The sequence below is a fragment of the Stegodyphus dumicola genome, chromosome 8 (genome assembly GCF_044657685.1).
Source record: "Stegodyphus dumicola isolate Sdum_Otavi_A_Nest chromosome 8, ASM4465768v1".
In the NCBI taxonomy this organism is placed as follows: Eukaryota; Metazoa; Arthropoda; class Arachnida; order Araneae; family Eresidae; genus Stegodyphus; species Stegodyphus dumicola.
In genome coordinates, this window is record NC_140775.1 from 169778711 (window position 1) to 170044975 (window position 266265).

At 31.7% G+C, this 266265-nt stretch overlaps 4 protein-coding genes across 10 annotated transcripts; 2 read left to right on the forward strand and 2 right to left on the reverse strand.

Annotated features, from left to right (window-relative positions):
- Nucleotides 1-6058: 6058 nt before the first annotated feature.
- Prosbeta6 (proteasome beta6 subunit) lies at nucleotides 6059-16430 on the reverse strand. The gene is made up of 6 exons (XM_035364216.2): nucleotides 16215-16430; nucleotides 15245-15352; nucleotides 12851-12932; nucleotides 10735-10864; nucleotides 9647-9753; nucleotides 6059-6317 (listed from the first exon to the last, which is right to left on the reverse strand). The coding sequence occupies exons 1-6, from the start codon at nucleotides 16307-16309 to the stop codon at nucleotides 6129-6131; spliced, it is 711 nt and encodes a 236-aa protein (XP_035220107.1). The 5' UTR covers nucleotides 16310-16430; the 3' UTR covers nucleotides 6059-6128.
- Nucleotides 16431-16643: 213 nt separating this feature from the next.
- On the forward strand, nucleotides 16644-36771 carry Roc1a (Regulator of cullins 1a). Its single transcript, XM_035364217.2, has 6 exons — nucleotides 16644-16882; nucleotides 21427-21454; nucleotides 26410-26460; nucleotides 29804-29874; nucleotides 35116-35201; nucleotides 36666-36771. Exons 1-6 carry the CDS (start codon nucleotides 16781-16783, stop codon nucleotides 36676-36678), a joined length of 351 nt encoding a protein of 116 aa, XP_035220108.1. The 5' UTR covers nucleotides 16644-16780; the 3' UTR covers nucleotides 36679-36771.
- Nucleotides 36772-44008: 7237 nt separating this feature from the next.
- LOC118193169 (citrate synthase, mitochondrial-like) lies at nucleotides 44009-74886 on the reverse strand. Of its 5 annotated transcripts, none has more exons than XM_035364213.2 (11): nucleotides 74665-74886; nucleotides 74470-74524; nucleotides 74060-74110; nucleotides 73579-73686; nucleotides 59260-59457; nucleotides 56988-57176; nucleotides 53467-53666; nucleotides 50967-51096; nucleotides 48123-48224; nucleotides 47491-47700; nucleotides 44009-45349 (listed from the first exon to the last, which is right to left on the reverse strand). In XM_035364213.2, the coding sequence occupies exons 4-11, from the start codon at nucleotides 73669-73671 to the stop codon at nucleotides 45185-45187; spliced, it is 1287 nt and encodes a 428-aa protein (XP_035220104.1). In that variant the 5' UTR covers nucleotides 73672-73686; nucleotides 74060-74110; nucleotides 74470-74524; nucleotides 74665-74886; the 3' UTR covers nucleotides 44009-45184. The 5 variants fall into 5 exon arrangements, with proteins under 5 accessions (XP_035220104.1, XP_035220105.1, XP_035220103.1 ...); XM_035364214.2 differs by having other exon boundaries at nucleotides 74638-74886; XM_035364212.2 differs by having other exon boundaries at nucleotides 74470-74886.
- A 113-nt stretch (nucleotides 74887-74999) lies between these two features.
- On the forward strand, nucleotides 75000-221966 carry Frl (formin-like protein). 3 transcript variants are annotated; one of them, XM_035364208.2, is made up of 26 exons: nucleotides 75002-75360; nucleotides 163038-163121; nucleotides 165049-165135; nucleotides 165867-165958; nucleotides 166076-166159; nucleotides 167060-167270; nucleotides 169530-169606; nucleotides 173309-173480; nucleotides 173787-174047; nucleotides 174255-174303; nucleotides 177774-177826; nucleotides 181550-181691; nucleotides 181776-181964; nucleotides 182196-182320; nucleotides 184247-184345; nucleotides 184476-184652; nucleotides 187275-187352; nucleotides 190338-190424; nucleotides 193570-193638; nucleotides 198511-198591; nucleotides 198742-198871; nucleotides 201983-202155; nucleotides 208708-208809; nucleotides 211950-212072; nucleotides 213816-213921; nucleotides 218413-221966. In XM_035364208.2, the coding sequence occupies exons 1-26, from the start codon at nucleotides 75199-75201 to the stop codon at nucleotides 218517-218519; spliced, it is 3120 nt and encodes a 1039-aa protein (XP_035220099.1). In that variant the 5' UTR covers nucleotides 75002-75198; the 3' UTR covers nucleotides 218520-221966. The 3 variants fall into 3 exon arrangements, with proteins under 3 accessions (XP_035220101.1, XP_035220099.1, XP_035220100.1); XM_035364209.2 differs by having other exon boundaries at nucleotides 165879-165958; XM_035364210.2 differs by lacking the exons at nucleotides 201983-202155; nucleotides 208708-208809; nucleotides 211950-212072; nucleotides 213816-213921; nucleotides 218413-221966 and adding an exon at nucleotides 199503-201949 and having other exon boundaries at nucleotides 75000-75360.
- The last annotated feature ends 44299 nt before the right edge of the window (nucleotides 221967-266265 follow it).

The window sequence follows — 266265 nt, forward strand, 5'->3', positions numbered from 1 at the left end:
GTGTGCACATATTAAAAAAAAATGCCTGGCATAATTTATTGGTCAGCTAACCATTTCATGGTGATGATCATCATAGCTGCAAATTTGATGGTACTATTTGCATTTTTAACGGACAAGATTTTTGAAGAAACGTGGAAAAGTGATAATAAATGAAGATAGTTTTCAGTTCCTGAAAATATCACTATCGATAATAAAGAAAGTTTTAAAGAAGTTGTTGGGAATGAAAACTTTACCACTCACAGTTTAGTGGAATTCGTGACACAATAATTACAGGCCTTAACGATGGAACTTTGTAACCGAACAAGAAACTACGTCTACTTGTAAAATGAAGCAGAAAGTTGTATGGATTATTTTAATTTCTTATTAGTTATTTTAAATTTTGAAACCCTTTCCTTTAAGTTCTTGTTTTTCACCTACAACTCCCTGCCAGAATGAGATTTCAGTACTGCATTTAATGTAAATGAAGTAGAACCAAAATTTAATGGGAAGTTCAGTCACTTCAATAGATTTCTCCACAATAACCAAAATTTCCCAACTTAATGTATTTACTTGATAACCTCATTTGTAGCATTGCAAATTTATTTTAAACAGCTGCACTGAATCAAGCAGCATTTTTAAGTAACAGTGAATGTGTTAGTGACCACCCCGTGTCTTGCTACATTGTCATTTTTTGATGTGAAAAATTTTGCTAATACAAGCATTGTATATATATGTATTTATTTTGCATATCACTGTATTTTCTTACCTACTTACACACATATATTTGTATTTAAAAATTGCAATTACTTCTTGATGAGGGACTACTGGAGAAATTTTTAATTGAGTCACATGAGTGACCAAACATGTGACTCAATGAATTGTATTTATGATTAAGTGTGAGATCACCTCTTGATGGACTTGACTAAATCCTCAGCTTTGCATATGCCTTTGTTAGTCACATAACAACTAGTCACACTCCCCCTTGCACCTCCATTGTTGTCTTCTAGACACATACTTCAGCATTTCTCTACCTGAAGCACCATTCGCCAGCGAGGTTTAATTACAGGCCAACTCTGTTAGTTACCCTTGTACAGCTTCAGCTAAAGTTTAGCTAATTAGTTTAATTTCTTATTTTCTAGCTTAAGATAGAGCCCAAGTGAAGGCTTTCCTGTAAGCCCAAGAGGGGCTGCCTGCTAGCATTTCTTTGAGTGAATAAAAGGGTATTTCAAGCCTTCTTTGGCCTTATATTTTATAGTTGCAAGAAGACCAGTGAATAGTTGCTAGAGACTTCCTTAAGGTTGAAAAAGAGGAGCGGAAGGGGGTAGACGTTAGCCGCTCTTTAGATTTTTCCGCTAAATAAATGCTTTTGACATTTCCACACTGTATAAAAATAAACCAATGGAACTGAAAAATATTCTGCTTAGCAAGCACAGTAAAAGTAAGTGTTCATAAACAAATCTCGGACAGAACATCAAAATTAATTATCTCTGCAAAATATCGATTCCAAATACTGCCGCACGTTGGATATGAAATTGACTAAACCAATCATTCATTATTATTTGTGTTATCTTGCTGTTTTATTTAAATGATAGATGACAGAGGCAATCTTTACTCCTTTAAACTGAGGTCATGTGTTTTATCCAATTACCAAAAGTTTACATTTGTATCTTAGGCTGTGTTCAGACCAGGGCGTAATGGGCATAAGCGGTTAAAGCAGAGCTGCGTCACATAATCTAGTTTAAGGCTTGTGGCACAAGGTTCCAAGTTTTTCATTATTGCGCAATACGTGTGCCGTAATTCTTCCCTACGTGATATTATGCAATCGGAATCAACAGCTGCCGGTATTGGGAGAATAAAGAACTAAATAACTTTGGTGTTTTTCATTCTAATTTTCAACAGACTGCATTAAGTTTCTAGTAGTCAAGGACACGTAAATTAATTATAACTTTATAAAGTATTAGCACAAAAAAAGAAATGGCTTAAATAATTTACATTTAAAGAAAGTTTGAATAAATACAAGCAAATAAATATGGAGCATTTTTTGTAAATTTTAATTCCCTTAAGGTCACAAATGTTATATTTTATTATACACCCATTCTGTATTATTAATTTTACAATTTTGATGTCATCTTACTAGACCTAAAATCCCGAATACTCTGGATCTCAGACTTAGTACTACATATTAATTATTACATTATTAGTACATAACATATCACAGGGTTCATAGCCACATTTAAGTTAAAAAAATAAGCATCTATAAGCACTTTTCAAGCGCATTTTGAGAAAAAAAATAAGCACCTGTCTAATTACATTATAACTTTATAAAGTATTAGCACAAAAAAAGAAATGGCTTAAATAATTTACATTTAAAGAAAGTTTGAATAAATACAAGCAAATAAATATGGAGCACTTTTTGTAAATTTTAATTCCCTTAAGGTCACAAATGCTATATTTTATTATACACCCATTCTGTATTATTAATTTTACAATTTTGATGTCATCTTACTAGACCTAAAATCCCGAATACTCTGGATCTCAGACTTAGTACTACATATTAGTTATTACATTATTAGTACATAACATATCACAGGGTTCATAGCCACATTTAAGTTAAAAAAATAAGCATCTATAAGCACTTTTCAAGCGCATTTTGAGAAAAAAAATAAGCACCTGTCTAATTACATTATACATAACTGCATAACCTTAAAAATTAGATTTGTAATTTAAAATATGAGAAATGCAGTATTTATTAAGAGAGGATAAGCATTACCTCAACCATCGAAAATAATTACTTTTTTTAAATTTTAAATAACAGTTCAATTTAAAGAACTAGTTTACAATGAGAAAAAAAAAAAAAAAAAAAAAACATGCAGAACTAAACTATATTACAAGATTTAAAGATGAAATTTCAGTTCAAAATAGAGAAAATAAATACTAATAAGGCATATTTATTGTATTCGCTTGGAACCTAATAATAAATACAATTTATTTTTCCACTCATATTGATATTTAAATAATTTAAATCTAAATTCTGAACATTTTCTAAGTTTTCATTGTATATCAGTTTTCCCTTAACAGATATTGCAAGCAAAGTAATTTAAGTAAAAAAGGAGGAACATTTCTGAAATCAGAAGACAGAAATTTGCTTCCTGCAGTCATTCTTTAACAGTAAAAGCTTAACTAACCCACATACTTGGAAATTGGCAAATATTCAGACAGTCAAGCGTAACTTGAAAAAGAGGAGCGGAGGGGGGTAGACGTTAGCCGCTCTTTAGATTTTTCCGCTAAATAAATGCTTTTGACATTTCCACATCGTATAAAAATAAACCAATGGAACTGAAAAATATTCTGCTTAGCAAGCACAGTCAAAGTAAGTGTTCATAAACAAATCTCGGACAGAACATCAAAATTAATTATCTCTGCAAAATATCGCAAACATTATTGCACAATACGTGTGCCGTAATTCTTCCCTACGTGATATTACGCAATCGGAATCAACAGCTGCCGGTATTGGGAGAATAAAGAACTAAATAACTTTGGTGTTTTTCATTCTAATTTTCAATAGACCGCGTTAAATTTCCGGAATAGAATCGTTCTTCGCTTGGGTTGGTAGACCGCAGAACTTTTAGTTCTATTCATTCCAGATTGGAAAGTGACAAAAAAAAAAAAAAAAAAAGAGTTTGTTGCTTGTTTTGCAGCGAACTGTAACAGTTTCAATATTCTTCATACATATGCTCATAATATAAGCATAATGATCATAATAAACACGAATATGAACTGACCAAGCGGAACGAGAATGTAAATTATTAAGAAATTGATAGAAATTCAAACATGTGTAGTATTTGAATGGGGGAAAAGAACGCCGAATGTAATTTTCTACTGCTTTTGCAATTCTTTGACCAATCACCTATCCGTACTCTTCGTGCACACCAAAAGTTATGTTAATGCAGAGAAAGGGGGAAAAGCTATTTCCGGAAGTATGATTCACCATCTGACATTCCACATTAGGAAGAAAAGTTGTTTATTTAGTTTCGGCTTTGGTACGGGGAAAAAGAGCGCGTTCATTAAGCAAAAAATAAGCATTAAAAACAAAAAAAAAAATAAGGGCTTTAAAGAAAAAGTAAGCACCTATAAGGGCCTTTATATTTTATTTTCAAATATAAGGACTGCTACGAACCCTGTATTAGTTATAATACATTACAGCATTTATAAAAGATATAACTCATATTCCATTTTTTAGTACGAGAAAACTTGAAGGATCTGGCAACATATTTAAAAAGAAAGAAAACATTGATGATGTTCAGAAGATAATTAATAGATAGATCAGTTACACAGCAAAAACTTACTTAAAGTGCTTTTTGGCATAATTCCAGTCATGTTAAAACCAGTCCAGTCATGTTTTACATCATGAAATGATGTAAAAATAAATAGTAGCAGAGAATGATGACTGTAAACAGAGTTTTAAGAGGATTTTAGGTATGGCTGGAAGTCTCTACTTTCCTTGAAAGCTTAGTATAATATAAACTTTCTTGGTTAAGCTAGTATACCTGCATTTGTTATGAAGTACGTACTCAGATTTCTCTAAATTTCTGATTAGATTACATACTCAGAAATCATCCTTGACAAGGTACTTGGCTTAAGGAACATACAAATGCTGTGAAACGAGAAACACTTAGCGGTATATAATGAAAAAATCTGATAGGTTGTTTGAAATCATTCATAAGAATTCATCCATATCACAAATACAGTGGCACCTCCGTATATGTCCTGTTTGGAAATGAAAGATTTTCTTTAGTATGTGATTAGAGTTCAATGAGTCACGGCTGCTTGCACTACATTTGTTTTCATCATTCAAGGCAATGCTACAACTGTCGATAAGTTTCAGTATGCCTGCTGCTACTATTCAGTAAACAGCATAGGCTATATCTCTGAATTTTCAAGTGAGATTTTTTTTTGGTTTTTTCCTCCCAAATTAAAAATTTATAAATATAAAATGAAAGATGGAATAAATGATGGTGAAATCAGCAGTAGATGCCAAGGTGTTGGACATCCACATGTCATCAAAGAAAAAGGACATCCGAGACTGCCCCAATTGGTACAGCAAAATCGGTGCCAGACAGTGGCTCACCTGACAGCCCAATACAATGCAACCCCAAGTGCAAGTGTTTTGGAACATACAGTTCAACAGACACTGTTGGATATGGAACTGTGCAGCAGACACACATAAGTGGTCATGTGCTTCTGTTGACTAAGCATCATTGTCAACTACTCCTACAGTGGGCCTCGGAATGTTGAGACTGGACCATGGATAAGTGGAAGATAATTATGGTCGTGACAGGGTGACATCTTCCAAGTAAACAGCAGCTTCCCCCCCCACACACATAGGATGGTAGTGACCGTAATATTGCAAATTCATTAACAATGAATTCATAAGATGAGTCTGGCAGTGAAGAACATTTTTAGGATCACCAGGGAGTTGAAAAGTATGAAAATGGCATGCATATCCGGGACTTATTTACTGAAAACCATAAGCCAAGTATGATGTTGTCTGAGACTGTAGGAAATAAGGTTGCTATTAAACCGGCTAATGTTGCCAGGAGGGTGAAATCAATTACCAAACAAAGATCAGACATTAAAGCATCTTGTAAAATTGCTTTTGATACAGACAGCACAAAAACAAGTATATTTTCATGTGCAGCATTTCATTTTAGTATCAAACAGTGTTATAATAATTAAAGTAGGATTTTTTATAAGAACAGTTTGATTATTTTCCTTTTATTTCTTACTAACTACAAAAGTTTGCTTGGTATATGTCCATGGATCAAATCACAAACATAATATAGATGACGAAATCCAAACAGGTAACTTCTCTATTGCAGATTTTAAAAAAATGTCGGCATTAATGGGTTATAATACAAATTATAAATGTTCATACGATAATAATCTTATGAACCTTTAAGTTATTAATTGGGTAATTAAGAAAAATTACAAAATTAATAACTTAAAGATTATTACCATTTATAAAAGCAAAATTGTGTCAATTTAATCTTAGGAGTAAGTCAAAAAATAAGTCTTCAAAAACTCATCAATGCTTTTATTATAAAAAAGTAAAGCGTACTGAGATATAAATATTCAATGAGGTGTTACATTTAATCTCTCCTGAGGGGGAAACTATCTTCTTTGATTCCTTCTTTAGTAATTATGTTCATATACACACTATCCCCAGTATATATATCTCTTTCTGCAGCAGAAATGAATACATCTTTCACTATAGCTACAGCTTTCTCAAGTGACAGAGGAGGTGGCTTAGTGTAGCCTTTCATGTTTTTATAACCAATCTGCAAAGAACAAAATTACATGCATATCAAATTAATATAAATTTGATTATAAAATAATCACACATTAACAAACTAACTTATAATACATATTTATAAACTAGTTTCAAATATCACAACAGTCATCCTTTACATTGAGATATTAGATGGGTATATTGTGACACTAGAAGCTTTGCATGTATTATACAGAAAACTTTAGTCTTTAAACAGCAATAATAATAATAAAATAATTCATACATATACATATATAAATAAATATATATACACATTGACGAGCCAAAACATTACAGCCATTACTAACTTTTTCAATGAATTTGTCTGGGTAACATGGAGGGCAAGTGATTAAATGGGAATGGTATTTAACTGCAGCTTGAATCATCCTTGCTTATGCAAGAATCAATCATTTACTTTTTGCAAGTGATGGGAAAGGCTGATGGGATTTATTTATTAAGCAAATTTGATAGAGGGCAGATTGCAATGGCCCATAGCTTCAAACGAGTATCTCCAAAACTGCACATCTGGTAGTTGTTCACGATCAGCCACTGTTAGTATTTATGCAAAGTGAATAAATGATGGTGAAATCAGCAGTAGACGCCAAGGTGTTGGACATCCACGTGTCATAAAAGAAAAAGGACAGAGACTGTCCCAATTGGTACAGGAAAATCGGTGCCAGACAGTGGCTCACCTGACAGCCCAATACAATGCAACCCCAAGTGCAAGTGTTTTGGAACACACAGTTCAACAGACACTGTTGGATATGGAACTGTGCAGCAGACACACATTAAGTGGTCATGTGCTTCTGTTGACTAAGTACCATTGTCAACTACTACTACAGTGGGCCTCGGAATGTTGAGACTGGACCATGGATAAGTGGAAGATAATTATGGTCGTGTTACGGTGACATCTTCCAAGCAAACAGCAGCTTTCCCCCCACAGGATGGTAGTGACCGTAATATGTTTTGGGAATGTTCTCATGGGCAGCTCTGGGACCTTTAGTATTGGTAGAACAGACCATGAAAGCTGCAGATTATCTGAATGTAACTGTGAATCAGATAAACTCTTTGCCTTCTCAACTGGAATTACAATCCTTTAGCAGAACAATATCCCATGTCACAAGCCTCGAATTGTCTTGGAGTGGTTCGAAGAGCATAAGGATGTATTCAAATTAATGTTCTGGTCACCTAACTTGCTGGATATTACACCAATAGAGCACATTCAAGATATCATGGAGCGGCAGCTCAGATCTCAAACACTGTCATGTCAAAATATTTCGACTTTGCATTACTGCTGCTTAGACATTTGGTATAACCTGTCTCCAGTCGTCTACCAAGAACTTGCAGCAGGCATGCCAAGTTGAGTTGCAGCTGTTTAGCAGGCCAAAGGTTGCACAATGCGTTATTGAGTAGGTAGTCTTAAGTGTTTTGGCTCATCAGTGTATATACATGTAGTGCCAAAGTTGAACACCAGATGGCACTATGCTGCACCTCATGAAAATTCTGTAATGTATCCAGTTGGTAGTTGGACTTGAGATGTATTGAAAGAAAGATGATGACTATATTCTGTTAAAAGTTTATTGTATTTGTGAAAATGTACATATGTTTCAAAGTAATTAAATGTGTTGTCCTATTTAAAGAAATTCTATAGATGTTCATACTGCCCACAACACAGTCTACAGATATATTATATAAATAATAATCTGATATAAAAAGGTGCAGTATAAATTTGTTTTAAGTTTTATGATTTTTATAATACACAAATCAAATTATTAGTACAATGAATCACTGTTATTTAAGAGGCTTTTAAGAAAATGTTACTATATCAATAAAAATCATGAAGAAAATAGTGTTATTTAAGTCTTTCTTTTTTTGTCTGTAGTCATAACAACTTAATATATCTGCACTTAATGCAGAATGAAACTGCAAAATGTGTCAGAGATCATAATTCCAAATTGGAATTTTTACATACCAACAAGAAGAAAATTTTCATCTATTACACAGCATTGCATAACTTTTAAATATAAGCAAGACTAAAATATTAATGTGCGAGAAAGAGAATGCAGGATACATATATATGAAATCGAGAAGCTAGCATTTTATGAAAAATTTTCATTCATTTGCGTGTACAAACCAATGTTTAATAATTTAATATTATATATTTTCTTCACTAATGTTATTTTCCAAGTTTAGCTCAGCACATTGAAGCAATACACAGTACTGCTGAAGCAGCTATTTTAGCAGTCTTCAATAATTCATCACTAAACACTTGTTCGCAGCACGGTTTTAAGTTATTATTAAAGATTTTTTAAATTCTTATTTGACACATGATTCAACTTCTATTGAATTATTTTAGTAAAACTAAATAACTTCTCAGAATTTGAGCTTTTGTAATAAAACATAATTAAAATTACGACATAAGACAATTTATCAAAAATTTAAGAACACAACGGAACTCTAACCAAGCTTTCACATTCCTTGATTGTAAAAAATGCATCTTGCAGGTGCAGATAGAAACTACATATTTCACGTTTGTCCAGGGTTTTAAAGTCCTTACTTTAAAATAGAAATAAAGTTACAGAGTAATATTTTGAAAATTTATTCATATTTACTCAAGTGACCCTCCACTCATATGCATTACAGGGTGAAGCAGCAAATACTATGAGCAGAAGTTGGGAAGAAACAACAGTGAAGGCACCATGAGACTCATGCAAGCACAGGGATTTACTTTGTTAGAAACTGAGAGATATACAGAACAATCATAAGCAGCCATAAGTGATACCCCAGTCAGCACTTTGAACAAAGTGCCAAGAAATGTATGTCAACTTCAGTACTGGAGAACATAGACATTTGTAATATATTTGGGGAAAGGATACACAACTTTGGTCACTTTTGTTGTAACTTTGTAATTCCACAAGTTAATACTGCACTCTAATGGAGGGGGGGGGGAACCTAGCAATAAAATTAAAAATGATCTTTTCAGATTAAAACTCAGGAACTTTTGAACTGTATTGTCTTATCTATGTTTAAAAAGTTGTTTATTCACCAGACACACAGTTATTTACATAAAGTAAAAAAAAAAAAAAAAAAAAAAAAAAAAAAAAAAAAAAAAAAATGGTACTTAGAATTAATGCAAAAAGTGCCAAGTGTTTTTACATGTGCCTATGTTTTTCATACTAAAATAAACATCTAAATCACCCTGTAAGATCTTAGATATCATTAATATACAAGGTAAAAATTTATTATTTCAAAATATTTACTTTGAACAAGAATAATTAGTTTGAGGAAAAAATAGTTTGGATTAATATTCAGATATTTTGTCCACATTTATAAACTTACTTGATTGTCCAATAAAGGTTGCAACAACTGACAGGCTGATCCAACAGCTCTGTATGAAGTTGTATCCTTATGTCCGACAGAATCATACGAATAAACCACACCTTTTCCTGTAAAAAATATTTTACTTTCATTTATTTATATATAATAACAATTAATTTCAATTTGATTATCTCCTATGAAATAAGAAAATGCAATGGGATATATTTTTAAGGTAAGATACTAATGAAACCTAATTAAAAGTGTAAAACTTAGTAATGCAAAGTAAAAGTGTAAAATGTATATAATTTAAAGAAAAATTTTAAATACAATAAATAACATTTTACTAGAAAAAAATGTTGCCAATTATATAGAAAAATCTTGACTTTTCAAGAGGGTCAAGAACAGACTCTTCATAAAATCACTAAAAATTCAATTCAATCACATTTTGTCTCCCTTACATTTTTCAACAAAATGTAAAAAATTGCAAAATAATATAATTTTTGAATTTAAATCTTTGATATTCAATCAACACATATGAAATTCTTTGACATGTTGTAAGACAATAAATGTGTGTGCATATATATTACTGATTAATCTAATAAACAGGTCAAAATTAAAAGTGGACTTAAATTTTGTGCCATTACTGTGCTAAGATTATAATATAAATTTTAATTACTAACACAAACGTGTGCATATATATATATATATAAATTATACATTTTCTTATTCAATTCATTAGAGCAGTGCAGCTCCTACACTTGCCTTTTTTACTGAAGAAAAATGTTAGTTAAACATTTAGAAAAACAAAAGACTCTTTTTACTGCTTTAAATAATAATAAACAGAATAAATTGCGTTTGCGAAAAACAAGCAGCGTAAAACAGTTGCAAAATCAATCATAATCTTTACTGCTTTAGAGATACTATGGTTTGAATACCTATTGTTTCTTAAATATTAAAAAAAAACTTGCAGAAGCAGATATGTATTTAAAAATCAAGTTACATTAGCAGATATACGAAATGAAAAAAAAAAAAATATTATTACCACATGGTAAATAAGTACGAGACTTCCTAAATAAAAAATAAAATACTCACTCATAAAATCAACTTACCTTCTTCGTCCAAACCAGTTACAATATTATGCACATAATATGGGAAAAATCGCTTGTAATACAATAATGATGTCATCAGTTGTGAAACAGCAGGAGTACTCATTTCTTTGTTATGTTCATGTTCATACATCTAAAATATTTAGAATTAATTTCAAAAACAAAAACTATCCACTTTACAATTTCAAAACAGATAAATTATGAATAAAATGAAGAACAGGGGGAAAAAAGATTAAAAAGAATAATAGTGGGCTAAAGATTAAATTAGATTAATGGGAAATTACAACAAGATTCTTTCAGGTTTTGAGATAAAAAAGTAAAATCTCAGCTGGGGGTGGGCAATGGGAAAAATAAAATTTAAAAAAGATTTTTAATTTTCTATTATGCCCCAAAAGATGTTTTTTAACTTTTTGTGTGTTATCTTTATTTATAAAATATCATGCTCTTCATACTTAAACACATAAAATTCAATTCAACAGCAACATTACAAAATATTTAAAAATAGCACATCTTTAGAAGTTCCAACAGACAGTCTCACGCACTGGAGATAAAAATGTTTTTTTCCCGTCCATGTTGCCGTTGCTCGCTTTGAAATCGCGTAGTTTGTTAATAAAAAAAAATTTTTTTTTTAACAAAGTTTTACAAATTATGAAATAGATAATAAAACAAATTTGAAATTAAAAATTTGGGATTCCAGGTGCCCACGTTGGAGTGGAGGATTACATTATTCAAAATTTGATGGTCATAGGTACTGTTGTTCTTTCACAATGCGAGAAACATCCATACATTCTTGCAGAATTTTCATGATTTAATTTCTTTAAATATAATACAGGGCGATATTTAGTGGCAACAATTTTAAAAGTGAAATGAACATTCAGAATGATTCGACGCAAAATCGCAAAACAAAAACAATAATAGTCCCTCAGGGACAAAGCCTGTTTGGACTAAAAAAAAATGGGGGGGGGGAGAAGGGGGAAAAAGAATACATGTATTGTTTTATACACTTGCTTTAACGATTTTCCTGAATAAAAAAAATGGGCACCTTTTTTACTGTTTACTTGAAAATCATGTTGTCATTAAGAGGTTAAGGAACTCTCCCTGCTGCAACATCTCAATACTGGATTAAGTTTGGTTTGACAGAAAGCACTAACTTAATAGCAGAAAAACAAGCAAGAATTAAATTACTCATCTAAAAAACAGTTAAATTTATTGTCATTAACTTTATCTCTACAAGTGCTTAAAATATTAAAAATTTGATTTGCCACTTGTATTTATGCCTCTTCATCTGTATATAAAGGAATAAATATAAAATGGTATCAACGTCATGGAACTTGAAATTTGTTATAATGTCTAAACCTCCATTCAGACTAGGGCTTTATAAACATAAGAGGAATAAGTCGAGTTTCATTGCTAGGCAACAGACTTTGCTATATCACAAAAACTGGTTTAAGGATTTTGCCTAAATGTTTTAATTTTTCAACTTTAACCTAATTTGACATAACAGCAGACAAATCAAAACAAAGCAAACATGAACTAACATTCAGTTAGCAGTTTCACTGAGTCATCTGCATGCATGTGCAACTTTACTTTCCCCGACTGACCATGGCTTATCTTGTTAATCAATGTGAATGGTCTTAATGATTTTTCACCTTATGCCATAAAACATTCATCTGAACAAAGCTAAAGAAACCATCTGGGACTATGCACAATCAACTATTCTCATGCTGCTAAAATTAACAAATCTTTCTGGATGGTTTATCTATTTTAAATATTTAACTGCATTTAGCTCTCTAAGTTTAAAAAGGGCTAAATATAAATAAACTTTCTGTAGTCCACACTTTTAATTCTTTTTTCACTGTTAAGCTTTATGTCTCCATTTTTTTACTAAAAAAGTACTAATATGGAAAATCATACTTCCCTTTGATGAAATCTCATTGTTCATCACAAACTATTTAAGATAGATATATCTGAACTCTATTTGCTTATTTTCATTAACTTGTCTAGACTAACATTTTTACCAAAATTTATTTAGATGAACAAGTTACAGTACTTTTTATAGCTGCACGATTAATTTCTTCAAATATGGATTATTATTCGAAATATCCAATGTCTCGCATACCTTCATTCTAGCTTCAAGAATCCTAGTAAAAGTCAAAACATCACACCAGCATCCTGCAGAACCAAGAACAGTTTTATTTGATCTGAAATTAAAATTAAAATTATGTTATGTAAGGTGGCATCACACATATATAACAGCAATTTATTTTGTGTAAGGCAGAAAACTGAAGACAACTTCACTTTTAAATGGGATAATTTTAATAAGCAAAGTTGTTTAAGTAAACAGGGTGCTGATTTTCCTTAAGATAAATAGCTAAACCATATTTTTAAATTTGAAATTATCTATAATTCCCAATAATTATATAATAGCATTTCACTGCTTTGAAGCTGTCACCTGGAAGGCAAAATATGAATAAATAATTGCACTTTCATTTATGATTTCCCACATAATACATTATATTTAGTGTTGGATTATGGAAAAACATACAACAGTTATCTACCTAAGAGAACGATGCCTATCTGAAAGATATTTTAAGAGAAACTGGTTTACATCTCCATAACATGCAGGGGAAGAAAACTCGCAGGTAGCCAGACCATTCGCCTGGATTTGAACACAAGTCAAGCTATCATTATTCAGCTCTTTTATTCAGTCATTGGTGGGCTATTAAATTTAGGAATAAATTAAATAACAATGATGTATTTCTGAATTTCATTAATTCAGAGATTATGTTATGTTTTTTATTACTAGCAAGTTGGATTGGTTGATAATTTGAAAGATTATCTACGGTTGGTGAAACTGCTGCCTCTAATGGATGTATTTCATAAGTGAAATAAATCTTAATCATTAGGAAAACGTCAAAAATGGTATTTTACTTACAAAATTATCAGGAATTCCTTATTTCAGAACAAATTAATTTTGTTAATTGCATTTGCATCTATTTTTGATGTGTTTTCTATACTCTTTAAAAGACATTTCCAATACAGAAGATTTAAAAATATTAGAAGTATTTTCATTCAATAATTATCCCCACTAAAGTTTTCAGAGAAGTTTTGAAGATTACTTTCTTGAAATATACGGCATTTAAAGTAATTTATGGCCATCCAAAAGAGAAACAGAATTAATGGCATTATACGACATCCGTTAAAAGTTTAGGAACTTTTTAATAACATGCAAATGTGATTTCACACTGATGTCCGGTGTGAAAACCTGAATGTTAGTGACATGAGTAAGATTCTTCTTATTTATCGAATACTTTAACTGCAAGTCACTGCAATATTTCATTTTGTTGATGAACTTCTTCCCTCAAATGCATGATTTTTCGAAAGAGATTGATTTCATGAACAACATAAAATTTTACATTAAACTTTTAAGTTGTATACAGTATTATGATTGGTTTATGCAATTTTATAATAGCTAAGAACCAACGAATGATGATTACCATTTAGTTTGCTTATGATGAAATTTATTAGGATTACAATGATGAAATCATGCATTCAAATTAATGACTGATTACATGAGAAATCACTGATGATTCTATAGCTTTTCAACTGGATCATGCCATAATATTTTGACAAAAGCAAAATATCGAAACTACCGAAAATTTACCCAACATCTGCTACTCAGGGTCTGAAAAATAATTGTATTACAATCTACTAGGAACTTTTGGAAAAAGAAAAATCACCGGTTGTGAGATATGTGTTTATGACACTGTTACTGAAACAAAAATTCATTCTTCATAGTGAAAGTCATATTTAACAATCTTTTTTGTCAGCAAGGGTGAAAAACACAAATTTTCCAGAAGGACAAAAGAAGAATTATAGATAATATCTAGAAGTATTAAGATGACTAAGAGAAAACATTCGAGAAAACAAAAAACACCTGAACTGAAAACAAAAATGTTTACTTCATCACAATGTTCCTATACATCTATACTCTTTTCAATTGTTTTTCTTTGGGGGGGGGTTCAAAACATATAAAACTGTTCTCCAGTCTCCTACTCTCCTGGACACTTCATCCCATTTTCCCAAACTGAAATCAACTTTGAAATTCTACTCTTAATAATTAGGTAAAATTTCATTTTCATCACATTTTCATTATTTAAATTATAATTTTAATATCCAGAGAAACTGAAAGTGATAATCAAATATTAACAATCCAAATAAACATTTTTAGGTAATGTTTATATTCAGCACACAGAATGATACAGCAAAAATAATTATACAGAATATTAAGCAAAATATATTTCATCAGTAATTTTAGCTAAAGTATGAAACACGAATCATTTTAATACATGCAATATGATGGAAGTAAAATTAACCATTTACGGCAATTTGTGGTAGCTAGGGAAATTATCACATACATACGATGTCTTTCCAAAAACTCAGTAATTCATACTCAGTAGTATTATATACTAAATTTGCTATATTAAAGCAATATGTTTTTTATAGTACTTACAATTTAAACAGTTTTGGTTGATTGCGAGAATAAATTGAAAAACCAGAACTCAGCCTAGTATCTGAAGCAATAACAGCAAAGTCTTCTCCAGAGACGGCAACAATACTCCTATTAAAGAAAATTCAACTAAAATTGAAATAAAAATTAAGATTGAAATATTTGAATATCTTAATCATACAATAAAAACAACTTAACTTTACATTATGAATGAAGATTTCAAAAATTAAAACAACAAGAGGTTTGTATATCTTGTCTTTTTTACAGAAAAATAAACAAAAAGTTCAAAATGAAATAAAATATGATATAAACTTTAATGACAGCTATTATTTCACAGATATTCATTAATTTACTATGCAATTATTGATTACATATGATTGAAATAAAACCAGTACTAAATGATAATATAATTTTCTATACTGTAAGATTAAATAGCGTAAAAATCAACTCATCATGCAAAACTATGATTAATTAATTATAAAACTCAAAATTACTCAGTACTTTTACTAAGTACGACTAAAAGAAATTTGAAAGACTACTACTCAAAGGAATTTGTCATACGATTCATAGTAAAACTGTTTCGGAATTATCTTCATTTACTATAATACACCAACATTCAATCGTAGGTGCAGGAGGATTAAAAATCACAGAATCATTACTAATTCTCGGTGATGAATTAAGCCGGCTTTCTATATCGCTGCATTTATGGAATTGTGCTACATAATATATATATTCCTGAGAAGCGGACCACGGAGTGCAAAGATTTATTTTTGTTTATCGAAAAGGTAAGATTTATTTACATGAATCATTATTTAGACAGTTCAGCTTTACATGCAAACTTGTTATTAAAATTCCTTCAATCTATAATAAAATTCTTCATATAAATATAAAACATATGCGAATAATGTTGCAATGTAATACACATTTCAATAAAATAAGAAAATAAAACGATACTAATTATCTGCTTAATTACCCTTGATTGTTTTCATAAGGACTAAAATTCGCTTGCTTAGGCTTCTCGAACACCGCAGGTGAGCGAAGGAAACCGTATTCATCAATCGCATTCATTTTGGGACGAAAATGTTTAAATTTAGTACTCAATATGCAATAGATTTTTCTCAAATACTAAAACTCACTAAAAAGTCTCATACAGAACTTCATACAATGCTTTTCATGACTGACAAAAATCTAACTGTTGCCAACATGTACGAGTAGCAGAAATGAGAATAAAATAATTTTATGTGCTGTTTACAAATAATAGCTTCTCCATTGACACTCCACATTTTCCATTGAAATCTACTTTAAAAAATTACATGTATTTCCTTTTCGGTGCAGTTGTTTAATATTGAATGTTAACCATTATTCTCTGTAACTTTTGGATCATGTGTTTGGCAACATCGTTGTGTTTCTTTTCCTCGTTTGAGTGAAATATTGGTTTCGGAAGTGTGCATTTGTTTGACTGAATATTCTGAATATATATCTCCCTGTATTTTCATTTTGCTGTTATTTTGTTACTTATAGAGCTTAATACAAATTGAGATGTCTGCTATGGAAGTTGATGATGAAATTGATGGCGAAACTTCGGAATTGTCTTCTGCTAGTACTTCACGCGGTGACAAGAAAAGGTTTGAAGTCAAAAAGGTGGTTATAACTTTTTTTGTTGTAATAATTGGTGTGTATTAAACTGTCTCGCATGTTCATTTTCGAATGTTTGATATATGATAGAATAATTTTTTAGTCCTTTCATTTTGGAAAGATTGTTTCATATAATTTCCCGTAGATTAAACCACTTTGTGCATTTACTAAAAATGTGTAATTAAAATGTTGTATATACAGTAAAAAACAAGGGTTTTCATAACTTTTCTGAAATTTAATGAATTTTGCGTGCAATTGATAATTAATCAAATTAATTGAATGAGAAGCGCTCTTGTTTGAAATTTAAATTCACTTTAGAATGCTCGCATTGTATTGGGATTTTCAACCGCAGAGAACCCGTTGGCGCAGTTGCATTTTTACTCGCCAAGCTGGATGAGCCGAACCATAAACGGGATGTTTTGTAAACGTGGTTTTTAGTGTATGTAAATTCAAGTTAGCAGACAATGGTAGTAAAAATTCACAGATAATAAGTATGTAGATGTAAAACTAACTGGTTAAACGTGATATACGAAAAAAAATTTGTATTAAATTCAAGTTTGCACAGAAAACAATGTATTAAACATAACGGGAAGTAAAAATTCATTTAAAAAATAAAAATTAGTATTCTTTACTACTTGTGTTTACGTTATACTTATATGTATTTTCTCTAATTCATATAGAATACTAATATTTCTATTACAAGTGTCTTTTTTCATTATTAAGTACTTTGCCTGTTGATTGATGTATTTTGGTAAGAGCCATGCCCATGTAATAAATTAATGAATGCATGACCTTTAATACACCCATTTTACATAGGTTTCAGTATTTTTTTTTTTTTTTTTCAAGTTACTTGCATACAGCTTAAAGCATTTCACATTGAAACAAATACCTGTCCTTTTTCATAATATATTTCACAATACAAATAACCTTCAACAGTAATCAAATTTTCTTCTGTAGCATTGTTCTTAAAACTAGAACTTTATATGTTTTAAAATTATTGTAGGGGTTGGAAACCTCATGGTTCTGCATGCTTACAGCTGTTAATAATTAAGAACATAACATGAACAGCCTTGTTACAAATTAGCATTCATCCCTCCCGCCATATTTTCATCCTTTGATCCCGAACTGATGAGCCGAGAACCGGCCTCTTTCGACGAAAACTTCTTTAATTATGCGAAAATATTTCTATCTATTCGCTGTTAAAAAATTCAGAAAAAATAATAATAAATATGAGAATAATAATATAAATCTCCAAATGTGAATAACGACAACCTTCGCACAAGCAAATAGGAGGAATTAGCTAGGTTACCAGGTTTGAACTATTATCGCCAAAGTTGGTGATGTTTACATTTACCGGGTTCTCTGCGGAAGTGCTTCCTTGTATTGTGCAGTTCTTAGAAACGCGCCAAGCAGTGGGTGATTCTGCGCTTTCCCGGCTGCCACTTGCGTCACGAGTAGCTGTGCATCCTTAAAATGTAACCTATGTGGAAGTAGACAGTAATTTATTTTTGCATCATAATGATGCAATTTTAAAGATATTTTTACATGTATGACAATATGTATCAATTTCAAATCATCTGCTGGGTGCCAATCAACAGAATAATAAACTAAAAGCAAATAGTGCAATTCCTATAACTTTACAAATGGCAGTTCTAGATAAGAGGTTATTGGGACGACAAATGACAGAAAACAGAAAAAACAAAGGCAGTTCAAATGTAATACTGAAGCAGATATTTCTCAGTTTTTTGTACTATTCTTCATATGCTCACGGATCTGTTGTTGCTAAAAAAAATTAGAGAATTGCTGAAACTTAGCATCGCACGCAACCTCAGCGCCAAAATCGTAAACTGAGAAGAGAAAAAAAAGGCATAAGACATATGATTCCTGTAAGTGAGCTACATTACATTTTATGCAATGGAAAGCTTAGTTGAAAATTTTGTCCAAGACTATGAAAACTGCAGTATGTGCCAAAGGACTAAAATTTCCCTAAAAATAATCGTAATCTGCATTCACACTGGCGAAGAAGCCCAAAGAAATGGAAATCCGTCTAGAAATTTTATATGTATACTTTATTTGCCACATACCATTTTTTGACAACATTAAGTATTATCTCAGTAATATTTTGCAATGTAATAATAATTCATACACATTACAATGACACCTGTACTAGAATATGGTGTATGATAACTCGCTATCATTCGGATTTGGTTGATGCATATTACTTGATGCATGCTTTTGTGGTGTAGGTGGATAGTATTTTCAGCTAGCAAGTGGAAGATGCATAGCTGAAATTCTAGTGAGGGTCAGTTGATATATCATCTTGCTCTGAAAATCTTAATACTAATCTCTACTGTCAATCAATTTTTCATTTTTTTTCCCCTGCCACTGAAAACAATAATAATCTCTACAAACTGTTGATTTTTTTTACCTCGTATATCCAAAACAACATGCTATCTGAGATGATAGTAGCTAGCATGTAATTAAGACAGTTTTTTGGTAAAAATATATTTAAGGATGCTCCTTGATGATTTTTGGTGATTGACCAGCAAAGCACGATTTCAAGATGGCCGCTACACGAAACCAACATAACAATTGCACAAACTCGGTGTCCAGAGAATTGCACAAACTGGGCATTGCACACTGACTTTGTCCAAGTACACATTGATTTATTTTCACTTAAAAATCAACAGAGCACCCAATTCTACACTAGAGCCAAACAAAAAGATATATATTCTCAAATATCAAAAATAAAAAAAATATATAATCTGCATTTTAAATCAAACAGTGAAATAACATGAAAAAGGAAATACATCTTATCGCATCTATGCACTACACAAAGGAAGTATCCACTTACCTTATTTAGAAATTTCTGTGTCTTCAGTCTGTGGCACATGAAATTCCTTAACATCATCCAAAAACTTTCTTCAAACTATTTTCCCTTTCTAATGGAATGCTTTATATGGTGGGCATTTGAACCTTTCTTGCGACAAACCCATTAAAAGCCATCTGAATGATCTTTACATTCGACCATATGCACGTCCTTCGTATAAACAAGACACTTTTAATTCTATTGAATTACATCCAACAAAGTTTCTTGGTAAAAGTATATTTATGGGTACCCCTTAGCGATTTTTGGTGGTACATGGATATTGATTTTGTGCAATTCTGTGACTTGTGTAGCGGCAGTTTTTGCGTGAAAAATCGCCACTACACAAAGCCAAAATAACAAGATAAATAATTACACAAACTCTGTATCCATGTACACATTGACCTATTTTCACTTAAAAAAAATCCCAGAAGTCCACAAACTTGTCCTTGCGTACTCCCTTGGCTTTATCCATGTACATATCGACTTATTTTCATTTAAAAAGTCAAGGGAGCAGTAAACAAAAACATATATAGTCTCAATAAACTGCATTTTAAATCAAACAATGAAATAATATAAAAAAGGAAATTCATCTCTGCACTATACAAAGGAAATATCGACTTACCTTATTTATGAATTAACACGTCTTCAGTGAAACAAAATTCCTTAACGGCATCCAAAAACTTCCTAAAATTATCAGAACTAGAATCTGTGTAATGGCGTCACCACGTAAGTTCACAAAATAAGAGTAAAAAATATCCTCCGTAGCGCTGTATCGTCCAACCATATGCATTTCCTTCCTTACACTTAATAATAGCTACTAAGTAAACCTTCATTTATGCACCTGTCAAGTAATGTTCTTTTCCTCTTTCTTTCCAAATCGTACAGAAACTTCAAATTAATCTTACCATATTCAACTATTTTAATGTCTAAACCAGAAAACAAGCATTGTACTTCCTAAACAACACGCACGGCAAGCCCTTCCAAATTCTCTGCAATCATGTAACCAATTACATCATAATAGGTTTTCCATAACATTCCACTACTCAGGCTACCATGAATAAACCACCACTTGGTGGTAAATAAAACAAAAACTTTGCAATAATAGAAGGGGTACCATTCTCTCTACTCTAAGTAGTTTCTTTTCTTCTTGTTTCAACACAGTTTTCAAAAAGTTTTTTTTTTTTTTTTTTTTTCCACTTAAAAAAAAAGTTTCCACTCTCTCTTTCTGTATCACCAAATACCACTGCCAACCATTTTATGATGCAAAGCACACAATATGCAGCATACTTCCTAACTGACATCTAACGCAAAAATAAACCCTTACCAATATTTTCCCATCAGTCAAATTCACTGCTATCACACAACCAATCATGTCAAAATAGGGTTTCAATAGTATTCAACTACCCAGGAATAAATAAAACAGCAATAAATGAAACAGCAACTTGGCAATAATCCAAGAGGTGCCGTAAAATATAGGCTAACCCAGTTTTTTAGTACTGCATAAGGTTTTGTAAATTTCATTAACACTAATACCACTGAATGCATTTTGGGGCCACACATATATGGATAATCATAAAAACGAGCTATAAAGTGCTATAAAATGAAAACATTGATTTGTAGTTAAAATATGTAATTTTTACTCTATTTTATATCCAATCAAATATTGCTTTTTACTTTTTAGTGGAATGCAGTTGCTCTCTGGGCTTGGGGTAAGTAAAGCAATTTTTTTCATTCAAAAGATCATTAATTTTTTTAATGATAAAACTTGATAGTTTAATTTTTTGCTAAAAATATATTTACGGGTGCCGCTTGGCGATTTTTAGAAGTACATGGACACCGAGTTTGTGCAATTCTTTGACTTGTTAATTTGGCTTTGTGTAGCAGCGAATAAGAAGTCAAAGAATTGCACAAACTCGTTATCTATGTGCACATTGACCTATTTTCACAAGGTATTTATTTGACTACGTTCTGATCGTCAATTTTAAAGAAATTTTTCAAAATTTTTTTATTAATTTACTTTTATTTTTAGCTTCCAAAAACTACTTTTGTTTTGTCTCTCCAGTGATTAGAAGTAGAGTTATGGTTGTTTTTGTTCTATGCCATGAACCGGAAGTTGCTGTTTAAAAGGCCAGAAGTTGATATTTGTAAATCAGAATGTAAATACTAAGGGACACAGACTGCTCTAAATGAGAATATTTCATTTGAATACTGTTGGCAATATTCAAATGATTTTGAAATACAGTGGTACCTCGACATACGAGTTTAATTCGTTCCGTAACCTTGCTCGTATGTCAAAGCAATTTTCCCCAATGAAATTACTTGAAATGCCATTAATCCGTTCCAGCTCCCAAAACACCACCTCAGTGTTTTTGTTAAGTGTTTTTGAAAAAGAAAAATGTATTTACAAGAAGAAACATTTATTTATAAATAACAAATACATATTTCATCACGCTTTGCTCCTTTTCACCTGCAGTTCGTTAAAAAAAACTGTCCAAGGAGGTTTGTTTCTTCCTCCCTTTCAGGATATTGCGGAAATGAGTTAGGCAAGTTTCGTTCAACAACTCCGATGCACGACCAGTTGCAACTTTTTCAGGGTGATTTTTATCCACGAACTCTACAACTTTCTCCCACATTCCCAAGATCTCCTTTATATCTTTTGTAGGGATAACCTCCTCCACCTCTGGCTCCTCTTCAAAACTAATTTTTCGTTGAACCACCGTATGCTGCTGTGAATGTAGATAGTGTAACTCCTCGGTTGTCAGCTCCTGAGACTGTTCCTCGACGAGTTAGTTCACATCTCTGTCATCCATCTCCAGACCCATGGATTTTCCCAGAGAAACAAGTCTGGTCTGAGGTGGGAAAAACTGTTAGACGCTGCACACGACTGCAACATGCGCACATGTCGGGTCATGTGCAGTGATGTAGTGTGCGATTCGTCATATTTCAAATCTTGCTCTCATCTCAAGGTAAAATATCGCTCGCTCGGCGGCTCATGTCTCAAAACACTTGTATATTAGGGCACTCGTATATCAAGGTACCACTGTATTATTATTATGTGCTTTTAAGCAAGGTAACTTTCGAAATTTCAGTATCATATTTGGCAATATTTCTGGTTGTGTTTACATTCTAATTTGATTACACTCTGATTTAGTCTACGTGCTGTTATTCAGTATTATTATCTCATTCTGCTTTGGTTTAACATTGTGATAAAATATTTTCACTTTATTAAAGTAAACGTTGTAATGTGTCAGCGTGGAACTTTTCAATTTAAAAAACGGTGATTTTCTGGAGGCAGATATACTGTGAAAGCTTCAAACTCTGGTAAAGTAAATCTGAACGTTTCGTATGAAACTGCCAGTGAATCGAAACTAGGAAACAATGAAAAATTTTCTGAAAATTACAATGAAGCTAATTTAACTAGTAATAGAATATTCGATGTTAAAAGTCTAAAATCTGTATCATCTCCAGTGTGTTTCAAAAATAATTTGATTTTGGAAGAAGAATCCACTTTTGGAATAGCTTCTAACTGGTGCTTTAAATGCCATAATTTTTCTTTTGTAAGGAGTTTTGTCTTATCAAGAAAAAACAAAGTTATGATATAAATTTATTGTTTGTGTTTGGGATGAGAATCGTAGGAAAAGGTGTACATCAGCTGCAAAGAAACTATGTGCAACTTTAAATATGCCTGTGATTTCAAACAAATCATTTCGTGCACAAGAAAGGAAAATTCTAAATGCTGCATCTGCAGCTGTTACAGATTCTATGAACAAGGCAGCAGGTGAAATAAAATGCAAAATAAACTGTAACATTGGTGTAGTACAATGCGGTGTATCTGTTGACGGTACAAGGCAGAAAAGCGGATATTCATCTCTCAATGGTTGTGCTGCTGTTATATTTGTTGACGCTGGAAAAGTCTTGAAATTATGTCTCAGTTTTGTAATCTTTGTAACAAAATGCAAATAAGTTAATTCTGAGCATGATTGTTCAAAACATCACTCAGGAGCTGCATCCAGTATGGAGACAGTTGGGGCATACAGGTTGTTTGAGTGCTCCCAACAACTAAGAGGTTTGCAATATACAAAGTATTATGGTGATGGAGATTCAAAAGGATATTTAGCAGTTAAAAACATGTATGGTAAATATAGTGTTGAAAAACAATCGGATAAAAAAATCAGATAATTGCACAAACTCGACATTTCTCACTGACTTGATTTTGTTCATGCACGCATCGATCTATTTTTACTTAAAAATCGAAGAAGCATCCAATTCTACACTAGAGCCAAACAAAAAATATATAATCTCAATAAACTGCATTTTAAATCAAATGTTGAAATAACATAAAATAGCACTACACATTACTGTTGCATCTATGCAAAGGAAATATCCATTTACCTGATTCAGAAATTTCTCTGTCTTCAGTCTGTGGCACACAAAATTCCTTAATAACATCCAAAAACTTTCCTGGTGACCATTTGAACCTTTCTTGCAATAAATCCATTCAAAGCCATTTGAACGATCTTTACTTTCGAGCATACTCATTTCCTTCGTACAAACAGGACACTTATAATTCTGTTGAATTACATCCAACAAAGTTTCTTTCTTCTCTCCTCAACCGCTTAAAAAAAAAATTCTCCGCTCTCGTTCTATACCACCAAACACACAGTTTACCATTGGCAGCCATTTTACGATGCAAAGCACACAATACACGACCTACTTCCTAACTGACATCCAACAAATATTTTCCCATCAGTCAAATTTACTGCAATTATGCAAACAATTAAGTCATAATAAGGTTTTCATAACATCCAACTAGTCAGATTACCATAAATGAAACAATAACTTGGCGATAATCTAAGGGGCACCCTTAAATATAGGTTAACCAATTTTTTTATTGTTAGCTTCTCTTACTGAAAGTATGCTATATTAATGTAACTGTAAATGTATTGTGATTAATAAAGTGAACACAAATCACTGCCTAAACATTAGCCAACAACTACCTCTTGTAAAATGCTTTAGCTTTGCTGCGTGTGGTTTTGTTAAACTGTGTTAAAGTGTTATAAAATTTGTTATTTTTGATTACATGAATTCATGATAAATAAAAAATCATGATTCTATTTTGATAGAATGTACACTGCTTACACAAAAAAAAAAAAAGACTGTTCTATATCTCCTGTTTTACTGGGCTGATTGACAAAATTCAAATTGCGTTTTTCATGTCTCGAAAGCACAACTTAAGATATATATTAGATTTATATATAGCATCATTCTAACATGGGTATTTTGACACAAAATCAGACTTCATCTAAAATGTCATGGCAATTTTTTCCCCCTATATTTCAATTTTACGACTCAAACTATGTCTAAATATTAAATTTTATAATATTTGGTCCAAAATTTGCGGAGATATTCAAAAATTTACCTTGGATGTATTTTTTTCAGTTTTTGCCAAGAATAATTTACTTGACGAACTTCTTAATTTTAGCAATCTACTTTAATTTTCTCTTTATCATTGCAGATGAGTGAGGGAAAAAGTCATTGTTCATACTTTCAAATGGTTTTAACAAAGGGCGTAAACCACATTTGCATTATTATTGCTAAAAAACAGGATGCCAAATTTCAAAACCCTCCAGTATCTAAATTCATGTATATGTTAGAAAATTTTGAATAAAAAAACCCTTGTTTTTTTGCAGGTGTGCCTAAAATACATTTACTTTAAAATGATGTTAAAAACTTTATAGGTTATAATAAAAAAATTTTTGCAAAATTTATAAAAAATATTTAAAAATACAAATTTAAAAAATAAGTTATAAAAAATGTTCGAATTAAATTTGGATTAAGCCTAAATTTCAAATTCTGGAAGAAGGAATCAAGTAAATTTAATAAATAAATATATATCAAATTCAGTTAACATTGGCGAGCTAATTTTTTATAAACTACTCGGGCGATTTTTACAAAACTTGGTCATTCGCATAATTTGAGTCGTAGAATCAAAATATGGGGAAAAACTGGCATGTTATTTCAGAAAAAGTCCAATTTTTGTGTCAAAATACCTATATTGGGACAGTGCTATATATAAATCTAATATATATCCTACATCATGCTTTCAAGACATGAAAAACGCAATTTGAATTTCAACAATTGGCCCAGTAGAATGGGAAATATAGAACTGTCCCCTTTTTTTTCTTTTTTTTTTTTTTGCGCAATGTACGTACGTATATATGCATGTTTGCACACACACAACACATATACACATACATGTATACATTTTTCAATCTAGTGCTAAGAACAGATGAGTACCAATTTTTCTAATTGCATGCATGCTTAAATAGGCTAATTTTGTTTTAATTATGTTTCAGTCTTCATTTGAGAGAATGATTTTAGTGATTGCATATATGCAGAGATTATTGCTTTGTTTTGTTAAAAATGTTTGTATGCCTTTCTGATTAGTATTGTAGATTTAAATGTAATTTTATTGAATATAATGTTTATGTGAATTTTCAGTTGTTCAAGCCTTTCTCATATTCCATGCAGTTAAATTTTAATGAAATTTAGCTGTACTTTAATATGATGAAATGACTGAAAAGCAGTTCAAAATATTCTTTAAAATTATAGACTATATTTTTTAAAAATATTTAATTGCTACAGCAATTTGTATATCTTTCAGATATTGTTGTGGACAATTGTGCTATTTGCCGAAATCATATAATGGATTTGTGTAAGTATGAATTTTTGAGATTTCTCCAGTTTTCTTCTTCTATAATGAAAAACTGCTAAAAGAAATTGCACTGCTTTTTGCCTCTCTTTTCTTTTCAATAAGTATCTTAAATATTTTTCTTCATTATAATTCGTTATGCTTATTTTTTTACAATGTTATTTAATAATGCTTTTGCATTCTAATTAATAGTGCTTTGAAGTTTATGGATAAATTCTTTGTTAATCTTTGGAACATTGTAACAGGTAGTTTGGCGACATTTTGGTAAGGTGATAAAGGTTACTAGCTAGGACTTTAGCAATGTACATGGATAAAGTCAAGAGTGTGCGCAATGCCATTTTTGTGCAATTCTGGGATGTTTTTTTAAGTGAAAATAGGTTGACGTGTACATGGATGATACCGTGCATGTACAATTCTTAAAACATGGCAAGCTCTTTGCGATTCTGCACTTTCTCCCAATTTCGCACCTAATCATCGTCATGATTAAGCAATTTTGTTCCATAAAAGTTCTAGCATAAGCGTTATTCGGCTAGCAGATTGTTGGAAAAAAACGTTGAGGGAAAAAAAAAAAAACATGCCTTTACTTCGTGAAAACAATGGCGTCCAAACAGAAACTAGCAGGTTGCTGTAGCAGGGTTGGTCGCCAAACAATCACCAAGGTACCATAATCCAAAGAGTAACCATTCTTATTTATTTCACAGTTTACAAATGTAATTTGTTTAAGAGATAGTGCTTTATTATATATCTTCATACTTACATATTAGTGTAACCGTCTTAGTAGAAGTCGCCAAATTTTCAGGATCAGCAAAATATGGCAGCTGTGCTCATAACGTTTCTTGTCAAGCAACATCTCCATTTTTGTATGCTTTCTTTTTTCTGTATTTAAAATTTCAGTGTCTTTTGTAAACAAATTGGGAAATTTTTTACTAACACTGAATTTTAAAATATGCACATGTGGAATTTGCAAGCAGTGGGAAAAACTGCAGTAAAATTTATGCAGAAATAAAGTATTTTGCCATTAAAATCTGGGGGTGGGGGACAACTTGCTTGGAATCTGTTAAAGTGATCAACTGTTATTTTCTACCAGAATAAAAGGTGCAAAAATCAACTTGTAAATAGATTTATTGATTGATTTTCAGGCTAAATATGGAATTAAGATTATAAAATGTGCGTAGGGGGGTTGCATTAATATACAAGTATCTCTTAAAGATTTGTATTTTGATTTGAAAGTTTCTTCAGAATTTTATATAAAGACATTATCCTATGAAAAGCTAGTTAATATTTAGGTTAAGAATTTATCACATATGTGACTTTTAAATTGAAAGATCTAAAAATTCACTTTATGTGACTGACTACAGGATGGCTTACTTCTTATTTATGTGATATTCAAGCCCATGAATAAGAGGACATTTTGATTTTTCTCCTTTAGAAATAGAATGAGTAAGAAATGAAAAAATATAACAGCGTGAAATGTAATTAAATACTTATATTATATTTGACCTGTCTGGAACAAATTGTCTGATGTCTAATTAGCATTTATTTTGCAGTAGCTTCAGTATAAGAAATGTTAGTCAAAGTTTGAATTTTTTCCAGAAAAAGGTTTATTAAAAACATAAAAAATATTCTTTCATACAAATTACTGTATTATCGATCAAATTATCAAAAATTATTAAACTGTTCTACATTAGTCGCAGTATCTAGAGGGCGGAAAATACTATGTGATTTTCTTTTGCTCCCATTGAAAAGCTAAGAAAAGTACTGATGAGGCAGTGCACTATGTTGGTAAAAAAGTATTTATGTGCCAACAGAGGTATCTGTGTAAAGTTTTGCCACATGGCTTTTCACTTCTCTGAACATTTTTTTAATGTGATTGTAGATTATGATCGCATCTAGGAGAATTTCAGCAATTTAGCATAGCAGTGGTCCTCATACTGCTGTTCTGGCAAAATCTGGGATTTAGCTTTTGGCATACATGGTTTGTTTAAAGGCATCGTATGCTCTGCCATTCATTTTAGGATATATTGGTAATAGATGCAGATAATCAGAAAGTGCCAATTTATCTAATAAAGGGAGGGTGAAGATAGCTTCATTTTAATTTTTTTATTTCAATGTTAACTTAAAATCCTGAGATGGGTATCTACAAGCACACAACAGAATATGTGTGGTGATGATAGAAGTTTTAAGTAGCAAACACTGTCATTTTTTTCTCATTTATCAGTGTTCGTATGGAGATAAGCTGCAGCGAATAATAATCTATTTTATATCATTTTGCATGCAAATACCAGACAATACTGGCCACAAATCAAAAAACTACATTTCTACACCAAAAGCCACTGCTGGCTTGTTTGTATTGTATTGGTGGGTACTGGATAACAAACAAATACTTAACTTTTCTGTATAATGTCGTTCATGTGAACACTGTTTTATACTTTAAGAAACTGTGCTAATTCTTTTCAGAGTCGGTAAAATAAGTTGGATTAGGCATGAGTTCTGAAATACCTTTGGGCACTTAAAATATTTATTTTATTGTACAGACAGTTCTGATTTAATGGCCTAACTGATAGGAAGCATATGTTTGAAAATATTTTAGAAATTCTCATAGACGAGTTACTTGGTTGAAGAAATACTGATATGCTGTGAAGCCATACTGTATGCATGAATAATATGATAAATTGATTGAAATTGTTCATATTACATACAAATATTTGAAAATATAAAGATGATATATATGACAACCGGTAATTAAAATGATAGATAATTTTGCTAATTAAAGAAACTAAAACACTTGGTGCAACTTTTAAAACCTATTGCTATTCTACTGCTTAAGATACAAGATTTTTATTTGCTTATGAAATTTGGTTTACCCAAATACCTAATGATTAATTTTACAATAATTTATGAGAAACAGCTTAAAAGTAAATTGTCAGGTAGTAACTCAGCATCATACGCTAAAGAAGAATAGAATGCATTATGACATAAATCCATATTTTGTACCTTACATCATATCTTTAAGCAAAATCAGCTCCTTTTTCTTACATGTGTTTTTTCTTACAAAATGTATCAACTTCTACATGATTTTATAACTCTTCTTTCTATGTGATGGCATTGAATATTGCTGGGCTGGAAAAAATTTTTAAGATAAATTCTTCTGCATTACTTACAGTGCTTGAGCAAGTTTTAGTTATATTAAAAATTCTGCCAATTATTGGCACTTTAGCAGCAGCAGGAATTAATTTATGCATTGCGAGTTTTAATCCTTTTGGTAGAAATTTGACAGCCATAGTTATCATAGCTTTTGGACATCTTTAGAAAATTGTTGACGTAGAACTTATTTGTACATTTTTAGGTATTGAATGCCAAGCTAATCAAGCTTCTGCTACTAGTGAAGAATGTACTGTTGCTTGGGGAGTTTGCAATGTGAGTAGTTGTTATTTGTTTGAAATGTAATTGTTTAAACATGACTTTTAAAATTTAATAAATAGGAATGTAATTTTTTTTGTAAAGATCACAGTTAATTTTCAATTGTATGTTACTAGTAAAGCCAAACGGAGGTCTGAGAGCCACATGTGGTTCTTTGGTCTTTCAAATGCAGCTTTTGTTGTAACAGTTAATAGCTTTTATGTTTAATAATAGTATCTAAATTGAAACAGAAATCATGCAAGGTTTTTTAATTATCAGAGGTTTTATTTTTAGAATTATTTATTTAGCAGTTTTTAACAATTTCAAGCTGTAAGCCATTTCTATGACTTATTATAGTAGCAATAGTACCTTTAAAACATGTTTGGACTTTTAGGATAACGGGAAAGGCATATGCATTAGCAAAACTCTGCGATAATGATGTACTTTAAATTTGCTGATCGACTGAAACTGCATTTTGTATAAGTATAGTTATAATTTGAAATTGTAGAAGCAAAACATAGCTGATGATCTGGTTTTTGTTTAATGAAATAGACGATATAGGATTAGCTTTTATCTCTGTATGTTGGCCAGCAAATTTTAAATAATTTTTGTGTATCAAAATAAAATTTCTTCACAGAGTGTTCAGTAATAGGAACTCCAGTTTTAGGATGCTGAAAGATCTCAGTCAGGAATCTTTCAGCATTCTAAAACACCAACATATGTTTGCAAATATATTATTTCTATTTATTTTACTCTTGAAAATTATTGCTATTTTGTAACATCTGAAGCCTATTTAAATATATATGTATTATATAATGTAAACAGATTAGATATTTTGTATTATCTAGTCTGTTTAAATCTGACTTAATATTTAATTCAAATTTATTAGACTGAAAGAACTTGCAATTCTTTTGGAGTGTATATATGAAAAGCAGTTAATTTTTTATCATACTTTAGGGGGCAATATTTTGGTAAAAATATATTTACGGGTGCGCCCCTTGGCGAAAATTGGCAATTTTTGGCAGTACATGGACACTGTGTTTGTACAATTCTTTCACTTGTTATTTTGGCTTTGTGTAGCTGTTTTGTGTTTGTTGTTATTTTGGCTCAGTATCCATGTACCCATTGACCTATTTTTACTCAAAAAAAAAAAAAAAAAAAAAAAAAAAAAGAGGATAATTTCACAAACTTGCCATTGCGCACTCCCTTGACTTTCTCCATGTACACATTGATTTATTTTCACTTAAAAATCAAAGGAGTAGCCAGTTCTATCCCAGAGCCAAACAAAAAATATATAATCTCAATGAACTACATTTTAAAATGAAAAATGAAATAACATAAAAAAGGAAATTCATCTTAGCACTGCACAAAGTAAATAACCGCTTACCTTATTTAGGAATGTCCGTGTCTTCAGTCAAACAAAATTCTTTAACAGCATCCAAAAACTTCCTAAAATGATCTGTATACTGATGTCTCCACATAAATTCACAAAAATAAGAGTAAAAAATATCCTGCAACGTTCAACAATTACGCATTTCCTTCTTACAAACAGGACACTTACAATGGCTATTAAGTTACCAAATTATCCCTATACCTTTTCGTCCTGTACTCTGTTGGGTGCCAGCGCACATAGGAATACTAGGAAATGAAAGTGCAGACACAGTGGCTATAGAAGTTGCCAATAATGCATCCTTACTTGAGTGTCCAACAATACTTCCAATCTCGCTGCTAAAGCATTCCACGTGCAAACTTCTCATAAGACAGTGGCAAACCCACTGGAATGATGCCACAATTGCTTGATGTACACATGCTGTGCTCCGAAGAGTAAGCATGGATCTGCAGAGCAAAACTGGCAGCATGTCACATTTCCTAACAGGACATGGCCCTTACAAAGCCTATCTGCATAGGTTTGGTCTTCCCAATACAGACATCTGCGACTGTGGGAAAGTGGGCAGCCCAGACCACTGTTACTTTGAATGCTGCTTGACAGCGAAGTTGCATCTAAAAAAACCAGCACCTATGTTTCACGCAACGTGGTGGAATAATATTAAAAAAAATCTGATGTGTACACCACATGACTTCCTTGTACGGAATATTAAATTACACACATTTGTTTCATGCATTTCTTTTAAACTTATTGGATTTAATTAAATCTACTTCGCCGACAGCGCATAAACCACAATAGAATAAAGGCATTCATTAAAATTCAATCTATTTGTTTAACATAGCGACACTCTGGCACTAGGTTCACTTTATTATATTTTATTCATATTATAACTCAGAATGCACAAAATGTATATCATTTAAAGAATTATCTAATCGTTGCCACATGTTCTTTTCAAATACTATAATAAAGCTAGAATGATGTAAAAAAGAAATTAAGCAAACAAAACAAAACAGTTTTTCACAGATGATTGAGCATTTCTCATTCAATTAATTCAGTTTTCACTTCGCGACAAGACAAAAATACATAAAAGCTCAAAATATCTGTATTAAAAATTACTAATTATTAAAAATTAGATTACTAATTATTAAAAATTAAGTAAATCTTAAACACTTATTTCTTCGAAAAAATTCCAGAAAGGATTAAGCATGGTTTAATACGCAATAATAAATGAAGGCGTTATTTTTGTTGTTGCGAAGCTTAGTCTCTCTAGATTGGCAACAAATCAACAATTCTGCTGTTTAAAATGTAAACAAATATGTCCGCCATGTTATTTAAAACTTAACCGCACTTAAACAGCTTTTAAATTGTTGATAATTGTACAAATATTGCTTCCAGAATTACGAAAGGCATAAAACCTTAACCGGAAGATAAGAACAGCATAATTCAATCCTTTTTAAAGCAAAAAATGTACAATTTACAAACATATAAGAGTAAAGAAACTGAGATCACGGAGCTGGGTAACAGAGTGAATATATATATAAATATATTTATATACGTTTGGCGCGGCCGTTTGCAACCAAAATACGAGGTGCACATCTACATGTTATAGTAGTCCTATATATAAAATTTCAACGTTCTCAGGCTACTCGTTTTTGAGTTATGCGAGATGCGTTCGTACAAACACCACAAAAAATTCTCTTCAGAGTTAATTTTAAAGCAGTTTTATAATTTTTTGTATAATGCCAGTTTTGTAAATATGCCAGTTTAACACTTGAAATACCAATAACAGTATTGCATAATGTCATTTATATATATCTGTTGTGTAAAAATCTTTCTTCCACATTGATTGTAATCACTTAAGTGTAGCACATTCGACTTATTTATGCACCAAATGTAGTACTCATTTAATGCACTGCCATTTGCATATATATGTAAACATATAATTCCCCTTATACATAGTATTCAATATGAATGTTCATATGTAATACTGTGCTATTCAAAATATCTTGTAACAAAAGAAAAAAAAATATTTTCTGAACAACAGGCCTTGTATGCCAGTGTAACTGAATTCTGCAGAAATGATGCTCAATTCCAGGCTCGAACTAGGACGAATGTCATCTTCGCGGTGTATAGTCAATTAATGGTCTTTCCCCCTTTCATTTCAAATCAGACAGAAACTTTAAATTAATCTTACCACATTCAGTCATTTTACTGTTAAACCACAAAATAACCACCGTACTTCCTAAGCAACGTCCAATACATAAACAAGCCCGTAATCTTTTCCCCACCATTCATATTCATTGCAGTCACACAACCAATTCCATAACATTCAACTAATTAGGTAACCAAACATGAAACAACTTGGCGATAAATGAAGCAACAATAATAACGATAATCCATGGAACACTCTGATGTAGCTTAACTCAGTATTATTTAGGAAGTGAAAAATATATTTTTGTACTTTCTGTTATTAATACTGTGAACTCCCGATAACCCGGGTGTGGATTATCCTGTTTGCACATTATCCGTATATAGCAGTCTCCACGTACCATGTTATGCACAATAGTGTGTAAAAAACAAACACAAGTTCAAGCATGCTCTAAAAACTGCTCAAATTTGTCTTGAGATTTAGTTTCAGTGATTATCTCATACAATTCATTCTACATGTGCCTAGTCAAAGTCATCGTTTCTGTTTATCATTAGGACTTTTTGTTTTGTATGTACTTTTGTGCTTATTTTCTCCTTGTTCTTTTAAAAATTGCATTAAAATTTTGGAATTAAAATACAAATGTAGAACATTCTACATTAAAATTTTGGAATTGATATACAAATGTAAATATTCTTACAAGCACAAGAATGTTCTATGCTATAAAAATTCAATAACTGGTCGTACACTAAAAATTGAAAATGTAGAATTCTTCAAAAACATGGAACCGGAAAAAATTGAGGAATGGTTTGATGGCAAGTACAACTGAGCCAGGCTTTTAGTGCTTCAATGATATAAATATCATTTCAAGTATCATAAAAACATAAGAGGAAGAGAGAGATTCTGAAAATAGAAGCAAAGAAGATACAATTATATCCATTTGAAGACAGCAGTGACTTCTGTTGAAACTCCTTTGCACTCATTGAACAAAGGCAATTCGAATACATTGATAAAATAGCACTATGAAAAAAATGTGCAGTAAAGTTTGACAAATATTTAAACATTTTAAAAAAAAGTAAAGTTACTGATTTTTTTTAAGGAATAAATACATGCAATATGCATGAAAATTGATAGTGTGGAAGTATCCATATTTTTCAGTGATTCGTGACCTTCTTACCCGGCATTAGGCCAGATGATCGAGAGTACACTGTGCATATGCTTTTAATTTTCATAGAATATTATAAAGTTTTTTGAGAGGTCAGATTTATATATTCCAACTCATAGTGTGAATAAGTAGCTGTATTAATTGTTTTGAATGGCATGAGTACCATTTATCTGGTAATGAGATTAATTAATATGCATCATCATTTTATTTAAAATAGTTTATCTTATTTTTCTACATAATTTTCTTTATAATGATCTAATTCTAATCTTGGGAGGGAAGGTTATGTAAACAAAGAGTAAAATAAGTAATTAACAAATTTAGATAATAAATGCTATTGAAATATAGATCTTCATGATCAAATCAAAGTAGTATTGCTGCTGAGAGGGTAGTCTACAATATGTGTATCATAATACAATTATGATACATATATTCTGTTTGATTAAAACTGGATACATTAAATTGATACTCAGATCCCTTTTTAATTCATAGTCTTTTATTAAAGTGTGTAATATTACATTATTTCTGTATATATTATTGTATAATATTTGATTTATTTTGCAGCATGCCTTTCATTTTCATTGCATTTCTCGGTGGCTGAAAACTAGGCAGGTTTGTCCATTAGATAATCGTGAGTGGGAATTTCAAAAGTAAGATATTTTTCATATTATTTAATCTTTTATATATGTTTGCATATGCTGAATAACCTAAACATTCAACATACTTCCATAATAATTGTCAGTCATACTCTTGCATGAGTGATACCTACATCCTTCAAAATGAGAGGCTGGAGGGTTTTGGGATGATTAAACTTGTATCAATATTGTTCATATATCCATCATAGACATCAACCTCAGCATTAATGAATCTGATATATCCCAAAGAGATTTTAATGCATATATTTGTTATGGCTACTCTTAGTTGCGCTACGTCATTGTTAAGCAGATCCCCGAGATATCCAATAATTACATCTGAGCACATGAATGCTGGCACATGGAAATTCAGATGAATATCTCTTGCGCCGTGTCTGAGTGGCTGTGTTTTAGCAGTGTTGCAAATTATTTTACTGTCCCTCTATGACTGTCATGAACAGTAAGTAGATCAAAAATTTAAAGATTTTTTCTGACACATTCCTGACAAAAGACTCCCCAAACCTATAGTGCCTTAAACAAAATCAACTTAGCCGGATGAATACATACCTTGTGTTATTAATGCTAATCTATAATTGTAGTATACCATAAATCAGTGTGCCTGGAGATAGGCTTTATCTAGTCAAGGAACTTTGCTATTCTGCAGAAGTCTATTTTTGATGATCCTGACATCAAGCATATTGGAGTGTACATGTTTTCAGTAGTAGTGTACATGCAGCACTGCTAACTTATGCATTCTGTAGGGCCTTCTGTGTTAAACCTGAATATGCTCTTACTCACTTTGGCTAATCTAGCTTGTTAATGATGCAAAGAAGTTTACCATTGGGATATTCATGTATAATATACCCTTTATAAGTTTAGTGTAAAGGCCCAGATTTTAAGTTATCTCAGAGATAAAGTGACAGAATGACTCATTTATCTCAGCACCAATGTTATGTTTCTAATCAGAATTACTACTTTAATACTTAATTGCCACAGATACTGATTTTTACTGATTGTGATAACTTCCGGAAAGCTTGCATAAGTAGTTCTGTTGAGTGTAAAGAAGGCATTAATAGACATAGATTGCAGACATGTTTTCAACCATTCAACTTTTTCAACTTCTTTAGCTGCAACTGAAGAAGATGACAGTGTCGAATTGCTGAGAGAGCTTCTGCAAAAATAAAATTTATCAACAAAAATCTGTCTTCTGCTAAAATAAGATCTAACAACAAAAATAATATCAGTCAACACTGTTTTCCTTATATTCAGTTTTTAAATGAGCATATTTTACTTAGTTTGAGTATGCTTCATTCTCCTGTAACTGCTATTCCCATTTCCACTGATTCAAGTATTTTGGTTATGTGTTATATTATAATATGTATGTATGTGTCATTGGTAAAATTACTTGTATTGATAAATTTAAAAAATACTATTTTTATGCTTAATAGTTTTGATTTATAAAATTTTCTTTTCCTTTTGCAGGTATGGTCACTAGTATCCTGTTTGAATTTTCCTTCTTTTTTTATGTATCATTGCTTTGTCAGCAACTTATTCTAATTTAATGTAATTAAAATTTTTTAATTAATAATTTGCCTTTTATATTAACTTAAAGTTTGTTACACTAAGAAGCATTTCATAATGACACATTTAATTGCTGCATTAAGTCTAATGAGTATGTGCAATTTACTCGAAATGTAAGAAGTCAGTAATGTGGAAAAAAAATTCCATTTTTTATTGAATCTCATCTGTAGAAACTTGTAACAGGAGAACTTTTCTTTGACACTTTTTATTATTGTTTAGAATTAATGAAATAAATAAATAAATACTTTCTAGTGGTAATATACCTGTTGGTTAATGATATTCAGTCATATTTTCTGTTGTTAGAGAAAAGATATTAGTGAACTGTCTTTTAAAGATATTAAAATATGTGCCTTTGATTTATATATTGTGGAAATGATTGAAATAATTATTTCAAAACTTTATTTTGATTTAAGAACAATTTTCAAAAAGAAGAACTGAAGTATTAAAAAAAAGAAATCTATATAAAAACAGCAAATCAATTCACAGTAGCCACCTAGACTTTACTTTTTTCTTTTTTGGTACTTAATTTTTGCATGGTGTTCAATAATAAAAACCTCTGTTTAAATCCAGTTTTCATGTTCAAATTCGATATTATCCAGTGTTTTTACTTCCTTGTATGAAGTAAAAAAGAAGTATTATAATTGCGAAAAAATTTGGGTATCATATTTAAATGAAAATATCCATTTTGACTGCTATCAAATGCAATTTAACAATGTATTTGCATGACATCTGTCTGTAAGGAATATAAAGGAATCTTTTCCCCAAAAAAAGTTATAAACCTGATTTAAAATGAATTCTTAAGAGATTTTTTTTTGTGGCATCTGTACATACGTATCTTGTGTAACTCAAAAACAAGTAGCCTCAGAAAGTTAAAATTTTGGATATAGGACTGCTGTAACATGTAGATGTGCACCTCTTGTTTTGGTTGCAATCAGATGCACCAAAAAACAGTATATAACTATATGTATATATATATCCACTCTATTACTCAGTCATCTCAGTTTCTTTTTTCTTATATGTTTTTTAGTTGCACATTTTTTGCTTTAAAAATGATAGAATTATGTTGTTCTTATGTTCCGGTTAATGTTTTTATGCCTTTAGTATAGCTGCATGCAATATTTGTAGAATTATCAACAATTTAAAAGTTGTTTAAGTGCCGCTAAGCCTATACTATTTTTATAGCAGCCATATTTGTTTACATTTGAAACTTAGTAGAATAGCGGATTTGTTGCCAATCTAGAGAAACTAAGCTTTGCAACAACAAAAATAACACCTTCTTTTATTATTGCGAATTAAATCATGTTTAATCCATTCTGGAATTTATTCGAGAAAATAAGTATTTAGATTTACTTCGTAATTTTTAATATAGATATTTTAAGGTTTTACGAATTTTTGCCTTGTCGTGAAGTGAGAACTGAATTGAATGAGAAATCTTTCTTTCTTTTGTTATCGTTTGCTTAATTTTTTTTATACATCGTTTTAGATTTATTATAGTATTTGAATAGAACATGTGGCAATGATTAGATAACTCTTCAGATGATTTAAATTTTGTTCATTCTGAGTTATAAAATGAATGAGATGTAATGTTAAGTGAAGTTAGCGCCAGAGTGTCGCTATGGTAAACAAATATAGTGAATTTTAAAGAGTGCATTAATTCTATTATGGTTTATGCACTATCGAGGAAGTACATTTAATTCATTCCAATAAGTTTAAATAAAATGCAAGAAAAAATGCGTACAATTTAACATTCCGTACAAGAAAGTCATGTGGTGTACACATCAGATTTTTTCTAATAAATGTCTGATTTCATGTCCATTTTCACAAACAGTATTTTTATTTTAAACAATAGTAGCAAATAACTAACTTTTGTCTATAAGAATAATAAATGTTACTTTATTGAATCTACCATCCTTCTATGTCAAGATCTGCCATCTATTGCCATCCATAACGAGCAGTATAATTTTTTACAAACTTGTTATTGGCAGATGAATGTTGCTAAAAGATATCCAATTACAAGTAGTTTTTAAGTTAATTGAGACTAAAGCAGAGTTTATAAAGTGAGAGTTATTTTCTCATAAAAGGAAATGAGGACATTGGTTCTGAACATTATGAATATTCAGTCAAAAGACAAAGAAATAGGAAAACATTTATCAAAAAACAAACAATTCAACTTTCTATAAATCAAAATTAGTTTGACAAAATAATAAAAAAAAAAATATGATCAATGCTGAAAATGTGTTTAATTTTGGTTTTCAACAAATGGGGTAAGTTTTTTTTTTTTTTTTTTTAAAGGCTTGGAGTGTTATTTTGCTTACAAAAGTGCTGTATCTATCTCTTTCCCCCCCTTTTTTTGGCAAATTTGACAATGGCAAGCATATGAATTTCTCATATCTGCAGTAACCTTTTGTTCACAATTTGATACTTGAGAGGGGGGATTATGGCCATTTCAGTCTGTTTGAAAGCTTTTAGTCCTTTAATTGTAAATGTTGCAGTGGGCATTTCGTTTTCTTTTCCCTCCTCTTGGTTTATGTTTTACGAGATGCCATTTGAGGCAGCTCTTCGTTCAAAAGTTCACTACTGTTTGCTTTATGATCAGTTATGTCACTGTTTCGTTTTTTTTAAAACTTTTCAGCAGTTTGCATAATTGTTTCAGTTTCATACTGAATCATTTCTTCTTGTTCAAATTCTTCAAAATTCTACTCTCAGTATGCTTCGTTATTTTAATTGCATTAAATTTTTGTTCAGAATTGTTTAAGAGTAGGCTCCCCTTCAGTATTCATGATTTTGATAAGAGAATAAATGTTTCATGATTTAAACGTTACAACATTGTCTTGATCTGTAGACTGAAGATGCATGGTTGTATTGTGGGGTAAAGATATTGAAAGGATGTAAAATCAGTCTTCAAAAAGTATGCAGTGTCTCCAAGGATTTTTATTGGCTTTCCATATAATTAGAAGATTGGTTTCCAGCATTTTTTAGTGCTCTTGGGTTTTCTGACTTACAAACAAGCAATGGTTTTAGTTTGTGACTGACACTGATGATTCTTCTTTAGCAGTTAGCTCCTAGATGACATTTCCCCCCCCCCCAGAATTACCTGGTTATGTCTGCATTGAAGAAATTTGAAGGTATGGTAATTTTCTTCTTCAATTAATTCTTCTAAATTTTTTGGGAAATATTTTGCTGCTTCAGCTTGCAAATAAGTCTTCCTGTAGTGGAAAAACCAGCTATTGCTTGTGGCTAAAGTTTCGTTTTAGTCCTGTTTTCCCCTCTTGAGCATTTCAAAAATGAACTTTTGTAAAAATTATGTTATATCCAACAAGCTTGTTTAATTTTTGTGTTTGGTAGCTAATCCACATGGTTAAAATCTCCATTTTGGAAATTTTGATATTGTCCTTTGTTCATTCATGCAGAATGCAGACTGCACATACTTAAATATTGAATGATATTCTCTTTAAAATTGAGCAGATAATTGAAAAGCCCAGTGAATATCTGTCACAAATGATTGTGAAGGTATTTCTGGCTTCGTGTTGCTTTATAATTTAATACCTTTGCTCTAATGGTATTGCTTTTTTTTTTTTTTTTTTTTTTTTGGATGCTGTGTTGTTAGCATTTTTTGGTCATAGTGATAGTTTTATATAAAAATACAAAGAATGTAAAGAAAAAATTTCAAAGACAAGGGATGGGTTGCAACGAGATGCTAACAGTAAAAATCTGAGTGTGACACTGAGTTTGGGATCTGTGCAGCAGCCAGCCTGATAAAGGGTGGCTGTAAAGGGTTGGCAAGATCTCACCAATATAAATTTTCCATTTGATTTTCTTTAAATTTGTATATGCTAAAACTGCCACCATCTGCTAGATGCCCTCAACAGTGTGTCAAAAGAAACATTCCTGGGAATATTTAATTGGTTGATGTTTGTAAAAATGAGTTCTTTGACAAAGACCTGTGCAAAGTATTTGCACCAGAATTACAAAATATCCTGTGTACATAGCTTCCAGCAGGATAGTTTTGGCTGGGAACCTTCTTTTTTAGACCAGTGCTGGGGGGAAACTTGTCCAGTTGAAAAGTTTCTTCTTGTATTACTAGATATATCCCCATAATGTTTCATCAGTTGCATTTTATTCTGCATAAATTTTTATTTTTCACGGAAATTCCAGTAAAGGTAGAAACTGAATCCTGAATTTATTTTTATGGATTAATTTTTAAATTGGTATGCTAAACATTTTAAGTTTTATAAAATATCTGATAGTGTATTAGGTTTACATTTTACAAAGCTTAAGATCTTACTTTGTATATTTAAGTGGAGATCTTTTTAAATGGTACAAAACTATTATGCATTTCTAAAAATCACTATTAAATTTTGTTATGAAATTATTTTAATGTTTTCAGATGGCAAGTTTTTTAAAATTTTCCTTCCCTCTTCCCTTTTGAGAAAGTGCATTTTGAACTTTCATAATTCAGTCATGATTTTCCAATGAATTTGCAATCTGAAAATTGAATCATTCTCCCATTAAAAAATTTTTTTTTAATAAATCATATTTTCAAATTCTTGTAAAGTGATATATTTGCATACAAGCATAGCTTGGTAAATGCTTTGCTTTCCATTCGAAAAGAATACCATCCATCTATAAAAGTCACTTCTTAATGTAGTGTGTCTGAAATATATCATATTATGAGTAAAATTTTGACTACAAATCCATAATGAAAAATGTGCTAATTAAGGCAGAACTACATTGTGAATTTTTTTGTGCTTTTAGTAACAATTAAGAATTTTAATCTGTCTATAAAAAATTTACAAGTTTCACACTTTTACTATTAAACGTAATACTTTTTAATTGGAAGTGGTGAAATTTAAGCCTTCATAAAGAAAAAAATGGGAGAATTAAATAATACTATAGAACAGTTATCAACTGTATTACATTTAAAATATGGCATCACAGCATTTCTAATAATTCATTTAATAACTGGCTTAAACTTGCGATTCGTATTCTAGAAAGTGAATCTTAAGAAAGGTTGTATATTTATCAATAAAGCAAAATTAAATTCAGTATAATCACCTGTTATTTCAGTGTATAAAAGATTCATTATATTTATCATATATATATATATGTAATGAACTTGCGATTCGTATTCTAGAAAGTGAATCTTAAGAAAGGTTGTATATTTATCAATAAAGGAAAATTAAATTCAGTATAATCACCTGTTATTTCAGTGTATAAAAGATTCATTATATTTATCATATATATATATATGTAATGAAATTGCGGTTCGATGACACAAGAATGATTTTGATCATGAAATGTGGTGGCACAAACTTGAATTAAAATTTTCGGTGAAACAGGAATTTTTCCATGATTCACTGTGACCATAGAATAGCAAACCCGTGCAGATTTTTTCATAATTAGAACTTGCCAAAAAATGTAATATAAGCACAACATATTTGAATACTCAATGACGTCTAACTTTTAAGAATGATGAATTTGCAGATATTATTTTACAGAAATCCAACTGAGGAATAAATGTACCATTGAGGTTAGTGGCATATAATCCAATCCTGTTGGGCTAATTAATATAATATTAGCACAATTTTTTAAAAGCACCAAATGTAAGAACACTGAGATGTAGATGCGTAGCAATGCTGTTGCAAAGATACTTGATGCTTAGAGCATCCATCAATTTTGATGAAGAAGCAGTTGAGCCGGATTAAATTCCATATTATTTTAATTCACGTTTTGTGGCCACAATTCTTGACACTCCGATCGTGCCTATTTCCAGAACAATTTTGATATTATTGTGATGTAAGTGATCATTACAGCACATAGAGGATTGCATTAAAGTGTCTGGTCATGAGGAAAGCAAAAGGGAAGAGTGTTGCAGTAGTAATGCAGAGGAAGAGGGGAAGGAGTGGAAACGTGTCAGGTCGAGTTAGTTTTGGTTTACAATTATTTTGATTAGGCAAGAGACATCTGCATTAAGCCTTACATAAGATCGCATGATTTATGTGAATGACGCAGTTTAGACTACAGCGTTATTTTTAGGACAGAGAGATGAAGTTCCCAAATGAAATAAAAATGTTATAATGAATTAAATTTTGAAGTTCGTTTTCATATTTTTATCTTACACATGTGCAGTTCTCAAAGGCCAGTTACCTTATGTAAGGAACGGAGGCCTTTTCAAGTAACTGCCTAGGCACGCAAAGCCTCAGGAACGGTGAAACCATAATTTCTGAAAATGTTACTCCTATTATATATGGTGTTAAACTATATGGAAATTAGTATCAGAAATATTTATATGTTACATTTAATTATAAGTAATGATTATTTAAGTTTTTATTTGTGATTTGTCTTCCCTAAAGAACTATGATTATGTAAACTCTCAAACAAAAAGACTTTTTGACTAAAATGCTAAGGACTCTAAAAATTAATTTTATTTTTTAAAACTGATATTTATACATTATACTTTACAGTTATTTATTTAATTATTGCTGGTCAAAATTTTATGATTTACGTTTTTCTTCATTTCTAGTGCTTTGACAAGTTTTCTTTAAAAAGGCTTCTCTGTCGCTACGTCTTTTTCTCCTTGAAGGGGGGGGGATATGTAAGAAAAATAAAGAATATCTGGTGGATCAAATTAGCAGCTTAAATTCCCTTCTGTATTCTAAAAATAGTAACCTCTATTTGCTCTGTGTCATTTCTAGATTAATCCATGTCATATGACTCTTACATAATTCTGGCAATGTTAATGGAACTAAAACTCAAGCAGCCAATAGTAATTTTACAGTAATATTAACTATCCAATCAAATTCATTGAGAACCAAAACTAACTCAATCTGAAATTAAGATTTCACCATGAACATAACGCACTTGCTTTCTATGCTTTGGCCTAGCTGGACTGCAGTCTGTTCCTCCTTTCTTACTGCAAAATTATCTAAAATGGAAGCTATTTGCAATGGGCACAATTAATGTGTCAATTTGTTTGTGGCCGCAACATGCTTGCTGAAATAAAAAATGAATATTTAATTTGCATTCGCTTTCAGTTTCCTATTCATTATGGATCAACACTTCTACACTATCAAAATTTCTGCTAGTCATTACATCTGAGTTTGTTTTTATTACATAAATTAAATGGTTAAAAACTTTTAGTATACATAAACATAGATTTCAATTTTTAAACTATAATGAAAAATCTGATCACTTGTTTTTTTTTTTTCCTAGCACTTTTTTTCCCTCATTAAGAAAAGAGTAACTGAGCACAATAATTTTTTTATTGTAAAAATACATTTATAAATTCAAAAACAATGTATGTCAGTAACATATATACAATATGTAAAACTATCAAAAATAAGAATTTTATTTTTACATTTCAATTTTATCAAATTTATATCAAAGAGAAAACTTAGGAAGTCTTAACAATATTTGTTTAGAAGTGCAGGGAGGAAAACTATTATTTGAAAAATTTTATCAATGTATGTTTATATTAAAAATATGAAAAATTTTTATGTAATGATGCACAATAATGTAACATTTGGGAATGCATTGTGCAATATCATTTTCTGCGTAGAAACACAAGATGCCAAATTGTTTTAAATTCATGACACTTTAATTTTTGTACATAATATACTTTTTAAATTAATTTATAATTGACTATAGACTAGTGAAGCATACATGCATTATGATTTGTGAAACAAATGCACTAGTACACTAGTCCTTTAATTCTATATTGTAATTGCACTTCCAAGTAAAAATGAAAAACTATATAAATGCCATATTTGAGATTATCATCAATACATAATATCTTTAATTCTTGATTAAAGCTTAACATTATATATTAAAAAAATTCTATCAAAAATTAACAATGAAAGTAAAATGATATGTTATTCTTTCTTTTTGGCAATCAAAATTCATAAATTTGATGTATAAATTGCTTTAAGTGAATTACATTTTTGGCAATAAAAATGCATCTCCATGCTTAAAAATAAAGACTAGATTCATTAGTTTGACAATGTCTAATTCCTGGCAGTGTTCCAGTCCTGAAATTAACATTTTACAACACTGGAAAACAATATTTTACACATTCTGTTTACGTTAATAGAATATAAATAGGCTATTACTGCTCTTAAAATAATGACAACATCATTTTGTATGAGACAAACATTTTTCCTAATGACTGTCTTGCTCTTTCAGACCATGCCAAAAAGTACATGATTCACAGACTAGATACATTAGTTTTCATTTCCAATAAATGAGCAGTATACTTTTGACACATTAAATAAATACAACCATTCTTTACTAAACAGCAGAAACAAGTTAGTATTCATATTACAACCAAAATCCAGGAAGGCACTTTTTTTTGCTAGTTTTAAACTTTGAAATAGTTTTTGCAGAATATTAAAATAACTAAAGAAGTCAGTTTCATTTTAATTTTATATTGCACCAACAACTTTCATCAAACCATTTGTCGTCATCGACTTTGGTCTCTCAATTGGTAATCCTAAGGCACGATCCCAAATCAGAGATGCCATTGTTCCTAAAGATCGAGACACTCCAAACAGGACAGTGTAGTATTGCATTTCCTTCATTCCGTAGTACTAAGGATAAAAAAAATATATTCACTTTTATTTAACATATTAAGTTATTTTTAAAATTTAGATATTCATTAAAATATGACATGCATTAAAAACTGAGCAATATATTTCTATAGTACAAAATCACAAACTTCATGATTATTTGCCACATTGGAAGCACTTATGTGTTGTAAAAATTGTTTTGACATATAGAAGAATGAACAATGAAAGATCTCTGCAGATGTCCTGTTGTATGAATATATCACCAGTAATTTAAAAAATTTTTAACTTACAAGAAGATATACAGATGATTAAACTTGCTACAGATTAAACATTTTGTTCCCAAACATTTGATAGATGCTTGAATAGGTCTTATCTGATAAATTAAAATGACCAAAACGTTAGTTTGAGAAACATGGTAAATTCACTGCAATCACAAACTAAATGAGAGTTTGAAAGTGTATATTATTCTAAAGAATGGGACTCTTTTAGAGAATATCAATGTAATAAATAATGAATCCCATTCATAGTAATGATTGTATAGAGATGTTAAACTGAGGTTTACACAAGTAATTAGAATGAAGCTGTATCAGCTGAATATTCACAAAATTTCACTTTTTCTAAACTGATTCATGTAAATGAAGTAAAAATATCTATATATCCACATGATGATTTTCAAACAATTTTTTATATTTAATGTGTTCATTGCAGGCACTTCTCGAAACAAATAAGGCAGAGGAAAGTATTTCCATAACAATAATAATTTATTGCATTGTTATTACTTCTAACACTATGATTACAATTATATATAATTTGTACCATTATATTGTTTCTTTTTATTAGTACTAAAAGAATAAATTAACTTTTCACATCGATTTCTGATAGTGATGAATTAATTTCAAACATTGATGAATTTTGGCCATACAACTGCATAAGTTATTATTCTTTCATACTTAATCTGTCTGCTACTAATAAACAAACTAAACTATTTAAAATCAATAGATGCAGTCCTTAAAAATCTGTCTTGGCTTAATCCTAGTATACGGCGTACACCAGATTTGGCGAAAAAGTTTACATTTTGTATTCGTGGTTTTTGCAATTGTTTGTGAATAGGTTACTTTTTTTTAGCCCAAAGGGTGTTAGCCCAGAAGGGCTATTTCATTTTGGCATTTTACATCAAAAATTTTAAATGCCTGTTTCACTTTTCAAATTGTTGCTACCAAATATTATCGCCCTGTGTTATATTTAAAAAAATTAAATAATAAAGAATCTTCATAAATATATATATGTTTCTTGCATTGTGATAAAACAACAGTACCTAGAGCCATAAAATTTTGAATAACGTAATTCTGCACAGAATATGGGCATCTGGAAGCCCTAATTTGGAATTTGTTTTATTATTGATTGCATATTTTTTAACACTTTAACAAACTCGAAACTTTAAAAGCTAGCAATGGCAACACTGTACGGGGGAAAAAACATTTTTATCTCCAGTGTGCGAGACTGTGCATCGAAAATTCTAAAGATATGCTTATTTTAAAATTATTTTGCGATATTGCTGTTGAACTGAATTTTATGGTTTAATTGCAAAGAACATAATATTTAAAAAAGAAAAGTACACAAAACGTTAAAAAGTGTGTCTCTGGGCATAATGTAAAATCTGAAAGCTTTCACATTTTTTTCAAACGAATATTTTAGGACACTTAAAAAAAACTAAAAGAAAATATATGTTTTGTTTGTAACATATGATCTGATATTGTCTGACCGTAAATTACAGAATGTTCAGTTGATATAATGCCTTGGCTATTTGCTTTTACCAATAGAAAGTAAAGCAAACATTAAAATGAAAACAACAATGAAAAGATTCTCTTCTCCCCAATTATTTAGTTTATTATTCTACAGCCTATTTCTGTTTGCATACTTTTAAGCATAAAAGTGTTTAATACAACTTTAAATTGAAAAAAAATTAAAAACTTCCAAATATATAAAAAAAATTTTCATCAAAATATTCATGTAAAATCCAATAACTAAATAAAACTGGTGAATGTGTGAAATAACAGACTACACAAACATTCTTTTCAAAAACATCGCAAAATTTCATAGATTCTCTTAATGCATATCATTAAATAATAGAGCTATGTATTTGAAATAATTTAAATACTAACCTGCAATAAAATACCACTATGTGCATCAACATTTGGCCATGGATTTTTCACTTTTCCTTGCTCTAATAGAATTTGTGGCACTATCTTATAAAGTTGTGAGACTAGTTTGAACATTGGATCATGAGGTAAATGCTTCAGAGCAAATTCTCTTTGAACAATATAACGAGGATCTGTCCTCCTCAGAACGGCATGTCCGTAACCTGGTATAACCTGATTGTAAAGATTAGTTATTAAAAAAAAACTTGATCTATTTTAACAATATATGAATATAAAAATATTACATAAAAGTAAAGCTTTTTTGAATCATTTTAATCAAATAAATTGACTTATTTTAATGAATTATCAAAACTTCTATGGTTATGCAAGATTGTTTTAATATGTTACTACTTTTATGCTTTAATTTTGTTATCTAAAAATGAAATTCATACATGGTAAATTTGTTCACCATAAAAAATGAAGTCTGTGGTAAGAAACATTTTAAAATTAAATTTGATTACTACTTATTCTTATATGTAAAAGTTTCATTAACTTAATTATACTATGCAATTATATTTTGCTTATTTTTTCCTAACTATTTAGAAGTAATTATACTTTTATATTGGTGTAATGTGAAAAAAAAAATTGTTCATTACCTGACCACTTTTTAAGGTGTTCCAAATAAACTCTCTTACTCTATCTTCATTAAAGTCATCTTCCAATTGTTCCTGAAGTTTTGTCAACCAAACAAGGACTTCCTGTAAAAAAATTCTGATTAAGGATTAGAATTAATTTAGAAGTCAAACAACAAAAATCAGCGTTATATTTTCAAATTTTCACAGGACTAGTTTCGACGGTTTTACCAAACCATCATCTTCAGCTGCAAAAGCGCAAATGAACGAGATAAGATAAGAAAGACTGGACAGAAATTAAGCTACTGACGCCATCTGTTGATGAAACGAGAACTAAAACATAATTTCTTTAAAGGCTGAAGGCAAAGATGGATTGGAATTAGAGTCGTTAACTAGTACAGAAAGATTTTTTTGAATGTGAAATGCATCTAGGAAATCCAGTTCACCAATGGAAGATGTTTTTTGAATAATTTTGGCTGCAGAAAAATTAAAAGTGTGATTTTCGGACCAACAATGCTGGGCAACAGAAGACTTCTGTGTTTCCTTTTTTCTAACATATGCCTCATGTTCCTTAATGTGAAATGTTAAGGCTCTCTTTGACCAATGTAAATTAAACCACACTGGCAAGAAATCCTGTCAATACCTCAGAAATTAATATCTGGAATAGGGTCCTTGAGTATGGAACTCAGAATTTTATTGATGGGGGAATAAACGACCCCAAAGTTAAATTTCTGCTGATTTTCCTAATTTTTGTTGTTTGACTTCTAAATTAATACATGTTTGGCATGTTATTGTATCTTAATTATTAAGGAGCAGAAGTTATGAGAAAAATATTAAAAATGGATGATAAAACATTTCAATGATAATAATAAGGATTCTCATACTTCAGAAACCTAATATTTCAATAGGATTATTTGATATAGAATTTGGTACTCTCCTGTTATCAGGGCTAGATTCAGAAGTGCATATATGTATGCACATGTGTATGTATATGCATATATATGTACATATATAATTGTTTCCAAGAAAATAGTAAAGTTAAATTAAATTTAAATAATTCTCTTGTGCCATTGCTGCAAGGAATGAAATTTGAATTTAACAAATATTCTATATTCGTATAAAGCAAATATAAATTAAGAAATTTAAATTGCAAAGAAATAAAAATAATTCTCATTGCTGCAAACTAATTTACAATATCATTTAAATTCTAAGAGCATATGTAAATTAATTGCACGTATCTAAAACCATAAAAAATATATTATTCCAAAAAATTGCATAAGTGAATAATTGTTCAGCAGGCAGGAGACAGACTTATCAAGGGGAAGTAGCCCTAAACCCAACTCTTCAATTACTCAATTCATGTTTCGTCATCCATACAGGTAAGGGTAAAAGTAAAATTCAAAACCAAGAGTAAAACCCAAAGTTGTGAATTATTAAAAAAGAAATTTAAAAAATGGAATTTTGATAAAATAGCAAGTAAATGACTACAGTTAAAATTAATTAAAAGTCAATAAGAGTAGAAAAGCAAATTTTTTAGAAAAAGTAATTTAGAATTGCCTACTGGAAACTTTCCCAACATGAATTATGCATGTAAACCTAAAAGAAACTATATACAACTATCAAAATATAAAAATAATAATAAAAATAAAATAGCCTAGTAAATAGCATGTTTTAATTTAACTTACCTCAATCTACATATTTGAATTTTTGAGTTGTATAAACATTTGCTAAACTAGTTGAGTTGAGTAGTTTGTTACTGCTAATTGTAAAAAAAAAAAGAGGGCTCTACATGCATACATGAACACATACATACATATATTTCTGGACCCGGTCCTGATAACAGAACAGTACCTAAAATTTAACCAATCTGAATTTATCTTTTTGGTGATTAATTTTAAACCATAAAATTTCACAAAATCAAAATAGTAATATTTAGGTATCCCAAATTGTGAATAAATGTTAGCTAAAGAAATATGATGTAATGGCAATTATTATATTTATTCCAAACAATGTCATTTATTAAACATACTTCTAATGTACCAAAAATGTTTTTGGATAATTTTATATATTAAGAATATGCAGATTTAAAATAAAATTTTTAATAAACACTGATGAGTTCTGAAATTCTAATAAATATATATATATATATGTATATATATATTTTGGCCAGCTTGATCAATCCTTTGTCATTTATTCTAACATTCCTCTAAAATGACCAACTACCGTTCTTGATAACTTTGGTTTTCTGTGGGATAGCTGCCCTATACTGGTAAAAAAAAAGCTTTGCAAGTCATCTTACTAAGAAAACTGTATATTGATATGATAAATTGAGAAAAGACTTTTAAAAAAAAAAAAAAAAAAAAAAAAGTTATGCCAACACGTAACACTTCATCAGAAATTCTAAACATATGCTGCTTTTAAATTTTCTGCAATTTTGCTGTTGAATTGTATATGGCATAATTTGGAAGAAAATGATGCTTAATAGTAAAGCTACAAAGTTTAATATTAATGTGTTGACTACTAAACATCATTAGAAGTTCTGTTATATTTTATACTGTTATTTAATATTTCAAAGCATTTCAGATAAAATTCTGGGACAAAATTTATATTAAAGGACAGATAGAAAGGATTCTTTTCTCTGTAACCGGGAATTGTTCACTATAATATATTTTCATCCGGCAGATTTTAATATAGGTATATTGTGTATAAATAAATACCCAAATTTTAAAGTGAATGCATGAATACCTGATTCTTTCTTTCTCATACTCATTAAGATATGAATATAACATTGTCAAATAAATACTTAAAAAGCCCTCTTTCCTCGAATCACACAGGTTAAAAAGTAAATTTTGCTACTATTAAACATACCTGATTGGCTAATCCATGAAGAGGCCCTGCAAGTCCATTGATTCCAGCAGCAAATGATAAGTACGGGTCTGACAAAGCACTTCCAACTAAATGAGTAGTATGGGCACTTACATTACCACCCTCGTGGTCACTTAGAAAAGAAAATATCTTGAAATAACTATTTACTTTTCATAAACATATGGAAGAAGTGGTAATTAAACACATTTTGCGCTAGATACCATTTAAAGAAATTAATTATATAGAAAAAAGTTACAACTTCGAGAAAATAAATGCTTTTTAAAATCAATATAATGCATGATAAAAGTATCCATTTTTGATATAAAAGTGCTAAAAAAAAGCACGATTAATGAGTGAACAAATCTATAGCATAGAATGCTTTTTTTTTTCTTTCTGCAAAAAGAAAAGAATTTACTCCAATTTTTCTTTCAGGACTTACGATTAATAAAAAGTTATTATATTAATATTATTAAATAATAAATTTATTATCAATCAATTATTATCATTAACATATACTAGAACACTTTTAAAAATTTTAATTCAGCAAAATGAGAAAAACAAAATGAACAATAAACAGTACATAAATAAATTTTTATTAATAAGTACATAAATAAATTTAATATAATTTATTTATAATTTTATTAATACGTTTACACATTTTTTTAAAAATGGGTTTCCTATACTGTACTTCATATTATAAATGAAAATACTACTTTTTAAATGGTTTATCTTTTGACTCTTCCTTTGAATTACCTATTAATTAGCATCTTCAGATACTAAACAAAGAGAATATTTCTTAAAAGTTAAGTATATTATTTATTTTTACTCTTCTTTCACTGCTTTCTGTTCATCTAATCATTCTTCTGTCTACACTTAAGAAGCACTGTTTTGGAAATATCCCATTGCTAAAACATCACGAAGTTTTGAAGAAATTTGATCAAAAGTGAAAGACTTGTCTCTTCTGCCATTTTTTCCCCCAAGCAATTTAGTGTTATACTTGGATGTGTAATTGATTTAATTTACTTGGTTATGGTAGAACACATGAGGGCTCTCTGCCTAAGAGTAGGAATGCCTCTGTGGAGATTTCTAAGGAAACTGGCTTGTATTCATGTTACACACAGGAATAATCATAAAATGCCCATGAAGCCAGCCCATTCATTTGCTGGGATTTGAATTCTGGTCAAATTGCCAGTGTTTGATTTTACTGCTTGGCCACTGGTAGGCAGACGTGGGGATAGTAATTTTATTGTTATGGAACTGCTGACAACACTCAAAGAAAATATTTGGTCTCTTGTTGAGAGAGGTTTTTTTTTTTAAAAAATTTTTAAATCAATTTTATGTGTCTGCCTTCTTTGGTAAGTCTTTTTTATTAAATTTATTTAAACAATCTAGTATTCGTAAAAAAATATCAAATATAGTCATAATGGTTTTGGCAAGGTGTTCTGCAACACTTCATCAAAATGAATAAATTAAGTCTCCTTTAAATGAAAAATTATCAGTAAAACTTTATAAAAAATATTAATTTATTTATAACCTTTATTAATTAACTATGTAAGGTTAAAATTTCTGTTAAATGCTATAAGTTGCAATAATTTTCTACTCATTTTCTGGTTTTAAACACTCAAGTTTCCTTCTCACTTTTTCAGTGAAAATATATTAGTTAATTCAAGATTATGAATTATATAAATAAATGTATTCCTCTTTCCTTCTTGCGCTCACAACTTAAAGCCTGACAAACACTTGTCTGTGACGTTATCATCATGAGATGATTTGTAGGAGCTTTATTTTTTACCATGATATTTTCAACAACGATGCTTTTAAACTGCAGAGTTTTCTCTTTGCTTTCTTTTCTCCCCCAATGTTTTGTACCACATCTTCGCCTTGCGTTGTTTTCTCCACAACATTTTTGGTGGACACAGTTTAGATAAAATGCGATTAATACTATGCTATTTGCTATTTAATTCTTTGAATTTTAAAGCTGTATTTTGTTCGCTATCAACATACAGATATTTCAATTGCATTCTGAGTCACTAAATATCCTTCTTGCACCAAAGTTTTATACATTTGGAATAATTCTGAAAGTGTGTACCTTTTTTTAGATATTCATTATATCTCTATACGTAAAAGCATTGGATGTACATTTTCTATTTATTTCTAAGAATACTTACTTTGCATTTAGAAATATATATATATATATATATTATTTTTCACAACATTTTAAGTTACAAAGAATATCTGTCTTTAAAAAGGAGACAAAGGGATGAGCCTAATAAATACTGTTTATAGCACACAATTTAAAGTAGATGATATTTAACTCTATTTATATGACAACTTGGCTTTAAAACGATGAATAAGTGACAGACAATTATATTGAGATGTCTCCCCTCATCATCAAAGTTGCTCTAAAAAATGTAAAGACTTTTATTATAAAAGTTCATAAATTTTATTATTGTTAATTTACATGTTTTATATATCACTTGTAACAAAGAAAGATAATACCAACCTGTGAATTGTTAGATAAAGTCTCATTAATTCAGTAAAATCAGGATCATCATATCCTAACATTTCAGTAAAATTATATGACCAATCTTTATCAATATCAACTGCACATATTGGACTACCTCCACGGTACATATTTTTGTATATGATAGCAGCAATAGTTGGCAGTTTTGCAATCATTTCCATCGCATCATCAAACACATACTATTAAAAAGAAAAATTTGTTCAAAAAATGAATTATTTTTAGCACAGGGTGAAAAAAATCAAAATTCATCCTAAAAAATACAGTGCATGCATAATAAAATATAATTAAGTATAGAAATATTCATAAGGTAATGCTGCTAAATAAATGAATAAAATACAATATTTTTTAAACTTTCTTTATGAAAATTAAACATATTTTAACATTTACATCAACACAAACACAATTGCATTTCCATCCTGTAAGGTATGGAATGATTGGTGACTACCTTTTCATCAATCTAACATGTAAAAAACAGTAGCCATTAAAAAAAAAAAAAAAAAAAAAAAAAAAAAAGAAGGTGGAATGCTGAATGTTACATAAAACAGCTATGAATTAATGAAATTAAACACATAAGGAACATCCATAATGAAAGACATAAAACAAACATCCATAATGAAGCACTTAAAATTTCATAAAACAGTAACAAATTCACTTAATTAAAATGCAACATACACAATAAAACAATTAACTTTCTATTTTCTTGGTTTGTGTGTGCAGCAACTTGTTTTAACTTTATTAAAAAAAAAAAAAAGGGGGGGGGAGAACATAGTGAATACTCAGCATTGCAGAGCAAACTGGTACAAACTAACGTATTTTAACTTTAAAAAAAAAAAAAGAGCATTAGAGAATTTTCTGCGTCACACAGAAACTTGGCACTGCTCTCTATGTACACACTGCCCTGTTTAAATTTGAAAAAAAATCAGAATTGCTTTTATTTGGAAAAACCAATATTTCAACATTCCTTTTTTTTTCCATACTCGCTGATAACTGCAGCAATGAGTAGTTGTACTCGGAGACGTTCCGAGACAGTAAGAAATGTAAGAATGACAAAACTTATTAGATATACATTCTTTAGACTGGCAATAAATAAAGCAAACACCTGTCATACACAATATTCAGCTGTTCTCAAACCAATTTCTTACTCGCATTCGAACACTTTGCTGGCAATCTTTAACAGTACACTTTTCATAAAATTTGATTATTTGCTTCATGGAAATTCCAGAATGATGCCCATTACATGCTGACACAATGTTTGTGCAACCATTAGTAGGTTGCCAAATAAAATACATGTTTGTTATATTCTGGGTTGACTACTCTGGCAACATAGTGCTTTGTCTGGTGATTCTTCTCATCACTATGTGGATAATGTGAAAGTAACTAAAAGATTTTTATATCATTTAGCAATATAAACATAATGCTATTAAAATAAAGAAATAGATTATTATTATTATTATTTAATAGCATTTCATTAATATTGTAGAATGATATAAACTTAGCAAATTAAGTTCAATGATTTAAAAATTATTTTAAGTTACTTTTGTGTTGCATTAATGCATAGCATGTATAGAAAATAATATCTGTGTGGTAAAATAAAAAGAATAAATTGGTTCAACAAAACCTTTTCATTTGACCACTCTTGAGCACTTATTCCACATAAATAACTATAGTATGGATATACTTAACAACCCCAAATACAAGTACAGTGAAATACGTTTAACACGAAAACGCTTAAGACGAAATATCGGTTAACACGAAATAATACAACGGTCCCGACAAACTACTATGTATTTTAATGCATTTTGTTTCTCTTAACGCGAAATAAAAATCGCTTAACATGAAAAGATATACTTTCTGGGAATAAACAAAATACGGAAAACATCGGCCTTGCAGACGAGATTTACGCGAGGTGTGAAATGAAAGAGCGGTGGTTTCACATGCTTCATAGAAAAGTCTCACTTGGCTTTGAAATACCCTCGGAATAGCCTGTGACATGAGCCAGTTTTTGTTTATCTAAGCTACTTTCACCTTCCACCCCTAAAACGACACACAAACATCTCATTTCTCGTCAGTTTTTGAAATCAGTGATGAGTACATCACAGTGAGTAAAAATCAGTGTTCATGTGTTGCACTCTGCATGTTTCTGTCTCTTCATATGTTGCTCTCTGTATGGAATTCAGTGACTCCAAGGATGAATGAAAATTGTTTTAGACATGCATGTCTATGGCTCATTCATGTTTCAGTCGATTGAAATTTTGAATTTTATCTTCATTTTTTTAAAGTTTTAACTTTTATATTAATCAATATTTTCCTATTATTTATTGCTCATTTACTGGTTATTACAGTTTCTTAAATTTTATGATGAAACATTTTATACCCTTTTGCTACTGTCTTAAAAATAGTATATGATATTATGAAAAGTCTTAATACTGTTGATCCCATAAAATACACAGTTATTAACTTTCAAGTACTTTTCTGTTGTTTTTCTTAAACTTCTGTTTTAGATATGAATTCTTTGCATGTTTACAAGATTCATTCAAAATCGCAACTACCTAATATGGAGATTTGACGAGTTGACTATTTTCTAAAATGCGCAAGAATAACCCATTTGCCAAACTGGCGATTTTTTGAAAACACACCAAACTGGCCCGTAATATCCAGTTATACCCAGATTTAAAAAAATTATTCACCTTAAATTTAATAAAAAAAACTATTATATAACAACATTTCTTTTCACACAATCAGCATGAAATACGACAAATAATTTGTGAACAAATCATTAGAAAATAGCATGTCATAAAATACTGTCTACTCTGAAATTTCCACGATTATAAATTTAATGAATATACAAATATTTTAAAAATGACTTAGTATAATAAATCAGCAATATATATATATATATATGACTTTTCTGTATTTATTCAATTAAATTGCCTTCTATTTCCACCATTCATGATCTCACAGTTACAGCCATTGCCATATTGAAAATTATCCGCGATCCTTCAGAAGCAGAACTTTCGTCTGGTTGATTTCTACATGGAACACAGCTGCAAACGAAACATTTTCGGAAAAGTTTCAAAATGTTCCTCATAGCCAGGACATCCGTTCTTCGGCTAGATGGAACATTTCTCAGAAATATTCCATTTAAACCAGTCCTACTAGAATCTCGGTTCTTGGAAATGTCCCACCTAGCTGCATGCATCACTAGATATGACAGGCCCTCAAGGGAACAAGTGTCATCATAAATTTGGTAAATCAATGAAAAAATTCTCAAAACATACACCATGAAAAGAAACATTTTTGAAAATATTAAATGTACACCTATTTTGGATAAGTTAATTAAAAACATGTTCAAGGTTAATTACAAAATTATTTTATGAAGAGAAAAATTTGAAATTATCAAAACATATTTTATTAAAACAAATAAAAATTAATTTAAAAGAAACAGCCAAATTCTGAATTATTTTAATAACAACATACTATTGTGAGTAGGAAAATATTACCTCCCATAGACTTGCTTTTGATACACCACTAGAATATGCTTTCAGGAATTTACTTTCAGTTTGACATGCCGTAATTGCAGCACTGAACTGAGACATGGGATGCAAATGGGAAGGAAAATTATTTAACATTGTAACAACATGAGGTGGTAAGTCAGCCATTTGTGCCCACTGTCTTGATACAGATCGAACCTAAATATAAGTACATAATACTATAAGTACACAACAATTACATGAATAAAATATTTTAATTAAATATTACAAAATTAATAATTAAATGAAAGGGAAAATCTATTTAAAATGTCTGCAGAATTAAACAACAGTATAATAAAATGATGCTGAATATATTTCTGATAATAACACAACATTTAACTGAAAGCTATCATGTCACAAAATTATACTGTAAGTATTTCAAATATGATCTATTTTCCTATTAATTAAACATATAAGATTTGGACTGTAACAAATACATAAAAGTTGCATTTATAATATACTAATAAAAGTCAATAACTGAGAAAAAGCAAAACATACAAATTTCAACTTTACTTCGACAATGAGGTCAAACAAAAAAGGACAATGCATTTTGAATGTTAATTTAATGTATTTCTTCATCACTCATTAGACATTCATTATGAAAAATACACTATGGTCTTAATTTTAAAACTTAATAAAATGTAATATATATATATATCAGTTATGAAATAATTGATTGATTTGAATGCATAAATTGCAAAGTACAGGAGTACTAAACTATGTACAGTAGTGCCTCACACAACGAACTTAATTCGTTCCATGAACAAGTTTGTTATGCGAAAAGTTCATTATGCGAAACGCGTTTTCCCATAACAATACACGTTAAAAAAAATAATTCGTTCTGTAGCATAAAATATGCTAAGATGACATAAAAAAAGATAAATTTTTTGTTATTATTTTTATTTAGATACATCTAAAAACATAATTTTAAAAAAAAACCACAAATTTTTTTAATTTTAAGACAGACTAAGTAGAGTCTAACGAATCTTGCACATCTTCATCCATTTTCTGCTTTTTGGCCGATGGTTTCAAGAAAAACCTGTCATTTGTTTTTCTCTTTTCTCCAACATCTGCCGGAAATAATGGACAAGAGTATCGGAGTAAAGATCGTTGATCCTGTTTGCTTCAGCTGAATCCGGATAGTGGGCATTGGTAAACTCCTGAACTGCTTTCCATTTGACCAGGATGTTCTTGATGTCAGCAGTTGGGATTGGTTGACTGTTTGATTGTTGCGCCTCGTTATCAGATGACGCTTCCCTTTGAGCATTGTCCTGTTGCTGGACCATAAGTGCTTGGAGCTCGTCAGTTGTCAGCTCTTCTTCGTGTTTGTCAATAAGCTCCTCTACATCCTCTTCCTCTACCTCTAATTCCAACCTTTGGGCCACTGTAATGATGTCCTTCACTACTTCTGTGTCATCAACTACTGCTTCTTCCTGGTCCTTCCACGAAGGCACAAGCATCTTCCAAGCAGAAATGAGAGTCCTTTGTGACACTTCTTCCCCGGCCTTCTGTATAAGTCGTATTGCCATAAGGACATCAAAACTGCCTGCAGTGCCTGCGCGGAAGGATGCAATACATCGGCAGCGACCGTGGAAGCTCGGGCGAAACAGTCGTGGAAGCTCGGACGAAGCAGTCGTGGAAGCTCAGGCGAAGCAGTCGTGGAAGCTCAGGCAAAGCGGTCGTTGAAGCTCGGGCAAAGCGGTTGTGGAAGCTCGGGCGACTTCGTTGTGTGAAACGAAGTTCATTGTATGAATCATGAAATGAAGTTCATTGTGTGCAGCGTTCGCTGTGCGAGGCACCACTGTAAAATCCTATCATTTTATCTCTGTTATTTGCAATGAGACTATTTCTTTCTTTCTAATTTTTTTTTGACAAAACAGCTTAAAAAATAGATAACTCCACAAAATTTAAAAACTTTATGACTGATTTGAATATATTTAACTACATATTATTTCAGTGTGTTTGAACGCCAACAAAAATATGATACATAGGGTACATAGCAATAATAAGTAATTTAGTATTTTTTAATGTTCATAAAATTTTAACATTTATTGGGAAAGTTTAATACTCACAGATTAACATAAATGTTTTAAAAATTCAGGAGATTTTTAACAATGGCAGATGAGCAGATTTATTTATTTATGCCAGAGTCTAGTGATTTAATATGGCACAAAAGTTTTAACCTTCATTATAAATATCTCAATCTTTTCAACAAAATCAAATTAATATAAAATTTAAATACCTGTTCTGCATTAGGAATGTCTTCAGTCAAAAGTAACCAAAATAATCCTTCAGGTAAAGGCTGTTCACCACCTGGAGCTTTAGGCAGTAATTTTTTTATCTGAGGAATGGTAAAATCCCGAAACTCAATTCCATCTTCAGGATCTAGATGTGAAGTTTCAGTGACTAGGCTCTTCATACCTCTCATTCCACCATAAACCTTAAAAGAAAAACACTGAAGCTCAAATTTTGTTCTTATATGTTAAGAACTAATTTTGATAATAAAATTGATTAACTGAATAATTTACTATGGTTTAGGACACCTCTGGAATTCTTTATGAAGAATATTTTTAAGGAAAAGTATTTTGCATATATGTCATGCATAGGGATAACTATGAAAACACTTATGCAGCTAGATGATTTCATTTTCAAGAAATAAGTGAGAATAAAATATCCCATGTTTTCATGGCTTTATTAATTTAACTCAGACATTAGTAAGCTTTTAACAACAGCACTGCAGACAATACTGTATTTACTCAACGTTAAGTCCCACTTGAATATAAGGCCCTTCTTACATTCTAGGATAAATTTTAAGAAATAAAAATATAGATGAATATTTTGTCTCGCACTAATTCTAAAAATATGAATTCAGAATTTCTTCAAAATAACTGTCACATTAGCTACATTTAGGAGTACTGTTAGTGATACAGAGTTACCTATTTGTTTTTAAGCATGTTATTGACCAATATAGTAGATCTAAACTAAAACAGCCAGCTAAAGAAGGGTTGTTATGCAATTTTATTTTCGAGTAAATACAGTATCTAAAATTATGACATCAAATACATGCAGAATGGGTGGAAGATGAAATAATGTATATACAACTTGCATAAAATATAACAGCTTCTTTTGGCAATTTCCTCTATGAGCATTTTAGTTGCCTTATTGTAATTTAGAATCTAAAATATCTAGAACTTTTTTATGCACAAACTGATGAACAAATGTTTGTCTACTTTTGCATTTTAATCTGTTCAGAACTGGGAAAAAAAAAAAAAAAAAAAAGTCTTATTCTCTAATGCCAGACACTTGCTCATTAACACAAGTTGGAAATGGTTAAACCCATTGGTCATTCTGATGTCTCATTACTGAGATCATTGCTCAAAGAACACCACAAAGAAGAGCAGATTGATATTGCACCCATTACAGGAGAGAAATATAGTGGCAGTGAAGAAAAGGTGGAAACCTAAGAACTAATGTAATTCCATAGATAACTGAATTACATGGCTATGATGAGCTATAAAATAAAAAATTGTATTTAAAATGCTTGATTTACAGCCACATGAACCTTTTAAAAAATGAAACAGGTCATGGTTCATCATGAAACATGAAATACAGTATGGATCAGATATTTTTTGTTAAAACGAATAAATAAGCAATAAATATCCACACATGGTACAGTGTTTTCTAGAAAAAAAAAAAAAGCAAAGATCAATATACAAAGCTTTCCCATAGTCTATTACTTTAAAACAGGAACTTCAGGGTCTTTTTCCACTGGGCGACATGCCTTGTAGCAATGGGAATGACAACTATGGCAGATGGTTGGTTCGAGGTAGCTAATTTTTTTCCCTCCATTCCATTTCCATTTAGCATCTTCTGCTTCATAAAAAGCATGCAAATGAAAGCCGATGTGAACTAGTCTCAAATGAAGTGGAGAAAATAGGTGCTTTCTGATGATGATAACAAAATGGTAGGGTAGAAATGGTCTTGAAGTGACAATTATAGAGAAACATACTACAATACAAAGTCTGTCATCTGGATGTCCATTACCCGGAATGATCTATAATCCGGGTCTCAAAGCCACAAACCTTTTTTTTTTTAAATGTGTTTACGCATGCAAGTTTAATGTTTATGCATGCGCGTTTAGCACAAAAAACGAAGCAACTTAAACAACTTACATTGGAAGAAATTTTTAATAAAGTAAACAAATAAATATTAAAAGCTTTTTTTTTTTTTTTTTTTGTAAATTTTGAAACCCTTTAGATCATAATTGCTCTTTATTTCATAAATTATGGTTTCATACTTTTAATTGTATAACTTCTGTATGCCATCTTACCAGATTTAAATTGCTGATCTATAATCCGGAAAAACCCTCAATCCGTAAGTCCCGACGAGTCCGGATTACGGACTTTGTACTGTATTATGTTCTAAGCTTTGTTCTCTTTTCTGCCTAACAACTTTCAATACATGGCTGTTATGAAAGGTAAACATTTTGTGAATTTTTGTCATGAGCAAGGAGGTGCACGATAAATTTTATAAGAACAAAGGGCTAATACATATATTTGAGATCTTGGATTTTTCTTGAAAATCATGATGATAAACATATTATTAACAGACACATAAAGAATTAAATAATTATCAAAACTCTATGTCGGAAGTGTGGCAATAACCAGCTATTAGTCAAGATAAATGGTTCAAAATAAACACAATTTTAAGCAACAAAGAAAAGAACATGATTCGATGAAAATAAACTGAGAATGTTTACAAATGGCATTTCTTATTTTTAAATATAAAAAACAAGATTTTTAATACAATTTTGCTAACAACTTTATGTGGCTTACGAAATCACAGACAAAATTCATAATAAAAAATTAAACAGTTATTTGTTTTGAAAGGCCTACAGGGGTTTTGTATTGCATTACATTGTAAGTACTGTATTGTATTGCTTTTTGTTATTACAGTATTTCAATTGTATTTTAACTAAAGCAAATGTGATTTACTAAAGCCTTCAATGCTGATTTCAAAATCGCAGATGCAAATGACTACAGTAAGAGAAAACAGCCGATTCCTAATTTCACAAATTTATTCAGGTTGGAAGGGTATTCTTACACCAAATTATGTCCTTCTTTTCTCGAAGCCTGAGAATAATATTCTTGTGCACATTTGCATTGAATACAACCCACCCTGTTTACAGAATTATTAAGCATAATTATTGTTCCTCTTATTCTTTGCCAATTCAGTATACCATTGTTTGAAACACTGGGGAAACTATTTGAATGAATGACTTCAAAAGATAGAGCATTTGCACATGAAGCTTTAAGGTTTCTTGATAAAGCAAAGAGTATGCATTATACAGGGAATATACCTAATATAGGAATATATAAAAATTAAAAAATATAGTCTGAAATTAAAAGTGCGTGTCATACACTGGTATGCAGTATACACTGTTATAGACCAATCTTTTTTAAGACATTCACATTCATTTTATCAGTCAATTTCATTTCTTTCTTACACTTAAAAGACTTTACTAGGAAATTCATTTTCATTACACATCTCTAACACAGTCTCTTCCTTTTGTTTGAAGTCATAAAAATATGGATGGTCACTAATACACATACAAGCAATTTATTCAAAGTCAGCCGTACAGAATATATTTAATATACATACATACAAGCAATTTAATAGAACATTGCATTTATCATTTTATTTAATACAATTCTGCAACAAATTTGTTTAAAAAACATACAGAAATACACCCAAAATGTATTTTGAACACAGACTTTCTAATCAGCAAATTTTAGCAATTGCTGCTGGTAATGTGGCAAACATATTGTTGCACGCATACAGGTTCGTAATAGATTTAATGCACAAGTCTGATAAAAGGTTAATAAAATTTATTCTTATTAATATATATATATAAATGGGTACTATTCCATTTTGAGGACTGTAAAAAAATTGCAGCAAAAATGTATGCGCAAAAGCACCAAATCTAGCAAACACGCCCATTTAACAGCACGCTAAATCTAGCGTACGTGCTGATTTCAGATAGCTTAAGTTTATATAGCTCTATTTTTCTTAAGACGGCATTGAAATGCTAGTTTAATTTTTAAATCCTTTTTTGATATCGTATGGATTTAATAATTTGGGAATTGCCCATGACAAAAAGTCTACAATAGAATTTTGGGTAAAGTTCAGAATCACCCACTGCTTGACGCATTTTTAAGAATTGCACATACTTGGTATCCATGTACACATTGACCTATTTTCACTTAAAAAAATCTCAGAATTGCACAAAAATGGCACTGTGCACCCTTGACTTTATCTTTGTACACATCGACCTATTTTCACTAAAAAGTAAAAGAAAATGGACAAAATTCCAATTGTTTTTACCCTTGTAAAAAGCGGCAAACAAATAAGTGGGTGATTCTGCACTTTACCGAGAATTTTTTCAAAGAAAAGGCATCATTCATTTTAGAAAATTATGTTTGAACAACCAACGAGATGAAATTATGCTTTAGTGATAACTCGGTAGCGAAATACTGATGCAGACATCCATTCAGTTATGTTCAGCAATTTTTATATAAATTATAATAATGATCTGAAATAGTTATTTACTCTTATGCTTTCATTCAGTCATGTTTAGCCTTATTTTATATAAAGTATAATAATAAAAAGTACTATATGAAATTAACTTTTCATCTAAATTAAAACATCAATCTTGGATAGTAATTTGCTATTATACTTCCTTTCTTGCGTTAAGGTTGCCACAATTATTTTTGGCAGCACTGGCATCAACAACAGTTTGGCGATTTTTACGGTCCTCAAAACCGAATAATACTTATATATATATATATATATATATATAATTTAAAGTAAAGTAAACAGAACAAATGATAAAAGACCTATGCGATCAAAAACTTTTCGCATTGTGCTGCAAAATTTAGAAAAAGGTTAAAAGAAAAATCCTAGTTCGTACGCTAAAAAAAGCTGCTGAAATACTGTGGTTCCGTGAAAACATTAACATAAGCAAAATTAGTTGCAATTAAATGTATTACAAGAGAAAAAAATACACCATTTGAATATTTACAAGTAAAAATCAATACGCTAAACTAATTAAGGTAAATTTAAAACTTTAGTAAAAGTACTAAGAAATTATTTGAGCAAAAATATAAAATATGTATAAAAACTAAGAAGCGGTAAATGGCAGATTAGCTTAATTCGAATCTCATTAAGGCACATCAGGGGAAATTATTTTTTAATGAATTTTGAATCAAGTTAACTCCATATCGTATTTCGCTGAAACAGACAATTGAAACTGTACGCGAAACATTTTTTAATGAATTAAAAAAAATTGTCAATATCTTTAGTCTCAATTCTCTGTTCCAATTTCCCGACGCGTCTGCTTGAAGAAACACATTAAGGAGTAATAAAGACAATAGATAATGGAATGGTAATGCCAATGTACAAAATAAAATAAATAGCGATTTGCTATTAGTCAAAATATACAAGATTTTACATACATAACAGAATGCTGGAATTTTCTTCAGAGATATTCGTACAAGCGTTCACAGTATCACGCAATATAATCAGTAGTTATACTTCAAACTACTAAAGATGTTAAAATACGATGCAATGCAAAGAGAAAGATAATCTGATTTCATGCTGAACTCGCAACAATAACAACAGCAGCTAACTAAACAGCTGGAGCTGAGATGTTTTTTCTCTGGCATTCAGGGACGAAGCTAAAGTTTCCAGCGCCCGGCGACAACTGAAGAATTTGCGCCCTTTTCTGTATGCCAAGAATGGAAAACATTTCATTAAAAAGTTTTGTAGCATCAATTTGGCACCCCTTGGATGGTATACCCGGGGACAGATGTCCCTCCTTGCCCCAACCTAGCCATGCCACTGCTGGCATTTTAAAGCTTTCAATTGGTTGCAAGAAATTTCTAATAATTTCTGCTTCTTGAGATTTCTGGAAAGCAATGTAATGTGAAGAAGATGTAATTACAGTTACAGCTAACATAGTGCTCAATTACATTTATTCAATTTGAATACAAATTACCAAAATGTCCATTTATTCAACGTTAAATGCAAGTGCTCCTACATTTTTGTTTTCCTGGCATAGCCTTCTCTTAAAATTTGTCTTGCACTGCATTGCACGGGGATATAAAACAATTATAATTATGATTCCACTAAAATTAGCTTAATTATGATTCTACTAAAATTAGCTATCTACAAAATTTGTAACAATATTATCACAGCTAATATGATGCCTGAATGTGATGAAATGATTCTGGCCATATCAGGCTGCTGAGTAGGACTCCAGGATAACCACATAAATTTTAAGGTGAATCACACATACAATTTAACTCAGATGTAACTCAACTTAAAATGCAGAGTTTATCAAAATGGAGAAATAAAAAAATAGGAAAAGCACAGCAGCATGCAGACAGCTCTCTAACAGATTTCAGGTGCCATAAAGGTATTACAGGTGATGAAAATGAAAATTTTACCTACATTTTTATAGCTACCAAAAAGTTTCTGGCCTCGTAAATTTTAATTCGGTCTCAGATAACGTTATGTATTGAATATTACTTGCACAAATTGTTCTACACTTACCATTCATCTTCGAATTCTTTAAATAACTAAACTGACTTAAATCTGTTTGCTTACTATCTATTTTTGGGTAAGCCTAGATAATGCTGCATAAATCATAGATGTTGCTTATTTGTTTTATGCTTAGATATGCTATTTTATGAAGTATTATTGGCTACACCTCTTTCTAGAAGCAGGCTATAGTTATGCATTAACTGATTTAATATCGAATGTTTATATGGTCATTATATGAAATAACAGCCATTGGGGGAAGACCTTCAGCCACCTTCAACGTGGCTACTACTAAGGCTAGAAGTGGTGGTCACTTTATTAAGAAGGCACCTAACAGATGGCCTTTGCCTCATATGAAGGGATGAACAGTTACAACCATACCTTCTCCAGGATTCGAGCCCGGGGCCTCTGGTATCGCAGTCAGCTCTTCTAACCACTAATGACACCAGATAGCAGTCTGGGTGGCTTGTTTGAAATACATTGGAACCTCGAGATACGAGGAAAATATGAGCGAAAAACTTGTCTCTAAATATGAGCACTGACTTGGGTAACGAGCAATAAGCCAGGCTGTTGATAAGCGTAATGCCATTTCCCAATCCAGCTCAACTCAGACAATCCTCTCATCAGATCACTCGGTGTTCTTTGATCTATGTGATTGTGTGCTTGCGAGTCAATTGTTTATTATGTTTAACGTGAAAATAATTATTTCACAATGCCTCCCAAGAAGATTGTTGCCTCAGATATTGCTGCAAAGAAAAATAAGGAAGCCATGGCCATTGAAATTATGAAAGAAATCATAGATAAACAAGTGTGGTGTAAGAGTTACGGAATCGGCAAAGACTTACGGTCTTTCAACATCAACAATTTGCATTATTCTGAAGGAGCAGAAAGAAATTAAGAAACTTGATGTAGCCAAGGGAGTTACTGTTACTTCCAAGCACCATACAAAACTCCTAGAAGATGTTGAGAAGCTGTTGTTGTGTGGATTAACGAGAAGCAGTTAAAAGTTTGGTGTCAGTAGCTATTACGAAGGTAAACTACGGTTATATTATTTACCAGTGTTATTTATTAGAAAAATTGATTTTTATGTTGATATTTTTGGGGGTGTGGAATGCATTAACTGGATTTCCATTATTTTCGATGGGGAAGTTTGTTTCTAGATACGAGAAATTCGCAATATGAACTCAATGTTGGAACGAATTAAACACGTATCTCGAGGATCCACTGTATATAGCTTCATATTTGAAGCAAATTATATTTTAAAAGAATAAAAATGTTGTATTTATAATGTTATTATTGTCACCAGTTAACACAGTGAATTAATACTCAAAAGAGCATTATTAAGATTTTCCAAAATCTTGAAAATATTAAATGAATGATTTAAAATTAATATCCATTAATAATCATTTAGCTGCTCAAAATAAAGAAAAGAATTCTTTGGTTTAGTAACTGTTTATGAATGAAAGTTTTAATATGGATATTTTTTAGAGATTGGAGCAAAAAGGAGAGGACTGAAGGTTAGTTTTATAATATAGTATTATTGGTTAATGTGAAGTATTGAGAGAATGCTAAAATTGTTGATTTCATTGTTAGGTAATGATTTTAGTTTGGTAACCTCACTTTTAACATTAAGTCATGATTCTGAAAAACCTTATTTTTTTTTTAACTTCAGTCAATGGAGTTGTCGGATAATATTTTGCTCTTGTTCACTTTTAAAAAACATAATCCCTCTTTTGATTTCATCACTTTTGGGCATACTCTAAAGTTTCAACTATACTAGAGAAATCACGATACCAAGAATGTGTACAGTGCTGAATTTGCAGTTCTCTGATTTTTTTTAAAGTGAAAACAGATAGCTATGTACAAAATAAGAACAACAGTAATATATCATATATTAAGCAGGATGTTTAATATATCATTTTCATATTTTATATTTGTATTAATTGTACACTGTATTTTTAATTACCCATTTTACATTTTACATTAACTTTTTGAAAGCATCATTTTTTCATTTTAAACTGCAGTTTTAATTGCTTTTCTTTTAATATGTTGATAAAAGTTTTCCGAATCATGATAAATATCAATAGCTTGATGATCTTTTTAACCCTTTGACCACCGAATTAAAAAAAAACACTCCGTTTTCCATCCAAGTGAACAAAATATGTCATAAATAAGTTAAATTTACCATTTGGGATTTTTTTGACAAATAGTTTTCAAGCCAAAGGGTGGGACATGGTGGGATACATATGTCCCACACATAGAGATCAACTTAGTATAAGCACACCTATTATTCTGGAAAACTTCATTATATGAAATAAATTTACATAATATGGTACAGGGTAAAAAGCATTCTTTGCATAACCCATAACCCAACATTACATATCGGGCAACTGATATTTGTTCTTTTCTCCATATTCATTTGTGTACTACGAACACAACAGCGTCTTCATTTTCTAACTATTGCATGATGATCCCCAACATTTAGGAGATTCAAAGTACTTTTTAACCCAGCAGCAATTAAAAAAAATTAGTAGGACATACATGTCCTGTAAACTCTTTCGCCGTCCTCTCCTGTTGGCGAAAATTTCTACCCAGCGGACCTTTGTTTTTCACAGTGTGTAATGTTGTTTCTCTGTACATACACAACTTTCATAGTGGATGATTGTAAATGAATACAGTCAAAAAGTCGTTAATCTGGACTCGTCGGGACTTCGGTGATTCCGAATTATCGATTTTTCCGGATTATAGATCATCATTTTAAATCTGGTAAGATGGCATGCAGAAATTATAAAATTAAAATATGAAACTGTAATTTATAATTTATGAAATGAAGAACAACTATGATCTAAAGGGTATCAAAATTTACAAAAACAAAACAAAAAAAAAAAAAAAAAAAAAAAAAAAACCTTAATATTTATTTGTTTACTTTACTAAACATTTCTTTCAATGTAAGTTGTTTAAGTTGCTTTGTTTTATGTGCTAATACTTTCTTTTTAATTCTATATAAACAGACATAATTTCTTGTTCAGTTACAAAGTTTCGCTGTTCAAGTCCTGTAATTGCTGTGCCAAGAATACCGATTAACTTGTCAATCGAAATTTTTTCATTTTCACTAACCTCTCTGTCACTTTCTTCATGCCTTTATCCATTTTTTTCAGCAATTCCACTTTTTGTTCGATGGACATCGAAACATACTTTCACTTTGTAGATCCTTTGGGAGCTCCAGCATCGGAAATTCTACTTGACATAATCGAAAGTTCAAGCTTACTTTTATAAAATTGCTCTAACAGTCTACAAAAAATAATAAGCCGGATCCAGTTCATAACACAATCTGCAACATTAACTGAAATAGATGATTAGATAATTTTAGCTTATACCATCCGTTACACATTAAACGCGCATGCGTAAACGTATTATGCACTTGTGCACATGCATATGCGCAGTCGGAAAGGTCTTACGCGCATGCACATGCGTCAATGCGACGCATGCGCTGAAAGTTTGTAGCTTTGAGGTCCGGATTATAGATCATTCCGGATTATGGATGTCCGAATTAACGACTTTTGACTGTATTAAGTAAAATTACAAGGAAATAAAGCATAACAGAAAAGTAATAATATCTGCTTATTTCTAACAGCAGGATTAATTTGATAACATTTGATCCAGGTGATCCACTCCTTCCATTTTGTTGTTGTAATATTTAACAATTATTGGTTTTTTTACAGTTCTTTTCCGTGTTTCAACATCAATCATAGAGTTATTATGGACTGTACTCATCAAACGTATATCCTTCTGCTCTTTCCAATTCACAACCTCATTTTTCTCTTTTTCTGCTGAGCAGACATTTAAGATCTCTCACTGTCTTATATCTTATGTAAAATGGCGCAAATATTCATAAAACCCATGGGGGGGGGAGGAATTAAATTAGAAATAGAATGCCTGATTAATATTGCCCTCTAGGAGGTATTAAAACAAACAAAAATAAAACCTCAAACAAGTAAACATTTAGAAAGTGTTTTAAACGTTTAAAAGTTTTAAAATGTAGAAGAACGCTTGAAGCGCATTACAGACAATGAAGAGGTTAATAGTCAGAGGGTTAAAAAGAAGAGTAGGAAAACTTCAAACTTGCACCCAATAAGTAAATTTTACCTTATTATTTTAATACATCGAGTTTGCTTCTGTAATTGCACTTGCTATTATATTTCCTACTCGAAACACTGCATAGTATTTCAAATTTGTAGTTTTTATTTTTTTTAGTTTCCTTATTCTGAGAAATAGGATTTTTTACAGTTATGAATGGTAATATGCATAAACAAGAATATGATGTCATTTAGGAATTTTAGAAACAATGAAATGAAAGCTGTAAATGACGTTCATATGTCAAGGGGGAAGACTTACTATTTCTTAATTAACTGCTTGGCTGATTATTCCAAGTTATCTCAGATTCGTATATATTGCAGTTAATTATTATCCTGAGAAAACTTGGTTGAAGCAAAATTTGTCAGTGCGATTTGTTTTATCACAGTTTTACTGAGCCTGGAGGAAATGAAAGAAAATATTCAGCTTTGATTGGCAGTCTGCCACGTTTTGTTCATTTGATGGTTCTTTTGGTGGGACTGGTCACATATTTTCCCTATTGTATAGAATACGGCAGCTTGTGGAATATATAAAGAAGAATAGTTGCACTGAAAAAAGTTAAAAATAATGGCGATGATGCAAGATAGCGAAAGCAATGATTTTTCAGATAGTGATTATAACCTCAAGGCATTTTCCAGATGTTATTCCTGTTGAAAAAAAATCAAATCCAATGAGACAGTGTGCACCCATAAGAGATTCAAGAGGTAAGCCAGTAAGAAAAGAGACCAGATACCAGTGTACAGAATGTCAGGTGTCACTTTGTGTTGTTCCGTGTTTGAAAAACTTTCACACAAACACTAATATTTAACTTTTTCCATCAGTTTACTATTTGAGATAACTCGGGATAGTAAACTAATATGCTTTTACATCTGTAAAAAATTAAAAATTCAACTTAAAACCTACATATTTTGTTTTGTTTCGTTTCCTTGTATTTAATAATAAAATAAAAAAAAAAATATGATTATTTTTTGCAATTTTTTTTCAAAAAAATTTGTAAGGGAAGCAGTTAACTGCTAACTTGATATTTTTATTAATAATGAAGATTGTCTACTTAATATTATGTAGGGAATTGTAATGTGTAGTAATAAGGTCAGTTTGTGAAAAGGGTGCAACTAAAATGTTCCATGATATGAATTTAAACTAAAAAAAAGTTTTTATTTTTATTATTGCAAAAGTTTAAACACATATTTGAAAATATTGAAGTTCTATGGTATGCGAGACTGCAACATTATTTACCATTTTAATAAATGGTAGAACTGAACTATTCTATCATGTTAATTTAAAATAAACAATTTATTCTGCATATTTTCAGTAAAACCAAAGCTTAGCTTTTGTTAGAAAAATAAATTTAAAATAAAGAGTTTAATGTTAATTTAGAATAAGAAGCAACTGATTATTGCTATTTTCAAAAGAAAATATTAAATTAAACACAGTATAATATGCAAAAATACATTGTGATGCCACAAATTTAGTCCCACTCATTTATGACTTCACCAAGTTCTGTTTTGGCAGTTTTGCTTATGCAGCGCATTCTGAGCTTTTATCCACTTGCAATAAATTCTTATATCATTATTTTTCATACTTTCCCATATATCTGGAAAATATTTAAATAAATTTGGGTACTTTTCCGTTTCGCCGGCGCAAATCTCGCCAAGCAGACTTTATTGGCGACAACATACAGTATAGACATAAAAAATATTAAAAAATGCTAGTTCTAAGAATTCTTTTTTTGAAGGCATAAACATTTTAGTATCGCTTAAAATTTTATAAAAAGCCAATAAATAAAGGCAATAAATTTGTAAAAAGACATTAATTTAGGAATTTACTATGCTTTTTCATGGTTCAACATCCTGATTTGCCGGTTCCTATCACGTGACCCGAAGCGATCTCATCTCACGTAAACTACTCTACAAAAATCTAATGCTCTCAGTAATGATCTACATTAATTTCAAGTTAAATCTTAATTTGGAACTCAAGTTTAAATGCAAGAAATATTTCTATTCGTACAAATAGCTTACTCAGAAATTATGTAAAACTGCAGTGCTTTACTTCGCTAATGCTTTCTCATTAGAATTGATGAATTTTAACCCTTGACTTTACCTTTTCTATATTTTCGGCTTCGGGTAAGCGATGTGATTGCATCCTAATTGACTTAATTACTGAAAATGGCCTTAGACATAAAACTGAACTATCTGATAAAAATTCTATGTAATATATGCCAGTATTGAAAGAAACAATCAATCTGATAAGAAAAAACTGCGACTTGTTTTGAAAATGAGGTGTAAAAGGTTACCCAGCGAGAATATTCCGTTCGGCATCGGTTGTACCATTATTGGCGACTTTATCGCTTGCGCCGGCAAAACAGAAAAGTAACTAAATTTGTTTACAATCAGTGCCTCCTATATAAAAGATACTATTCCAAATTCTCCTAATGGTCCAGATGTGACAACTTTTTATCTTCTGACTAACATGATTTGCTTTAATGCTTATCCCTTTTCTATTAGAATCAGTAATTCTCCAGCGTTTTCTCTTTATGACTCCTGACAACACATGGGCAAAGAACATTTAAACACCTGCTCTGCACTTCATAATTTTTACTCTGTCACCTAGAATTACTGGGAAGCAAGTCAGCTAATGGCTTAAGTATCAAAAGCCAAGCATTTGAAAATGAATAAATAATCATTATCAAACCTTTTATAATTTTTGCTCTTCCTTCTAATACATTGTATGCTTTTCTTAGTAGGGTTGCTATAGGCAAATATTTGTTTAGGGAAATCCAAATTCATCAAGTAAAAAAGAATTAGCCAAAATAATGGCTTTAACTAAAAAATAATCATTTTTCAAATATTTTCATACTTCTGTTGCCAAATATATAATGTTTAAAGATACTCCATTTTTAAAGTGGTCACTACGTACACCTTTTGTATAGTTTGGTGAATAACATTTGTGAATCAAATAAAATGCACATTACAAGTTTGTTGGTTAAGTTTGCTGGTAAAATCCTAGTATACGGTGCAGCTTTGGTGCGATTTTGAAAATTATCAGCGACACCAAAATGACCCGTTTAACTACTCATGGTATATGTCCTGTTTACTGCTCATCATAAAGTCGCCAAATCCCTTGTGCACTGGATACTAGGATTAAACCAGTTTGCTGATTTCAATGACAAATGGTGATAGTTGCTTTAATAAGAAAGTACCCATTTAGGTCTTATTATTTATACTAATGGCCAAAATTATTTTAAATATAAATTAAGCAATATTCATACATATCCTATTATAATTTAAATAAAAACAACTTAAGGTGGATATTAACTGCAAGTTTAAATGTAAGTTATAATACAGATGTGGCAATAAAACTATCTTTAATTCACCATTAATCAAAGATAATATAAGCATATACCATCTAGAAATTTTTAATACCTAGCTAATAAAAATCAAAAGTGTATTTGAAAAGTAAATTAAAATCACTTTAGACAATGTTTTAAACCTTGCAATAATAAAAAAAAAAAAAAAAAAAAAACAGCTAAATATACTCAACTACATCAAGCAAAAAAGATTGGCTGGTTAACATATCACTGAAAAGGTGGGTCAACTGATAGATTGCTGAAGATATGAATATAATTCTCCTTTTCACACTCTTATTTCCTGTTATATGACACTCAAAATGCACTACTAATTAACATGCATTTTAATCACTAAAGATACATTAATGCTTCAATTTCCACTTGATTCTATTATTCAGTATTAAAAGCAAGTATCTTCCCGATATGAAATAACAGTGCTTTTCAAATAGCTTTAAAAGCCAAAATGCTGAATGTACTAACCTGATCAATTGTTATCTCTCCAATTACTTTACTTCCATAAACTTCTCGAAACTCTTTAACTTTCTTTTGATGCTCCACAATTGCTTTTGCCATTACAGACTTTAGATCCTAAATTGAAAAATTTCATTTCACTTAGATCATACGCAAAAATTTTGTGTGCTTTAGTATTATACACTAATATTCTGAATTTTCTAAACATAACAACATGTATATAAAAACTACTTAGTTAAAAATTAGTTATATTATTGAAATCACAATTAATATTTGAAAAAAACAGACTATTTTTTTTTTTCAAAAATAAATAACAACAATGCATAAAATTTACAGAATTTTCTGGATACTATAAGAAAAAAAGTAAGTTTCTTCTAAGAAAGTGAAGAGAAGAAAAATTTGCATTTGTAGCAGAGATTAAGAATACACCATGCAATTTCTTTAAAATATTTTTAATTTCAAATTAATTATATCTTATAAATCCACTAACCGTAGTATCTGAGGTATTTCTTGAACATATTGTGAAGAGAGGCCCTAGACGCTGAAATTAAATAAAACGTGATTTCAGTATAAAAACACTGAAGAAAATACACATAAACCATTTTATAATAAGTTAAGAACATAAACGCGAAAGCAATATAGACTATTTTATTTACAATTTTAACATAGTATCATTTTCTGTTACCCCCTTTTTACCTTCAAGTCCTTAGTATGTGATAAAACCGATAAGAATTTACAGAGAGCCATTTTTAGAAAATAACTTGACTCCTTAGATGAAAAATAGTAAACACACAGTACAGTATGCTACATTCAACCACGCCAACGATTATCAAAAGCCGATCACTCGACGTCCACGAGTTCTCTCGCCGAAAGAGATAAGGTAAATAAACACTTTCTCACCTATATACATCTTGATGAATAGGATTAAATTACTGGAGCAGCTACAGTTTTCTTCCTAGAGAAACATAGAAATTATTATGAATATTAGATGGATAAAGAATATACAATTTAAAATGATATAATCAAAACAATATGAAGAAATTAATTTTAAAATGTTATAAAAATTACTGATGGAAACATAAATATATATCCCACATAATCTATAAGCAGTTGATTTAAATGGAAACCGGTTTTCACGACAGATGACTCAAGCACACAAAAAAGAAAAACAAGCTCGGTTAAAATTTAAAACCCAGTCAATGTTTTATAATTTTTTATTTCATATTAATTAACATTAGTTAATGAAAGTAGAATACGAAAGGTAGCTTTGATAAAGGTACAACATTGTTAAAAGTGTTTTTCTATAGCTTAAAATCCGTACGTAAAAATGCAAAGCGGATGCTTATTTTAAAATGAACTGAAGTGAAATGTTTGTGCTTTTCTAACGCATGCGCTTTATGAGTATTACTCATTTTTCTGACATCAGATCAGATTATTATTGGAAGGATATTATAATGCATGAATGAAGGGGTTGTGATGTTTGTGTCCGGTATTTTCAGGGATTATGAGTTCCTCGATTATAAGTTGTATATATGTCGTATATTTAAATGTGTATAATGCCTGTGTTTGTCACTTGGAGTGGAAAACTTGAACACTAACTAGTATTCGGCATTTAAAAAAGTGTTGCTTATGGTGATCGAACTGCCGAAAACATCTAATGCCAGGATGGGCAACGCTGGGTCTTCTCGTCAGAGTACCTGTCATCAGAGAGTAAAACAGTATCCTGTTGACAGCATGAAAATGCCCATGCCTGAGCAAAATGAGTTGGAAAAAAGATTTACTAAAGTTTTGGTAAGTCACTCTCTCTTTATTTTGAAGAGTATGTGGCTTGAGAGAAATGGGTGTGATCTTCGTCAACATTCAGGGAGAGAATAAATGATAAAAAGTTGAAGTAACATATAATTAATACATATTAATCTAAAACATTTAAGAAACTTTCCTATTAAAATATTACATACTTTTTAAATATTCAGATGGAGACTTTAATCGTGTGTTGCAGAATCACTGCGTTGTTTTGGTATTTAAATTGCCGGTTTTAACGATTTCTAAACAAGTAACCATGTAAATGTTGATAACGTTAAATTAGGTGGAACTGCCCATATTTATATTTGAAGTTGTATAGTTTTCCGTAGCTTTATTTTTGCTTTTTAAAGCAGTTTATTTCATTACTTATTGTACCTTCATAAATTTATGTATGTAAATTCCATAAATTTATATAGAAATTTTTCTGCAGTCTTGTTATACAATGCATGCTTTTTTTGCATTCACATTTAATAAGTGCACATGTGTATATTTACATTACAAAATTGCCCTATAATTGCAACCTTCTTAAATGTGTGTAAAGTTGCTACTAGTAAATTGTTCAAAATATATTTCAATTTTGTATGTATATATATATGTGTGTGCTTGCATGTGTATGTGTTTGCATATATCTGCGTTAGAATATTTTCCTTTAAATTCTTGTTCTCCAAACTGTAGTTTTTTTTACATAATGTTTAATAAGCGTATTAAGTCAACATATGTGCAACATAATATTTAATAAATATAATCAGATCAGCTTTATATTAAAAGGGAATATGTTTACATAATTTTATTTCACAATACATTAAATTTGTCTTGTTTAAAACTTCATATGTATCTTAATTTGGCTTTCAAACTAGCTCAGCAATTATTTGAATAAGCAGTTAAAAATTTTATTCAGAATTCTACTGTTTTTAAAACAATTGAATGCCTTTCTTATTGCGGTTAGTGATGTTGGCTGCTGTATTGATGCACCTAAGTTCAAATCCCATTAGAGGCATGGATAAATGTATAGTGTCCATGTGGCATGAGGGCATTTAAAATACTGTCAAGACAAAAGGCCTCTCAAGTGGTTTAGTAGTAGGGAAGAGGGGTGAAAGGTCTTCGAATTCATCTCCATGGGAATTTTCAATCAAACTAGGGGTAGAGCTGCATAAGTTAACTTAGTGGGACTGTTTGAACATTGTGAAATTCTGGCATTCCTGCCCACTTATACCTATTTTTTTTTTTGTTGGATAAGTTTCTGACATGATTGTCATCCCAAATATCAGAAATATATGTTTATTAGAATTGTTTGATTGCTGTATAATTTTCTTCTCTGAAGAGGAAACTGCACTATGTTTTATAAATATTTTAATCTGAATCTTCTTGGAACTGAATTAAAAAATAAATAAGTAAATAAAAAAATTAACACTTTTTTATATCTTTTCTTTGTTGATGATGATTGTTATAATTTTGACTTATTTTATATGTGTTGTGACCAAATCTGGAAGTCTGGCCTTTTCTCGTTAGTTGTTACTAATGGATTGGTTGTTGAAAGATGTCGGGTCTTTTTTAAATTTTGGAAGAAGGTTAATACCCAAACTTATGCTAATAACCATTTAGAATGTCATACATGGGTGATGTTGCTGGAGTATTTGTTTTGTTCAACAGGTATTAAATGTTGAATAGTGCTAATATTTATGTAGTTCAGTCATGCAAGGTTTTTGAACCTTTGTTAGTTAAGACAGAAAATTCCATAGTTACTAAAGTGAAAAAACATTGATGAAACATTTGATGGTAAAACAATTAAAATTTCAGATTCACAAAGATTCATAAGATTTCAAAATGAACCCCCACAGCCACATCTTTCCTCCATTGATTTCTATTAATTAAAGGATTTAATCATATGAGATGCACAACTAACAGTGGGAGAGATTGCCCAATCTCAAAATATGCACTTTTCATCTGTTTCCTAGCACTCGGCAATAATAGGAAAAGAAATTAAATTTGATCAGTGAATGCCTCCAGTTTCTTCAATGAAACAAAGCATGGAGTTCGGAAGTTACAAAAGAGATCCTGCGAGAAATTGGGCTAATATATAAGAAGTAGATGTTTGTTGCAGTGGTTGGAAGCAAAAGATGTTTCAGGAAGGACTTGCATTCTAAAAAGATGTTGTTTACGGTATGACAATTTTATGCTGTTATTATTCACTACTCATTCATTCCTTGAGGGGAAATGATCATTACTATATAGTTTTGTGGCAAATGCATGATAAATCTTGGCATTTAATACTGGACATTTATGAATGAATAGATATGAAATCCTGTTCTTTCAGTACTATAATACCTAACCATAAATGGTAGTGTCAAGTGTGTAACAAATAATCAATTTGGGATATGAAAGTGTGCTTCTTTCATATTATGACATTTCTTTAATGGATTACTATTTTTTATGATACTTGAACCTTTTCTGGCTGATTTTTGGAATATAGTAACTGGTAGTTTGGCGACATTTTGGAGGCGATAAAGGTTCCTACCTAGGACTTTGGTAATAATGTGAGAAGTACTCAGTTCCGATTATGCATTATGTTGTGTGAGGGAAATGAGAGATCATGTGATATTAATGGACGAATTACAGTCCTTTAATCGGAAAAGAGGGGAAAAATTTGGAAAAATATCTGTAGCAGTATATTATTTTGTATTAAGCTTCATTGTGTGTTGTGTGAAGTAGTGTTGATTAATTTTTGGATTGCATGGCGCTGTCTAAAGTGAATTCTAAAATTTTAATGCGTTTATCTGATAATTCAAAAGAATTGGTTGAATGGTAAGCTAATTTTTATTAATTTACTGTATGTGCTTATTTATATTTTAAATAGTGTTTTTGAATTTAATTATATTTTAATTAAATGATAGTTATTTTGTGAATTATATGTTTGTAGGAATTTGGTATATGTTTGAGTGGAAGTAAACGTGCATGGAAATAATTTAAATATTTGACACTAAGTATTTGTAACCATTTGTAATGTTTGCGGTATGAATTCGTTGGTGACGTTTATAATATAATAATTTAGAGGTAAAAGTTTTTGGATATTTTATTTATTTTATACGTGGAAAAGTTCATCTTTGGAAAGGGTATATACTTTTTCGCAATCAGGTAATTTCATATATGTTCTTTTTACCGGATTTAAAGATTCACAAAATTTTCATGCATTTTCGTGAAATTTTTCTAATTTATGAGAAAAAAGCAGTGTACATGGATATAGTGAAGAGTGTGCGCAATGCCATTTTTGTGCAATTCTGGGATGTTTTTTTAAGTAAAAATAAGTCGACGTGTACATGGTTTAATTATATTTTAATTAAATGATAGTTATTTTGTGAATTATATGTTTGTAGCAATTTGGTATACATTTCAGTAGGAGTAAATGTGCGTGGAAATAATTTAAATATTTGACACTAAGTATTTGAAACCATTTTTAATGTTTGCGTTAGAAATTCGTTGGTGACGTTTATAATAGATAATTTAGAGGTAAAAGTTTTTGGATATTTTATTTATTTTATACGTGCAAATGTTCATCCTTGGAAAGGGTATATACTTTTTCGTGATCAGGTAATTTCATATATGTGCTTTTTACTGAGTTTAAAGATTCACTGAATTTTTTTGCATTTTCGTGCAAATTTTTGTAATTTATGAGAAAATAGCAGTGTAGATGGATAAAGTTAAGAGTGTGTGCAATGCCATTTTTGTGCAATTCTGGGTTTTTTTTTTTAAGTAAAAATAAGTCGACGTGTAAATGGTTTATGTGTATGTGCTATTCTGAAAAACGCGCAAGGAGTTTGGGATTGTGCACTTTTTCCCAATTTTGCAGTTAATATTTGTCATGATTAAGCAGTTTTGTTACATAAAATTTCTAGCATAAGTGTAATTCGGCTAGTAGATTGTTGGAAAAAGTGTTGAGTAAATAAAAAGAAAAGAAACTTGTCTTTACTTCGTGAAGACAATATGGCGGCGAAAAAAAATAGAGGGTTGCTGTAGCAGAGTTGGTCACCAAAAAATCGCCAAGTTACCATAACCCAAAGATCAACCCCTTTTCTTTTCTTTTTTGATGAAAGAAATATTGGATTTTAACAAAAGATACCTGGGAATATCGTCTGCACATACAGTTCGCGTTGGCACGTTTAATCATATTTTATCAAACAGTTTCAGGCATTTGAAAGAAAGAAACTTGCTTTAGAAAACTGTGTTGTGAAATTTGTAAAAAAAATATCCTTATCATTAAGTACACGGGGTCTGAAATAGGACAATCACACATCCAAAATAGAACTATTATTTACTTCCAGTGCTCTTGCAAAAAGTCAGGTACAAAATGCCATCAAATCATGTGTACAGCTTTAGGTACTTATGTTGTATCATAGCACACTGTGAAGGGGTTTGTTACCGAAAGTTCAAAACCAAGGACTATGACATTCAAAAAGTAGAGTGCTCTGGCTGGCCTACTGATGTTGATAAGGCCCATCATCGACACCTTGTGGAAGAAGATCAGTGTACAACCACTCCAGAGCTTTCTAAAGAGTTTGGCATCAGTGCCATGTCCATTAGTCGTGCTGTACATCGCATAAACTTGATGTACAAGTTTAAATGCTGGGTACTGCGTAAGCTGACTCGAGCAGATAAGGACAGACGTGTTCGTGCCTGCACTAATCTGCTTGAATATCAACAAAAGAACAAAATTCTGGATTGGATCATCACTTGTGATAAAAATTGGATTTACTTCAACAGACTGAAAAGAGTGTTGGTGTGTACCCGGTAAACCTTTCAGTAGCGTTGCATAGTGCAATTTATCTAACAGAAAGATCATGCTTTGTATGTGGTGGGGTTGCCATGGTATTATCCACAAAGAGTATTTGGAAAAAGGTAAAACCCTCAACAATAACGTGTACAGCGAGATGTCAGTGTGTGTTGACACGTCTGTCAAAGAAACACATTGAACTAAATTCCGGCGCAAAAAGGTAATGTTCCATCAAGATAATGCAAGACCACATGTGTCTGGGTTCATCGGCTGGACTCAAATGGGATCTTTTGTCACTACCATCATACAGCTCCGATATCGCTCCTTTGGACATCTACCTTTTTTCACACCTGCAGGTACATCTTGCTGGTGCTATTTTCCCGTCTGCACAGCAGGGCTGTGGAGTCAGGCAGATTTAGGGGTAAAAGAAGTCGGAGTTGGAGTCGCTAAAATTAGGTCGACTCCGACTCCAGTTTTTGTTGGACAGTTTGAATTTGAAATGAATTGAAAAAATTAATGACAAGCTGAGTTATTATTTTTATTTATAGACTATATACATTATTAAATAGTTATTTTCTATTTTATTGACATATTAATAAATATAAGGGAGGAGGATGGATGTGATATTTGCCATTAGTGATTAAACTGATTCATTTAGTTACTTTATTTAGTTACAAATCTCACTGGTAAATTTAGGTAAGCAGCAATAGCAGCAAGAACTCCTAAAATTGATGCCATTCTTAGGAAGCGAGCAGTAAAAGGAGCAATTATTGATCAAACAACGCAATAAGGAAGTACATATTTGATGATAATAGAAGAAGTAGATAATCTTAATGTTTCACTAACAGAAAGACTGTGGAATGATCTTGCAGAGTTGGAAACTCTTCTTTCTACACCATATATAGCTACACAAAAAAGCTGCAATCTGAAGAATTGACAGGAGGGAAGAATGGGGGTATTTGTTCTTTCTGAAATGGAGGGTTTATTGCAGAAGGAATCATTTCTTTAATTAAGAAAAGAGAAACTAGTTTGCTAGACAATGAGGTCTTGCTGGGCTCAACATATGTAGATCCGAAACACCAAATTTTCTTGGATAACGAACAAATTAAAAATGCAAAGAAAGCCATCTATGAACTTTCATTAAGAAGGAAATTATTCTCAGAACAACTGGAGAATTCAAATCAGGACAGTCAAGTTGCAAACAATGCGATAGAGTCTTTATCATCCTTTTCCAGTGATGAATTAGATTTTGAGAAATATTTTTGGATAATATTGAAAAGGCTAAGGCAAAGCGAATGAAAATAAAGAACCAAGAGCCTTTAGATATAAAAATGATAAAATACAAATAAGATTTCTACATGGCCTTTGAAGAAATAGAGAAATATGATTGCACTTGCAAGACACCTCTTTTAGAGCTTATAAAAATCTATTCTGAAAAGTTAAAAGAAGTAGTCTTAACAGTAAGAGCTCTTCCTCCTACTCAGGTTAGTGTGGAAAGACTTTTCTGATCTCTGAAGGTTATCAAATCAATATCTATGGCTTTCCAACAAAGATCTTGCCAAAGGTTTACTGTTTTTTAGAAATAACTAATGCCAGTTTTTCCATTTTATAATAAATGTTAATTAATATAAATAATTTGTTATGCCATCAATTTTTTTTCTGTATCATCTATTACTTCTTTTATATTAAAAAAATAAGCTGTAACCCATGTTTATATGTTTACGTATATATATATATATATACACTGACTACCAATAAGTATTTGGACACCTATGCAAATGACGATATCTGCGGCCCTAAGGTACGTCACGGACTCCGCCGGTATATATCGTGTAGGAAACAGCATCAGCTTTAGTCGCATGCAAGATGCCTCGCAGTTCAGAGCTCTCTGATTTCGAGAGAGGTACAATTATCGGGTATCACAAATGTGGCCAATCCTTAAGGGATGTATTTAGCGATCTGAAGTACCCAAAATCCACAGTGGCCTATGTGATTAAGAAGTGGAAGGTGAGCAGTGATTCTTGGAATGTGCCCCGAGTCGGTAGACCAATGAAACTGGGAGATAGAGACCAACGAGTGCTGTCCAGAGAAATTCAGAAAAACCGTACCCAACCGATGGCCCTCATCCGCGAGGAGTTTCAACAGTCATCCGGGAGTATTGTTTCAATGAATACCATCCGTAAGAAAGCACATCTGCTTGGTTTTCATGGTCGTGCTGCTGCCCATAAGCCTTTGATCACAAAGTCTAACCACGCTGCTCGGTTAATGTGGTGCAAAGCACATCGAAATCGAACCGTAGATCAGTGGAAACGGGTTCTTTGGAGTGACGAATCAAGGTTCACCCTTTACCGTTCAGATGGCAGGGTCTGGGTCTAGTGTCTACCTGGAAAACGTCTCCTACCAGAATGCATTGTGCCAACAGTCAAGTTCGGCGGAGGTGGAATTATGGTTTGGGGGTGTTTCTCCTGGTATGGGTTGGGACCCTTGGTCCCCATTCATGGTAAGCTGAACTCCGTTGTCTACTGCACTATTTTGGATGACAATGTGCTTCCTATGTTGTGGCAGTTTTATGGGTTGGACCCCTGTTACTTTCAGGACGACAATGCCAGTTGTCATGTTTCGATGTTAACCAAGGCTTGGTATGGTGCCTATGGAGTTCATTGAATGGATTAGCCTGCCCAGAGGCCAGACCTGAACCCTATCGAGGACCTCTGGGACGAGTTGCATCGCCGAATTCAGGGGTGCACTACCCTTGCAAAATCGGTAAAGGAACTTCTATGTGTTCTCCAAACCGAGTGGAAGAAATTACCACTAGCTGTCATACAAAGACTTGTGGAAAGTATGCCCCGGAGGGTCCACGCTGTAATTACCTCTCGTGAAGGCTCTACCAACTATTGATTTTGAATAAAGTTAGTTTTTCTTTTCTATCACAGGTGCATAGCCCTGCTGCACAGGGCATCCGAAATGAGGTTGATCTGTTTTTGGACTCGGGGGCCCACCAAGTTTCTGGCTGAAGTCTTTGAAAAGCTACCAAAACATTGGCAGAAAATTATAGATTTGGGTGGTGATTACTACCCATAATAAAGGTAGTGCTTTCATGTTTTTTTTTTTTTTTATAATTTTTTTCCTAATTTTATTAAGAACATTTTTGGCAGAAAACTTCCTTAACAACCAGATATTTTTTACAACAGCACAGAAATTTATGGAGAGTCGGAGAGCTTTATTACTCCCCAAGATGCTGTTTTTTGCGAATGTTTTATAAACCACCATTCCATATATTGGTAACAATGCATAAATGATGCTGGGCATTACTTTGGTTAAATAGGTATCCCCCTTTTTTTGGGGGGGGTACAAAGTAAAGGAAGTAATTGCAAAAAAATTAGGGTATTATATTTCAATAGAAATATCCATTTTGATCATTCCCAATTGAATGATTTTTTTGCTTGCCATCTGTATGTATAGACAGAATAAAGGGCAGTTTCGTAAAGTAGAATTAAAGGCCCATTTTCAAATTTTGCTTACATATGCTGTTCCAGAAGAACAGAAAGAAAATCCAAGATAAATTAATGTTTAAAGTTTAATTTGAGCAATTCATTGTTTAAAATGACTATAAATATATATCTACAATTTAAAATATAAAAAATCAATTCAAAATTTTTAGATAAAAATTTAGGAAATCAATAAAAATAATTTGTCTTCATGTCAAGTTTGCTACCTTGAGATTATTTTACCCCCAATTAGTTTGTAAATCTGCCTAAAGAAGCACAGTACATATTCAAAGTAGTCAAGCTTAGTTTGACTAGTGTATATGTCACTGAATATGTACTGCCACTTTTAGACAGATTTACAAACTAATTTTGGGTAAAATAATCTCAATGTAATGGACTTGACATGAAGTGGAAGACAAATTATTTTTTTATTGATTTGTTAAAGAAAAAAACTTCTGTAATTAATTTTTATTATAGCTCATTAATAGTTCATATTTAAAATAATTAAACTTCTTTATTTAAAACAGTAAATTAGGTTAAAAAACAAAGAAGTTAAATAAAAGGAAACTTGAAAGGGACAGGCATTTTTGCCCACTATCACACATTTTAAGATTTATATTAAAAAAATTTCAATTGATTTTTTTATATTTTGAATTGTAGAAATATATTTATAATCATCTTTATACAATGCACTGCTCAAATTTAACTTTAATTTATCTTGAATTTTCTTTTCTTCTGGGACAGCATATGTAAGCAAAATTTGAAAATGGTCCTAAAAATGATTCAAAAGGGATTTTTTCCAAGGTGTTTGTATGTATGTATGTATGTATCTCACATAACTAAAAAATGATTAGCTGTTGAAATTTTGTATATGTGACTACTATAACATCTAGTTGTGCATCTCCCTTTTTTATGCAATTGGTGGAACCAAACATTTTTATACATGAAAAATAAATACGTGTGGGTAATTTAAAATGTTCAGAATTTTTAAATAAAACTTGTAAAATAATTAGATAAGATTATATATATATGTAATATTTAGGCAGTTTGGCACATGAATGAAGTTTGGCAATGAAATGACGACACAGAAGGATTTAAATTTACAGCTCCATATCTTTATTCAAATAAAAAGGCATATTATTATTCTTTACTTAATAAGATTAAATTCAAAGCATCATAATATTCTAACAAAGAAAGACAGAAGAGCAGTAGCACAGGTCTTATCAGCAGAGGAAGAGAGCGGTCTCTGAGGCAAAATGGCACGTGTTCTTTATTTATAGAAGTGATTATGTAATAGGCTGGAATGTTCTAGAAAGTACAGGTCTAGGGGGAAGATCCTGAATTTGCGGAAAGTTAATTAGAGGTTTCTTGTTCTCATAGAGCAAAGCCATTGTGTTTTTTATATTTTACACACATATATATATATATGTAATTAAAAATATGAAATAATTAAATAAGTAAAAAATATGCATAATTTAATAGGTCATACCAGGAAATTGAGCTGTCCTAATCAGATTTTTTTTCTCTGCTTTTTCAATCACCTTTAAAACTAGGCATTCCCTTTGTAACAACCAAATATATTACTACTGATGAATGCCAAAACCCGAACTACAGCAAAAGAGAAAATGCTGGATTTATAAACAGTCCCAATAGTTCAGCATAAGAAAAGAAAATGCAATGCATGGAGAAAACAAGATAAATTGAAGAAGAAATATTTGATCTGAAACTGTAAAAACTGTCATATTTGTTATAAAAAGGCGGTATATAAAATTACATAAGATTTAAAGGAAAAACTACATTTCAGGTAGGAAAGCTAATGGGCTTTTCACAGGCCTGGCTCTGGCATTTTTGGTGCTTTAGGCCCTTGTTCTCAATCTTAAACACTAAATTCTGAAGTTTTCTTGCACTAACAAAAGCTTTAAAGCAGGAGTGACTAATCTTTTTGAAATCAAGGACATAAATGGGGTGGGGGTGGACATTGATCACAGAGTAATTCCATTCCATTAATGAAGATTTGGGGGGGGTGGAATCACATTGTGGGTACAGGTTAGTTACCCCTACTTCGGAAGTATCACTTTTGTAAAAAAATAAAGTACTGCTATTGATTGATGTAAGCATATTTATTAAAAAAATGCATAAAATTACAGTTTTTATAAAAATTCTGAAATTGAATGTGATACATGAGCTTGGTGATCTTTGAAGATTTTAGTAATATTGGGATGAATGTATGATAAAATCACTTGCATCTCCTCTTCTATATTTGTGAAGCTTTCATGTTTCTTTATTTTAATAATAATCATCATTGAAATCCTGCCTTGCAAAGATATGGCATGAGAAATAGTAATACAAGTAGTGTATTTTTCAGCTAGACCTAGATATTCATTTTTAACAAAGATCCAGAATTTTTCAGGAATATATTCAATGAACCTCAATTTTAGTCTGTAATCTAAAGCAAGCAACATTAGTTCTTTTCTTTCACTCAGAGAAAAATTTAGAATTTGGAAGAGACAAGCAAATTTCTTGTTTAATCAAATTGTTTAGTGTTTAACAATGAGAAATATTAAAAAAAATTTTTTTCTTCTGTTCTGATCAGATGTTTGATAATGAAATTATTACCTCACTTGTATCCTGTACAAGCAGAAACATTTCTGTTTCTTTCTCTTATTCATCTCTTCCAAGGTAAAGGAATTTTTTTTATGTTGCTCGTAATTTGAAGATATATAAGAATTTTTTCATTTTCTTCCATACTTATATTGACAGTATTAAAAGCAAACAAAAATATTAGCCAATATGCTGTTATGCCAGATGTCATTTTTCAGATGTTTTCTAAATGCTTTGTATTTTTCTATTTCAAGAAAAAAAGTAATTTATTTCTCTATTACACCACGTTATTTAAAACCTTGTATGAGAGCCACTTGACTACTGTGTGAAGAAATAAAAATTTGTTGTCTGTTTCCACAGACATACAAAGTTGTCTGAAAATTCAGTTTGTCACGAGAATTAAAATTAACCATGGAAACTACTTGATCCAATGCATCGCTTAATTTCTTAAGCATTGTCTTTATGACAAGTACTTCTCTGTGCAAGAAACAATGATGAAATATTGTATTTGGATTGATTGTTTTCGTTAAAGTCGTAAATCTTTTAACTGATGTCTGCAAATACTGACACATTGATCACATGATAATTTTATTGTTTTCATCTATAATGTTATTGCTACAAACAAGTCCTGGTCAGTTGAATGCCCCAAAACTTCATTGCAATACAAAAATTGATTTATTTTCTATTCGTAAATAAATACTACAAAGACTATAAGATATGCCTAGTCACTTGTATCTGTTGATTCTTCTATTATTTGTAATGCAAAGGGAATGTTAAAAAGTTCATCTTTGACTGTTCTTTCACTGTTACAGCATATGTCGTTAATTTTTTTATGAATCATGCCATCAGATACTGGAATTTTCAAAATGTACTTCTTTTCATGTTTCTCAAACATAATTGTCACTATTTCATAGCAAGCAGGTAAAATGAGATATTCTGCTGTCATGCATTTTGTATACAGTCAAAAGTCGTTAATTCGGACACCCATAATCCGGAATGATCTATAATCCGGACCTCAAAGCTAAAATCTTTCTGCGCATGCGCCGCATTGACGCATGCGCATAGGCGTTTTACTCGTGCGCGCAAGACATTTACGACTGCGCATATGCGTCTGCGCAAGTGCAGAATACGTTTTCGCTTGCGCGTTTAATATATAACGGACGGTATAAGCTAAAATTATCTAATTATCTATTTCAGTTAATGTTGATGATTGCGTTGTTCTTTAATCTTCGAATTGGATCCAGCTTATTATTTTTTGCAGACTGTAAGAGCAATTTTATAAAAGTAAGCTTGAACTTTCGATTATGTCAAATAGAATTTCCGATGCTGGAGCTCCCAAAGGATCTAGAAAACGAAAGTATGTTTCGATGTCCATCAAACAAAAAACGAATTGCTACAAAAAATGGATAAAGGCATATTCTTTGTTTATCTAACCGTTCCAAAATCTGTTTATCAATTTCACGCTGCTCTGCGCGGGGGGGGACGTCACGGCGCGCAATGAACTGAAAGTTGATTTGTCAACACTATCGTTATCTTCAGGGCAGATGTTTTTATTTTATTCGGCTTATAATTCCTTACTAAATGTAGTATTTAATTTCGATGTACTCCGTCTTTGATATGATTTAAATCAAATTCCTCGTCATTATAAATATCACGAATACAAATCAAATAGTTTTCTGGTTGCAATTTTCTAATTTCGGCTATGCGTAAGGTATGCTTTACGCATCCGCGCGTTGAAAGAAATGTTTAATAAAGTAAACAAATAAATATTAGGCTTCTTTTTTGGTAAATTTTGATACCCTTTAGATCCTAATTGCTCATTATTTTATAAATTACGGTTTCATATTTTTAATTTTATAATTTCTGCATGCCATCTTACCAGATTTAAACTGATGATCTATAATCCGGAAAAATCGATAATCCGGAATCGCCGAAGTCCCGACGAGTCCGGATTAAAGACTTTTGACTGTATTTTAAAATTTAAGTTACAAAAAATGTTACGATTTGCATATAAAAAACATTGGAACATAGAATGCAACCAAAAGAACACTTATGAAAATGGTGATGGTGCTTAATATAAGAATTGTTATGAATTATGTTATAAGAATGTTATTGTTATAAGAATTGTTCAGCTTTGTTCCCTGAATAATTGTTATGCACATGGTTGCCAGAATTTAGCACATTCTGAAAGTTTGTCTTCTACTAAAGTGAGTGCAATTATACATAAGTATAAAAATATTTATGAAAAATATAAAATTAATTGATAATATGTTGCAAGACTTATGTAAATTTATTTCATTCAGAAAGTCGAATAGATGATTCCTGAAATCAGGGACATAAACTACAAAGTACTCAGAATTGAAGTGAACTGCATGTGTGCATCAATGTGTAGCACTGTAAAATTAAAAATGAACTGATTTATTGTGGAAATATAGTTCTGTTTGTTTGGTGAAAGTGCATGCATTGAGTTGGGAATTGATCTTTGCCTCTTCAAATCTTTCATACACTGCCTTTCCTTTACCAACTATTTCCTGATCAAGCTGTTTTTCATTTGTTCTCATAGTCTCAGAGAACTGTCCAAATTTGACGTTGTATGCTAGCCATGATCACTATTTTCCAAGAACAGCTGAAACTTATGTTCCGCCGAAATATTCCCAACATAATGAAAATAAAAGAGGGATTCTGTTTTTACCATTTTAAAAATAACAAATGATGTGACTTTTTCTACTTGAGAGTATATGGTGTAGGTAGTGACATTTCATATAGAACTTGGGTGTTTCTCAGAGCAGTGTTTCCAAACAGTGATGTTTCATAAAATTTTCAAATTTACATATTTTTTTTAAGATTTTTTATCGCATTTAAACATCATACATATGAGAATCACTATTTTCTGGGTGAAAACAGGGAATTCTGTGTGGGTTTTGAGGAGATTAACTAATCACTTGAAGGTGCTTTGCATATTGGTCTGTCAGTTCTAAGGTTATGTCTTGACTTCTTTAGTGGAACACACATTTATGATTGAGCTTTGTCATTTTTGTACGTGGTGTAATAATATTGGAGACAGACATAATATTGGAGACATCGCACTAACAGGCATGTGCGATGCCTGTTAGTTATTCACATAAGGTATTCCAGGGTCTGATTTGTAAATTTAGAAGTTCCAGAACTCCACAGAATGCTGTCAGGAAAGATGAACCAACATTGACGAATAAGTAAATTAATAAGTAAATCAAATTAAAATCCAATAAAATGTAAAGAGATAAATAAAAAAAAATTACAAATCATTAATGGTACACAGTTAAATAATAAAATAATGGACCTTGTTTTATTTGGGGCTCCAGCTGAATTTAAGCACTGAATATACTATTTTAAGAGATGATAGAAACAAAGAATATTTTTTCGTAGCACACTAATAAAAATACTTAAATCAGTTAAAGCACCAGTAATGAGAATAAAGAAAATGTTTAAAACAGTATGGCAGTTTGGGAGGAAATTTTAACAGATGTATAGGTTTGGAAACAGAGTAGTTTGATACTTTCTTACCAGTACTCTGAGGCATGTTTTTAAAGTACTCTTTTGAAATTCTGGCACAGCAGTCAGAAGCTGCCGGCACCATTACAGAAACTTAGAACTGTGTTTATGTGTTTTTTTAATATTAAAAATGTCTCTGCCGATATAGAAACCCATTGACTGTAATAAAATTAATGATTCTTTTTCTCGGTGCTAAAAACATGAAAATGGCTGAAATTCATTCAGATTAGTGAAGTATAAAGAGAAAACATCATAAGCAGTAGAATGGTATGGAAATCAGTTAGAAGCTTTTTAAGATAGCCGTTCAATTGATGATGATGAATCAAGTAAGTGACCTTCTGTCATTACTGAAGATTCCGTGTAGAAAGTTGATGAACAAGTGAAACAGAACATCATTTTCTGATGACTTTCCTAGGGTTTCTTGCAGTGTTCTATATGAAATTGTGAAAATTAAATTATTGAAAATTGTGCGCATGCTGGGTACCAAAATTGTTGACAGAGGTGCATAAAACCAAACATTTAGGTAGTGCTTTAACTTTCCTTCTGCAGTACAGTAAGGGACATGATGATTTTTTAAGCCAAATTTATCACAGGTGATGAAACCTGGGTGTTTTATCTACATTAAAATCAGTAGTGTTAAGTTCATCGACATCAGTAATGTTAAGTGTATCACCAGTGGATGTAAAAATAATGGAAGAACAGCTTTAAATTCATGTGTTACATAATGCAGAATAGATGTGTGTAAAGATGACCAGTTCCCGTGGGAAAGCTACTAATTAGAGTTCTCACTGTGAATTTGGCAGATGACAAATTCTCATGCAGGTCTTTTTTTCCTAGTTTGTTCTCATTCCCCTAGATTTTGTGCCCAAAACTATGAATACCAAGATTATGAAGCAGTATTAGAATGTTTCATTCTGCTAGCGGTATGAGAGTCATTTCAAACTAGTATTTTTTTCTATTAACATGCATTTATTTATAAAGCAGTGATCATAGCTGAGTGGTTTAGAAAGCCAGAGTGAACAAACTTGAATGGTCTACCAAAAGCTTGACCCAAATGAGGTTTTTTTAAAAAGGAATTTGAATGCCATTTTCGAACTAAACCAAACACTGAGCTGTTTTTATTATTTTACAAGGGCAATAGTGTGTTATGTAAGCATATATTTACAGACACATAGAACATTTTCTTCAAAGGGTAAAGGTTTAATAGCAACAGAAAGTGAACCTATGAAACAGAATGCTGGAGTTTTTAGTCCTGGAGTTGTATAGAATAAATTTTTAGATTCTATTGAAAGAGCATTTAAGCACCAGAAAGTGCCAGAAGATTTCAAAGTGTAAATATGTTTTACTAATTGGAGAAAAAACTTTAAATATCCTTGTCTTAAAAATAATAACAAAAAAAAAAAAAAAAAAAGTGAAAACTCTTATTCTAAAAGAATATCAACCCACTTCTCAAGCCTGCTTAGAAAACTTTACTTCATGATTGACAGGCACATGGACTATTACTGTAAACCAAGAGAAGTAAAAGATTTTGAAACACTGAAGGAGTTAATTATTTCAAGCTTTAGATGGAAAAAGAGCATTGCACATCACAATATACCAGGGAAATGGATGGTTGAAGCTTCAAGAATTAGCTAAATAATATATTTATTTTGTAGTGAAAAGAAAATCTTTTGACAGTTTGAAATGAAACTAAATGATGCTGAGGTTCACGTATAGAGCATGTATACAAGATAAATATATTCCCTTACACATGAGACAAGACTACTCAAGGCAAGAAGGATTTCATGCAAGAAAAGAATACATATTATATTTGTGGAAACTATCAACACATCACAAAAAATTACCCATACAAAAGAAGAAAGAGCAAAACAGCACTAAAGAAGAACAAAAAGGATGATTGCAGAGCTTTCAGAAACTCAAGTAGAACTCCAAGAGAAAAAGCCATAGTAACTAAAGTGGACACATCTTGTCTATGCCCCGAATTTGAAGAAAGTATCAACTATTGTAAAAAGTAGATGTTTTTATCAATTCTGAGAAAATCAAAGCTATTGTAGATTCCAGAACATGGATAATAATCTTATATTTATTACTGGGAAGGAAATAAAATCATGCTAACCCATGCTTTCGGACAGCAGTTGAAGTGAAAGTTTGCTGTACACCTATTTATAATAAGAATTATGGAAATAATTTATTAATTTTGTGGATATGTTAATTGCAATGACTGGTAAGCTAAATGTGTCTTGTTTAATATTTCCAGATATTCATAAACTGTTGATTAATTCTGCAGGAGAAAATCAAACATTGATAATTTTAGTTCAAGAAATAATTCTGAAAAAGAAAATTTGCTGAGTCTGCAAGCGAAGGAAAATGTAGAATTTCTTCGCCAATGCTTTTGGAGGAGAAAAGTGTTGTAATATATTTAAGATATTCATAAACTGTTGATTAATTCTGCAGGAGAAAATCAAACATTGATATTTTAGTTCAAGAAATAATTCTGAAAAAGAAAATTTGCTGAGTCTGCAAGCGAAGGAAAATGTCTTTGAATTTCTTCGCCAATGCTTTTGGAGGAGAAAAGTGAAGAGGGGGAAGGGGGAGAAAGTGAGCACAAATGGAATTACAGGTGCTTTGACAGCTGAAAACTTACTTAGCACATAGTTCTATTTTTGGAGCATATCTTGGAATAAGGAAAAGGAGAGGATCCATTATTCGTGTTTTGGCCTAAATTAAGATGACTTTCTGTTGTACTTTTGAAACTCTCAGCTTTTTGCAAAATGTACAGAAATTATCAATTATATTGACATAATTGGACCTATTGAACTTACTGCTAGAAAACATAAATACATATTATGCCTGGTAGATCGATGTTCTCAATGGCCTGAAGCAATCCCACTGAGAAGCTTGACAGCAAAAGCCATTTGGGGGCATGCATTTGGAGTTATTTATGAAAACAAGAATTCCAATGTAAACGTGATAAGAACTTTATTTCAAAATTAACTTTAGAATTTCAGGAAAGACTAGGTTTTTTTATCCTACATTCTTTCTTCTCCTTGCTTACAGGGCATCTAATGGATTGGTTGAAAGGTAGAACCAATCCCTTAAGCAAATCAGGACTGATCCTTCAAATTCGGATAAGCATATCTCGGGTTTACTCTTTGCTTGCTGGGAAGTGCTGAGCTACACTGCTGGAATCTCACTATTTCAGTGGATATACAAAAGACAAACAAATTCCTTAGCAGTACTGAAGTCTTTGTGATCTGAAGAAATAAATATACCACCTAATCTAAGCATTTCAGCAAGTCTTCATGATCTGGAGAAATATGTAGCGTATTCGGAAACTAAGTACCGTTTCATTCTAGCGCCGTTGCAGTGCTGTGGTAGGCGTCCCACGCATGTGCACTAGTCTTTCTTGTTCACTGACTTTCAATTGTCGCCATTTTGGTTGCTCTATGTTGTGTTTTCAGTTTGCTGTGCACATTCAAAATGTTTAAGACAATTAGTTCTCCCGCTGACTGTGAGATTCGTGCCGTGATTAAATTTTTGAACGCGAGGAATGTTAAACCGGCCGAAATTTATCGTCAAGTGACAAAAGTTTACGGTGAATCCGCGATAAGTGATGGAATGGTAAGAAAGTGGGTAAGAATATTTAATGCAGGTCAAACAAATGTCCATGCCGAGGCTCGGAGTGGTCGGCCTTCTGTTGTCACCGATGATTTGGTAAGGAAAGTTGATGAAGCAATTCATGAGAACAGACGCTTCACAATGACAACTCTTTCAGAGGCATTTCCACAAATTTCACGTACTGTTTTGTTCGAAATTGTGCTTTGGATCTGACGATGACACGAAAAATGCTGTGGAGTCGTGGTTATCGAAACTGGCGGGAAGTTTCTTTGATGATGGTATACAAAAACTGGTCACCCGCTATGACAAGTGTTTGATCATTGGCGGAAACTATGTTGAAAAATAGTTTAAGATATGTATTTTCATGTAAAAATAAAATTGGATTCGAAAAAATTGTTTTACTATTTTTTTTTCCAAAACGGTACTTAGTTTCCGAATACGCCTCGTACCTATACCACCTAATCTAAGCAGTTCAGCAGTGGATTATTTACAGTTTTTAAAAATAAAACAGGAGCAAGCAGTCAAACAAGCCAAATAATTGCAAGTGAGAAATAGCAAAAATGTGTTGAATAGGTCAATCGAAGATCAGTACCAAACAATTTCAAAATCGAAGAGCAAATCTGTTTATTAATTCCAGATTCAAGTAACAAACTCTATGCATGTTTTACTTGACCAGGAAACATTGTAAGTTATTGTCCACCTCATTCTAATGAAGTAAACTATTCGACGGAAAATTTTGACGCATTCAAATAAAATTCTAAAATTTTGAGCAAGTGTCAATGCAGTAGAAATGATATTTGAAGATGAAGAAGAATTCAAAGAAATTTAAATTTAGCCAAGACAATATTTCTCATCCCCCTGGAAGATTTTATAAATAAATGAGAATCTGAATTTAGAAAATTTAAATCCCCAGCAAAGAATAAAATTAATCACTCTTATCAGTCAACACCAAGCATTCACCAGAAAGCTGAAAATAGCCAAAGTTGAAACTAATAAAATTAGATTAATACAAAACGTGGAAGGAAAGAAACTTTATGGATTTTGGATCATTCCAGATAAAGGACGTCTGAAATTCGAACTTTGTACTGTAATGACTGGTGATGGAACTTGGGTGACATATATGAACACTGAGACAAAATAGCAATCATTAGAATCATACCAGTTCTCCTAACAAGTTGAAGAAAACCAGTCAGATTTTTCTCAATGAGAAAGGTTAAGGCCACTGTCTTTTGGGAAGCTGAAAAAATTACTTGTAAGTGAGATGTTCTTTTAGTCCAGACTTAGCTCTTTCTGATTTTCATCTGTTCATTCATTTGAAGAATTCACTCGCAATGAGAGCCAGCATTTCACTGACATCGAGGAACTGCAAAATACTTTGACTGGTTGGTTGGGATCCTAGTCGACAAAATTTTATGTACGAGAGATTTGTAAATTGGTGAAACACTGACAAGTGCTTGAATTTACATGCTGACTATGTCAAAAAATAGATTGCAACTGTATTTTTCAGACATATATAAAGAAATAAAGGTGTCTGTAGGCATTTTTTATTTACACTCAAATGGAGGTGACTTTCCATACAACAAAATGCCAAATGTATGATGCATTACAACGTATGTTTTTGACTTATTAATCTGTCTGCTAGGATACAGACAAAGGGAAGGGGTGGAATCACTTGTCATAGACATTGTCACACATAATTTAAAATAATGGGGCAGTTTTTTGGAAGTATGATAATAATTTCTGAAGCATTTTGTGTACTCTGTCCAATTAAAATCATTGGGACTTTTTTAATATGATACTGCATCATATTGGGTACAATCAAATACATTGTGGTCAGGAGTACCCTTCATTCGACATTAGCACAGGTCCCAGGTTTTCTTTCCAAACTGTTGCAAATTGCTGAGAAAGGTCCATGACTCATTATGAACTGGGTAGCAATATGCTGTTGAACCCCATTCTGACATTTAGGCAGAACTGTAAGATACATCTGCTCATCACTAGATGCCATTGCTTCTGCTGTTTATTCACAAGTACAAGGTGCACTGTTGTATGGTAAAGTACTTAAATGGGGCAGTGGGAAGAGAGTTGATTTTACTGGATAGCATCAGTTGCATTATTTGCAACTTGCATTACAAGCTCATTAGCAGTCTTCTGTATTCCAGAGTGGGAGGGAATCCAGGGCTTAAATCAGGGATTATGTTGAATCTTCACATTAGAAATGTTTTTAACATCATTTCAAATTTTTTGGCTGTTACCATGTCACTACCATGCGATCTGACAAGTGTTTTCATTGCATAGGCAAAAGATATTTATTTCTCATGTAGTCTGGCAAGTAGCTAATTTTTCATAGTGTTGTTATACTCATTGTGACATAAGATCAAGTCATATGTCAAATTATAATTGCTTAACAAACAAACCTAGAGATTTAAAAGCATTAAAGAAACTTTCTCATAATTTAAATTTTTATTTTTTGAATAATCAATCTAATATAATTTAAAATATATTTAATTTGTAATGTAACCAACTGGTAATTTTTATTTTCATGTGCTGCATTTAAGTAATTAATAAAAGATGTTTTTAATGCTATATTACATATTTTAATACTGAACCTCAATTGTGTACCTCTATTTCTTTTCATTCCATCTTCCTGGAAGAAAGGGGCATGGAAATCAAACATTGCTTTATAGGGAAAATATCCAAACTTAGCTTACTTGAAATTAACATTTTCGTCTTCATAAGTTTTAAAGATGTATAAAGCATAATAAATTCGTTTCAAATAGCTGCTACAATTTAAAATGGAACTTAAATTTTTTTTAAAAATTGTCAGATTAAATTTAAGTTCTAAAATGATTATTATAAATATTACTTTCAATAGAATATTTTGACATATTTGAATATCAAAATTTCTAAAATCACGCATTAAAAGAGTATTTTTATGCAATTAAATATTTTTTAATGTCATACTCTTTAAAAAATCACTCTGAACCATTTTGTTTGATGTAATTAAGATCAATCTAGTGATAGTCATCTTTATGTATTTTTAATTTCAATATATGTATTCTTCATAGTGTTTCCTAACTAGCATTCCGTCTGAAGCAAGTCTCGAATCGCTTGAAGTTGATATAACGTCACATTTTTTTATTATGGGGGGTTGGATAACCGACTTTGAATGAAGTGTAATTTTGCGAATTAGTCGACTAGAAGTTGAGATGTCATATCTTAAACGGAGCGTAAAAAATCTTACCGGATTCAGTTTACGCCTTTCTTTCTGGGAGTCACCCGCGTTTGACTGCGTGGGATCGCGTGGGAGGTGGCTATTTTTGCGCCAGAAGTAAGGTACTACTTTTTGTTTCGTTCGAACTCACACTTGGCCATCTCAGATCATCCACCATTAGGTGCCACGGAGACGCTGTACTTAGCGTTGTCGCCCGTTGCCTCTTGTGTCGGTTTCTGACTGTTTTCTTTAAACGTTTTATGAACCTCAGGGATATGGGAGGTTGAGTGTACCGCATAGAATTCATTCTTATCTCAAATTTAACGTAGAGTATTGGTAATCGTGGCAGAGCGATGGCGCGAAGAATTTCGTGGTTGGTTCTACTGTTTGTGATATTAGTGGCGATTGAAGTTCTGATAACCCTTGAAGTTGTTTCCAATGCTTCTTCAAAATTGAACCTGCATTGGAATAGTTATCTACTATGATATGTGTAAATTTATTGATTGACACTGAGAAATTCTAATATATTCGATTTCTACAGATTTACATCAAATGAAATCTTCCATACGAACGTAGAGAAATATTTTAAAGCTGTACGAATAAATAATTGGAGTTATGCTTTGCAAAAGTTTTTCATTGAAAATAAGGCGATTTTATGCCGATAATTATTACAATTAAGCAAATTCAATTTGAAGTTTGCGTTTAATTTCGAAAAATAATTCTTATGTTTTGAAGGGATATAATGCTTCTTTAGTGAGCGATAGTACTTTGTGCCGTGTTGCAAGAATGATGACACTTTAAATGAACGAAGTGAAAGCTATCAATAATAATAATAATAAATCTGATGTGTACACCACGACTTCCTTGTACGGAATATTAAATAATACGCATTTTTTCTTGCATTTCATTTAAACTTATTGGATTGAATTAAATCTACTTCGCCGACAGCGCATAAACCACAATAGAATAAATGCATTCTTTAAAATTCACTCTAGTATTTGTTTACCATAGCGACACTCTGGCGCTAGATTCACTTAACAGTATTATATTTCGTTCATATTATAACTCATAATGCACAAAATTTATATCATTTAAAGAATAGAATTATCTAATAGTTGCCACATGTTCTATTCAAATACTATAATAAATAATAAAGCTAGAATGATGTATAAAAGAAATTAAGCAAACAAAACAAAAAAGAAAGTTTTTCACAGACGATTGAGTATTTCTCATTCAATTAATTCAGTTCTCACTTCGCGAGAAGGCAGAAATACATAAAAATTCAAAATATCTATATTAAAAATTACGAAGTAAATTTTAAACACTTATTTCCTCGAAAAAATTCCAGAAAGGATTAAGCATGATTTAATTGGCAATAATAAATGAAGACGTTATCTTTGTTGTTGCGAAGCTAAGTTTTTTCTAGATTGGCAACAAATCTACAATTCTGCTGTTTCAAAGAGCGGTAACGTCGCTGAACACTGGTAGTTCGGTCCGAGGTTCGAATCCCGCGAACGGGCTGGCTGCATGGGCGTTTTCGTGGTTTTCCCCATGTGTAACGTGTATACGAGCCAGTTTCCCTTAGAAAGTCCTCCACGAAGGCATCCCTCCCTTTAGGCAGATAGCCCACGAGTGCTTTGCCTTAATCTAATAAAACCAAAACCAAACCAAACTGCTGTTTCAAATGTAAACAAATATGTCCGCCATGTTATTTAAAACTTAACCGCACTTAAACAGCTTTTAAATTGTTGATAATTGTACAAATATTGCTTCCAGAATTACGAAAGGCATAAAAAAATTTAACCGGAAGATAAAAACAACATAATTCAATCATTTTTAAAGCAAAAACTGTATAATTTACAAACATATAAGAGTAAAGAAACTGAGATAACTGAGCCGGGTAATAGAGTGGATATATATATAAATATATTTATGGTGCTACTTTGGTAGACGGTTGCACGGATTTTTGGCGATTTACGTTGGCGCAATTGTCAGCGCGATTTTTACAAACGTCAGCCATCTTGAAAAACGCTGTTTTTACGCATAGTAAAGTATTCGAAACTTCCAAATAAATAAATAAATAAATAAATATCATTAAAAGTTATGGATTAATTTTTTGTTGAAAATGTCGTTTTTTAAGATGACAGGCAAGTGTAAATAAATATATTTACTATGAGTATAAAATACTAAAGTAAGGTTATTATTACTTTCATATAGCAAAGAAAAGAATAAAAACACCGCTATAAAATCATTGGGCCAACGTTTAATTAGATTAAAATATTACTGAAATTGAATATCGAATTAAAAACCATCATACCAACATTTAAAAGAATTAGAATATTATTAAATTCAAATACTTCAAAATACGTTATATAGAATATTAATTAACATTAAAACATATGAACAATAATTATCTCAGCAATTTCTGAAAATAGTATATTAATTTTTTTAACAAAAATTGAAGTATACAATTTAATTATAAAATAAAAGAAAAATATGTACTTACACTTTTTTTGAGTATTTAACCTGTTGTTTATTGATAAGTACCACAAAAAAAAATCAGAATCATAATTTAGATATCATCTTTGAAGACATCTTTGAAGGAATTCGAAGATATGAATTAAATTTTAAAACGGCGCGGAAATGCACAAATTGTCAGTAACCAATCAGGGAGCTGATTGCAGCTCGTTAATGCACAAATATTCTATAACCAATCAGAGAGCTTATTACATCACGGCTAGAATTAAAATTATTTAAAAATGCATACCTAATAAAATCATTTTTTAAAAAAATGCAAAATTAAATTGTATTTTAATATTTAACAGTCATAAATAATGTTTAAAACATTAGATTAAATTTATAGATATTAAAACCAATTACTTTTAAAGAAGGTGACGTCATTAATTACATCATCCACAACATAAAATTTCATAAAATATGATAAACAATAAAATTTTTATTTCAGATAAAAATGCAAAATTAAATTGATTTTTAATATTTAAAAGCCATAAATAATATTTTAAACACGGAATTTATGCACAATAAAACGCATTATTTTTTAAATAAAATGACAACAAAGTATAGGTTACCATAAATAACTTATCCAGCAATGGGTTTACCATAAGTTGTATTACTCGCCAAAGGAAAATCGCCAAAATCCGTGCAACCGTCTACCAAAGTAGTAGGAAAGGCATAAAAACTTTAACCAGAAGATAAAAACAACATAATTCAATCATTTTTAAAGCAAAAAATGTACAATTTACAAACATATAAGAGTAAAGAAACTGAGATCACTGAGCCGGGTAATAGAGTGGATATATATATAAATATATTTATATACGTTTGGTGCGGCCGATTGCAACTAAAATACGAGGTGCACATCTACATGTTATAGCAGTCCTATATACAAAATTTCAACGTTCTGAGGCTACTCGTTTTTGAGTTATGCGAGGTACGTACGTACATACGTTCGTACAGACGCGACAAAAAAATCTCTTCAGAATTAATTTTAAAGCAGTTTTATAATTTTTTTGGAAGAAACGAGTCTTTTATTCTGTTCTTACGTACAGATATCGCGCAAAAACATCGTTAAATTGCACTCGATAGCGGTCAAAATGGATATTTTCGTTGAAATATGCTGCCTGAAACTTTTCGCGATTACAATACTTCCTTTTTACTTCGTACAAGGAAGTAAAAAGGAACAATCTTGGCTAACTCTGTTAAATAGTATGCAAAGAAAGGAAGTGAAATACTGAATTAAGGCTTTTTATCTTAGGCAAAATATAGTTGATATTAGAAGCTGACATTTGGAGTTAATAGATTTTGTTACGTGTAGAAGACTTCAAGGAAATAATCATTAAGTTTTTCATTTCATTTTCATAAAATTAAAATAATGACTAAGACTTTTAGTATATGATTTATTAAGTTTTACTCCCTCCCCCTCCCCATATTTTCATTTTAAACTACACTTTCATGAGTTTAGCAAGTGGATTTTTCATAAGAATAAGCAACTCCTGTAATTTTTGAGATCGGTATTTTTTTTTTTTTTTTTTTTTTTGCATATTTATGCTTTTTAAACCCCTACCAAATCCTATAGGAAAGGTATTTTCTTCCGCGAAGATTGGGGGGGGGGTGGAAGTAGCGGAAAGACGGCACTGCTTGAATGTTCACTCTGTAACAGATGGTGATTAAAACTTCAGAGGAGAAATAAGCATTCTTTGGAAGAGACAACTGGCAAAAACTGTTGTCAGGGAACCTTTGTTTATTCTTTGGAGACTTTCATAGGTGTTTGGAATATTCGATATCTGTCTTCCTACAACAGGACCGGCGGTAGATATTTTCGCCGCTAAAATTAATTTTTCTAAATTGTTCTGTTAAAATTAATTTCTAAATTTTGCCACCCGATGCCCTGCCCTTCTGAAAAGCACATTGTGAGTTCGCAGCCACTAGTTACTAGAAGATGTTGTTACGGCGCAGAATATATACAATTTTCTCCTGTTTAAGTTAATTTTAAAATGTATTTTTATAGGCCTGTTTCAGTAATAATAATTTTCAGATTTCAACATATTTTGCTTTAAACATTAAGCAAATAAGTTAAACAACATATTTTGCTTCTCCTCGCTTGTATGTAATGGCTGAATGTACGTAAGCAAATAAAATATAATATTGATTAATAATATATAGGTATATCTTATTCATTTACGCTTTTTAACCGTATAAGTTTTTCCTTTACCTCATTTCTGAGAAACGGTATATATCGTGTCATGTCGGTTTCTTAAGATTAAAATTTATGTGAAAAGGAGGACAGTTTTACATGTAAATACGCAATTTAGAAACTGAGGAGAATTCAGGCGGTTTTTGTGACTGACGAAATGAACAAATCTATTAAAGCTTTTTTTTTTTTTAATTGAAGGTTGTATGTGATTAATGGTAGGGAAAAGAAAATTAAAAGCTTTATTAATAACAGAACGAAAAAATATTCTTTGTAACAGCGAAAGTATCTGAATTGAGTAAGAACAGATTGTGAAGAACAAATAAGAACAGCGTGAAAATTTTAAAAGTAGACAGACCGCCTCATTAATCAACCTGACAAAATTTTGGGCTGTAAAGTTCCTTAGAATGTTAAAGTAAAATAAATTTTGGGTTATAAAAATGCTAAGGAAAGTTCAGAAAGTTGAAAAATTCGATTTTGATGAAATGAACGGTTAGATTATTGGGTTTGGATGACGAATGGCTGTTTGAAGCATTTCTATTAAAATTAAGAGTAATCTGTAGTCGAATTTTTCTTACTTTTAAAGGAGTACTTTTACTTTTTTTTTTCTTTCAACTGGAATGCATCAGTTTCATTTATTATTCGTATAGCTTTCGGCAATCATTGGCTGAGAAAGATCTCCTGAATGCTAAAATTGCAGGTATGTAAATTTGTATTTGAGAATCGTTGCCTTTCAGTTAAGTATTTCCTCTAATAACATATCTACCTATGCACATCATCATTAATATTGCAGATTTTCCGGGAATTGTCTCAGAAATATCTTCTGATACTAATATTTGAAAAGGATGAAAATTTGCGAGTTTTTGGTGCCGTGATTTTCGATGCTAAGGTTTGCAATGAAATTAAAGCTTTGTGCTAAGTTAGAATCCCCTTAAAAAGAGGGGGGGGGAAACTGGTAAGACCCGCCTAACGCTAGAGAGCGCTGAGAGCGCCATTGAGTGTGTGCTGAGACTCGATGGATGATGTGCGATTTCTGAGATTGAGATATTATTATATTTAATTAAATCAATTTATATTTTATTGATTGGTGATTATTGATTTTGATTTATTGATATGAGATGTGATATTATGTTTTGCTGAACCACCACACTTTCAACAAACTTGGATTACCACTGAATCTTAAAACCACCGATGCGCTTCTATTAGAAAAGAACAGCAATAATGATTTTGAGGACGAAAACAATAGTCGGCCAAAGAAAGTTTACTCAACAGCGGTGAACTGACGGTTAGGTTGGAGACGAAAGAGCAAAGATAAGCTATTGGAATGCATAGATAAACTACCTTTAAAATCATAAAGGAGTGTCTGTTTTAGTGATATCATTCAGTTCCGATATTAAAAATCTCTTACGATATTTGGCATTTTAATTCTGCAGGCAAGGATCCATATACGTCTCGAAACGATTTTTTCCCTTCCAAAGCTGGAGTTATTTATACATATATTTTTTAAAACTTTAACCTTAATGTATCACGAGTTTTTCGCATCTATTAATTCGTTTAATGGTCTAATCATCATATGAATTTGTAGGTACATTATCACATAGATTAAAAAAATAATTTCTTTAGTCTCTAACCTTATTTACCTGTTGATAATAATTTTTATAAATTAGTGTATTCTCCTTTCTCTCGATTATTCATCATTTTTAAATTTCGATATCGGAAAGTACTTGAAACTTCGTAAGGTTTTGAAGTTTTCCCAACTGATAAAAATGGATCCCGCCTTTATTTAAAATAAAGGAGGATTAATAAAGTTAATTAGACATTTATACAAATAAAAAGAACCATTTTGCAATTTTAAGTGCTGCAAAAATGTGTTTTGTTTTATCACGGAGGAGGTGAACCTATTTTGAAATCTATATCACTTTTTTCATTGCTGTAGTATTTATGTATAAGGAATTTTTCTTTGTTAGAAAAGGAATTTTATTTCTTCCCTTATACATTGTTAATGTATATTCCCACTCTAATGGTTTTTATCATTATATTTTTTTCTGGCCATAGATTTTTTTTTTCTCTCTGTACGACAAATAAATATTTTGTTACTTAGGCTAAAAAATTGTGTGTTATGGTGCGCACTGTTCTCACCATTTTCGCGAAAGAATGTTAACTTAGAGAGGCAGGAGATAAAGGCATATTTTTTCTGAGGAGGCTGAAAATATTTGAGCTTTTTTTTTACTGTTTTGTGTAAAATTCTAACAATTTACCTTTTTCCTGTTTGAAACATGTGCATATAGAAGTGTTCTTGAATATCTGTTTGTTTTGTCATAAAGCAGTGCTAAAACAGAAATTTTTATTACTCTTTTAGTACTTTAACTCAAGGGTATGACGCCCAGTGTTAATTTTTTGTTTGTCCGCCTACTGCTCAGAAAGTTCCGGTTTCAAAAACATACGCTTTATCCACCTAGCGTTATGTCATTTCATTTAAAATTCTGTCTGCAGGCTATTGACTAAAAGATTTCAGACTAAACATTGCTGATTTACACGATTTATTATAACTGTAAATAAATACGATTATATTATGTGCTGTTTTTACGTAATATTTCGCATACATTTCATTATTTGTTATTGATTTGCAGTATTTATTATAATTAAGTTAAATACGAGTGCTTTTGCATACATTTGTTTATTTGAAGTTGTAATAGTACACTAGTCATCAAAATTAAAAGATAATGAGAAAAGAATAGGCTCACTAAGTTAATGTTGCAATCAATGCTGTAATTATTTATGTTAATTAAATACAACTGAACACAGAATTGCACTTCTGCGCATACGTTAGCGACGGAAATATGTAAATTCGGTGATTGACAGTGTGGTGGGCAATGGGCGCATGTTGAATTTCCGGTCTGTAGTGTTGTTTCAAGTGAATATTGTTGACAAATGTTGAAATTTCAAGTGAATATTGTTCAAGTGAATATTGTTGTTGAGAGTATTCAGTAGTTACGGCTCAAAGGCATCAATTAAATGAAGATCAAAAGTGGCAAATAATTCTTAGAATCGAAGGAGGTCAAACACAAATAAAGGTCCCCCAAGATTTAAATATACCTCAGAGTGTCATATCAAGAGTTTGGAGCTGCTTTTTAAGCACTAGAGATCAGTTGATAGACAGCCTGATCAAGGGCGACCAAGAACAACAACTGCATCAGAAGACCGTTTTCTGTCGTTGTCGGCTTGAAGAAACCGAAACCGAGAAGCGACTACAAGAGATTTCGTTTTATACCATCAGGCTGCCACAGGAACTCGAGTTAGCTGCTACTGCTGCACGAAGGCTTAACGAAGTTGGACTATATGCGAAAAAACCAATGGTTGATGTCCCATTCATTCCAGCTTACAGAGGGGCCCATTTATACTGGTGCCATCGTCATGTTCAATGGAGGCAAGACGATTGGGCCCGAGTATGTGTACTGACGAGTCCAGATATAGTCTGAGCAATAATTCTAGACGTGTTTTGATCTGGAGAGAGGATGGAACACGCAACTTGCCTTCCGTTATCCGTGAAATATCTTATTTCGCAGTCTAATGGGTTGGAGAGGAATCATGACAATTGGCCACAGCGAGCAGCATGTCTTTCAAGTAGGTTCTGTAACCGCTCAGAGATATGTGGACGAGGTTTTGGAACCCCCAGTTAGACCTTTTAGGGGTGCTGTTGGCTTAGAGTTTTTGCTAATGGATAATACTCAGCCTTGTCGAGTATATGTGGTGTCAGAATACTTGCAAATAGCAACTTCTTTTCATAGAAAAATAAATAGTTGATTTTTGCACCCATTGTTTTCGATGGTGTCAATCTTGTAGCGCTTGAAATTTTTCTATTAAAATAATACATCACATGAGAGAAATAATATATATTTATGTAGAATAGAAGAGAAACACGCCAATGTGACAATCAAAATCGCAATAACAACCTTGTATTTATCGTACATATATTAAAACACTCAATCGATTTCGAGGGCAGCTAAAGGTCCCTCCTCATCAGAGGAACGAAATTTATGTAATTAATTAAAAATTTTTTGTTTTAATTTTGTGCATAGCAGGCTTCAATTTGCGACTTTTCTTTCATCAAATTGGATAGGAACGAGTAATTTTTCACAGAATGATAAAAATTCATTTAGAATTTGTGGGTTTTTTTTTTTTTTTTACAGAATTTATTGAAATTTTTGACACTTTCATTTTTGAAAGTTTATTCATTTTTCAGAGTAATTTTAACTGTCGCGCACATTTTTATCTTCTTAAACCTTGAATGAATGCGGTACGTAAATATCATCTCCAAAACAGAGATTTTGTATAAAATAAGGATGAAGTAGGAAAATGAACAGCGGAAAATTCAAGATGGAACTAAATGAAGACTAATCAGAAGATTGCTTAGGCTCTGTAACGACAAGCTTATACGATTATATGCAGTGTTATCTACTGTGAACATGTGGAAAGAGTATAAGAGCATGAGAGCAGTATAGGTTGAGTATTCCTGTGGAAGGCGTTGCTTTGTGCCTATCGACTTAAACGGTGTCTAGTTCCCGTTGCTGAGTGATTATGTGGAACAAATATAGAAACAATATTTAAGCTATTTTACCGAGGTCGAATTATTGGGAAGGAAGAAAGTAGGAGTGGGAATAGTTTAGCCGATCCCTTATAGTATCATGTCAGTATCATGTATCATGTCAGAAGCTTGAACGGCATTTTGAGTGACTGGAACAGCTGCAAGTTCAATGATGGACACCTGCAAGCAACCATAATGACGGAGGACTGGTATTTTGTCTAGGAGGCTATACACATGTGCTTTGTTCGTGTGCTCGTGTGACGACCAGTGCAGTATCTGACATTGACCAAAGTTAAAATTAAAAATTAAAAAATAAATCGGAAAATATCTGCAAATTTTATTTCAATTGAACCTAAAGGAAGAATCAAGTAAGATCATTAAAAAAAAGAGGTGTTAATAAATATATACCAGATTCAATTTACACTGAGGAGCTAAAATTTTGAGTACTAATGTTGTAAAAACTTCTTATGCGATTTTTACAAAACTTGGCACTTTGGTATAATTTGACTTTTAAAATCGAAATATGGAAAATAATCGGCATGTCATTTCAGAAGTAGTTTTATTTTGTGTCAGAATTCCTTTTTTAGAACAATGCTATATATAAATCTAATCCTTTGACCTCCAGACCTTTTTCGTTCGGGCGAATCAGTAACTCCAAACGATTTTCCGCATATTTAGTGAATTTCTTACGGCAAATTTAAAATGATTTCACACACAATTAAAACACACGGTTCTTTTATGTCTGAAGATACTTGCGATCTTGTGGCTATTTTGCGGGATACAGACGGTATTCTTTGCGGTATTTCTTCGAATTCTGTGCACATTATCCATTCTGAATTTTCTCTTTCTCCTGCTAAATCAGTGTCGCTTTCTCAGTCATTATTCTATAACATTGACCTATACGTAATACCATTCTTCATCTACGAAAAATTGAATTCATGTTCACTTAAAGTGATTTATTGATCATATTCCATGCTTATTGGGCTCCGTAACTTTTAAAATAATATTCCTATTGCCACGACTTGTCGAGTTCGAACTAACGTTGAAGACGCATGTATAACAATAAATATAAAAAAAACCTATTTAAGATTAAAGATTGGCAGTTATTTTATGCGCATGTACTGTTGAATACAGTCATGAAGCGACATTGCGCCAATCAAACTTAAATAAATATCATTACCATCCGAATTAGCGCATTAAATCGAAAGGTGATCGAGAATCACTTCTCGAGTTGTCGCATTAAATCAAGTGGTGACTGAGAATCACCTCTCGAGTGCAAAGGTCTAATATATATCTTAAGACGCGCTTTCGAGACACAAAAAATGCAAGTTAAATTTCGTCAATCGGCACAGTAAAACGGGAGATTGCAAAATGCCCATTTATTTATTTATTTTATGTGTGTTTGTGCAGAGTGTACATCTGTTTACTGTACTATAATCGCAATTTTGTAACGTCCTTTAAGTATTCTTGTGCAGAAAACCTTTTTATGTAGACTGATATCTGTAAATAGAGGATGTAAAAATAATGATTACCTCACGTGTAAAGAATAAAGAATCCGTTTAGTCTCTTCGTCTCTATTTATTACCTGAACCATTTCCTCTAATGCGTAGCAATTTACTGCATCTGCATCGCTGCGTCTCCATCAATGAGGAAAGTGAAATTGATCTCTGAAAATTTGGCACATGCTGTAGTGAGCTGAGTCACATGTTTTGATCGATGATGAATCAGATTCAGGTACATAGTGATTGGATTACGTGGGATGAGAAATGATCCCTCGCTCAATTCTGTAATGTTGCTGAATATTCTGTAGAGCAATCAATTCGTATTTTCATTTATTTTAAAATCCGAGGTCACCGAGTGGCAGCAGTATTTGTGCAAGTTCTTCCTTAGTATCGCATAGCAATGCATACCAACTAGGATTCGAAACCAAATTAAGGGGTTTATTAGGAGATTCTCCACTGTTTTGGAAGGAGAGAAGTAATTTCGGAAATCTGTATTTTATTTCGCAGTTGTTGTAAAATTTGGCTTACCATTGTCATGCCAACAGCGATACTCATTAATTACTTGCCAGGAATAGCAGGATTTTTGAGGTCCAGAAAACAGCTATTCATGGTTCCATTGATTTTTATCTTCTGTAGAGATTATTTTATAGACATTTATTTATGTTTAAAAAATTACCGGTTTGTTTTTAGTGTGTAGGAATCTGATGATTCTGTATTAAAAAAAAATCCGATTTTTATACATTAAAAAATTCCTAACGTGTTGAGTATGTGCATTCAATAAACCTGGAATATCTTGAAGTGCAACATTGTTTTTGAATGTATACACATGGTCTTCAATAAATTCTTCATTGAAAAGAATTATTGTCGCTGAAGAGAAGATGCACTGAGTCTAAGCTAGTCCGGAAGGGTAAAAAAAAAAAAAAAATTTTCAATTTACATATTTGCAAAATTTCGAATACAAAACAGCACATATGAAGTATATATCCCAAGCAGCAAAATGTACGTATGTTATAGAGGGAAAAACGTATCAATACGCTTCCCCAAACACGTATATTTTTGAAAAAAATTTCTTGTGGAAATTGCATTATTTAGAAATAAAGAAACATTGTTAATACTTGTAATGACGATATTTACACATATTACATGCTGCATTCTATAGTAATCTTAACCGGTTTTTGTACTAAATAAAACATTAATTTTGCGAGAAAGAGCTGAATGAAACTCTAGTTCCTCAGCAGATAAATTGATACTTTGTAGGCTTTTAAATTTTCATCTAATTACACAGTTGTTTAAAGTCACACGAGTATGCAAATTTAGTGTTAGAGTATTAGTTTGGAATATATATATATATATATATATATATATATACTAAATGTGTGTATGTTAATTATTAGCCTAACTTTTCAACGATATCTTTGGACATCTTTATATTCTTACCTCAATTCTAAGCCTATAATGCCTCTTCTAAAGCAGTGGTTTCAGAATGGGATTACAGACCACCAGAATGCCTTAACTAATCTAGGGATCGCTGAAAAATAAGATGATAGTAGACTTAGTATGGCGACGTGAATAACTAAGGTGAAAGTATGCGTATTGTTTAATGCAATAGCTTGAAACTAGTGGCCCGCGGTTACGTTTCCCGTGAGTAATTAGCACTATTATGACATTAATTACTATGACAAGAATTAGGAGGAAAAGTTTAAGATTTTAAAGTCCAATTTTATAATTATCAGAAATGAACGTGAGTAAACAAACGATCCAGGAAATCTACATTATACCTCCAAGATGGTATCTTCCTAGGTCGAGTCATGTGGTATTGACTACACAAATACAGAAAATACTGATAGAACCAATTAATTTACACTTGGATATAAATCTTATGTAAAGGTTTGAAGATGCAGATTTGATAAACTTTCGTTTGTACTTGCCAAAGGATAAATATTCTGAATTATGAAATTTTTACAATAAGAATAAGTGCTTTGTTTGGGATGTGTATGTGAACAGCTTTCCCCTTCCCTCCGCAGCTCAAAATTAGTGTAGTTTTAAGAAAAGCACTAGATTGACTTATGGCATCTACAGTTCACGAAGTAACTATATTAATGGAAACAATAAACAAGAATGTTAAGAAAGGAATTAGCTGTTCTAATTGTTAGTCCGTATATAAAACTGAAAAGCAAGAAGCTGGATTTAAGCACAAAATGGTTAATCATATAATACAACTTTCTCAATTCCAGAAGTTGAAAGTAGAGACACTTAAAAAGAGCGTGGGAATCAAAACGTTTTCAAAATCGACACGTCATCGCATATCGTAATCGAAAGTTGCAATAAAAATAAAGAATTTTATAGTTATTTATATACATATGTAATATATATTTTCTCTATATGCATCGGGGGGAGGGGGAAATACTGAATAAAAGAAAGAGTTGGTTTCCGTTATTTCTTCTTAATTTTTGTCTCCCTTGGGAAGTTTTCTTAATTTGTTTATTTTAAGTAAGTCTATTATTAGTCCAAAGGGATTTGAATCCCGAAGGACTATTAGTTTCGTTTTGGCATTTTGCGTCGGACTCATAAATGTCGGTTCACTTTTCAAACTGTTGCCACAAAATGTTAGAGTCCTGCATTATATTTGAAGAAATTAAATAATGAAAAATCTGCATAAATGTATGTATATTTCTCGCATTGTGATAAAACAACGGTACATAGAGTCATCGAATTTTGAATAACGTAATCCTCCAACGAATATGAGCATGTGGAAGACCAAATTTGAAATTTGAAATATGATCGATTTCCTATTTTTTAAAACTTTGACGAATTTTTGATTAACAGACTCAAGGATTTCAAAGCGAGCAATGGCAACGTTGTGCAGAAAAAACATTTTTATCTCCAGCGCGTGAGTCTCTGTATCGGAAATTCTAAAGATATGCTCGTTTTAAAACTATTTTGCGATATTGCTGTTGCACTGGATCGTATGGTTTAAGTGCGAGGAACATGATATTTAATAAAGAAAGGTAACACACAAAATGTTAAAAAACGCCCCTTTGGACGTAATTTAAAATCTGAAACATTTCAGATTTTGTTTTTTTTTTTTTTTTTTAGTTCTTAATTCAACACATTAGAATTATTTGAAATATATGTCTGTCTGAAAATTTATGTGTCAATACGTTTGAATTACAAAGTATAATTAACAGAAATTTCTTGCAGAAACAAACTTTTAGATTTCAAACAAGAAATAAGTTTAAATTTGAATTTTTTTTTTATTTGCGTCTTGTTCGTTTATCTATGTTTTGATTATTATTTAGTAAATGAATTTTGAAATTTACTCAATCTCTTTCATTTTATTAAACAAATTCCGGCCCGGCAGCTGCTTTTAGATCATTTGGAGTGGGTGCAGTTCGAGTTCGAAACCACTGATATGATGTATACTAACTTTCTGTTAAAGGAGAATATGTTCGCATCATTAGGAGAGAACTAACTATGTTTAGATTACATGTCGATAACCAGGAGAATAAAGTCTTCTTGTTCGCCTGTGCGATTTTGATGCACGAGAGAATTCTAGTAATTGCCGTTAAATGTGATTACTATTAATGTTATTTTGTGCTTAGTATTATCGTGTTCGAGAAATGCGATTTGTTTTTCTGGAAGGAAGAGCAAGCGTACCAGAAACACGTGTAAAGTCATTAGGTTATTTTGAATGAGGAAACATGAAAAATGTGCAATGCCCTGGCCGGTACTCGAACGTGGACCTCTTGAATACGCGCCGAGTGTGCTACCGTTACACCACGAAGGCATGCAGAAAGAAGGGAGAAAATACTCTTTATAAGGAGCGACTGGGGATTAGAAGACCCAGTCGCCAAAGTTAAATACCTTACGTTTTTCCGAATGGAAACACGATGATGCGTAGAGATAATAAGTAATCTATTCGAGGCAGTGGCAGTACCTTGCTTTCAAATAGCCAAAATTGTGGTGTACAGACATTAGGTTATTTCGATGCAGGAGACATTAAAAATGAGCTATGCTGACCATTACACCACGGAGGCATGCTAAAAAGGCGGAAGCAATACCTTATATACTCCCCCTTTTAAAGGGCGACTGGTGATTAGGGGGCCTAATCGCCAAATCCTGGTGCTGAAGAATCATCATCCACCACTTTTTAATTCGGGCGCCACTGTAGGGACATTAGTTTTATTGATGCAGGAGACGTGAAAAATATGCAACGCCCTCGCCGGGACTCGAACCCTGGACCTCTCGAATACGCGCCGAGTGTGCTACAGTTACACCACGAAGGCGTGCTGGAAGGAGGGAGAAAATATCTTATAAATGGAAAAGCTGAATTATATTTAATATGTTTTACTAACCCCTGTAATAAAACTGCTCATTCTCCAGTAATCCATCTGGGGGAGGGAACTTAGGTTAGAAATTGGTAAAAACAGCTGAATGGTTGAAAATGCATGCGGCACTATCATCGGTGAAAATAAAAAATATCACTTTGTAGGGCTTTACGTATATTAATTCATTCTAATTATTTTCCTTGTACTATCACTTCTGCTTTCGTCGGCTTCCACCGGGATGCAAATTAATTAATATTATAAGAACTGAGTTCTTGAAGTTCAGAGAGCTTCTTGACAGAGACCACGTACCCTTTCGATACTGCTTTCTCCAGTATTCGAATTGACTAGAATCGATTCTAGGCTTTGCTAACATATTTGCTTGCGTGAATTGAGTTGGTTACTAGGGGACTTTTATCTTGTGAACATATTTTAAGTACCTAAGTTTCACTGTAACCTTTGTGTTCTCTTATTTTCGGAAATGGCGGCAACTCTTCTTTTATTACCCAAGCTATGTAATTTGTTAAGCTGAAGATCTAATGAAAAAGGTTTGTTTAAATCCTTTCCGAATTGATAAGTTTTAAAACGGAGCGATAAGTGTCCTGGCAATCTTTTTGATATTAGAATTTAAGATCAGTTGGTTCTGTACGGCTTGCGAATGGCGAGGATGAGAAAAACATGCAACTGCTGTAGAAACGTGAATTGTAGAATAACTGTAAATTATTATTTATTGTTTTTATCTGAAAATATGTAGAATTGCTTACCGAGATGAATCTAGATTTCATTGCTGTGCTCTACATTAATTACTTAATGAGTCTTCTACATGATGTAAGAGAGCTGTGAAGCGTATCACTTTTTTTCTTTTTCATTCTTTCTGCCCGTGTGTGTTGCAATGTGAGTCTTGACTTAAACAACAAAAAAAGTAACGTTGTGTGGGTATTGTTTACACATATAATTAGTTTGGTGTCTTAAGAGCCTAGCTGGGACTTGCGTTTTATAGATTTTTATCTGAAATGTCTTGCAGAAGAATGACCATGTTATTATTATTTTTTAATTTATTGGATTTCATTGAGTTTTTTCTTGTTTCTCACAAGCAAATCGATGTGCTTGCTAGTGAAGGTACTTGGTTGTACTTGGTACCTTCTACCACGCTAGTTGTACTTGGTTTAATCTTGAGTAAGGCTTTGGATGTATTTTATTGTAGTGAATTTGGGCAATGTGACATCTATAGGGCCTAAAATCATGCCGTGTATTCAATGGTATCGGAAGAGGAGTACGAGGCTGTTTGATATCAGAATTGAGATAAACGTTGTTAATCGCTGGTGTTAGGTTACGCTTTCAACCTCCTGAAGTTCAAATATCAGACGCTATTAATGTATGGTAGAGGTATCTTATACTCTGTTTTCACCAACTCATTTGCTTGAAACTATAGAATTGTGGAATTTTTACTGTCTGTTAAGCCTTAGTTAGTTTGCTAATATTGTTATTCTTTATATTATGATTATTAGGGTGAGAAAGTGCTTTGAATGTAAATAAAGGTTACAAAACTAATTCAGAGAAAGATTCACAATCCCGTGAAATCTTTAAAATTTTTTGAATGGCGTTTCACGAAAGCAACTTAAAGTTCTCATTTTGACTGGCTTATTTTTTGCCCTTAATGACTTCACTATACGAAGATGCGTCATGGCTCTCTAGCCGCAATCCGGGCTATTGTCAACAGCTCAGAAATCAAGCTGCCGTCCTCCACAACGGCTGCTCTTCTTGTCAGCTGTCTAGTTGATTTGCATACCAGCCATCGCAAGATGACGCGAAACTCTTCTTTGTTTTGATTAGAATCTGTTACGCTATGTTTTCGTGAGCCTGACAACAAAACGAAGCACCTAAATAAGCACTGGGAATCTTTTCTTGCGGAGTATAAAAAGAACTTTCCGAAAACGGACGCATTTGTTAAAAAATGTTTTTTTTTTTTGTCAAGGTCGTTCGACGGTTCAACCGAAACAAACTACTCTGTTCCGCGCATCATCATCATCATCAAATTTTTTCTTAAAATTTTCCTCGAGTCCTGATTCGCTTGCGTTTTCTGGATCTTTCTTCTTAACATGGAACCTAATGCCAAGATATTTTTGTTTGGTTTTTGCAGATTTGTATATACTTCCTTCCGATTTTCTCTCTCTCTCTTTTTTTTTTTTTTTTTTTTCTTTCTTTTCTTTTCTTAAATATGCGTGGTGATTTTTTTTTTCCTGCCACAAAACATTTTAAATCTCGTTGCTTAGTGATGGTTCTAAAGAAAACTTATTTTTACCTTTCAGATTTCATACCTTTCTTTTTTCACTGACTGACTTCGTTCATTATTACTTTGTTAGCAAATCATCTCTCTTCCTCAGTTTCTAATATAAAATACTGGAGGAAAATTGAACAGCAGATCATGTATAATTGTGAAAAAGATTTTATTCTCGTGATTTTGGTAATTCATGTACTTGTCTATAAATATACAAACATATATTTATTATTAAGTATTGTTAACTATAAAAATATTTGTAAAAAACTATAATTTGAATACTGTGTTTAATTAATTAAAATTTTATTTAAAAAAATATAATTTTCTTTCACGATCATATTTTTTATTCGAGTGAATACTTTGCGATAGATTCGGATAATTTTTTCCAATTTTATTGATACTAGAAAAAACACATTCTGTTGCTGCATTTGATCCTGGAAGGAAGAGCGCGTGTTCTAAAATTTTCAAAATATTTTCATAAGGAATATTATTCCGTTTAAAATGAAGGAATAATTCTGTCTTTTTGTCTGCTTCCATAATTCCAGACAACCAACATTTAATTTTTTCTTCAGTAACATATCTTTTTTCCAAACACACCTCATCAAAAAGATCATTTTTGCAAGTATTGTTTTTCGGAAAATGTTTACTACTATATTAAAAAGATTTTTCCACATATTCCCATAAAATCTCCTTTTTTAATGTCGCCCAGTTCTTTTATATTCGATTTCTGCGCTTTCACAAAAATCCTTCAAACTTTCAACCCGCACAGTATATATATACTCGTAGAAAAATACGAATAAATTTTTTCAATAATATTTTCAAGATCCACTGGAAGTAAGTCAGATGCTGTTTGAATAGTACTGTATAGAATGTGTGCTGGACAACCTACTCTAATAATTGTTTGGTTCAAAAGTTCGTTTAGTAAAAACATTATTGATGCTTCTTATAGCTTTTCCACCAAAATTTGCGTTGGTGTTATCCTCACAATAGGCAATAATTTTATTGTTCAAATTATTCTTTTTTAAAATAGTGCTTATTGAATCAAAAATTATTTGTGAAGTTTCACCCGGCAATGAAATAAAATTTAATATCCTAATATTAATTCCTGTTTCTGGATCGAAAAGTCTAACAATTGTGGGAAATAATTTTAAATCTTTATGATTGGAAGCATCATAATATATGGATATAAATGTGCATTTATCTAATTCTTTCTGCAGTTGTAAAAATGAATATAGTGAAAAAACATTACAAATAATTGCTTTGGTTTTTGTCCTTGCACATGCAAATTTTTTGTCGTACAATGTTTTGATCATTTACAACGTAAAACGTAGCAAGATACCTTTTAGATAATAAAACAGCTGCATTATTTCAAGAAGCAAACCGAAATGAAGAAGTTCAAATTCATATCATAAACTCCGTTGAAATTCGTTCTGAACAGCGATTTCTGGAAGAAACGGAAAATATAGGCTCTACAGAGGAGTTTAATTCTGAAACTGAACTTGGCAAAAACATACTGACTGGAAATGAAATTTTGCCTCCTGTGGAATATGAACATCCTGTCCAGAAATACTTCTATAAGAACAAAAGGAGAGCATTTGAAGTCACTATATGAAAAAGGTAAAAGAAAATGTTCTAAAGGAACTTACGTAATATCTCATTCTGAAACATCAGAACTCAGTATAATAGAAAGGTACTTACATTTTGTTTTCATTTGATGAACAGATACCTTTAAGAGAAAATGATATCGAAAGTGATTTTGATCCTGAAAAAATGACAAGAAAATAAAGACTCTTTAAAATTATGATTATTTTGCCGTTCAAGAAGAAGAATGTCCAAAATTTCTTTCTGATGAGGAACTCGATAGTGAAGATTGGGACCGTTGGACTGGACCAAGTAAAAGTGATGAGTGTGGTAAAGAGCAGCTTGAAGAAAGTGCTTATAAAGAATCAGATGTTGAGATTATGAATTCTAAAAGTGATTCTAAACCGAGCTTGAGAAAAAGAAATGTTTGAGTCAACTCAGATAGGAAGGAAAAGGATTAGAAAGAAATCTTGGTTTGCTAAAGCAATTTCTAAACCTAAACCAGTTTTTGATCCGGATGACAAAACTTTGGATGACTACTTAAATGAGTATTATAGATCAGATTATGAAGATATGATTGGTGATATGCCGATCAGATTGAAATACAAGAAAGAAGTGATAAATGACTTTGGACTGACAATTGATGAAATAAATTCCGAAATTGAGCGTGATACTAGAAAGAAAAAGGAAATCAAAACAGAAGTATTATCAAAATTATTCCAAAAGAATCGGAACATGTTCTTGATTTATTAAATGAAAAAACAAACTAAAGCTTCATTTGTTAATAGGTACTTAAATGATGAGAAAAATCAGAGTAGCGTAAAATCATTGGAACGAAAATGCAAAAGAAAAGAAGTTCCAGCATCAGTCTCTTGCCGCATCATTTAAACCGAACATTTCTCGAAAAAATTATTCTTCTAATAAAAGGGACATATGAAGTTGCCTGTTTAAGCCAGATTTACTTTATCTGATGAAAGGTTGACTGCATATTGTATTAAAACGAACAAATTTAAGAACAAAATAACGTATTCCCCAAAAAGCATTCATTAATATATATTTTTTTTTAATTCTAAAGAGGGAGGGGGGAGCTTCGAAAAGTTCCCCCGTGAGGGAAGGAGTCTTTGCGTTGCTATGCTACCTAACTACTAAATGTCGAGTGATGCTCGCTGAAGATGTATTGAAGATCCTCGCGCTGAAGATATTTCGGTTTTTGTAAGTTTGAAAATAAATGGTTTGATGTTCAGCCAAAATCGTGAATTTCTTTAAAAAAACACCTCACTATAGCGTTAATGAAAGGCGGGGACATTTCTGCCTTCTAACAAGGCAGTGTTTTTACACTTAATGATATTTTATAAAATTTAATCTTTGCTGGCGTTAAGCAACTTGTAAAAGTGGCTTTTACTGAGGCATCTTTGAATTGCGGTTGTCATTCGTAATTAAACAAAAATTAAGTGCAAAACTGATGTTTTGTTTTCACAATATTTTAACTATTTAAAATTTTAATGGTATTTTGCCGTTCCCAGCTGCAGCTTTTTGCTAAGCTTTTATGTTCTTTTGAATGAATTTTACGAATCTACTGAAAATATTTTGATTTGCTAGTTTCTGAGGGAAAAAAAGAAAAACATGTGATTGGTTAAAACAGTCAGTAGGCGATATTTATTTTATCTTCGAAGATATCGCTGATAATTCTCGGTACATAATCTTACGCATGTTAAAGTAATCGCGATTTGATGGTTTAAGTATCATATTTGTCATAAGCTCAAGTCCTAAGTATCATAAAGTGCATTCACACTAACAAAATGCTCTGGAGATTAAGATTTAAGCCTTATTCACGGAAGGGCAACCTTGCGTTTATTCTATTCTCGCACAAATCTATTATGTATTTCACGCGCGAATCCTGAAATTCCGCTGCTTGTTTTCAACAGTTGTTATTTCAGCGTCTACAAAATATGCCACTACGAGTATAACAGCTCGTAGTGGCATATTTTGTAGATTTAAAAGATTTAACGGTTTCATATCTTGCACAATAAATTAAAAAGCGAAATCAGACATTGAAACTTTTACAAAATATTAGACCACCATGCAGAAATTTCTTACGTCAGTCTTTTTTTTTTTTTCTCCTTGTATATGTCTGAAAACAGTATAGAATAATTAGGTGAAAAACAATAAATCCTAGCGATTAAGCAGCTTAGATTGAAAAAAATTACTAATTTTACAACGTAAAAACAATTTTTGCTATAAAAAGATTATACTTTCCTGGAATTTGGGGAAAAAAAAAGAAAAAAAACTGTTGTAAAAGAAAATGTTTAGCAAATAAATCAAGAAATAGTCGCTCTAATCTTTTAAAATAATAAATAATATTAAATTTTTAACAGAACTGGTTTCAGTTTCATTGGGGGGGGGAATTGTGACTGTTCTATTGAAAATGTATTTTAGCAACCTATTACTAACAGTATCCATAAATCCAGCGTTTCTTCCATTACTAACAAAATCAAAGCCTTTCACTGAAAACTCAAAATTTTAGTCCTTACAAACTATAACAAATTTTCTAACTTGTGCGCCTTGCCTCAATTCTATAAATCGGTTAAATTCAGATTTATTGTAAAATAGGGTTACTAGAAACTACAGATAATTGATAACATTTTTGTTTTCAAGCCTAAAAAATTGTTGTATTATTTTTCCGTCAGTTAATAAAGTACACCATTACGATTAAATTATTAGTTTATAATGTGCCTCTTCTTACTGCGCATAAAAATGTTGTGGTAAAAGAGAGAACTTTAGTTACGATTTTGAAAATTTATACACATCTCTTCCATTAACAGAAATTTACAATAGTCTTTCAACTTTTCCTTCGCCTTTTTTTTGAAATGTTAACTGTTATTGCAGAAGGTGATTGAAAAATTTTCCTTAACTGTGCACTGTTTCGAAACTGTTATACAGTCAATAGAATCTTATATTTTAACAAATATGCGGTATTCCAATGTGATCGTCTTGTTTCGACGCAGATTTGCAACTGATACCTTTTCTAAAGAATTTCACTACCAAAACTCATTAACGAAATTGATAAAAATTACTTTACTAATATTTTTAGAAATACTGATGATATTGCTATAAATAATTTTGAAAAATAGAAGAGCAATATTTACCCTTTTTACTTGATTCTTATTAAAATACCACACAAAAAGAAATCAGCTATTTAGATTTACATATTTTGGGTTAAAGAAGAATTAAACTCTATAACAAAAGATTTCAATATTAATACAATGAAATTAATTAACTGGAATTCTAACATTTCTAAGAAAATATTAAAAACACAATTCACAACCACCTTCTTTTAAAAGTTTTGTACGAAAGTTAATCCCCTTACTTTTAGTTAATACATTAAGAGAAAATAGAATTCCAAAATATTTTATTAATTTTTCACTTAGAAAAGCAAGCAGTTACCAAATTTAATCCCTTTTTTATTACGATATGATTGCGTCCTTATATTATTGCGATGTGATTGCGTCTAAATAACAATGAAACCTTTGAATATCGTCTCTTTCGGGAGATTGCAGAATATAGTATATTTGTTTGTTTTTGAATGATTTACAATGACTTGGAAAGCTATAATTTAAATAAAACATTTTCTTTGCGCAACAGTTGTGCACTTATAAATCTAAGAAATACTTGAAAAATTTTATTGCAATATATTTAACCTTGCAAATGCAAGTTTCAAGGAAGGTTACATTTGATTTTTTTCGTGTACTATTTTTTTCACCTTTGATTGGTTGGCTGTAAATGATTTAACTTGATTAAAAATTAAGAGATGTTCATTTTGCGCTCGTGATTATACCTGCAATTCACTATTAGGAAACTTCAAAACTTTTTTCTTGCTCTTACAGGAAAGAAAATTGTAGGTAGAGTTCGTTAATGTGTTTGATTTTTCTCTTATTGTAGCGTGAAACAATCTGTTTTGCTTTAAAAAGCTGTCCATGAAGGTATGCTTCCTTATAAGCCAATAATAGTCCATGCTGGCTTTACCGTAATTAAATAGTCCATTGCAATCTGACAGTCATGAGGATCAAAAAGAGCTATACTGTATCTGGTTGTTTTATCTCCGAAGTGAAAAAAAAAAGAATCGCATTCAGCACGAATGGACAGTCAACTAGATCAGACAGATATGGTACTTTTTTAAAGATGTTTTGTAACTTCTTTTACGCTGTACTTTTTTCATTACAAGAAACCGTAACTGCCCTGTTCCGGGAATCATCAGGAATCAGGTGAATGAGAAAAGTAAACGCTAGTACGCTCATCCCAGTGATTTTCCCTCAGTGGCATTCGTTTTTCTCCGCATAATTCCAACTGATATCTGAGCTTTATAAAGGTCTCTTGAAATGATAATAAAAAGTGATCTTTCCTAGATAGTCCGAAAGAACTTTGTTACCGAATTAAATGCTTTTAGAATAAATAATCCTGTATTTGAATTCAGATGCTCATAGAATAAATAAACCTACGTTGTTTCTGTAATCATGTTTCTATTATAATTTACAGCTTATGATTAATACACTTTATGTCAAAAAGTTCCCAATCTTTGAAGAATTATTTGGTCATAGGAAATGTGACCTGAATAATAAGTCAGGGAACATGATTAAGAGATTAAAATTTGATACCAATCAGTCCATTTACTAAGCCAAATGTATGTCCAGATTTTTTTATATATTAGTACGATATATCCCTGTCTTTGGTGGCCGTAAATGAAGATATTCAATGTGGCATGGATGTGTGGAAACATCAAATGCTATCCTGCAGAATTTGATATCAGATATTCTGTAATTGTTTATGAAGTTTATGTATGTTGAGAAGTGGTTACAATTGGCATCTTAATATATCTCGTATGCTTCCAAAGCAGCCATCCAGACTGTAGTTATAAATTGTGACAAAGATACCCAGATTATCTCAGAAATAAGACAAACCTTGAACTTTCTCTATAAGCGCAACAAAACAATCGTTTTTCAAAGGATTCCTTCAGATTTAGGTATCGACGGTAACTCACTAGCCAAGAGTCATACAGAGTCACTTAAAAAGAATATTTTTTAGAAATTAATGGATACTCTTAAATCTGACCATGCAGCAAAAGCAAAAGGCAAATCCTGAGCTAACATTCAAGATACATGAAAAAAGTTTTGTCAAAAACCCCGTAAAGAGGCTGTGGCAAACTTCCGACTGCAAACAGGTCACGATTGCATGGCACATCGTCTTAATAAAATTGGTATCCTTCCATCTAGTATATGCCAAATTTGCAATTCGGGCATCAAGAATGCAGAGCATCTTATATGCCCAGAACTAAGTCTCAGAAACGTTGCGAGATAAGTAAGCTATATTGGAATGCCAGAGCTTTCATGAACTCCTTGTAAAGACTACATCTCTTATGTTCCTTTCCTTGTTGTTTAAATTTTTAACTTTCTGCTTTTGTTCCCTTGTTCATTTATTCCGTTTCTTTATAAATGCTTGTTCTTTTTTTATTATTGTTCATGTATGATATGTGAGCTGTTTTATATGTTTGGATTGATATTTCCAATAAAGCCATATGTTACAACATATCTCGTATGTGCTCGATAGCAAAAAGATCTGGAGAACTGGTAGACCAAGGAAATATTGTTACACTATGTAGGCCTTTTCTAGAAACCGTTTGCAGATAGGCATTATTTTGCTAAAACATGGCCCCGACAAATGCTGCAGCATTGACAATGCAATAAGCTGCAGGATGTCATTGACGTGTTAGCGTGTTGTTAGAATGTTTAAAATTGACTGAGTATCATTGGCAGTTGCTTCCGAACGGTAGTGCCAAGTATGATGGACCGCTTCAAGAGGACGTATCCATGACGCATCAGGATTTTGACGCTTTAGTGATCACTAGGATTTTTTTCCTTTTCGCCTTCCTTAAAATTACAAAGAGAAGTGGTTAATTTTTCTTTTATACTGTTTCGTCCCGGAAACATTTCTCCTTTCAAGCGTAATGATTTACTTAACAGCGCGGGAGAACAGACCACTGTCGTAATCGTTTGGAGTTTAGGTCCGTAACCCTCAACAGTTAGCCATTCACTTTGTAACTTACGTCATTCAACTCGCCTCAAGGTTCATTAAAAATTGTACGATGACTACTGCGGAAACTCTGTAACCAGTCATACGATGCTTTAAATTCAGTTTGTCGTAGTTTTTGAGAGTTTTCTGTGGTATGGTTCTGTTTCATAGACTTGACACATCATATTTTCTCTTTCTGACTGTGAGAAAGCATTGAGGAAAACCACATAACTGCAGTCAAGTAATTAATACTGAAATTATATATGCATGGAAAATTCAGTTTCGTTACGAGAAATATTCAACAGTTAATCCGGAGTATAGCATAATTTATTAAGGAATATAAATGCTTTCTCGCCTTCTACGATCTGTCGGCCACTAATGGAAAGTTTCCGTGTAAAATCTTGATTTCTTGTGTTGCATTTGACTTTTTCTGTTTAATCTATAGCTATTTTATACCACTTTCTTTTTTGTATACCACTTTCCTTTTTTTCATCTGATGTCATGTCGATTTTTATGCATATTCATGAATACGCATGTAAAAAGCGCTTTTGATTGGAATACCGATCACATTCAAGTTCGTATTCAAAATGTTAATTATTTGCATAGAAATTTTGAGAAGCTTACTACGGTCTTTCGCTAGCTTGGCCCACATATCGAAGGTAGGGCTTAGATGCGAGTTTCAGTTCAAATATAGATTTCTCAGCGGTATCCGATTGTAACTAGAACCTTTATTAGCCTCCTTATGATGTTGCTTTTTCTAGCCTTTTCTTCCTCCCGCAAGAAGGGGTTAAGTTTACTGTGATAGTATTACCCTTCCAAAATCGCAAGTTAAGAAAAAAGTCACTCGCACATGTTTATTTGGTAAAACAATGTGTGAGCTATAAACTAGATTTTGGTAGCACAATCATTGCCTGACATTTGGCGAAGATAGTGGAATTTTGGGGTCGACTGCTTTGAACTTCTCTTTCTTCCAAGCAGAACCCTTGGAGGCTAGACGTCCCCTTATCTGAAGTTGAATTTGCAGGAAATGACATATGTCAGGTAGAAAAGGGAAGGACGCATTCAGTCTAAATCATGATCAAATTCTAGTGCAGGAATTAGATTGATCGTTCAAAGACAGATTGCGCCTGAGTCTTAATGTTCGATTATAAGAGAAAAACCAACAGTCTCTAGGGGAAGGAAACTCAGTGGTAGCGTTTCATCTTTCTTGGTATGTGTTCCCGAAGTCCAGTATGCATATTTGACAGATTGTTAACATTTTCACATAATTTCAAACATTTTTTGAATATCTGTCTGTATTGGATATATAGTTGAATATACAGGGTGTCCACAAATTTCCTGAACAATTTTAACGCTTAATTGTTTGGGAGTGGAATAACATACGTTTGGAATTGGTCACATTTTCGCAAGTTAGTTTCAAAGTTTTTGTGGCAAGTTAAACAACCTCTACATGCGACAAAATAGGGTCTGGTTGACGGTCCTCCAACTGTAGCGGGTGTAATTAATCAATGTATGGGTAAACTCCAGCTGTTTTTTATCCTAAATTTTTGTCATGTAGCATCCCACACCAGTCATTTACTTTCAGGCCGTCTCACTTCAACTATCTTGTGACATGAGGCTTTTTGGATCCCCAAATCCTCGCATTGTATATATTAAACCAAAACAAGTTGTTGGGAAGAAACTTTGATAAGCGTGTAATAACACCACAAAAGTTTACAGCATTACCTCTTACACGGTGCTAACAATAACAGGATAAAGTTGTTCAGGGACTTTTTGGACACCCTGTTCTAACAACCGACTTCTTACTTCCCGAATGCCGGGTAATATTCAGTTGACTTTGACTCGACGTTTGATGTTTTCTTAACACTGCTGAAAAAGAACAGATGCTTGTTCACTTTGGGCTTTGGAATTACTCAATGTTCATGTATTTCTCCGTGTTTTCGGTAAATATATTTCTTGAATAAAATTCTTCCTTATTATCTCTTTAGTCTGAATAATTTTGTTTGATATAATTTCTTGGTTATTTCATGGGGTCAGTGTCTTTGTTCACTAAGCTATCATAACATTTATTCCTTTCAAGATTTTAATTACATGAAATGTGCATCGATTTTGATTCAAGTGTGCTTTGCAGTGACTCTTGTGATTGGAATAATCGCACCTAGGACCATGTTTATGTGATTTAAGCATTTGCTGTTCTTTAGCTCTGTACTATGTATAGTAATTTATCAACGTTATTATATTTGTCATTAATTCTTTGTTATCTTTGTATATTTTAGCTGCTGGTTACTCAACATTGTAGGTTTTCCTCGTTTCGATCTATTTCTTCACTGACTTTTGTTTTTGCTACATAGTTTTTTTAGCTTCAAAGTCACTAACTATGAAGAATTTTTTCAAACTGAATACTTTTTTACGCAGTCCTCTGAATTCTGACATATACTGAGAAGTCATAATATTGTAAAATTCGAGCCTGAAACGTACTCAACGTCTTTATTCCTTCTTTAATGCTGTATGAACTTTGAAACATTCTGCAAAGCACCCAAAAGATGTTAGAGGGTCTCGGAGTCAGCGCTGTTGGTGTTTATACCAGTCAAAGATAATTTTAAAAAATTGTCTCTGGAGATTATATCGTTTGAAGGAACGGCATTTTAGTGTGGACCGTTTATCATCGATGGTGACGATTTGAAGACTATCCAAATGCTGAAACAAATGCGACTATTACTTCGGATATCGTAATACTATAGAAATGGTACATCCACCAAATCAGTAAACTGCTAGAGCGCTTGACTACTCGAGTATGAGTTAACATTTGTTGAGGATTGCTGTCTTGCAGTTGAATGGGACCATTTATGTACGTTTGTTAATGGTGGTTCAGATATCGATCTTGTATAGTAATGTAAAATCCACTGGTTGCTATGCTAATGATTTCGAATTCCTGGAATTGTTCACTGCGAACTCTTATCAATTAGACTGCAGATCTTTATTGCGCCGAACTAAAGTCAGTTCATGAGTTTATTAGAGTGTTCGCCTCCCACCACCATCACCAAAATTACTGTGCAGTTATACGATCATTGAAGTATCATGTTGCTCATATGAGCAGCAACAAGATTCGTTCTTTAGCTGGAAGCATTTCATGAGCCCATTTTATATTTCGGCCATTAGTCTGGATTGTCATCCTTTTGTTAGCCTGAATAACCATTTTCGGAATCAAAAGTTCAGAACCAGAGAAACTGGAAAAGAGTAGTTTCTCACCTCCAAAGCTCGTGACTCTCCTAGAAATGATGTCAAAACGTATCCCGCTGAGAAGTTTTGGAAAATGAAGGTAACTAGTTTTAGGGAAAAATTGATTCATTCTGCTTTCCTCTCTCCCTCCGTTTGTGTCTTTAATCAAATAATGCCAGAACTTTCTTTTTAGTAACCTAATAGAGCGCCTATTCTCTTATATTAGCAAGTAATGAGGTTTCGCATTTACTAAGTCATGTTTCTTTAGTGGCTTTTTTGAAAACTGAGATATCCTACTTTCCTTTTTTTCCTCCCTTCATGGTTCATATTTCTAAATGACAGTTTTCTTGCTTTTCTTTACCTTGATAAACTGTATTCACCTGAGCTATTCAAGCACTTAAAGGAATTCCTCCAACTTTTATTCATACTGATGCATTTATCATGCTATCAGTCGTACAGTGCAACCAGTTTTACTCTTTCGGAGCTGTACTCCTGATAGTTTCTGTTTGAAATCTTTCATACGCTGTTGTCTGAAATGGATGAAATCGTCGTTGTCTTCTTCTTCTTACTAACCCTTCTGGTTTGAATCAGATCAGATCCATAAGTTAATTCGCCTTCATAATTTCCAACACGAAATTAGGTCTCTCCAGCAGATCATTGGGCACCAAGGCAACAGAACTAAGTAGATGTTGCGAAATAGCTTCATGCTTTTTTATATTTGGCGCAAGTGGGAAAAGTTTTAATACCACGGGAATATCTGAGGGTTTTTAAATGTCCTGAAGTCAACCGAGCCAGAACCGTTTGGTCCTTGTCACGCTTGAAACCAATAGCAGTACCAGGATCTGTACTATGATACCATGAGTATGTCGGTAGCTGTCTGCAAGAACTGTGAATTAAAACCTTTCTTCTCGAGTATATTTCAAGGCAAGTCAAAGGTTCAGCATTAACCTGAGGCATGGAATTATCCTCCTTTGACTAGTCTATCACCTATATCTTTTTCGATAACTGAAATCATTTGTTACTTTGTGCTGTGTATAGTCAAAGTATCTTTGAAGTATGACCACTTCTTAGTAGGCTTCTTTTTTCTTCTACTTCAAATCCTCCCGCCCCGGGAATTCCGTCTTGAATTTACATCATCATGCCCCGTTGCGGATGTAGTTTATCTAATAGGGAAGATTCGCTTAGGCAGTACAAGTCTTGTATTAACACATAAGTATCCAAATCATCAAGGTTTGGCTTTGATTTTAAAGAATAATATTAAATACATTCATTTTATGAATGCATCAAAGTAGGGGGGGGGGAATATAGCAATTTGAATTTTTCACAAAAAAGAATAAATTAAAAAGAAAAACTGAAAGGACTTCGATTTTAACTTCGCAACCAAAGATTTAAGCTCGCAGTTTAGCAATTTGCTCTTGGACTCACTCCTGCTGACACAACTTTTTTTGTCTTTTTAACTTTATTATTATTAAGCATCACTTCTTTCGCACATACTTTGCGTAAAATTCAAGAGCAAAACACCCATTTTTTAAAAGCAGTATATCTTTAGAATCCCCATTAGTGTTAAGTATCGCCATACTTCTTTTTAAATCCTTAAAGGTTGTTATTCTCGAGCCTCACTTTTGTTATCCGTTCCACTTTTCAAATAACTAGCCACTGAGGCGGCCAGCCGTCTAAAATAGTTTCATACAAAATAATAATGCTTTTTATTAAATCGAGCTAGTGTAATTTCATGGATCCAAATGGTGATTAATAAAAAGATAAAAGAATACATTTATTGCTTTTTAATCGTTTAGTCGGTTGATCACTTAAAATATAGATTAAATTTAGAAGAAAAATTAAATATCTTACCTTTCGCCAAATGGCAACAAACTGGAGCGTGGAAATGAGAAATACTTTATATCGGGTATCTTTAGAATTCCCGATAAGATGTTAAATGTTGCCATGCATTTTTTTTTTTTTTTTTTTTTTTTTTTTTTTTTTTTTTGTATTCATTGTATTATATCTTTAAAAATAATACATGCCGATAACATTTGCTGGCAACGTCCTTTTATTTGTTTTGATTTTTTGTATATGTATAATTATATAGTCGCTATAGCATATCATTTAAAAATAATACATTGGAAAATATTTGGTGGCATTTTAAAATTGATAAGGACAAGAATTGAGGTTTGAGACTCATAACACCACTGTATAGTATTTAAAACAAAATATCCAATCGTGTCGCATTAGGAAATACATAAGTCTTTCTTTCACTCATGCATTTCGCTGTATTTGTATATGCACTAGTTTCCATTCTTAATTTTACCATACAAGATTGAGATCGTACCGTGCGTGAAATTAATAAATAGTACTAATAAAAGATTCTCATTAAAAGTATGCCATTGGGGCTTCTTATCTGTCTGGGTACGTGACATAGACTCGCAATGCATATGTTATGCAAATCTTTGGGAAGTACTTTTGTTGTGTTTCTCACTTTCTTAAGCGTTTAAAACGATTAAAAATTCTAATTCATTTGTAGCACTTGCTTTCACTAGGACGCTGTCATGTGAGATAACTCAGTTGGCCGAGTTCCTGTGGCAGTTAGAACTGATTTTAATTTCCCCCTTCCTTCCAAGTTGCAAATATCTGGAACTTTTATGTCGGACATATTTAATACTGAATATTATGGTTATCAGTATTCACTCTTGTTGCCTTTCTGTTAAACTGTTCTGTTGACCGCTTGCATTTTCAGTTGTGATGCTGAGACGGCAGTGTTATTTAAATTGGTAAACATAAGCGGTAAAACTGTAGGGGAAATATTCGTTGTTAGGTTGTACTCAAGTCAAGATTTACGTGTTGTATGACGTTAAAAGCATTCTCCCCCTTTTTAATCCAAAGGGGCAATTTGCCCTGGATTAAAAAGGGGGAGAATGCTTTTAACTGCCTTTTTTCATTTTACGTTGAAATCTTTAAAAGGTTGTATCACTTTTCAAATCATTGCTACCAAATATTATCGCCCTGCGTTATATTTAAAGAAATCTAATAATGAAGAATCTGTATAAATATATGTATGTTTCTCGCATTGTGATGAAACAACGGTATTTAAAGCCATCAAATTTTGAATAACGTAATCCTTCTGCGAATATGGGCGTCTGGAAGCCCAAATTCGTAATTTGGAATTTGTTTTATTATCGATTTCATATTTTGTAAAACTTAACGAATTTTTGATTAACAAACTCCAGGATTTCAAAGCGAGTAATGGCAACGTTGTACAGAAAAAATATTTTTATCTCCAGTGTGCGAGACTGTGTATCGGAAATTCTAAGGATATGCCCATTTAAAAATTATTTTGCGATATTACTCTTGAATTGAATTTTATGGTTTACGTGCGAAGAACATGATATTTAATAAATAAAGGTTATAAGGTATTTCTCCCACTTCCCTAGCGTGCCTTCGTGGTGTAGTGGTTCTGCACACTGAGTCGGTATTTCAGAGGTTCGTGGTTCGATTCCCGGCGAAGGCGGTTGCATATTTTTCATCTTTTCTGCTTCCAAGTTAACCTAATGACTCTACAAGTGGCGCCCAAACTAAAAGGGGTTGGGATGATGATTCTCCGCACCCAGAATTTGGCGACTAGGTCCCCTAAAACCCTAGTCGCCCTTTAAAAAGGGGAGTATATAAGGTATTTCTCGTACTTCCCTAGCGTTCCTTCGTGGTGTAGTGGTTCTGCACACTGAGCCGGTATTTCAGAGGTTCGTGGTCGGTTCCCGGCGAAGGCAGTTGCGTATTTTTCATCTTTTCTGCTTCCAAGTTAACCTAATGACTCTACAAGTGGCGCCCGAACTAAAAGGGTTGGGATGATGATTCTCCGCACCCAGAATTTGGCGACTAGGTCCCCTAAAACCCTAGTCGCCCTTTAAAAAGGGGAGTATATAAGGTATTTCTCGTACTTCCCTAGAGTGCCTTCGTGGTGTAGTGGTTCTGCACACTGAGCCGGTATTTCAGAGGTTCGTGGTTCAGTTCCCGGCGAAGGCAGTTGCGTATTTTTCATCTTTTCTGCTTCCAAGTTAACCTAATGACTCTACAAGTGGCGCCCGAACTAAAAGGGTTGGGATGATGATTCTCCGCACCCAGAATTTGGCGACTAGGTCCCCTAAAATCCTAGTCGCCCTTTAAAAAGGGGAGTATATAAGGTATTTCTCGTACTTCCCTAGCGTGCCTTCGTGGTGTAGTGGTTCTGCACACTGAGCCGGTATTTCAGAGGTCCGTGGTTCGATTCCCGGCGAAGGCGGTTGCATATTTTTCATCTTTTCTGCTTCCAAGTTAACCTAATAACTCTACAAAGGTAACACACAAAACGTTAAATAAAAGCCCCTTCGGGCTTAATATAAAATCTGAAGGCTTTCAGATTTTTTTAAAGATTAGTAAGATTATTATTATTTTCTTTTTATTAAGTTTTTTTGTATGTTCAATTTATTATATTTTAATTCCGGGCTCCTCTTCATTTTTCCTCAAAGCAAATGTATCACTCGCCTCTACCCTTGTTTTTCCCCAGTATCAGTGATTTCTTTGAGCAGTTAAATGCGCTATTGAAGAATAAACTCCAATTTAATTGCTTTGTGATGTAAACGATTACGAAAGAACAACGAAAAAAAGTGTTGATCTTCCTTCTCTTACAGTTCAGTTTCTATGCTCGAGAAACCTACACCTGGAGAGGCAAAGCGTTCTGTGTGTGCCTTCAGCTGTTTTAGAATATTCAGTTTCCGTGTACTTTCAGGTGTAGACAGGAACTGACTTTTTCCGCTTTAGCAACTGATACAACGCGTTCTGAGCTTCTTTTTACCCATTATTGTTCCCCGACGCTTGACTCATACGATTACCGCGAATAAATGTCTTGTGGTGGGAGGGGGGGGGACGACAACTGGCACTACTCTTCTCGTTTCGCAAATGGTCAGCATGTGTCAGCTCGTGGAAAAAAAAATCGAATTTTCATTGTGGGAAATGGTGTAATGCATGATTTCATCGCTGCTGCAGTTGCTCATTAGCACATTTGTCTTTGTCACGCGCTCATATGGAAATAAATGATGGCGTAATTATTTCCCATGAACTTCCGATATTAAAGCATTGCATTGATTATATTCTTTCGTTCTGATTTTCATACTCTCGCTTTCATTCTTGTAGTTGTTTCATATTTGAAATTTAGAATGGAAGTAAAAATTTCGTTTCCAAATCTCTCCTTGATTGCGATACTCTGTAGTGATGAAATGCAATGCTTTAATAATGAGAAACTGGAAAACTTCATCATTCGTTTTAAATAATATCAACAGTTAACGTTTTTGTAATGTTAACTCTAAATCAAATGAGGCTCACTGCTTTTCAAGGGATCATCAGACCCCCTTCTTCAGAAATTAGAACTGTACAATAAATCCCTCTCCTTTTGACGAAATATGACCAATATTTTTTTTAATGCATTCAAAGTTTTTACTTCCTTGTACGAAGTAAAGGAAGTATTGTAATCACGAAAAATTCTGGGTACCATATTTCAACGAAAAAATCCACTTTTGACCGCTATAGAATGCAATTTAACGATGTTTTAGCATGACATCTGTATTTAAGGACAGAGTAAAGGACTTTTTCCCCAAACGGAATTATAAAATTGATTTTAAATGGATTCAGAAGAGACTTTTTTTCGTGGGGTCTGTACGTACGTAGGTATGCACGTATATATCTCGCATTACTCAAAAAGGAGTACCCTTAGAACGTTGACATTTTTTTATATAGGACTGCTATAGAATGTAGTTCTGCACCTTCCTTTTTGGTGGCAATCGGCAGCTCCAAAAGTGTATTCAATATATATACAATTTGAATTTAACAAATATTCTCTATTTGTATAAAGCTAATATAAATTTAAAATTTAATTAAGAAATTTTAATTGCAAATAATATATATATGTACCTACTCTGTTACTCGGCTCCGTGAGTTCAGTTTTTTTAATTCTTATATGTTGGTGAATTGTGCATTTTTTACTTTAAAAATGATTGAATTGTGTTTTTCTTATCTTTCAGTTAAGTTTTTATGCCTTTAGTTAACCTGCATATTATAGTTGTAAATTGTCAACAATTTAAATGTTGTTTAAGTACGGCTAAGCCTAATTTTTGTTTACCATAGCAGCCATATTTGTTTACATTTGAAACTTAGCAGAATAGTGGATCTGTTTTCAATCTAGAGAAACTAAGCTTCGCGTCAACAAAGATAAAGTCTTCTTTTGCGAATTAAATCATGCTTAATCGATTCTGGAATTAACATTTAATTTACTAAATTATCCCATATATTGACTCAGCATTGCTTCCACAACAAATTAAGTCAGTTTCTACGCCTTCAATGTCTTTTTGCCGAGTGGGACCAAAAGTAAACTTTCAGTTTTGTGCACCGAAAAATCTACCTTTTTGCCCGCTGGCTGAATTGCTGCTTGTTTTTGGGTAGAAACCCTAATTTTATCTGTAAAAGTTGTTCTTTAAATTGTTTTAACTGTATTTATGTTTTATATTTTTCTATTTTTGATAAAAAATATTTTGAGGTCTTGTGTATTTTTGCCTTGTCACGAAGTGAGAACTGAATTTATTGAATGAGAACTATGTATCTAATAAAATTCGAGGGAATAAGCTTAAATGAAATTAGAAAATTAAGTAAATTTTGAATAATTTTTCTGTAATTCCATAAAACAGTGTAAATTGTATAGTTATATATCATGTTACACGCTGTCAGCCAGCGGCGGTCGACGCGGCCTAAACGGAAAGTCTAGTGTCAGCCACAGATGGCTGACGCGGTCTAAACGGAAAGTCTAGCATCAGCCATAGATGGCTGACGCGGCCAAAACGGAAAGTCTAGTGTCAGCCATGGCGCTCAACGTGTTAAAATGAATACGTGGAAAGGTAATTAAATCCAGCTAGCAAACTTGCTGATTAGCAGAACTGAATGCCTTTAAAATATATATTATTAGCTGTAGTAGGAATATTTAAGCAGTGAGTTGTTGATATTTAATGCAAGGAGGAAGGGAGAGTGTTTACAGTATTGACCGAATTCCATGATATTGTTTTTAAACGAACGAGGTGGATCAGTTTCAGAACCCTCAAAATAATGACACCGAAAGATGACAAAACAACTGTGAGCAATTAAAAAGATCATAAAAGATTTTCGACTAAATAAAAACACTGACCCAGTAAAAGTATCATCTCAAGGGAAGGGGTTGTTATTTGCGCTATAGTGGGAGAAAGACCTCTAGAAGCGGTTGCGTAACTTCTTTTGTTTTTGAGCTTGCTTTCGTACGTAACGTTCAGTGCCATTACTCTGCTTACATGACAACGTTATAAGAATCGGAAGCTAGAATGGCACGAAATTTGCTCTGCTTATCTAAGGTAAATGCAAATACAGCAATAACGACAACAAAATAATAAGCAATGAAAAGGCACTTCTAGAGATTTATGTATTTTTTAATGAATGGTAAGATTTTCGTTGTTCGTAGGAAAAATATAACCGAAAAAATAATCTATTATGCATGTAAAATTAATGATGTGGTCACCTCTTGCAGCAACACAGGTCGTGCATAAATATTCTATGCTCTCTCTGAGTTGTTCTGAGTCAAGACAGCAAAAATTCTACTCATGAACACTTTTGAAGTATCCTGTTTCCATTTCCGAAATGTTCCGTTTTTCAGTTCATGATGAACTCTGGAATGATGCAATTTTGTCTTCCTTGTATTCCATGTTGTCCAGTTGGTTTCTTACCTAGCTAGTTCGATGGACTTTGCATTCCACGGTTACCTTTGTTTGGAAGAAAACTTATAAATCAAACCAATAGCAAAGGTCGCTGAAGGCGTGTATTTTCATCCATAAATATGAATTTCAAATTCGAGGCACATCAGAAAAGCTGGACAGAAGGTTCTCTTTTGTTGTCTTGTAGCTTTCACAAATAATAAAACCTTCATCAGAGATATGGAATTCTATGTGTCTGTTGTACATTATTCTTAGCTGTAGCAATTAACTGTCATCCTTAGATTAATTCTTTCTGTCACTTTAAAGGATGGTAACTTTTCCTCCCCATTAACTCCATATACGAAGCGGTGAGCTTACTCTGGACTCATAGTGAAGAGCGTATTGTCACAGAGTCCAGTTTCGATGTTCTTGACCTCTCCATAAAAGCACTTGGATGAATGGAATAGAAACTGCGGGCCGGCTTGTAAATGGTTTAATTGACAATTATCTGAGCTAACGGAGACACCTGGCATAACCGACGTTGCTCCATGGTGTCGCGAAAACCATTGTTTTGTTCAGCTGAAAAATCTGAACTTCAGGTATTGCAGAGCTAGTCGATACATGGAACCGACTCCGTTAGCTCAGATAAATCCCATTGGGAATCCCCCTTAAGCAGTCCAGTCTAGTATACCCTTCTCTAAAGTGTAATAAAAAGTTGCTTACATAATTACTACTAAAATTTTGTATGTATGTTTCTTGGACGTTGGTGCTTTTTCTTCTTCTTCTTCTTCTTCTTCTTCAAAGTTGTGCCTTCTTAGCAGGTGGCGTTTTAAAGTTGCAGGCACTTTTACGGAAGTCGCCGAGTGCTCCCCTAAGTAGAATCTTTCAGCGGTGCCTCGGCGTGAAAATCTGTTTTAACTCGAAAAGAAAACAACCTGCATAAAGGCGTTGGTTGGCACCGTTATATGGACCATGTTGGATATTCTTTGCTAGTCAAAAAATTATCAGCAATGATTACCTTCTTTTTAAATGCACTTGGAAACATGTCCTGCTTGCAGTCGGAAGATCCATAGTTTGAATTCCAGCGAGAGCGTAGCTGATTTCTCACGTTTCTGGCTCCAAAAATTCTAAATAGCTTTACACTGGCGTTCAACTAAAATCTGGCAGACAATTTGGCGGATTGGATCTCGTTCCTCTCTCCCTAATCGCCCTTTAAATGTGTGTGGGGATGTTAACCGACCCTTGCGTGTCTCTTGGTGTAACTAGTCGCATGTCCGGTTGGCAATCACAAGATCCGACTGGAATTTTAGTAGACTCTAGTAATTTTCTACATTTTTATTCTGAATAGTCTAATAGTCGTCTTCATATAGTTCGATGGCCTTTGCATTCCATGGTTACCTTTGTTTGGAAGAACAGTTATAAACCAAACCAACAGCAAAGGTCGCTGAAGGCGTGTATTTTCATCCATAAGTGTCCTGGCATAAAAGTTCCAGCACTTTTATAAGGATGGTTTCTTTCAAGTTATAAACTGAGCTTTATTAAGTAGTGCTTGTCGTTTCTGGACTCTGTGAAACATATGAATTTCAGAATCAAAATAAATACCATATACATGAACTAGACTTTATCCTGAGTTCTGGCAAAAACAATTTAAATAAGATCTTGATTAGTAAATGATGGATTGCTTGTTAAATTACATCGAAGCGTACAAAACCTCAGGAGAACAATGCCTCAAAGATTTTCTGAGGGAAGTTTAATTCAGTTTCCATTATACACTGAAATTTAATTCCCATTAGTCTCCACGCAGTCAACCCTTTCAACCCTTGACTTTAAAAATGCAGTTAACCCAGGGTGGGCGAATTAATCGTGCCTTGTCTGGGAGGTTGAAGGAAAAAGTAAAGCTTATTTCTTGCTATACGATGGGGAAGTTATTGAGAATATAGCAAAAATTTCTACGGGAAGTACAAAAAGGAAAAGAACTTAGGTAGGATAATAACAGTGATAATAGATTACGTTCCAGTATTTAGGAATTGTTTTTATCCATGATAGTATGTAATTTAATTGGACATAATCTGAAATATCTAAACACAATTAAATCAACCATTAAATTTAAATTTGGAATACAGTTGTTAATCTTCGGTTTGCCATTCGCTTCTATGGAAATATAAGAGTTAATATAAACGAAAAAATTGCTTTTTCTGTTTTGATGTGTGGTGTTGTTGTTTTGAATGTTTATTTAATTTACATAACCAAATGACCGTATTTTCAATTAAAATGCTTAAAAATATAAGTAAATTATTAATGATATTTTATGTTAATAATAATACAATTATTCCTCATTCTTTTCGTTTTTCTTTCATTCCTGCCGAATTAACTGTGATTTTGAGTTAAAGTGTATGTAGTCCTGACTGTTATTTCGGTTAATTTGGGGTCCACGATATATGTTTTTAATGGTGCATATTTTTGCAAATCCAGCTTGGAATGCTAGTTAAATATGACCATTTGTTTTTCATTTCCCCCTTAAATAAAGCCTTGTTTATGTACAAATGCTTTTGTGTTAGTCATACTTTTAAATTATGTGCAAAATTTTATCCTTGTAAATTTGAATTTCTGTTTTTATGACCATTGGTGACGAATGAATGGTGAAAAAGATGAATATATCAGATTTGCTATGTGCAATCTGATTGAGAAAGTGAAAGTATATCTTCTTCGGTTTTCAAGAACTGAGTCACAAAAATTTATTTACGAGAAAGTAGGATAGTTTGCTATATCGATTGATTATGTATATTTAACAAAGCATTTAATGTCCAATCATCTTACAGAAATTAACTTTCTGAAATGTTTTACTTCTTTGAAGTGGAAAACATTATAAGAGTCCGTGCGTTTGGAAATAGTTGAAAAGTGACAATCCTGGTCTCGGTAAAGTTCAGCAGTTAATCTAATAGAAACATACCAATGTAAAATTTAAAATTAGGGGAAAGAGAAACCTTCGTTTAATATAGATTTAGATTGAAACTCTAGAAATCACCCTTGTTCTGGCGGAGTGTTGATCAAAATTCTTTTTGCTCCTAAAAAAGAGGATCTGTTTAATCGCCCTCGAAATCCATAGTTTCATTCAAAATCTACTCCAAACTAAGGTTGCTTTTTTGCCTAATTTTAAAACAACAGTTAATATTTTATTGGTCTACCTTGAACTTACATGACCTTTTTTTTGTTACGTTCCTTATCCTTTTTTAGCCTAGATTGAACTAGTTTTTGTATCCGTAATCGCGGTAGAATTAATTCCACGCCTTTTTCGGTACGTTTCGAAGCGAGTTCTTGGTTTGCATCAATTTCATTTCTCAGTTAATCCGTCTTCATTCCGTATAAATGATGGATTAGATTTAAATCTACTGTCTTTGTTGGTGAGTGCAGTTTTTTAGCATATGGAAGATGAACAGCGTGGTATATATCATATGATTCAATTTCTCTTTGCCGAAAAGTCGAAGAGTTTCGGAGAACTAATTTCGTTACGCCTTTGTGAAATTCACTTAGATAGTGAAAATATCAAGTTCTGATTAAGAGAGTTGGGTCCTTGGCTACATCATTCTGTTAGCGGTCCACAATGCCTCTTTTCCTTGTTTTTGCTAATAAAAAACAAAGATTTTGAGAAATTGTAAAATGGAGACGACTTCAATATCTCTGGCGTCCGGTATATTTTCACTCCTAAATTTCTGGCGCCATCCCTGCGGTTAAAGTAGTAATCAGATGCTGCAAAGGATTCATTTTATAAAGTCTTTAAAAGGGATTTCTGTGGCTGAGGCTGTCATTCATCGTTATTCATATTTGAAGAAATCGTAGAAAATGGCTTTTCAAGTGAACGTATTAGAAAAATTAAATATCGAGAAAAAGAAGATACAAAAAGTGTAAGGAGCTTCTGGAATGTTAAAACATTAAAAAGCTGTGGAGTTAGCATATCCTACCTCATAGAATGGGAAATCGTGCTCAAATTACTCTTTAAAAAAAAAAAAAAAATTTTTAAGCCCAGAAGGCCTGCTAGTCTCGAAACGGCATTTTACGTCGAATTACTAAAAGCGTTGAATCACTTTTCAAATTGTTGCACCAAATATTATTACTCTCTCTATTATATTTTAAAAAATTAAATAATGAAGAATCTGCATGAATGTATGTATGTTCTCTGGCACTGTGAAAAAAAACAACGGTACCTACAGTCATCAAATTTTGAATAATATAGTCCTCCAACCGAACATGGGCACTTAGAAACCCGAATCTCGAATTTTTTTTTATTGTGTATTTCATATTTTGTAAAACTTAAAAACAAATTTTTGACTAAAAAGCCCAACGATTCCAAACTTGACTAGTGACAATACCGTAGGGAATAAAACATGTTTATCTCCAGCTAACGAGACTGTCTATCGGAAATTATAAAGATGTGCTGTTTTTAAATATTTTTTAGCCCAAATGCTCTCGAAACATCTATATGTGTGTAAATACGAGAAAAAAGAAAAAAAAAGTGGGGGGGGGAGAGCTTTTTTCTGTGTAATATAATATAAACTCTGTAAGCTGTTAGATTCTCCCCCACCCCCTGTATGTGTAATGCTAAAATTCTCCCAACTTTTCATTTACGAATTGCTTATTTTTACAAAATGTAGCCCTGGTTCCAAAGATCGTCCCATATGCTTTCATTTCCACATATTTTACGAATTAAAACTGCACTCTCTTTCTCTTTTTTTTTTTTAAACACAAATTGAAGTTTTCCATTTCTTTTCAGTGTTTTTCAAATATCGAAAATTTAGAGCCAAAAAATTATATTTCTCTGAACTGGGTTGAAAGATGAAATTTTCCAAATGTCTATACTCCCAATGTTGATTAAAAAAGAACACAGAAACTTGCATTCACTGGGAAAGTTGACCAACACAGTTTTGTAAATAGAGAAGAAATTGTAATAAAAGAGCGTATTCTGTCGTAAAAATTATAATTTTAGAAGGTCATCGTGTAGTCGAAGAATATATAATAAAGTAATCCAGATTTTACAATTTTTTATTTGTGCTAAAAAAGAATGACGCTGTTTGTCTCTTCGCATGGAATTTTGATTTCTAATTGCGTCAAGCAAGGAAACAAATCCCTTCCGCCCCACCGAATTATAATTGAAAAAAATTAAAATAAATTGGATGCTTTAATTCTGACAAATATAAAACTGAAATTGCGAAAAAGTGAGGGCTAAACTTTGTGGAATTTAATTGAAACTTATTATGAAGCAAACAAAAACTAGCGTTTTTTTTTTTTTTTTTTTTTTTTTTTTTTTTGGGGGGGGGGTAAGTAAAATCTAAAAAATAAAAAGGGCAGTAAATTACATATATTAAATTACATTCAGATTTTACTAATTATCTTACTTAGTGGAGTTCGTAAAACTGAGAGTCTGTTGTAGTTGTAATGCTATTAGCTTATGTGTATACTGGCTATGTTTTAAACTATGCTTGTTTTATTGTTTTTAATTTCTTGTCTATAGTAAAATCGCTTTTGTGCTCGCAATATCGCCATCTTCCCTTAAATCTGTAGAGCTGAAATGTATGCTTATTAAAGAAATATGATTCATTCAATCTGTAGCGATTGTTAAATGGTTTATTTTATTATTGAATTTTGAATACAAACTATCTGAAATTAGAAACTGATTTTGTAGAATAATTTAATTTTTGAAGAATTCAGTTTTGGACTATTGAATATTTAAAAATAATCGAAAGTTTTTTTTTAATATTTTAACAATAAAAGCAATACTTTATCTTGAAATAATTTGTACTGATAATTGATTTTAGTCCCTTGTTTACTTTTAGATATATTTACAGATTATTAAATAAATGGAAATTCAGATTAAAAAATAACTTGTATATATCTTGTCAACATTTCTTATTTTTCCATAGTAGCCGTAGGAGGAGGAGCTGAGACTGTCTGTTGAAAATAAGTAGGTTATAGAACTTCACACAGTTTCACTGGAAGGAAGATTCCTGTGGATTTACAGGGATGAGACATTAAGCAGTTGGGAATATGTATTTAGGAGTTAAAGGGATGTTCCGGGATACAGTAACTAGTATTTCAATAACATCCCATATGCTGTCGATGTGATCTAGATAAGATGTCATGAGGATATGCTGGGATGTGACATTAAGCACTCGGAAGGACGAATTTGGGAGGAAACTGGGATATTACGAGATTTCCTGAGGAAGTAGTAAGTAGGACTTAAAATCCTAATAACACTCCCATACGTTGTCGATGGGAACTAGATAGGATGTTCTGAGGATATAATGGGATTTGTTTAGTATGATGTTCTGGGATATCCTGAGGATGTAGTAAGTAGGACTTCAGATCCTGATAACATCCCGTACGCTGTCAATGGGACTTACTTAAGATGTCCTGAGGGTATACTGGGATGTGAATAACTCGGAAGGATGTATTTAGGATGTTCGGGCGATATACTGGGATGTCCCGAGGATTTGCGCTTATTCCGCGAACAACATCCGCACGATATCCGGAGGCTGTTTTTGTGCTACGTGGGAAATATATGAATATCGAAGATCGAGAATCGTTCTCTAAAATAAACGATATTCCTCAAGAGAATATATTTAATCAACTGAAGAAATTATTAAGCCATTATTTATTAAATGCGAATTATATGGTATTATAAAAGATATAAGAACATTAAGTGCATTGATAACTTCAATTTAGTTTGTTGCTAGTGTCTAGAATCTCTTCGTTGATATTCGTAGTTTGTTTTGAATAATGAGTTGTAATATGGTGCAAAAAATTGCCATGAGAACAAAGTAAAGTAAAGTTATACTTTCCCACCCTACTTTAAATATTAACTCTGGAACCATTAAGACGACTTATCGTTCTGTTTTAACTTGAGTTTGGGCAGAATAATTCAAAATCAGAAGGCCTTTTATTTATTCGTTAGCCTTACTGATACACGGGTAATGCAATAATAGAATATTAAATCTCTGCAACTTGCTAGAAATTCAAAACAAATGCTCAAGTACAATTAAAATATTAAATACAAGGTAAAGTGCGCCTACTAAGCTTTGGCTCAGGTCCTCAGTTTGTAACGGCGCAATTACGCTAGGAAAGCTAAAGCCGATTTGATTACTTAAATCGACTTCAGTTATTGTTATTTGAAGGTATTCGCTGGAGATCGTGATATAAAACAATACAGCTCTGACGGTTTCGTTTATAGTGAAAAAATTTGGAAATTTTTTAATGGCAACACCCACTTTTTCCCTGCGCAAATTGATTAGCGTATTGAACAACCATAAATGGCATTGGAACGATACATGTATGACGAAAATTGGCGGCGTAAAACATTTGCAATGAGCAGCATTGTAAAGAACCAGTGACAACGCAAGCTAGGAGGGGAGGGACTTACTTCTGTTGGAATTCACAAGTTTTCAACATCTAAAATTTTATTTTGATTAGTTGGGCGGATAGACTTCTAGGGTGTTCATATATTGGGGAAGTTTTTTTATGACCACCCTGTACTTGAGTGACGGTCAAACGATAGCTGTCAGAACTCTCAAACTCAAGAGCTCTACGCTTTGCTAATTTGCATCCTTGTGGGAGCTAACGAAAATGGAAGTGCTGGCAAGTTAATATGATCACATGTGAATTTAAAAAATCCTATAAAATAAATTTGATATAGATGTAACATGCCAAATAGTATACGATTGAAGTTTCAAACATATATATATACATTGAAAACTATAAAATTTAAAAAATAAAGGATAAAAGCCATAAGATTGAGCAGAAAATGTACTGTTGTCTATGATATGCAGAACATGGGAGGGGGGGGAATTCCTTGCTCATTTTCAGGGGGAGAAGGGAAAACAAATGTAAAATAAAAAATAAATAAATAAATAAAAAGAGGTATTTTGAATTCTTTAATTTGTTGTCAAGCTTTTTAAAATTTATATAATATTCGTAAAAATAACGAATGAAAAATACCATGGAGCCGGCAGTTTTTTCAATATATTTGGATTCATATATTTTTCGTTAAAGAAATTTGGGGAAATGGAATTTCTGTATTATCTTCAGTCTTTTTTTATTCGCATCATTTTTGTAAATTTAATGTAGAAAAAATATCTTGTCCCTTTTTTTACCAAAATTATACGTATATTTTTGGAGGCGTACTTTCAGCTTCAATATAATATCTCAGACAGTTTTAAGCTAAGCGGTTATAGCAAGTCTACTTTTTTAAGAATTTGGTTCTCCGCAAGTCATATGAAAACCAAAACTTTTTAAATGAGTTGTTCAAAAGGGCTAAGTAAAATGGTGGGGGGGAGTATAGTGATATTCATTTCATCGTAAATCAACGCCACGGCTAAATTTGTACCTTTTTTTAATAAAGAAAAAATTTAATTATTTATGATGTATTTCTGCATTTGTTTCACTAGATTGCTTGCGCATGTGGCTTAAATGATAATACTCTCTGTTGTATTAGGATGCAAAATCTTCGAATTGAAAACAATATATTCTTCGAAGACATTTCCTTCCGAGGTGTTAAATAAATGAAATCAGGATTTCAGGCAGTTTTGAAAAAGTGAAGCTAGTAAATGATATGAAATTTTCCTTGCATGCTTTATTCAGTCAAGCGCTGAACATGGTCACGTGATTGTAATTTATATTTTGCGCCGTATTGTTATTTAAAGTAATTTATTATAAAACTTGAAGGTCGAATTTTTGTTTGAAGTTTTATACTTCTTGGTTTAAGCCCGATGATAATTGATTTAATCATCATTATAACCTAAGAAAATATTATTCGTAGGAACACTAATGCAATATTAATTGAAAAGTTTCCGAGAAAATTCAACCGAAAATTATTGCGTCAAGTTTGCTTATTATTTTCTCAGAATTTATAGAAATTGCGCTTAAAATAATGTGCAGCGATGCGTGAAAAATAGTCGCCCACCTTGTATCATTTCACATAATCATTACTTGAAACCAGATTTATGGATATTATTGTTTTTCTCTCATACATGTTCGAATTTGTATTAAATTTAAGAGATTAAGCCTTACTGAGTTAGGTATTACGTATGATTGCTTGGGGTAATTTTGGGAAGAGTAACAACTTTGTGTTTGAACACGTAAGCACTTGGGTAAAAGCCATTGACCGATTGGTGGAGAATTCAAAAGAATACGTTTTTATGTGTTTATTAATTCTTTACATAAAATACTCTGGAGTTTTAATTATGAATAGTAAATAAAGCAACTTGGAAAATGAATCTTTGGTATACGACGTTACGAATTTCCAAATTCCTTATTTTAGGGGAGAAAATACAAGTCATTGTAATTTGTTATCAGAACATTATTATTATTGTCGCTTAATAATAATTTTTGTTTTAGATACCTCACTTTTAACCATGACATAAATATCCTATAGTACCAAACCTCCCCACTTCTTTTGCTGGTAATTATATCATTATCGTTTCTGGCCTGTTAATGGCCGACTGGCTTTAAATCGTGGAACACCATAAAGTTCTTGGTGGTAGTGTGTCAATTAACCCTCTAGCGGTAAATGCTAGTTCGACCTGCGTCCAGGAGTAACTTTCTAAGGGTTAGTTTAATAGAATATGGGAAAATACACGAGGACTATAATACATAAGAGGAGGGATGTCTTCGTAGAAGACTTTTTAAGAGAAACTGTCTCGTTCACGTTAGACATGGAAAAGGAAAAAAAAAAAAAAAACTGCAAAAACCAACCAACAGCCAACCATGCGCCTGGTTTTGAACATGGATCGAACTACGAATATTCAGCCATCTTAACCACGCGAATATTCGTAAGTACTGGAGCACTTTCGAAGGGAAACTCCCATACAGCCACGCATTTCACCAGATTTGAACTCGAATCGAACTACCAGTAATCCGCGATCTTATCCACTCAGCTGCTGATAGGCGATGAAAAATATTAAGAAGTGTGGGTTTTGTTTTTAAATTGCTCAATCCACGTTTGTAACTTACAATCTATATTAGAAGTTCCGACATTAGTAATTGTCTTAGAATTAACAGTTCGTCACCGAAAATAAACATCGTCTGATACAGGACAGATAATAACTGTGAGAATTTACGCTTAGCTATGCTGCGTAACTGATTAATATTGTTGTAATGTAACATACTCTAACAGATGTAATAGTTCTTCACAGAAAATGGGAAAATATCGCTGTAGATGTTTCAAGCTTCAAAACGAATTATTTAATCATGCAAAAAGTCAAAAACTGTGCAGAAGAACTCTACCTTAAAGGTATATTGCGCATTACTGAGCAATTTTTTACACAAAGAGACTATTATTTATTCAGTCTTCATATCTGACTTTAAATTTATACTCAGAATAACGAAATCTTATCATGTTCAGTATGGATTATTTCTACTTCAATCGCGAGTTCCGTGTTTAAACATCTATCATGGCAAATTTTTGTGCTTTCGATTCCTGTCTGTGACATCGGATTGTTGATCCTTTTGTTGTTTCAGTGATGTGTATACGAAACGGATGTCGTCGAGTGCCTGGAGTTGGATCTTTTTGCCTCGGGCGATTTCTCGTATGGATGGAATGCGTTTCGGAGTTGGTCGTCCGTGACGCATACTCGGATTATCTTCACCTTCTCTCATTCCGAAGCAGTGCATCCATGCCACCTATGGAGGAAATGTGGATTGACTTGCGGTTGAAGAGAAATTTTTAATAAACCAGTCTTTACTTACTGGAGAAAAAGGAAACATTATCGTATGGAAATTATGCATATTTTGGTTTCTTATTAGCTAATGACAGAGACTTGTAGACACTGAAGTTATTTTAATCTAAAGAGGAATCATTATTATAATAGAACTCTGGTTAGATCGGTTGCTTTTATCTCTAAGCAGAGTAAAATTAAGCCTTTCTGTTGTGTTTATATCTTTCTAATTTTTTTGATGTTTTCTGAAAATTTTCCTTTTTTAGCTGTAGTTGAATAGAAGGAGACTCACCATTATGTAAAAAGAATTAGAAATGCAGAAGAACATAAACTAAATTAAAAACATACAAAAGAAACATTTAAGAACATATAAATTCAAATTTAAAAGCACAAAAAAATTTAAACATACTAAGAAGAACAGGTGACAGGTGAGAGCAGGGTCCGGACACCCGGGCGGCTTTCATTGACTATTCGGGTATCGTCCGAATCCCGCAACTGTCCAGAAAAAGAATATTGCAAACTGGGGCAGATGGAGGAAAACAGGGGTATTGCGGATTCCTACAATAACAATGCTTAGGAAATCTGCAATACCCCTCTCTGTACTAAGAAGAACAAAAGACATTTAAGCATGGTACAAACATTCACTTAAAAGCAGTTCAAAAACTTCTACCATTCCATAAGGCATGAATCATTTGACTCGCACTGCAATATCTTTCAAAAATATATCTTGATAGAGAGATTCTAGCATCTGTAACTACCGTATCGCACATCATACTGTTAGGATTAGGAAGGAATTCAAATCTGCATGGTGGTGCACGAAATGTCATACCAATTAATCATGACATAAAAATGTTAATATAATGTATCAAATGTCAAAAAACGCGTGTTCAGGGGCTTTTATTCATGGAAAATCCAGTAGGTATCAGAAGTCAGTTTCAGACTGTAATTTACTGCGAAACAGTAATTTGGAAGATAGCGGATAACGGCCGGTTAAGTGTTGAACCGAGGTGAATGTTATTGTGTTTTTTGAAGGGGGAGGGTGAATTTGATGGCGAAACAAAGACATTTTCTTGCACACTTTGATCTAAGATGAAATTTTTGCAAACAGACCATTCACAAACTGTTTTAGCAATTAGACTGGTTCAGTAGCACTGGTTCTGTGTTAAAGATTCCTTGTGCCCATCAGATGGCCAGACACCTGAAAATGATGTGTCCTTTTACACATTCTGTTGTTCAAGTAAGACGGAGCCACCCACTCACACTGCAAATGTTCTTGATTTCCTGTGTGAGATGTTTAATGTGTGTGTAAGGTGTCTTGAACATTGAAGATTGTGGACCCCGCATAACCCATATATTAATCCACGAGGCCTTTCTAAAGATAAGGTATTCGCAAAGAAGCCTGTAAATGTAGCGCAACTCAAGGCAGTGTGCCATGTAATATTCCAAGACATGTGCCGAGGGTTGTGGCAAATGCAGAAGTTCGTTGAAGAAGGTTGGGAAAAAAAAAAATGGTGGTCACTTTGGGCACATTCTGCACTTCATTGACGTTCCATACTCAGGCGTTAACTGCATTCATGTGTACGTATATCGATAAAAAGTTAAATGCGTAATAAGAATACAAATGGGAATTTTATCTTGCGAGTGTCTTCAGTCCTTTCTTTGATGTATATATTTCATTTATTTAGTTTTTTAATTTTTATTCAGCATGTTTTTTATCAGTGCACTTAAAGATATTGCACTTAAAGATAATTCAACGGTTTCTGCCTCCTTTGCTAAAAATATCAGCTGTTTCATTATCAAAGAGGTCAGAAATTATCATGCCCTATTGCCTACTAAAAAGATGCACCCACTGAAGAACAATGGTTTTATGTTTAATTCTAAAAATTCCCATGCAACATGCAATTTCTTTAAGTCGTGTTGACTTTAGTCATGTGAAGAAATGACATGAATTGCTGCTATGGAGGCGTGAAACAATTACAGCATTTTCGGAGATTTCTTCTGCTCTTGTAATTAAATGCTGAGCTGCCGGTCTGGAAGCGAGTTCTTTGCCATTGTAGCAAGTGGCATTTGGTCCAAGGGAGTAATGAGAGAATCAGGAAGATTCCTCTGCGCCAATATTTTGTCTGTGTGAGAGTTGAAAACTGTTAGTATGTACATAGATCCACTCTGTTTGAGATTATCTAGTTGATAATGATTAAGCAGTGACTTTGTCGCAATACGAATTTCTGCGAGTATCAGATTTGTCCGCAAATGTCGAATAAAGTCGCGAATTTCGGATTTTTTCCTTTATTTTTTATTTATTTTTGTTGTAATTTAAGTATTTTTATAATATTTAAATCGTTGTTTTCGTTTAGAATTTCTGAAGAAATACAGCGCTGCAAAATATTCGTGTTCCAGAATCACGAGTTAGAACTTTACACTGAGCTTTGATGAATGTAATACGAGAAAGCATCATTTCTCAAGGATACATAAATTCGCCTTCGTTGCCTCTAAATAGTAATAACATTTTCGATAGGATCCTCCCCCTCGTTTTTTTAATGCTAAATAACAGAAGTTTGTGTATTCATAGTGTAATGTATAAAATCAATGACCAGTTAAATGATCTGAAATAAGTGTCGTTTTTTAGAATTTGATTGGGTCATAAATACTAATTTCAATTGAATTATGTATAATGTAATTTTTATTTATTTACTTACAAGTTATTTGTCTAAATGGTTCGTTTCCGGTATAAATCCCCTACCGCGAAAAACTTGGCTACTGCTTCACGAATTTTGCCCTTTCTTCTTGGGATAAAATAACTGCTGTAATGATGAATATACAGTAAACAGTGAAAATAGTCGTGTCTTCATTCTGTGTACGAAGAATTTAGATCTAAATTATTTTCAAACTCTTCTTGACTGGAAATTAACCAAATCTAATTTAACGCCATTTTCTTCCCCCCCCTTTTTTTTCTCTCTCTTTTTGTGAAATAGCCCATATTATGAGCAAAGGTTAATCGCGGTCGACGAACAACTTAATAACTTCTTCCTCTTTTGGCTTTCATTCAGGGATTTTGAAGGACTCTTCAATACTGTTCTTTCCCCCCTTACACCAGCGATATCAAACATAAGAAAAGCCTTCTCCCCTCCCCTTTCCCACAGTAAGTCGGCCAAGTGTCATCTTCATCTGATAACAAGTTGATTTCGTTTTTATCTTCCAATCAGAGCATCATTTCTAAAAGGGGTCTCTAATACGAGATGTTTATTTTTTTAGAACCTTCAAGAACTCTTGTCCTATATCATGTTAGTGGTTTTTGGCGTTAGAAACGTTTATAGTGTAGTCTAGCCTCCCCTCTAAGTTCGATGTTTCTTTTCAGTATAGTTCACCATTCTCACTGTAGTTACACGTACTCTTTATTGTAAAATTCGGTGCTCACATCTAGCTGCAGCATACTCGCATGTAAATCATTATGCTTTATTGCTCAATGTACATACAGAAGGTGTTTACACATTTTTAGAAGGAATTCAGGGCCGTTTAATGTCTAAAATGTAAAGAGTAGTTAATGTTCGATCTTGACAGCCATTTGTCTACATAGGGGTTCTCAACCAGGAGGAATTTCCCCTTGGGGGGGGGATACAGTCAGCTTGATTCCATTTGCTTTCTGCTATACCGTTAAAAAATTATCTAAATCCAAATAAATGTACGTAAATTTTTCGAGTTTTGGAAAAGGAAAGAGGAATGATATAGCAATAGTGAAAGGGGTACATGGAAAAAAAAAGTTGAGAACTATTGTTCTAGACCAGCGGTTCTGAATTACCACCACTACATTTTACAATGATTAATTTTCAGTTTCTCAAAAGAAATTAAAATACATATATATATATTATCATTTGCACAACCTAATGGCTATTTGTATTAAATATGAACACATAAAAATGTATTAGTTTAACTATTGGTTACCATTTTAATTATCAAAATTTAAGTTATAACACTTTAATTCTAAAATTTAGGACGAAGTTTGGGCCTGTTTAAGAGAGATCAATTTCTTTATGTGTGGTCTTATTTTACTGAATTTTAACCATAATTTAGGATCCACTTTTGATTTTGCTTTGTATTTATTTTTCAAATGTAACAGGGGGGGGAATCCTCGTTCACGCAGAAAAGTTGTGCAAAAAGGCGATAAAAATTTAATAGCTTTATTTGAAATGTCTTTACATTCTTTTTCTCGGTTCAGCCAAAAGTTAACAAGAGTGTTTTTAAAATCTTCAGTTATAGTTCGATCACAGGACATTTCTATCAATTGTTCTTTTTCTTCACGAGATTAAAAATTTCAGGCACATTTGACTATACTGGATTTCTAGTCAAATTTTCTTTTTCATAATCCTTGAGAAAATACATGTTGAAATTATTTATCAATGAAAAACAATGATTTTTAACGTCGAATGCTAATTCTTCTTTTATTTTCAAATTATTTTCGTTTAGAAAACTTTCTAAAAGTGGTAAAAAGCTTAAAATATGATTATCCAAAGTCTTTGATTATTAGCTCAAGTTTTTTATCATTGCATTTATTTTATCTCTTAACAGTTTTGCATTTCAAATTTTGAATCACGGGAAATTTGAATTTCTGATCGAAGTTCAAAAAGACGATTTAAAACTTTGCCCCTGGGTAACCATCTTACTTCGGAATGTAACAAAAGCGTTTTATGTTCACTACCCATGTCTTGGCATAAAATCGTAATTATTCTTGAATTTCAAGCCCGTATTTTAATAAAATTAATAATTTTCGCAGCTTGATTTAAAACAATTTTCAGGTTTTCGGGTATTGTTTTGAATAAATTTAGTTTCATGTGCGACTTTCTTTATTTGGAAAATATCACTGGAATGTTTTCCTGTTAAAGCCCGAGCTCCGTGCACTTATTCCAAGAAATTTCATTTACAGTTGCTTTATTATAAAAACATTCGGAGGGGGGGAAAAATAACTGAAATATTTCAGATTTTAAATTACGTCCAAAGGGGCGGCTTTTTAACGTTTTGTGTGTGACCTTTATTTATTAAATATCATGTTCTTTGCACTTAAACGATAAAATTTATTTCAATAGCGATGTCGCAAAACAATTTAAAAATGAGCCTATTTTTAGAATTTCCGTTACACAGTTCGACGCGCTGGAGATAAAAAGGTTTTTTTCCCCGCTTAGAGTGTTGCCATTGTTCGCTTTTAAATCGTTGAGTTTGTTACTCAAAAATTCGTTAAAGTTTTACAAAATATGAAATCGATAATAAAACAGATTCCAAATTTCAAATGTGGGATTTCAGATGCCATATTCGCAGTAGGATTACATCATTCAAAGTTAGATGGCTCTAAATACCGTTGTTTTATCATAATGCGAGAAATATACATACATATATGCAGATTTTTCATTATTTAATTTCTTCAAATATAGTGCAGGACTCTAACATTTTGTGGCAACAGTTTGAAAAGTGAACTGACATAGGAGTCCATCGCAAAATGCCAAAACGAAAGTATTAGTCCCTCGGGACTCAAATTCAAATCCCTTTGGACTAATAAATACTCTTCATCAATTCGCTTATCTTCTTCGAAGCATATTTAAACTAATAATTTCGTTATATCAGTACTTTCATCTAATTGCAATGCGAAATACTCACTGTGTTTTATAGCCGCTTTTTTGTTGAATAATATTAAAACTATATCTTTAGCTGTTGGTGCTATAAGATTTCCTTCAATAGTGTGAACCTGCCCAGTCTTCGCAATTCTTATACTTACTATGTAACTAGCTTGCAAAGCTTTTTCACTTGAAGTAGCAAAACCTTTCATTACTTGTTTGCTATTTTTGAACTCCGCTAATTTTCTCTTAACATATTCTTCAGATTTATCCTTTAAATTGACATTGCTTAGATTCAAGATGTCTTTTGAGAAATGATGGTATCATTCATTGATTGGATAATAGTTCACCGCAAACAACACATTAAGGTTGAGGGTCCATTTCATCTCCGTTCCAAGTAAGCCCAAATAGTAAATAACTGTCATTATATTTTCTCGAAACAATTTTTCTTTTCAATGTTCTTAGTGCTAGTAGATTGTCCTGGATCCACCACCTATGAATCATCACTTTTCCGCTTAGTCAATCTTGGCCATTTTTCCATTTTGAAAAGGCTCACCAGCGGCCGAGCAGTAAAGTCGCTGAACACTGGTATTTCAGTCCGAGGTTCGAATCCCGCGAACGGGCTGGCTGCATGGGCGTTTTCGTGGTTTTCCCCATGTGTAACGTGTATACGAGCCAGTCTCCCTTAAAAAGTCCTCCACGAAGGCATCCCTCCCTTAAGGAAGATAGCTCTAGTGTGCTTTGCCATAATTAAATACACCAACACCATTTTGAAAATCTCACAAATATTTAAATGCACTATATATTACGAGTTCTTCAAAAACAAACGGCGATATTCTCAAATCGCATAGAAAAGTAAGGAATGCAAATCAACACGAAGACAAAATGCCTGCTGTTAGAGACAGCAAATCTACGTAAAAAAATTATTCTAACTGAAAATAGAGCAATATCAGCCCGAAAGTGGTGCGAAATGAAATGTAAACATGTTAATAAATCGATCAATTCTAAAAGAATTAATGAGATATTATTATCTTTTTATAGGAACTTACTTTTTTTTTTCCTGTTAAATACAACACCCATTTCTATTAATCCTTTCAAAAACATCATTGCTGACAAATTATATTATGTCTATGGGTAAAAGAATATTTATGAAAATAAAAGCGGATTGCTTTACTAAAGTCTATGAGCGGCTATTGACCTTCAGCAAAGATCAGATCGCATAAATTTACGAGTGTTAGAGAAAAAACTTAAATAGGATGTTAGGGTATTTAATTTCTGAATTTAATAGTTATTTTTTTATTTTATTTTATTTTTTTTTTTTTTTTTTTTTTTTTTTTTTGCGTACCACCGGTTGAGAATTGCTGGTCTAGACTATATGTCTACCTCATGATTTCCATGGTAGTACGGTTACATGATTTTGTAAAATTTCCATTCTTCTTCCACTGCTTCCCAGAGTTCTGGTGGGTTTGCGCTTAAAAAGAGCTCTTTTCTCGAAACCATAGGCACAATAGTCCATAGGTGGAATGTCAGAGAGTATCGCAGGAACATGTTGAAATGATATGTGTGCAATATCTATCAATCTTCATTTTCTCAACAAATGTAGTGGTACTTTTTTTTAAATATCATTTATTGCTTTGTTTGAAGTTTCACTCTTTGAAGGTCGTTGGGTAAAATAAATGAAATTTCTTCTGTAAATATCAGACGTAAAGCTTTCTCTTGATAGCATATTGAATTCATTTTAACACTTTTTCCCCATTCTTCTTATTTTTCATTTCCCACTGTAAAAGAAACCTGCGACAATCGTAAGAAAGTTTCTTTGCATTGACGAAACACAGTTAGTACAATTTTTTTCCTCTTCGCTTTCGATAATAAATAGATCTTTTCTAGTTGCAGTCAATTAGGTAAATACATGGTTCATCAAAGGTCACAATTTATTTCCTGTTAAATAGTTTTTATACAAGATTCTACAAATTGTTCTGCGTTGAGCCACATGCGTGTGCAACAGGTGGCGAATATTACGTTTTTTAGCTTTTTTAAATATTAAATCTTAGTTTATTATTTTATTTATTTTTTCTGTAGATGTATTTAAAGACTTTGCTATTGATATCTGCGTCGGGGGATTTTCTTTTGTTACCAACAATTTAACTTTAGAAGCATTAGAAACAGTACGTACTTTTTTCGGGTATTCGTTTGGAGTCTTTCCATTTAGATGTAATGATTGACGATTTTTGCTTTTCCGACTAATAATATTGCTTATTATAAATATTAATACCATGCATTTCGCAACTTTTTTCAGTTAATTTAAAGAATATTTCTCTTCGGAAAGCGCAAAAGTATATCTTTCAATCCACAGCTTGTTTACATGCGACATTTTGAAAGAAAAGTAAATTTAAAAATAGCAAACGATATTTCTCATTTCAAATAACAAACTGTTGCCAGAAATTTTTATTTAAAAACATTTGCGTTTTTTTAATTCTTTATCCAGATTGTTCTAAAAGTGTATAAACAGTGTCTGTATTTAATCCACCGCCCTTTCAAATACATTTCTTAACCGCTAAGGTGCAAGAAAAATGAGAAGAATCATTATCTTCTCTCTCAATTTTTCTCTTGATATTACATTAACATAGTATACATACTTGTAAAATCGCCGATTCTGAGAGTTGCTGTCCATGAGGCGTTTGTCTTTTAAATTATGGCAGTATATTTCTTGTAAATGCAAAAATTTAATGGTGAAAACAGTACCAGTTCGATAATCGGGCAAGTTTGGGACTTCAGTAATACCAAATTATCGAATTTACCAAGATATTCCAGCAAAAACAATTTTATAAGCTCTTTTAACGTGTAAAAACTGAAAGCTTAAAGGAAACTTTACATAGAACAGCTCTACAAGTACACTTAATGACTAAAAATATACTACTAAAAGATAAAACTACAGAGTATGCATAAATGTTTCGTTCCTAAATGAATTTGTCAGAATCTACTATAGTAGTAAGCCTCCTGTCCTTTTACGAAAGTAACTGTAACTATGTCCTGTCCAACGTTGAACCTTTGTTTTCAGTTCCCAATAATCTGTCTCGAATAATTTTTTTCTATGTGTTAATATTGATGTTGACTCATCGAGCGTATAGAGAGAGCTCAATTGTTTGGTTACTTTCATTTTCGAAAACATTAATTTGTAAACATAAAGATTGATCAGCTGAGTGCGATCATGCCACATACGTTTTTTTCTCTTCTTCCTTCTTTTCTCTACGCTCTTTTTTTTTTTTTTTTTTTTTTTTTTCTCTTCGCTTTTCTGAATCATATTAACCAAGATGTCACTGCTAACGCTGTAAATAAGTAACAATAAATAGTAACTAAAGTAAACAATAGCTGATGTAGGCAACTGACGCCTTAAGGCTCATTCATCTTAAAACTAACACCCGCAGAACGCAAATCATAATATTAAGGCTTATAACATCCTATTAATTATATTACTGAAATCTCAAAATTAACAATCTTCAATATATAAAAATAACAGCTTACTTGTTTTTTAAAATAAAAGTTTTAAAACTTAGGCCTTCATTTTAAATTGCTTTACATATCGTTGCCATCCACAGCTCCAAAACAGAAAAAATAATTGCATTAAACATTTTGATTAACCATTATTTTCAGACACTGAGTTAGTATTTTTATCGGGTTAACTGTTCGTGTAAACTTTCTGAAATAAACATGCCGGAAGGACTAAAAAATGAACCAAAAATATGGAACCTTTTTTAAAACTCCAAGCAGTCAGTTTTTACAAGTGAGGATATCGGGATTTCGGATACTTTCATCAATTTACATCTCATATATATATATATATATATATATATATATATTGAATATAAAAAAAGTCTGGCAACACTTAACACTCTCTAAACGTGAGCATTAATCAGCTGACTGCATCCACAACAGCTGACGACTCACACATTTGTTTCTCTTTGCCTTTTCTAAGATTGCTGTTGCATGAAGATTTTTCAGAATTCGAATATCCACCTTCTTGACAAAACATCAGTGAACAGAGTGTAGCGATTCATTATTTCTCTTTGTGAAATTCACCAATATAGTTAATGCTTCGGCAGCCTTACACCAATTAATATTAGTTAAGTCTTCAGGGTTATTGTCTACTTCATTGGACACCAACGCGTTTTCGACAGTTCGCTCATCTTTGACTCCTTTAATCCTTTCAATAAATTTTTGTGTTCAGAAAATATGACTAAAAAATTGTTAAAAAGAACACTTTGGATTGACTTCAACAGCTCACAACAATGGTTAATCATAGGACTGTCAGTGTTTTGCTTTCCTCAGCCGAATTTCTCTACAAAACATCTAAAATGACCGTCATCATCCTATCAGATAGCTGTCTTGTGATACATGTGTCGGATTCTCGAACTTTTACTGTGTGTGCTTGTTAGGAATTTATATCTTATATTATTTTTAATAAGCATTCAATTATATAATTTTATAAACATTTACATCATTAGATGATTTAATGAAGAATATTTCTAACACACTGTAATCATGTACTTTGGAATAATCGTCTGCATGCCACATGGCGTCGAGTTCTCTACATTTTATTTCTCACTTTTTGCCTTTTATTGTACCGAAGGAAAAAAAAAAAATATAGAGAGAGGAAATAGGTAATAACCATTGGAAGTTAGAGCATAATGTATTCCAACGTGCATGGGAATAATCTCGCAATGCTTTTTCCCATCGTTTATCATGGACTAAGGCGTCTGTTTTTCATAATATTTTCTTGGGAATATTTCATACTGCCTCCTCCAAAGTACGTCTTATTCACCAGTGCTTAAAATTATTGTTACGTGCGTATAGGTTTGTAATGGATTAAATACACACAGAACGGTAATAGCTTGATTAAAATTATTTTTCTGAAAATAATTATATTTCCTTTATTATTAGGCATCATTTTCCTCACAGTTACGCCATACACAGTTTAACGGTAAAATAACAAAGACTTTATGTTTAGAATTCCCGATTCAGTTTTAAGTGTTGCCACATATTTTTCCCAATCTTTTCTATATTCATCCTATCATTGTTCAGTTGAAAAAAAATTTTTTTTTTTTTTTTTTTTTTTAAATATCACGTTTTTGACGTTAACGCCACATAAAATTCGATCCAACAGCAAATTCACAAAATAGTTAAAAGTAGCATGTCGTTAGAATTTCCGATTGAGAGTCTTGTTTGCTGGAGATAAAAATATTTTATATTTAAAGTATTCCTTTTTAGTCCAAAGGTATTTGAGTCCGGAAGGACTATTACTTTCGTTTTGGCATTTTGCGTCGGAGTCTTATAATCGGTCCACTTTTCAAACTATTGCCACAGAATGTTAGAGTCCTGCATTATATTTGAAGAAATTAAATAATGAAAAATCTGCGTAAGTGTATGTATATTTCTCGCATTGTGATAAAAAACAACGGTATCTAGAGCCATCCAATTTTGAATGACGTAATCGTACTGCGAATATGGGCATCTGAAATCCCAAATTTGAAATTTGGAATTTGTTTTATTATCAATTTCATATTTTGTAAAATTTTAACGAATTTTTGAGTAACAAACTCGACGATTTAAAAGCGAGCAATGGCAACACTCTACGGGATTGGGGAAACCTTTTTACCTCCAGCGCGTCGAACTGTGTATCGGAAATTCTAAAGATATGCTCATTTTAAAATTATTTTGCGACAATGCTATTGAACTAAGTTTTATGGTTTAAGTGCAAAGAACATGATATTTAATAAATAAAGGTAACACACAAAACGTTAAAAAAAAGCCCCTTTGGACCTAATTTAAAACCTGAAACATTTCAGGGTTTTATTAATTTTAAAATTTTTATTTTAAATATATATAACTGCTCACTTTCAAACTATCGAGTTTGTTAATCAAAAATTCATTGAATGTTTACAAAATATGAAATACAAAATTCGAAATTGAGAATTCGGGCTTCCAGGTGCAGAAGTTTTGGTGGAGGACTGCGTTATTCAAAATTATATATATTATTAAAATATAGAGGATTATTTGAATTAATGTAAAGACGAATCATGGAATACTGAATTCTCTCTCTCTCTTTTTTTTTGCAATAAAATTAATTTTTCCTGTCTTATAAATTCATTCAATGTTTTTATAATGAAATAAATTAATGAAGAATGTTTTAAAAATTTAATTTATAAATTATGGTTCAAATGCTGAAAACGGGGAAAAAAATTGAGTTTTCAAATTTGGAATCTTTATTTAAGATTCGTTCGATTCAAGAATGTGATTGTCCAAGAATTCAAGATTCCCGATTCAAGAATATGATTTCAATTATAAACATGCACGCAAGATTTCCGTCATCTAAATTAAAGTTTTTTTAGATTAAAGATATTCACAAATGAAATCCGTTAAAAAAAATATTGGTTTTCAGTTTCAATGCTGCCTATATCAGTCGCAAGAGGAGCGATAAATTTGGGAACAGAAGTGAATAAACAGAGGAAAAAATTTAGAACGTTGCAATGCAGTTATCTCGAATCACTGTTAAGCAACTTAACATTGTTTATTTTTTAAAAGAATTAAGAAATAAAAGAAAAAGTGAAGAGATAGACGTCATATCCGCGGAAAAATCTTCTGCGTAAATAGCGGGTTAAAATGGCTGTTGCTTCAGACAACCTGTTGCCAACAGTCAGTGTTGTATTTGTTGTAACTTTTTTGTGGTATCAAAGAACCTTCCTTCTCTGTGACACAGAATGTAGTCTTCCATTATCATTTTTCCTTCCGTTTCAGAGAAGGTGGAGCATTTTCTTCTTTTCAGTCTGATTACGTGTTTACGTTTAGAAAGAATTCTTTTGCTGATAAAATTCTAATATTTCTGTCTATGACAATTTTTTTATAATTGAATTTGCCAGAATTAAGGTATTTGGATTATTAGTTACGTTCCATGTCTTATTTGCGATCTAATGAATTCCAGCAATTCCTAAAAATATCTACGTATGAAGCATAAATGATCATTTTTCAGTTATTATCAACCAACATCGTTCTAAAGAAAATTTCATCAGAGTACACCATTCATTTTTTCAGATTTCTATTTGTTCATTGTTCTTTTCTTTTTTTCCAAATTGTTTTTCAGGATAACAAAATTAATTCAAAAACTGGGTACTTTTCTGTTAAAGAGACACCATCATATGTGTGTCACACACATACCCGCACGCGCCAGATGGTGTCTCTTTAACGGAAGAGTACCAAAGACAGCCTGTTCTTTGTAATAAATAATACTATAATATATTTCGTTGGCAACATTGTTATTAGTAGCATATATGCGGTTCATGTCGCATGGCTTGCATGCTATATGTTACTTGAAAATACAGAATAATTTTCTACGAAAATTACATTTTGTTAACATTAATCTATTATTAATGTGCTTAGCGTTTCTAATATTTTATTACTTTTATTAATCAAAAGTTTAAAACCGTACACTGGAAACACCAGGCAAGAAATATATTTATAAAAATATGGTACTTAAAACAGGAAAACTTCTCACTCACTGTATTCTACGTTTTTTTTTTTTTTTTTTTAAATGATCATAATATAATTTTGTTCGTTTCCTTTATTTTTATGGGATGACCGTAAATATAATTTACAATAATACTGTAATAATAATGAAAGCGCTGTTCAAATGACAGATATTTTAAGAACAAGTGTGGTTGCTGCTGCCAAGTCTTGATATACTTTTTTTCTGACTGATAAAATATAATATGTGTTACAGTTTGCTCTTGATATGAAATTTAAAGATGAATTAATATTTTTCTTTCATATAATCGAAATTGGTCCAAAAAAGGAATTAAGCTTTAGTGAACTGCAAAGAATTAAGTTTGAAAGGACTTAATTCTTTTTAAGAACTTAAAAAAGTTTGAGTTAACTGCAAAAAATTGTGTTATTAATAGCTTCAATTAAGTTCACGCTTGTACAATGCTCAGAGTTGTATGCTTTGTTGGCACGCTGTACGCGCATATAAAACCGTGTTATGGAATTAGTGCTTCGAATATGAAACGAAACTTAACAAAATTTGACCACTCAAAGAATATGATAGAAGATAGAGTATGAAACTCAAAGAATATGAAAGACTATATTTTCTCATATTTTATATTAGCAAGTCTGGACTGAATATGGTCATACTTTGTATCAGCAGGTTTGGATCAGATAAAAGGGAATATGATACAGATCACTTCTACTGTTAACTAGTTTTCCTGCTGCTTGATTGTCTGATCGGCCAGAGGTGACATCTAATTCTTAAATGTTCTCTTTTATATTATGAAAATAAATAGGGGTGGAACTCCTAAATTATTGAAGATCCGAAAACTTAGTTCATTTGTTCTTTTTACGTTAACAAATTAATTAGAGCAGTAAAATTTGTTAAGTGGTAAAATATAAGAAATATATCTGAAAAATTTATATAACCAAATTTGTTCAATAACGGGAGTGTATTATTTTGAAAGTAAATTAAAAGTACCACGTGGTTAGTGATAATTACGTCGACTTCCTCTGCCACCTTTTTTTTTCTCCTTCTTTCTTCCGTTGCAGGAAAATCTGCTGTGGTGACATTTGTAAGCTTATCGTTTTGTAGACAGAGAGAGAGAGAGTATGTTTTCTATAGCAACATATAGATTACAGATTTTGAATTTTTTTCTTCCATCTCGCTTCTTTTTTTCCTTTTCTTTTTGTGTCATTCTTTTCTTTTTTAATTTTCCTTTATCTAGATGAGGAAGACTTGCCTTTTATTGGATAGTAATAATAGAAATATTATTTTTATTTGACGAATCCGCAAAATATTTATATGATTTTCGTATAAATCTTTTACGGGTCAAACAGACAATCAAGAAAAATATATTTCAGTATTTAAATTCAACTTTTATTTTATTATTAGCTCAAAGTGTGTTAACCCAGAAGGGCTATTAGTCTCGAAACGCATTTTGCGTTGAATCACTGAAATGCGATGTATCACTTTTCAGATTGTTGGCACCAAATATTATCGCCCTATAATATATTTAAAGAAACTAAATAATGAATAATTTGCATGAATCTATGCACATTTCTCGCATTGTAAAAAAACAACGGTACCTACTGTCATCAAATTTTGAATAATTCCATCCGAACATGGGGACTTGGAAACCCGAATTTGTTTTATTGTATATTTCATATTTTTTAAAACTTAAACGAATTTTTGATCAAAAAGCTCAACGATTTCAAAGTGAACAGTGGCAACACTGAGGAATAAAATATTTTAATCTCCAGCGCGCGAGACTGTCTGTCGGAAATTCTAAAGATATACTGTTTTTAAATGTTTTCAGTCCAAAGTGGTGTAGGCCCAAATGCTCTCAAAGAGTATATGTTCTCTCCATTTACAGACGTAATATACATATTTTTGGCGTAATATAAAATCTGAAAGTTATCAGATTTTGTATTTTATTTATTTTTTATTTATTTATTATTATTATTATTATTATTATTTGTTCTATTTTTGATTAACTCTAATGTTTCAGGTTGAAAAAGTTCTAATTTATGACAACCTTCAAGTGTTCAGTTTGAATATGAAAAATCAGTGCGAGTGTATAAATTATCTGGATTTTAATCAGTATTGAAGTTTAATTTGCAAGATAAACACGTCATTTTAAAAATTTAACTATGTGGGGGGGATTTGTGTAAATTTTGAATAAAACCGTATCAGTTTCGAGAGCGATCAAACGGAAGTGACTGTTCTTATGCTCCTAAAGAAACGGGACCTGTGTCTGGTCGCCCACAAAATTGATAAAGATTTATTCAAAATCTACGCCAAACTAGTTCCTCCCTTTAAAAAAAAAAAAAAAAAAAAAAGCAAGCAATTGAATTTTGTTCTTCATTACTGACATGATGCATTTTAGAAACAATTACATTTACAATTACCATTTTTTTTTCTAGTATTGAGCTTCTAGCGTTCAACAGAAAAGAAGGACCTTTCTGTTAAATAATATTTGTATAGAATATTCCTCGAAAATCGGTCAAAAATAATAATAAGGATAATAATTTACCACTGTGATATTCCCTTAAAACTTTAAATATCCAAGGAATAAATTATTATTGTTCAGAGTGAAGGACTACGTTATTCAAAATTTGATGGCTGTTAGGTATCGTTGTTTTTCCGCAATATATACGTTCATGCAGATTCTTCATTATTTAATTGCTTTAAACGTAACAGAAGGCGGTAATATTTCGTGGCAACAGTTTGAAAATTGATTGGACGTAAAATTCCGTTTCGTTACTGATAGTTCTTCTGGGCCCAACGCCTCTTTAGGCTAAGAATTGGTAATCATGTAGTGTGCGATCTACCGCGTTTAGTTATTCATTTCTTAGATGCCTCCAGCAAAATTCCTGTTTTAAATCATTCCTTTTCCCCGCCTTTTTATCACATGTTCGAATGTGAAAGCTATTGAAGTTTTTATTTTATGAAGCTGATGCCGCAACTTTACTACCCATAACACAGACAGAAGTAATATTTGGCTGAATTATCGTGAGTGACGAATGGTCTTGGGGCTGGGCTGCTTCGGTTCCAATCATCGCATTGTAAAACAGTATCTCTGTCAATCTTGCTGACGTAGGAGTTCTGTCAACCGGTGCAGACTTTACAGAACTCTGTCAGTCTTGTAGACGGTACGGTCAAAGAATTCTTTGGTACGGATACTCAAAAATTTGAATCATAGTGGGATATTTGAAGGTTCTGCACATGTGAAGTATATTATCTCGCAGAAGCAGAAGTGGATGTTCATATAAGAGATGACTACTTTTTGGCCATGTTGCGCGATATACGTAATATGTACGGCTGAACGACTTATGAAAACAGCCCTTAGGGCCACACTTGCTTTTGTTATGTAAAATTAAAAGGAATTTAAAATTAGTTGAATTAAAAATTTAATACCTGCCTTAAAGTAATTAACGAGATAATTTTCGTTTATGTATTCTTAATTATTTATATTTATTTTCATATTTAAAAATAGTGTTTTAGTAGCATCGGTTAAGAAATGAATAGTTAACTTAAAGGGGTTGGTCATATATTACATCAGTATCAAACATTTTTTTTTTAGTCCAAAGGGATTTCAGTCCCGAAGGACTATTGCTTTCGTTTTGGCATTTTGCGTCGGACTCATAAACGTCGGTTCACTTTTCAAACTGTTGCCACAAAATGTTAGAGTCCTGCATTATATTTGAAGAAATTAAATAATGAAAAATCTGCATAAATGATTGTCTATTTCTCGCATTGTGATAAAACAATGGTACATAGAGCCATCGAATTTTGAATGACGAAATCCTACTGCGAATATGGGCATCTGAAATCCCAAATTTGGAATTTGTTTTATTATAGATTTTATATTTTGTAAAACTTTAACGAATTTTTGATTTACAAACTCAATGCTTTAAAAGCGAGAAATGGCAACGTTATATAGAAAAAAAATACTTTTATCTCCAGCGCGCGAGACTGTGTATATCGGAAATTCTAAAGATATGCTTAATTTAACATTATTTTGCGATATTGCTCTTGAACTGAATTTTATGGTTTAAGTGCAAAGAACATGATATTTAATAAATAAAGGTAACACTCAAAACGTTAAAAAAACGCCCCTTTGGACGTAATTTAAAATCTGAAAAATTTCAGATTTTTTTTTTTTTTTTTTTTTTTTTTTTTTTTTACCTAAGGATAAATATTTCCGGGTAAAAATTTTGTGTTACAGAAGCAATATTATTGTGAAAAATGGTACCTTAGTTATTTTTTCTTTCTTATTATTGTGTCTCAACATAATTGTATTGAAAAATTTGTTGGGTCTCAGTAATATTAAATTAATTTTTTTATTACCCTGAGATAAAAGGAACTATCGGTTTCTCGGAAAAAAGCTCACATTTCATCTTATTAATGTTTGCAAGGTCATTGTAGCAGATTTTGGTTCCTTGAAATGCCTGTTATATTGAAAAAGAAAATTTACATTAGACTAAATGAGACAGACTATTGTTGTCATGGGTCGTTATGTCGGGACAGATAAAATACATCCGAAGTCGTTATAGAAAGTATATTCATTTTTTATTGGCATAGCATTATTTTAACATATTGCTTTACATTGCCTATAAATATGATAAAAATAAAATTTAAAAAAAAAAAAAATTAAAGATGCGTAGAAAAAGAAAAGATCTGCGTGTATTAATGTAACTAAATTTTGCCATAATGCATCCCCACTCCTTCGTTTTTTAGTTAAACTGTTCATATTTTTTAGTTTGTTTCGGCCTTATTTACTATATATATATTTATTTTATCTTCATCTTCCTTTCTTTCACAATTTCGCGACACGCTATTTGAAAGTCTCTTGGTTAAAACCTAAATCTTGTTATAGGAAGGTAATTGTCAACGCTTGTTTGGCAATGATTTCAATCAAAAATGCTTGGTATTTAAAAATTTACTTTTACTTTCGTCTTTTTGTTTTACCGGTGTTCTTCACCTGATACAGAGTTTAAGGAGGCGCTGCTTTCTGAAACTCAAATTCACTATATGTTCTTAGTTTAAAAAGAGAAATCAGTATTCTCTCTTCTTCAGAGGCTTTTTAATCTGTAAATATATTTGTTTTCGCTATAGTATAGAATGGAAAAGAACGCCCACCAGCGGCCGAGCGGTAATGTCGCTGAACACTGGTAGTTAGGTCCGAGGTTCGAATCCCGCGAACGGCCTGGCTGCATGGGTGTTTTCGTGGTTTTCTCCATGTGTAACGGGTTTACGAGGCAGTTTCCCTTAGAAAGTCCTCCACGAAGGCTTCCCTTCCCTTAGGCAGATAGCCCTAGTGTGCTTTTTCAAATGATTTGAGGTGTGGGGAGGTGGAACTGATTGTTTTTAGCCACCAGATGCAGAAGAAGTTTTTAACTAATAAGCAGCACATTGTCATTTAGTGATACCATCCCCTTTATGCTTGAACATTAATCAAATGTATAAATAATCTTTATTTACACCAACACCAATTAAATACACCAACACCAGCAGTAACCATTTACAAAATGGTAGCGCGCTAAGAACTCCATATAAGAGCAGTTCAATCGATAAAATTAAAAAAGCAAGGAACATCTTATATTTGTCAAGAAATTCTTATTTTTTACGTAATTGTTCTCCCCATGTACATCTTACGAGACCACCAGCGAAATAAATGCACAAACTAAGCATCATACAGCCAAAGAACGTGTATTTATAACAATACATATTCTTTGATACAACGTCGCATTGCGCACCGCCAAAACATGCATATGCTACGCGCATCCCTCTAGCCATAAAAGTACTTTTTGGTAACATTATAGGTTGCCACCATAACTATTTTGGCGATATACTTCTTTGCCCCGTGAATACCTTTTCGAGACTTTTCGGTGAGGGGTGCGAATAATCAGGAAGTAATGAAATTAGTTTACAGCAGTGAGCAAATTGGGCAAAATTATTGCATAAATTAATATATGGTGTGGTTTTGCGTTGTATGCGTTTCAAGAGAAGCTTGCAATGGTGTCCGTTTTTCAAGCGAAAAATTATTCAAAGTGTAAAATAAATAAATTAAACATTAATGCAGCAAAAGTGGCGCCATCTGTTGAACAAAATTGAAAGGATGAAGAGCGAAAGGAGTGAGTTAAGTAACAAAAAAAAAAAAAAAAAAAAAGAGTAAAATAAAATAAAATAAATAATAAAAAAATAAATAAATAAACAAATAAATAAAAATAATTATTAGAAATTAGTATTGATTTTCAAAATAAGGCATACAATAATCATTTATATTTTTTCTTTCTATATATGCTATTTAATTTGAAATCCACAATTAAAAATTTTTTACAGAATTCAAATTTCACTTTTTATGAAAAAATCAGTACAATCTTGGATGTATGGAATTAAAACTAAATTGATATGATTTAAATTACACGTACTTTATCCAGATCTGTTGTTAAAGCTAACTTTCTAAAGTGTGATTTTATTTTTTGGCATTATATGTCCTCTTTAGAACCCTCAAGGTTGATACACTGAGGAACTGTTATTCACAAGGAATAGAGTAATTTTTTTTATGACACTGTTTAAACATTTTGTAATTAATTCTTTGTGTTTAGGCATCCATGGATTTACCGCCGGACAAAGTAAAACTCCTGAAGCAGTATGATGATGAGAAAAAATGGGACATGATATGTGATCAGGTAAATAAATTTGTTGTCAATAATTTTTTGGCTTTGCTATTTGTATTGATTGTAATGTGCTTTTTGCTTGTAATGTTTATACATAATTATTGAGGTTTTTGTTGATTTTAAGTACTTATTGTAATTTTTGGTGGTTCAGAAAAGTGAATTAGGCTTGTAATTTAAGAAATATGAGTAATAAATTGCTTACCATATTTTTAAAGGTAGTATCAAGTTTGAACTGAGAAGTTATAGTATTTCTGTTAAATAAACCTGGAATTTATGTCCTTATTATTTAGAAGCTCGATCAGATATTTATGTGCAGATGAGTGTACATGAAGTCAAACATCTGTTAATGAACAACTCTCTTTGTGGGTACTCTCCCTTTTAATGAGGGTCTATTAAATAAAACATCAATGTATTGTGGACAGTCTGTGTGGTAACCTTTCATATGAAGTTAATTCATTGGTTTAAATTTTGGAAACAATACTGACATATAATATTAGATGTGACATTAATGCTACTGAATTTCATGAAAAATTAAAAATAATTTTAACTCTTAATTTGCGGGAAAATGATCTTGAAGAGTTGTAAAAAATTATTGCAAATGTGTCATTTGAACATATCCAAATTAACATTCAGTGCATTATTGTAGTATTGAATCTAAAGCTGACAATTTTCATTAGCATTATCAGTGGAGAAAAGTTTTTTTAAGCTGAAAACTATTTTAAAGTGAAGATGTATCAAAGTAAATTGATAGGTTTGTCATAGTTTTGATTACAAATGGTTATTATTTAAAAATTAGGTCTGGAAATATCGGATAAATTTTCTCTGTGCTAACAACTTTGTCTTTGTGCTAACAACTATATAAACTTTCATTTTATATAGTCTGCCTTTTGATATGTTTAATATGTATTTACTTATTTATGAATTTTTAATGTTAGATGTGTCGTATTATATGAGTTTTTCAGTACTAAGAATTTAACTCTTCATCATACATATATGAGTGCAAATACCATTTGTGTAAACAAAAATATATTTATGCTACTTTCTGCTAAATATATTCAGTCAAAATATGTATTTTAAATGCATGAAGAGGGTGTTTAAAGCATTATAGAAATTATGCTGGATGGCAGTAAAGTAGCATTTGGCTAAAAGGCGGCTTAGTATATCTTTTGTGAAAAGTCCTGTTTACGTGAGCTCATCAGCAATTCAGACGTAAAATCACTCAACACTGTAGTTTCAGCAAAGTTCAAATACTGGTCATAGCTAGTTGTTTTGTAGTTTTACTCATGAGTAACATAAATATCAGCCAGTTTTCCTTAAAATGTCCTTTATGAAGGCACTCCTTCTCATAGACTGATAGCTTTCATATACTTTGCCTCAATCCATAATCTAATCCTGTTCAAATGATTTGAGGTGTGGGGAGGTGGAACTGATTGTTTTTAGCCACCAGATGCAGAAGAAGTTTTTAACTAATAAGCAGCACATTGTCATTTAGTGATACCATCCCCTTTATGCTTGAACATTAATCAAATGTATAAATAATCTTTATTTAAATAATTGAAATAAATTGCATTCTTTTAAGTATGTAAATTGATTTAATTAAAAAGTGTTAAAAAATTTCAGTCTTTCGCATGGAATTTCAACACTTGATTATTATAAGTGTTACTTAAGTTTTATTGCACCCACCTCAATAGATGTCACCAAATGTGCATAACACTTCCTTAAGTAACCATATCATTGTAAATTGCAATCGAAAAATTCACCAAAACTTTTTTTTTCCTTCTGTACAAAATCGTCAAGGTGGTTGCATTAATACATAAGTATTTCAATTTGTTCAGATTTTTTAAACTTTCTTTTCTTCCTTTGCAATGTATATGAAAATTTAATTTCTATTATAAAATATTTACATTACAAGTTTATTCATTTATTTATTTGTTTGTAGGAGAAAGTTATGGCTAAAGCATCCCCTGCTTTCTATCTACGTAAACTAAAGACATATTTAGATCCTAAAGCCTCAAGAAGCTCCCGGGTAATTATATCGAGTTTTTTTGTAGTTAATCTTATTTTAATATTTTATTTAAATATATGTCCATTAAATCTGAAATAACTAAATTATGAAACATAACTCTATATGAGAAAACACTTCTATAGGAAATTAAGAACTTAAATTAGCTGTGTTAGTGATGGGTTGTTATTTAAAACAAATTTTTCATTCTCAAATTTTAATGATTATTTTTTCATCAAAATTTAAAGGACATACTAAAGGATTTTTTTATATATTCATCTTCTAATATTAATTGAACTTTAAAATATTCTTTAGATAAAAAAAAGTTATTTTGATAAGATGTTTTAAAATCGGGAATTGTGAAATAATTTTACTGTATTTTTATAATAAAATTTTATTGCATTTTCTACAGGCTGTCCCAAAACATGTGTATACTGTTTAAATGATTATAAATAAAGTATTGATTTAAAATGTTTTTAAATTTTATGTTTAAAATTAGTGAGCACAGAGTTCAATGCTTCCTCTAAACCCATTTCATCAAGATAAAACCCTACATCATTATTATAATAGGAGATTGTATTTTCTGTTAGAATTAACAAGTGATTTTTTTTCCAAAATTTATTATTTCAGCTGTTATTCTAAATCAGTTTCAAAAGAATGCAGATGTAAGAAATTATAGCTTGTAAAAAAGTGTATGCATTTTTTGGGATATCCTGTATTTTTATAATATTAGTCATGTTTTTTTATATATGTAGTTGTGTTTACAGAAACGAAAAATACTAGGTGATGCAACATCAACACAGGTTTTAAGGGATTTAGAGATATCTTTAAGAACAAATAACATTGAGTAAGTATCATTCTTATTTGTGTTTATAGTATCAATTTAATTACAAATTTATACCTGTGTTTATGATTTATCTTTTTTCTATACATGTATATGATTTTTTTTTTTTTTTTTAATCAGATGGGTTAGAGAATTTTTAAATGAAGAAAATATGGGTCTTGACATCTTGGTAGATTATCTATCATTTCGTCTTCTAATGGTCAAGTAAGCTGCATGTTTCTAAATTTTGTGTAAATAAAAACCAATTTTAACTTCTGTATCTTAAATTTTTAAGCTTTTATGTAATAGCTGAAAATTTATATATTAACTGCAATGTGTTAGTCGTGATTCTTAATTTTTTAAACCATTTGATTGTAAATTATACTTTTAGCATTTTATACACTCTAAGACACAACAAAAACCTTTAGAAAAGGGGGAAGATCAAATAAAGGGAATTATCCGATTGTGATGAAACTTGGTTGATGTAATGTGTGGAAAAAGAAGTGATTAAAGTTTCAGAGGAATTGAATGTTTTATTCAGGAGATAAAGCTACATATGTTGAATAAATCAATGAAGCATTGGCCTTTACCTTTTAGGCAAGCTATTATCTAGCTTGAAACTGACTTATAGAGTTGGCAGAAGACCTTTCACAGGATTTCTAGCCAAAAACATGTTCAAATCAGATTTAATTCTGAATCTAGTTCTTGAATCTGTTTCTGATTCTTGCTGATCTAATTCTTGAATCAGATCAGCAACATCTTGGGATTATCAGAGTTACCTGCTCATAATATTTCAAGCATGCTATGCGGAGGGAAGATCTCTAGGTGGTCTGAAAAGTGTTTGGCCAGCATGAAGATAATCAGTAGAAGTGCTAAATGCAATGAGGCATTACCCTGTTGAAATGTGATGTCCAGGTTGTCCCGAAATAAGGACAGCTCAAAGAGGCATGGAATATAGTCAACCTATTACCATGTTATAAGTATCATAGATGGCAATATAATACCATACATGGCAATAAGAAATGTTTTTAAAATATAATGCCATAAATAGTTTGAAGAGTATATATGTCAACACTGTTTTTGTTTTATATATAATATATTAATAGTTGCTTTCTTTGAATATAGACATGAACAAATAGTAAATCAAGCAAACCATGAAGAAGGTAGTGTTGTCCCAAATGGAAATACATTAAGTTCAAAGAATAGGCCATTATTGCATGTGGAAAGTTTGAAAGTTCGTCGAGCAACTAAACACATAGCCAAATTAAATATGGGTGAAGCTAAAGATGACATTCATGTGTGTATCATGTGTTTAAGAGCCATAATGAACAACAAGGTAAGAAAGCTACTTTAGTCAGTTGGAATTAGAGTTGATCTCCATTTTTAAAAATGTACCTTGATTTAGCAAGAATTACATTTGTTAAATTGGATGTTAACATAGATGCAGTTTTAAAACATGTAAAATATGGTGTATTTATTACTTATTTTAGATATTTTTGTAAAATTACTAAAATTTTTCTTTAAAAAATACTTTTATAAATAATAGAATTGCCAAGTTATATTTTTATTAATTTTTTTTTTTTTTTTTTTAAATTGGGATTTTTGTAAGAAAATTTGAAATGAGAAATTTGTCTAATTGAAGAAGTTCATTTGTTAAACTCATAAATTATTCAATATTTCTCACAAATAAAAGATGTAATTGATAACTTTATTTAATGTTAGTTAAAAAAAAAACAGTATTTCAAACAGAATTGTTACAAAATGTTTACACATATTATATTGTGCGAGTAGCAAAAGAAACAAAAATTAATTTCCTTGTAATTTATGTTTAATTTCCATTTTAATATAATATATGAGCCAGTTTATTGCTCATAAGTTTAAGAGACTGTATTTTTCACATATATCATTATCATTTTGGTAGTTTAAAACATGTTTCCTATAATGTCTAATAACCTGTAATTTCTTATATAATTTCAGGCAAAAACTTAAATTTCATAAAAAATTAATCTTATGAAATCTATTCAGATATTGTAATGATCTAAAAAGTTAACAAGAATTATCAAAATTACAGAATGTATTTAAAAAAAAAAAAAGACAAGAAAATAACCTGAACGCATATATTTTTATTTTATTTTTTATTTAAGAAAATAAATGCAAAACTCCTTAGTTTCACAGAATTTGCCATGAAGCTTACAAAAATTAAGTAAATAACTCAGCAATACAAAGGAGATACTATATTACAACAGTAAAATGTAATGTCTAACTCTAGGGAGAATTGGGTGTATATGTAGTAATACAAATATATTATAATAAAAATGCTAAAATATACCATAAATAAAAAAAGCTGTAATAATACTATGACTAAAAAGAAAGTAGATCATTTTAATAATAACACAATAGTACTTAAAAAGTAGTATAAATACAAAGGAGATATCATACAACAATAATACTATGCTTTAATACATAACATAATTGTACATAATAAAAAAAAAAAAAAGATATTACAGTGACACATGAAAGATAATAATGCAGTAGTGTATAAAAATAATAAAACTGAAAGTTAAAGCAACAAATAAAGTTGATAAGAAAGCAAAAGTTTCAGAAATCTGACAAGGTCAGAGAAAACAAGATACCAACAAATAGAGAGATGCCTTAAACTCATCTTAAAAGTAGTTCTAGCACTTGCATGTAATCTGCGGTGTCATAAGATATGCTCTATATCTTCTGCCATATTGCCACAAGCACAGACTCCACTGGTTATGATAATAAAACAAAAACAAAAAACAAAAAAAAAAAAAAAAAAAAGTTTTTTCTGAAATTCCTATGACCAGTTAACTTGAATTAGTTTATAATCTGGTTGATTGTGCTTATGTTTAAAATGTTGAAAAACCATTGGCCAAAATTTCTTTGTTCACTGGACTTGATTTTGTTCACTGGATGAAACAAGATTTTCAGCAATTCAGTCCACCACAGTTTTATCCTGAGCAACAAGCTTCCAATAAGATGTAGGAACAGACATCACTAATTCAATATCATGATAAGTCACTGCCAATACCACTGTGACCTCAAACATAAGTAAAGTGAACTCTGCATTCCATTCAAATGCACATAATATGGAGGGAATTTCCACCACCAGTTTTTCTGTTGCTAATATATTATGTAGAAGTGAGTCTTTACACATAAGATATTTAAAGGTCTCATTTTTGTGGCAAGAGTTTTATATCCATCTAACCTTAGACATTCAGGCTAGAAAACGCAGCATTATTTCATGTTGGACAGTTGCATTCTCTTTGCCATATTCATAGATAACAAACTCAAGATCTGTCTTCCAATTTAACTTCCAATTCTGTCATTCTGCTATCATTGCATGTACATGTATTTAAACTGTTCTTAACTAGAAATTGTTTATTATTCAAAAACCACCATAATGCATGGCAGGTGCATAATGGAAAAGTACAGTTTACCTTAATCTTTCTTTACAGTAGTTATTATCCTTGATATTAATTTTAAGGTGCTATTTTTACTATTGTATTTAAATTGTTTTGATAAAATTCCAGTTTTCAATTAAAATTTTTTCATTGTAATGTTATTTTAGTATGGCTTTAACATGGTCATAGAACATACACAAGCTATCAACTGCATTGCTCTTAGTTTGAACCACAAAAGTTTACGGTAAGTAAGAGCTTGTATTTTTAAAATTTTATTTCCCTTCTTTTAAAAAGCTTTAATCTTTTATTTATTATTTAACTGACATTTAAAAAAAAAAATTAAGCCATTTGAACCAGCGTAAACTGTTTAAGTCTCCATAACTGCATGGATTTTCTTTTCTTTTTTTTTTTTTTTTTTTTTTTTTTTTTTTTTTTTTTTTCAGCTGAGAAGTACTAATAGAGAAATGGTTTATTTTCATTTCTAAAGTTTCTTTTATCATCTTTGTCTTTGAGTATTCTGTCAGAGAATTTTATTAGTGTTTTTTATAAGCGTCAGCATTAAAACAATAGCTCTGATAATTTCAATATTCTGAAATACTGCTTGCAAAATTTTGAACTTGAAATTCTTTCAGAGGTTCTTCTTATTGATTTCTTCTAAATTCTGACAGTTACCTGCCCTCCCCTCTGTAGTATTGGAGCTCAGTGTTCTGTTATTTCAACTTTTCTGGAATTTTCTTTCAGAAAGTTTTTTTATGTTTAATCTTAATTTTTCCATATTAATTTTATTATATTTCCTTGGGGTTTAACTTATTAAATTTCTTATATTTGCTTTCAGCTTTAATGACTATTCCTTTCTTTTAGATTTTTTCGCTTTTATAGTTTCACACAGTAGTATATTTTGGATTTTCCTCTTTGTTTTCTTGTAAATGCTTGTCCCTAACAGTGTTCTTTTTTGTTGATAAAAGACAGTTTGTGTCCAAAATAATTTGACTTGTAATGCTCTGACAAATTTTGTGCCTGCTTTGAAACATGATGCTCCATTCATTTTGTTTACAGTATCCTTGGATGGGAAACATTATTAACCCTTAGAAAACTGAAGTCTCTGCGCTTAAAATACCAAAACGTCCATCCCTATCCATTACTACACAAAGAGGTGGGAAGATTTCAAATGACATCTTTTCTACTTCCTAACAAAGAAGCTTCCATTAGCCATTCCATTTACAGACAGCTTTTAGAACAAGCTGTCTGTAATTAAACACGTACAATGCATTTGGGAAAGTGCATTGTACGTGTTTACTGCATAGTTTCTGCATACTTTCTTCCCTCCTTAGGGGGGGAAGAAAGCAATATTGTAAGATGCATTGTACGTGTTTACTGCATAGTTTCTGCATACTTTCTTCCCTCTAAGCAATATTGTAAGTTCGGGCATTACAGGCAGTTGTATCATTGAGAATGAAAGGCCGCCTTGGGCATTTTGGTCTCAGAGGATTAATTAAAATTTTATTTATGTTATTTTTTAAATCAGAGATGTATATATAAGTAAGAAACTAGGTTTGCATGCAAGAAGAATTTATATGATCAGGTAACTAAAGTGAAATAAATTTTAAAAATTCAAAATTCAGACTTGTGATGCACATATAATTGGGGTATTTGTCACCATTTTTCAGTAGTGGGAGGAGCATACATACATACAGATTCTTCATTATTTAATAAAAGTTATATAAATAATCCTTGATAAATGTTTCAATGCAAAAGTATTTAGAATAATTCTTTTTGCTTTTCTTGCTATTATGTAATGTATTGTCAGAAGTAAGAGTATGTTTAATTTAAATCAAGCAATATTAGCATTGATTTTATTGAATTATTAAAACAGAATGGTAGGGGAAAAAATCAGTATTTTATATGAAAACAAGTTTTATTTTAATCATCACTTCATGTGATTTTCCAGACGTGTTGTACTTATTTCTCAAGTGTATCTAGCAGGATTTGAATGTCAAAGCTGCTTCTGTTTTCCTAGTTATTTTATACAATGTCTAGACATAACTAAGGGTACTAACTTACGAAATATTCAACAAAAGGGATGAAGCTCATTGATACAGCATGAAGAATAAGGATTCCATGATATGTTTCTGTTCAATTTTCCCATTAATTTTATACAAACAACCCTTCCTCTAATGGTAATCCCAACAAAGAATGTGAGTACTTTTATGTTGCATAGTAGGATCTGTGTATTGCAATGTGTGTTTGATGTTCATTTAATATAATATCCTTTTCACACCAAAAGGTTCAAATCTGCATTAATACTAGGATACTGTTATTCATCATTTAGCTATTTATTAAATTTGATTTATGTAATAATCCGATTTCTTCAAGACAGTTTGTATAAAGTTTTCTATATTTTTGGAAAAGATCTGCAGTCTTCTTGCATTTATTATCAAGTTGTTTCATTCTGTCATTGAGGCTAATTAATTTAAGAAAATTAGTGAGCTTTCTAGGTGGTCTTCTTCTGTTGCTTGCTAGTTTCTATTGCTGAATATCAAAATTTGCAGTATTTGATGTGTACTGCAATCTTTGGTTGTTCAGCTTATATCTCCTAAAACATTTATTCTGCTTTTCTGCTAAGTACACAATTTTGCAGATATTTTTATTTATAATTTGAAATACTTCAAGAATTGTTAAATTAATAAAAAGTTGGGAAAAAGAATTTGTAATATATTCAGAATTATTGAATGCAGCTGAAATTCACCTTGAAAGGAAGTTTTCTTATGTTTCCCAAATTTCAGAAAAAAAATTAATACCAAAGCTTTTTAATAATTAACAAAAGTGCAGGCTAGTAATATAAATATATTTTGCAAATTTTAATAAATCAAACTGCAAAATCATCTGCAATTAAAAAAAAACTTGACATGGACTTCTATCCAAATAAAATATTTATTTTATTATATATTTACCTTTGCTTATGTATATTTTTGCTTTGACAATATTTGCATGAAAACAAAACAGGTGTTCAAAGCAAAATTCTTGAAAAAATGGGGAAAATATGATTCTGTTCCAATACTTTTCTATAGTGCTATGTTGGTATGATAGTGTTATGGATTTGGTATTTAAATAGCTAATGTTAGTTGAATTATAATTTAAATTGTTTTATTCTCCATGCAGTGTAGCGTGTGATGAATATTAAAGGAAAACTAAGCTGGAAAATTAAAAATACAAGAGCACATGCATTTAACATTTAATAAATAAATATCTCTTTTTGATTTCGAGAAAGTTCCAGAAAATTCTTGCGTGCGATTTAAAATCTTACAAAAAGGAGGAAAACATCTCAATTTAGTAGTCCGTCAGTTAGTTTGTTGTTGTTTTAAGAGTTTGTTTAGAAAACTGCTCTTGTTGACTGTAGCAAATTCGCGGATTAGCTTTCTCTAACTGTTTTGAATAAAGTTCTCTTGAACGTTTGAGTAGTTAAAAGATAACTACTGTGAGATATTTAATACTGAACAAATATCTGAGGAAAATTAAGCATTTTTGTTGTGATAGTAATAAATTTCGTTCATTTTTCATCGGGCTTGTGCATTCAATTCAAACAAACCCGTACGCACACAATAATATTTTAATGTTAGTAACATGTCTCTCATAGTATTGAGGAAGTTGTCAGAAATTATTCATAATTGTTTTTATGAGTACTGGTGAAAGTAAGAGTGTTCTGTTATGTACAAAAAACTGGCATTTGAAATAATAAAAGACATGGCTAAAATAGTTTAGGTCAAAATATATATAACGATATGTATTAAGCGTATTAAGCTGTTTGTGTATTTTGAACTTAAGTTGTTCTTTATTCATTTCTAAAAACATCTTTTACAGTGGATAACTTTCATGATAATTGTATTTTTTTCTAAATTTGAAATGGTATATTAACAATTCTTAAAATTTATACTTATTATCACCTTAGAACTAAAGCCTTAGTGTTAGAGCTGTTAGCTGCCATCTGCCTTGTGAAAGGTGGGCATCAAATTATTCTTGCTGCATTTGACAATTTTAAAGAAGTTTGTGGAGAAAGGCGGAGATTTGAAACCCTGATGGACTATTTTATAAATTATGAAGTTTTTAATATTGACTTTATGGTAAGTTTATTTTTAAAATTTAATTTATAAATCCATGCTCTTTTTAAAATTGTTTTGCATCAAAAATGAAAATAAAGGTCTCAATAAGCTTGAAAAGTTATAAATATTTTATGCACAAATATCTTAAATCTCTGTATTGTATAAAATGTTCAGGTGTTAACATATAAAATTGTGAGCAATTTTTGAAAAGTTTGTGTATAAAAGTTTTATTTATACTGAATTAACTAATTTCTTGTTTTTGCACTATGTATTCATTTTGTGATATTCATAATTTTTATTACAATATATTATTCATATTTCTTCCAGGTTGCGTGCATGCAATTTGTTAACATTGTTGTCCATTCAGTCGAAGATATGAATTTTCGTGTTCATCTGCAATATGAATTCACGCAAATTGGTTTGGATGACTATCTAGAAAGATTGCGCCAAACTGAAAGCGAAGAATTACAGGTGCAAATATCTGCATACCTGGATAATGTGTTTGATGTTGGGGCACTTATGGAAGATTCTGAAACCAAAAGTGCTGCTTTGGAACAAGTTGCAGAATTGGAAGAACAGCTATCTCGAGTAATTTCTCATTTATTGCATTTGTCTTTATAACTGTAGGTGAAACATATGTGTATCTTATGTTTAATTTTTTTAAGTATCATATAATTAACTATGAAGTAAACTTAATTGTATTGCTAAAAATTATATATTTGAAAAATATAATCAAATACAAATTTTTGCTTGTTTTGCATGATTTTGCATATGACCTTATGTCTTTCTGTGTAGGCAAATGAACAGATTCAAGAAATGGAAAATGAACTTATGGCCCGATTAGGTAAGATTTATGTATTTAACTATTGTACCATTTTTGTAACTACTGTTGACTATCGGAAGTCTGCAAGGATTAAGATGCCAACACACACATACCAAAATCACTGTATGATATCTATATATCATCAAGCATTTTACAATTAATAGTTTGCTGTTTATTAGAAGCCTTATTATTATCGTGTTATAGTATATTTCATTTAAGAGTTCAGTAGTATTTGCTCTGATCTTAGTTTTTCAAGTAAGCTAGAAAAAACAATTTAAAAAAAAACACAAGGAACAGAAAATATAATTTTTTAGTTTATTCATTGGCAATTTATAAGACAAATACATTTTGTCATTACCTATAACAGTATTGTTATGTATGATAAAAGTGCTGTACATATTACAGACATTACTAACATTAGAAATTAGATCTAAAAAGATTATATGGAAAATATAGTTTTTACTTACAAAATTTCATGTATTCATAACGACAGTGGCAATATATTATTTTTAATAGCAAAATGCTATCAGTATCATTGCCTCTTGGTAATCTACTGTATGCACTTATAAATAAATCATCATAAATAATTTAAGGCATACAGAATTAGTAATATCCATATTAGAATATTTAATAATATTAAGTTACACTACATAAAAAAATTTGTGGTATATATCAAACCTTTGAACTCTCTCTTGAAATGTTATGATTTTTTCTCTGCTTTTTGATGCCAGATGATTGTGATTGCCAGGTTTTGATAACCATGCCAGATGCTCTTTACATACATTTATGATCTATGGTGTTGCACTAACCATGGTTGAAAGTAACAGAAAAATAGTGAGAAATCACATTTTACTCTCAAACTTAATTTAGTACATTTATTAACTGTACAAGTGGAGATTATCACCATTACATTTATTTTAAGGATATATTTGGAGCATTTGAACTGTTATAATGATAGCAACAAGGGAGGGCTGTAAAATTCTAGGATAAGCACAACATTTACCTTAATTAAATTTATATAAATATAATTTAATAGTAAATCTTTACACACTCACATATATGTCATAATTTAATGTGTAGAAAACAATACTGGAATATTTAACAGCTTTCAGTATTCGTCGTGGCTGAGAAGACAGTAGTGACTGAAGGTAAAAGCTGTGATGACGTAGTTAACACAATTGAGATTGAAAAATTCCCAGTCTTTATTTTCATCCATATAAAACCATCGTAGTAGACACTTATCCAATCATAATGAAATACGATATTTTTTATGTACATGGGTTTTAAAATTAACGATGTAAGCATTTTGGACAGGGCTGCATAAACGGGACAGAGTTATTTGTAGGATAGAGGCTGGGAAAAGAAATGACGTAGTTATTGTGCCAAGAGTATACTAAATCTGATGTATAAATACAGCTAATCAGTGATTGGTTAATTTTAGGTTGTTAGGTAACAAGGAAAGATCTTGAATCTGGGAGAAAAGATGAATTTAGGGGAAGAACATAAAATGTAGAATTGTTAATTTTGAGGTTGCCAATTATTCTTAAAGCAGCCATCGTATTTTGTTATATTTTACAACTTGTTTTTGAACTAAGTGAATTTTAAGATCATATAACATATAATATGTATATAATGTTGTATGAACTTAAATCCATTTAGTGTGAATACAAGTATATATATATACACATTTTGTTCACTGTAAAGTCACCACAAGCAGTATGCAAATATCTTGGCTTTAACCTTTTATTACAGATTGGTATTTATACGGCATTAATGTCATTAAATGATAAAATTGACAAGTGTCTGTGTATTTATGACATATAATTTTACTTGTGGTTGCTAATCAAGTTTTCTTTCTAAATTGTCATAAGTCTGTCTTTTTAATAATATTTTTATTGAAAAGATGTCTTTATATATTTGCGCATACACAGTTTAAAGCTGCATTTTTTATGCATCAGTTTTGTTCATAATATGATATTCATTTATGTAAAGGACAATAAAATTAATCACTAAAACCAAAACATATTTGAAGTAAGCTCTTAAGCTTTAATAATGCAAGTATTTTGGTAATTTTTAACTAAAAATTAGTTTATCATCAAGTATCTTGTTGCACTGTATTCTTTTATAAGTACTTTTATGACAGTTAGAATAAATATTATATTGAAACGTTCTTCTTTATTATGATGGCTCTGCCATTTTATAAATTGCGCCAAGATTACTGATAACTCGGCAACGGAAAGTATCTTCAGATGGCTGGCAGTACTAAAGTGATAATAATTTATAGTTTGCTCTTTGTAAAAGGAGCTCCAAGTAAACTACATTTTATTGTATTTTCTTTTTTTTATAGAAGTGTTAATAATTTATGATCACTCATATAATTCTCTCGTTGCAAGAAAACTCTCAGTAATCCATGTATTAACATACTTTTTTTTTTTTTTTTTTTACAAATGTTTGTTTAACTGAGAAGTGAGAAAGGTGCCATATCTTTCTTTCAAGAAAGACCCATTTTACCTTCCATTTGAATATGCAAAAATGGCCATAGCTGCATATTAATGCAAAATGTATAAAGGTGGTGTAATGGAGGTGCAATGTGAAAGGAAAGAAACATTTTGACAACTCTTTCATTGGTTTCAGAATGCTGTTTGTAATAGCGCAACAGTTTATTTATTATTGGCCAGAGGGACTGACATCAATTAAGTGGTAGGAGAAGCAGCTCAGCCATTATTAAAATGCAACTATTGACTTAAGCAGTTTTATGCAAGAGTTGTATTCTCTGACAACTAATAAGTTAATAGATGGCTCCAAAAAATATTAGGCACGAATGAAAGTTTGTTTGTATGAGGAAAAAAACGCAGCTGGCAGAATTCTTTCACAATATTTTTTTTTCTGATGGATTATGCTGTGGAAGTGGTGAATTCTTTCTCATTGAGGTTTCGAATGAAGTGACAACCACAATAATATAAAAAATTATTGCTTATGTACATGAGGGATCAGCCATTTATTCAGACTCATATAAAACAGAAAAACTGGAAAAGCAGGTTAGAGACATTTTACTATGAAATGTAAATTTCATTTTATTGATCCAACAGCATAAAATATTAAAACTGTCGCTTTGCTAAGTGGCAGAATAAAAATAAACAAAGCACAGTTCGCTAACATCATCAGTCTTACCTTACGGAGTTCACTTGGTAAATGCTCTTGAGACCAAAAAAGAAAAAAGCTTCTGATGCCATATGAAAAGCTGTTCCGAAAACATGGCAACCAAAAAGTATATATGAGAAGTAAACAGGAACTTGGCAATAACCTGGCACTAATTTGTTGTTTAAAAGACAGAGACCATAATAGTAAATAAGTACCAATGATAGTTCTTCTGTAAAAAATAACCATTTTTATATTAGATCTGGAATCTTCAAGTTTCCGAGATATAGCATTTAAAAGGTTAAGGTAGCCCAAATTGCAATTTTTTTAAATTCTGATTTATTTGTTTTTAGTTGAACTTGAAACTCATCTTGAAAATGTCACCAAGGAAAGGAATGAACTTTTGGTATGTTATTTTATGTGCTGGTGCTTTTTTTATGCATTATGTGGATTTGCTTAATTTATTTAAAAACTATTTGCTGTGACAAAACCTTTATTTTTATGAAATAGTATTGTAATGTTGTAATATTTCATAACATTTATATCAGGTGCATTTCATATCAATATTATTGTAATGTAATACATTTGATATGCAGCATTTCAAAGAATACCTACAAATAAATTTTTGTTTCATTTATGTTAAGATTTTAACTGTTTTAAAGATGGAATTGATTTTTAGTTTTTCTTTGACATATTATTTCTTTATTTTTATGGCTCCATCAGTGGCCAGTGTTTAAGATTGCTAAATACTGGTAGACTGACCTGGCTTGGGTTTGATCCCAGATGAATGGGCTGGCTACATGGTTGGTTTTCATGGTTTTTCCCATGTGTAACATAAAGACGAGCCAGTTTCCCTTAGAAAGTCCTCCGCGAAAGCATCCCTCCTTTTATGCAGATAGCCCTCGTGCTTTGTGATATTCAAATAGCCTAACTAACTCTATTTTTTGTATTTGCTTTAGCACAATTTGCATCTCGATTGAAATAAAATCAATTTTTATAGCTATAGTTCGTAGTCAAAATCTATTGTTATATTATTATTATTACCATTATTAAACTTTACTTGTCATATTTTTTAAGGCAATTTGTGTCTTATTATTTTGTTAAATTTCAAATATATGAGTTCTTGATCATTTTTATTTTAAAAGCATGCAATCTAATTTTTATCTATATAAACAAAGATTACTATCTATGATGTTTTACTAAGAAATAGTTAAACTAATATGAGCACTGAGCTCTCATTTTCAGCAAAAATTCTAGACTAATGTTGAATAGTATTTGCTTATTACATTACTTTTATACTATATAAAAAGTAATTACAAAGTAAAATAATTTTTTGTTTTTGCAATAGATCAAGTGTTCACATATGAAACTGTGCATTTCCCCAAGCAAAAAACCATTTTTTTTACATATGTGTTAAGTATATCATCTATTTCCTGACGTTGAGTATTACTTTTAATCTAGCATCTGAAAAATTATGTGACATTCTCTTTATTCAAGTTCATAACATTTTACAAAATATAGTTCATATAGTATATTAAAAAATAATAATCATACATAAATATTCACTGTAAAGAGTAATTCCGATTCATTTCTTCAAGTTATAGGTTAGACTTGTCCACCTTTACTTTAAAAAATGTCACTTAATCTTTTTTTTTTCGGGGGGGGGCTAGATTTGTATATATTGGAGAACCCACAGTGAAACACCCAAATATAACCTTTTAAATGTCTTCAAGATATCTATCATTTATACAATGACCTTTTGAAAGCCATTTAAATATAACATTTGAAATTATTCAGTCTATTCAAAACAGAATCTCTTGTCTTATGACAGAATGTTTATTTTCCTGATACTAAAAAGCTCAACTGCTCCAGTCCATTACATAAAAGCAAGCATTGGTAGTTTTTTTGAATAATTATGTGAGCATCCAGTATATATAATACAAAGTTTATTTTTTTTTTTCCTAAAATATTTTCTAAGAAACAAAAAGTTGTGATATCGGTGTTATTACCTTATTTTATATCCATTATTAAAGTTGTTGCTAAATTTAATCTTTAATAAATTATCAATGGCATCAATTAATCTCCATTACCTTGCAGCTTCTCACTACTAAAACAATTAGAGCTGAATGTTAAAGTGCTATAGTAAAATAGCAAATATTATCTTATTGTTAATGAAATTAATATGTCTCTAAAATATGATTCCAAGTTAGTTTTTGTAAAAACCACAATCAACTTCTCATTATGATTCTGAGCATTTTCATTTACCATGGAAATTTCTGAAGCTGTTGCCAAAAAATCTTTATTAAAAAATAAAAGGTTAATTCTAAAATTGCATGAATGAATGCACACCCCCCCTCAAAAAATAATCAAAAGTTAATAGAGTTTAAATTGCCGTCATAGTACAAACAAAAAAAGAAAATATGTATAATTATTTTAGTGATTTTTTTTGTCATTTTAGCTATTATATTGTGAATTTAGTTAGTTACTATATTGTGAGTGTTAACTTAACTATTTTTAGTAATAAGTGTTTTTTATCAAATAAATATCTCTGTAAAATATGTAGGTTGGGGCAAAAGTCATGGCAACTATTTTGTTTCTTGAAGATACCAGTCCGGTTGAAAAATATGACATATACAGACGAAAGGACAATACTTGTGTGGACAATGAATAGCACTGAAATATCGTAACACACGAATTTATTACGGTAGTATACAGGGCAATATAGCCTTCACCGTGCAAAAGAATGATAACACAATACACATAAAGTTGACATGACAAACCTGGGCCTAAAGACCCTCAATGTAGTCCCCTGCTGTCACCACACACTGCCAACGATGTGGGAGGCACTGAATACCATCAGCCTCAGCATTTGCTGCACCATGTGTGAATCGGGTCATCTTTTGGCACACAGCATTAGCAATGGCCTCTCGTGTTGCAAACCGCCTACCATGTATTGGTTCCTTAATTTTGGGAATGAGAGTCACAGAGCTACAGGTCAGAAGAGCACTGTGGGTTCTCCAATTCTTCCCATTTCCAACATTGGAGTAGCTAACGTACACACTCTGCCTTATGTGGTCTTGCATTGTCGTGCAGAATTATTGCATTGTCCACAAGATCCGGACGTTTATCCTGAACACCACGTCGTACCTGTCGCACCAGGAAGTCTCTGTAGTACTGTGTGGTCATTGTTCTGCCATGAGGAACAAAGTGGCAAACAATGACACTCCTGACACCATACACGACGATCACCATCAATTTGACTGGGGAAGGATTCTGACGCTGGCTCATTATGCCATATCCTGTGGACGGTGTGTTTCTCGATGCCACTTGCCCTCTCTAACTCCAGTAATGTCCATCGTCTGTCTTCATCCATGAGGTGCTCGATGACAGCACGTGCCAAGTCAGTCCGCACACTCACCGGTCGTCCCGAACCTTGCTCATTACTGGTTGACGCACGTCCTTGCTGAAACTTTCCTACCCACCGTGCTACTGTACGATATGGTAGGGCATTATTCCCAAGGGTTCTACTAATTCTCTGTGACATTCCATCGCATTTCTCCCTCGGAGAACGGCTATTTCGATGTAAGTGAGCTGCTCAACACGGGTTACTTCCATCTCGCACGGCACTCACCAACTGACTGATTTCAGAGCCCTCGCTATTACAGAGCCATCTTTTGTTCTGCATACACACTATGCCTGCAGAACTTCCACACAACACATATACGTTTTGTGATCCGTTCACATATCTACAAGAAAAAAAATAGTTGCCATGACTTTTGCCCCAACCCTCGTATATTGTTTTCCAAAGTAATGCTGTGTGCATTTTTCTGTTTATTTTCGGGGTATCTTTTGTCCAATTGTAATATAGAACAGTATCTTGCATTTAAACAGTTTCAGCATTATGTAAAGTTAAATTTACATAATGCAGGGGCTATAAATGAAATAAATTGTTGTTTCATTTAAGCATTAATTTCTGCCGATTCTTAATTGAATTCAAAGTTAATACAAGGCTAGAGTCTGAAGTTAACCTGATAAATTTTGGTACATGTCATCTTTATAATAAGTTTTAAATGTGTGTTTGCATTGTCAAATATAAGAAAATAATGAACATTGCAACTTTTTGTTATAGGAATTACACAAACAGGCTGATGAGGAATTGAATACTTTAAGAAGGGCTGTTTCTCAAAAAGAGGAGGAGTCTCGTCAGAGACAGAGCCTTTTGGAGTCCAAAATTCAAGAGCTGGAAGTATTGCAAAATACTCTTCCTAGAGGTAAATACCATTAAAATGGAAAATAATGTATATTTTTTAATATCATTTTTATCATATTGCTTAAATTCTTGTTGAATATTGTAGGTAGTACAATGTCATCTAGTGCTATGGATGGCCATTCTGTATCAGTGCTGCCATGTGCCCCACCGCCACCTCCTCCCCCTCCTCCTCCGCCACCAGTATCTGTTCCTCCTCCACCACCACCTCCACTCCTAGCCAAAGCTCCTCCTGGACCTCCACCAATGCCTGGTATGATGCAGGCTCCTCAAGATGGTAAAGATTTCATTCATTTTGTATTTCGTAAAATAATGATTTATTATTTTAACTATTTTTTTAAATGCTGCTTTCAAACATATAAACGTTTTGAAAATTGTTTGTAATATACATAAATATTTGCAGTCTTTAAAAAGAAGTATTGTGGTGAATTTTTTGTTTTTAATGTTGCAATTTATTCCTTTTATTATTTTATGCATGTCTTTAATAGAAATTCTTTTTATTTTTTAGCCATGACAATTAAAAAGAAATTCCAAACAAAATATAAACTTCCTACCCTTAACTGGATAGCACTAAAGCCTAACCAAGTTAAAGGGACAATATTTAGTGAATTGGATGATGATAAATTGTACAGTGTAAGTAAACTATTTATTCTATACAGTGATTTGTTTAACTGCCAATTGATGGTTCTTCAAGGTTTAATTTAAAATAACTGGCAACTGCAAACTTTTAACTTAAATTCTTCCCCTTCATCTTAGAACAACAAATGTGCATGTTTAAAGTTTATATTATTTTGAAAATGAGTAATTTATAATGAATCATATTTTTGTAGGTGATAGACATCTTTTTATAGATCAATGGAGTTCTCAAAGATCGGATATTTTTGTAATAATTTTGATATTCGGTATACATATATTTCTGGTAGATAATTTGTAGCTACTATTTTTCTTGATTTAAAAATAATAAATTTGTAAATTTTGTTTCTTTAAATAAATTTTTAAAAATGGATTTATGCAAAATTGACTTAAAAGACTGTAATTAAATCAGTATTTTCTTTTTAACATATGATGTGTATTTTCTTGGCATTTATAAAATTTTATAAATGATTTATTATGTAGTATTATATCTGTTTCTTTTGTACAGAATAAATTTGTTTTTATATAATTTATTTACAAAGCATTTTTATAACCATTGATTTTATTTATTTAAAATTATTTGAAATTGCTTAAATTTTGATTTGAAACTATGTAGTAACAACATAAAACAAATCATTTTCTATATTGTTAGAACATCACATGTTCTGAACTTTTGGAAATACTAAGATTGTACCTTAAGTGGAAAATCATTTTTAGTTAAATATTGTGTTACTGTGCAGATAAAACTGAACTTTTGGAAATACTAAGATTGTACCATAAGTGCAAAATCATTTTTAGTTAAATATTGTATTACTGTACAGAGAAAAGATTTAATTGATTTAACTTGCTCTTTGAGTATCACTTATTTGTGGTTTTAGCACTTGCCCCTAATAAAAATAAACTAAATAAGAACAAAAATGATATACAAATAATAGTTAATAACTTACAGGTTTTGATAAATATGTTTAAGACAAGAACTGGTCATAGACAAAGATTTACCTTTTAGCTAGCCTGTAAGGGAAACATTATCAGTGCTTTTATTTTCTTGTAATGCAGTTTCATTCCTTTTTCGCATATGAGGTATTTAAAAAGTGTTTGTTGTAATGTAAAATTTACTTCTTTCTTGGGGGTGGAGGGGCAATTTATAGGAAACCTATCATTCTAATATAAGGAAGGAATTTTTAAAATGAAAAATTCAGACCAGGGCATTTTAGTTATATTACACACTTTAGAAAAATATAAATTTTAAATTCTTGTTTGAGGCTCAAGGAAAAAAAAAGTGTCAGATTTTTAATAGTTGTTTTAGTCGAATAAGGAAAACCCTATCAGTACATAATCAGAATTACATGAATTATCAATAATTAAAATTTCAGTAGGTATTTCAGGTAGTTGTGAAAATTATGTTGATTCAAAAAATAAATAAATTTTTTAATTGAAACTGCATCTGGAACTGTATGTGCCTTCAAGTATGTATGAGCAACTTCAAGAAATCGAAGGTTCTGGAAATTTCTTGGCAAACAGGGTAAAACTATATAAGACTAGAGAGAGCATCATTTCTCTGTTTAGGTTAGAATATTGAGAGATCACTGAGTGAGCCTGTACATTTGAAGTTTTTTATATTGTCTGGTATTTATTTAATGTTCTTAGTAGTTTAAAGTGATAACTATTGATTCTACTCTGTCATACCGAGAAGAGCTGTAAGAGTATTATTGTTAAAAGTTGCAGAACTGCATAAGGTTTCTTTTGGAAAATACATTTTATGAAATTATTATTAATATTGACCTGTGTAAAATTTGTAAATCTCTTTAATATTTTGCTTAATCTGTGGTTATTTGTTGTTTTTAGTTATACTTTGACCATAAATTTTAAATTTTGTATCATTATCTCTAACATTTTCATTAATTTTATTATATGTTCTCTTCTCAGATAATCGATTTTGCAGAATTTGAGGAACATTTCAAATTAGGTATTCAAGGGCCATTTTCCGATCGAACAGATGACATTAATGGAAGTAAAAGATTTAAGGTAAGTAATTAAGAATAAAAAAAAGAAGCAGATTCTGTTTGTTCTTCTCCATTATTTATAGGAAATAAATGTTAGCTTTTAAATTGAAAAAAAAATAATGTTAAATAATAAAATAATTGTTTGAATGTAGGTTCCAGAAAAGGTTACTTTATTAGAACACAACAGGCTGCGGAACATGGCAATATCCCGGCGAAAAGTTGAACTTCCTTGTGATGTTGTTGTGAAAGCTATAAATGCACTTGATTTGACCACTCTGTCTCAAGAATTTGTTGAAATTCTTTTAAGAATGGTGCCCACTGAAGCTGAAGTAAGTACTATAATTGTTTCTGAAAAATTATATGGTTTACTGTAAATGGTATCATATCTTTAATCTTTTTATGCTTAACCATGTGCTTTAAAATATTTTTCTTTTATTTTCATTTCTGATGCAGAAATCACCCTCATGGTTTGAGATTGGGAAAATAAGTAATGAACTAAATTATTTAAAATCATAAATTTCTTTCAAAAATTGTCTTTTTTATTGTTCCTTTTTATTATTCACAGAATTCTAAATTGATTAGTATCATAAACAGCATATTTTTAATGAAATTTAATTTTTTTAGCTACTTGAATTTATCTAAAACTCGAGAATTTTTTTCCTTTTTTGTGGCTTTCCTTTACACATATGAGCTTAGGAGTAAAGCTTAAGAGTGTGCATTTATGTTATAAAACTGTGTTTATGATGTTAATAATTTTTATTGCTACTTTATCAAATGGTAATTTCATTCACATACATTTTGGCTCATTGATAATATATTCAAAATTAAGTTATTTTTTGTGTATGATTAATTTTGAGGTGACTATGTATAGTCCAACATAGCAATCCTATTAAAGAAATGTACATCAAGGAGGGAGGGGGGTTGCATTAAAATTTTTTTCAAATTCTTCAACACTAGAATTATCTTTTTCAAGAAAGCTATTTCTTGCTTTACAAAAAAATGCAATTAAAAGGAAGCCAAAAAAAAAAAAAAAAAAGTAGTGTAAAATAGTTCAGAATTCTCAAAAAAGTAATTTTTAATGCAAAATTTAATTTATGGAAGTATTACTATTACCTATTGCTTATTTCAGAATTTAAAATAGTCACAGGCATGTCAAAAATAAATAATAAAACAGTTTTCCTGATTTGTTATGTGAAGGGCGGAGCCCCAAAGACATACGGATGTAACAAACTCAGTTCACAATGGTCTCCTGTATATAAGTATAGGGTTAAAGTAGTAAGTGTTGTGCAATAGCAGCATCTGGTATATGGCTAATATAAAAGCAATACCATTTAAGTGGTTAAGAATTTGAGTTATCCTATCTGTATATTTTAATTTTCATGTTCATTTGATTAATTAGTATTACTGTGCATGTTAAAGAACAGAAGCAGGTCTGAATAATTGAAAACATATAGATTGTTAATTAATAACTTCAAAACCCTTTAAACAGGGGGATAGATAAGGAAAAATTGCTTATGTAGCATGCCCTTTATTAATACCCAGTAGCAAGAGTTAATTTTTATCCATGCTATTAGACTAAAAATATGTTTTTATGAGTGAAATAAATATCAAAAATTGTAATAGGTTTAAATATTTATTGTTTACACTTAGATATCAATGGCTGTAGAATGTTGTATCAGTAAAGATAAACTTTAATCGTTTAAAGAAAATGTTAATAAAATTAGTTGAATTTCCTGCAGTGGATTACAGGAGGCTGTAAATTTCAGTAATTTATTATGTAATAGTCTCTGCCATTGCTCTGTGTGGGCTTATACTAGGTGAATGTTTTTGTCAGTTTTCAGTTTACTTATGGGGTACTTTGAAGTTCCATGATAAATGTCTATTGAAAACTTTAAAAGCTGGAACTGTGAATGAACATATTATTCTTTTAACCTGGCGGAAGTCGCACCAAGAAAAGTTACTAGAGTGGGCGCGTGGGGTATCACATACTCCAATATTTAAAATACGATAAAAATAGTTTTATTTAGTTTTAAAGCTGTTTTTCTTGTTCTCGTGTATTATAAAAACGTGAATAATAATTGGGTTTCAAAAAATTAATTTCCAACATAATCTTAGAGTTAAAATTAAGATAAATGAAAATAATGAAAAAATAAACATCATGCCTCTAAGTTTCATTTTATGTAATACACAATGCTCATTTTATTTCTTCACACTTTGAACGAAATACATTCATGTGTTTCATTCAAAGTGTGACACAGAATGTTTTCACATTTTAAACATTGCATTCACGTTCTTCTTTCTGTCCTTGGCGCGAGGGCAAAAAATTTATCACATCTTTCATACATCTTTCATACTTTTATACTTTCATACTTATATATCTTTCATACTCTTCATTTTAATTCAGGTATTTTCCCTTTCTATTCTAAAAATAATATTTGCTTGTAGTAAACCAATCTAAACTGCATCATTAAATAAAAAAAAAAAAAAAAAAAAATTAGTAAAAGTATTTTCTATATCAAGTAACAAAAGTAATTTTTGATGATTTTTTGTTCATTTTAATATTTGAAATCAAAGAATTGTTATTTACTTGATATGTTGTAATGAAAACAATGATGAACATCTTTAAACTAATTGGCAAAATGATATGTCCAAAATCTTTGTATTAGTGTTGCATACATTTAATTTTTGCTTAAATAAAGCACTGAAAATATTCATAGACTAAAAAAGTATGCCTTGCTGTATGCATATGTTACAGGATATTTTAAATAATATGTTTTGTGTAATAATCAGCATAAAAAGTAATGTACATGTTTTGAGAAATGTAATTATATATGCATTTATTCCCTGAATACTTTTGTTTTCAATCTTGCTTGAAGTGCACGTTTTCCATGCAGATTCATGTAACTGTGATTTGCATAATTTTAATCTCTGTATTTTAATTATTTGTTTAGATGAAGGCTTACAAAGAGTATGAAAGGAATCGAAAACCCATTGATGCCTTAACAGATGAGGATAAATTTCTTTTACAGGTATATATTTATGCCTGCTGATATAATAAAACAAAAAGTTTTTATGCAAAATGTATGTGTATAGATGGGTATGGATAATCATCAGAATCCTTTACCTTGTCATCATAATCATTTACATTTTATCACAAATTTTTGAACTTTCATTTTGGAAATCTGAATCAATGATGTTATAAAAATAATTCGCTTCAATACAGAATAATTAGCATTATGGCTTAATAAATACCATGTACAAAAGCATTATTTATAGTGGATAAGAACATTTTTTAAGCAATGAGCATTAGATAAATTAACCCCTTGAGGACCAGCATGCAAAGAACGAAGCACAGTCACAGGACTGAACCCCCTGAAATGGAACGTCGCCACTGGCCCATGCATTTTCAGCAGTTAAGCCTAATTTTACCAAAGAAATCATAGAAAATCACCGTTTTAATATAATGTCCTCAATTTTTGATGTTACATATTTAATATACTAATTCTTAATGTGTGTTATTATAAAGAATGTAAATGAAACATGTGAAATATAAAATTATAACTATGCACATGAAAACAAATACTATACACATTACAAATACAAAATTTTAAAGGTTTTTCCATCATGAACGTTCTGCAATATTATTACCTGCTATAGTCAGCTATAGATGCGTTTTCTCACATTCTCCTAACAAAAAAAGCAAATAACATAAATGAAAATATTGAGCTGGATGCACTTCCACACATTCTGATAACCAAAAAACCAAAGACAAAAATTAAAACAAAAAAAAGGGGGGGACGAACAAGAATTTAGGATGAAATAAAAAAAAAACACCAATGTTCCTTTAACTTGCCTTTAACTTTAGAGCTGTGATTCCTAGTTTACTTACAGCAGTAAATCTGTCAAAACCAAAAGCACCGCACAGAAACTGATGCCCATATATGACGGTCAAAAGCCATATGACTCTACCAGTGTGAAAAAAACATTACCATTTAGTGCCATTTAAAAATTCAAATAAATCGTTTTGTTTTCAAATTATGGATATGTGACACTGGGCTGAAGAGATTGGTCAGAGTTCTTCACACAGATGTGGTGCCTGGGCTCATAAGAGTGAAATCATTGGTCACGATCAGGTTTAAAATGAGTTTTATAATGTTAAAATACAATGAAAAAACATGTTTCTAGAAATATAACTGAATTTTTTAAATTATTATTTTGTCATTTAGTTTAAAGTTTCATGTAGTATCTTTATTCTTCTTAATTTATTTTAAGTCCTTTCAAATCAAGTAAAATCTTTGTGCTGTTTTAATAAAATGAAAACATAAGAAATTCTCAGTTCCATTTTAATTTTTCTTAATGCACTTTCAGTATGTAGATGCAGAAGTAATTTTTAAATAATTTTGGGTTTGCAAATGAGAATTTACTGTTTAAATTGGAAAATATGCGAAGTTATTTTGGTGGAAGGTATTTGAGTTTTTCTTCAGTCTGCTACTTGCTGGCAACGGAGTGATTAAGAGTGCTGAATACTGGAAGTTTGATTATGCAAACAGGCTGACTTTGCGGTTGGTTTTTAGGGTTTACCCCATGCATTATGTGAATATCAGCCAGTTTCAGTTAGAAAATCCTCCATAAGGCATCCTTTCCCTTAGGTAATAGCATTCTTGAGCTTCGCCATATTCAATTAAACTTATCTCCAAAATGGATTGATATTGTTAAGTTATGGTTTTCAGGTTGCTAATTATTAAGTTACTATTCTTAGTTTAGCAGCCTGTTTATTAAATTAAAGTATTTTTCCTCATTAAATAAAAACTTTTAAAATATTAAAATTTAAACAAATACGTAAAAAAGTAGAAAAGCAAATTTAATTTATTCTTTTGAAAAACTTTTAAAATATAATCATTTTATTTTTTATCAATAAATCAGTGAATAACTGATACAGTCAAAAGTCTTTAATCCGGACCTCAAAGCTACAAAACGCATGTGCATAATACGTTTGCGCATGCGCGTTTAATGTATAACGGACGGTATAAGCTAAGCTAAAATTATCTAATTATCTATTTCAGTTAATGTTGCAGATTGCGTTGTTCCTTAATCTTCTAATTGGATCCGGCTTATTATTTTTTGCAGACTGTTAGAGCAATTTTATAAAAGTAAGCTTGAACTTTCGATTACGTCAAAAAGAATTTCCGATTCTGGAGCTACCAAAGGATCTATAAAGCGAAAGCATGTTTCGATGTCCATCAAACAAAAAGTGGAATTGCTGCAAAAAGTGGATAAAGGCATATCCTTTGATTCTCTAATCATTCCGAAAACTGTTTATCAATTTCATGCTGCTCTGCGGGGGAAGGAGGGGCAACACGGGGCGCAATGAACTGGAAGTTGATCTGTCAGCACTATCCTTATCTTCAGGGCAGATGATTTTATTTTATTTGGCTTATAATTCCTTACTAAATGTATTTCATCTCGATGTACTCCGTCTTTGATATGATTTAAATCAAATTCCTCATCATTATAAATATCAGGAATACAAATCAAATAGTTTTCTGGTTTCAATTTTCTAATTTCAACTATGCGTAATGTATGCTTTACGCATGCGCATATTGAAAGAAATGTTTAATACAGTAAGCAAATAAATATAAAGCTTTTTTGTGTGTGTGTGTAAATTTTGATACCTTTTAGATCATAATTGCTCTTTTTTTTCATAAATTATGGTTTCATATTTTTAATTTTATAATTTCTGCATGCCATCTTACCAGATTTAAACTGATGATCTATAATCTGGAATCGCCGAAGTTCCGATGAGTCCGGATTAAAGACTTTTGACTGTATCTTTATTTTCTTATTAATCTTTTTTTGATACTGACAGTTTTGTTTGGAAGTTATCATGTCTTAACATTGCATGCAATTGTTAAAGTTTTTAATGTTGCTGTATTCTATTTAACTAGATAAGAGATTGTCATGTTAATTCGTTTAAATTCTTTATTTTATTTATTTATTTATTATATATTTTTCAGTTATCCAAAGTTGAAAGGCTTTCTCAGAAATTAAATATAATGAGTTATATGGCTAGCTTTAATGAAAACATACAGCTGATAACGCCGGTAAACTTTTATTTTCCTCATTATATATTTAAATGATCTGTTATAAAACTGTGCATTTACATTTACTGTGTGTGTGCATGTGTGGATGTGGAGCCAACCCTTAAAAAAGTAAAAGAGCTTTGGAGCAGCAACAACCCCTGCAGTTGCGTAATTCCAAATCTGCACATAACTTTTGATTGCCCTGAAGCTTAACAGTTAGTAGACTGTTGTTGACTAGATGCCACACTAGTGATATAGTGTAGATTAAGAAGTACTGAAAGCAGATAAAGTACATCTGTAGTACTGCACTGTAGAATTTATATCATAAGTTTTGACTACCTTTTTACAAGATTAATAAACTGTTTGTTAGTACCTACATTAATATTGTCTTATAGGTTAACAAAATACTGTAAATGTTATGTGTATTATTGGCACTACACATCAGATATGGAAAATTAAAAAAAAAAAAAAGAGTGCAATATTTCAAACAGCTAGCCTGTTTTTTCAGGTGGCATGAATTTTCTGCAGGCTTAGAAACAGTGCCAGAAAAACTAGATGCATTTTTATGTACTAATTAATTTGTTTTCTAGATTTGCTGCATTATTTATTTTTTAAAGTTATATTCTAAACACAGTAAAAATTGAGAGCTGTATAATATCATATTCTGCTGATTTAGTTCAATTAATTGACTTGGCACTTTGTTTGGCACATAAGCTTACCCCAGTGCTAGCAGCCGATAATAGCTTTAGAAAAAGCTTTTTTTTTTTTTTTTTTTTTTTTAAATAAAACAATATCTAATGTTACAACTAATTTTCTTGGATGCCTTTACTATTTGATACATTTTATTTACTGCCAGTGGTCCCTTAGGTGGTCTGCAAGTATTTGTATGCTTTTTGTTTTCGAATATTAATTTTTATAATATATTTGTGCTTTTATTTTATGATTGGAATAATTAAATAGATTAGTATGTGTATATATTTTATGCATTCATTACACAACTTTTATATATTTGTAGACTATTTTTTAGCTGCTAATAATAATAATAGTCTAAAATACTAAATATTAGTTTTGATATTTTAATTTTCTTTAAACCTCTAAAAAATTTCTCAGTATATTTATTAGGGGGGGGATAGTCCACATGTTAACAAAACCACATAGCTCTAAAATCAACTATATGAAAGCAAGTTATATTACCATTAATGACCAGAAACCAAAGGGAGTGCATTTATTTAAAGCTTAAATTATGTCACTGCAGTGTAGGTCTGCCATTAGCCAGAATAACAGTCTTAACCTTTCAAGGAGGCCATTTTGCTAAGTTTAACCTGTTTCTTCGGGTGGCATGAATTTTCTCCAGGCTTAGAAACAATGTGAGAAAAACTAGATACATTTAATGTGCTAATTAATTTCTTATACCAGTTTTGCTGCATTATTTAATTTTTAGTCATATTACTAGTTTTAAAGTATCATATTACTATTTTTTAGTATCATATTACTATTTTTAAAGTCATTTACTAGTTTAAGCCTAGTACAAGTGGCAGAAACCAAAGGGAATATATTTATTTAAAGCTTAAATGATGCCACTACAATGTAGGTCTGCCATTAGCCAGAATAACAGTCTGAACCTTTCAAGGAAGCCATTTTGCTGTCTCTTTAAATAGTTGTGGCTGTTTTTTTTTTTTTTTTTTTTTTTTTAAACCAAATCTGAGTTAATTTTTGGACAGTTTGGTCTGACTTTGAATTATGAATTTGATCATTCCTTGCTTGTCAAACAATTAACTTATATGCTTTGATTTATGAGCTGGTGTATTACACTGAGAAATGCACCGTTCATTTATTGCTGCAATGTATTATGCAGTATTTCTTCATAGTCCTTAGCATTTAGGGCTCATGGAGGAAAACTAGTTTAATGCCAAGCTAAGGAAAGCAGGCCTTAATATGTGAAGGTTTCCATGCCTTGTTCTGAGATGATACATTCTTGTAAGTAGAATTTTCCTTTGGCAGTTACAGTTTCTATAGACAAGGAACATTCCACAAGCTCAAAGGGTAATTAATATACTTCAGAAAAATATTTAAAATGACTTTCCTAGTTTTCTACATTTTATATATAAATTTGAAAATGAATCCTCGGGAGCATTTTTTACAAAACACTTGCTATCTTCTTGTTCCATCACCCTTGGTCTGTCCATCAACATAAACAAAAAATTGTGGCCTTTTACTCTCTTGTTCATTTATGCTGCATTCCTGCTACTTTAACAAAAGAACTCAACCTTTTACCATTATTGACATTTCATTTAATAAACTTTTAAGACCTCCATCTCCTTCAACTTTAAGTCTTCAAACTTAAAATACTTGATTTCTATCCATTTGTCTCCTATATGTCCACTAGATTTAGCTCTCTCCTTTCCAAATACTTGAAAGTATGCTTTTCTAAGCATATCAATAAAAAAAAAAAAAAAGTTCATATTTGTAAAAGACAAAATACTTTGTCTTCATTCATGGGAACATTTAAAATTCCTTGCAGGCAGGCTCTACAGCATATATAGGATAAACACAGATTTTAAAATTCAGAGTAAAGTAACATACTTATATGCTTTTTGACTGGCATTATACATTAGGTATATGAAAGAAAAGGAAATAAAATGGTCTTTGTTTCCTTCCTATTGTTGGGACAACACCAGAGTTTCTGATTTTTGGAATCAGAGAATTACTTGCATTATTTTGCTTGTAAATTTGGATTACCTTGAAACTTCCACAATTCCTTTTGCACTACAATCTAGTTAAGGATGTAGCTTCCATCTTTTCTTTTGATTTAACACTCCAACTTGCACTTTGAGTACTATGGCTTTATTGTAATAATTTTACTTGAATTATGACTTTATTGTTTAACTTTAGTGTTTCAACATGCACTTGAAGCACTATGACTTTATTGTTTATTGTAATAACAACACTTTGACAGTGTTACAGTAGTTCCAGTTTAACTGCAGTCAGTGACTTTATCTAATTTTTTATTTTGCACTACTTTTTGTGTATTTTAAACTGCACGTAGTTATTTTCATGAAGTATTTATAGTATGTTACATTTATCCATACGTTTTTATGAAACTTTTCTGTAAATCTGTGTATAATATGGAATATTTTAATAATTAAATGCTATATTTTGATTAAAGCAAGTTCATGCCGTTATTGCTGCTTCTCGCTCAATAAAGAATTCAAAGAAAATTAAGAAATTACTTGAGGTAATTATATTATTTTTTCATTCCATTGCTGTATAACTATGTATTCATAATATTTATTTTTTTGTACTTAAACGAATCTGACAAATTACTTGTGTATATTTTTAATGTTTTATAAATTTAGTGCAAATTTTGAATGATAAAAATAAATCTAATGCATCACATGCAATTTTCCTTTTAAAAAGAATAATACTGTTGCTAATGTGTTGTGAAAATAATACTTTAAAAGACTGTTATAATAATGTTGTTGTTTTGAAACATAGACTAGCTTCATATTAATAAAGGTTTAATTTATTTGCATTAAATCAAACCGAGATAACTTTGAAATGTCACATTAAAAAAGCACAAAAATTTTACATAAAGAAAGGTGAAATCATTAAATCTTCTAATATTAATCTGTGCTAATTCTCTTACACCTTTGCTAAAAGCCAGAAGTGTCATAATTGGTTTGTAAATTAGTTTAAGTTTAGTACAAGTGCCATTTTTTTAATGATTGAATTCATATATACATTAAAAAAATACTAGCAGAAATATTTAAACTAACAGGCAGTTTGATTTTAGCAAAATGTTTGAACAGTATTGGAAGCAACTTACTCACTCTTTATTTGAATTGAGTTTTTCAAAAGCATTGCTAAAACATTTTGAAATATAAGAAGGCATAGTGAAAATGATTTCTGTAGCTTAATTTTTTATGTTTGTTGTTGCACAATCTCATCAAATAATAATATAGAGGGGTGTGTGTGTGTGTTAGTGTTGTAAAATCAAAGAAAATTATGTAGAGCTAACAAATTTAATTTTCCTTATTGCTTCATAACTGAGAACCTGTGGAGTTAATCTGACAGTTAATCATATGACTCTCTACATGTATGTATGATATGTATTCATGTGTGTGCTTTATATATTAAGATGAATATAGAGAAATTATACTAATAGTGCATATAACATCTGTTTACTTCGGAAATTTTGTATTGCTCATAAACGTGTTATTTAATATTTTCTTGCTTGAAATTAAAGGTGTAATTTCTTTATTTCAAATGTGCTAAACATTGATCATCATCAGGTCATACGTAAGTACATACTTGTTTATGCGTGGCATGGATGTTTTTCTTATTTTAACTTCTTGTATTTTAATATGTGTATGTATATCTCACTCCATTTTTTGTGCAAAAATTAAATTTAATTGTAAATTTTGGGGCAAAATTATACAAAAGCTTATCTGATGGTTTTACTAAACTTATATGTAAGAAAAATTAAGAATATGTTAAAGATTAAATTAGCAGCGTAAATTAATTTCCCTTCTCTATTCTAAAAATAGCAACATCTATTTGCACTGCGTCATTTCGAGAAAAATCTATGTCCTATGACTCTTACGTAATTCTGGTAATGTAAATTGAACTAAAATTCAGGCAACCAATAATAATTTTACAGCAATATTAACTATCCAGTCAAAATGCCTTGAGAACCAAAATTAACTCAGTTTGACTTAAGATTTCATCTTGAACATTATGCACTTTCTTTCTATGCTTTGCCTTAGCTGGACTGCTGTCTGTCTGCTGCTGCTGCTTTCTTGCTACAAAGTCATCAAAAATGTAAGCCTTTTGAAACAGTCATATTTAATGTGCCGACTTGTGTGTAGCCATAATATGTTGCTGAAAATAAAGCTGAAGATTTAGCCAGCATTCGCCTCCAATTTTCTAGTCATTATGGATCAACACTTTTACGCCATCAAAATTCCTACTCCTGAATATATTACAAATATACTAGTACTTTAAAGTCTTCACTTGGACAGCTTTGATTATTTAAGGAACCTCCTTACATTAATCAACATATTTATATATTTGTGGTTGCCTATGTACGAGGCGTATTCGGAAACTAAGTACCGTTTTGAAAAAAAAAAAAAAAAATAGTAAAACAATTTTTTCGAATCCAGTTTTATTTTTACATGAAAATACATGTCTTAAACTATTTTTCAACATAGTTTCCACCAATGATCAAACATTTGTCATAGCGGGTGACCAGTTTTTGTATACCATCGTCAAAGAAACTTCCCGTCAGTTTCGATAACGATGACTCCACAGCATTTTTCATGTCATCGTCAGATCGAAAGCGCTTGCCACCAAGCTCGCGCTTCATGTGCAGGAACAAGTAATAGTCGGACGGCGCCAAGTCCGGGCTGTACGGCGGGTGATCGAACTGCTCCCAATGAAACTGTCGAATTAGCGATTGAGTGACATCAGCAGTATGGGGCCGAGCATTGTCATGGAGCAACACAATTCCTTTACTGAACATTCCTCTTTGTTTGTTTTGAATGTCATGCCTTAGTTTTGTTAAAGTCTCACAACATCGTGTCGCATTAATGGTTTCACCTCTGGGAAGAAATTCAGTAAGCAAAACGCCTTTCCTATCCCAGAAGACAGTGCACATGATTTTTTGTGATGACATTGTCACTTTGAACATTTGTTTTTTTGGAGAATGAGTGTGTCTCCACTCCATCGATTGTTGTTTCGATTCTGGTGTGAAATGACACACCCAAGTTTCATCACCTGTCACAATTTGGTTTAAAAAGTTTTCTCCCTCATCACTGTACCGCGTGAGAAATGTCAGGTCACTACCAAGTCGCTTTGTTTTGTGAACATCGGTGAGCATTTTTGGAACCCATCGGGAACACAGTGTGAGATAATTCAAGCGGTCAGATACAACTTCGAACAAAATAGTACGTGAAATTTGTGGAAATGCCTCTGAAAGAGTTGTCATTGTGAAGCGTCTGTTCTCATAGATTGCTTCATCAACTTTCCTTACCAAATCATCGATGACAACAGAAGGCCGACCACTATGAGCCTCGGCATGGACATTTGTTCGACCTGCATTAAACATTCTTACCCACTTTCTCACCATTCCATCACTTATCGCGTATTCACCTTAAACTTCTATCACTTGACGATAAATTTCGGCCGGTTTAACATTCCTCACGTTCAAAAATTTAATCACGGCACAAATCTCACAGTCAGCGGGAGAACTAATTGTCTTAAACATTTTGAATGTGCACAGCAAACTGAAAACACAACATAGAGCAACCAAAATGGCGACAATTGAAAGTCAGTGAACAAGAAAGACTAGTGCCCATGCGCAGGACGCCTACCACAGCGCTGTGACGGTGCTAGAATGAAATGATACTTAGTTTCTGAATACACTACGTATGTTAAAACTAAAATTTATAGAACAATTTTTTTATACTGCTCAGTTTTTATGTGTATATGTTTATTATGTACAAAGCTGTGTATTTGTTATATAGAAAATATTAAAATACTATTATGGTTAATTTTTTTGGTCACAAAGCAAAACAGAGCAACTATCTATCTAACTATCTATCTATCTATATATATATATATATATTGCCTATATTGTTGTAAGATAAAGTATTTTGACATCTTTTCAATAACTGGTTAGAAATTTCCTTGCTTTCGAAGCAGTGTCATCTTTTAGGTGCTGGATTCACATATCTTTATAATTTTGTTTGAGAAAATAGATTCCTATTCCCTTTTTTAAATCTTTAATGTTTTAAGCATTGAGATTTAATTGATTTTGACATTCTTTCTATATCCTCTTTCAATTTTTTCTCTGTAATGTTTCATGATATTTATATTTGGATTATGACTTGGCCATTGAAAAAAAATATTCACTTCATTATTAGGTAAAGTATCTTTCCCAATTGTTCAGTTATTTTTGTGCAAGTATCTAACTGGAAAAACCTTATATTTTCATATTCTCATTTGCATAATGTATTGCTTAATTTTGCCATGTGTTCATGCACGTCTATCCCCTAATCCTGTTTATATGAAATAAAATACTGTGGATTATTTCTGTCATTTTATGAATGTCATATGTACTACTGAGTTAATTAATGCCTCCTCATGTAAACAAGTGTACAGTCTTTGCTAAAAAGAACTCTAAACTAGTATTCTCTTGGTTAATTTTATGTATTCCTTAACAAAATCTAAACGGTCCTTTTCATTGTTTGCGCATATACTATACTTTTTACTTAATCAGCGTCCAAACAATTTTTCTTCTTACAAACAGTGTTTTAGATAAGAAATGCTTAGTTATTCTAAAGTAATTAATTTTTACAAATTACCAATTAAAATGAATGTAGTATTGTTGTTAATAGACCAAAGTCAGTTATTGAAAAAGTAACTATAAATTATACTTCAGGATTTAATTTGACCGAGTTATTTGCTTCAAATCTAAATTTTGTTTCAAAAAATCTTTAAAATATATTAAAAAAATATGTTAGTGATTGTGGAATTATGGGGTATATCTTAGAATCAATGGCTTTATAGAGTTGAAGAAATGCAGTGTTTTGTATAGCTTATTATTTAATGCTTTTGTACATGCTTTCTTGTACTAAATACACATGACTTATAGATGTTTTGTTGTTGAAAGCCAGACAACTGTGAATTAAAGATAATAACTTAATGTCATTCCAGCAGTTAGAGTTATGAATGCATAATATGAATGAATAAGCTGAAAAGATATGTGGAAATTCCCAAATGCATATATGCTTTATATATATGTATATAAAAGAAGAAAGGAAAGAAGAAAAACTGTATACATTTCCCCCCCATTTATAACAGTTAAATTTTCCCAGTTACAATTATATTTAACCATGTGATAACAGAATTGAGAGATAATTATTCAAATTTTAATTGTAACTGAATCCAATGGAAAAAGTAATAATTTGGAAACTCTCATTATGTTCATTATATTATTTTTTATTCTTCATTTTGTAATTTTTCAATATGTAAAATATGAATGCATTTCATCAATCACTTCCTATATACTTTTGTATTAATATTTTTATTTTAAATCTATTTCTAGGTTATTTTAGCATTCGGAAACTATATGAACAGTTCTAAACGAGGTCCTGCATATGGTTTCAAGTTACAGAGCTTAGATATGGTACAGAATGTATCCTTTTTATCCCTAATCTTAACTTTTTTGGGGTGGAAGGAGGATATTTTTTTTTTAACTTTCCTTTCACTAATCAGTTATTTATAGCTAATTACTTTTATGATAAAAACTGTGTTAATTACTTCTTTTTTATTTCAGTTGGCTGATACAAAAACTGCTGATAGAAAAATATCTCTTCTTCATTACATAGCAGAAACCATTCGACTAAAATTTCCTCAGATTTCAAATTTCGACAGCGAATTATTGTTTATAGAAAAGGCAGCATCAGGTATTGCTGAATTTGATTCATTGATTATATCTATAATTTAATATGGTTATCTCCTCTTTCAGTCCTAAAAATAAAAACATGCTTATAATAAATGCCTCTAAACTACGTTGTTTCAAAATTAATCTATCATGTATTTAATACTCAGAACACAAGTACTTATGAAATACCAAACTCTTTCAGCACATGATATTAAAGTTTGTTAATTAAAATTTAATTGACCGGAAGAAATAAAGCCATAACACTGTTATTCTTAAGCTACCTTCTTATTGCAATGAACATATTCTTCTCCCATGTACTGCATTACTAAGATAAAATCAAGCATTTAAATTTCCTCATATACAGGATGTTTATAAAGTCCCTGACCCATTTTGATGTTTAATAACTCTTAAAATAATGAAGATATAAAAAAACTTATGGCATTTATGGATGGAATAACTTGTATATTTTCCTTTTCATATTTGAATATCTTTACTTTTGTAAATATTGTCTGCGTTGTGGTTAATTTCAGATAATTTCATTTTAGATATCTGTACTTTTCTAAATATCATCTGCTTATTAATTGCATTTTTTCTGTTTTGTTTTTGGCAACTATTGCAATGTTATGGACTTTTTCCTTTGGGGATTTGTAAAGGACAACGTTTACAGGAGGAGAGTGTCGAACATTGATGGCCTAAAAGCCAGAATTACAACTGCAATAGCCTCTGTGGGTGCAGATATGCTTGCCGGTACCTGGCGTAAAATTGAATATCGATATTCTCTGTGCGACAAAGGGGGCACACATGGAAGTTCATTGACAAAGGTCATGAAACATTTTGAGTCTATCTAACCATTTATGTTATTAATTTTAATCTATCTTTATTATTTTATGAGTTATTAACCCTGTGAGCAGCCAGGGTTTTTGCTAAGAAAGCACAAATTTCCCAAAACTACTATGAGAATAAATTATGTTTTTGGTTTTAATGCAAAAACTCTCCAGGTATTTCATACCTGAATTTGTTTTCTTTTGATATATTGCCTTAATTTCGTTGACATATTTTAATATGCATGTATATATACGCTCTTACAGATATAGCAATAAATATTCTAGGCCGTATATACTATATATGGCCTTGCCGCTTAGAGGGTTAAACATCAAAATGGGTCTGGGACTTTATAAACACCTTGTATATTATAAAAGTGTGAAAAGTATGAACATAATTGATCAAAACTAGACATGCAAGTTCCTCCAATTTAACTATTGTTCTTCAAGAATAAAGATTTGTTAGATGAGTCATGACTGCAGTTATGTTTCTATGCCTCAATTACATCATATCTTTCATGATCCACATCAAAACTTTCATGGCATATTTATGTAGTATGTCTTGTGGGTGGTAGAAATTACATGTACAGAATTTCTTTGTTTCGGATGACACATTTAATTCCTTAAAACATATACATATTCACAATTATATAATAATGTTTCCACCTTTAAAACCATCATCATCGTTTATTCAACGCTTTTGAAGGCCAACTCCAACCGACTACATCAGAGCAAATTTTACCAGATGCAGCTCAATGCCATCTGGCATTTGACATTGGCACTACATTTATGCATGGTATATAAATATAATGCAGTAATCCCGTAATGAAAACTTGTTTAAGACAAACACTTAGTTATCATGTACAAAATTTCTATCTCAGGTGTGATGAGCTTATATGAAGTTTTATCAGTTAATGGGAATTTGGGTTGGCATGAATTATGAAATTTTTTTATTTAACATGAACTTTCAAACTTCATATTTTTTCTGAATTGCATTTACAATAAAATGTTTACATAGATTTACTGATGTGTAGTTCAGTTACATATGAATTTTCAGCACTCTCCATCATGTCTTTATTTTCTGAGAATTCCAGCAACATTGCTTGACAGTTCTCTGGTAGCTTTCAGGACTCAAAACAGTTCTAGGTAAAAATCCACAGAAAATATATTCACAGAATAATGTTGACAGGTATAACTGCTCACAGAGAAGAAGCCCACATGGAAATATGAACACACAGGAAAAAGCTTGCATGGAAAAATGCTGACATGGAAATATGATCACATGGAAATACACCCACTGATAAAAAAATCATGTAGAAATTGCCTTACATTAATAAGCCAATAGTTAATCAATATAAACATCATACACCTACTTGCATTTTATAAATAAAAATTTATTTAAATTTTCAAAAAGTGTATGGTATATATTTCAAATACTGTGTGTGTAGATTCTATAGCTATATAAGATTAACAAATGGCCATTTTGAATTAAGAAAAGAAGAGGAAGAAGGGGAAAAAAAAATGAAATAGAATATACAGTGAAAAATTATTACAATTTTAAATGCTGAAAAATAAAATAACAGTAAATATAAGTTATACAATTTATAGTATAAACATTTAGAAGAACAAACAAATAGAAATAATTACTTTAGTTAAAGTACTAAAATTACCTTATTATATTTAAATCATAAATTGAATTTAAAATACAGGGGAATTATGATCAGATAATGCACGTGTATAATTTCAGTGTAGAGTAGGGTTTCTTAAAATTTTTGGTGTGGGGACCCCATAATATTTACAAAAATTATGTGGGACCCCATATGCATTATGCAAATCCAACACATGCTTGTGTGAAGCTATCAGTTTCTTCACTTTTACTAGAATATACTACAGTTTTAGGTCATTATCTTTAATTTTTAAAGTAAAATAAAGGTTTCTATTATAAAAAAATGCATTGAAACATTTTTGTTTTTTCTTTGTCTGTATTGTTTTATCTTTATCTATTTTCAGACACATTATGTGAAAATAATTGGTAATTATAAAATTATTATAATAAGTTAAATATCAAAATTGCTAACATTTTTGACGACCCTCTACTGTAGGTCCCATGATCCCAACTGGGGTTGCTACCCACAGTTAAGAAACTCTGTTCTAGAGTCAGTGTTTGTTATTCATTCTTTGTTTAATTTATATAAAAACATTAATCAATGACAGTAATTGTTATTTTTGTGAGCAAAAGATAATTTTGAGAAAACTATATTGACAAAAAGTTTTGATAAAAGGAATTTATGGTATTATAATGTTTTTAATAGTTTCCATGGAGAATGTTTTGACTGATGTTCATGAATTGGAGAAAGGCATGGAATTATGTAAAAAAGAAATGCAGTTGAGGAGGGATGCTAGAGATGCTGCAGTCCTTAAAGAATTCTTAAGCAGTACTGAAGACAAATTGAGAAAACTTAAAAACGATACCAAAACTGCTCAGGTAATTTTTTGGTAGAGTGAATAAGATTATACAACTTTTGTTAACTTTATTGTTATTTACAACTTCTGTATATAGCTATAATAATTTTATACAGATAAAGTTTAATTCTTTAATCAGAAAATAATGAAATCATTTATTTTTTTCAATACTAGAAAAAAAAACTAGGTATTTCAGAATATATCCTGATTCTGCAATCAGTATAAAAATGAACGAAATCCACATGTTAAACATTGATAGTCTAGTTTGTATGCTTTTGATTCTTTCACATTTTTTAGAGCAGTGGTGTCAAAATAAATTTTTAAAATAAAATAAAAGTAAAAAAAAATGCAGTCTGAGGACAGCATGTAATGGTCAAATATGCTGAAGAGTTCATCACTGAAAAAAATTGAAGGCATATTAATAATATTAAAATTTATATAGCATTTAAAAAACTAAAGAACAAATGAACAAATGATTGAACAATGATATTGTTGCTAGCTACAGGATTATTGATGTTTCTTTTAGGAAAAAGTCAAAATAAGCAGGAAGAAGTAAAAAATGTATTGGGAAAATAAGTGCAATAAATAATGGCTAGGAATAACCCAAGGAGAATGCAAGTATAAAACAGTTTCTCATTAACACAGGAAATAAATTGTAACCTTCCTCATATCACCTTCAGGGTAAACCCTAACTCATTAATCAGCTAATCGGTAAGTCTCGCAGCAGACTTACGGCTCATTCACAGCTCATTCCCCAGCTCTCTGACCAGTATTTATAATCTGCTGCAGGGGTTTTGGAAACTTTGGAAAGAATCGAACACAGGACTTCAAAAATATACTTTTGCAAATCTTCCAGAAAACTGCAAGTTTTGCCAACTTAGCAATAAAAATTGCTCTTAAGACCCCACAGAAATTAAATTGCGTAAACTTGTTCCAATTGAGCTGTTTTTACAATTCTTAAATTGTTGCATTCAGAATTAAAAGATCTATAATTCTTGCAAATAACAAGTGCAGCAAATAAACACTTAGATAAAAGACATATGACCACAAATTCCATTTAACAGAAGATAAACAATAAAATTACCATTATAAAAACAATAAATAAATACAATAAGTAAATGAAAGATTACAAATATTACAACAATAGAGAAAACCGAAAATGTAGTAAAAAGAATTAAAATATTTGCAGATGTTTGCAACATTGCCCCCTCCTTAAGTACTGCACATCCTGGGAGTGCTATCCTCAAGATGAAAGTAACTAATTCTCATTACTATTGTAAGATGCAAGCGTGTCAGAGTGTACTACTTGAGGTTTTGATTAAAGCGTTCTTTGTATGTGCACTGCTCTGTTGTTCAGTTTCTTGATCTCATGGTAAGGTGCTTCCCAGAATTACTGTAGCTTAGAAGAGATTCTGCAGCGTTGCTTTGGGTTGTATAGCCAGATGTGATCACATTCCTTGAAGTGCCTCTCCTTTGATTTGCAATGAACATCTTCTAAACATTCCTGCTGTTCTTCCAGGTACTGCTTAGGGAAAGAAGGCATGGCCGGAAGTTGTCCAAAGAGCAGGTCACATGGCAGATGAAGATAACAGGCAAAAATCATTTGCGATGACAAAAATCCAGTGCTCTCATAAATGACACTCCTGTAAGCTAGCAGGAATAATGGCAGTTTTTGATCCCAGCCCTGCTGGCTCTGAGAAATAAATAGAGATGGTTTACTATTATTCGACTGAATCTCTCCAAGATGCCATCTGACTGTGAATGTAATGGAATAGTGTTTCTCTATTCTGAGAATTTTACAGAGTCCTTTAAATATGGATGGTGTGAAGTTTGCTTCTTGGTTCAGAAAGAATAAGAAAAGATATTCCAAATTGTGCAGTCCAGTTTTTCTCTAAATTTTTTACAACAGTGGAAGTTTCTTGATCGGGGATGGCATATGCTTCAGGTCATTTACTAAAGTAGGCCATGACAACTAGGATATGCCCTTATTTGTACAAGGTAAAGGTCCTTGAATGTCCAAAGCAGTCCTCTTGAATGGTGTTCCCACATTATGATGCTGTAATAATTCTTTCTTGTGTATGTGATTCCAGGCCTTTTTGAGCTTCGCTTGCGTCACGTGATTTGCAGCACATTTCTATATCTGGATAAATATTTTCAAATTTTGTGGAATGTCTTTGTTACATCAAAATAACCTCCAGTAAGGCTGCTCTGCTGACAGAGCAATATGCATTCTAGATCTCAGTAAGGTGAGCTGCTATTTGGAGCTCTTTACATTGCCAATTACCCATTTGTGTAAACAACTCCATCTCACAGGTAAAGAAAATTCCACAAAGCCTAGTATCTTTCTGTCATCTTGCCAAAGGGTACCATTTCTTGCCACCTAAGTTCCTTGTTTGTGGTTTCCATTAATTCCAATAATGGCCACAAATCAAGATCTTCCATTTGGGCCTTTCTCAGCTCTTTGTTGCTCCGGAGATCATACCCTGATGTTAAGGAGTCTGTGTTAATTTGTCTGACAACTGGAAGCCATATTTTAACTTGACTTTCAAACAGTGTTTCCACTTTTCTGGACAAGATCTTCTCAAAAGTGCATCAGTATTCTCATCTAAAATTCCTTTGTGATGTTGAATTTTCGTCTCATTTTTATAGATGCTGTAGGCCCACCAGCGGCCGAGCAGTAAAGTCGCTGAACACTGGCAGTTTGGTCTGAGGTCTGAATCCCGCGAATGGGCTGGCTGCATAGGCATTTTCGTCGTTTTCCCCATGTGTAATGTGTATACGAGTCAGTTTCCCTTAGAAAGGCCTCCAGGAAGGCATCCCTTTCCTTAGACAGATAGCCCTAGTGTGCTTTGCCATAATTAAATAAACCAAACCAAAACAAACCAAACCTATAGATGCTGTATCCATCTATCCAAATTTACAAATTACAAATTTCTAATAATTACAAATACCCAAATTACAAATTTCTATAGATACTGTCCAAATTTTTTAAACTAAGCCAACTTAATGATGCATGGCCGGTGCGCAACAGGAATATCCGAGAATAGAGGTAGTGGTAGAAATGTTCTACTGCCTTCACATTGGCTAACAGGATTTTTCTGTTGGCACAGTAATTTCTTTCTGGTTTAGAGAAATTAACAATAAAATAGGCAATTATGTACCCATGGCCACTAGATTCTCATGAAAGAGCAGTTCCTTCATTACTGGCATTGGTATCAAGAATAAAGTCATATTAACCCTCTGAGCATTACGGGTTTCACCCTGAAATTTCAAAGTTCCTAAAAATGTCATTAATAAGTGATATTTTCTTGATTTTAATTAAAATGACTCTTTCATTTTGTACCTTGATTCCTTTTCTTCCAATATACATCCAAACTGAAATCAGATACATTAAAAGCTAGCAGAAATTTTCATGTATAATGAGTGTGGAAGGCAACCTTCTGTACGAAATTTTCCGGCCTTAACGCTGAGAGGGTTAAGAAAGCATCCTTTAGGGCAGCAGTGCCCAACCTTGTGCTCGCCAATCGTTTTGTATGTGCTTGCCAGCTCGATTAGGTACCATAAACAAAAAATGTTTTTAAAATAGCCATTCCATTTATATTTCTTAATTGTTAAAATATGGTAAGCATTTATAGTCATAAAAGATATCTTTCAATACGTTATAAAATAACTGATTGCTGACTGAGGAACTTGATAGTGAACATGGAATCTTATTGCATCATTCCGATGTTAGATGGCTCAGCAGGGGAAAAGTACTTCAATGATTTGTAGAACTTCTTTCGCCAATAAAGCAGTTTTTGGAATTCGGAAATGAAAGTTATTAAAAATTGGACGATAATAATTGGTTATCCGATCTGTATTTTCTCACGGATAACAGCTAAACTGAACAAACTGAACGAAGATCTCCAGGAAAAAAAAAAAAAAAAAAAAAAAAACCTTTTTCAATTGACTGGGACTGTAACTGCTTTTCAGATAAATTTGTGGATAAATCAGATGAAAGGAAAATATTTTACCCATTTTCAGAATTTATCAAGCCATATTAATAACCACAAGGCAATTGAAACAGAGAAATACTCGGAAAACCTAAATGCACTGAAAAATAATTTTGAACTCCACTTCTCTGATTTCCATAAAGTTTAACCAATTATTATCATTTATTATCTCAACCAATTATTTCAATTATTCATTTCAAACACATTTGCTGAAATTAATATTTCAGATGTATCACATAAGATTGCAAATATGTTTAACAAAAATGTTGATGTTTTGGAAATGTGCTCGCAATAGGCCAAAATGTGCTTGCAAGACGCCAAAGGTTGGGCACCACTGCTTTAGGGTTTCAGTCGATGAAAGTTGGCTTAAGAAAACATCCTTTAGGGTTTCAGTCAATGAAAGTTGGCTTCTGTTAGGCCTTGTGATTTGAGAGAAACTTTTGACAAACTTCTGCAGTAAGTTGAGAGATTAAGAAGGCCTCTTAACTGATGAATGTCTTGAGGACAACACCAGCCATAAAGTATTGATTTTCTGAGGATCTGTGTGTACACCTTTGAGGAGATAATGTGACCAAGGTAGCTAAATTTCTCGACTATATAATGTACATTTCAAAAGGACTGAGTTTCTGCAGCTCGTTTTTGGTGTTTTTTTTTTTAAATGTTTTTCAAAAGTATATCCAATAATAATGTCAAAATGCACAAGGCATGCCTCATATGAGAGTCTTTTTAGAACTGTCTCCATCCTTTTTATTTTCATGGTTTTACTAAAGCCCTCTTCAGGTCTTTATTATCCACTATCTAGAGTGCTTGCATATTTCAGGATACCTGACTGCATCAACAAATAATGGATCCTGACTGCCACTCAGTGTGTCTTTAATTTCATGACTGTATAAAGAAATGTGTTAACTTTTCAGTTGCCAGTTTTGGAAGGGTCTCTTTTGCTTTCTGCTTTCGATTCTCAAGCTGCAGTCTGTGATAATCCTTAAGGAATGTTTCACTAAATTGCAATTCTAAAGCATTAATTAAGGTGTCCACTATCTGAAATTTTTTCAGGTGGCAGTGTCGGTAAATTGTCCATTTCCTCGCCTTGTAAACAACCTACTAAGTTTTATGCTTTGGTGCCTGGGTCCCATTGATTTGCTTGAAAAATCTGGAATAATGTTTTATGCACATTCAAAGATTACTTCCCATCATATGATGAGAGCTTTTATTGTGGGACAAGATGGCTGAAATGTTTTTCGGAGCAGAATTAGATGGAACATTAAAGCAGGCTGAGCTGGCATGTTGCCTTCATTTCTGCAGCATTTGCTTCTATCAAGGTCTTCATGTTTGTTTTCAGTTTAGTGGCATTTCCATTGATAAAGTTCTTTGTCTCAGCAGAACTTGCGTCCATCATTTCTGTTGCAATGTAATGTGAATGAATTGGATACATATCCTCTTTTTAAAACACAAAACTTATATTGAGTAGTTACACAATATATAAATATAAACAAGAAAATGACATATAAAACTTGTAGATGCAAGAACAAAAATAATGAAAAATAAACAGCATTCTAGTTGCCTTGCATATGTGAATGTCTGAGTCCGACAGTTCAACTGAATTAATGTTCTTTGGCATAGTGCCAAAGCAAAACAGAATTACATTGAGTAGTTCTGTTCCTGTGTACTGGAACAATTTCCATTGTAGCTTTTAACTGTTCTTCTATCCTTCTGGTTACTGTCATTCAAAGAAATCCCTAATTTTGACAGCAAATGTTGTAAGCTACAGGATCATTAATTTTTCTTTGAGTAATAATAGATAAGCAGAAAGAAATTAACAATTTATTAGGAAAATAGGTACAATAAATCATCTACACAGCACAATAATAATGGAAATAACTTGAGGAGAAGGCACAATAACATAATAAATGAATAATTATATAATGAATAATTCTATAATTCCTAACACATGAAATATATCATGTGCTAAGGAGTAACAATCATAAAGTTACTCTAATCATTCTCAGGATTATTTCATAGTTCAGCTAACCACTAAGTCTCGCATTTGATTCACAACTGTTTCATGGTTGAACTCCCTGTTCTCCGACCCATATTTATATTCTGCCAATAGTGTCTATGGAAACTTCTGGAAGAAGCTGTTGTAGGTCTTTGAAAATGTGTTTTCGTAAATCTTTCAGAAAGTTGCCAAGTTGGCGATAGATCTGATGTTGCAAAAATTGTCAGGAATTCTCCTCAGGAATTAAACTGCCTGTATCTCAAGTTCTAATTAAACAATTTTTCAATTCCAAAGCTGTTGCCTTCAAAATTAAAAGATCTATAATTCTAAACAACAATACAAGACATGTGGCCACAAATTACATTAAACACAAAATAAACCATAAAATTACCATTATAAAAAACAATAAGTAAATAAAATGAATAAGCATACAAAATATTACAACAATACAGATAATTAAAAATACAATAAAAAGGTTTAAAATATTTGCAATGGTATGTTATTTTTTGTAACTTGATGTTAATTTTAATTATGTAATTTTTGAGAAAATATACTCAAGTAATGCAGCTATTTCTCAAATCCACAGGATGCCTATTCTGATTGTGTAGAGTATTTTGGAGACAGTGTTCGCTCTATTGCTGCCAATACTTTCTTTTCACTGTTTGTACGATTCACTAAAGCTTTTAAGGTAAGGTTTCTTTCAAAAATTTCTCTAATATTTTATTGTCTAGATGAATTTAGATACACATGCAGTATGCATATGCAGTATTTACATATACACTTACAATACTTCGAAAATTTCTCTGTGTTATGTTTTCTTGTCTAGATAAATTTAAATACACATACAATATTTATATGCAGTCGAACTCCGCTATAACGAATTTAAGGGGACTGAAAGTTTGGTTTGCTGTATCCAATTTTGTAAGGGAAAAAAAGGGAATATCTAACAAAATAGTGTAAAAGTTGATAAGACGAATTAGACAGTTCCCAGAAGATGTGACTAGTAACTTGAATATAAAAAATACATTTATTGTTAACTATAGTTATTATTACACACAGTTACTAAATTTCTTTTTTGTTGTTTTCCAGTTTTACCATATGTTACTAATTTTATACGGAAATTTGCTTAGCTTAAAAGTCCTTGTTTGAACCCATCTCTTCCATTACACTGTTTCACTTAAAAAGCGCATTTAAAGTTATGAATAAACATTAGCCTTGAACAGTGCTGTCTGACATCTCAGTCAAAGAGCTGATTCAAGCTCCTTTTCTCAATGCATCAGTGATTCGTTGGCTTAGTGCAGTGGGAATGAAGATAAAAAAAGAGTAACTTATAAATGTTTTTTTTTCATTCTAATAATCTAAAAAAGATGAATTTAAGTCAGTAACTTTTTAGTCAAAATCGCTGAAATTCTGGAAAAATTTTGAAAATACAAAAAATTTTCAGACCAAGATGTCAACAAAGTTAACTATATTTAATTTTTATACATTAGGAAGTTCACTGTAGCCGTATAAAATTATGTACAATATTATAGGAAATTGAATAGGACAAAACGTCCATTTATATGACAAAATTTTATGTTTATTTATCTGTTATAAGCCAGTTTGGCTGTAGCAGGGTTTGAACGTGTGTATGTATGTATGCATATATACATAGAGAGAGAGACAGAGAACATTTTGATGACAACACGATAAACTGTAAGAATTTAGATGGTGGATGATGGAAATGCATGAAGATGTGCAGCAGTCATTGCTTAGCTGAATTCTTTTTTTAATTGCTGATAAAATAATTTTCTGATTTAACTGCAACTAAATAAATAAAAGATATATGCTCATTATATAATTCATATCCACATTTTTATGATGTATGTGCAATAAATTAAAAAAGCCTTAATAGCAAGCTCGAACTTCATAAAAAGGAAGAAAAATGCAGGTGGAATATGCAAATTACAGTTTGAAAGTCTAAATAAGACTAATTCAATTTTAGTTGAACTTCATTCGATTGGTTAACGTAAGTTCAGTTCACAGATATGAGTTTTGCAATTTCTTGAAGTGTTCTGTAAGTACCTGCATCATTAGCATTACATAGGAATCATGTGAAAAGGGTTAATTTGAAATGCTTCAGTTCAAAGTGGTAAAGAAAGAGGGGCAGCAGACCTCGGATCATTCTTCCGGAGTGTGCTTGATCAAAATTGGAATGAAACTGTACAATTGTTCAATGGAACTAAACCTCTATGACCATTTTGTAAATTACTGATGTCCTGTGAAAGTTTATCATGATTCATATTTAATCATAGCTCCAAAATCCTTTCAAATTAAATCCATGTTTTAGCACCGTGTTATTAACTCAAAATGATGCTGTAATGTCATAACACTTCTGTTTTCAGGGCCCACCAGCAGCCAAGCAGTAAAATCGCTGAACACTGGTAATTCTGACCTGGGTTCAATTCCAGGCATACGGACTGGCTGCATGGGTATTTTCGTGGCTTTCCCCATGTGTAACGTGTTTACAAGCCAGTTTTCCATATGAAGTCCTCTACAAAAGCATCCCTCCTCTTAGGCAGATAGCTCTAGTGTGCTTTGCCGTAATCAACCAAACCAAACCATACCATTTTCTGTTTTCACAAGAACATTAAATTTTAATAACTAACTGTGTTGAAAGCTGCTATTGTCAGACTCTAAAGCTTAAATACTGGCTGCCCTGTAAAATAATAATAAAATAAAGTTAATTAATCCATCTTTTTATACACACTTTTCCAAGCTAGCTTCACCAGGTACAATGACAAATATACACAAAATATAAATAGTCTGCTTTGCATATACATCATATCTTTTTAGAATTATTTTTAGATAAATTGATATCTATGCAGTTACACATAATGTTCATTCTGAGATATTAATAGTCACAAGAACAGAAATTTCTCAAAAGCTTTGATACTTTTTAAAAACTTCCAAAGTAACTATTTTCCCACTTGATAGATAGTGTTAGAGAATTGAAGTGTCAAATTCATAATAGTCAGGACTTTGACGATTTTGAATTTTTGATCAGGAATTTAGTAAGATTACATGTAGAAATTATGAAATAAAAAATATGAAAACTTTTTTGGTTTTTATATCATTTATACATTATTTTATATTAAGGGAAAAAATTAACGTACACACAGAAAGAAACCACTTAATATTAACTTCTCTTACCCCAAAAAACGTAAGTTGTTTATGCAGTTTCGTTTTATGTGTTAATACTTTCTCTCTAATTTTATCAATAGACGTAATTTTCTTGTTCGGTTACAAAGTTTCATTTTTCAAATCCTATAACTCCGAATTCCCATTAAATAATCATTTGAAATCTTTTCATTCTCAATTACCTCATTATCTCTTTCTTCACAAGAAGATGGCGATATTTTCAGAATTTAATGTATACTACATGTTTTGCCATCCATTCATTAGTTGACGATTGGCAAATTGTCATCACATCACAGTTTTCTTCCCTGCTGTGTGTCATCATAATCATCTTTCTTGCTGTGCCAATGAAGAAAGTCTTCAGCATTCACTTGTGTACAGGGGGAGATAAGACAATAAAATGCCACCACAGTCATTTCAGAGCCAAAAATGAAACTGTCATTCTTAGCCAGCAGGTGTTTGAAGCCAAAAACTATTTACAGGATTATTCAAAAAAAAAAAAAAAAAAATGTTACGAGTTTTATAGGATGTCTAGATAATAGATTATTCTGATTATTGGTTAGTGAATGTCCATATTTCAGACTGTATTATCACTGCTGTTTATGATAACATTATATTATCATTAATCGTTATGAATTCCTTGACGTGCAGCAAGCTGAATTAGAAAATGAAGCAAGGAAAAGACAACAAGAAGCAGCAGCACGAGAAAGTGAAAGGCATGCTGCAGAAAGTATATCAAAAAAGAATAGCTTGAATTCTAGGAAAAATAATCAAGTAAGTAGCAATATTTTTAAAGTTTTGGTAACAACAATAAATAATTCTTATTAGTAAAGAAATTTAAAGTACATGTGGCATTTCTTATACTGAACATAGTTTTCTATAGTTATTCCAGAATATTTATTCATTTTTTAAGGAGCAGCAACAGCAGATATCTTTTTAATTAAAGGTGTGTGTTTTTGTATTATGTATCAGATTAAGGCATTCAGTTAATTGTCACTTTTTTTTTTTTTTTTTTCTGCTTTTGATATTTTAACCTTTTTGAGATGCCATGCCTTTGTTTAAATGTTCCTTTGGCATGGATAGGAAGGAAATCGAATCTTCCCACAGAATGGAATTCTCACAGACATTGTTAAGACTAGGTTTAGAAAAAATCACACAAAATATATTTATGTTGTGAGGTCATAATTTTTGGTGCTGTTTAAGTTTATTACTTAAGCTATCATGTACATTAAAATTACCATTGAATAATCTTTTTCTGTTACTTTACATGAAAATATATTTTTAAAAAAATTGCTTATTTTGAGAATTTTTGGAATTGTCATTCAAATTATTTACAAGTTTTAATTGATAAAATACATTAATAAACTTTAAAATTAATAAAAGAAATACAAAGAAGAATATTTACAAAAAGAAATTACAAAATCTTTCATGGGAAACGGAAGGCAGGCGATCTGTGAGCTCACTCTATAACAAAATGTCCATATAAAAATCACTAGAAATATCACTCCCTAACATTTTAGAAATGAATCATCACTCTCATCCATGTCACTAATTGGCTTATTTACCATGTAGGTATATCCTTCCTCTGATAAATAATGCTTGCTGTGCATAGTAGACTGAAGTCAAGGCTTTCTGAAAAACAAATTGAAGTACACAAAATATAAACAATAAAAGTAACGCAAAGCATTACAGAACCCTACATAAGAACCCTAAAAGACCGTGCATAGTTGCGAAAAGAATAATAATAATAATAAAAGATTCGAAGGGATATCAGAAATGGGAATGTTTGTTTTATGTGGCGAGTTAAAGAGCTGAGTTCTGTTTGTTTACTTGAATGAGCTAGTTTCCTTTAGAAATTCCTCCACAATGGCATCCCTCCCTTTAAGCAGATAGATCTCTTGTGCTTTGCCATAATGAAATGAAACAAGCCATCACTGTGCTTGTCATAATATTGTTGTCATAACAAGTTTTGTAGCATTCTTAAGTGGATGTGGAAAACTTGAAATACTAAAGTATATGTGATTATTTAGTCTGCTGCATATCTGTTTCATAAAATTCTTCATTAGTAATCAAAACAACCAGCAAAATTGTTCTGAACCAGAATACTGTCTCACAGTTACACTTTTTTTGTAGTAGCTGTGTTTAAAAAAAAAAAACTGTACTGTATTTTTGCTTTTTGGTCTTTTTATAGAAGTGGGTGTCTCTAATAAAATTTTTGTTACTTAAAAAATATACTGGTATAAGTCTTTTATAAAATCAAAGGGAATATTTATAAAGCTGGCTTATAGCTGTACTTCATTTCAGTATTCTTATAAAATGTTACTTTACATGCAGTGAGATATTATTAAAAGAATTATTTTAAGAACATTTTCAGAAAATAATTTTTAACTAATGTAAAATATATTCTTTAAATATTCATTGCTAATCTGTTACATATGTGTAAATTTAAATTATTATATTATACTGCCTTTTAATTAAATTATTTATAAAAGTTATCTTTTATATGTTTAATTTTAGGAAGCTGTGATTAATGAGCTGAAAAGCAAAACAAGGCAAGTGAAGGAAACTCGTTTGCTGAAGCAAGATGAAGTGTATAATGGTGCACTTGAAGACATTTTATTAGGTAATTAATCTTTATTGCTTTACTTCTCATTAAATGTTCAGCTGAAACAATATGCATCCAAGTCATAAGTATGTGGATCTAAATAATCTGCAATGTACATCTGAATATACAAAAAATATGCAGCATAACAAGATAATAAAACCAATAGAATTTTTACTTGTTAAAATTTTATTTTGGGGAATACTTGCAAATAGTATAATAGATGGGATTTATGATCTGTAGCACTAATTTGGCCTGTAAATATTTATGTTATTTTTTAGAAACTATTGGTGAAAGAATTATCCTAAATAAAGTTTTAATAAAATTTAAAACATGAAATACAGTGTACTCTCGATTATCTGTGCATGGTGGTGCTCATTCATGCACACTCAGTTGTAGAGACATTAGGTTATTTTTTCACAGCAGCAGAGATGAAAAATTAGCAATGCCGTCGCCGTGACTCATACCACAGACCTCTCGAATTCGCATCGAACGTGCTGACGACTACACCAAGAAGACAGGAGAAATACTTTATATACTCCCCCTTTTAAAATGCGACTGGGGTTTTAAGGGACCCAACCGCCAAATCCTGGTGGTGAGAAGCATCATTCACCACCTTTTAGTTCGTGCACCACTGTAGAGACATTAGGTTATTTTTTTGAAAGAGAAGGAGACATAAAAAATGAGCAATGCCCTTGCCGGGACTCGAACCATGGACTTCTCAAATTTGCGTTGAGTGTGCTGACCACTACACCTTGAAGGCATGCCAAGAAAACAAGAGAAATACCTTATACAGTTACCAGTTTAATTCAGCCGTTGGACGAAGGTGTAATATCATCAATGAGATGACTTTACCATTCTGGTCTTCTCATAACTCATGCTAACTAAGAAAGATGATGATTTATTGAAGTTCTGGCAAAAGTTGGCATTAAAAAGTGATTGGCATGTCTCTATGTACTGGATGCCATACTCAGAATAGGGAAAGCGTGATCAAAAGTAAAATCACTAACATTGGTTCGATGGTGAAAGATTATTCTCAGTATTTAAATCGGAGATTTATCTAGTTGGGAAGAAGCTGGCACAGTAACTGAAGTTGTAATGCCAAAAATCTGAAAATATCGGTCATGAAAACATCAAGGGATGGCTCAATGGTGATTCGACCAATCTGGGGTTTCAATGCTTGAGTTTTGCAGATATCATTTAAAATGTCACAAGAACAGAAGTATAGAATGGTACTGAAAATATAAATGAAGAAGATACTGACATTACATTAGTCTCAAAACAGCAACAACTTCTGCTGAAATTCTATTGGACTTCATCAACCAAAGGGGATTCGAATATAATAATAAAATAACACTTAAAAAAATGTGCTTTCTTTCTTTTTTTTCTTTTCTTTTTTTTTTTTTTTTTTTTTTGTTAAGAAATAAAGACACACGAAATGTGCACGAAAATTTATAGTTAGCATTATCTGTGATGCGCTTTCTCAGCATTAATCTGGATAATCAAGAGCACACTGTACAAGTTATTGTTAATACGATCAACAGACAACTGACTCTTTCTGGGTTATCTGGTCTTTTCTGTCTGCCTGTGATAAGAAACTGTTGTCCATGCAATACCATAACAGCAAATCAGTGGTGTGCAGTAAGCATTTAAATTAGAGAAAGATTAATGAAAATTAAAAAGACAATCATGATTTGAAAGAAAATAGGATATTGCATTAACTAATTTTATAGAAACTAGTCATGGTTCACTTAAAATCTGCACTTAAGGGACAGCTGCAGTAATGCATAATAATAAGTTTTTAACATTGCTGCTGCTGATAAGAATGACTGTAGAGTTAAATCCTTCTTTGCGCAACCTCATATTAGACAGAGCGGCGAGTTCAACGAAAATGAATCCCATTTTAAGGACTCTATGAAACTCTGGCCTGATGCCTGCAAGCCTTACCTGGAGCTGGGAGGTGATCTTTCTCAGCTTCCCTAAAATAGGAGCCAAAAAAAAAAAAAAAAAATTGACCTTTGGACATTAACCATGCTGTCTGATCAGAATTATTTTAACTGGAAACCCAGTTTGAGAATGCCCTTCATCTTACAGCAGGGGCTCTTGTTTAGAGATCTCAACATACACAATACAGCTCTTTTATGCGAATTATTTTTAATCAGATGATTTTATGGGGTTTTTCTTTTTCAAGGTAGAGAGAGTCTTTTTAAGCTAAATTATACTTTTTATATAGCATTTTGTTGATAATTCAAAAATGTGAAATAGACTTTTTTGAGACTCCCTCCCCCCTCATTTTAGTCATGATGCTTTTCACTTTTTTATTTCATAAACAAAATTTCTTTCTGCAAAATGTTTAGTGTTCAGAATGCCTAGAAATCACCTAGTACTAAATCCAGGCTGTATGAAAAGATATTTTAGAGATATCCCATCAACTTCAGACTGTGTTGGCTGATGCACAGAAGCAGCAGACACAAGAGCATTATCGTGGAGAAACGGCACTCTTTCTTGAAAACAATCTAGTCATTTCTTCATCATAGCTCTATTGTGTGGGTTTTCGGGATGTCAGGAACATCATCAGCTAGTTATTGTCTATCTATGAATTGGCAATTTTAATACCTGTACTGCAATGGATGGCTTGCCAAAATGTACTTTAAATAATTGGCATATCTCTATGTTAAAAATGCTACAGCATTATTGAAACATTAAAACATGGTTAACTATGATATTTTCAAGTATTTTATTATGGCTGCTGCCATTTTATAAACAGTAGAACCCCAGTTATCTGATCTAATGTGGACTAATTCTACATAATAACTATGTAGCATGGATTGATACAAAGAAAATTGTAATACTGTAGTCTTATTGGATGTACTATAAAGAATTAATTAACATATATGTAGTTGTATGCATATATAAATTATTACAAACATTCGTGATTAATGCTAGTATGCACTGATATAAAACATGCAGTTCATTTGTATAGATATACATGTAAAATTAAATATGATATGGCACCTGTAATACAAATGAGTACAGTAGCATAACATGTCACACATTTTTAAAAATTTAGTTAACAGCCTTCTCTTTCCGCCCTACTGCATAGACAGTTTTTATAACATCATGATATTGGCTGGTGATGTATTGTCTTGATATACTGTGTAAAGCAGCATCTTTTCAATCATGTTAGTCATCAGTAGGATTGATCTTGGTTTGAACATTCCCATGTCATCATCATTAGAAATTTCATTGTGTGTAACTATATTTACAGTAGTTTCATCAGACAGCTCAAATTGTTCCTAATCTTGTATTCTGAAACAGGGTAAAGATGGAATTCTTAACTTTAAAGCTTGAATTATTGCTAAAACTGATTTCTACAGATTGTTTGCTTTTTGAGCAAGGCTATTTTAATGATTTTTAAAAAATATATTTTTATTGCAGTTAATATTATTTTAAGTCTTGGATAACGCAGAAACTCTGTTAATCAAAATTTGGATAATTGGGGTTCTACTCTATAAAACTCAGTCATATCCAATGCATGTTTTCACAGAGACATCTTTTTCATCTGCAATAACAGAATATACTTCCCTTCATTGAGATTGAATATTAAAAACTGTGGTTGACCTACTGGGCATTCAAACACGTTGATATATAACCTTCGCAAAATCCAGTACATACTCGCCCATGGCTACATTAGACTTGTAGATTTTGCAAGAAGTGGCGCAAAATCTACAACTCAGAAATTCTGCTACCCGGCCCCTTTCTAAATTGTAAAAATTTTGCCACCCCTAAAATATGCTATCTGGTTTGGTTATGCTATCTGCTTCTGATGCCAGCTCTGGGTTTGCCACATCTAGTATGAGGCAGAAGAAGTAGAGACAGGTGTGATGAACCCAAGGCATTATGCTTGCTTTTCAACTTTCTGTGCTATATGCTTATATCGACATCTAATAGCACAGATTGGAAGTGCACCATGACAAGTTCTATATGCCCTTGATTATAGTAGATCACCTTGGAGTTCAGCTGTAGATCTACTTTGTGTCAATTTAAAACTTTTCCATTATTGAAATAGTGCAGTGTGATTGTTATGTATGTTTTAACTGTTCCATGGTGCAAGCATCTGATTGGCCTTCAGGATTCCTACACAATTTTAAAATTTCCCAATCAGCTCTTATATAAGCCAAAAATAAATATAGTTGAATTGTGTCCAGGAGAAAAGTATGACAGCATACTCTTTTTGTATTGCAGTTACTAACAATATATGCATTTATTAATTAGAAGGGTGATTGGTAGTAATATATAATAAGAAAAATTATTAGATATAAAAGACAATGAGGTAAATAGATAAACATTCTTAATACATAAAAAGAACTGTTGATAATAGTTTGACATATTATTGATCTTTTGGAGTGTGACTGAGAAATGTAACATTATATTAACTGAAAAAAAAAATGCACATAGTTTATTATTATGACAATACTGTTTTCTTACATTCAAATTTTAACTGTGTTGCAGGTTTAAAAAGTGAGCCTTATAGACGTGCTGATGCAGTACGGAGAAGTCAGAGACGTAGGCAAGAAAATATTAGACTGTCCCATGCTATGGATGAACTAGAGCTTTGAAAATTGTTTATTTTCCCTATATAATGACTCAGTTTGTGCCATTTGATGTTTCTGCATTGTATTTGTTAATGGTATACATCATTTGTTCCTTTTTAACAACATCGTTCAGATAGCTGATTTGTAGAAACATCATAGCCTTTTTAAAGAAAAAAGGATTATGGAACTTTATTGATTTATTAGAGAGGTTAGCAATTTTTGTAAAATTCAGAATGCCTTCTCAAAAAGGTGCCTTGCTTCAAAAAGGTCTTGTTAGACCTAATTCATTTAATATTTCTAGACAAATGGTATACGAAAGCTAATGCTTAAATTATTCGAAAATAGACCATGCCATTGCACAAAAATGTTTTTTATGTTTTTATTTTAAACATGAATCTTTTTTTGTACAGTTAATTCAGATTATTATATACTTATGAATATATGTCATTTATATGCAGTAAAATTTGCTTAAGGTGTTTTTAAGTTATTAATTGTTAAATGTTATCTTTTCAGGACAAGTAAATAATTTTACATTAAGAATAACTAAATATAAAAAAAATGTTTTAAGAATAATTAATAATAGTCAAAAATTTAATTAAACATAATTAAGTTATATTTTTTGCTAGAATTACGAAGATTTAATAAATTATATTCCATACTAAAACTTCTTTGAAAAAGGTTGTAATAATTACATGAAATGTATTTTGCATAATAATCTCTTTATATCACAGACTTGATTGAAAGTTATAATGAATAAGGACTTTTATTTTACGGGTTCATTTAGTACAATTCCTGTTTTTTCTTCATTGTTTAGTATTTTTTAATGCTGCTGTGTGTATGGGAAACAGTAACAAGGAAAAAACCCATTAATATAGCAGTCATCTCAATAAATATAATCTACTGTCTTAATTTTTTATCATATTGCTATGGTAAGCCTATTTTTATATATTGTAATTAATAATATTTTTGAATGTTTACTATCTTTGGATAAAGATTTATGTTTATAACAGTCACAAAACAATTTTAACCAATTTTACTGTGTATATAATGCTATTTTTGCTATAGCACAGAATTTACATTCTAAGTGAGCCTGGCAGTTTCTACTGACCCTTTTTGAGTTCTTATAATGATCACATATATATAATTTTAATGCATTATATCATTATATATATATAATAAATGAATAAATCTCTATGCAATAACCGCTATTGACTTTTTTGTGCTGGCTAATTAGGTGGTTAGATTAAAAAGAGTTTTGAATATATTTCTTACATTTCATTATTTTTCTGAATTTTTCTGTAAGTAGTTATTATTTACAAGATTTTATTATTAAAGGATTGCTACATCAATTTTTCTAATGCTTAATATTTCTCCATGCCAAAAAGACCTCTTGTATTAGTATTCAGCTGTTCAAGAAACATATCCCTATATTTTCTACCATTCCTAATTAGTCAGCTAACCTGTAAAAAGTGTATTATGTGAAGAAGAAAATCATAAATATTATTTCAGAGTGCAATTGTACATAGCCATATTTATCTTCGCATATGATGATCATTAAAATGTTTTTGTCTGGGTCATTTGTGTGAGCGTGTTAAGTGCCTGAAAAGAAATTCTAATTTTTTATATTGTAATATATACTTGTAAATAATATCCTTTTTCAAAAGGTGCTGAGATAATAATTGTATTATAAGATAGTATAATGATTGCTTGCCCCCCCTTTTTTTTTCCTTTCACATATTCTTAATTTCTACAGATGACTGTCAAAAGAATATTTTTATGTATGTTTTATGTGTGTGCATATATAGTTTTTAAGGACTGACTCAAAAGAGAATTGCTGAAAGGTATTTCATGTAACTTTAATCTTTTGCTGTTCTAATTATTTAAATGCATTTGTTGATATGACCTTGTTATTTGAATGTTTGGAAATGTAAATAAAAATGTGTACCAGGTATATTGCATTTAAATGTTAGCATACAAAAATTTTGCTAGTGAAATATTTCAAAAGTTCTGTGAAATATGAAAAGATTGAGACAGTTTCTGTAAAATGAAAATAATATTTAAATATGAGGAATGAAAATGAAATTTATTGTTTATTTTATATATATATAGTATATGTAAAATCAGATTATGTCCAGTGTCAGACAAGAATCAAGAGTGTGTTTATGTGTAAAGTTACTCATTTAATAAGTTTATGCAATATTTTCTGATTCTATGTCATAGGAGGAAATTCATTAAAGTTTTCCATTAAAAGTATATTTTCTTAAGTAATTGAAAAAGATAATTTTTCCAGATTAGTTCATATTCCTTATTTTGAGGGCTTAATTCTTATGCAAGTTTTAATTCTTATACTTAATTCTGATGCAAACTTCTTTCTTAAAAATAAATAAAAGAGACAGACAGTATAAATCTTAATTAAGAAAATATTAAATGCAATTTGTCTGTCTATCAATAATTTATTATAGGTAGAGAGATATTCATTCAACTATTTGTTTACTGGAATATATTGTTCTTTTGATATTATTGTAAATGCTTTTGTAGTATATTTTTGGTTAATCATTTTTATACATTATTTCATTTTTAAATATTTTTTTATAGATGAAACAAACATCTTATATGGGAATTATGTGTTATAATTTCCTTTTCTAAAATTTTCTGTAATTTTTTCTTGTGTAGTTTTGCATTAAAATTATTACACAGAAGTGCCATTCATATAATCTAATAATGTGATTGATATATTTTAGAAATACCATTTGCAGTCAATAACTGCATTAAAATTTAATGTGATAAAGTTTTCTCTGTAAAGAACAATAAGTAATTTTTTAAAAGTGGAATAAATTGTTAACTTTAATCTTGTTCAGATTTTTTAGATTTTTCAGATCTCTATTGAATAAATTTTCTAAAAAATGTTGCCTGTGATATACCTGTATTAAACTATAGTATATAGTTTTAAAGAAACATTGCATATTTATATTTTCATTAGTAATTTTGACTTAATTCGTTCATGATTTTTCTTTATACTTAAGTGATCTTGTACATGTAATAAAAATGAAGTTAAAAGTTTCTATGCATACTTTTTCCTCTGTTGATCTCATTATAACATCTGAATAGTTCCTTTTATTTAATTTTTTGTGTATGTATGAAATTTTAAGCTTTATGCCGGTGTAAATGGAAAACTTACGAGTATTTTTATTTTGAAAATACTTTTAATGTTTTCCATATAGAATTTTGTAATAAATATACATAATATTTATTGGGACCATATTTTTATGATATTTTATAGTTTTTTCTTGCTTATATTTGATTTTAATTTTTTGAATATAATAACATTTAAAATTATAAAAACCACCCATCTGGAAAATTTTCTTTTGTTTATGCCCTTATTTTGTTTATCAAATTTCATAAGATATGTATTTTAGAACAATGATGCTGAAATTTGTAAATTTGTTTAAATAAATGATTTTCAATTTTTGAGCGATTCTTTTTATTGTTGCTATTTTTGTCTAATCCTTTTTTTCTTTTTAATCTGGTGTCGTAGTTTTTCTTAATATAAAAAGGATTGATCTAAACCAAATATTCCCAACAGTGTCAGTATTGATCCCATGGAGATCGATGAAATTTTAAAGAAGGTTGAATGATCAAGGAATTGGTAGTTGAATAGGCATTGGCAGTTGATTGACAAAATCAATATCCCAAAGATAACAAAAAATTATTAATTAAAATAGATTATAAAAAAATTGAGTGTTGATATAAAGCAATATCAAACGAAGTATCATTCAAAACACATAAGTACATTAAGTTTTTGAATTAAAACCTCATCTGAGAGAAATATCCCTAAATAAAAGTTGTTAGCTAATCAACATTGATTTTACCCTCTCCTTATGTAGTGGAAGCAAGCTTTAGTCAAGAGAATGATTTACTACAGACAGCAAGTTGAATACTTTTGAAAGAGGTGATTTAAGAATTAAGCAATTTTATGTCAAATATTTAAAAAAAATTGCATCCATTCATCAAGTGCAGCCATTAGATTAGTAAATGGAACTTTTATGCAGTGAGAATCTGTGATTTTATTTCTGAAAACTTGTTTATATTTGTAAAATTAAAATAATAGTAATACAAAAAATACTAAAGCATAAACCCGATAAACCTTTTTTTTTTTCAAAAATTTTTTATATTCATAGTTTAATTGTGATTTTTAAGTTATTTATGCACAGTTATTTATATTATGACTATGTTGAATGCTGTATATTATAGAGAAAATACAAGGGCCTCAATGAATTCTTTTAAAAGGGGTCAATGCAAGAAAAGAGTTGGGAATCCCTAATTTAAACTAAAAGATATTGAGATATGAATTTTTAAATGATTCCTATCTCTAAACTTTCTGGGAATTCAAATTTAGTTAGATTTATTGTATTATTAAATTCTATTCATTTAACTCTTTTCTTTTGTCTCGCATGAATCACATTTGACGAAATAAATACATTGGCGGGAAAACATAATGTGCATCTTCTTTCTCCACGACATATTGCCGAAAGTAGAACACGCTGCAGAATTATTTATGATAAACATTTATTCTGACAAAAATGGAAAAATTTTGTGGGTTGCCCAAGCATCACCCTACAACCTACTTAGACTCTGCGACTCGAGTGCAATGGAGTAAAATACCACTTCTGATACTACAAAGGCTTTATTGACTTAGAAAGTACAGTGTTTAAGTGTTATCAAATATAACATTTAAAACATAAAAATTTTAGGTAAAATATGTCTGTAATTACAATTAAAATCGTCTGAAAAATGTGCGAATAGCATCTGTAGGAGAAGCCAAACTTTGGATAAAACTCAAATTGGTAATGGAACTAATTATCTATTTGTATGTAGCATGACAAGCAACAAGGCAATCCCTAATGAAAATTGGAATGCAGATGCTGTTACCAATTTAAACTATTTATGGACAGACTTCGATGGAATGCCACTTCGAAATCAATACATTTGTTCCAAAAGAGATGATAGTGGTATAGGAGGGGAATTAGAAATAAGTAAAGAAAACTTAAGCATATTTTTTACATTGACAAATAAACAGAAAGGCAGAATTGCGAAAGAAGGGATAATCTGAAAGAAACTTCTTTCCATTCGACTCGAATTGTATATGGATATGCGAAAGGAAATTTGACAAGTGGATTATCTAAAAGGTAAGTTTCATCCAAGTGACTGCTATGAATGTAAAGAAAGCGAAATCATGACAGAAAGTGCAGCTGTTCAAAAACCTGAAGGTGAAGAACATTGTGATCACCTACCGATATTTCTCACTGTATTTCTACAATGTGCATTGTATATGTTATTTAGAACCTGTGTCCGAAAATGATTTGTTCATCGATTTTGATTGCTTCATTTATTTGTCGATTAATTTCTATTAAGTGGGAAAAAAGAAAATGGTAGAATTTGAAAAGCTGAAAGAGCACCTGAAGCTGTACATGAACATTATTTGTTCTTGATTTTATTTGTTATCTAGATTTGTTGCATGTGTTTTCTACATGTGTAGTCTTTAAATGGGAATAAGAAAATACTAAAACTTGAAAAACTAAAACATCATTGGTACATGCAAATTGAGGATTATTTGCTCTTCCAGTTTATTTGTTTTAAAAATAAAGTGTATGATAAGACTGGAAAAAATAAATAGTAAAATTTGAAAAGCTGGAACAACATTGATACTAAAAATGAAATTTATTTATTCTACTTTAGTAGTTGAATTGTAGCATCTCTGGAATCATAAACCGGGAAGACAAAAGTCTTCAATTACATTAAAAATTATTAATTACATTGTCTTAAATTACATTGGAACCTAGAACTGAAAACGATTTGGTCTTATTTGAGTTGTTTCATAGGGCAAAATGAGAACACCACAGTAAAAACATTTGAAAAGCTGAAACAGCATTGAAAACCGCAATTAAAAATTTTTCTAGTCCAAAGGGGCTTTGTCCCTGAAGGACCATTGTTTCGTTTTGGGGTGGTTCACTATAAATGTCCGTTTCACTTTTCAAACTGTTGCCACCAAATGTCCTGGATTATATTCGAAGAAATTAAATAATGAAAAATCTGCATAAATGTATGTATATTTCCCGCATTGCGATAAAACAACGGCACATAGAGCCATCGAATTTTGAATGACGTAATGCTACTGCGATTATGGGCAAGTGGAAACCCAAATTTGAAATTTGGAATTTGTTTTATTATCGATTTCATATTTTGTAAATCTTTAACGAAATTTTGATTAACAAACTCAGCGATTTCAAAGCGAGCAACGTGAACGTTATACAGAAAAAACATTTTATCTCCAGCGCGTGAGATTGCCTATCAGAAATTCTAAAGATATACTCAATCTAAAACTATTTTACGAGTAATTTAAAAAGAGCATTTCTTTAGAATTTTCGGTACGCAGTGTCGCGTACTTGGAGACAATTTTTCTCCCATACAGTGTTACCATTGTTCGCTTTGAAATCGTCAATTTTGTTAGTCAAAAATTCGCTAAAGGTTTACTAACTATAAGGTAGATAATAGAACAAATTTCAAGCTCCAAATTTGAGCTTCCACATGCTCATATTCTATGGAAGATTACGTTATTCAAATTTTGATGGTTCTAGGTACCGTTGTTTTATCACAATGCGAGAAAAATACATACATTTATGCAGATTCTTCATTATTTAATTTCTTTAAATATAATGCAGGGCTCTAACATTTGGTGGCAACAATTTGAAAAGTGCAACGGTGTTTATAGTGAACCAACGCAAAATGCCAAACTAAATCAATATCTCTTCTGGGCTAAAAATTTATCTTACATTTAGATGACGCATATAATTTGTTTTCTTTGTACGAATTTACTTTGGCTTCACTACTTTATTATTACATTGAGCTATTACTTTCAGCTATGTATTTTATTACTAAAATACATACAAAACATAAATATTTTGTATATGATGTAGTAGTAACATAAAAGGCTGGAGTTGGGAGTGCCTGAAAAATTGGTGATTCTGATAAAGATGTGTGTGTGTGTGATCATGGCAAAGCCTCGAGGGCTATCTGCCTAAGGGGAGGGATGCCTTCGTGGAGGACTTTCTAAGGGAAACTGGCTCGTATACACGTTACACATGCGGAAAACCACGAAAACGCCCATGCAGCCAGCCCATTCGCGGGATTCGAACCGCGGACCGAACTACCAGTGTCCAGCGACTTTACCGCACGGCCGCTGGTGGTCCCCTCTGATAAAGATGACCCTTAGGAAAGTAAAATGTAGAGAAAAACTGGGAACTGAATTATCAGATATCTTTTATGCTGAAAACGGCCTCCTTTCCTGCCAGTTGAATCATATTGCCCCAGAAAAAGCAATAAGAGGCTCGGGCATACAAACACAAAACAGTATTTTCGAAGAACGAAGGCAGCGATAGTTGAATCGGCAACAAAAAATATTGGTTTGAACGTCAGTGAAGGAAAAACTAAGTTCATGACAGTAACAAACAAAAGACATTATCTGTTACCGCTGAAAATAAAGGATTATGTTTCTGAGGAAATTGAACGATTCAAATATTTGGATACGGTTGTAAGTAATAATAACGACAAAACTATTGAAATAAAACTTTTCAAATTGTTGCTACCCAATATTATCGCCCTGTGTTATATTTAAAAAAATTAAATAATGAAGAATCAGCATAAATGTATGTATGTTTCTCGCATTGTGAAAAAACAACGGTACATAGAGACATCCAGCTTCGCATAACGTAATCTTCCATTGAATATGGGCATCCGGATGCCCTAATTTGGAATTTGTTTTATTATCGATTTCATATTTTGATAACTTTAACGAATTTTTGATCAACAAACTCAAGGATTTCAAAGCGAGCAACGGCAATGTTGTACAGAAAAAGCATTTTTATCTCCAGCGAGCGAGATTGTGTATCGGAAATTCTAAAATATGCTCATTTAAAAATTATTTTGCGATATCGCTGTTGAATTGAATTTTATAGTTTAAGTGCGAAGAACATGATATTTAATAAATAAAGGTAACACTCAAAACGTTTAAAAAACGCCCCTTTGGGCGCAATGTAAAATCTGAAAGTTTTCAGACATTTTTTGTAGTCTTAGTTTATTTATTTATTTACTTTTCTTTTACTAAAAATTGATATAGTTACGAGCATTTGCTACGAAGAGTGGCTTATAAATAGAAAAGATCAAAGTGGGAGATTTAGGACGTTGTTGATTATATTGTTTGTCTTCTTGATTTTATGGAAGGTAATATTTTTGTGTCATACATGCTTGACTTTAAAAAGCTTACACAAGTTACATTTTCATCAATTCTTAGACTATTTTCTATTATCTATTTATAAGAATAAACGTTTTAATGTGATATGAAAAAATTGTAAAATTATATAATTTCAAATGTTTAAATGTATCATTTCTTTTACTAGTTCAAATATGTAAAATTCTGACGCTTAGAAAATATTTCTCAAGAATATAATTTAAAAGTACTCTTGAGCTTGAAATTTCCCTATAGAATATAATGTCCTATTTAACCGTTTTTGTTTTGAGACTTATTCGGGATATCCACTCTCACTAATTCTCCGATAACTGAGTGTCGACATTTGTCATGTGTTAAGGGCAGCAGAAGCAGGTCTGCTAAAGTGGCATCGCAGGCGGGTGTTGTCCAGAAACAGGTGCCAACGGAGACAACTCTGACAGGAATCAGTCGCGTTTGCTTTCATTAATAATTATATGTTTACAAAGAAATATTGCCGGTAAAAGGACAGTGACTCTGACTACCATACCGAATGCCCGTGTTCGAATCCCGGAGAAGGCACGGATGCTTTGCAGCATGGGAGTAATCTAAATATATGGCGAGCCAAAAGCCCTTTCCTGTGGTTTGGTGATAGGGAAAAATGTGTGGGAAACCCGGGTGCTCTCTCTCAAAATTGGGGTGAAACTGGGCAAAATCGTACTGTCACTATGAAGTTCCATTATGGAAAGAAGTTATTGTAATGACCGAAATTATGAAATTTCTTTTAATTTAAATATTTAAACAATTCTCAGACATAAAAATTAAATTTGAATAAAATTTAGGGGGTAATGTAATGTAAAAATAAAATTTAGGGGGTCCGGTTGCGTAAAATAAAATAAATTATCTTGGGGGGGGGAAAAAAAACTTCAAAATAAAGACCTATTCTAAATAAAAAAAAAAAGAAGTATTTCGCTCAATAAAAAAACAAAAAAGATAAAAAATAAAGTAAAACAAGAAAACATACCTTTTGGCCGACACGGGTTCTGGCTAGTTTTAAAAATGTGCGAAAATCCGAACGAGAAAAGGTTGCCAAAATTCAAAAGAATCTAAAAGAGGGGCTACCACTATTTGAAACAGTCAATTTCAAACTATTGCAGGGTTTCCAAAATAAAAAGCAGTTCTTCGTAATTCAGTTGATAGCCAATGGAGGCTTCCGGTAAGGAGGGTTGAAAAATTGGGGGGGGGAGCGTAGTAAGAGGCAACTAGTTAAGATGGCGTCGTTTTAAAGCTGTTTTCTCTTTGCAAATGGAATGAAATGACGAAATTTCAAAGTAATAGCTCAATCTGGGCAAAAGTCAGGTGAAATGGAAAAAGGGTTTGTTAGTAAAAAGTAGTCATATTTCACGCAATCGAGCTTCAGAGCGACTCTAGGAAATTTGAAAGGACCCTTAATATTATAAACAAGAAAGGTTGACCAGTAAATCATAATATCATTTATTAAAATACTCTGATTTTTTAAGCCAAATTAAAAAAGGTGAAGAGAATTTATATTACATTTTTACATTAAATCACATGTCCTAGTCATCCACTAGTTACCGCCTTTGCTGGTTTGGGCAGAAAATTTCATTTCACTAAAAACAAGTAATTTTAAAAAATTGGTAAATGCCAGCTTTTTTTAGAGAATGGGAAATTACTTTATTGGGAATGTGATTTTCCTGCAGGATATTAATAATGTATTGAATTTCTTCTTGGAGAAAGTCAGCGTTATTACAAATTCTTTTTTATTCTAAGAAGTTGGGAATTAATTGTATTAATAATGACTCTTTTTGCGATGTTAGAATTCCAGTTGGTAAGTTTAAGAGTGTGAAATTTAAACTCTCTGCTCTTATTATAGATTTTTACATTTTTTAAATTTAAAATATGAAGATCAAGGTAGACTACGTCATTTTGCTGTGGTCTAGTAGCGTTAAAGCTAGTAGGATAAATATTGGCGTGTTCGATTTTATTAAAATCATTAAAAGCTATAATGTTATAAATATATCTGTAAACGTGCTTAAAATATTTTCGCTTTCTAGATCTAGTACTTCTGAAATTTATATTCTTGTGTGAAAAGGAATAATGTACTGATTGCTGTAGAACAACTGGCCCCCATAGGTATACCGTGTACTTGTTTGAAAAGTTTCTTTTTATCAAATTGTAGATAATTGTTAAATAAGACAGTTCTTAGGAAAGTTTCCATTCATCGTTTGAGACTATTGCAAGAACTTGGCAAAACATATCAGGTAGTGTAAGTAGGCTGTCGTAAATGTTTTTTCAAAGGCAAGGTCGTATAAAGATTTTCAAAGTCGTAGCAGTTAATGTTATCAGTTTTAAGAGTATTTAATGTATCTAAAATCGTCTCGTTATTATTGATAATTCAGTTTAAGTGGTGATCTTGAAAATTGGAATTATTAATTACATCAAGTGTTTGTTTAAGTTTCTTAGTAAAAAGACAGTCGATTTCTTTTTTAAAAAATTTTATACCATTAGCAACGTATCTAAATTTTACAGGAGTCTTGTGCATAGTCTTGGTAAGTCTTAATATTTTTTTTAGTTTTATTGCACAGAAATTTTATCTTTCTACCCACTTACCTTTCTATCTCTATATATTAACTACATTTTATAAAAATAAAATCGATATAAACTTTTCAGACTTACGTACATTGCTTTTAAATCGTCTGTTTTAAACAACACACTGTTTTAATTTGAAAGATAATTATAGATCTTACGGAATATCATATAGCAACACCATTGAGCAATGGTAATTTAACTTTAGCGTGGAATTATTAAATAAAAGAATTTAAGCTTACAGATTAGCAATACTTAATAAGTCTCGAGGATAATGACTGTCCTACTATCACAATAACATAACGTTTAACATAGAGTAACGTTTTGTCAGTTTAAGCAATTAATTATTTTAGATTATCGGAAAAGGCAGACAGAGAAGTCTACTTCCAGTTACCTTGTGGATGCATAAGATGAGCTTATAATCTCATCTAGGCGCGGGAGGTGTTAGAATAAAAAAATGGGTTCATTGTTTTAAATCACTCAGCTTGTTGAGCGCGTTAATTAAACTTGAAAGGTAAAGTAAACATCTGCATTACAAGATAAATTGATTGATGCATTGAAGGATAAATCAAACACATTGAAAGATAAATTAAAAATCTGAATAAGCTAACTGTATTTCCACGGTACTACAAAACGGAATATTAATATGGCAGAGACGTAACACTTACTGATGATGATAAAGAAAGAAGACAGGAAACAATTTACACATGTTAAGCTTACTTTTATTGTTCTGTGATGTAAATCCAAATAAAAGTTTAAATATCCCTTAGTATAAGGTTGCATTTCATCAGAATCATGCCATAACTTTTTCTTTGATCAGGTGACGTCACACAGCAAATCTGAAAGTTAAGAATCAACACTAGCAAGTTTTTATAGTCTTAATATTTATTTTGGATTGCTGCTATAACTATCTTCTCTCCATAACAGAGAACATTCTTCAGCAGATGCAGTACTTCCTGGAAAGTGAAGAAATGGTCTGACTTAACACAATTAGCCTTGTTAATTTCTTCTGAATCACACTTTTAGTTATTTTTTTATGTTCATAATAACACACATTTCACTTTTGCAGGATTTACTTTTTCTGTTTATAAGATTCCATTAGTTTGTCGACCTGTCCTTCATCTAGTGCTTTATTTGCAGAGATGTAAACATGCTTGATATAATAAGCTTTGAATGTTTTTATAATTATTTGATTCATTGGTTGGATAAGTGGTGTTTGGTTGGATAAGTGTTAACACTCTACATTTGGATGCATTGTTGTGAGGGCTTCAGCATCGTGTCCTGGAGCATTATTGAAATATTAGAAATTTAAAGCTCATGTTTTGCTGTTCTGAGTAATGTTTACTTTTTGAATGAATGAATTTTCAAAGCTGTTATCAAGCAGGACTGTCGCTATGTGGCCGATGTTTTTCAGAGTAACAAGTATATTTGAAATTTTCGCTTTGGACAAATTAAATGCAGGCAATTCTGAAAACGCGTATAAGCAACATCGCTTTCCTTAAGTCCGGATTCGGCAAGGGTGTAATGCATGAACAGATGGTGCAACGCAACTATTGCAGTTGGGGAGGGGACCTTATTCCTTACCAAGGCTCTATGGTTTGTTGTTCTTCCTCTTGGGCAGATACAGGGGTTGGACAAAAATATGGAAACACTTTTAAAAAAACATGTTTCTTTGCTTAATATGGTGTAGGAAACCCGTTGGCATCCAAAACAGCTTGTAGTCTTCTCGGAATGGATAAATACAGTTCCTGTATGTTTGCCAAGGGAATATTATACCATTCTTCCTGCAAAACGGTGGCAAGTGCAGATAACGATGTTGGCGGTGGAAAACGAGAACGCACTTTCCGTTCCAACGTAGACCACAAAGGTTCGATAATATTCAGGTCTGGTGACTGTGGTGGCCAGGGGAGATGGGACAACTCATCCTCGTGCTCAGAAAACCAGTCCTGGACAATGTAGGCTGTGTGAACAGGGGCTTTGTCGTCTTGGAAGACACCATCACCATCGGGGAACAAAGTTTGTACCATGGGATGAAATTCAGCGGCCAAAATGTTCGCATAAATCTTGGCAGTCATGTGCCCTGACACAGTTATCATGGGGCTAGCAGAGAACCATGATATGGCTGCCCAAACCATAACAGAACCCCCGCCATGTTTCACTCTTGGCAACAAGCAGTCTGTATTATAGGCTTGAGATAGCGTTCTCCAGACGTAAACTCGGCCAGAAGTGGGAAACAATGCGAAAGAAGACTCGTCAGACCATATCACTCGCTTCCACTGCTCTATAGTCCAGGCTTTATGACTTAAACACCACCTTTTCCTGTTACAGGCATTAGCATCACTGATGAGTGGCTTCTCAATTGCAGCACGGCCAGCAATTCCCTGTTTATGAAGCTCCCTTCTAATTGTTTTGGTACTCACAGGGTTCGGTAACACAACATTCATTTCAGCAGTAACTTTTGCAGCTGCGGTCTTCTTATTTTTCGTCACAATTGCCCTTAATGATCGTCTGTCACGATCAATCAGGACACACTTTCGTCCGCGCTGTGATTTAGCAGATGATGTTTTTCTGCTTTTCAAATATGCGGAATAAATCTTCGATACAGTACCTCTTGAAACACTAAACACCTCGGCTACCTTGCTTACGGAAGCACCTACCATACGTGCTCCAACAATTTGCCCACGTTCGAAGTCCGTTAACTCTGACATAATGCAATGACAACCTCACATAACAGTACTCCGACAACAACTGAACTGTTTAGCACATTTACGAAGTTGATAGGTGGAGTCAGTAGTCAAAAACGCCAACGCCACCTACATATTTCATTAAAATCAATCTTTCTTTTCAAACATGCATTTCACAAGGTGTTTCCATATTTTTGTCCATCCACTGTAGATTTCTCTATCAATGCAATCTATTAAAATGATAGATTTCTCTATCATTTTGCCAATAAATAAAGTCGTCTTATATCCGTTACGAACTGTAAATATTAATTTTCTTTTTTGCTACTATATTTTCCTCATCCTTTAAGTATTATATTGTGCCTCTGTTGTGTACATTTCATGTCTCCCAGTTGATGTTTTGCGGAGTTATAGCCCAAATCAGAAAAAAAGAAGAAAAAAGATAAGATTTGCACACTGGTATATGACAATGCATATTTTTTTTGTGAAAAATAAGACAGTCATGGTATCACACCGCTGTCCGGGGGCGTCTCCAGACTCGCCTTTGCTGGTCATCGGGTCTCAGTTCAAAGCGAGACTCATCACTGAAACTATTCTACTCCAGTCAGTGACATTCCAGTGCGAATGAGCCCGACACCACTGCAAACAGGCTTGATGTTGTACAGAGATGAATGGTAGTCGGCGCAATGGGCGCCGTGACCTCAGCCCCCTTTCTGTGAGCCGTCTATGAATGGTCCTTGCGGTCACTGAAGCATTAGTTGCACGTACAATCGATGCTTGATGAATGAAGCTTATCAAACATTCTTAGATGCCTGATATAAGAATACAAGTTGTAAGGTCTCGTTTAGTTCATTATCGAGTTATTTTAAATTAAATTATTTTCCTATCTTCCTCATTTCTCAATTTCCTACCAGAATATAAATTTCTAGCTCGCGGGATATTCAAATGAGGAAGAAAGGAGATGGTATTTAGAGGATAGAATCATTTTCTTCCTGCTAAAGGCCACGTTGCTAATTTGATTCTCTTCATAGTAGTATTCTGTGGTGTTCCGTTTTTCTTGCATTAGACTTGTTACTTTAGATCAGAGCCAACTCTACTTGCGTAGCTATTAGGCTAACTTACCTTTTACTTAGTTAAATCAATTTCATTATCTTTGTTTATCAGAAGCCATAAATGTTAGCTTTTGTAAACACGAGTAGTGGTACCTTCAGTTGATTTTTATTTCAGTTAAATAAAAGGGTTCTTAACACCCTTTCTCTTATCTCTGTGGTACATTACAAGACATAGCGATAATTTATTTCTAAGTTTTAAGACGTTTTGTACATTTTATGCTACCAACAATACGAGACCTTATAGTTATGAGCAATAATTTATGACTGACTGAGAAAACAGACATATTTATAGCTTTCGTTTAAAATGCTATATTTTACCCGAACAGCTGGTTGGCTGGAAAATTCGAAAAAAACATTTCAAACAACAAAAGACACTAAAATAAAATTTCTGTTTAAAACGGTACACATGTTTGACAATTGGCTATTTGCGACGGGAGAATGTTTCGAGCCATAAAAACGTTTGCCAAGTCGCATGGCTATGTGCATGATAACATAAAGTAATGGTATAAAAATTAGGAAAGACTTTGGAAATCAAATGTCACGATGATGATTAGTCAATAGTTAAAGCAATAAACAGTTTTATGTCAATGATGTCATTCATTCTTGTGGAGAAGTACTGATGAAGAAAACACTATGTAACGGCAAACTTTTGGCGTTTCATCGGCTTTGTATTACAGCATACCTGTATATACCTACATCGGTTCTGCATACAGCATATGTGATCCTACGTATATACACTCTTAGACACACAAAGAAAAAAACGACGCATCACGACTCATAGAGAAGATATAAAGAAAATTGGACACAAATTGATATGCATACAGGTTTCGACGAAAAATGCAAAATTTTACATTTTGGCTGCCAATGAATGAAAGTTGTCGCTACAGCGCATCTGATCTGCGCAAGTGGCAGGATATTTAAGAGGAGAAATTACGATTCCAGGTCATAAATTCTTCACGAATTTCATTCCGTGTACTCTGGTAGACAGTAACTATGCCTCTCATATAGGTGCGAGAACAATATGCGCAGATGTCAGAATTTGAGAGAGGTCGTGTAGTTGGACTCAAAGAAGCCGGTTGGTCTTATCGGCGAATAGCTCGACATTTGAGCAGGAACGATGCCACTATTAGACGATGTCGGCAGGAATGGGTGAACCATGGCCGCATACAGAGTCAAGAAGGAAGCGGTAGGCTTAGAGAAACGACAGAATGTGAAGACCGAGCAATCGTCAGAACGGCACTCACAGCCGCAGATGCATCATTATCATCGATTGTACGTGCAACTAGTGCTTCAGTGATCGCAAGGACCATTCATAGATGGCTCACAGAAAGGGGGCTGAGGTCACGGCGCCCATTTCGCCGACTACCATTCACCTCTGTACAACATCAAGCCTGTTTGCAGTGGTGTCGGGCTCATTCGCACTGGAATGCCACTGACTGGAGTAGAATAGTTTCAGTGATGAGTCTCGCTTTCAACTGAGACCCGACGACCAGCGAAGGCGAGTCTGGAGACGCCCCGGACATCAGTGTGATACCAACTTGACTGTCTTCGCAGGCAGACAGGCCGACAGCCAGGAGTGATGGTCTGGGGTGCCATTTCCTTTCATAGTACCTTACAACCTTACAGCATAGCGGTACGTCGACGAAGTTCTAAGGCCCGTTGTGTTGCCCTTCATGTCACGCCACCCTGGGCTTACATTTCAGCAAGATAATGCCCGCCCCCACTCTGCACATGTTTCTACTGCTTGCCTTAGTGCTTGCCGAACATTACCTTGGCCAGCAAGGTCTTTCTTCTATTGAGCACGTTTGGAGCATTATGGGCAGGGCCCTCCAACCAGCTCGGGATGTTGACGATCTAACGCGCCAGTTGGACAGAATTTGGCACGATTTTCCTCAGGAGGACATCCGCAACCTCTATCAATCGATGCAATCGATGCCAAGTAGTATAACTGCTTGCATAAGGGCCAGAGGTGGACAAACGCGTTACTGACTTTTTCACTTTGTGAAGCTCTACCACTTCAATAAATCACCCAGTTGTTCTCAAACTCTAATCATTTAATCAATTGTTTTTCTGTACATGTACATCACTTCTACCGATTTTCGTCCCATTCGAATAATTCCTTCTTGGTGCGTCGTTTTTTTTTTGTCTAAAAGTGTAAGTGATGGTTTAAACTTTGATGATGATGCTAATGCTCACTTGTCTGACCTATAGTCAGCCCAACCCCATGAAATTCCTCGTGGGAAGGAGCGCAAGTTTACTCCTATCGTTGGCAACAGCCTTGAGCACCTTACAAGTGATAGGCGATTTAGCTCAGTTCGACCTCCTGTTTTGATGAAGAGCACCCCAGGAAGACCGGTCCGAAAGTATCCTATCCCTTCTCTTTCCCTACCCCCAATCTCTTGAGAGGACTTTCGGCTCGCAGCATATTTAGAGTACCTCCATGGAAACTATGCATTTAAAAACATCCATGCCTTCTCCGGGATTCGAACCCGGGTTCTTCGGCAGGTAAACCAACGACACTAACCACTATACAGGTAGGGCGGCTTATACTTTTCTTCTTTTAGTGACTGCGAATCTGTAAATGTTAAAAAGGTGAAAGAATAGTACATTCGACGATGATCATCAAATAGAATCAGAATGCATCATAAAAAATAATGCCTCAACACATACGATTTCTATTGTTCTGATATTCTTGGAGATGGAAATAACAAACACTCAAACAAAAAACATAAAGTTAGCTATAACTAAGAAAATCTTCACTCCGGTTAAAAATGTCAAATTTATACTCGTACGTTTAACTTGATAGCATCAGTTCAAATTCTATAACTACTGTATTAGTTATGAGTTAAATTACCATAAACAGAATATTTGAATAAGCAAAACCATTTTTTTTTACTGCAATCCCCTTTATGAAAGCAGTTGTCTGGTTTGCTTCTCGATGAAATATGGTTATTACCTAACCATTAATTTAAAAAAACTTCTATGTTGCCATTTCCTCTACTTATGCAAACAGCTGTTATTTGCCTAATAGTAGCTATTATTAGTCTAAACGCAAACTTCTCGGACATTTATCCTGTCAAGGCCATACCTTTCTCACCAACAGTTTTTATCTGCGCTTGAAATCGGTTTTATGTGACTAATAGTAAATTCACCACCATTTGAGGGTAAGTCAAAGTTTAATCTAAGAGTGTTATCAAAGTTGTTAATTTACATTCAATGTACACATTATTTTATCTGTTTATCCTCCTTAATCACAAATTTTAGAAGTAATACACAGAATTTAACAACAAAAGCTTCATTTATTTTTAGCCTAAGGGAGTTAGCTCAGAAAGGCTATTAATTTCGTTTTGGAATTTTGCGTTAGTTCACCATAAAGGGCGTTTAACTTTTCAAATTGTTGCCACCAAATATTACAACTCTGCATTATATTTAAAGAAATTAAATAATGAAGAATCTGCATGAATTTATGTATGTTTCTCCCACTGAGAAAAAAAAAAGTACCTAGAGACATCCAATTTTGATTAACGTAGTCCTCCACTCGAATATGGGCATCTGAAAGCCCAAATTGGAATTTGGAATTTGTTTTATTACCTATTTCATATTGTTGCGTGCGTAAGGGTTCGTTACGAAATAAAGACACAAGTCCGATGAAAAAGAAGCAAAATTTATTATTATCACAACAAATAATGCTTAAATTTCCTCAGATATTCGTGCAGTATTACAAAATCTCACAGTCAGTAGTTATCTTTTAACTACTCAAACGTTCAAAAGAACTTTATTCAAAACAGCTAAAGAAAGTTAATCCGCGAATTCGCTCCAATCAACAAGAGCAGTTTTCGGTACTTTTCCGTTTCGCCGGCGCAAATCTCGCCAAGCAGACTTTATTGGCGACAACATACAGTATACACATAAAAAATATTAAAAAAATGTTAGTTCTAAGAATTCCTTTTTCGAAGGCATAAACATTTTAATATCGCTTAAAATTTTATAAAAAGCCAACAAATAAAGACAATAAATTTGTAAAAAGACATTAATTTAAGAATTTACTATGCTTTCATGGTTCAACATCCTGATTCGCCGGTTTATATCACGTGACACCAAGCGATCTCATCTGACGTAAACTACTCTACAAAAATCTAATGCTCTCAGTAATTATCTACATTAATTTCAAGTTAAATCTTAATTTGGAACACAAGTTTAAATGCAAGAAATATTTCAATCCGTACGAATAGCTTACTCAGAAATTATGTAAAACTGCAGTGCTTTACTTTGCTAATGCATTCTCGTTAGAATTGATGAATTTAACACTTGACTTTACCTTTTCTATATTTTCGGCTTCGGGTTAAGCGCTGTGATTGCATCCTGATTGACTTAATTACCGAAAATGGCCTTAGACATAAAACTGAACTATCTGATAAAAATTCTATGTAATTATATGCCAGTATTGAAAGAAACAATCAATCTGATAAGAAAAAGCTGCGACTTGTTTTGAAAATGAGGCTTAAAAGGTTACCAGCCAGAATATTCCGTTTGGCATCGGTTGTACCATTATTGGCGACTTTATCGCTTGCGCCGGCAAAACGGAAAAGTACCCAGTTTTCTAAACAAACTCTTAAAACAACAACAAACTAACTAACTAATCGAATTGAGAGGTTTTCCTCCTTTTTATATAAGCTTTTAGAATGCGCGAGAATTTTCTAGTACTTTCTCGAAATGAAAAAGAGATATTTATTTATTAAATGATAAATGCACGTGCCCTTTTATTTTTAATTTTCCGGATTAGCTTTCCTTTAATATTCGTCACGCGCTGCACTGCACGGGAAATATAAACAATTTAATTTATAATTCATCTAACATTACCTATTTAAATACCAAATACGTAACAATATTTTTTAAAACTGTAACGAATTTTTCATTTACAAACTCGACGATGTCAAAGCAAGCAATGACAACACTGTACGAACAAAAACAGTTTTATCTCCAGCTCCCCCGAGACTGTGTATCGGAAATTCTAAAGATATTCCCTTTCGGTGCTACTTTGGTAGACGATTGCACGGATTTTGGCGACTTTTTGGTGATTTTTCTTTTGGCGAGTAATACGACTTATGGTAAACCCATTGCTGAATAAGTTATTTATGGTAACCGATACTTTGTTGTCATTTTATTTTAAAAATAATGCGTTTTATTATGCATAAATTCCGTGTCTTAAATATTATTTATGGCTTTTAAATATTAAAAATCAATTTTATTTTAAATTAATTTTAAATTAAATTTAATTTAATTAAAAATTTTATTTTTTCTGATACTTTATGAAATTTTATGCTGTGGATGATGTAATCAATGACGTCACCTTACTTTAAAAATAATTGGTTTTAATATCTATAAATTTAATTTAATGTTTTAAACATTATTTATGGCTGTTTAATATTAAAATACAATTCAATTTTGCATTTTTTGAAAAATGATTTTATTATGTATGATTATTTAAATAATTTTAATTCTAGGCGTGATGTAATCAGCTCTCTGATTGGTTATAGAATATTTGTGCATTACCGCGCCATTTTAAAATTTAATTCATATCTTCGAATTCCTTTAAAAATGTCTCTTTCAAAGATGAATGTTGTTAATTGGTATATACCAAGAATTATTGATATCGTAATCAAAAAATTGTCCTTTGAGACCTTATTTTGGCCAGCCTGGCTTTCCTAATCAAAGATTTATTTATAAATTCTTACAAGGGTCAGAGGAAATTTATTTTAAATTTTTGAAAGAAACCTCGCTAATTGTTTCTTCAATGAAGTGCGAAAATGTAGATCACAGATGAATATCATTAGAAGAGCTGATTCTGAGGACGGCCGTATATGGTATTGTGGTCATGTTAGAAGAAATAACCGCTGTAAATGTAAGAAAAGTATTAGACATTCCCTCCTTTTTTTACCGAGAATAAACTAATTGCTGTCATTTTAGCTCTAGTGTACGAATCGTTCTTATTAACTTAGTTTAAAGTATTTAAGTAATATTTGAATTCTTTTAAATGTTGGTATGATGGTTTTTAATTCGATATTCAATTTACGCAATATTTTAATCCAATTAAACGTTGGCGCAATGTTTTTATATAGGTATTTTTATTCTATTTCTGTGCTATATGAAAGTAATAATTTAACCTTTCTTTAGTATTTTATACTCGTAGTAAATGTATTTATTTACATTTGCCTGCCATCTTAAAAAAACAAAGTTTTCAACAAAAAATTAATCCATTATTTTTAACGATATGGTGCTACTTTGGTAGATGGTTGCACGGATTTTGGCGATTTTTTGGCAATTTTTCTTTTGGCGAGTAACACAACTTATGGTAAACCCATTGCTGGATAAGTTATTTATGGTAACCGATACTTTGTTGTCATTTTATTTAAAAAATAATGCGTTTTATTATGCATAACTTCCATGTTTTAAGTATTATTTATGGCTTCTAAATATTAAAAATCAATTTAATTTTACATTTTTATTTGATATAAAAATTTTGTTGTTTATAATATTTTATATAATTTTGTGTTCAATGACGTCACCTTACATAAAAAGTAATTGGTTTTATTAATACCTATAAATTTAATCTAATGTTTTAAACATTATTTATGGCTGTTAAATATTAAAATACAATTTAATTTTGCATTTGTTTTTAAAATGATTTTATTATGAATGATTATTTAAATAATTTTAATTCTTTGCGTGATGTAATCAGCTCCCTGATTGGTTACTGAATATTTGTGCATTACTGCGCCATTTTAAAATTTTATTATTCATCTCTTCGAATTCGTCGGATTTCAAATGGAATGGATATCTCCGTTTCGAAGATGAATGTTGTTATTGGCAATTACCAAGAATTATTGGTATTGGAATAAAAAAATTGCCCTTATTTTGGCCAACCTGTCTTTCCTAATCAATGATTTATTTATAAATTGTTAATAGCGTCAGAGGAAATTTATTTTAAATTTTTGGAGGAAACCTTGCTGATTGCTTCTTCATTGAAGTGCGAGATATGTGGATAACAGATGAAGATGGTTAAAAGAGCCGATTCAATTATGGTTTCGATTTTTTGGTGGTACTTATCAATAAACAAGAGGTTAAATTACTCAAAAAAATGTAAGTACATATTTTTCTTTTATTTTATAATTGTATACTTCAATTTTTGTTAAAAAAATTAATACACTATTTTCAAAAATTGCTGAGATAATTATTATCACATATGTTTTAATGTTAATTATATTTTATATAACGTATTTTAAAGTATTAGAATTTAATAATATTCTAATTCTTTTAAATGTTGGTATGATGGTTTTTAATTCGATATTCAGTTTTACTAATATTTTAATATAATTAAACTTTGGCACAATGTTTTTATAGCTGTGTTCTTATTCTCTTTTTTTGCTGTATGAAAGTAATAATAGCCTTACTTTAGTATTTTATACTCATAGAAAATGTATTTATTTACACTTGCCTGCCATCTTAAAAAACGACATTTTCAACAAAAAATTAATCATTACTTTTAACGATATTTATTTTTTTTTTTAAGTTTCGAATACCTTACTATGCGTAAAAACAGCGTTTTTCAAGATGGCTGACGATTGTAAAAATTACGCCAACGTAAATCGCCAAAAAATCCGTGCAACCGTCTACCAAAGTAGCACCAACGATATTTATTTTTTTAAAGTTTCGAATAAATTACTATGAGGAAAATAACGTAAAAACGGGGTTTTACAAGATGGCTGATGATAGTAAAAACCGCGCCAACAATTGCGCCAAAGTAAATCGCCAAAAATCCGTGCAACCGTCTACCAAAGTAGCACCTCTCTTTCTAATATTTTGCTATATTGCTGTTGAATTGAATTTTATGGTTTCATTGCGAAGAACATGATATTTAAGAAATGAAGGTAACGCACAAAACGTTAAAAAAAACGCCCCTTTGGGCGTATTATAAAATCCGAAAGATTTCAGGCTATTTTTAACTCGAATTATATTACTGCATATATTTATCCTACTGTTCAGAAATTATTTATTTACATCTTTATTTGGAAGTGCTGAAATCTTTCAACACCAGAAGAGATGTTGAATATCGTTACACAGTTTATTTATAATAAAAAAGTTAAAGATTGTCTTTTCAAAACTGGTAACGACAAGAAAACTTCTGAAGACGGGTTTTATTATTATTATATTAGCTTCAATTAACAAATGTTTTGTATCTTGAATTCTTATGAAATTAATTAGTTCTCAGTTTCCAATAGCATTGTGTTCCCCTTAATTTGCAATAAGAAAATCTCAAACATGCGCTTTCTGACTCAAAATTGTTTATTTAAATTTCATTTTATGATTTGTGAGCACAAAAACAAATAAGTAATATTTTTGCTTCCATATTTCATATTTTTTTATAACTAATTAATTTTTGCTGAGCAAGCAAGAATGAATTTAAAGCATTAAAAAATCTGAAAATTAGTAAAAATTAATGATATGCACAGCATTTGATCAAACTTTAAGCTTACGCATGTTCATCTTTTTTAATATTTTTTATACTGTAATCTTTATGAAAATTAACTAATACTTCTTTAGAAAAGCAATTAATTAAAAATGACTTTTAATAGTTAGCAATATACGTTTAAGTTTATATTAACTGTTATATGCAGCACTGATATTTATTAAATTTCCTAATTTGGTTTCGTTTGGTTTGTGTAATTATGGCAAAGCCTCGAGGGCTATCTGCCTAAGGGAAGGGATGCCTTCGTGGAGGACTTTCTAAAGGAAACTGTCTCGTAGACACGTTACACATGGGGGAAAACCCCGAAAACGCCCATGCAGCCAGCCCGTTTGCGCCATTCGAGCCTCAGACCGAACTACCAGTGCTCAGAGACTTTACCGCTCGGCCGCTGGTGGGTTCCTAATTTGGAATGCTTAAGTTTCCTTCTTACTTTTGCAGTAAACATGTATTATTTAACCTTATGACCGGCACGGGCTTTCGTTAAGAAACCCGAATTTCCCAAAATACCCTGAGAAAGAGGTATTTTTTTAAATTTTAATCCAAAATGTCTCTGATACTTTTTATCTGGATTCATGTATTTTTAATATATTGCCTTAATTTCTTGGACATATTTCAATGTAAATGCGTTTATACTTTCTTAGAGATATAACCGAAAAAAAGGTGCTAGGAAGTATATATACGGCATTGCCGGTCAGAGGATTTTGAACAAAAATATGAAGTATAGAAGGGAAAATGATTTAACTTTTTCTTTTTATCACAGATAATTACATGAAAATTTACTTAAAAATTTTATAGTCAGGAAACACATGCGATGTTATCATCATGCAATAATTAGTAGATGTTTTACAGGTATCGTATTTCAACGATACCTGTAAAACGATACCTATTCAACGATACCTGTTCTACAGGTATGGTATTTCAACGAAAATATCCATTTTGACCGCTCTCAATTCCATTTGAACGAAGTTTTTGCGTTACATCTATACGTACGGACAGAATAAAAGACTCTTTCTTCCAAACCGGATTGTAAAATGGATTCAGAAGAGATTATTTTCGCCCATGCGTACGTACGTATGTATGTATTTCGCATAATTGAAAAAAAAGAGTAACCTCAGAATGTTGAAATTTTGCATATGGAACTACCATACCATGTAGATGTGCATATCTCTTTTCGGTTGCAATCGACAGCACCAAAAGTAAGTAATAAGTATATATATATATATATATACTTAATATATATATATATATATATATATATGTATATATATATATATATAATTGAAAAAGAAAATGTAAAGCTAACTGGTAATTAGACGTAAGACCTATCTGGTCTCAAAAACTTTTGCGCATAATGCTGCAAAAAGATTTGAAAGAATAGTAGTAGGTAGGAACATTGCTGCGAACTTGCTAAAAAGTTACCAGGAGTTGTAGCTCCACGAAATATTGTAACAAAGTTCTACACAAATAATAAGAAATTGTCTGGAAAAACTGTAAATACGCGATAAAACTGCCAAATTTAGTGCTGGAAGACTTGCTAATGCACTAAAAAATTAATTAATCTGACCGTTGTGAAATGTGAAAGGTTAACTCACATGAAAAATAGATCGACGGAAAAAATATATATAAGGAAGGTATAAAAACATAGATTATAAAATGTCAATATATAAAATACCTATACATAAAAAATTAAAATTAAAAATTGCCAATATATAAAATGCCTATACTAAAATTAAAATTAAAATTAAAATGAAGACACAAAATGCATCAATACAATTTACAATAAACAATAATGAAATAGCGGAAAAATGGTAAATTAACCCACTCGTACTCTCAGTTGGCTTTTCAAGGGAAAAAAACTGTTTTACGAAATAGGTTAAATACCATTACGCGTTTTGCCGAAACAGACCATTGAAGCTCTTGTTTAATGCGAAAAATTTTTATAAAAGAACATTAGTATTTCTGAAAAAATTTTTGGAATAAATCCTTTTTGTAGCTCCACTGCTCTGTTCCTTTTTCCCGACGCGTCCGATGAAAAACACATTAAGGTGTATTATTATTCCGAGTAATGTAAAATCAAAATCAAAATCAAAGTAGAAAAATAATAAAATAAAATAAATAGTGGTCTGCTATCAGTCAAAAATCACAACAACGTACGGGCTGGTCCTTTAAATCTTAAAGAACATGTAACTTTTATTAGAAGAATGGTGCTGTAAACAAATAAAAATGTAATCAATTTTGTAAGTAAAAAAACGTCGCAGGGTCTTATTAGGACCAAAAACCTAGACAATTAGAAACGAAAAAACTGACCTGAGAGGTTCCGTCCTCAGCTTTCGAAACATTTTTGGAAAAGGGTGCATAATCCCTTCTTGCCTAAGAAAACCTTCATTATCGTAATGTGACGTCTTCGTGCGAAGCTATAAAATCTGAAGAGGCCAATGGGCTGAGATTGTAGGTTGGCGGGAAGTCTTGTCCCCTCCCTTTTTTTTTACCGAAGGGTGTGACAGATGAGAAAAGACACGGTAAGAACACAAAACGGCGTCAGTCAAGTTGTAAGAAGAACAAAACTATTAAAAATAAGTGAAAATGGCAAATTCAGCTAAAATTACTTATTTTTGGCCTTAAAAGAAAGTGTAAATTGCAAAAAAATCATTTGTTAATAAAAGTCATCATTCTTCAAGCTAGAGGGCTGTCAAGCTACTATGAAAAATGAAAAGGCCCGATTTGTTAATAAAAGCAGAGTTTGGCCTTCTAAGTAATTTAAAACTATTACATAATAGTATTAAAGTAAAGTGCCAAAATCTTTGGAGGAAAGAAAATGTTTGTAGTAGAATTAACTGTACATTTATACAATTTTTACATTTTTTACATTAGATAATCTGAATTAGCCATCCATCATTTGCCGTCCGGTAGGCTTTAAGCAAAAAATTTCATTATCCAAAACAAATTATCTAAAAATTGTTAAGGCTAATGCCAGCTTTTTTAGAAGTATTTTTAATTATTTTCTGAGGAATTTGGTTATTTTTCAAAATTGTGACGAAGTAAAGTAGTTCTTCTTGTAAGTGTTCTGTAGTATTACAGATCCTTTTGATTCTAAGAAGCTGTGAAAAAATTGTGTTAATGATGATTCTTTTGGAAATATTAGAATTCCAGTTTGTTAACTTTAGTGTAGAAAAAGTGAATTCTCTCCTCTTGTTGTAGACTTTAATAAAATTGTAATCAATGATAATAAGGTCAAGGTATACTACATTATTTTGCACCGTATTTGTTTTATTTAGCTTTAAGCTAGTTGGGTAGATATTAGCTGCTTCTATTTTGTTATGGTTGTTAAAGGCTATGATATCATCAATGTAACGATAAATGTGTTGATAAAATTTATGTTCTGCTACGTTCAGAGATCGGACAAATGTCAATTCTCTTGTGAAAAGGAATAATTCGCAGACGGAGCTCGAAAAATTTTCCCCGATTGGGATCCCTTGAATTTGTTTGATGATACTATTGTTAAAGAGAATATAATTATTGAAAAGCATGCTCGTAAGATAAAGTTGCCATTCTTTGTTATCAATTATTGTAGAAATCTGAGGAATTATATCTGGTAGAGCAAGTAAGCTGGTATAAATTTCTTCAAGCGGTAAGGTAGTATAAAGGTTTTCGAAATCGTAGCATTGTATATGGTCAATTTTAATTGAATTAATTGTCTTAATTACGAGTTCGTTACTTGAAATCATCCAGTTGCAATGCAGATCTTGAAAATCATAGTTATTAATCAAGTCACGTATTAAACGAAGTTTTTTTGCAAAAAGATAATCTATTTCTTTAAGTTCAAAAACTTCATTTTACCCTTACGGACTGAATGCTTATCTGAGTCATACCACCAATAGATAGACAGAAGTCTCAATATATGGACAATTCAGATTTTTTAGCAGTATAACGACCAGAGGTACCAGAGGAGGTGATTCCAAACACAAATTTTTTTTTTCTACACAAGATCTGAAATTAATAATTAAAAATCTTCATTCCTTCCTTGAACATAATGAATTTGCTAAGAACGCCATTAGACTTCTACATACATTTAAGAATGTTACTTTGTGGAATCTGATTAAAGTCGTGAATGAAAATTTTAGCTGTTTACAAATCATAAAAGACCTAATTATTGACTTCTGCAATTATAAACTAAAAAATAGCAATTTTTTTTCACAAAAGACTGTTTTGTACGGTACAATTCAAACATCCTTCTTACGATCAACTAAAAGTACCTAACATTTTTAAAAAATATCAACACTTGCTTCCTGAACAACAACTCCAAATTAAGCCCTGCTTTAAATTTGAAAAGAACTTAGGTCAACTCGTTATCAACCACCACGAGATTCAAGAAAATAGCATGTGTCATTGCCAACAGCCTCTTTACCAAAAATATGTCGATCCTTTCCACCAACATGTTATAACAGGAGATCTTAACATCACTGAAGACTTAGAATTACGATACCTTTTACAACCTGGCACCAAATTTCGTCCTACTTTTAGTATTATTAAACATTTTTGCCTCAGACAATTCAATCAAGATCTTGATAAATTTATCATGTTAGTTAGTAATAAATCCAATTTACGTACTACCACTTTTATTGAATGGAAAGCTGCACTGATTACAGAATTTCAACATTCATTCTTCAAGGCACCTTTCTACTCTCTACACAATAAGAAACGACTCTTTGATCTAATGAACAAACTAAAAGATAATTTTATCATTACAAAAATTGACAAAGCTAGCAACAATTTTAGTGTTCTTTGAAAAAAGTTTTACTTCGACATTCTGCACAAAGAACTAAATAGTAATGGCACTTACCAAAAAATTACCATCAACACCAAAATTCTTATCAATAAATTTAACGCACTACATAAAAGACTTAAGATACATCCACGGAACTATAATAACAGATTTGCAAATCTCTATGCCCTTCCAAAATTTCATAAGTCACCTATTAAATTCAGGTTCATTGCCAATAGTACCAAAAGTTATCTTAAAGAAATAGATTATCTTTTTGCAAAAAAATTTCGTTTAATACGTGACTTGATTAATAACTATGATTTTCAAGATCTGCATTGCAACTGGATGATTTCAAGTAACGAACTCGTAATTAAGACAATTAATTCAATTAAAATTGACCATATACAATGCTACGATTTCGAAAACCTTTATACTACCTTACCGCTTGAAGAAATTTATACCAGCTTACTTGCTCTACCAGATATAATTCCTCAGATTTCTACAATAATTGATAACGAAAAATGGCAACTTTATCTTACGAGCATGCTTTTCAATAATTATATTCTCTTTGCCAATAGCATCTTCAAAGAAATTCAAGGGATCCCAATGGGGGAAAATTTTTCGAGCTCCGTCTGCGAATTATTCCTTTTCACAAGAGAATTGACATTTGTCCGATCTCTGAACGTAGCAGAACATAAATTTTATCAACACATTTATCGCTACATTGATGATATCATAGCCTTTAACAACCATAACAAAATGAAAGCAGCTAATATCTACCCAACTAGCTTAAAGCTAAATAAAACAAATACGGTGCAAAATAATGTAGTATACCTTGACCTTAATATCATTGATTACAATTTTATTAAAGTCTACGACAAGAGGAGAGAATTCACTTTTTCTACACTAAAGTTAACAAACTGGAATTCTAATATTTCCAAAACAATCATTATTAACACAATTTTTTCACAGCTTCTTAGAATCAAAGGGATCTGTAATACTACACAACACTTACAAGAAGAACTACTTTACTTCGTCACAATTTTGAAAGATAACCAAATTCCTCAGAAAATAATTAAAAATACTTAAAGCTGGCATTAGCCTTACCAAATTTAGATAATTTGTTTTGGATAATGAAATTTTTTGCTTAAAGCCTACCGGACGGCAAATGATGGATGGCTAATTCAGATTATCTAATGTAAAAATTGTAAAAATTGTATATATGTACAGTTAATTCTTCTACAAACATTTTCTTTCCTCCAAAGATTTTGGCACTTTACTTTAATACTATTATGTAATAGTTTTAAATTACTTAGAAGGCCAAACTCTGCTTTTATTAACAAATCGGGCCTTTTCATTTTTCATAGTAGCTTGACAGCCCTCTAGCTTGAAGAATGACGACTTTTATTAACAAATGATTTTTTTGCAATTTACACTTTCTTTTAAGGCAAAAAATAAATAATTTTAGCTGAATTTGCCATTTTCACTTATTTTTAACGGTTTTGTTCTTTTTACAACTTGACTGACGCCATTTTGAGATCTTTCCGTGTCTTTTCTCATCTGTCACCCCCTTCGGTAAAAAAAAAAGGGGGGACAAGACTTCCCGCCAACCTACAATCTCAGCCCATTGGCCTCTTCAGATTTTATAGCTTCGCACGAAGACGTCACATTACGATAATGAAGGTTTTCTTAGGCAAGAAGGGATTATGCACCCTTTTCCAAAAATGTTTCGAAAGCTGAGGACGGAACCTCTCAGGTCAGTTTTTTCGTTTCTAATTGTCTAGGTTTTTGGTCCTAATAAGACCCTGCGACGTTTTTTTACTTACAAAATTGATTACATTTTTATTTGTTTACAGCACCATTCTTCTAATAAAAGTTACATGTTCTTTAAGATTTAAAGGACCAGCCCGTACGTTGTTGTGATTTTTGACTGATAGCAGACCACTATTTATTTTATTTTATTATTTTTCTACTTTGATTTTGATTTTGATTTTACATTACTCGGAATAATAATACACCTTAATGTGTTTTTCATCGGACGCGTCGGGAAAAAGGAACAAAGCAGTGGAGCTACAAAAAGGATTTATTCCAAAAATTTTTTCAGAAATACTAATGTTCTTTTATAAAAAATTTTTCGCATTAAACAAGAGCTTCAATGGTCTGTTTCGGCAAAACGCGTAATGGTATTTAACCTATTTCGTAAAACAGTTTTTTTCCCTTGAAAAGCCAACTGAGAGTACGAGTGGGTTAATTTACCATTTTTCCGCTATTTCATTATTGTTTATTGTAAATTGTATTGATGCATTTTGTGTCTTCATTTTAATTTTAATTTTAATTTTAGTATAGGCATTTTATATATTGGCAATTTTTAATTTTAATTTTTTATGTATAGGCATTTTATATATTGACATTTTATAATCTATGTTTTTATATCTTCCTTATATATATATTTTTTCCGTCGATCTATTTTTCATGTGAGTTAACCTTTCACATTTCACAACGGTCAGATTAATTAATTTTTTAGTGCATTAACAAGTCTTCCAGCACTAAATTTGGCAGTTTTATCGCGTATTTACAGTTTTTCCAGACAATTTCTTATTATTTGTGTAGTACTGTGTTACAATATTTCGTGGAGCTACAACTCTTGGTAAATTTTTAGCAAGTTCGCAGCAATGTTCCTACCTACTACTATATATATATATATATAATTACAAAACAATCTTTTGAAAACAAAACAGAAACATGTATATATAGGAATATTCTCATTCCTCTATTGCAGGATTTAAAACAAAAGTTCATAATCACCAAAATTGACAAAGCCAAAAAAATTTTTGCATAATATGAAATTTTTTTTATGTCTCATTAATTAATAAACTCAATAATGCCATTACTTACAAACTCACCAATATACAAGAAAATGTTATTGCAAAAAAGCTAAAAGCATTTCATAAGAAACTGCAAATTTCACAACCATCTAACTATAATAGATTAGCAAATCTATATGCTCTCCCAAAATTTCATAAATCACCACTCAAATTTAGATTTATTGCTAATGGTACAAATAATTATAAAAAGAATATAGATTACATATTTGCAATTAAACTTAAAAAAATCTGTAATTTAATCCAACAACTCGTTAGCAAACAACACAATTATAGTTGGATTATTTATAATAATGCTCCAGTTCTCAACAGATTCAAAAGTTTAAAAATCAAGATCATTAACTGCTATGACTTTGAAAACCTTTATACTTCTCTACCATTAGAAGAAATTTTTACTAGTTTAATGCAACTCCCACAAATTTTTCCTGACATACTTGACATCCTATGTATTTAAAGATGGAATACTTATCTGAATTCTGCATTATTTAATAACTACATTAAATTCAATAATAAGATCTTTCAGCAAGTGAGAGGAATTCCTATGGGAGCAAACAGTTCTACACAAATTTGTAACCTATTTCTTTTTACTTATGAAAATAAATTCCAACAAAGTTTAAATAAGAATGAATTAAAGCTATTTGCACATACATTTAGATACATAGATGATATTATAACTTTCAATAATAAGTCTGCTTTTGAGCAATTCAAAATTTACCCAAATAGTTTAACACTTAATAAAACGAATACGAATCAAGATACTATTGAATACCTAGACCTGTTATATATTAAACACAGCAAAATTAAATTATATGATAAAAGAAGGAATTTCCATTTTCATACTATTAAGCTAATTAATTGGAACTCTAATATCTCTAGAAAAGTAATACAAAACACGTTTCATAACCAAATAATCAGAATAAAAATATATTGTTGCGTGCGTACGGGTTCGTTATGAAATGAATGCACAAGTCCGATGAAAAAAAATGAACAAAAATTTATTATTATCACAACAAAAATGCTTAAATTTTCTCAAATTATCACGCAGTATTACAATATCTCACAGTAGTTTTCTTTTAACTACTCAAATGTCCAATAGAACGTAATTCAAAACAGCTAAAGAACGCTAATCCACGAATTCGCTACAATCAACAACAGTAGTTTTTTTAAACAACAACAAACTAAGCAACTACTACAAACTGAGATGTTTTCCTCCTTTTATAAGATTTTAAAATCACGCGCTAGAATTTTCCAGTACTTTCTCGAAATCAAAAAGAGATATTTATTTATTTAATGCACGCGCTCTTGTATTTTCAATTTTCCGGCTTAGCTTTCTTTTAATATTCGTCACGCGCTGCACTGCGCGAGAAATAAAACCAATTAATTTATAATTGAACTAATATTAGCTTTTTAAATACCAAATTCGTAACACTGCCCCCTTCCCAAGGACTGCACGTCCCGGGCAGTACAATCCCTGGACAGGAAGCTAAATTTACAACTGTGGCATAAATGCAACTGAGGCATAAACATTACATTACAATATCAAACAATATAAACAATAAATGCAATAACTAACTTGAACAAATCAAATGCTATCAAATACTAAATACAAAACAAATACTAAATACAAATCAAATACTAAATACAAATCAAATAATAAATGCAAATCAAATACTAAATACAAATCAAATCAAATACACATTTATAAACAAAAAGGACCATGGTCTTATAGTATTTACAATTATTTACATTATGTACTATGGCCATAGTAATGTGCTAACCTGTCGTAATGAACGACTTTAGGTTTAGAGTTCGAAGACTTACGAATCCGAACCACGACGTCATTCAGCCTGTTTAGGACTGTGTACGGGCCATCCCAAGGTGACTGTAATTTCGGACAAAGTCCTTTCCGTCGAGTCGGATTCCACAGCCACACCTTGTCTCCTTCGTGGAATTGATGTTCAGTAGCTCTTGTGTCGTATCGGGTCTTCATCTTCTCCGTCGCCAAGTTGACTCGCTCTCGTGCAAAGTTGTGCATCACTTCAAACCGGGCCTGGAGATCTTGAATATATTCCTCAGACGATGAAGGAGCATCCGGAGGGCGGCCAAACAATAGATCACAAGGCAGACGAAGATCACGACCGAAGAGCATTTGTGATGGAGAATAGCCGGTAGTGTCGTGGACAGCACTGCGGTAAGCCAGTAAAAAGAGTGGTAATTTCTTGTCCCAGTCCTGTTGGTTTCTGGAAACCACTAATGAGAGGTTATTAAGGATGGTTCGATTGAACCTCTCTACCATGCCGTCCGACTGGGGATGCAATGGCGTCGTTTGAGTTTTGTCAATGCCGAGTAGTTTGCATAGTTCTTTGATTACTGCCGAGGTAAAATTCCTTCCCTGATCGGAATGTAACTGAAGAGGCACTCCGAACCTGGAAATCCAGTGCTGTATCATTACCTCAGCTACTGTGACAGCCTCTTGATCAGGAACAGGGTACGCTTCAGGCCACTTGGTGAAGTAATCAATGACAACGAGTATGTATTTGTTGCCATCAGCAGTTCGTGGCAGAGGTCCTAAGATGTCAAAGGCGATACGTTCAAAAGCCGCCCCTACGTTGTAACGTTGCAGCTTGCCTCGGCTGCGTCTCTTCGGTCCTTTCCGACCTGCACAGGCATCGCAGGATCGGCACCACTTTTGCACGTCATCCTTTGCATTATTCCAGTAAAAGCGCTCACGAACTCTCTGTAAGGTCTTCATTATTCCAAAGTGACCTCCCGTAGGGCTGTTATGTAGTTCTTTAAGGACATCAGGAATGCGGGATCTTGGAAGTATCAGCTGCCATCGGAACGTCTTCCCATCATCCGATTCAAATTTCCGGTATAAGACGCCGTTTCGAATGTGAAGTGAATCCCAGAGTGCCCAATACTGTTTGGTTGTAGGACTACAGATAGAAATGTCCTGCCAGGTAGGTTTTCTGGTTGATGACTCCATTAAATCAATTATCGGTTTAATGTCGCGGTCTTCCAGCTGGTCTTTCCTGACTTCATCATCACTCCACGGTTCTCGATCAGCCGATGTTGATGTTGTAATTTGTCTTGCGACCGGAGTCAGCAGCTCGTATTTCGCTTCCACCCTGGAACAATATCGGCAGCTTTGTTGGCAAGATCTTCTAGACAGGGCGTCGGCGTTTCCGTGTTATGATCCCTTACGATGACGGATAGTGATGTCATATTCTTGGAGTCTCTGTATCCACCTGGCTATTTGACCCTCAGGATTCTTGAAACTTAAATTCAGGTCAATGATGCATGATCGGTGCGGAGCAGGAATTTTCTGCCATATAGATAGTGATGGAACTGTTCTACGGCTTTGACTATGGCGAGCAACTCTTTCCTGGTGACACAATAATTCCTCTCCGGTTTAGACAGGCACTTGCTCCAGTAGGCCACTACACGTTCTTGGCCGTCTATTTCTTGGGACAAAACAGCACCGACACTTTCATTGCTCGCGTCGGTGTCAAGAATAAATGTTCGGTCGAGCTGAGGATACGTCAGGATTGGAGCAGATGTTAAAGCCTCCTTTAAGTTGTTAAATGCATCCTCGCATTCTTTTGTCCACAAGAATCTTTGCTTGCTCTCTGTCAGCTTGTGAAGGGGTCTTGCGATGGAAGAAAAGTCCTTCCCGAAACTCCTATAGTAGGTGCAAAGCCCTAGGAAGCTTCTCAGCTGATGGACATTTTCAGGACGTTTCCAGGATTTAACCGCTGATACCTTTTCAGGATCCGTGCGCACACCTTCTGCAGAGATGACATGTCCCAGGTAAGTCACTTCCTTTCGGAACAATTTGCATTTAGCAGGACTCAGCTTCAGATTGGCTTCTTTCAGTTTCTGAAGCACCTTCCTAAGATTTTCTAAATGTTCTTCAAAACTCTTTCCGACGATGATGATGTAGCTTAGCTGGAGGGTAATGGAGAATATGGAAGAGTAAAGGAATTATCTTGTAAATTTTTATTGTAAATAAATTTGTAAATATGTATACAGTCAAAAGTCGTTAATTCGGACAACCATAATCCGGAATGATCTATAATCCGGACCTCAAAGCTAAAATCTTTCTGCGCCGCGTTGATGCATGCGCATAGGCGTTTACGCGTGCGCGCAAGACCTTTACTACTGCGCATATGCGTCTGCGCAAGCGCAGAATACGTTTTCGCGTGCGCGTTTAATGTATAACGGACGCTATAAGCTAAAATTATCTAATTATCTATTTCAGTTAATGTTGATGATTGCGTTGTTCCTTAATCTTCTAATTGGATCCGGCTTATTATTTTTTGCAGACTGTTAGAGCAATTTTATAAAAGTAAGCTTGAATTTTCGATTATGTCAAAAAGAATTTCTGATTCTGGAGCTGATTCTGATTCTGGAGCTGGAAATTGATCTGTCAGCACTATCGTTATATTCAGGGCAGATGTTTTTATTTTATTCAGCTTATAATTCCTTACTAAATGTAGTATTTTATCTCGATGTACTCCGTCTTTGATATGATTTAAACCAAATTCCTCGTCATTATAAATATCAAGAATACAAATCAAATAATTAAGACACAATAACACGCCGAATAAATACTAATTCAGAAGTCAAACAACAAAAATCAGCGTTATACTTACAAAATTTTCACAGGACTAGTTTCGATGGTTTTACCGAACCATCATCTTCAGCTGCAAAACCGCAAATGGTCATTTGCGGTTTTGCAGCTGAAGATGATGGTTCGGTAAAACCATCGAAACTAGTCCTGTGAAAATTTTGTAGGTATAACGCTGATTTTTGTTGTTTGACTTCTGAATTAGTACAAATCAAATAGTTTTCTGGTTGCAATTTTCTAATTTTGGCTATGCGTAATGTATGCTTTACACATGAGCGCGTTGAAAGAAATGTTTAATAAAGTAAACAAATAAATATTAAGCTTCTTCTTTTGTAAATTTAGATATCCTTTAGATCATAATTGCTCATTATTTTATAAATTACGGTTTCATATTTTTAATTTTATAATTTCTGCATGCCATTTTACCAGATTTAAACTGATGATCTATAATCCGGAAAAATCGATAATCCGGAATCGCCGAAGTTCCGACGAGCCCGGATTAAAGACTTTTGACTGTATTTAATAAATATTGGATTCTTTCCTTTTACTTATAAAGGACCAACTCTTTTCAAAAATCTCAATTATAGCCCGAATTGAGTGAAGATTTTAATCTTTTTCTTCTAATTTTCCATACTTTAGCCAGTATTTAGTTAAGTTTTGACAGTTGAAATCAAGTTCATTAAACTTTCAGTATTTTCTTTCATTAACTATAACTTTTAATTAACTTTTTAAGGAATTTTTGGGAGATTTCTGGGAATTTTTGTAGAGGTTTTTTAAGGAATTCATCTTAAAAAAATTTTTACTTAAAAAATTTTGGAATTTTTTTAAGACATTTTAAGACTTTTTAAATTTTAAATTTTACTTTAAAACTTATTTTAAGAAATTTTAAAACATTTCAGTTTTACTTAATTACTTTTTAATTATATGCACTTTTCACAATTTTTTTTTCACTTAACGTTATTATTTGCAATATTTACACAATTTTGCAACACACATTTCACACTACAAACAGTTTACATTTATCAATTCACTATAACCACTTAACTCTACTTTACTTCAATTAGTACTCTTTTATGATATTTGCAAAGCAAATTTACATCTCTTGATTGGCTCAGCTACTTAACTCCCTACCATAAATAGTTGATCAGTTAAAATTAAAACTTGAATTACATACTTTTAGGATATTTAATTTTTTCTAGATTTATATTTAAATATTTTAATATTAAAGTTTGCAAAAAATTTTTAATAAAACAAAGATAGCAGATTAGCACTCAACTTTACTTACATAAGCGCCATCTATATAATTTGAAGAACACACATCACTTTGGAAATACTATTGCAGACCCCAACGCTAATATAGTAGATAAGTTAGAATTAAAACTTACTATTTACTTGCTTTAAGTATTTTTTAAATATTATGTAGTATTTAAGTATTTTCTAGATATGAAATTATATTTTTAAGTATATATTTGTTTTTTTTAAATTATGAATTAGTTCTCTTTGTTTCTTATTGGTTTATATAAATTATGTCTAGTTTCTTTTTAGTTTTTTTTTATTGATATGCATATTCGTGTCGGGGAGGTTTCTGTAGACAAGGGTTTCTAAAATGCATTCGTTTCTAAATTAATTTTTCTGACAAATTAATTTTTTAAAAAATTTAATTTTTTAAAAAAATTAAAGGTATTTTCCTTTTAGAACTTTAATTTTTAATTGCTAATTTCTAAAGGTACCACTTTATTGGTATTTCTTTTTGGACATTCTTCATTCTTTACTTACTCTCTGTTAGCATGTTATGCCGACGATACGGCGATTGCAATTAAATCCATTCAAGCTAATCATGCAATAGACAAAATGCAAAATTACCTCTATGCCGTAGAAGACTGGTGCACAAATTGGCGAGTAAAAATCAATGCTAGCAAGTCACAACTTTTAATTCTTAGCAAAACTAAGAAAAAAATTGCTTTTAAAGACCTCTACCTTTTTCAGGAAGCTGTTCCTCTGGTCACAAAGGCCAAATACTTAGGAATTATTTTGAACCAAAGGCTCACATGGTCTAATCACATTAATAGTGTCAAGAGCAAAGCCATGGGCATAATATGCAGATTTCTCCCGGTCATTGGAAAATATTCAAATCTTAGCTTGCGTACCAAAAAACATATATATACCACTTGCATTCGACCGATACTTTGTTATGCTGCTCCTGCTTGGAACACAGTCACTCAAACTCAACTGCATCAATTACAAGTAGTGCAAAACAAATTTCTGCGCATTATTACTGATTCTCACTATCTTATCCGCAATAAACTTTTACACAGAGACTTAAAACTTGAGACGATTCCAGATTACATCAGAAGATCTAATGAAAAATTCTTCAACAAAGCTGTGCAATGTGACTTTGTTAATTACTCCCAAGTTTTTAATTATGAAATTCTCTTCGAAGATAGAAGCGTCAGACCACTTGCAGCTCACACCTTCATGGGAGGAGACGACAACTTTTTCACTTAGATCCTCAATTGTTAGCTATTTACACTTCCAATGCATCTGATTTTGATTGAAGTTCTTCTGTTGCTTCGTTGAATAATTGTATTTAAATTGTGTTGTATAGTTGTTTTGTATTGTGTTGTATTTAGCACTACTGATTGATGTTGTTTAATTATATTTGAATTCGTCATTGGAACTATTGCTGTAGTGTATCTTCTCGTATTGTTGTCATTGATTTCCATTGTCTTGGGTCCTCCTTGAAAGCTATGATCGCTCGTCACCTTGTCCGATTGGATTGTCTTGCTCCTTTTGGTACTTCTCTTCTTCCCCTTATCTCCGTTTTCTCATCTGAGATTTTCTCCACGTCCGGATTTATTTATGTCAAGTGCCCTTGGGCTTTAATTTTGGAACCGGCAACATTGCTCTTCGCAATAGCTCGGTCAGTTATAGAGTCTAAGTCTAAGGTTTTGACTTTTACCCTTGCCTGCATGAATTACGAAACACGAATTGAATGATTGGAGAGTTAGGTTTGGAAGCACTTCCCCTTCATAAGTCTGTCTCCTGCCTGCTCAACAGTTATTCGCTTATGCATTTAAAAAAAATTAGATTAATTTTAATATTAATTTTAATTTGCTAAATTGGTGAATTTATTTTCATGGTTTGGTTTTGCACTTGATTTACTTATGCTATCTGAATTTAAATGATATTGTAGATTAGTTCGAAAATTAAATCTTTTATATGTTTGCACATTTTAAAATTATTTTAACTTTAAATTTTCTTTTTTACGTATATACATGTTTGTTAAAATTTAAATTTGTTTAAATTTATATATATATATATATATATATATATTTACTAAAGAAAGTATTAGAATAACTTGTTTTCGAACTAAGTGAATTTTAAGATCATACAATATATATAATATATACCCACTTTGTTTCCCGGAAGCATTTGTCACAAGTGCACATCAGCGTAGCTACTGAGGGAGGGGTTTCGAAAATGGACTAATGAGCTGCTATTGTTCTTGTGACGCTAAATCTTCGTGTATGTGAGCGTATGTTGTTTACGTTTTAATTTGCATTTGTTTCGCAGTTATAAATATATGGCCTCTTAATGCTTTCATTTTCTGAGTTTGATTAATCGCTGACATTTCACATTTGCTATTTTTGTCATGTATTAATGTTAGGATTGATGTTCACGGCATATTATGTGGATTAAGAGAATTCAAGTGCATTTTTTTTTTTAACTAAGCTGAGAATGACTGAAAGTGTTACAATGAATTTCTTATTTCAGTGCTTGCATTCTTTTGATTTTAAAGGGTAAGATTCAGAATATATATATGATCTGATTATATCCATGGTTAACATTAAAAATTATATGTGAATAAATTGAATATACTCGTTGTGAACTCAATAAATTCACTCTGTTCCATGAGTATTTCTTGTGTAGACAGTACATTTAAGAGTGAGCAGTTATTAAATGTGAAATTTAACACATTAAATGTATTCGAATGCAAATTAATAAAGTTCACTTTGAATAAAATTCTGCATTGGTTATTATTATAGAACATCTTTTTCATATATACAGCAATAAAAAGTGCTGACTTCCATTTACATATATAATTGGTGTAAATATTTTTCTCATACGCATAATTTTATGTAAAGATTGCATTTGGGCTCAGATGTTTATCACATATTTCTTTCTTCATCTTATTCACCACTTATTAAGTAATATTTCCCATCGATATTTTTGCGAAGTATCCAACATGTGTATTATTTCAACCAGGTAGTGAAATCTTCAAAATTTCCTATAATCGATTTAACTTCGCAATGAAAAGTTTCAGAAGCAATCGACGATGCTTTAATTATTTTGTACAGAAAATTGCGTGGCAGAATATTTTCAACCATTTTGCTTAAATCTTAAAGCATGTGAAAGGTCATGTGACATGACAGAAATATTACTGGATGCTCATTGGTTCATCCTAGAAGCCACTCCTTCGGTAGCTACACAGATGTGCACTTGTGAAATATGTTTCTCGGCACGATGAGCTAAATTTTTTTTAAATTTAGCTAATTAAAATTAAAAATTTGCTTATATGTTGGTAAATTGGGCATTTTTTTTTTTGCTTTAAAAAAGTGATTGAATTATTTTGTTCTTATTTTCCGGTTAAGGTTTTTATGCGTTTAGTTAATCTGCACGGAATAGTTGAAGAGTTATCAACAATTTAAAAGTTGTTTAAGTTCTACTAAGCCTAACGACACCGCCATTTGTTTACATTTGAAACTTAATAGCATAGTGAATTAAGTCAGTTTCTTCACCAGTTTCATTGTCTTCTTCCCGAGTAGGACGAGAAGTTTTGTGCACCGAAAAATCTGTTTCTCAGCCTAATTTTAAGTAATCTAAACTCTAATTTTAACTGCTAAAATTGTTTTTAGCGATTTTTAACTCTATTTGATGTTTTAGTTTTTTCTGTATTTTGCAATTTTTAATGAAGATGTTTTGAGTTTTATGTATTTTCTTCTTGCCGCGAAGTGAGAACTGAATTGATTGAATGAGAAATATATCTGTAATGAAATTCGGGGAAATAAGTTTAAATGAAATGCAGAAAAAAAAATGTTGCTTTCTGTTGTATGTAACAGTAAATGGCCGTACAAGGAAGTCGTGGTATTCATATCAGATTTTTTTTTAATTGCGAAGTTTTAAAACCTCTTTGTTTTCTATCGTGATGTTTTAGAATTGAAATGCTTTCTTCTGGCTTTATTTCCTCCCACAATATTTCGTAGATGATGCTTTCCTTTTACGTCTTTTTCTCAGAGAATTTTCTTTTCGGGAAGCTTTTCTTCGGCACGTTTTTTCTTGTCATCCCATTGCCCTCTTTTATTCTCTCTATATTCTTCAATAAAATTCCCACGCATCCTTTTCTTCTTCAAAACTAAAAAAAAAGAAAAAAATACTTCAGCCGCTGGCAGAAGGTTTAATCTTCTGGAGCCAAATGTCTGTAGAGATTTGTTATGGTCGAGTTCTTTCTTCACTCATTTCTTCACGGAGCATGACCTATTCACCACATATCTAAGCCTTTCAGTTACGAGACAGGTATCTTTGCAATTGTGGCAGGATTGGTGATTTTGATCACTACGCCTTCGACTGCTTACTGACTTCCCACGTTCATCTCCGACAACCTAGTGGGGTATAATGAAATATGTGGGCCAAGAACACACTTTTAAAGGATTCGAAAATAACTACGAGTTTAATACGAAAAAAAACACTTTAAATTGCAGATATTTACAAAAATTTAGAAGCAGTTATTCTTACAGAAACGATAGAGCTTACTTTTTAAAACATAAAAACTTAAACAGAGTTGAGTTGTAGCTGGTATTACTCAAACAACCTCCCACCTTGTAATTTGTAGGATATAAATTGCAACAAAAGTTATAAATCAAGTCTATTAAGAATTTTAACACATCGACCAGCTCTAGTAACAAAGTCTGGGACTTTGGGTGAGGAATCATCATCTTCGCTGGAATCTGAATCATTAGCTGCAGGGCGTAGAGGCATATTCGTAGGCATATTCATCCCTTCGAACATCTTGGGCAATGAATGGTAACTTTTCCGAACTGTTGATTTCTAACGGATAAAGTCTTTGGAATGGTCTCAACTTCTCTCCATCAGCTGTTCTCACTCTGGCAACTATTGAGTGCCCATCTGCTCCAGAAAAGACTTCAATGATGATTCCTAAAGGCCAGTTGATACGCTTGCCATCAGTTTCTAAAAGAACGACCTCTCCAACACTTAAAGATTCTTCCCCGCTCTTACCTTTATGAATCAACATTGCTAAATACTCATTCCGAAATCTCATTCATAAATCCTGCGTTAATTTTTGTACAAAACGCAATCTTATATTTAGGCTTTTACTGTCGATTTCGTCTAAATCAGTTGTTTCACTACTAGGAATACTTTGTAAGAAACAAGCGGGAGTTAATGGCTTCAGACCTTCAAAATTGTCTTCAATATATGTATGTGGCCTAGAGTTTATTGTAGCTTCACAGTCACATAGAATAGTTTCCAACTCTTCATAGTCAAGACTTTTCCTGCCCAAAATTCTTCTTAGCATCTCTTTCAACATTCTAACCATGCGCTCCCACCATCCTCCCCACCAGGCGGCTGTTGGAGGGTTAAAATTCCAGTTGATTTTCTTGATAGTGGAAAACGACATGATCTTCTCCCAATCTAAATTTCTTTGAGCATTGCTTGAACCAATGAAGTTTGTACCGTTGTCAGTGTAGATTATATTTACTCTACCTCTTCGAGCAAAGAATCTTCTTAAAGCCATAATAAAAACTTCTGTAGACAGGGAATTGACTAATTCAAGATGGACAGCCCTATAAATGGCACAGGTAAAAAGTACAACCCATGTCTTTTGGCCAGAACGCAAATACAAAGGGCCTGCGAGATCAATTCCTGAAATTTCAAAAACTGCAGCAGCCTTTATTCTGTTCTTAGGCAGAGGTGCAAAAGGTGGTTATGTAGGTTTGGCTTTGAATCTTTTACATGAAATACAACTAGAGCTAACTTGTTTCGCTAATCTATTGATTGAAATAATCCAGTAATCTTCTCTTAAATTGGCAATCAGAGTTCGAAGTCCTGCATGCTGTAGTTCACAATGCTTTTGTCTTACCAGTCGATGAATAATCTCATGGCTTCCGGGCAACAATATGGGGCACTTGAAATTTCCTCTTCATCTCCCAAGGAAAGCTTTGTTCTGAGTAGAACAATATTATTTTCGTCTCTGAATGTTTGCATGTTCTTCAAGATTTTCATTTTTCTTCAGGCAAAACTTTCCTGCTGAATTAATTTTAGCAAACAGTGTTCCGCTGATTGAACTTCTTCATAAGTCAACTCAGTTTTCTTAAGTTTTTCTTTGGTAATTTTTAATTTGGCAATTTTTAATGAAACGAAGTATCCAGGCAAGCATTATAAGAATCTTCGTATATTTCGGGAAATAAAGTAAATTGTCAGTGAAGTTAACTGATCCATGCTCCACATTACTGATTATCATTTTTCTCTCTTCCGATTTAACCAAATTTTCATCAATGACTTGTTTTTCACTTAATGGCCAAAATTCTTGTGACTTCCGTAACCATTCTAGACCTTCCCACCATTTGTTTTTCAATAAATTCTTACAACCTCTTGAAGGCAAATCTGCTGGGTTCATATACCCTGGCACAAAATGCCAGTCATTCGAGTTTGTATTCTTTCTTATTTCTGTGACTCTGTTTCCTACAAACGTATTCCAAGAACTCTCTCTTTTGATCCAAGTTAAAGCAACAGTTGAATCAGTCCAAAAATACACTCTATTGTCTTTCAATTCCAGTCCGTCTACGACTTGACCATATAATCTTGATAAGATCAAAGCTCCAAGAATTCTAATCTAGGAATTATAATCTCTTTGGTAGGTGCCACTCTTGACTTATTCGTTACTAACTTGACTGAAATCTTCTCATTAAATTCAGAACGTAAGAAAATACAAGCAGCGTAGGAAACTTCACTGGCATCACAGAAACAATGTAGACTTATTCGGCAGTCTTCAAATGGACCTGAGAGAGTCTCCGTGGAATCGTACATTCTTTCAGTGAAGATAGTTCCTTGAACCAGGCTAAAAGTCTATTTGATATATCTATTAGAAGTACGTCGTCCCAATTAATTTTCCTCTTCCAAATGTTTTGAAGCAATACTTTTGGTATCAATGAAACAGGGCATGTTATCCCAATTGGGTCAAATAATCTTTGGGCAGCCGATAACACAACTCTTTTAGTAATCCTCTTTTCTGGAATTTCAAATATACTGCCTCAAAAAAGTTCATCGGTTTCAGTGTCCCAAGAGAGACCTAGAATTGAAATGAATTTGTCATGTGTCTCTTCTACAATTTTTTTAGAAGTAACCCAGCCTCGTAGTTCGAATTGTGCTGAAGACATGAGCTCCTTAGCTTCAGAAATAAATTTTTCTGCCTCTTCTTTAGTTTCTAAACTCGTAATACAGTTGTCCACATAAAAAAATTCTTTGAATTGACAAGCTGTGTGTTTTCTTTCATCCGGAGCGTTCTCTAGATGGTAAGCTATAGTTGCTTCTAGTAAAAATGGACTAGGAGAAGCAACAAATACCACTCTACAATGTCGGAGAGTGATTATTTCTTCTCGTCTTGATAAGTCCTTCTAGCGCAGAAATTTAAAATACTCCCTATCCTCTGGATTCAAACTGATTTGTAAAAATGCTTTTTTGATGTCTGATGTTACGCCAATTGCGTTTTTCCGAAACTGCATTAACAATTTGAATACCAACTCTAACAAATTTTGTCCTTTTTCTAAACAATTATTCAAGGAATTTCCTTTGGAATTTTTCGTCGACGCATCAAAAACCAGACGAATTTTTGTTGTTGTTACACCAGTTTTTATCACAGGATGATGTGTTAAATAGTGTCCCTTTTTCTCGTCTTTATCTACAATTTCAATAATTTCATCCCGAACCCACTCATTAAACACATCATCATATTCTCTTAAATGTCCAGATCGTATGAGATTTTTGGTAGTTGACATTAACCGTTTAGTGGCTAATTCTTTATTCGTTTCTAATTCTGGACCTCCACTTTTTCATGGTAAACATACTTCATATCTTTTATCTTCGCTTCTTTTAATAGTTTTACGGAAAAAGTCTACCTTTCTTTATCGGTTACCTGCCTTGACTTTACTTCTGCAGGACATCTAGGCTCCATAATTCCGTCAAATCTAAATTATTAGCATATACAATACTCTCCAAAGTCTTTGAGTAGTTTTTTGTTTACCTTGAAGCGTCCATCTAAGTTTTGTTTTAATAGCTACCAAATTATTATCAATGGGCTCAATTCTCCCGGTCAATAATGCGTCAAGATAATCTGCTCCTATTAATAAACCACTTAAACCACTGTATCACTTAAACGTATATTTTTCTTTTTCAAAATTGGATAAATATCAGGATCCTCTACGCGTGGAATCGCACCACATATCTTCTTTTCGTCCAAAACTGAAATAGTGTACTTGAAATTTGAACACAAGCTTTGTAATGTAATATTGTAGACATTATGGGACTCTTGTTTAGTTTCACTGCCCCCAAAAAGTCCATGACTCATCATTTCTTGATCTACAGGCTTCAATCCTAGTTTCTCCGCAATATCTTTTCGTATGAAAGATCTCTGAGCACCAGTATCAAATAATCCGCGAACGATTCCGGACTTGCCATCATTGATGATTTTCACCAATACAGTTAACAATAACGTTGGAGATTTTTTTTTGGTGACAAAAAAAACCTGTGCATCCGATTCAGATTGTTTGTCTTGTTTTGATTGATTTATATTTGGATACATAATGCTATGGTGTTTATTCTTGCATATAATACACTTTAAATAAGCTTTGCAGATCTTAGAATTGTGTCCTGGTTTCAAACAGACGAAACAAACTCCCCTTTTCTTCAACGTTTCCCTTTTCGCCTCCAATGACATCTCGGCAGCCTTAAAACTTTCTGACATATCATGAAACGACTTATTACAAAATAAACAATGTTTGTCATTTTTCTCAGCTCTTTGCTTTTCATTAGATACAATACAAGCTGCAGTAGGAATTTTTTCTTTCGTCTTAAATTTTTCAAATTGATCATTCGCAAACCCTGATCGAGCAAGTTGTAACCGCTCTCCACTTTCGACTTCCAAACGAAGAAATTCTAATAAATTTCCTAAATGTTCATCTTGTCTTTATTTTCGACACGGTTATGTGTGCGTTCTCACTCCTTGATAAGAGCTTCTGGCAGAGCTGATTCTAACTAAAGGATATAACATTGCTTCATATTTTTCAGACATTACCCCTAAAGTCTCTAATGCTCGCAACTGAGTCTAAAATTTATCATAAAGAATCCGCAAAGTAAAAATTGCGCCACTTTTCGCTTGCGTTAAAACTAGATTTAAAAGTTCACGAACATAAATTTGAATTAATAGTTCATCTTTAGCAAAACGAGATTTCAGCTGTTCAATAGCATTATAATAGTTTTCGCCAAATGGTGGAAAACTTGCAACTAAATCTCTAGCTGATGAACCTTCTTCAGTTGCTTGTAAAAGATACTGAAATTTATCATTTGCATCAATGCTATCATCATCATGAATCTTTTTAAATTGTCCCCAGAATCCTAGCCAGTTTTTAATATTACCATCAAAACGTTTCAGTTCTAACTTAGGAAGACGGAAATTTCGCTTGGTTTCATTTACTACACTAGAAATATCGCCCTTTCTTTCAGTGGTTGATAACATTAAATCAACTTTCGTTTTCATAGCAACCCATTGATTTCGATAGCTTTCCGTTAAATCCATATCATTAGAAAATTCATCTTCATTGAAATTTTCGCCCACCAGTGGCCGAGCAGTAACGTCGCTGAACATTGGTAGTTCGGTCCGAGGTTCCAATCCCGCGAACGGGCTGGCTGCATGGGTGGTTTCGTGGTTTTCCCCATGTGTAACGTGTATACGAGTCAGTTTCCCTTAAAAAGTCCTCCACGAAGGCATCCCTCCTATTAGGCAGATAGCCCTTAAGTGCTTTGCCGTAGTCTAATAAACCAAACCAAACCATTCAAATTTTCCATTTCTAGCCATTTTACTTTAACTTTTTCATCTAACTGAAATAATCTGTCAGCTTTATCATTAAATATATTAAATACAGATATCAAATCAATCTTACTTACTGCTTCATCTTTTAGAATAGTGTCCACTTCTTTCAAAGAAGTTGTGAAATATCGCCGTAATTGTGTTCTTTCCCGTTTTAAATTATCCATAGTCCTGTTTCACGGACGACAGTATTTTAAAGGATTCGAAATTAACTATGGGTTTAATATGAAAAAACACTTTAATTGCAGATATTTACAAAAATTTAGAAGCAGTTATTCTTACAGAAACGATAGAGCTTATTTTTTAAAACATAAAAACTTAAACAGAGTTGAGTTGTAGCTGGTATTACTCAAACACACACTGAATAATAAGCAGGACAAAACAGAATATGAGCAGCACAATTAAAATCAACACGTTTTGTTACTCGTCTCACAACTTCAGTTAGAATTTAGCCTCAATCCCATGCTCAAGGCACTATTTAAGAGTATTAATTTATTACAAGTTTTTAAGAGTAATAATTTATTACATTCGCTATATTACTTCTATATTTACAAGTTGTGTTAAATTATTTGTATTATACATATTACAGGATTTCTCGCTTTGTCTTACGTTTCACTCATTGGATCTTTTGTTATATGTCATTAATTTTGCATGCTTTCTGTATTTTTATACATCTTTAGCTCTAATATTCATAGTCCTATTGTTTGTGATACCACAACTCTAATCTCCCAATATTATGCTAATATAATTTAATATACTGCTGGTTATTTCTTCTTCCCGAAAATTTATTTTATAGTACAGACTTACATTACTGTGCATAGGATACTTATATAATTTGTCCCTCCTTCCAGCATGGCGCCCGAAGTAAAAGGTGGTGGACAACAATTCGTCACCACCAGGATTTGACGATTTCCCAGAAGTCCTTTAAAGGGGGAGTATAGGAGGTATTTTCTTGCTCCTTATATCTTCGCGCTGCAGCGGTAGCACACTCGGAGCGTATCCGAGAGGTCCAGGTTCGAGTCCCAGCAAGGGCACTGCACATTTTTCACATGTCCTGCTTGAGAATGACCTAATTACTCTATAATGTTATTGTACGTACATTTCGCTATTTTGTATGCAGTTATTGCATCATATTGCATTGCGATTGTGGA

What these genes read in the sequence shown, in the direction of transcription:
- Prosbeta6 (XM_035364216.2), bottom strand. Translation starts at nt 16,309, where the DNA reads ATGAATGCGATTGATGAATACGGTTTCCTTCGCTCACCTGCGGTGTTC. An exon ending in CCTTATGAAAACAATCAAGG is followed by an intron (nt 15,353 to 16,214) that starts GTAATTAAGCAG and finishes TTTCTTTAATAG; the next exon opens with GAGTATTGTTGCCGTCTCTG. An exon ending in TTCTTGAAGCTAGAATGAAG is followed by an intron (nt 10,865 to 12,850) that starts GTATGCGAGACA and finishes TAAATATTTTAG; the next exon opens with ATGTATGAACATGAACATAA.
- Roc1a (XM_035364217.2), top strand. Translation starts at nt 16,781, where the DNA reads ATGTCTGCTATGGAAGTTGATGATGAAATTGATGGCGAAACTTCGGAA. An exon ending in AAATCATATAATGGATTTGT is followed by an intron (nt 26,461 to 29,803) that starts GTAAGTATGAAT and finishes GTACATTTTTAG; the next exon opens with GTATTGAATGCCAAGCTAAT. An exon ending in TTGCTTGGGGAGTTTGCAAT is followed by an intron (nt 29,875 to 35,115) that starts GTGAGTAGTTGT and finishes TTTATTTTGCAG; the next exon opens with CATGCCTTTCATTTTCATTG.
- LOC118193169 (XM_035364211.2), bottom strand. Translation starts at nt 74,316, where the DNA reads ATGGCTCTCTGTAAATTCTTATCGGTTTTATCACATACTAAGGACTTG. An exon ending in ACATTCCTAATGCAGAACAG is followed by an intron (nt 57,177 to 59,259) that starts GTATTTAAATTT and finishes ACTTATATTTAG; the next exon opens with GTTCGATCTGTATCAAGACA. An exon ending in CTTTATCTAACAATTCACAG is followed by an intron (nt 51,097 to 53,466) that starts GTTGGTATTATC and finishes TTCTTTTCTAAG; the next exon opens with TGACCACGAGGGTGGTAATG.
- Frl (XM_035364208.2), top strand. Translation starts at nt 75,199, where the DNA reads ATGGTGATCGAACTGCCGAAAACATCTAATGCCAGGATGGGCAACGCT. An exon ending in AAAGATTTACTAAAGTTTTG is followed by an intron (nt 75,361 to 163,037) that starts GTAAGTCACTCT and finishes CTTTGTGTTTAG; the next exon opens with GCATCCATGGATTTACCGCC. An exon ending in TTAAGAACAAATAACATTGA is followed by an intron (nt 165,959 to 166,075) that starts GTAAGTATCATT and finishes TTTTTTAATCAG; the next exon opens with ATGGGTTAGAGAATTTTTAA.